Below are 254613 nucleotides of genomic sequence, written 5' to 3'. Positions count from 1 at the left end.
ACCTGTCACGTTTACAGTTACAAGCCTTTATTCTTGTGTCACGACTGGCCTCAAATCAATGATTAATTAATTGAATAATTATCATAATCATTTAATCATCGATAAGTTCAATTTAGTTAGCTTATTTCACTGAAAAGCAGCGTTAAGTGATAATCTGCGTGCATAATTAAATTTGGAGCACATTGCATGTGCGGCGAACGAAAGGTATTCAATTGAAACGCAATTAATCTGTACCGTTTTGGACAATGAAAAACGAGAATTGTCGAAATATATGTATGCACGTATTTACAAAACAATATAAACCTAATATACTTATGTAATGGGTAATGTAGTTTTTAAATGAATACGGCATCTCAAGCTCGATCTCAAACTTGAGAGCGATTTATAAATAATAGCCTAAGAGAAGTTTATTTTGAATTTACTTGGAGAAGAATATTTGAAGAATAAATACATGTAAAAAAATATTATATATATTTTTAGAAGATCCTGATGATTTTTTTTTGTACTTTGTCCTGAAGTTGTAAAAGACGTATTTTAAACGTAGCTTGATAAGAACATATGGGATACTGGTCAGAGCGCTTGGACGATTTCAAAGAGTCCCGAGTTCAAATGCCGCTACCAAGTTACTGTAGGGGTGGGTAGTTACTATAGGAATTTAAAGATTTTTATAAATATAAGTCAAGTAGAGGTCAGTATTTTAGATGAGTAATAAAAAATAAATAATATGTTACATTTTATTGTAATACAAATACGAGGGGTATTCAAAAAGTAAGTTTCGCTGGTCTGGTATTTTTAATGCGTACCATCTAGCGGGCTCACACTGAACATAGTTTCAGTTTTGGGTCTGCTGGTAAGAGCGGCACCGATATTGATGACCGAAAATAGTTTTTTTAGCAGTCTAAGATTGACAACAATGGAGGTACCATTGGAAAACGTGTCCAATATTGTATTGCGTACAGTTATTCAATTTTTTACTGCTAAAGGACTAAATGGAAACGATACTCACAGTAAATTAGTGCAAGTTTACGATGAGAACTGTATGAGTGTGCAAATGTGCGACGATGGCGTACTGATGAGCAGATGTGAACGATGAACAGCGTGCAGGACAGCCAAAAACAACCACTACGGACGAAGCTATCGAAGCTGTTGAAAAAATCTTTCAAAATGACAGGCAACTGCTATTGCTGATATTCTTGAACAGATTCCTTCTGATATTGAGATTTGCCGAACTTCAATCTTTACAATCTTGAAAGATAAACTGAGTTACCGCAAAGTGTGTGCAAAACAGGGCACGTCTTTTTTTAAGGAAGGTTTGCTAAAACGTCTACAAAGATACGAAAAATGTATCCAAGTCGAAGGCGACTATGTAGAAAAATAGTTTATGTTTCAAATAATATATAAATATACGTTTTTTAACCTAAAAATTGTTTTTTACATCATTTTAAAAATAGGGAAACTTACTTTTTGAATGCCCCTCGTATAACAAATTAAAATAACCAAATTATCTATAAATACAAAATGTACTTAATATCGCAGGAAAACTTTTATTCATATTTAAGAATAATCTATTAAAGCATCTTTTTCATAGCCATTGTTACTGTTTTTGACTCTAAAAACGATTCAACGCCATTCGGTCCACTGAAAAATATAAAATATTTTGTTATTAAAAATTAACACAAACATTTTTAATAATATTGTGAATAAATAGAAATCTTTTTATTTTAATATTAAATAATTTAATATTCAACAGACCGTAAGCTCTATTTACTCGTATGTATAATTATTTATGAATCGAAGTTAAAAGATGATAATACGTAACTAATGGTAATATAATTTCGAATATCTGAATCAGAATTTCCTTTAAAAAAGAACGTTACAAAAACCTTTGCAAACAAAAATATAATTTGTTTTATATATCACGTAATAATGAAACAAATTATTTTTTAGGACTATTGTACATACTCTATTTGATATAAATCTTTTTATAAATATCTTACAATATAAAAAAGTAATCGAAACTTACTTCTCCCGTCCAATTCCAGACTCCTTAAATCCTCCAAATGGCATTTGAGGCTTGAACATTAAATATGTGTTTACCCTGAAATTAAACAATTAAAATTAATGAATTAATCAAGATTCCAGGTTCCTTCTGCCTATTCTGCTGTATGCAAGATACGCGCTTAAGCTAAAGAAATGGTTGAAAAAGCACACAAGTGCATTATTATTCATAAATATAATGATGCTTAAAATATATTTATAAAAAACTCTATATGTTTTTAAAATCTTACTCTAGACCACATTCTTGGAAATAATAAGAATTTAAAATATCAGAAGAATTATTTTCTTATTCGAACATTCATTCTTTGCAATATAATATCGGAGCTTAATGAAGCTTAATAAAAATGTTTGCGAAGAAAATCAACCAAAAAAAAATACTATATGGTATACTCGTATATTGGAAAAAAATATCTTATGAGAATTCGCATATATTTGTCAGTGTAAGTAAATAAGTAGTTCAACACACGTATAAAATAGTTCAACACACGTAATACACGTATAAATGATACGTGTATTTGAATAAGAATCTCATTTACCAAAAATATTTACTTATAATTCGGCAGAAAGTCGAGAACGGAGTATTTTAACACTATGTTCCTTCTGCCTACCGTGATGTATGCGGGATACACCGTGACGCTGAATTACATATACAATAGCCGGATTTTTTTTTATGTTATAAAGGATTTCATATAACATAATAGATAATATTGGAAAATTATAATGTAGAACGACTTAGCTTGTTTATTTAGACACTAAACTAGTAGATAATGTAATTTAAGCGGGCCAGTTACGGAAAGGGATCGTAGTGAAGCTGGGCGCAAGTTTTATGAGGGGTCTTTGCGAAATGTATAAGAAATAAATCAGACTTTATTCTTGTTATAGACAGATACGACTCGTAAGTAATATATGCATATTAACTTTTGTGTATTTTAAATAGCTTAGTCACAAAAATCAGCTTCACGCTGTATCCCGCACACAGCAGGGGCAACGTAGTGTTAAGACACTCCGTTTCCCACATTCCGCTGAATTCAGGAGGCATTGCGTTTTCAGTGGCGGAACTCAACGCCGCGCTTTGTCTCGAAATAATAGTGGCACCGTGCTACGACTGGCCTCAAAGTTTAATTATTATTTTAATAAATAAAGTTGCAACAAATACATATACCCACCATACTGTACCAGCTTCTACATGCTTCGAGAACTGCAATGCATTTTCTACTGAACTTGTGAATATACCAGCGGCGAGACCGAAGCTTGTATCGTTCGCGCGATCTATTACTTCCTCAAGTGTTTCAAATTTTAGAATACTCTGAACTGGGCCGAATATCTGATAAAACAAAATATAGGTTAAAAATATAAAGTAAAACATCAGTTATCAGAAATAACATAAAGTATTCAAAAATAATATACAAAAGGAACCTGGGAACCTAGTGTTAAAACACTCTGTTCCTATTAATACGCTTCCGTTCCGTTCCTACGTATGTTGAGTGGCGGAATACAACGCCGCGCTTTGAATTGCCTAAGGCAATTTAAATTGTACAAATATATAGCGCTATCAAATACAAAATAGAGGGAAAATAGTAAAAGCTTTTCGAAATGCTAAAAACTACAAGCTAAGTAAACAAGCCGTTGTGAAACCAAACCGTTACCCTTTTATATCAATATTTTTTTGTAATTTCAATACACAAGAACGAAATGGATGGCACAGGTGTCACTAGTTTAAATAGATGTGATTTTTTTTCAAAATTTGAATTCTCGATTTTTGTCTTAAAATTTAATGATTTTAAACAAAATTGAATCTTGATAAAATTTCATGGAAAATATCCAATATTAAAATATTTTTATCCGCCAATATATGTACATTTTTTATATAATCAATTCACAAATTTTAGCATCAAGCTTTTCTAAAGCCAGCTCCACTATGATATTCAAAGTTTTATTTTAACAGTTTCTATACTTTAATCCGCTTAGTTTCATTTCGTATTTTCTCTATACTCGTATGTGACATTAGAATATTTTACATCATTAATCTGAAGCTTACTCTAATTAAAATTTAATTCAGGATTATTGTACTCCACCAGGTATTAAATGCGAATATTACTAATATATACGAATTTCGGTGTATGGTTATGATAGACTCCAATAAGTGTAGAATATTATACAAAATATAATAATTTTATGTATATTTGATTTCTGCGAAATTTGAAATTCTCTCATGAAGGGTTAAATTACTTATACAGTCTACATTAAGTACATTATTCATTTCTTTACTTAGACACTAAAATACGAAGTAAAATGACTGAGGGGAGCTTAAATCAACTATTAAAGAAATATTATTTAAATCTATAATTTAGACGAGTTATGGTACTCGAGATAAACCTTCCTGGTTTTTTGTAATGCCTTCATCAATGTAAAAATATTTTTTTATGGATATTTGAGAGTAATAAATAAAAAAAATTGAAAAATTATAGTCAAAACTAGGGGATTAGCCCTGATAGTGTAAGTTTCTATAATATAACTATTAATAATATTTATATTGATAATATCTGTATGAAGATACTGTGCTACTATAATAAAATAAAAGGATAAGATAAGACTTATTAAAGTAATTATTGTTATCTTTAAATTTGTGTCTCTATAAATAAAGTCCATGTGAATATCGGTACAAAAATAAAAAATAAAAATGTTTTGTAAACAACGAGCTTGAAGAAGGGAAAACAATCATATAAATTATACAAGAAAGTTTCAGTCATAATATTGTTCTTTCGTGTTCGAAATTAAAAAGTAAATGGTGAAAAATTTTTCTAAGCTGATAAGCATAATAACAAAACGTTATTTTTCTACGACAATTTCTAATCTAAAGTTAAGAAAAGATTGTTACTTTACTCTTCTAATGCTTTGATTAATAAATGGTGAAATTTAACTTTACTTTTTTTTATTATTAATACATGTATAACTGAATCTAAAAAAATTACCTCGCCTTATAACGTGGATACATTTTTATTTACTTATAATAAATACTTTAAAATCTACACAAGACGAAGTCGTGGACAAAGAAAGTAATATGATATCCGATAATACATATTAGTATATAAGTATATTCTTCGTTTTCAAATGCCGATACTCTCTTTCGACTTTGATCAGAATAACATCTAGATAAGTGGGATTAAAGGGTTTAGCCTACCTAAATGTATTTGTAATTTTTTGTTTAGTATTTATGTTTTTATTACTTAAATTTAAATTATTTGTAGTAGTAAGTTTTACTCTTTTTAGATGGTCTTATTTAGCTGGACTTCGCCGTGGGTTAAATCTAGTTGTTCCAGTCTAGTTCCTGTTGACCGATTGATTTGAAGTTTCGAATATAATGACAGTAAAATAATATAGGTAGAAATACAAATCCAAGATGGCTGCCGTTATAAAATGGCAGATTTTATATTCTTTTAAAATATCATTGTCATAAGTATCAAATGAAAGGTTTTGTTGGAATGTTATTACATTCGATATTACGAACCGCTAAATAGCTTGAATATTAAAAAAAATAATATTAAATATTATAAAATACTTAAACATTTAAATATTATAAAATATTTTACGAGCAACAAAAAATATATAATAATAAAATATTCCTACAACGTATGCCTCATTTTGATCTAGAGCTTCTATGTGAGAAGTCAAGCTTTCTACGAGTAGGTACGCTACATCATTATATATAACACTTCCTTAGCAGTCGAGAAAAATAGTAAAAGCACGCAGCTTCATATTAAATTGAAAGATCTTAAGATCTGTTATATCAAAACCAAGTTATTTATAATATAATTTTTTTCTTGTTACTTTCATTTGGAAATCGTTAAAGGTAAGAGCTTAAATAATATTACTATAAAAAATATATCAAAGGTGAAGTTCACAACATTTTATAATGTTTCAAGTAAGTATATGAAACACTGCAAAGATTTATCGACATCTGACATCGACTGTGATGGATGTAAGCGTCTTCCGTTTCATTTGACCCCATAAAGGTTCAACGGAAATTTAACATTTTATGCTCAATTTATTTATTATTTAAAACGCGCGGAGCGCGTGCCAAGTTTCTGGGTCTCAGAACTGGCGAGCAGCACCGTGTGTTATTTTACACGAACCATTTGAAGCCACTTTTTACCTATTCGTAACTCAAAAACTATTCCACCTAAAGCTGTCATATTTGGCTCAAATATTTAGACCCCCTACCTGTGTACGTGCATAAAATTTCATAAACACAGCTCAAACAGTTATTTAGATAATGACGTCCAAAAATCGTAAATTTTTAGGGGGGTGACTGACCTATAGACCTTAATGTTAACCAAGTTCCAGATGATCTAGAATGGTGAAATTTAGCATCCGGTTAAGTAATTGGGTGTATGTCAAGGGAAAAATCCGAAACTAGTATTTTTTTAAATATTTTCTTATAATTTTTCAATAAATAGATTCAATTAGGAACATTTACTTATAGCACCTGTAATGAAAGCATAGCAATCAAAGTTAATGATAACTGATTTTTAGGCATAGCGCCTGCCAACAAAATAAGAGCAATGCATTATTTATATATATTTGCTTTTATTTATGTCACACGTTAGTAAATATTTTATTTGTTTTGTAGACTAACTTCACTATTACTTACGTAAGCCATCTCAAACAACACGATGCTTTCAAGTATATTTTAAGATAAGATATGTCTCCATTTGTAGCTAAAAATGACTCTAATTTATGTCCTGAGAAAGCCTGTCATCATGTGGACTTCAAGGGCTTCACGTAAAAATATAAAAATATAATAAATGGATTAACATCCTTCATTATTATTTATTACTAGCGGACGCGCGCAGCTTCGCTTGCCTATTTAAGGGTGAATTCTAATAACCCATAAAACATGTGTTCAATGAAATATTTTTAAGTCTAAATTTCAAATTTTATAATAATCGGTGGCGTTTTAAAAATTTTTCTATATAAACTTTCAACCCCCTATTTGCACCCTTAGGGGGTGAATTCTAGAAAACCATACAACATATGTTTAATTATATACGTTTAAGAGTCTGAATTTCAAATTTTATGAATATTTATGAATATTTGCACCCCTACAGGTTCTCTCTAGGGGGGGAATAATAAGAGGGGAGAATTCTAGAAAACGATGAAACACGTGTTCAATTAAATACCTTTAAAAATCTAAATTTCAAATTTTATAAAAATCGGTGCCGATTTAAATTTTTTTCCATAAAAACTTTGAACCACTATTTCATCTCTTTAAGGTAAAAATTTTTCGAAATCCCTTCTTAGTGGATGTCCAGATTACGAAAGTAAACTTTTGTCCAAATTTAACGTTTCTACCATCAGCGGTTACGGCTGTGCGTGCGTCTTATCTCAGTCAGTGAGGACAAGTCCTTTTATATATATAGATAATTTAAACATTTTAGTACTTATTATACTAAGAGCATTTGCATAGTCGATTAACGTATTTGATATTAAATACCTGAAGAACTTTTATTAAATTAGTGAATCACTTTTACATTTTTAAATATAAATTATTATAAAAAAGATACATTTAAAAATATAAAAAAACCACTCTTCCGAGGGCGGGACAAGGGTCTAAGCCATCGGTGGCTAGGGCTCCAGAGAGAGGAACCTCCGCACAATACGTGCCGTCTCAAGTAATACTGCCTTCTGTATCCGGTTCTTGATCCAACAGCTAAGCGATAGCCTCTTAAGGTGTTGGTCGAGGCTTTTCGCTATTAAACCGTTAACCGAAACCACTATCGGCACAATGATAACAAATAACAAATTATTATTACAATATTTAAGTACTAAGTCCTATAAGGGTTCTGTTTTATTGCTTTCGAGGTACAGAGTCCTAAAACAGAAAAAAATACACTAAAAAATAAATATAAATAAAAGCTTTTAAAAAGTAATTATATTGATAGAAATATATATAAAATTTAATAATAATATACTATCTGTAAGGTCAGTCGTGGCACAGGGGCATAAAGTGTGACTGTAAAACCTGACTGGTTACTGGTTACTAGTTACTGAGTGTTTTAACACTAGGTCCTCTCTGTCTACTCTTCTGTGTGCGGGATACAGAGTGAAGCTGATTTGATTTTTATTTTGAAACATTGTCAGCCTACCAGCTATCTTAACAGAAGTAATTATAAAGTAATTATTAACAGTAAAAATTTAAGTAATTGTTAATAAAAAAATAAGAGAAAATAAGAGAAAATTAAAAATTACTTAAACAAAATAATAAAAAAAACCAAAATGTGGTGTCGTGGGACACCAGTTAGGAACGAAGTTCGACGAACGACGAGTCCTTCGGCTAATGTAGAATCGACACAAATTGCAAAAAAAGTCGTGCTCAATTTTATGTAGGTTTTCTTGATTTTTCTCTTAAATTTTGCTGATTTGTTTTTATTTAAGTACAAGAAAGTATTTAGAAAATTCAGTATTTTAGGAAATAATAAATTACTTAAAATAAAAAAACATCGTAATTCAAATTATCAACTAAAAAAAGAAAGAGGGAGAAAGAGAAAGGTATTATACATTACTCGTCTGTGTATGCGACTGTCGCGCCTGCGCACGTCTCATTTAACGGTTTTATTCCACGCATTTTTCTTACGGTTTTACTATCACATTTTTTTCAGTTCGTTCACGCAGCAAAATCCCTATCCCTTCCAAGCCTGCCGTAAGGAACTTCGTTCCAATAAATAAATCCGCTTTACGGTGTATCCCACACATAGCGGGGTAGACAGAGGGAACCTAGTGTTAAGACACTCAGTGCCCCTCTTTCCATCGAACTCTGGAGGCATTGCGTGTTGAGTTATTCCAACAAAATAATAAAATTAGAAAAAAATAATAATAAATTTATCAGATTTCTAAACGCAGCATACATTAATTACTTTATAATCTGACAACTGTCATTTAATCAACAAAATAAAAACTATAGTCGAGATTCATAGATAAATATAATCTAAATTCATATATAATTAAATATCATCTTAAGAGTAATAAAACATAATATTATTGACTATAAAAAAAAAGTAAATACCTAATTATATTAGATACATTTTATTGTACGAAGGCGCTCATATTTTAATGGTTTTTTTGGCCTGGGTTTCATGATTTTACTGGTTTTAGGAACACTTGTGAAAACGGCAGAAAACGAAGTTAACCTTGGGATCATATCAATTCAGATTGGTACCGTCAGCACTTAATAAACTTATTGTTTATATTTTTTCCAAGACATGTTGAACAATGAGTCGTTCAATAGAATTGCTTGTGGGTGAAACAAGAACCTTACACCGAATTGTTCCAATGCCTCCCGATGGGAGCTGTCTCTTCCATGCTTTTGCATATTCTTTGTTTGAGCGTATTGATATACAACAAACTAATAAATTGCGCGAGACTATAGTAGAGTACGTATGTCGTAACTGGAATGATTTAAGTATCTACACTAGCGCTCGAAACGAGAATCCTTACTCTTCTAAAGAAGACATGCTTTGCTTAACTACGTACGGAGCTACTTCCGAAATAAAGGCTGCAGTAGATTTGTACAATATTAAGATAGAAGTGTATTATCACAATGGTGTCCTACTTGGTTTATTCGGCGAAGAGAAATGTCCTATGAAGCGCTTACTCTAAACTATGTTTTAAAAAGAGCAACTCTTGAGTTTCTTGCTATAGTAGCTTCCTATAGAAAAAGTACTTGTAATGGCCAAATTGAATAAAGAATATTTTGATTTTGATAACATTATGAACCTTCCTACTTATAATTTCTGTACAAAAAGTAATGATATCCCATCAAAAACATAAATGTAAAAAGAAAGCCAAGTTCTGTAATAAAACGTATGCTTTCAGTGATAAAAGAAGTGAGATGTAAATGTATGCCAAGTTCAATGGTCAGTCCTGAAATTTATTTTTAACAATATAAAATATTTTATAACAACTGAAAATGCCCATTCTTCTTACAACTTGGAGACTTCATTTATGTGTAATATCTGACTTGGCTTGTTTTCAAATTAATTTACATCGATATTAATGAATGTATTCAAATTCTATTCTATTCTATTCAGATTCTATTGTAAATTCATATGAAAACAAGCCAAGTCAGATATTACACATAAATAAAGTCTCCAAGTTGTAAGAAGAATGGGCATTTTCAGTTGTTATAAAATATTTTATATTGTTAAAAATAAATTTCAGAACTGACCATTGAACTTGGCATACATTTACATCTCACTTCTTTTATCACTGAAAGCATACGTTTTATTACAGAACTTGGCTTTCTTTTTACATTTATGTTTTTGATGGGATATGTACCTACACATTTATAGTTTTAAAACAATTACTTACCTCTTCTCTAGCAATTGTCATGTCATCTGTAACATCTGAGAATACAGTAGGTTCAATATAAAAACCTTTGTTCCCGATTCTGTTGCCCCCAGTTAGTAATTTAGCGCCTTCATCTTGACCTTTCTTTATGTAACCCAGAATTTTGTCCAGCATGATTTGGTCAATCTAAAAAAAAAAAATTGTTAAAATAATTTCGATTTCGGGAAACAAAGTAAACTTGAAGCCAGTCGTGGCGCTGAGGCACAAAGCGTGACTGTAAAATCGACTGATTCGATCCCCGCTCGAGGAGAAGCGCGGTGTTAAGTTCCGCCGCTCAACACGCAATGCTTCCAGAATTCGACAGAAAGTGGGAACGGAGTATCTTATCACTAAATTCCCTGTCTGCCTGTCTGCTGTTGTGTGCGGGACGCGAATTTAATGAAACTTATTTTTTTCTATGAGGAACAAGTATGTTTCATTGCAAAATTGACATAACAATACATTTTTTGATAATATACATACAACTGATGTCTTTAAATAACAACTTAATAAAGGTCCATAAATTACGGCTTTCTTTGGTTTAGAACGAGATTCGTGAACGTCCCTTATTTGAATATTTTTCGCATTTACATAAAGATAAAAATAAAAAGATCAGTCCTTTATCAAGTGAAATAAGAATGTTACATATTTAACAATTATTATTATAAAAACAATGTGAGATACAAAATATTAATTATTTCTAAGTAACATTTCAACAATTATTCATGGCTTTAAGTAGCTATTCTATACAATACAAGCTACAAAAAAAATATTTTCATAATTAGGAAAAATAACTATATTTCATCCTTACCTGAGGTCCATGTTGAGTTTTTTCATCAGCAGGATTTCCTACCGCCAATGACTTGGCAAATCCAACAGCTCTTTTCACGAATTCGTCGTAAATCCCCGACTGTACGTATAGTCGGGATGCCGCTATACAAATTTGTCCTTGATGACAGAATACTCCTAAAGCTGCATATGGCACCGCGAAGTTTACTAAAATTAATAAAGTAAGTTATATAACATAGCTTTTTAACAAATTTTGTCTACGCCAAAGACAGACAAAATAATAAAAATAAAAAAAGGCTTATAAAAAAAAACCGTTCCGCACCAATTTCAGGATCAAATAAATGTCAATGGGAAATACAACTTGTAAAATATGACAAACTTAATATAAGTTTCCGAGCGTATGCAGTGATTTTACATGAAACTAAATAAAATATATTTTTTGTTTTTTTTTTTTTTATTTGCACTGCCAGTTGAGCGAAGCAAGCGAAAGGAGCGCTCTACTGGAGACTTTTTACACTCTTTGTCACCAACAGGCTCCCAAACTGTTTGACAGTTTGAGATGAAAATTTGAAAACATATAGATATGCCACGTAGATGTTTTAAGGTAACACAAATCATATAATTCATTTCTCGCTTCGCTCAACATGTGAACTCTACCGAGATTTTGCGAGCGCAGCTAGTCAAAATTGAGGTCCGGTTCACCCCCCTAATAGTTCTAGTATTACGATCGCTAGTTAGAACTAGAGTAATAATAGTATTACGATATCTACGGAATAAGTTGTGATCACAAATTAAACAGTATTTACAGCGACCTCAGTCTATAACCATTTACACGATGATTATAATACAATAGTAAAAAATATATAATAATGCATAATAGACCATTGTGGCGCATGCGTGTCACTGTAAACACGATAGGTTGCGGGTTTGATTTCCAAATGAAATGAAATGAAATGAAATATTGAATATTTTCATTTCCTTGCTCTGATTCGACGCAAAGCGCGGCGCTAAGTTCCGCCATCTAACGTATAGCCTCTTAGATTCGTAAAAAGTTTTAATAAGAAACGGGCCGTCTTAACTATAAGCTAAAAACAGTATTCTTAAATCATGAAAAAAATTAAACCATGAAAATTTAGTTAAATAAATTTGTAAAAAAATATTTTAATATTATATAATACACCAAAAGCTCAACACTCTGAATAAATAACTTCTTCTGTAACTAAATAGTAAGTATTTAAACGTTTTTGTTATATATAACTACTAATTACAAAATGGTGTTTATAAAGTAGACTGCTACTAAGGTCAAATCGATTAAGCCTTACAACTACTAAGAAAGTGCCTTCTCAGTGCAAATTTCCTTTGATATTATAACTATTATATAAAGGCATTCAATGTTAGAGGGAATTAATGTCAAAGCTAGTTTCAATAAACAATTGTTTATTTTATCTTATTAAAGTAGTTTTATCATATAAACATTATTGATATTAATATCTGTATTTTTAAATATAGGAAGTAAAATTTGATACAAAAAAAAACACAATCGAAAATATTACAAGATTTCTATAATATTTTTATATTTACAATTTTATATAGACAATAGATTTTTATAAATAAAAGAAACTAGTGAAACTATAATAGTTTCATCAAGTTTCTAAATTGCTTCAAAGATTTAACAAGATCTTTCTGTACCTCACTCACGTTGATTGAATGTAACATATTATGTAAGACAAATTAGGTTGAACTCTAACTTCAACCTTCACAAGTACAAAAGAAATGCTGATTTTTTTTCACATATTCTATTATAACGAAATGACCTTATTGATTTATAAAATATAAAAGATCTTATGTAGAGTCATAATATTTTTCGATTTTTCTTATATAATTCGAAAGAACTATTTTGCACATTTTCTTAATACCTATTTTGGATCGGAGACCGTCAAATCCTCAAGAGAGGCACAATATGTTGCTGTAATGGTTCTGGATCCCATTTAAACTTAGGCAAATAATTTCACTCACTCACTCTAAGAACACAAAAAGCGACAGCACATTGAGATCCGCTATTTCACTATATAGTAGTATAGTAATAATATATATAGTAGTATACTCACAGTCAGCATCGTTCATAATGATAAGAGGACTTTTTCCACCAAGTTCCAGAGACACTCGTTTCAAATTGTTAACTCCAGCCGCCTGTTGAATTAATTTGCCTACCTAAAGGAAATTTAATGTATAATTAAAGATGAAACATGTCAATTCGCAGATTTTAAGAACTTAGAATTACTTATTTTCATTAGAATTACTCGTTATCATAGCTTTAAGTTTCGCCACTTAAACCTGTTGTTTCTCAAGTTCAGGCTGAAAATGAGAAAGTAATGTCATGACATTAGGGAACTCTCTTTCCACCCTACTAAGAAAATATAATTATTTATTGATATATTAAAACGATGTATGGGGGCATGTCATTCTCAAGCCATTCTTGCAGCCTAAGTGGATTAATTTAATATACAGTTGTTTTCGAATATATGTAATCCAATTAGGTCTGGATTACATAAATATTCGAGAACAACTGTACCTACATATATTAATGTACAGAATATATGGAGTTCGTTATTTTCTTATTTATTTATTTATTTCTTTTTATAATTATTTTTATAAATGTTTGTTCTGATTTGACATTAATGATTTTATTGCGTTATAATTTCTTTCACTATTACTACGAAGCGTAGGCAACGGTATTATTAGTTAAGGAACGAAAATAGCAAATAATGCTTTATAATAAATTGAAGCACACCTTCAATCAACCTTCTGAGGTGGACATAGATTGATGAAGATGTAGAAATGACGAACTGTGGAGCTATAGGCGTTGCCTGGCACTTTGTGGCCATGTTGTGGACGTAATGATGGACTATGCAATAGGATTACGAAAAGTATGTAATACTAGAGACTCGCGGCTTCGCCCGCTTAAACTTATTTTTATAATATACCCCTATAATAATTTTTAAATATATATTTAATAAAAAGTAACCTTTGTCTTTATTAATACCTCTATGAATATATGTACAAAGTTTTATGATAATCGGTTGAGTAGTTTTGGCGTGAAGGCGTAAAAAACTTAACTTCACATTTATAATTATAGTATGAAATGATATGAAAAATATTGATAAAGATATCGACGGAAACTACGTCATTGACTTGCAATTACACTATGCAATAATTTTGTTTCAGCGTCACACTTTATCCCGCATATATAGCAAAGTAGGCAGAGAGAAACTAGTGTCAAGACACTCCATTCCGTACTTTCACTTTTTTCAACTTCACTTATTTCAAATTTCAAAGCGAAACTCAACATCGATTATATATGTAATTCTATATTTTTTTGTTCAAATTAAAATAATATAAATTAAAAACGTGTGTGCAGCCATTATACTACAACAGTACAAAAAATATATAAATTAAATATGTAAGTACTGTCTGTAAAATAAATAACTAAAAATAAGTTTAAGTTTATTCACATTATTTAAGTGATGATAACAATAAAAACTGGTAACTGGACAGCATCAAGTTTTTTGACGTCTGCTTCAGGGTTATACATTTTCTCATATTTAGAATATACAAGAGTAATATTCATTTTATTTATTAGGTATATTAAAAAAAACAAAACTTAAATATACAAAATGATTACTTATCTTGAAATATAAATAAAATCTAAATCTGTATTTTACATCTGTGGTATTAGCTTGATCGATTGATATCTATGTACAAAATTTTTATGATAATATTAGATAACTTCTTTAATACTATATAACATAGATAATAAAATGTATAATAATAATAAATAAACTCAATTTAATATTTGTAAAGAAAGCAAGATTATAAACCCGTCGGCATCTGTTTTTCTAACATTATATGGTAAACTAGCTGCCCGCTCGCGGTTTTACTCGCGTGAACTGTCATTATTAATTTCTGTCTCCACGGCTACGTCCTAGTGACGTCTATGCAAAATTTGAGACTCCTAGCATTTGTAGTAACGAAGTTTCATACAAACTTTCGACCCCCTTAGAAGTCGAATATTGCAAATTCCCGTTTTAGCGAGCACCTACGTCCTATAAATAATTCATATGCAAAATTTGAGATTTGATTTTTAGAAATCCGACAATCTTTTGAAATATGAAAATATTCTACTTTCAGTACAGACGCTATTTGGTAATCTTCTACAAGGCGACCCACTCGTAAAAAGCTTTGTCTCAAACTTGTTATATTAGCTATGTACTAACTACTTTTTGTTTTAATTTCAGCTTTACGATATATCCGACATAGCAAGTTTGTCAAAGAGATCTAATGTTAAACCATTCTGTTTTTTCTACTGGAATTTGAGATATTGCGGGTTGAATGACGGAATTTTATGTCAGGCTTTGAGTTCTAAGAGTGGGTAGCCAAAAATAATATATTTTCTAAAATAAAGACCTATGTGAAATAGAAGAATATTAATTGTGTAATTACTTCATTAATATTTATATTTCGAATACAACTGTATAAAAGCAATCGTGATCGAATAGGTCAATCGGGAACTTTCTCGCGAGACCAAGGTAATATAACTTTAGTTGGAAAGTAATCAAACACAGAAAATCTACGCTCCTAATAAACCTGAGGTAAAGTTAAATGTGTAAGAACATTATATATTTTGATACTTGTGAAGATATTCGTATATCTTTTTATTATTATTAATTTCTAAAACAATTTTTGGATCTGGACCTGGAATGGAAATGGATTTTAACCACTAAAAAGCTATAGTGTCCTAACGTCAAAGCACTCACAAACTTTCACATTTATAACTTTATTGGGACCAAACAAAATCAAAATTAACAAAAATCTTCCACTTACCTCTACAGATCCAGTAAACGATATCTTAGAGACTAGCGAGTGATGGGTCAAAGCTGCTCCCGTTTCTCCAAAGCCGGGGACCACATTGATTACGCCTGGAGGTGTTCCCGCTTCAGCTAGCAGAGCAGCCAGAGCTAACGCAGTTAGGGGGGTTTGTTCCGCTGGTTTCACTACTACTGTACAACCTGGTTAATAATACGCCATAATTAAGAACTTTATTTATCACGGGAAAAACAAAGAAGAATATCTAGTACAGTCGTAACCCCCTTAAGTTTATTGTAGATTGCTGCGCAGATTTAATTTCAGAATTTTTCTTACTTTTATTATTTTCATCCCGGGTGAACAATACGCAAAAGATTGAACAACCTAACCACAGGACGACCATAATTCGTCAACAGTACTATATTAATTTAGAAGACATGCATTGACCACGTCGCGAGGGGCACCTTCTTCGGGTTAATAAGGCAACAAGAGCTAATGGCGTTTGTGCCGCTGGTTTTTACTACTAGGGGTAGGCTAGGGTCAAGGTTGCCTCTGTCTCCCCTAATCCGAGAAGTAAATTGATCCTCATGGAAGCGCACCTACCCGCTATATTAATGCCATTTAAAGAAATGTCAAACACAATCTATTAACTCACCAGCGGCCAGTGCGGCTGTCACTTTACTGATGAACATCAAGATGGGCACGTTCCAAGGCAGGATTAAAGCGCAAACACCAACTGGTTGTTTAACGGTGTAGCTGAACGCATCGTTACCTATATATATACATAGAAGTTTTATAAATATAAAAAATTCTTAATACATATATTGAAATTTTGCATGAACAATACAAATATTAGTTTTATTTAATTAGGCATTTTGTTTATTACTATTAAATACTGTTCTTTTTTAAAAAATAATATTAATTATGCTAGTAACATAATACAATAGTAGACGAGGCGAAAGAGGTATGTAGAGACCGTAGCTCTCTGATTATCCCGCTAGGGATAAAGCGTGAAGCTAACAAAAAACAAACAAAATTATTCATTATATCTATTTAAACAACAGTTTAATAATAAATAATAATGATATCCGACTTACCTAGAGGTATCGTCGTACCAACAATTTTGTCAGCCAATCCCGCGTTATACTTTATAAAATCTACGCCACCTTCGACAAATCCTTTACAGTTACTTGATATCATGCCATTATTATAAGTCTCTAGTTGTACGAGATAATTTAAATCTCTTTGAACTAGCTCCGCGAATCTGTAAAGTAATTTTCCTCTCGCCTGCGCGTCTAACAAACGCCATTCTGAATTACGATGGAATGCCCGCTTAGCTGCTTTCACTGCAATATCTACATCAGCCTGTTTAATTTAAATTTATATGAATCGATCTTAAATTGACAAAAATGTATAAAGGATACATGTAATTACAGCTAAAATATATTAAAATCTTGAAAGTGAAAATTCTTCCAAACTCTTAAATAAAAAAATCGTATAAATCGTGAAAGATAAAAATTTATAAATTTGCAAAAAAACAAACAAGCCTGTTGGAGACAGAATAAATAGAATAGAAAACCATATAAGGCGCACAAACAAGGAAGGCCGAGTTAACCTAGTGACACTCCATTCCCCATTTTTCTCCGAATTCTAGAGGCATTGCGAATTCTAGAGCGAAGAAATTGAAAATATTTAAAATTTAATTACCTCTTGTGGAAATCAAACCTACAGCCTGTCACGTTTACAATCACACTTTGTGTTCCTGACCTCAATTTTGAGGCTGATGAAGATATTTATGCTTAATATTTTCGTCAAGTAAGAACTTTTTAAGCCTGACAATTTATCGTTCGTTACTAAGTTACTTGCCTTATTTCCTTCAGCAACATTTGCTATGACGGAACCATCGTGGGGATTGAAAGTTTCAAAAGTTCTTCCACTAACTGAGTCCACCCATTCATTGTTGATGAAAATCTGTAAAAAAATATTATAATTACGACGTGTATATATAATTTAGGTATATTATTTAATATACTATTTTCGTACAAAAAAAAAGAAAAAGGCTAACTCTGATTTTCATAATATTAGTTAACAAAGGGCTTAAAAAATTTATGTTCATTTAAAAAAAAATTTGAAGTTATCTTCTTAATTAAAAAAAATTTGTAAGTATAGTCTTTACAATAAGCATATAAAAGTTATAAATTCAAAATAGAACATTGCTTCTTTAAAATTAAACAGTAATAAAATTTAAGCTTATAATATTCCCGGACTAAATCATTTTGAGTACTTTTTAAAAAATAAACATTTTGAATGCTAATGCTAAAATATTTGCTAATAAACAAGAATTGTACTAAACTTTTCATGATGTATGACTCATACTGTCATACACTCGTTCACTCGTGTTTCCAATAGAATTAACTAATGATGACATAAGGAAATGATTTTGCAATTTTTTTACAAATATCAACAAGTTTATTTTATTTCTATGTCATACATAATTATGTATTTGCTGCTAAAGAAACAGGCAAAAACAGCGACTCCTTAAAAATACAAGCGTCTCATTAAAATCACGTTATCGTACAGGTATATTATAAGTAAGTTCTATATATAAGATAATTATTTAAATACAACTATTAAAATACTATTACATACAACTATTATTTGAGGCCGTTGTGGCGCAGGGGCACAAAGCTCTTACTGCAATGTGATTAAATTATTATTATCATTTCTTCGCCCTGGCGCCAAGGCAAAAGCCCGACGTTGAGTTCCACCACTACACAAGCAATACCTCCAAAAATTTAGCGGAAAATGGGGAACAGAGTGTCTTAACACTAGGTTCCCTCTGCTTACCCTGATGTGTGCGGGATACGACGTGAAACTGATTTAATTATTTTTAAAAATATTTTAAATCGATACTAAAAGATAGGCAGAACCTATTGGAGCTCAAAGTTCAAATTTCAAAGTCTTAAAACCAACAGCTGTTGTTTTATCATATATTTTTTATCGTAATAATTGATAGTATTTGCACATGATAATTTACCGATCATTGCATAATAAAAGAAAAACAATATTAGTATTGTCATAATGACAAGCAAATACTATTGCTAAAATAATTGAAGGCACGCTCGAAACCTCATAAATTAAGAACTGAACTCAACTGAAAATAATCTTTCTTAATTATTTTATTAATTATTTCATCATTACTATTTTTTTGCTAATTGTAATAATAATTGACATGTAAGCCGAGAGCTTAATATTTATTTATAAAAGATACACTTATATTAATTTAATAACATTTAATTTGAAGCCATAGTTTACAAGCTAACAAAATATCTAAAACCGTTTTTTTACATGGTAGTACCATTGTAATATTTTTACAAAAAGAACGAGAACAAAGTTAAAATAAAGTATAATTTTAAGTAAGTTTTTGTCATTATATAAAAAATGAAGCCCAGTTTATTATATTATCTATATATAATACTAGCGGCCCGCCCGCGGCTTCGCCTGCGTGAACTATGTTATTATTAATTTCTGTCTCCATGAGTACCGTCGTCCTATAAGTGACGTCGATGCAAGATTTGTAGTAACGACGTTTCATACAAACTTTCAACCCCAAAAACAACCCCTCAGAAGTCGAATATTGCAAATTCCCGTCTTAGCAACGACGACGAGCACCTACGTCCTATAAATAAATCCTATGCAAAATTTGAGATTCCTAGCACATGTAGTTTCTGAGATTTCGTGATGAGTGAGTGACCTTTCGATTTTATATATATACTCGTAGATTATCTGATTCTAAGAATGGTATAAGAAATACAAAGTGCGCGATTTTAGAACTATTCGAAGTTAATTCTGCTGAAATATCTATTTTCTATATATTTACATCATTTAATTTAGTTTATATTGCATAAGAATTACTATTTATTCTAACACATTGGAGGAAAACAAATATTTTTCCTTTTAGAATAAAACAGGATCATTCACACGCAACACGCATGTAATAACGTCATGGGAAAATTGTTAACATACCACAAAAATAAGCGAAATATCTGATGCAATTATTGCAAATATTTAATAAGCTAAACTGAAATTATGCAAATACTTTTTATTAAAATATTTCTTATTCACGAATTCATCGAAACGATGAATTCCGCCACCCGTTGCCACGAGAATTTGGCGAAATGTGAGGAACGAAAGTATCTTAATGTATAACTTAGTGTTTTAATACTAGGTCCCTATTGATAAATCTTACTTTTTAATATTATATTTTTTTCGAAATAATTATGTATAAGACAAAATAATGCGAAGTATAATTTTAATAACTTTAACAGTTCGTAAATTTGAGATAGTTTTAAATAAAAACATAAACGAGGTACAAAAATATATTATAAATGAATGATAAAAATATAATGTCAAATAAAAATATAAAACAAAATTTAAAATAACTTACCTTTGTATATTTAACTTCCGGAGCCATCGTTGCTGTTGTACTGGCAACTACACTAGCAATGATGTATAAATCAGCAAACGGCTGACTAATTTATATCTGGGAGTAAATTAAATGTTAGCCTAATCTTATTTTTCGAGCGCACACAATACATATATACACTATGAATATTTTTTATCTGTATAATTATTATTGGGCATTTATATCATAAACTAGCGATCCATTCGAGGCTTCGCCCGCTTAAATTGTATAATTATTTATTTACTGTGCTTATGGTTTGTCTTTTAATAATATTATTGTTTTGAAGACAATATGTATAAGTATATATTGAAATTTAAAGTTTCAGTAAATTCGTTAAAACAATTATTTTATACCAATTTAGTCGCTCATAATAAGTTACATTCATGTAAATATTTTTTTATTTATATACCAATTTAAATAAAACCAACAGAAGTTTAATATAATAGTAAAATTATAGTTATATCGGTTTGGCCGTTTTTGAGATTAGGGGCCATAAATGTACAGACAAACATACAAAAATGTTAACGAACATTGTTATGGGTTTTTTTTCTAGCCTCCTATAAAAATTATGAAATATCTTTCATGTAGGTACAGACAGTGATTACAATAAGAAACATATTATGTATTTACACTTATTGTTAATTTAAACTTTAAACTAATTTTTTAAAGTAATTTCTTATTGAAATCTATAATTTATACAACTTCTTTAATTTATTGCTTATTCATCATGCCTTTTTATTTATCAAATAATTTCTATTTAATCCAACTTTAAAAGTATTTTTATCAAACATAATGATTATTACTCGGAATGAGTAATTGTTTACAATAATGTAAGAAAGTAAATCTCTAAAACCAGCCAGTCGCCCGCGACATCGCCTGCTTGAACTATATAATTATTAATTTACTAGCGACCGGCTGGCGGCTTCGCCCGCTTAAACTTGTGAATTATATGTTTAATAAGTACACGGAATTACGTTCCTGCTCTAATAAATAATATATACTTGGAGATTAGATTTTAAAGAAAAAATAATTTAAAAAAGGTTGTATTTTCGTAATTTCGATAAACTTAGCTTCATGCTTTATCCTTAGCGGGGTAGTCAGAGAGAACGGAGTGCCAAACATTACGGTCGTCTACTGTCATCAACTTCTTCATACATGCGGGGAGTCCTCATGCTTTTTACGTGACCTTCCTCCAGTATCTTTAATACTGTGTTTTCGAAGTTCTCCCCCTATCTATCTTAACAAAGTAACAGAACCCGAACAATTATTTAAAAAAAAAATGTCTTATTGTTGGTTTTTCTGTTGATCGACGCTAATATTGATCTCCTCGATAAAACTGTAGTACATCACTTTGTTTTAATGTCAATAATTTCCATAGCGTACGCGATATAAGGTTTTTTTTGGTATTTTTTAATTTTCTAGCACGTACAGTCATCTGTTACGATTGTGTTATAAGCAAAGATATAGATAATGTGATTTAATTTAAAGTATAGATATAGATAATGAGGCCAGGTGGTGGTAATCATAGTAATGACGCTGGCGTGTAACTGTAAGCGTGACAGGTTATGTGTTCAAAGGTAAAGTCCAGGCCCCTTCCAGAAAACATCTCTAGATGCGCTAATGAAATAGATACAGCACTGTGTGAGACTTAAATATGCAAATACTGCAGATACTGCGTGAGGCTTAAATAACAAACACACCCTTATGCTACACACAGCAGGGTAGGTAGAGGGAACCTGGTGTTAACACTCCGTTCCCCATTTCCCATTGCCAAATTCTGGAGGCATTGTGAGTTGATTGGCGAAATTCAGAGCCGCGATTTGCCTCGACACCAGAGCAAAGAAATAGAAATAATAAATATATTATTTTCTCGACTGGAAATCGAACCCATAACCTGTGGCGTTTACAGTCACACGCGTCTGCCCTTGCGCCATGACTGGCCTCAAATTAATGATTAGTTTAAAAAACAGCTTCGATCAAGATATGTAACTGTTATAACTTGTAAGGTTTGTATTGTATGATATGTTTTTTTTTTTCTAATATCTAAGAGTGATTCCAACATAAAGAATTTTATAAATATATGTACAAGTCAAGTAAAGATCAGAGTTTTTTCTTAAGATGGGGTATACGTACCTAATAATAACCAAAAATAATTATATATTACATTTTATTGTAATCATTATATTGACAACAAATGAAAATAACAAAACAATTATAAATACAAAATGTACCTAATACCGTAGAAAATCTATTATTGATATTTAAGTTTAATATATTAAAACACCTTTTTCATAGCCATCGTTACTGTTTTCTCCTCTAAAAACAATTCAACGCCAGTCAGTCCACTGAAAAATATAAAATATTTTGTTATTAAAAATTAACAAACATTTTTATTGACGTTGCGGTTAAATTGCTATTTTTTTTTACTTTTTTATTTATTTATGTAGCAGGGTATGCATTAAATATTTTCCACATTTTGAAGGCATTGTGTGTTAAGTGGCGGAAGTAAACGCCGCGCTTTGCATTGACACCAGAACGAAGAAATGAAAATATAAATTTAAATAAATATTTCCTTTCCTCGAGTGAGGATCGAACCCACGACCAGTCGATCTTGCAGCACACTTTGCGACCCTGCACCACGACTGGCCTCAATATTATAATATAAATATTTTTCATAATCCTTGAATTATTTTCTTTCAATTAAAAAAAATTGTCACGCTCAAGAATGTCGAGATAACATTTTTTTAACAACTTTGTAGGCCCCTTCTTTACGTCATTCTCAAATTGTGAAATAACTAACTCACTCTACCCTAATCTGACACCCTCGAATATTTCAGATGTTCATTTTTTTACTAATCTGACCCTTTATCGTAGGCGGACAGGTGGTACTTCCACCATATATGTGGCTCATATTTGGTGGAAGTACTTAACCGAGTCCAAGAAATCCACCAGTATATTAATCTGCCTTCGGCTCCCCTACCATAAATGTCTCATAATATTAAAAAGGAATCGAAACTTACTTCTTCCCTTCCAATTCCAGACTCCTTAAATCCTCCAAATGGCATTTGAGGCCTAGTCATAAAATAAGTGTTTACCCTGAAATTAAACAATAACTTAAACTTAATTTATTAAGCAAGGTTCCCAGGTTCCCTCTGCCTACTCTTCTTTGTACACATATAAACCCATAACTAATAAAATTGTTGAATAATAATATATAACTATTAACAAAAAAAAAAACGACTTCAACCGGATCCCATAATGAAAACCTAACCAAACTCTCATCCTTACCACCTTTGAAAGGTATCCTTACCAATAAAAAAGAATCATCAAAATCAAGAAACAAGAGAAAAAAAAGAAACAAGAGCGAGAGGATAAAAATTATTCATTCCCTCTAAAGAAAATCAAACTTACAATCGTCGCGTTGACAGTCATATGCTGTGCCGCTGTGCGACGACGGATTCATTTTATTTCCCAAATATATTTTATTTCGCTCTTTATACTTCTAAAAAGGCGAAGCGTAAACTATTTTTATAATAATAGAAGTAATAATAAATATAAAATAATAATATACTAACCACACTGTACCAGCTTCCACATGCTTCGAGAACTGTAAAGCATTTTCCACGGAACTGGTGAATATTCCAGCGGCGAGACCGAAGTTGGTATCGTTCGCGCGATCTATTACCTCCTCAAGTGTTTCAAACTTTAAAATACTCTGCACTGGACCGAATATCTGTTTAAAGTAAATATAGCTTATATTTATATAAAGAAAAATATTTATTCTACAGATAAAATCAAATTTAAACAAAATAAATTATTTTATTTATGTTAAAGTCGAAGCCTGATCCTGGTATACTTGGTGCCTATAATTTTTTTAAAACTTTTTTTCATGTTGTATCCCGCACATAGCAGGGAAGACAGAGGGAATCAAGTGTTTATACTCCGCTCCCCACTTTCCGCCGAATTATAAAATTAAAGTGATGTATTCCACATTTAGAAAAGAAAAATACTTTTAAGAAAAACCAGTAGTTCTCATAACTACGCTGTACATGTTCTCATAACTAGTTATGAAAACTATAGGTTCACAAGGAGCACCCTATAGATATTGATTAAGCGGCGAATTTCATAAATTTTTAAAATTCAATGAAAAGATACTATCTTTTGGTTGCGTTGACGCAGAAAACAGTTGGATTTTTTTCAGTGCTCCAAGAGACCGTAGACCTAAATATTTGATATTAATTTCAGTTTGATATAACCACGCGATCTGGAGATAAATAATGGAGGTCTCGACAGACGGCCAAACGCACAACAGCTAAGTGATCCTGTAAGGATTCCGTTTTTTTCCTTCTAAAGTACCCAACCCTAAAAAATAACACTTTTAAAACAATAATTTACTTACTTCATCTCTAGAAATTATCATATCATCTGTAACATCGGAGAACACAGTAGGTTCGACATAAAAGCCTTTGTTTCCGATTCTTTTACCGCCAGTTAGTAATTTGGCACCCTCTTCTTGACCCTTCTTTATATAACCCAGGACCTTATCTAACATTACTTGGTCAATCTACAAAATAAATGATTAGGTAATTAATTAATTAAGAAAAAATTAAATCAGCTTCACCTTGTATCCCGTATACAGCAGGGTAGGCTGAGGGAACCTAATGTTAAGACGCTCATTCCTGACTGTCCGCCAAGTTTTTTAATACTTTTTAAATGTTTGAGCGAAAAAAATCATATTTCATACTAACCTGCGGTCCATGTTGAGTTTTTTCGTCAGCAGGATTTCCTATCACCAATGTTTTAGCATATTCAACAGCTTTTTGCACGAATTCATCGTAAATCCCCGACTGTACGTATAATCGGGATGCCGCTAGACAAATTTGTCCTTGATGACAAAACACTCCAAAAGCTGCATATGGCACCGCAATATTTACTAAAAAAATATTGTTTTTGAACATTTTCTAAAGTTTTTTTACATCTTCGGGATAGAAAAATTCTTATCTTTAAGTTATATCACGCACGTAGCAGGATAGGAACCTAGGGAACCTAGTGTTAAAACACTCCGTTGCCAACTCTCCGTCGAATTTTTCGAGGCATTGCGTGTTGAGTGGCGGAACTCAACGCCAGGCTTTTGCCCTGTTGCCAGAGCGAAGAAATTAATTATATGTTAAAAATAATATTATTAACATCCATAAATCCATAGATATGTTTTGTTACTTAATATACCTAGTATATTAAGTTCCATCAATCGTCACCTATAAAACAGCCTTTTTTTGATTTGCTTATATTTTACCTCATGCCTTTGTAAATAGGGTAAAAAAGTAATATATTTAATGTAATTATATATACTTACAGTCAGCATCGTTCATAATGATAAGTGGACTCTTTCCACCAAGTTCCAGAGACACTCGTTTCAAATTGTTAACTCCAGCCGCCTGTTGAATTAATTTGCCTACCTAAAGGAAATTAAATGTGTAATTAATGATTAAAATTAAGTATTAGTAAGATTTAGAGGCCAGTCGTACCTCAGAGGCCCAAAATGTGACTACAAACGCGTCAGGTTGTGGGTTCGACTCCCACGCGAGCCAGTGTAATATTTAATATTTTCACATATCAGGTCAAGCAACCTAGTGTTAAGATACTCCGTTCAATTCTCCGTGGAATTCAACTCAAAATCTCCACTTACCTCTACAGATCCAGTAAATGATATCTTAGAGACTAGCGGGTGATGGGTCAAAGCTGCTCCCGTTTCTCCAAAGCCGGGGACCACATTGACTACGCCTGGAGGTGCGCCCGCTTCAGCTAGCAGAGCAGCCAGAGCTAATGCAGTTAGGGGGGTTTGTTCCGCTGGTTTCACTACTACTGTACAACCTGGTCGATAATACGTCATATTAACATATTTTATGTCTGGCGGGTAAAACAATACAGTACAATTGACGAGTCGTGGCGCCTTCAATATCGCCCTAAACTTTAGTGTATATGGCTGTGGAGATTTCATTTTAGGAATTTTCTTATTTTGATTATTTTATTTTCAAGTGAAAAATGCGCAGAAGTTCAGAAAACTTAACTTTAGGGCGACCACGACTTGTGGGTCGTACTGTACAATTTTAGAAGACATGTATTGACCACGCCGAAAGGGGCACCCTCTTCGTCTAACAAGGCAACTAAAACTAATCCAGTTAATATCGTTAGACCTATACTCGATATTCATATTACAGTCATGGAAAAAACGGCCAAGACTGCTCATACCTCCTTTAAGCCAGGAAATACATCGACCCTCCTGAAGGCGAAACTACTTCCTATATTAATGCAATTTGAACAATTGACGTTAAAAAAATTAAGCTTGTAATTTCTTATCTATCTATATCTATCTATATATATAAAAGGACTTGTCCTCACTGATTGAGGTAAGACGCACGCACAGCCGTAACCGCTCATGGTAGAAACGTAAAATTTGGACAGATATTTACTTTCGTAATCTGGACATCCACTAAGAAGGGATTTTGAAAAATTTTAACCCTAAAGGGGCTAAATAGGGGTTGAAAGTTAGTATGGAAAAAAAATTAAATCGGCACCGATTCTTATAAAATTTGAAATTCAGACTCTTAAAAGTATTTAATTGAACATGTGTTTCATGGTTTTCTAGAATTCATCCCCTAAGGGTGCAAATAAGGGGTTGAAAGTTTGTTTGGAAAAATTTTTAAAACGCTACCAGCTTTTATAAAATTTGAAATTTAGATTCTTAAACATATTTCATTGAACATATGTTTCATGGTTTATTAGAATTCACCCCTAAATAAGTAAGCGAAGCTGCGCGCGTCCGCTAGTTTTGAATAAAATTATTTGACGTCGAATTTAAACACAATCTATTAGCTTACCCGCGGCCAGTGCGGCTGTCACTTTATTGATAAACATCAAGATGGGCACGTTCCAAGGCAGGATCAAAGCGCAAACACCAACTGGTTGTTTAACAGTATAGCCGAACGCATCGTTACCTATATATATAGAAGTTTTATAACTATTAAAAAATTTAAATACATATATTGAAATTTTGCAGGAACAATACAAATATTACTTTGGCATAAACACTTTGCTGGAAAAAAAATAGTGATTTATCACAAATATTCCGTAGGTAGCAGGGTAGGCAGAGGGAGCCTAGTATTAGTCTATTAGTATTAGTTAAGACACTCCACTCCCCACTTTCTGCCGAATTCTGGAGGCATAACGTGTAGAGGGGCCGAACTTAACACCTAGCTTTGCGTATTTCATTTCCTCGAGTGGGAATTGAATCCACAATCTGTCGTGCTTACAGTAAAAATAATAATATCCGACTTACCTAGAGGTATCGTTGTACCAACAATTTTATCAGCCAATCCCGCGTTATACTTTATAACATCTACGCCACCTTCGACAAATTTTTTACAATTGTTTGATATCATGCCATTATTATAAGTCTCTAGTTGTGCAAGATAATTTATATCTCTTTGAACTAGCTCCGCGAATCTGTAAAGTAATTTGCCTCTCGCCTGCGCGTCTAACAAACGCCATTCTGAATTACGATGGAATGCCCGCTTAGCCGCTTGCACTGCAATATCTATATCTGCCTGTTAAATTTAAATTTTAAATAAGTCATTTTAGAAATTGACAAAAATATATAAAGAATACATGTAGTTGGTATAAACCTAAAATATATCAAAATCTACAATGTGAAAATTTGTATGATTTAGTGTTTTTTTTAAATATATTTATATTTATGCTTAATATCTTCGTCAAGTAAGAACCAATTTATTGGTCGGTAGTGGATTACTTACCTTATTTCCTTCAGCAACAGTTGCTATGACGGAACCATCGTGGGGATTGAAAGTTTCAAAAGTTTTTCCACTGACAGAGTCCACCCATTCGTTGTTGATGAAAATCTGTAAAAAATATTATAATTAAGACGCGTATCTATGAATAATTTTGTATACAAAAAAACCTTCTCTGATTTTCAGAATATTATTTAACGTACCGGTTAAAATGCTTGCGTTCAATTAATAAAAAAATGTTGGAACTTCTCTTCTTTATTTAAAAGGCTAAGTAGGTAAAGTATTTTCAATAGCAACATAAAAAAAATAATTTCAAAAGAACATTGTTCCTTTAAAATTAAATAAAAGTAATCAAAAAAAATCAGCTTCACGCTGTATCCCGCGCAGGGTAGGCAGATTGAACCTAGTGTTAAGACACTCCGTTTCCCACTTTCGGCCGAATTTTGGAGGCATTGCGTGTTGAGTGGCAGAACTTAACGCCGCGCTTTGCCTCGACACCAGAGCGAAGAAATAAAAATATAAACATAAATGTTTATATTTTTATTTCTTCGCTCTGGTAATATTTCAGTTCCTCGAGTGGGGAACGAACCCACAACCATTGCGTTACAGTCACACCTTGTGCCGCTGCGCCACGACCGACGGCCTCGAGTAATAATTTTTTGGATTATAATATTCCCGGATGTAAAACTGACTTGATATACGATTGACTTGATTTTACAAATTACAAAACTTGATTGATATACGATTACAAGGTACGTTGATAAAAATAATATTAAATCAGCAATGAAATAAAGAAAATTATAATAATATGTAAAAATATGATTGATTGGAGTCATTTTGTTTTATCTTATATCTTTTATCGTAGTTAATCATAGTATTTGCAAATTATAATTAACCGATCATTAGGTAATTGAAGAAAAACAATGTTGGTATAGACATAATGACAAAGCAAATACTATTAATAAATATATAATTGAATGATCTTTATTAATTATTTAGTTTTTTTTTTCATTCATTTTATTGGTAATTATAATTATAATTTATTTATTTACTTGTATGGATGTAGGCTTAGTATTTATTTATAGAAAAAGAAAATATACTATATTTTTTTTTATTATAGTTTATTGATGCCATACGATAATTGAAGATATTTTCCACGATTTTGAATGCTTACAAGTTAACAAAATATTTAAAACAGTCTTTACACTATAGCGTTGTAATATTTTTACGAAAACACGAGAAAAAAAATAAAAATAGCAAATTTGTAAGTAAATTTATAAAAGTGAATCCCAGTTTATTATATTACCTATTATATTATTTCAGTATCGGATTCTACGAATGGCATGAGAAATACAAAATGAGACTATAAATTTTAGAGCTACGCTAAGTTAATTTTTAAATAATATTGATATATTTTCATTATTTAGTTTAGCTTATATTGCATAAGAATTGCTATTTATTGTGACATAGTGGAGGAAAAGAGTTTTTTTTCTTTTTAGACTAAAACAGGACCATTAACACGTATATAATAACGTTATGGGAAAATTGTTAAAGTATAACAAATTACACGTAATATTAAACAATTACTGCAAACGACACTAAATTTTCTATAAGTTATAGAAATTTAATACTGTTTAGTAAAATATTTTTTAGTCACGAATTTATCGAAATAATTGAGATCGAAACTGTTTTGTTAAATTAAAGCCAGTCGTGGCGCAGGGGCATAAAGTGTGACTGTAAACGCGATGTTTATGGGTTCGATTCCCACTTGGAAGAATGAAATATTTATTATGTTTATTTCCACAACGCCGCGCTTCGCCTGGTAACCAGGCGAAGCGCGGCGTTGAATTCACCCACCCAACACTTAATGCCTCGAGAATTAGGCAGGCAAATTGGGGAACGAAAGTGTCTTAATGAGGAACAGAGTATCTTAATACTAGGTTCCCAAGGCTTCCGCTTACCCTAACATATAGGGGATGAAATGTACAACTAAATAATAACTAACTTTATAATTAATGAAAAACAATACAAAATTTATTATTGTTTGAAATAATTATGTATAAATAGAGTCAAAATATTGTGTGGTATAATTTAAAAACTTTAACACTATGTGAATTTGAGACAATAATAAATATTACAAACCAATATGGTAAAAAAAAATTATATAATATAATTATATCATATAAAAATCTAAAACAACTTACCTTTGTATATTTAACTTCCGGGGCCATCTTGCTGTTGTATTGGCAACTAAACTAGCAATACTGTGTAGATGATCAAAGACTGACTAATTTATATCTGGGAGTAATTTGAATGTTGGCCTAATCTTATTTTCGGAATTCTTAATCAAACAATGCATATATATACTATTAATATTTTTATCTGTTTATATATGTATATTATTGGTAATTTGTATTACAACTAGCGATGAGCTCACGGCTTCGCCCGCTTGAACTATACAATTGTTTATTTACTAATTATTTATTTATATTCGTTTCGTCTTCTATTAATATTACGTGTTTGAATGTTTATACATTGAAAACGAAAGTTTCAGCCAATTTATTAAAACAATTATTTTACAACCATTTAGTCGCTCATAATACTTTACGTCGATATGACTTTTTTTTTTAAATAATGATTTAAATAAACAACAAAAATGTTACTGGAAGCTTACTAAACTTATTATAGTTTATAGTAAAATTACATTTAAATCGGTTGAACCATTTTTGAGATTAGCGTCGATAAACGCACAGAAGAAGTTTTCAAACATTTTACAGCATTACGCAAACATTGTTTTGTCTTTAATTAGCCATATTACTTTGTTATTATTAACATTTAATCTGATTATATTTTAGAAAATTATTTTACAGAATGGTATATAAATATTATAATGAATAAGAATAAGAATATTATAATGGGTAATTGTTATAATTTGAGAATACGTGAAACAAAAGCAACCAGTAGTAAGCAATCGGACATTTTGCCTCGGTGTCAGAGCGAAGAAATGAATGCTAAATAATAACTCATTCCTCAGAGTGGGAATCGAACCCACAGTCCCCCCAGTCTTCTGCCCTCGCACCACGACGGTCTCATTAAGTAATTATAAATATTATAATTAAATAATTAAACCGACTTCAAATATCTACATAAAAATTGGAAAGATAAATAACGTGAATAAGTGGATGTAAATAAATTATATAAATCATTTTTTACTTATTAAAAGTGTTAGAAACGAAAAGAGAGTATAAAAATCAAAAATTATATAAAAATTAAAATGTTTATGTTTTCTAAAAATTATTATCCAAAAAAGTGTGAATACCCATATCTTAAATACTACCGAGCTTATGACCCTTAAAGAGTGACCTAATTTTGAATATTTTATTATACCTGATTTAAATCAAAAACTAACTAACCTTTGTATGACACACCCAGAAATTCGTGGTCGTGGTGGTCATTCACTTACGAAATTTAGTCATCATATTCAATTAAATTTAGAATTAAATTAATGAAAAATTTCATATTAATAGCAAACATATTATTTATAATTTAACTTGAAACATTTTCGTAACCATAACTACAAAAGTAATCAATAAAAAAAGTAGTTACTCGTATACCCGAAACTATTTTTAACATTTTAAAATGTTTTTCCACACTTAGGAAGAAAAATACCGTTTTACTCGTACCTTGGAGACAGTCCAAGAAGCGCAGGTTCAAATCCCGATTATAAAAATTATGAAATATCTTCCGTGTACAAACAATTCTATTTTAATTATTTATTATATACATAGATTAATCAAAAAATATATTATAATAGTAATTGTGAACTTTAAAGCTATTATTTTTAAGGTCATTTCTTATTGAAATCTATAAATAGTACAATTAATTTAATTTACTGCTTATTCATGCCTTATTATTTATCAAATAATTTCTATTTAATCTATTTTTTTAAATGCATTTTTATCAAAAAATAATAATGACTATCCGGAATCAGTACCTGTTTACACGGATGTAAGTAAATCTTAAAAACTAGCGAGCCGCTCCCGGCTTTGCTCATTTGACCAACATAATTATGAATTTTATCTGCATTACTTTCATTTTCGAATAATAATTAATACCTATCATTTTAAAAATAATATCTGCACTTACATACGACAGTAAAAAATCAAAATTAGCTTCACGCTGTATCCCGCACACAGCAGGGTAGGCAGAGGGAACCTAATATTAAGATATTCCGTTCCCCACTTTAAAGAAATGGAATGGAAGAAATGGAAATATATATTTAAATAAATATTTCATGTCCTGTTTATATTTTATGTCAAAGTACATTTTGTCTGTCAGTCTTTATGTTAAGTAGATGTATTTTTACTTTTTAGTTTATTGTTGGGAGTCGGTTTGTTTTTTGTTAAAAATTAAATTATCTAATATAAAACAAACACTAAATGTTAAACTTTAAAGGAACTTTGCAAACAATAAAATAATGAAAACTGTAATTTAATAGATTTATTCATTTCTAAGATTAGCGTAAACAAACGCGCAGATGAACAGACACACATTTTATATTAATTGGTAATGGGTCTATGACAAGCCAATAATTTTTTTTTGTATACATATATAGCATGTATAGTCATAGATCCGTTACGATTTTATTATTAGCAAAGATATAGGTAATTTAAGTTAAAGTATAGATATAAATAATGAAGCCAGTTGGCGGTGGTGAAGGTCGTGGCGCAGGCGTGTTACTTTAATTGATTGTGAGTTCAATTTCCACTTGAAGAAATGAAATATTGAATATTTTCATGTCTTCGCTCTGGTATCGAGGCATTGAGATTCACTACTACACTCAATGCCTCCTGAATTCCAGAAAAGAAAAGAAATGGGTACATAGTGTTTTAACTCTAGGTTCCCTCTGCGTACTTTGCCGGAATACTGCGTGACGTATATAATAAAAATATATAATTATACGAACAGACTCACGCAGCTTCGCCCGCTTTAATATATTTAGGAATAGAAATAATAAGAAAATATAAACTTAAATAATAAAAATAAGCCGAAAAATAATAAGTAGACATAAGTAAGGAAAATAAAAATAGAAAAAATAGCTGAGTACCTAATTGAAATTAACAAAGTAGGTAAAAGTAATTAATGGGAATTCTTAATACAGTAGTAGTGGATCAACAAGCCCCGGGTGCTACCCACAAATGGGCGCCAAATGGTCCTCAAAAATGTTTCTTTTTTTTTAAATGTTCATTTTTTTTGTACCTAAGCATGTTTAAAATGCCATAACAGTTTATTTAGATAGGGTAACTATGTAAAAAAATATGTTATGGCATTTTTTTTATTTTATTGATATAAAGTTAATGATTACTTTTTAAAAGTTTTCTTTGCTTAGTTGTCTAACGACTACAAATATAGATTTTTGTCTATCGATTATCGAATCGAATCGAACCGATTTCAATTTGACATCTCTAAATCTGTCATTGTCAATTCAATATAAACTTCTTACTTTTTAGTTCTTACCAGCTCTTACTTTTAGGTCTTTGTTTTGACTTACGTTCAAAGAAGTGTTTGTTTTTGTTGTGACTTATGATATGTTAAAATTTAAATACTCGCATAATTTTATTGAACATTTTAAGCATTAAGTATACATCTTAATTTTCCTTTATAGAAGTGAAACTTAAAAATGGAATCTTCTCATATTAATGCATTCGCATTATCCTATGACAAAAATCGAGTAAGTAAATTTGCGTTATCTTTTTAATTTATTTACTTACAAGCTACTTCACTGTATTTCATAGCAACATATTATCATAAAGCTCATTCTGTAACAACAGCTGAATAACAGAATTCTATAGTTCCTAGTTGTTATTTTATTGTCTAGATATTCATACAAAACTTAATGGAAGTAAAATCCATGTGTAATAATTAAAATAAATTTCATTGTAAATATAAAACACATACATATACACATAATTATGTGTAAAAAATAAAAAAAAGAAGTAGCATAGAAGGGATAGAAATTAGCATTATTAATATCTAATTTCTTTAATCCTTTTATCACTGAGAAGTTAATTTTAATCATACCATACATTGTGTATCTGTTTGTCAAATTTGCCTTACTGCTGAGTCTCACCAGAAATAGATCTCAATAATACTTGATAAATATATGATGTAAAAACAGCTCTTACCATTAAATAAAAACATTCTTAACTGTAATGTGAATTAAGCAGCTCCATAAATGTAAATTAGGCTGTTATTACTATAATTGTACCATAATTCAAAGTTCCTCATTAGTATTTTATAAATATTTTCTTTCAGTTGTGTATACTATATAAGTTTTACTCTTTATTCCACATAGAAAAATGTAGTGTTAAATTTTCTGTTCCTACCACCTTAATAATCAATTATAGAAAAAAAACACTCGATTTCCTAGAGTAATTGTAATTTTAGGCTGTTGCGGTGCAGAGGCACAATCATGTGACTGTTGCAACACAATGATTGTGAGTTTGATTTCCACTCGGGTGACAGAAATATTTAATATTTCTATTTCCTCACTCTAGTAACAAAGTAAAGGGTGACGTTGAGTTCTGCCACTTAATACACAATCCATTAAAAATGTTGTGGAAAATGAGGAACAGAATGTCTTTACACTAGGTTCCCTCTGTCTACTCTGCAATGTGTTGGGACAGTGTGAAGCTGCAAAAATATACCTAAAATTGAATTTATAAATTCTATTATTATTATAATTAAATTTTTTAAATAGGCAGTATGTGGGAAAATACGACATAACTTTAACTAATAGATGTAAACTAGTAAAAGTACTTTCTACTTCTAAGTAGTAAGCATTTGAAAAATGATTGTAAAAAATGTTTGTGTTTAAATAATTTTACCTAACACTTGTAAGTTTATCTTTTTATTATTGTTATTTCTTATACACTGTCTATTGTTATGGAATATATTTCTTTCCTATTAATATTTCCATAGACATTACTTTTATCATAGCAATGTAGGAAGAGGGAACCTAGTGCTAAGATGCTCTGTTCGCCACTTTCTGCCGAATTTTTCAAGGCATTGCTAATTGGAAATATTAAAAATTTCACTTCTCGTTCGAGTAGGAATCGAACCTGCAATCTATTGCGTTTACACTCACAAACTTGTGCCCCTCCGACTGCCTATGCAATACTTTATATTTAGACAATTATGTAATCATAGAACCAGTTTTTTTTTATTCAAAAGCTAGCTATGTTGTTAGCATTGGATAATTATGCAATCTTGAACTAAGACAGTATAAATCTCGAAGAGTCTGTCTCGAAATATTTAAATTAAAGAAATTGAGTCATATTAATGTATTTTAAAATTATTTTCGCTCTATCCCGCATACACCAGTGTAGGCAGAGGGAATCTAGTGTTAAGATACTCCAGCATTGCGTGTTGAGTGGCGAAACTCAACGCCGTGCTTTGCCTCATCATGTAAACGAAGAAATGGAAATATACATTTAAATAAATATCCCATTTCTTCAAGTGGTAATCGAACCCACAATCAGTCGCGTTTACAATCACACTTTATACCGCTACGCCACGAGTGGCCTCAGTAGTAACATTATATTTATCAAGAAAATTGTTTATCACTGTATACTTTATGAAAACATAGCAAAAATATATAGAAGGAAACCAATAAAGACGCGGTAAAGTGACCTACAATAAAGATAACGCCGCGCCACTGCAAAATGAGACGAAATAAAAACTTCAAAAGCATAGTTAAATTTTATGCTCCCCACAAATGACATACGTTTACTGCAAAAGCTTCCAATTACGTTTAACTCGTATTACAGCTGTATTATTGTTCTTGGAAATAACATTTGTGACTTATTGTACTAAAAAAAAGGTTATATATCTATATAATATAAACTATGTCATATAAGTAAGTCTTACTAAATTGTATATCAGTTTTAACAAAAAAAATTTTTAGATTCATATTTCCATTTCTTCGCTCAGATTTCCCCAATGCCTCCAGAATTAGGCGGAAAGTGAGAACGGCGTATCTTAACACTAGGTTCGCTCAGTCTACCCAGCTGTGTGCTGGATTGATATATATATTACACTAGCGGCCCGCTCGCGGTTTCACCCGCGTGAACTATGTTATTATTAATTTCTGTCTCCATGACTACGTCCTAGTGACGTCTATGCAAAATTTGATACTTCTAGCATTTGTAGTAACGAAGTTTCATACAAACTTTCGACCCCAAAAACAACCCCTTAGAAATCGAATATTGCAAATTCTTCTTAGCGAGCACCTACGTCCTATAAGTAACTCCTATGCAAAATTTGAGATTCCTAGCACATGTAGTTTCTGCGATTTCGTGATGAGTGAGTGACCTTTCGATTTTATATATATAGATAATATATTGTATATAAATTATAATTACAACGTTGCATTTGTTATCTCTGAATGTATGGTAATACCAATTCTCTCCGGTTTATTTATATAACTACTTGCAGCGTGAGCTCCAACTTATTTGCAATTGCATATTGATGACTAGAGCTAGTAGAACTGTAACTCGACTTTAAGAATATCATTACCTTATATTATGCTTAAATAAATACATAACGTTAAAGCTTAATTTTATAATGGATGTATAACCTACTCGTATTGTTATAATTTTTTGACATAAGTGTTATATTTTTTTATTGAAACCCGCGTATAGAAGAGAAGGCAGTCCAATTTTTTAGATGCGAGCTGAGTGGTGCAACTCAACACCGCGTTTTGCCTTGGCACCACATCAAGAAAATGAAGATAATTCATCCTCTTGAATTAGAAAAGGATTTTAAATGTCTCGTCACAACTATATAATTACTGTGAGAAATTGTACCGCTACCTACCATGCTACATATTACACATGATTATTAATATTATTATACATATAAATAACACGATATTAATACACGAACAAATGATTTTAAAAATGTCTGTCTACCTTTCTGTTTATCCAAGCTATTTTCAGAGCTGAACTGATTTTTATTTTTTTGAATCATATCAAAATGGCGGTTGTGGGGTAAATAAAATATAGGCTACTTTTTATCCGGAATTTACACAGAAATAACTGCGTTCATCGCACTATAGTATGTACCTCCCAGATACATATTATTTAATAACCAAACATTTTTCTGTTAAATATCACATTCTTGTTTAAATTACGATTCATTTTGTGTATATCAGTATCTAACTAAAAATATTCATACAAAATAATCAAACAATTTTCTCTAACTACATACACTTAATAGAATTAAATAGATAACCGTATATTAAGAGCGGGCGAATCCGTGGCGTGGGCGGACTACTAGTTTTTAAATGTACCTTAATTATGTACTAGGTTGTTTTTTTTTTAAACGCGTTTAGATAAATATCACAATGGAGCCCATAAGTATTTACAATGAACATAACATTTAAAATTTTAATTTAGAAATTATTATTATTTGTTCAGCATTTTATTTGTCTCCCATATTAAAATTAAAAAATACAACGACTATAAAATGTAAATAAAAATATTGAATTAATTAATATTTTTCGTATAAAAGATAGTTATGTTGCCTCATGACGTGAGAACGGTACAGGTAGGCGCCTAATCAGCGTTCGGCGTATGTAACGCGAATCCCCTCATGCCATGAGAAACAAACGTAGTGTTTTAGTATTAATTATTCTATATTTTATTCTTTAGTCGATTAGAGCATGCACTTCTGCTCGGTCGATTCACTAGTTAAGTTAATTTTAAGTTAGTTATAAGAACATAAAACTTTGTTCTTATTTTAATTAAAGTAAATTTAAATTTAACTTTCTTAGTTATTTTTGAAAGCCCACTGGCGCTCTCGTAAACAGGTCTAGATGTAACATAAATACAAAAACAGTTGTTTTTAGACTATATATTTATTTGTATAAATTATGACAACCTAGATTTAGGTTTGGGTTATCTCTTCATGCAGTCCTTGGTAAATCGATAACGTGGTCTTTATTATAACAATTTTATTAGTTATAATAATTTCATATTTTGTAGTCTTGTAAATATTACTTATAAAAATTTTTGCCTGGAAGATAAGAAAACGCTAAAGTACCGAATAATCTTTAGATATGTGCAGGATGCCCTATATATTTTGAAACTATTGTAATAGAATATCAGAAACAAATAAAGTTTTTGGTAATAATAATTATAAGCAATTAATTATAATATATCAACATCAACGCTTACCTCATCTATTATTTATGAGTTGAGAATTCTAAATTATAATATAAATATTTATGTATTAATTATTATTAGTGTACCGAGCCATTTGTTAGATGTTTGTTAATATTTAGAGTAATTAGAATTTGCGAGTTATATATTGTAAATACGAGAGTTAGGTTCATTTTGTTTTTGTTTATATGAAACCAGTCAAACCGGTAGAGGTCATTCTAATTTTCTTAAAGAAGCCGTCGTGATGCAGGAGCTCAGCGTGTGACTATAAAATGTAAATGCGACGTTTGTGGATTCGATGCAAAACATTTATTGCTTGACAAAGCGCACCGTTCTCTCTTGAAAATTCAGCTAAAAGTGGGGAACAGCCCTCCTGTATACTACCTGCCCTCCTGTATGCATGAGACATATGGTGAAGCTAAAAATAAACTCCTTTTGATATCAATAGTTATCAAAAGGTATATTTTTAGCTTCGCCATATGTTGGCATTGATGGTAAGTTTCTTTAGTGAAATTGATACGGTAAATAACTCTGGAGTTCTAAGTACATATTTCACCGCTGAAGTGATCGATCACATATTGACATACCTCCTACGTCCTAAAACATCTTTAGTCGCGTAGTACGTAATTAGCCCTAATTCTTGTAAAAAGTGTATTAAATTTATATATAACTTGAGGCCGCCGTGACACTCCGTCGTCTCTACGTTTCTCACTTTCCGCCGTATTCTGAAGGCATTGCGTGTTGAGTGGCGGAATTCAACGCCGCGATTTGCCCCGACCACGAGCCCACAACTTATCACGTTTACAATCACACGCCCCTGCGCCACGAGTAGCCTCAAAAAAATATATTTACTTTAGGTACATAGTAAATATGTTTTATTATGTTATTATTAAATAAGTACTTCTTTTCAGTTAAGCTATTGCGGCCAAGACTGTCAACGGATACCGCCGGCATTATGGAACATGTACGGCTCTAAAGTAAATTACTTAGACCTAAGGTAAGTTTATTACATTTGACGAGGTCAACTCATTAGTCAAATTCTGTTGACAGATTTTATGACATTTATTATGAAATATTAGAAATTAGTTGAGTTACAGCTAATTGAGTTTGTAGGTAGAGTTTTGTATGACATTTGCTTGTGTTCATATAAGACATTTTTATAATAACATTTAATATATTTACAGAAATTTATGCATTAAATATTTATTCATTGTGTTCGATAAAAAAATATATGGGCGTAGGCGTACCCATGGGCGTATTCAGAGACATTTTCTGGTGGAGGGAGGGTCAGCGTCTTAATGAGAATGGAGTGTCTTAACCAAGTTCCCTCTGCCTGCTTTGCAATGCGCGAAAAACCTAAATCTATATTATTTTTTTCTTTATGTTGAACTACTAAAGTTCCTATATAACAAGATTTTTGTAGATTTATAGGTTAGTTAAAAATGACTGCCTACTTTCGTTGTCGATATGTAAAAAAGATAATCTTTAGAGATGGCTCGTAAAACTACATGAATGTCGTTGTGGGGGACGAAACCGGTAAGGTTTGTTTGATATCGCCTACCTACTGGTACCTATTACAGAAAGTTACATACTTTATTTCTTTTTTTAACATATTTTTATATTAGGTCGAACTTATATTCTGTGTTACTAATTATAAGAATCTGAATTTGACCCACTCGTAATTCTATCCTTATAAGACGAGGCTTATGGAATCAACGAGCTGATGCGATGATGCGGTCAGAACTTTAATATTACAATCAGGAATTAGTTTACTAGGAACTCCTTAGAGCTTACTAGACTAGTATGTTATCTACATAATATGAAATAGAATTCAAATCAAGAAGCACAATCCAATTTTGGTTTAGGTATAATTAAACTCTTCAGAGGAAAAAGTCTAATTATAAATGTATGTACATATACTTTATTTTTTATTTTCAATAATAACCAGTAGGTAAATAAAGGCATTTGTAATTAACATAAATATAATCTTTATTTTATTAAAACAGGCGTAAATTTTCAAAGTCGTTATTGCTAATGAAAGCAAGCTCATTATTTTTAGGATTCCACCTTTCAACGTTTACATTCAACTGAACAAATATAATTTCAGGAAATGTGTTCAAACACGGTATTATTCGGCTAATAAGTTAGATGTATTGAATTTTCGCTTCCCTGAAACCCTTTTTCATTTTCATACGTGGCCTATAAAAAAGAGTATATAGAGAGATTCTCACTCCAGGAAATTGAATATTTAATATTTTCATCTCTTCGCTCTGATGTTCAGAGAAAGCGCGGGTTGAGTTCTGATACTCAACACGCAATGGCTCCAGAATCCAGAGGATAGTTGGGAGCCGAGTATCTTAACACTAAGCTTGCTCTCTCGTAAAGCTGAAAAAATATACCTATATAAAGTGTGATCTATGTATTACGTTTTCCCCTATTTTCGCATGTATAGGTTATGGGACCGTTTACCTACCTATACTACTTATACCCATATAGGCTTCGGAATTGTACTCGATGGACGCCACTTCAATTTATTAATTATGTTTCTTAAATGTATTTTTCTACTCAATTCAAGAAAATATTTATGCGCAATATAAGCTTCATTATCGAGTTCGAGACTTTATTATGTTGAACATAAACGGAAGAGTCAGTTGCTATAATTTATTATTTGTTAAGCATGTTTATTGCTATCGTTGTATTTTTTTTACATATTTGTTTATTTAAAGACATGTTTACTTTCACTTTTACAAGGCATTTGCTAATTATAAATATTTTTTTAATAAATAAATAAGTAAATTTTGCAAAGTATCTTATCTAAAGGATTTTACGTTACTAATTATACTTTAAAAATCTCCTTTTTTTTCAGTTATAACAATATAGAAACTTTGAAAGGGCTAGAGAACTTTACTCGATTAGAAGAATTAATTTTAGATAACAACAAAATTGGGGACTCACTAAACTTTCCACATTTACCGAAATTAAAAACTCTATCAATAAATAACAATCAGGTAAGTTTTACGTAATTTATTGTTATAACACTAATGTCACATATCCACAGGTTGTGGATTCGATTCCCACTCAAGGAATGAATGAAATATATAAGATTTTCTTTGGTGTGGCATGTATCAGGTTAGCCAGAGAGAAACTAGTGTTAGGACACTCCGCTCCCCACTTTCCGCCGAATTCTGTTGAGTGGCCTTTGTACCGCACGCACTCGCACGCTTGTGTCCCGGTCTCACAAAGTCCCCCTTATTTGTTTTATGGTATTAAAAATATATTCATATTTTATTTGTAGATAACGGATTTGGAATTATTAATAAACAAAATAAATGAAAAATTTCCATCAATTACATATTTGAGTTTATTAAGTAACAAAGCGTGCCCGAACCAACTGTCAGACCAGGATAAAGATGATGCTGATTACCAGAGGTATAGGTGAGTTGAAGAAATTAAAGACTTATTTAAATTTCTCATAGAAAATGATAATAATACCTACTCGTAGATATATAAAATAAATGAATATATGAATTTTAAACATAATTTAAAGTGGGTAATGAAACAAAAAGAACAAAAAACCTGACAGTAAATCTAATAAATAAATAACTAATTGCTTCAGTTATTTAATTGTGTGGAAAAATTCAATTTAAACAAACAAATTTCAGATATTTCGTTTTATACAAACTACAAAATCTTAAATTTCTGGATTCTCGACGTGTTTCGTTAGCGGAGAGACGGGAGGCCTCCATACGCGGAGAGTTCATGCGAGTGCGGAGACCTATTACCGATAATATGCAAAAAGTGACACCCGTCATTAACACAAATGTACGACCACTGCCTGTGGACTTTAATTCGCTGGGGAAACATAAAGGTAAGATTATTATTTAGTTTTTTAAAAAAAAAACTAATATGAAAGATAATTATTGTATGTGTTTTTGACGGTTAGAACATTTTTTTTGTTAAAGTAGATCCACTTTGAAAATATATAAACAACTCTATATGAAAAGTGAATCGTATTATTCCAGGCATCGTACCCATACAATATTATTTATCACGTGTTTATTATTCATCTCGTATTAATGATATATTTGCAAATGTTATTATATCAAGTGCATATATTTGAATGGACAAATAACAGCCCGCACAAGCGTATGACTGTCAACACGACAGGTTGTGGGTTCGATTACCACTCGAGGAAATAAAACATTTAGTATGTTAATTTCTACCCTATGGTGTCGAGGCAAATTGCAACCTTGAGTTCTGCCACTTTACACGCAATGCCTCTATAATTCGGCGGAAAATGGGGAGCGAAGTGTCATAACACTAAACTTCCTCTGCTACATGCGAGAGACAGCGTGAATCTAAAAAAATATAGACGAATGAAAAAGCTAATTTTATAGTGCATTTCTTGATTATATGTATTTTATATCATTTTAATATATATTTCAGGTGCATATGGAAAATGTGTATATAAATACACCGGAAAACACTCTGAAGGAAATCGATTCATACTCAATAGCGACTTATGATTAGCTTCCGCAAGATTTATCTTACGTTTTACGAAGTAATAATACGAACTTTAACCTTCTTTATGTACATAACATAGAAAAGATAAATACAGTACTTGATTCTTATTTAAATTTCCGATTTTGTAAATATATCTATTGAGACCATCTCGTCGCGACGCAACGGCACAGTGTCTGACTTCCGAGTTCCATACGAAAAATTACTTATTTTCATTTCATCCCTCTACCAGAGGGATAAAAAGAAAATAAGACATAACGCGGCGTAGAGTTCTGCCACTTAAAATGTCTCGAAAGTTTAGGCCGTGTATCCCTATATACGGCTTAAGAGTAGAGTTAAGCCCCTCTGTCCCTTGACAGAGTAGCTTACCCCAACTCTCATACTATTTGCCACATTATCCTAAATAAAAATAAAATCTATAATAAATTCAGCTTCTTGATTTCACGAGAACATGGTGCCATATTTTAATGGTTTAGCTCTAAGTAATGATGTTTAGAATAGACTTTTTGCAGTATCTACTTATTTGTTCAATTATTATATGGAATGTTTTCCGATATTTTTTTATACAATGGTGCAATATTTGTAAACTTTTTTAATTTTATATTTTTTATAAGCCAACTTTCAAATGATGTTAGATTATAATATTGATTTTTCTGAATGTTTTTTTTTTCTATTCATATTTTCATTATCTTTATTTTATTTGATATGCGAGATTTGAGAGGACTTGGAGGACTGCTCCACAGTTGAAAAATAAATTTAAAGTGTTACAGTAACATAGAAATTCTTAGAATTTGACTCTTTATTTTAATAACATGAAAAATAAAAACCATTAAAAAATATTTAAAATTTAATTTGCCCAATTCAAAATCTTAAATTTAAAAAAACTGTAAAACGTAACGTTTCAATGTAATAACCTTAAAAACAATGGAAACTTATAAAATGAGTATACCTTCTGTTTCATTCATTATAAAAATTACCTGTAAAATAATAAAAAGTGGGGAAATAAAACAAATAAATACAGTTATAAATTTATTTATTCTCATAATATGAATAATATACTGATCCGTAAAAATTTTAGGAATGCATGAGACGGGGCAGTATATATGTATGTAATATGGAAAATAAATTAAGTACTAACACATTATATAATACACTATAATTTATTTAATAAACTCCATGTACCGATGTACTTCCCAAGCTTATGTACATACAAAAGCTCCTTTTTGTTAATATATATTTACACCGGATTAAATGCAATTGACGAATATTTTATTAATAATAATAACTAGTCATTATTATTGATATATTTTGAACTGCAATAACATTTTGTTTCAGTTTGTATGAAACTTAAAATTAAAATAACAAATGCGTTTGGATGTTTTGAACTAAAAAAATAACTTGGCACGGCTTTGATACTATAAACGATGAAACGTCACATAGAGTGGCACCAATTTGTATGAAAAGGGTCACATTGCAGAAATTTCAGGTACACATATAAAGTGGACTCTCCGTGCTGAAATATTTATAAAGTTCGCTATAGAAATCACATTGAAGAAAATTATAAACCATATACTTGTGGAGCAAAAACATAATTTGTTTCAAAACAATTTGCTTCTACGTCAAGAAGCGAGTGTTTTAAAACAAACTTGTGAAACTATTATTTAAAAAAAATATAGAAGTAATTTTTTAAGTGTGAATGATATAAAGTTTACGAATTTACATAATAAACTACATAAACTTCTTACTGTTCAAAGTGACACGTATATAGTAAATAAATCAAACATTTACATGGCCTTCGATCAATATATAAATAACTGAACAAACAATGGTTTAATCCCTAAATACTTGTCATAAATATCGTATTAATTGCTAATTTGTATTATCTACACTATAATTAATATGCGAATATTAAATAGCGTTAAAGTTTTGCACAATAAAAATTCTATAAAGTTACAATATTATTTGCGCACTATTAAAGCCATTGAAATTATTTACGAATAGTTTTAGTTAGCGTTAGGCAATATCACAATACACTCGATACTAAGCGTTAAATATCGCACGTGCCTATTAATAATACATATATTCGCTATTCTCTATTAATGATGTGAAAAATAATAATTCTTAGATTATTTCATAAAATAATTCATTATTTAAGATATTTCATAACCACATTATATAATTTAAGTGTGACTGGCAAGTAGCAAAATTATAAAAAATTATGTTTAATTTTACAAAGTTATGTATTAAAATCAAATTATTCCTCATAATTGTTTCTACTGAAAAGTAGATGAATTGCAGATACTACGATGTTAATAGGAACGTGCGATATACGATAAAATAGCATTTAATAAAAAGACGTATACTCTACACATATATAGACGAATTCAATGTTGGACGAAACAAAAGACAACAGTTTTTTATATAAAATTATTAATTCAGTATATTAATATAACCTTTTAACTGAAAGAATGTTAAACGTTTCATAAAATAATAATACATAAAATTGATTTAATTTTAATACATAAAAAAAACATGTAAATGGATGGTACAACACAACCATATTCCAAATCTCATAATATTCATAATAAAAATTACAGAGAATATAAATTTATATAATGTAGGAATGAATCTAGGGATATGTTTTGTATAGAGGTACATTGTTACTTATAACGGAATAAGGAAACCCATTTATTTTATAAACAATATAATATTTATACAGAAAATTAAAAAAAAAAAACAATATTACATAAATGCTTTCTAAAGAACATTTTTTTATATTTTCTGTGTAAATATTTATTGATTTTTTATCTTTTCTGTGAAAATGAGTGTGAAAAGGAAATTACATGTGTTAATGTCAAATAATAAAATTCTGATTATAGGATGACGAAAATTGTAACATAACAACATAAATTACATACGTTATAATGGATTTATTATTACATATTTATTTTATTATTGATGCAAAATAACATTTACCATTTTAATGTTATTATAAAAAGTATTTTTTAAGTCTTGTATAATTCAAAAATTTTGAAATATTCTACAAAAATTTTATCTACCTACAAACCTTCTAATAAACTACAAAATAGTGTTTGTGAACTAAAAGTAAAGCCATATATATGCAAGTTACTAATATTGACAAAATTTTAAATTTAACAAAGGTCATTAATTTAACATTTCGTTGGAATAAAGTTATTCTTTTTAAATGTTTACAATGTAAAAGTTAAGAAATTTATAATATCGGTTATATTTAATCGTTGAAAATAGTAAAAAAAAAATACTAAAGTAATACACTTTTCCACTACTCAAGTCATTTTAAAAGAATATTATGCATTTAAATTAAATATGAAAATTGATTACATTGAAATATTTATTTTCATTTAAGCTATATTATTAAATAGTTATTTTTTCATTTCCAAAAATTCAATTACACATTTTATTATTACTTCTAAATTATAATTACTTCTAATTTGTGATTCATTAATTTCCATAAAACGTTTGTGTTAAATATTTAAAAAAATGTCATGTACTAAAATGTAAATAACCAATTTATTGAACAAAAAATGGAATTATTTTTAATTATAGCACTCATATAGCAAAATAATGAATAATACATTTTACATACATTTTGGTTTGTCATACAATTGTGCGTTTCATATAGAATATATAGAAAGCAGTGCTTATATATTTACAATATTACACATACAAGTATATATTTTTAGCTTGGAATGTGCAAATCACAATTTTATACTCATACAAATATAACTTTTAGAACTATCATATATTTAGATAATTTACTTATATTAATAATAATAATATGCCCAACGTCTTATTGCGCGAATTCAAATTAAAAAAAAAATGGCACGACTTTTGTAAAACTTTACTGTTTGGATTTGATGTACCTTAAGTTTTGTACTTCCCGAGTACACATTTAGAAACTATCACATTTTTATTCATTCGTACTTTAAATTCAAAATAAAATAAAGTTTCATACATTCCTCTATATAAAATCGTGTTAATAACGTTTACATTAACAAACGCATAATACGGTCGACGGATCGTGGCCGACCTGAAGTTACTTAGTCATTGTTGATTCGGGAAGAAAATAATGAAACTAAGAAAAATTCAGCAATCTTCAGGCGCAGGAATTTTCAGCTAGTTCAGGGCGGCCACAACTCGTCGACCCTTTTATAGTTTCTTATTTATTTTGAGCACGATATGTGACTCAAAATTAATATAAAATACAAACTCATTCACTTGTTTATATTCAAATACAAAATTTCATATTGAATTCAATATACCACGTGCTCTAATTACATTAAGTTACATGATAACACCGTATTTAGCTAATTAAAAGATATACATATATAAAACGCATTAGCACTAAATATAAAACTAAATAAAGGTACAGTAAGAAGAGACAACATTCAACAATCTTAATTGTTATTTATAATATAATTATAACCTCAGTAATGTATAAGGCCTTTCTACAACCTACGTATTGACTTAAGTACTGTCGCATTTTGAAGGTAATTTACAAAAAAAATATTTCAAGCAAAAAAAAAATATTTTCGTCTGATTTTGTATTTTTTTAATATATATTTGAAGACTAGACACTAAATGCATGTACAAATTTTCAATTTCGACAGTTCTAAGTTATTTTAATTTTTATTTAATCGTATAAAGAAAGGAAAGCTGTCTATATTTTGAATAAACGTTATTGAAGCATATTTAAAATTTACTGAGTTATTACAAATAGGACATTGTACTAGGGGTTCTTTTACTATTAATTATATAAATAATTTATTTATATTAAAAATATTTCTATTCTGTGTCTTTATAAAAATTTTAAAATCGATATTGATTCGAAAATTAAAAAGTTAATATCTTCTAAGACTTAAAAACTTCTCTAGTACTGTAATGTTACAAAAAAATATAAAATATTATTTATATTATTCTATTGTCATAAAAACGTAATCTTGATGATTTTAAAAAATAAAATTACTTCATGTGTATAAGAGATATCTCATAATTCGTAAATCGATTTACGTATTATTAACTGATAATTATTAATATATAATAATTTTATTAGTTGAATTCAAATCGATTTTACGTATATCTATGACATATTCAAAATTACATAAAATCGATATATGTCAGTGTTGTCAGACCTCCCAATTTTTAACACGAAATTGAATATCATGAAAAGGAAAGGCATAGACCCACTTTCCGTTGTTAATCCACGCTTTACGAGAATTTTTAGTAGATATAGAAATATAATTTTATTTTAAAAAATCTTTATATAAATCGCTATCTGTCACACAATAAATGGATAAGTATGATCATTTATATTTTGCCTATGTCCCGTTTTTGGCGAAAAAACCCCGCTTTTTTTCCTTAAAATTTTTAAACATCTCTCTTTTCCTCAAGAAAAAATCTGGCAACACTGATGTATGTATACATAAACAATATATTGACATTTTTATCGATATTGACGATGATTGTTTAAAATTCTTCAATCATAAACTGAAGGAATAAAAGGCCAATTATTCAGAAATACTGTATCTAAATAATACCTCAGACTACATCTATATCTACAAAAGATGTGTATACTCTTCTGCACTCGAGTATAAAATCGATGTTATAACCCTAAACGGGTATTTTATTCCGCAAATACCTATAATATACTAGACAGGCTATATTTTACTATAATTTATGTATATAAAGCTGTCAGTGAAAATAGTGTTGGATCACAAACCTATATTTTACTGAGATATATCTATGTGAAGCGTTCGTATGAGGCTGTCGTGGTAAAAAAATTCGGCGGAAAGTAGGGAACGGAAATGTCTCAATGGACAACTAACGCTAGAGAACCTACTGAGAACCTCGGAACCTAATGTAACACTAGGTTTAATAATGTAACACTACTCTGCTATATGCACGATATTGTTTGAAGCTATTAAAATCCAGTTAACCAGACTTATGCTGCGTAGCTTTTTTCTGATAATTAAATATACAAAGATGTTTAAAAAAATAATTGGTGTCTAAAATCGTGGAATAAAATATATACATAAGTACTTATGCATATATTTTATTGCGCATTTAAAATATGTAATAATATGTCACTTAACCAAAATTTGTCTTTTGAACAAATGGCACGCGCATAAAGATATAGAGATAACATAAGATATACGTGATTGATATTCCGGATAATACCGAATTCGAATAATAGATAAGCGGATAATCGTGTTCCAACTGTTTTGGTATATTTTTACTGACATCTCCATACAGAGTACGTAGAACAGAGGGTCCTATACATGTGTGACACAATGTGCTAATTTCTCCACCTGCATTTGCAACGCTTGTCTTTTATCCGTTTCTTGCTTCAATTTACTTGTTAGATCTTCAATGGCGGCGTTAAATTTCGCATTTTGTACTTCTATTAGCTTCTCTAAGTTTAATATCTGTAAAAAAATAATTAGCTGTTATAATTTATGCAATTTATATTAAAACCTAGTGAAGTTATAAGTATCAATTAAATTCGTATTAGTGATATATATCAATACCGCAAAGTCTAAAGACGAAGGTCTTTAATGAGTGCGTCCTACCAGTTATGACATACGGAGCCGAGACGTGGACACTGACAGTGCGATTGGTCCACCAGCTTAAAGTCGCTCAGCGTGCTATGGAAAGGGCTATGCTTGGAATATCTCTGAAGGATCGAATTCAAAATGAAGTTATCCGACAGAGAACCAATGCTATCGACATAGCCCAAAGGATTAGCAGGCTGAAGTGGCAATGGGCTGGTCACATTTGCCGCAGAACCGATGACCGTTGGAGTAAGCGCGTTCTACAGTGGAGACCACGCCTCGGCAAGCGTAATGTAGGACGTCCTCCAGCTAGATGGGGTGACGATATTCGTAAAGTGGCGGGCAGCGGCTGGATGCGAAGAGCTGAAGATCGAGCTCAGTGGCGTGCCATTGGAGAGGCCTATGTCCAGCAGTGGACGAGGACAGGCTGATGATGATGATGATGATGATGATATATATCTCATAATATTATATATTTTTTTGTTGCCAAGTCATTAAAAGATTAGGAAATGACCAAATACAGCAGCTTATGGTTATACAAAGGTTATTTTTTTTTAACATACATAAAGTTAAAGTCAAAGTAAAATACTTTTATTCAAAATTAGTAGTATCACTTACATACTTAATTTTTTGAATGTCAAATAATTTACCACCAGTTCACTAAAGTTAATGCCTCAAATTTGAGAAGAGCCGGTGCAAGAAACAGCGGGATTTTTTTATCAATGATTGCTTCATACTTACGAAAAAAAAATTCATTTTTGAAAAATTGTATAAAAAAATAAACATAGGAAGATTTGAACCCTTGCCTCTTGGAAACCATCTAAATGCTGTGACCACTACTGTCACTGTCACACTGTCATACGTTGTCATCACGCTATATAAGATACCTTACTATATGCTGTATACAGCGTGAAATTGAAAAAAACTTACCCTGTCATTAAGCTGTGCTATCAACACATCAGAACCTTCCTTATCCGCTTTAATTGAATGGATTCGCCTTTCCAAAGTGCCAGTACACTTTTCCTCTAACTTGTCGCTTCTCTCGATTATGCAACTCGATTTCTCGATACTAAACTTGCTTATCGAGTTAGTCTCTTTCAAATCGATAGATTTGTCCGATTTTGGTGATTTCTCAACGTCACTAGTTCTTACTGAAGCCGATGGGGGAGAGGGGGCGGGAGGTTTTTTTATTTCGTCTAACATTGTTGTTAATGTTCGACCTGAAATTTATTTAGGTATAATATTATTACTGCGAAATACACTAAATAAATTAAATGATGATCGCAAAAAATGCTTTGTTTTTTTAAATTAATACTCCGTTGTTTTTAATTGCTAAATAACTCAAAAATGTCAGTCAATAATGCTCTATTTAATATTAATTGTTCTAGTAATATTTAATTTCAAAATAGTTTAAAATTTCTAATATTACACTTATTAAAATAAGTATATAGTAAGAAACAAAGGGGCGTTGGGCTTCGCCACTAAACACTCAATGTCTCAACAAGCGAAGTGTTTTAACACTAGGTTTCATCTGCCTAGCCTCCTTCCTATATGCAGAATACAAGGTAAAACAAAAAAAATCTAATTTAAGTAATTACCGGCGGCGGTGGGCGACTGTAGCGGCGGCGGCTTACTTGTCGGCAATTCTGGCGGCGTATCTTTCTTAGTCTCTATCGAATGTCGAGTTTTCACCTGAAATCAATGTATTTAACATCATATGGCTCTAAAAAAATGTTTGGGTAAACGCACTTTTCTCAGGTTCGAATTAAAAAATCTTCTCATATTGGAATAAGTGTGATAAGTGTGACACGACTTTTAGTTATTTTTTTTTGACCAAGGAGGTGAAGCCGCATATTGATAATAAACAAAATACAATTGAAAATGTTTGGAATTGGGGTGACTTTATACACAAATGTTTATAGTATTATTTAGTAAGCCCCTAAAATAAAACACTCTAATAAAAATGTGACTTTGAAGTTACCCCAATTAGACAAATTGAATAAAATAAATATAACAATAAAATCTTACCTCTAAACTAGTTTCAAGACTTTCCAACACAGATATTCTATTACTTATAGATGACGTGCTCTTAGACATTTCCATTGAATGTGACGATCGTTTCTCTTCTAAGCCGCATTCCAAAAGCCTTGAGAAAAAGAATAAATAATGATAATTTAAGGAAATATTACTTTATATTGTGTTTTATTTACAAAGGGCGAGTAATATCTATGTTATTCTGCAATAACCTGTATAGTGACTAACAATAATTATTTATTGAATGATTACATCATTGTTTAATCATTTATTCGCGGCGAGGCCATGAAGAATGACGAGTGTCTTGAGGCATTAGATAAGCTTATAACATCATTTATTAATTAATAATACATTTATAGGTAAATATGATATGTTTTTAATAAAAATATGAGACTAGGAACTGAGAAGTATCTCGCACATAGCAGCGTAAGTAAAAGGTAACATCGGAACCTAGTGTGAACACTTCATTCCCATTAAAACACTTCCGTCCCTACTTTTTGCAGAATTGTTTGTACAAGATAAAAGATGTTACTCAATTATGACATCAATATTAGAATTATTTGAGTCAGGGTCAAGTACATATTCGAGGCAATATAGTATACATAAAATATAACCACGCATAATTTATTAGATATTTGCATAAGCTAAACGATTTGTAGCAATATTGAAAACTGTTCAATTATAAAAATCAATTATTTGCATAATTATTTTTTTTTAGTTTCACAGTTTAGGAAACATAGTGTTAAAACACTTCGTTAACCACGCACCCCCCAATTTGCATGACATTTTTATAGGTTCACGCTGTATCGTTATTGCAGGGCCGACAAGAGGGGTCTAGTATTAAGACACAACGTTACTTACTGTGCGCCAAGTTTGCGAATCATTGCGTTTTAACTGGCAGAACGCAACACCGTGTTATGCTTGATTTCCATAACGAGGAAATAAATTTTTCTACATACCTATCCGTACTTCCGCCACCCGCTTTACTGGCAACACCGTTGGCCTCCGACGATGTGGACACAGAGCGGGACTTCCCCTCGGATCCGAAGCTGGTTTTCTTAGCTTGATTCAGTTTTAGCTCTTCCATCCACGGTGCTCTGTGTTTCTCCCATTCTCTTGTTCTTGGTTTTATTTCTTCCTGCTTTTCTGTTGTTGGCTTATCTGTGGGTACTGTTAGAAAGTGATTTTTTGAAGATGTTTTGTGAAATTTTCCGTCGTACAGTATAAGCTTGATTATCCCGGCCATCAGTCATACGGATTCGCAGTCCTGACCATTAACCGTATATATTAAATAAATAAAAATTAAATCAGCTTGAAAAAATATATATGATTTTATAGAGTTTAGTTGAATAATATTTACTACCTTCATGTCCATTAGTGAGTCCGATCTGAGCGGGTGTATCGTCACGAAGCGCCTGACTCGGCGGCCTTCGTCTTGGCGCTTTCACTCTGCAATATTATAATTTATATAAGTTCAATATATTTAACCGTAAATATAATAAAATTTGTAAATCATCTGTCAGCACGTAGGAGATATGTGAGAAAATTTATTGTTGGGAAAATTTATGTCTTCTAGTTGATTATTGCATTACATATTGAGTGGCGGAACTCAACGCCGCGCTTTGCCCCTATACCAAAGCGAAGAGATGAAAATATGTATTTAAATAAATATTTCGTTTCCTGGATCATGGATGGGGATCGAACCCACAACCAGTCGCATTTACAGTCGCACACTTGTGCCCCTGCACCACAAATTGCCTCAAACGTTAACTACCCTATAAAAAACATCGCCAATATTAAACCTATATATTAAAAGTAAACAAACCTGCCAGCTCTAGGATCGTTCAGTATGGAGTTCCTTTCGATATGGTCGAACGTGTTAGTAGTAGCGGCGGGAGAAGCGGGCTTGGTACTGGCAGCGCCATCTGTACGATCCCATTCTGTAGTGCTTGCTGGAAGTGGTGCTTGTTTTTCCCTGGAAAATATATTGTAAAATTGTATAAATTGACAACTTTTAAGTTTCTGGGCCTCAGCACTATTTTATCATAGGTTTGTAATTATTTTATCTGTGATTGACTGAAATTTACCTGAAAGTTTGGGAGTATTTAAAAAGAAAAAAAAACCGAGGAGAATCTCAATTCGATGTATATATTTTTCATATTCACATTCGATTTTTCCTGATTGAGTAGTTCGATTTAGATAATTATACAATTAGAAATGTTTACAAAATGTAATGGACTATAGTCTTAGGTAAAAAATAAAATAAATAATAGACTTCTTACGTTTTATCCGAAGAAGACATCATTTTATTCTTCAGACCGCTAAACAGTCCACCTACACCCGATGTAGAAGACGGACTCTTCTTTAATGGCACTGGAGGTTTCTTAGCCTGGAATGAAAATAAAAATATGTGGTATTATATTATAGCTAAACATATAAAAAAATAAATTATCATTAATATTATATTTATTTAGTGACAAGGCGCGGCAGCTACTCAACACGCAACGTCTCGAACTCGAAGTACTGGATACGAAGTGTCTTAACACTAGGTTCTCCTCCTCTATAATGCGGGTGGTTTACAAAACAAAAGATTTTCGCTAGAAATATAATACAAGAATATGTAAAATCATACCTGTCCGTCTCTTTCTAGGGTGCCATCATTCACCGTTTCACTGTGAACCGTTTTTTCTGTTTCATTTTTATTCGTATGCGTGACCGTGCTGTGTGTGCTACTTTCTTTGCTTACAGTATTTTCTTTATGTACGCTGCAATAAGTTTATATAATATTCTTTATTGCACCAAATATACATAAGAAAACAATAAAATACATTTAGTTCACAAAGGTGGACTTATCTCTATAAGAGATGGAAGTGGATGAGTTACAAGTAGCGGGTAAGATCATTATAGATTTATTATATGTTATAATGATATACAACATATTGGTTACAACTTTTTTTATATATTATTAAATTTCATACAGAAGCCAAACGTGACGCATGGGCACAAAATTGTGACTGTAAACGCGACAGGTAGTGCGTTTGATTCCCACTCGAGGAGGCATTGACCATCACTCAACACGCAATTCCTCCAAAATTCGGGAGAAAGTTGTTAACGGAATGTCTTAAGGTTAGGCTCCCTCTACCTACCCAGCTACATACTGTATACAATGTAAAGCTGAAAAAAATGATATATTTCTAATTTCTGCCCAAATAATGACATTACTTGTTGAATGATATTACTCAACAAACTATGTACTTTACACATACTTTAAAAAACACAAATATTTTGACATAGACACCTCAATTACAATTATTATTTCCATTTATTTTCGACCCATTTACAAGTCTATGGCAATTTATAATTACAAAAAAGGAAGATGCATCATTACTACAGAACAATAAAATGGTTAGTAGTCAATATGCAATATGAGGAAATTGTTTTGCAAAACTATGAAATATTGAAAACATTAACGATGATTTTATTAAAATTGTAAGGAAAATGTTGAGAATATAACTATTGAAGAGTAAAATGTATATTTAAAAAAGATTGACTCCTTATGATGTAATTGCCAAGCGTAAAGTTACATTTATGATAATGGAAAGGAAATTTTCTCAAATTTATTTTTGCAAGTAAGAAAAAAGTTTTTGAAAAAACTCCATTACGTAAAATAGCTCTATTATTTTTTAAAGTAGAAGCAGCATTTTATAAATATAAATTTACAATAAAGTACGCATAACACTTATAACAGAGAGCACTTTACAAACAAATGTAATTTCGACAGTAGGTGTATTTAGAGTAAGAATAAGTCATTATAATTTACAAAATTGTACTGAATTTGGATAACAAATGACAGAAATATCAAAAGAAAAGTTCTAGATTTTCCGTACATACTTAGAGATATTATTATTATACTTATATTTATCCACTTCATAAAAAAAATTAACAAAATTCTGTTTACACAACATAATCTGTGTAACTAGTTTATCTCCATATAAACATTTTCCTTGTGAAATAGGATGGTGGATCTATATGGATATGTTATCGTCATAGTGCGATAGTGCAATTTCCTACTGATTGCATTAATTAATGATTAGCACAGCAGCAAGATCAGTTGAGACATTTATCTACGGTTAATGATTTATAATTAACTTTAAATTAATATAGATTAAATATTTTTTTATTAAACTTAGACCCCTATTTAAAAATAGGCTATTCTTGTTATTTAACTGCTGCAAAAATTTAAGACTAAATAGATCCTCAAATACTGGATTTTTCTGGACTTTTATTTTTGTATTTCTTTTAAAGTGTGTACTTTGTGTTCCTTTTCTGTGTCTTTTAAAAGTTTCCGTAATTAAAGATTTTTCCTAAGAATGATAATAATTTGTATATTTTTGTTATATCGGAGATATCCCCTCTACGAAGTAAAACAAAAACCTATATACATACATTATAAAAAAACATCAACTTACCTAACTTTAGACGTAGTGAGTTCTTTGACAGAGGCAGTTTTCTCGGTGTACTTATTCAATATGGGATACAGTGGGCTCGTTTTGGCGGGCGGCCGTTCAGGTTTCTTCTCTTCGGGCTCTTGCGCTACTGCAATTATAGTAGGTTCGATTATTCCAAAACTCTTAAATCTCAGCAGTAACGTAGTATCCAGAAGTAACGTTTTGGAATAGTTCGTTTGGTCGGTATAGAAATTCAACAAATAGACGGGAAAGTAATGTAATTGTTTAAATAAGACCTACAACTAAATAGTTATAAGCCTCATTGACTTATTTAAAAAAAACACTTCATTATTTTCTGAACTTAAATGTAAAAAAAAACAATATTTTAAAAATATCTTTGAACATAAGTAATATTAATTTTTTGTCTCAAATGTAAAGTCGATACGCTCGAATGCAATATTGCAAGATCTTGTACCGGTTTATAAATACATTTCACTTGTTTGTATAAACATTATAATTACTTGAAGACTGAAGTATTTGAACCATTTCATACAAAGTTTCACTTTCACAATAACTTTTAAAACTTTTTAACACTATAGTCACATAAAAGAAGTTATTCACTGCGGCTCTATATTTTACTATCAATAATAATAAAACTAAATTGAAGCGCGCGCTTTGATGATTTTTTCGCAAATGATGTCCAAAGCAAAACAAGTGATAAGCTAAACAAAACAATTACTAATAAGTGATTAAAACAGGAAAAAGGAAGGGTGATTGATTACTTCTAAAAATATTAAAATATTTGTCATTTCCACTGAATATCGTAATAAATTAATGACATACATAATAACATAATTACTTTTGTTTTTATATATACCATTCATTTTGTCCAATTCTTGTAGTAAAAAAAAAACAGCACAAACTCACTTTCAATCCCCATTTTGATAGCACAGAAAATTGTCAAAAGGTGGATATTAGAGACGGAGTATGAAATGAAATATTTCATCAACGTTCGCCCGACAGTATTAAAATACTAAAATACTGAACTAAGCCGCGACCGATGAGGTGAGGTTACGCAAAATCACGACTTCTACCACTCTCGAGACCTTCACAGGAAATGTCAATAGCAAAACCTCGAAACGCGGAGGCGGCAACTAGTAATAATATAATAAGTATCAATATTTACAATACAAATTAGTGCGTAATGCCGCTAACATTAAAAATAAAAAACTCGTTCATTGTTGCTGTCGCGACTGACATAATCAAAGTAAAATAGTGTCAATATGATATGTTGGTATGTATGTTCGTGCGTAATCTTTTTTTTGGGGAAGTACCTACAGCTGTGAAGGGACTTTTTCATTGTTTATTTATATATACCTTAAACACGATCACGTTTAATACGATTTCTCGCGTAATACGCCATTTTACGTAAGTATCTGTAAGTGGAGACATGTTTACAAACATAAGTCGATGCTTAATACTATTATTATGCCGTTTAATGCGCTCCCACGTGCCACACCGAAGATCCATAGATAACCTTGCAAACTACCCTTGTGTCATATATTGATGTACATGATATACGTTGCAATTACGATATAATTCCCGATATTATATATTGCACAAAAAGTGCAAAAAATGCTATGTTTTTGTACATTTGTAACTCTGTATTGTATAAGTAGACCCAAACGATGAAAAATTATAAATACATTATTTATTTATTTTCATTATTTCGTTATACCTTATAGCTTTCGAAAGACATCGCCATGCACAAACTAATACAAATAATTTTAACCTTATAAAAATCGATACCAGGATTTAAAAAAATAAATCAGCTTCACGCTGTTTCTCGCACACACCAGGCTAGAAAGAGGGATTCTAACCAGTTAAGATACTTCTGTTCTCAACTTTTCGCCGAATTCTGGATTGAATTGTGGAACTCAACCTCGCGCTTTGCCTCAACATCAGATCAAACAAATGAAATATTCAATATTTAACACTATTCCTACCGACACTTCACTTATACCTATTCTTACCGCGGCTGGTCAAATGACCGGTCTTGCACAACATATAGTTTTTCAATATTGAATGCAACCAATAGCCAGCTTATAAAAATATACACAGTATATACAGTATAAAAATATATTTTCTTTTATTCAAGAGTACATAATTTACATTTTATTCTTTTATATTCGCATTTTTTACAAATGGGCTTCTCAACTGTACATTTTCCGCATACGTACTTTTTACATTTTAGACAGATTTTGTTCGTCTTATTATCTTTACAATACCTTATCTGACATGTTTTCCGTTCACGAGAACCTGTACTTGTACTTGCGATGGGTATTGATTGATTTTTTTTGCCGAGCTCTTGTTGGTATTCGATGGCAAGTTCCTCTGCCAATTGAAATAGAAATTCCTGTCTTGTAATTTCTCCTCCCATAGTTTCTTTATATAACACCCATGAATTTATCCCGGCTAAATCCAAGATATTAAAAAATACTTGCAAAGGCCATCTCCGAGATTTAGATTTTACCGAATAATTTCTGGCCATTTGGTCGGTCACATCTACGCCAAACTTGGTGCTATTATATAATTGAATTGTCTCCGGTGTTCGGTTGTCATTTTTTTCAATTTGTACGGAGTTGTGCATTGAACTAAGAATTAGAACTTTCTTTTTTGGTTTGGCTTTGTAAACTGTCAACATACAATTATTTGAGCGATAGAGTTTGGTTGAAAAAAGTGCCATGTCGTCATTTTTCAGTTTTGCCAGTCTTGGTAGCTCTTTTCTATTTGCTCTAATTGTCCCAACAATCGTAGTTTTTTTTGCTAAAAGTTGTTTGTTGCTAAAGGTAGGCTTGTAAAAAAGTTGTCCGCCGCGTGCATACAGAATTGCAAAAAATGCATATAACTTTGCAGTAGACAGTTCCCATTTATATCCCAACACTCTAAATGCCTCTGCCTCTGTGCACTTTCTTATAAGTTCGATTATATTCTTATCAATTGTCACAGAAAATGCCGTCCTAACTTCACCTTCCATAATATTACGTTTACTGTACCCAGTCGGGCCTGATATTTCCCTAAAAATATTATGACCAGGTGCTCTTCCAGGATTAGACCCTATTTTTACTTCCTGCCAAACAGTTCCGTCCATCGCAATTTCGCTTACTTCTTCCTCATTCTCACTATCGGAACTAACTAAAAATCTTCTTCTCTTTCGTCGTCTACGTACGTTCGAAATATTCTCTTCGTTCTCACTGGTGTTCGAATCTGTTTCAAGTGGATCATAATTTTCCGTATTGTCATTTTCCATATCCAGAGTTTCCTGATCATCTTCAGAACATTCTTCATCGATATCATTTATTCTCTCTAATAATACATTCGCACTCTTCAATTGTCTTGACATTTTTGGGACAAATATTCTACAAAAAATAAAAACTAAAATATGAAAATGTAAATCAAAATAGATAAAAAAAGAATAAAAGATAAAATGTAAAACTTACTGCGACGTATTGTTAGTCTTGTTCACTATTTTGAAAATGGCGCAGAAACTATTTAAAAAATGTATAAATCGTACTACCGGTCAAATGACCGGTCGTGGTAGGTAAGACAGACTACAAATTTTTCTCGGAAAATAAACAATTAAAAAAAAAGTGAATATTGAAAAATATATCATACATATATATGAGGAAAAGTGGTAAAGTTTAAAGGCGATTCACATACGTTGAATGTAGGAAATTCCAATTGAAAATTTAAAAACGGTCATTTGACCGGTCCTGGTAGGAATAGTGTTAATTTCCTGGAGTGTGAATCGAATCTCGCGTATACAGTCAGTCACACTTAGTGCCACTGCGCCCATTTATCTAACAACAAAAAGTATTTTATATCCATAATATAATTTAAATCACACAATCGATAAAGAATTACGATGCATTCCTCATATTCCTCGTTTACGAATGTTATTGTTAAATAGCTATCACAAGCGGTTAGCCTTGTGACGACATATACGTTAACGCAACCACTTTTACGTAAGCCGGCTAATATAATATGTCACATTGCGAACGATGCTTTTTCTTTTATAACAAAAAAACGGCTTCACTGTAACCCGCATACAGCAGGGTAGGCAAAGGAAACCTAGTGTTGACACACTCCGTTCCCCACTTTCCGCCGAATCTTTCGAGGCATTGCGTGTGGAGTAGCGGAATACAAGGTCGGGCTATTGGTATGGTGCCAGAGCGAAGAAATAAAAAAAATTAAGAAATTTATTCTCTTGAGTGGGGATCGAACCCAAAACCGTCGCGCTACAGTCACACTCTCGTGCCCCTGCGCTACGACTGCCTCAAATTCTTTTATTATTATATTTAATTTAATCAATTCCGCAATTATGCACAACTGTAAGTAGGTATACGATAAGTGTCCGCGATTACATTCGTTTCGGTTTAATTTTAAATTAAAGTAAAAACGTGAAAGCGAGGCCGTTGCGCGACTGTAAACACCACGGGTTTTGGTTCGATTCCCACTTAGGGGAATATTTTAATCATCAATATTTATAAATTAGAAATCAATATTTATAAATTAGAAAATTTAATCACGAGGCTAAGTTCGGCGTTGTGTTCCCTCACTCAACATGCAATACCTCAAGAACGACGAGTGCTAGCACTACAAGTAGCTAGCTAGCTAGCACACTTTTTATAAAAATAAGACGAATTACTTAAGCTTATAAAAAAACAACATATTAAATATATAATACTCACCGGTGGGTAATAATTGTACGAAGTTATCAGGGAATAGACCAACTTTGCCGTTAAGTTCCCCTTTCCACCACCCTCGGTCTGGAGCATCTTTTGACACTATATTAACTATTTCTCCTTCAGATAATGTTAATTCATCATCGTTTACCGCTTGATATGGGAATAGCACACGGCATTGCTCCTTAACTGTAACAATGATAAAATTATTATTATTATTATTTTGTTAACTTTACGATATATACTGCATATAGAAAGGTAGGTTGAGGGAACCTATTATTAAGACACTCCCCCGAAGGGGAATCGTGTTCACAACCACCGTTTACAATCAGACAATGAACTGCTGCGCCACGACGGCATCAATTTTATTATTATGAATAATAATATGATCACATACTTAGTGTAAATGTAATATTATGCTAAGTATTACAAAACTATAACCATTATTAACTATACAAAAAAATACAATTGTTCACATATAAGTATAAAAATAATACAGTAAAAATGTAAACTATTCATTTAAAAATATCCATACATAATATTATTAAAAAATATAAGATATTTTTTCAAATTCACTCTGTATCCCGCTTATAGCAGTGTAAACAGAGGGAATCTAGTGTTAAGAGTGGCGGATCACTCAACATGCAATGTTTCGATAAAAATATTAATAAATAATAATTCATTCCCCCGGGTGAGAATCGAACCCACAACCGTCGAATTTATAGTCACCTCTAGGGAAGATTTGCGGTAATATTATATTAACAAACCTAATTGATAAGCTCGACAAGTTAATATAATTGACTATTAAGTGTTGACACGCCGCCTCGTTACGGCTAATATAGAGAATGAAAGCGAATAAATTGAATTACTCTCAGGGACATTATTAGATCAAATTGCTTTGTCACATAAACGATTGATATAACCTCATTCTCATACAAAGAATTCAAAGTACTTCACGTATCTAGTTATATAAAAATAAAAATAAATCAGCTTCACGCTGTATTTCGCACCACAGCAGGGTAGGCAAAAGGACCTAGTGTTAAAACACTCCTTTCCATGTTTGCCGCCAAATTCTAGAGTCCTTACGTGTTGAGTAGCGGAACTCAACGCCGCGCTTTGCCCGAGGCAAAGCTTGCGACACCAGAGCTAAGAAATGAGAATATAACGCGAAATATAGCGAACGACAAACAATGAAGACATGATCGTAGGAAACCGCAACTTGGCATGTTTTTTATAGGAAATGTAGAGAAGCACTGAGACAGAATTTCTCGAGCTTTTTACGAAAAATCTCGATATTTTTGTTGATAATTCAAAAAAAAGTAGCGAGCTCTGAACCTAACTGATTTTCTTAACTATACGCGAACTTCTTTAATAGCAAGCAAACTTATGTAATTTTAGGTAATACCCTTACCAAAAATATATACGTATATATTAACTATCCAAGAACATCTAAAAACGGATCTAAAATCACGAACGACAACGACACGAACGTTAGCTCGTTTACGTTGCTCCATTTAATGCACTCCATATAGGTACTACGAACTATGAAGTGCTTGTTGTGTAAAAAACGAGGTTAAGAATTCATAACAGATTTTCAATACCGTACTTACTTGTCAAGTAAATATTAAACTACAATATGCTTTCTTGTAAATTATGATCCATCGTGGTGTAGTGGGACACTGTAAAGACTATGGTCACAGGTTCGATCCCCACTCAGGGAAATAAATTATATCCAAATTACAGCTCTCGTTAGATAAACTGCAGCGTGTTGAGTTTCATCGCAACACGAATTATCCGTAAGTTCGGGCGGAAAGCGGAAAACGGAGTGTTTTAACTTAACACTGACTGCCTATTTATGCAAGATTAAGCGTGAAACTAAAAAAAATATCCATAATAACTAACATTTATTCATTTTAAAGTTCAAAATACAAAGTTCTGACGGTTTTATTAAACTTCCATTAAGGAAGTATGTGGTTAAATCGATTAATTTATGCGTCCGAGAAAAATTTCCTTTCCCTGTGTTCCCTATACATTGTTACTGAGTCACTGCATTTAACGGCGAAACAATAATAGTGTGATTCGTCATAACACTAGGCAAGACATATATTTACATTAATTGTAACTTCTTATACCTATACATAAATCTAGCCAGTTGCGGGGCAGGGGCACAATACGAATGGTTGTGGGTTCGAGTCCTGCTCGAGGAGATTTTAATATTTATTTAATTTTATATTGAATATAGACTATTGTTTCAAAATATAAGCTGAACTAAGCAATACTTAATTTTATCTTTTTGTTTCAACTTATTTTGTATTTTTAATATTATTTTCGCTTTCCGTTCATTTATTGATACCTAACCTCCATAAATCTAATAATATATTAAAAAAACACATATTACATGTGTATATAAACACATTCTAGTTATACACTATATTAAGTAACATATTATATTACATTTCATATACAAAAGCCAGCCAAGTAATGATCGTAAACGACTTGCGGAAATCTGATTAGATGTTTTATACAACACTTACGACACGTCCAATAATATGACGAGATTACATATATGTAAATTACAGTTTTAGTTATTTATAGCTATATAGGGATAATTTTCGTTTGTGCAAATACTTAGTAAGAAAGTAGTTATGTCAAATTCATTAAGGATTTCAATGATATTTGGACATAAATGATGAACTTGAAGTTAAGGTTAAGGAAATTTTTAATTATTTTTGAGTTTCACGCTCTATCTGATATCTCGCATAAAACAGGCAACGTCTCAAATTTGGATCAAAAGTATCCGAAACTAAATCCGCGCAATGGCCTTGTCAGAATGGGGAAGTGAAAAGACATTGCATCCCCAAACGAATTCATAGCTATGGCGTTTTTATACTTAACGCTTTAATATAACTAAACAAACTAAAGTATTTTAAATAAACGTAGTAAATAAATCTTTATAAGTTATCATTTCGTTATATCTTATAAGTTATTACAACGTTATCGTTTCGTCACAGCTAAATCAGCTTATATATTAAGGTATAGGTATGTCATAGCTGTGTATCATTATTATGAATAACACATTCTAAAAATAAGTAGAAAAACTACTTTTTTTGCAAAAATAACAACATATACTTAATTCAATTTCCCGTTATACAAACAGGTGATAAAGCAACGTGATATCATCTTTTACGGTCTGACTAGTACCTTCCAACTGATAAGAACTTCTTTATAACAACAAATTCATAAAAACGGTCAGTTATTATCAGGATTGACCAGTTTAAAATAAATAAGTTAACAATTATTTCAGATTTTTTATATTCTGAAGTTTCGATACTGAATAAAGTTTATTTTTGTAGACAGAGGAATACAGGGAAGCCAGTATTAAGACTACCAGTAACAATTAATATTTAGTTTACTCGAGTGGGATTCAAACCCACAACCTGTCGCGTTTATCTGCGCCACGACTGGACATTTATTTGTTATTTAATTAATTATGACCATGTTTCTAATTTACATTATGCAAATACTCCAGAAACGTTTTTAAAGTAATTAACCTAAATCATTTAAACAAAATATCAAAAAACAATAAACAAAACAATAGTTACCAGGTTTCGGTGGCAATATGGGCGCGGGCTCCGAGGGCGCTGGCTGAGCGGGTGGCGGCTCCAGCATCACCACGAAGTTGGAGGGGAACACGCCCACGCGGCCCGACCTACGACCTTGCCACCAACCTTCTTCCACCTAGTATGGGAGATAGTATACGTTAAGGATAATAGAGGCAATATTAGGGAGGATAAGGCTTGACATGACATTTGACAAGGGATACTAAAATTCATGACATCTCGTTTCACCTAATATACAAACATGACTTCAAAATTGTTGTTTAAAATCGATATTTATAAGCCGTTCTCAAGTCTGCGATAGAGCTTGAGATGCCGTTTTCATTCTTAAAATATTAACCTATGAATGAAAACGACATCTCAAGCTCGATCGCAGACTTGAGAACGGCACGGATACATCTTAATTTATGATTCCTGGACGTAAAATTGCAAAATTTGTGACGTCACACTAGGTGAACAGCTACGATAAAGATGAGTAAAGTGTGGCATAATTTATTGTGTCCACATTCAGTTCTCCACTATCCGTCTGAATTCGAGAAGTTACGTTTTGAGTAGAGGAACCCAACGCCGTATCATGTAAAATATAACAAGAAAATACACTGTAAACCCTACCTCTCCTAAAACTTCGAGTACGTCTCCGACCCCCAGCGCCAATTCATCAGGATTCGCGGGTTGATAGCTGAACACCGCTCGACATCGACCTTGCACTCCACCTGACCTATATAATAATTATTATTTATTTTAAAAAGATACTACATCAGAGTAGGTATAAGGAATCTAGTGTTAAGACACTCCATTCCCCATGCACCACACAATTTTCGAGACATCGTATATTGAGTAACAGAACTTAACGCTGCGATTTTTTGACACTAGTGTAGAAATTAAAACAATGACAACTTATTAATAACACTATTTATATTTTGATCAATTTAAGCAGATCTTGCAACACTTAACCCATCTATTTTAACCCACATTCTATCCATTTTGCTTGAAAATTTACACATGTTAATATCCAATAACAATACAAGATTTTTAGATAAGCTAGCATAATGAGAAAATACGTTCATTAACATCTTAAAAATTAATTTTAAATTAATGACTAAAAGATTAACTAGTAATCTGTCCAACTAATTACCAAACAATATTCACATTATGATACTGGATTTTGATACAAAAGTTCCTATGTAGCCTAAAATTTAGTTTACCTTTTGAATAACCCTTTAAAAAACCTTATCATGAATCCACTATATACATTTTCCTGATCCTTTATTATTAATGTATACTAAACTTATGGAAACACAAACTTGACTAACAGGTTGAAACCATTATCAATATATTATCTTAATAGATAAGATAATGTGAACAATAATCACCTTTGTATTAATCAAAAAGTATTTAAGATACTTACGGTCATTAAAAATATGGTTAAAGTACTTTCTAATTGTTTTATTGTCAATATTATACCCGAAAATGTTGTTTATAGGAAGATAACTTTTACAAATAATAAAGATATAGCTGAATAAACTGGAGACAATTAAGGTTTACCAATATAAGATTTACCAATATGAGATTTTATCACTTTTTTCCACATAGGAAGTTAGACATCTTTGCCAAACCTGTCATTCTAAGCTCTTCTATCCACAGCACCGTGTCTTATCAAAACAAGGAAATGAAAATAATTTAAATATAAATATCCATAGTGCGGATATGGAGTTCATTGAACCCACAACCATCACATCTACAGTCCTACTAAAATAAATTAAAAGTACATAATAAATAACAATATACCTGGCATTACTATGTTCTGTTAATACAGATACAAAATTGTCTGGGAACATGCCTTTACGACCTCTGAGTTCCCCTCGCCACCAACCTCCAGTAAGTCTTTCCACATCTCGTAATATATCCCCAGGTCTCACTGTTAACTCGTCTGGCTCTGATGCATCATATGGATAATTTACTATACAAGACACTGTAAGAAAAATAAAATATATTTAAAACATATTTAAATTGACAATAAATTTATTTTTTTGTTGTTCCAGCATACATTGATCTAGGTGGATGAGAAATGCTTTTTGCTTGTTTTACAGTAGTCTTATTATTTTCCTGATTTTTTATAGCTTAGCTGACTGATACTGACTATTAACCAAGTGTGCCATTCAAGAAGCCTTTAAAAATCCAACAAATACCTACACTCAAGTACAAGTATGTAAAAAATATAATATAGAATGATTCAAATTTTTATGTTTTCTAAAAAATATTACATAAAATCTCATCAAAAAAATATTCTTCTGTTTAGGAGTAGAGTGACAACACACACATACAGAAGAATTATATAAAAATTGCATTAACATAAACTTGTATACACAATGAAATCATTGACTTGAAAATATAATTTAATAAAAATATTTTTAGAACATCACATTGTATAATTAAAGAAGTTTATTTAATTATTTTATATAAATAAATTAAAAATATTACTACTTTTTGTTACCATTTTATTTAAAGTTTTCCTTTATTTTACATTTAAGAAAGATAATATTTCTTAATAAAACTAGTTATGTTGTTTGTTAAGATAACAAAATATATTCTATATATTATAAGAATTAAATAACTTATAAATAATTGTTGGCTAATATAGCATATACTTTATTAAATTAGTATTCAAATATTTACTAGTGACTGCTTTTAAGATTTTTCAAATAAGTTTAAGTAACCCCACTTAAAAATAATTTAATAACAATCAGTTACATTGCAAATAATGTATAAAGAAATATTTCCTTGAAGATTTGGCCTGGTCACTTGAGAGTCCTCATACAAATGTATCATGTGTTTTGTTTATTAACATTAGCATGCACATGACATCACAATGCCATGAAAATGACTCACACCATACGACAAACTTGGCAATACTTAAGAACGCACGTCTAAGTTTGTGTCCCTATGATAAATAGCCATTAAACCTCATAAACTGAATAAAATATGACATAAAGTATAGGTATGTTCGTAAGAGCGGTTGACTGACCCCTGATTTATTACGATAGTAAACGAAATTACTATCAAACATTAAAGCAGGTGTCGTACGTCAAGTAAATTCATGTCGTAAGGTACAGTTATCCATATACAAACAAGACCTGAGCATTACTAGTACTGATGACGATTACTTACCCTTTTGATTTGCAATAGTCTCCATTATAAAATGTATTTGTTTACAATCACATCATCACATATATACAACACTGTCTTAACTTCTCACGTAGATATCACTGTAAGTACATAAATTGTAATCAAATGAGGGCGACTACGAAAAATATTTTCAATTCACGTCAAATCACAACTCAGTACTCGCACTCGAAGTAAAACAGTCACAGATGAATTATAAAATAAAGCATTAAGCACGAACACAAAATACAATGTTGCCAGCTATCATCTGTCATATTGTGTCACCTTAAAAAGTGCTACAGAATAAAAGGATTTTATAAAACTGTTCTAATTACTTTTTTAAATTAATAGCTATAAATGTACTACTTGTACTACTTAGTAATAATTGAATACTAGGAATACGAGAGCCCCTAAATATTTTATGCCAAAAGAATATGTTACGGTTTTATAAGTAATTTTACTTTTAATTGTAAGTTATAAGATATAAAAATTTTACTTCCTTTATTTTAAATACAGAATTTTTATCAAGAAAGAAACAAAGTATTTTTTTCAGCTTCACGCACGCAGCAGTGTAGGCAGAGGGAACCCAGTTTTGAGACACTCCGTTGCCCACATTCTGCCGACTTCTGGAGGCATTGCGTGTCGATTGGTGAAAGTCAACGCTTTGATTTGCCTTAACACCAGATTAAAAATATTAAATTAATTTTCTTGAGTGGGAGTTGAACAGAATCCACAGGTTGTGTGTTGCATTCACTGTTGTATGCTTGCGTCCCAGCGCTACGACTGGCCTCTCTTCTAGTCATAATTTTTTTTGCAAGCGATTTTGCATTACTTACAAAAACATTTGTGTCTTTTTAGATAAAAAATGAGCTCTAAGTCTTCTTTGAAAAGTGATTACTTACTAAACCTGTTATATGAAAATAATTTAATTATTCCCCTGAATAGGTGACAAACTCAAAACCATATCAGTCAGATGCTCTTCCAATGGACAGCCATGTCAATTAATCAACAAAATTATTTTTTTTAATGTTTGGTATATTTTAGATAACACAAGTTAGATATTATCCAATATTTCTTTATCCTCCTCATTCATATAGCAATTTTCCTAAATTAAGATGTGGAACCACTCCAAAGTTCTAATTTAATTTAATATACACTAATCTATAAAATATGCACTACAAAATTATATTTTTAATTTATTTGAAGAAATATAAAAAAAAATAGAAGATATGTCTTCTTCAAAAGTAATATTTCCTTTATTGTTAATGTCAAATAGCATTTATTTTTGACTAGTCAGTCATATAATTGCACATTATTTTTAATGTGTTTCCTAATAGGTCTGGCTGGCACACCTGAATGCTGAACAAAATTATAACAAAATTTTCCCTAGCCAAAATAAGATATTCTAATATAAAAAAATCATTGCAATTTTGTAACAAGATTTATTTATAAGTTATTTTCTACATATATTTAGATTTTTTAAACATTTATTGCAACTACTTTTTCAATGCGCCAGCAGAATCTGGAGGTATGCCTAGTTCTTCATCAGACCAGGTGCTTGGATCGACATAAGGCCATTCACCCTGTGGAAAATTAAGTGTTAAGTAATAAAATAATGGACCCAAATATCTCTTTATATATTTAGAGACAATTGAATAGCTTCACACATTACTTTTCAGACATGCACACAACCTTTAAGATCTCTTTTGCACAATGGAAATTTGAAAAAGTATTATTGAATTATTTATTTCAGCTTCAAACTGTATTCTAGGAAGACAGAGAGAACTTATTTTACACATTCATTTTTTTACTTGTCTGAATTCATGTCATTAAGTGGAACAACTTAATACACACTTGAAAGAGTAAAGAAATGAAAAGTATTAGTACTCCCAAGTATCTTAAAACTTGTATCAAAAACTGACAGCCATCATGTTAGAACAGTCAGACATTGTTCTACGGAACCATAGTGGAGACATATGGACGGAATGCTATTGTAAGTGTTATATTTAGATTATAATTGAATAAAGAAGGCTCTTTAGAGATACAACAAAGTCGCTTTCCAGCATTTTTATGTTTCTTATAACTTTCAAACTGAACTTATAACTTTCAAATCACAATATAATATGATAATATCTTAAAATGAAAGAGATCATTATTTTCTTACATAAATATGTTCCGGTTCTGTGGCAATGTGATAAAGAATCCACCACCAACAAATTCCTCCAAGGGCTGTAGCTAAGTAAACTTCCCTTTTTTTTGGCATGGGTGGAGGTACCCGATATGTCCAAACTCTTCAATAAATAAATAAAAATAGGTTAGGTAATAAGTTTGTTATTGTAATTTTTATTCCATAATAAAAAGAATGACATAACAAGTGCTAAATGTGTGATATCTACCCATGGCTCCCATTTCTGTTGGTTTGCTTTACATTAGCTGTATTTTTTAAGCTTCTCAGTAAAATAGCCCTCGATAAGACCGTGCGCCCTAGCATTTTATAGTTTAATTTGTCCAACCAGTGCCTTCGATAAATTCTAACACGGGGAAATGTAAAAATCTAAAAATTTTGACAGTACAATATTGACATTTGTTTGACAATTGACATTAATAACCACTACCACAGAATACATTTACACACCCTGATCAGCGTGAAGTTATTTTTTTTAAATATAAATTACTATTATTATTTTTTCTCAAATTTAAATTAATTTTCGATAACGTTTTTTATTTTTGAAGTTAATGGCTTCTCTAAAACTCAAGATTTTAAAAATGATACCGTATACGCTTTGAAATAACTTTGGTACCTTAATTTGGATATTAAGTCTAGTCTAAATTGAGATACAATTATTTTAAATGAACAAAGTATTTTACTACTTATCAATTAAACAATAATTTACGATATTTATTTTTAAGCTTTACATATTTTTATTATCTTTTATTGAATAGGTAGTAGGTACTATATGCTGTTGTCATTTTGTTTTATGTACTTGACATATGCCAAATAAAATAGCAATATTTCTCAAACTTAACATGATATTATAATATTGGTCGTGGATGCGTAAATCGTAGTAATTACTACATAATGCTTGTGTATTATATGAAATTATAATGTTTTTATGCTATTTGAATTGGTTGATGCTGGTGTTTCATTGATTAATAAAATTCGTTGAAGATCTTTTGGTCTAAACATGAATAATCGTAAGTATAAAGCATTATGTCATGTACATATTAAATTTTATATGCCGGCTGAAGTGAAATATTATTAATTGCTTCTTAGAAACAAGAGGACCTGCAAAGCGCAAAGTGAAGCCAGCGGAACCACAGTCCTTACTAGATTTCGATCTTGGTGAGGGTGAGAGTTCTGACGATTCTGATTTTCGTATTGAAGACCACCCCGAAGAAAGTGACGACTATTCTATAAATTCTGATGATGACGATAAAAGTAAGTATTTTAGTCTATATAGTGCACTCTAATATTCTTAAATAAAACGGATTATAAAAAAACATATATAAATGTTGTAATTTTATGACTATTTAAGAGGCTGATGCAAACAGCGGGAGTTCGGACCAATCAGAAACAGAGGGAGAAGATGAATATAAAAATACTACAAATAAGCTTGGTGAAGAGATGAGTGTAACCGATCTTCTTGAAAAGGCAAAACTGCAAGAATTTAAGGTAACATGTTTATAATAAATTAATATATGAAGTATATGTGAGAATTATTGTGTAGAATTACTAAGGGTTATATATCTATATTTAAGAAAGTAGATTCTTAGATAGTGTAGACATTTCCTAGAAAATGTTGAAAAAAAAATTATGTTGCAGAATTTAAACCTGCTCTGATATCTTAGAAACTGTTCATGTGCTCTAACAATAAGCTAATCATTGCTATTAAGCTATGCTTCAATTCTAATATATTATTACAATTTATTTATGGTTGCTAACATTTTGGGATTTAGAGTGTTTTTATATTATGTTTCTCAAACATATTTTTCTTCTCAGTTCCCAGGATTAGCAAATGTAATGATTTGTGCTGGATGTCTTGGCTCAAGAAGTGATGATTTTAATGAAATTGTTGAATGTGATGGCTGTGGCGTAACAGTACATGAAGGTGACCGAAATTTATATTAATTATTTTGTTTTATTATATGAAATTCATGCCAACAGCACAGAACACATTTGCTAAAAGTAAAGAACTGATTGTAAATTCATCACAGAAAAACAAAAAAAAAAATTAATAAAAAAAAAAAAAAAAAAAAAATATGAAATAGAAGGCAGCATCTGACTGTAAATTATTAGTGTATGGTCAATCCCCACTAGGACAAATGCTCTATGAGTTTCAATTTTAGCAAAAAGCAAAGCAAATTAATCTTTGACACTAGCTTTTCATTACCTTCCCAGCTATATGCAATATAAAAGCCTCTCTTGTATATATTTCAGATAACTTGAATTTTTGTAAATAATAAATTATAAGTAAGTAAGTAATAAGTTATCTGAATATTTAACTTGAAGGTGTTCAAGGCCTACTCAGAGTATTTAATTATTTTCATTATATCTCTCTAAAAAGAATACAAATTGTATTGTAGAGTTACTATGTTTACCCTGCCTACCCTGCTACATACAGTAGACAGTTCAAAATAAATAAATAAATAAAAAAAGTAGTTGTTTTTCTCATTCTCATTTATTTGCATTGAATCGAAAATATATTTTATAGACTGATAAGTCCACCTTTGTGAATTAAATGTTTTTAAAGTTGTTTTCTTACATATACATAGTACAATAAAGAGTATTATGTTGTTTTTCAGGTTGCTATGGAGTGTCAGATGTGGCAAGTGAATCAAGTACGGTTAGCTCAGCATCAACAGAGCCATGGTTTTGTGAAGCTTGTAAAGCGGGTGTATTTGATCCTAGTTGTGAACTATGTCCTAATAAAGGTAATATTTTTGTTACTTGCATAAATTTTGGTAGAAATATTATAACATATCTTTTTGTTAAAAATTTATTAAAAATGATTGGAAAAGGATACTACTTACTATATTAAAAATATTAAAATATTATATTATATACATTATAAAATTCTAAACATTTAATATATGAAAATATGATTGTATGTTAATTTTTATAAACTTCATGTTGTGTTCTGCATATAGTAGAGTAGAGTAGGTAGAGTAGAGGGAATTCAATATTTAGGACCACTTCATTCCGCACTTTCTGCTGTATTTTCGAATCGTCGCCTTTTTACAGGCGGAACTCAATGCCGTGCTTTGCCTTGTTACCAGAGTGGCAAAATATTAATAAATTATAATTCATTTCACTGAATCGAATCCATAACTGTTGCATTTATGGTACAACTATAACCTAAATAATACAATTGTTATAAAAATATTACATTAATTATATTTACATTATATTTTCATTGCAATTTTTATTTCCATTTCTTTGCTCTGGTGTCGAGGCTAAGCGTTGAGACGTTGAGGTCCGCCACGCAATGCCTCCGCAATTCGGCGGAAAGTGCTAGCCTGCTGTGTGCGGTATACAGCGTGAAACTGATTTGATTTGATATTATATTATACATTTTTAAGAGGGACATGGTCTAACTGTAAATGCGATGCATTTTTCGCCTTTAAAAGTTACCCTCGTACATTGGCACTGTGAATCTATAGATTTCTATGTCGTTTTTATTTTCATTCAGGTGGCATATTTAAAGAAACAGAAGTTGGTGCGTGGGTTCATCTGGTGTGTGCACTTTATGTGCCTGGTGTTGCCTTTTCAGAGGTAATGTGGTCTTGTTTTATGAAAATGAAAAATATGAATGAAAAGATAGAAAGTGCAATAAAGAATATAATATTATATAGGATTTTATGTGCGTTTTAATCATATTTATAAATTGACGCATACAATAAGCGTCGCTATAGCAACGTGTACGTCATTTCATACAAAAGTGCTTATACACTGAGGTTATCCTCAAACATATTTGTTTTATATTAATTTAATTCCCTCTTTTTCTACATAAACTATAACTATGACAAATTACTTACTCTGTCCGCATAATTTAAAAAAAAAAAGACAAAGATTTCGCTTCACATATTAATATATAAATTTCCAAAAACTCCAGGTGGAACGTTTATCAGGCGTAACATTATTCGAAATGGCGTATTCTCGTTGGGGTGCACGTTCCTGTGCACTGTGCCGAGATGCAACGTTAGCCCGGACTGGTGTCTGTGTGGGATGTGATGCAGGATTGTGCAAGACATTCTTTCATGTTACTTGGTAATGTGTTGTTTCTGTTAAATAGTAACATTCATTATTTTTGGTTCTAAATAGATAGAGCTAGGGCATAAAAACAAATATGTTTTTACTCCCTGGTTCTATTTCCCTATAGACTATTCACCTATTTAATTATTAATTAAAACAATACATGTTGAAAGATGAAAGAGGCGAAACTTTCTTTGGTGTTACTTTGTAAAATATATATGTTGTTTTAACCACTTTTATTACTTTTATTTATTATTTATCTTATTACTGCATAATGCACATACTCATCCTTACCGTTAGTACTACATTTCCCTTTAATTGTATCACATCGTGTCTGTTTAATACTGTAGTAGTTGTAGTCTTGATAATAATGTTTCTTGTTTTTCAGTGGTCAGCGTGAAGGTCTGTTAGCTGAAGCACATTCCGAGGAAGCGGAACAAGCGGATCCGTTCTATGCTCATTGTAGATTACATTCTGATAAAATGTTGGTAAAGAAACGTAAACGAAACTGGTTGGCGTTGCAATTGAGGACTGATAAACGGTATGACATCTTTTTGAAAGCAAAAGTGCGGTGTTTAGTTTCGTTACTAAATCATAATAACTCTAATTTGGGCGAAAAGTGACGTATGCAGTGTCTTAACCCTTTTGCTCATGTGCAAAGCATGAAGCTGTGAAACAAATATTTCCATTGCAGATTACCATTGAAAATAAAAAAATATCTGTAAAAAAATAAAATTGCGAAAATAAATGATATTCTTCTATTTAACAGGAAATTTGAATTACAAGATAACCTGAGTACTGAGGAACAGAAACGAATTCAACGTAAACTGATCAAATATAGGAAAAAGTATTCCCTACAGAAAGAAAATAGGAACCCGCCGTGGGGTATGCAATATGTTTTCTTTTTCAGCACCTCACTTTAGGCCGCCTCCACTCTATTGTGCCGGTCACGGATCATTCTCTGTTCGATCTCAGTCTGTTAAAATATTCTTATCCAACTGGCCGCAATACCGTAGAGACCAGTCTGGTACTTTTTATTAATGTGCATATTTTATAAATTCCTTTTTTATTTTATACAATTTCTGCAAATAGCGTCGAAGTGACTATCGTGGGTTGTGGGTTCGATCTTGATGGGAACCAATTTATTATTTTCCTTTCTCTGCTCTAAAAGTCAAAGCGCAGTGTTAAGTTACGCCGCTCAACACCTAAAGACTGGAAAACTGGGCTTGGGTTGGGGAAATTCAACCAAAACCAACGGAGTCTTAACACTAACTTTGCTCTGCCATGCTTCCATTATTATACTCCAATACACATTTAGAGACATCAGAAAATCAAGAAAACATTATTTTATTGTCCTAATTAAGTATTATATATTTCTTAATTAACATGTATTTTACTGTATATTTCTGAATAAAATAATAAAAAAACTATATAGTATTCGTAATTAAAAATGTGGTCTTCTGATTTTTTTTTTAAAAAGTTATACAACTTTTAAATATGAATTATTCCTAATCATTATAATTTTAAAATCTTCATGTAGTACCCACACAGAAAATGGCGCGAATGGTGTACAGTAGTGCGTCAGCAATGAGAAAGTTCCAGAAGAAAGCTGAATGTATGGGAGTGGATACACATGCGTTGGAGTTTCAAGATGCACAGGTATTATAATGAAAATGTTGTTTTTTACTAGTTTTTCGCTGCATAGTAATAAAATGTGATAAAATGTTATAAGAAAGTATTTATGTTATTTTCTCCTCAGATGGCAGCATTAAAAGATGTGTCCCGTCGTTGGCACGTACCCCCCGCGTTTTCCGTTGAATTCGTCGGTTACTACCTCGAGAGGAACACCCGTGTTACTTCCCTAAGGAAGTCTTTGGAACGACTCACAAAGGAAAATGAGAAACTTGTTGTTGAAGATGAGAAATTGAGAATGGAGTATGATGATGTAATGGCCATTTACATATATTTTTTTGCCTTATGCATATCATATCATATGCATATCTTTAGCAGGTAGACAGAAGAATATTAGTGTCAAAAGAGAGCAAGGAAGTGATTTTTTTTCTTTTGGAGGATTCAAATACACAACCGTGGGAACTTAGTCAGACGTTGTATCGCATCTCGACGGCTTCATTTTGTTTTATTTTTTATGTGAGACACCATTATAATGAAATTGAGAATTGTCTCTTATATGCAGTAGTTGTCGGTATCTTACGTAATGTGTTTATATTTATTATTTAACTTTCGCTACCAGTAATGAGGGGAGAAGCGTGAAATAAAAACTTCTCTATTGTCTATCTTTTTCGTGATAGAAAGAAACCTGGTTAAGTGGGACCTGGATATTTGAAAATTGCCTATCATTGATAAATTCCAATGAGGTCCCGACACTACCTCTAGGTACTTTATACTTTTGGTACTTTTCGAACCTGCTTAAATGAGATTTGATATCTCTTGATTTGATATCGGATTTTTTCTATGTTTATCTGTATTATTCGGATTAGGTAGCTTAATTATCTGTATTTAATTGAAATATGTAAATAAAAAAATAAAAGATCGATTTATGGACATTTTCTTTACATTTAATATAAATTAATGTTATATTGTAAACGTTTATTTTCTTGTTTTTAAGGCATCTAAAGAAAACACCGAAACTCTAGCAGAACTGACTTCCACTAAAGAGGGATTACAAAAGATATACGATGCTATAATAGCTTTGTCGCCTAAAAAAGCTGTACCCGCCATTATGGAGGAGAAGCCTTTAGTACCGCCGGAAGTACCGCGTTCAACTCCGAAAGTCACACCCCAACAGTTGCACAAACGGTATGGAATTGATATATATTATATTACTGTTATATGCAAATATATAGATGGTTTTATATGTGTATTTATGTAATATAATATATATTCTGTATGATTTATTTATTAAGGCCGTGGCTGGGTCTCAGTTGCACAGGGTCTAACTGTAAAAACGATGGTTGTGGGTTCGATTTTCGCTGGGGCGAATGAATTAGGTTAATTTCCTCGCTCTGGTTACAAAATGCGGTGTTGGGTTCTGCCACTCGATATAAATATCGAAAATTAGGTTACCTCTGCTTTATTATTAAAATAGATTCTATCTAATCTATTCATTCTATTTTCATAATAAAATATTATTATGAAAATAGAATGTAAAGAGAATTTAAGATTGGTATAATAATATTTACATTAAAATATATGAAGCTGTTAGTGTAAATATGACACAATTTTTTTATGTTGTTAATTAAGTAATTCTCATTAAAAAAATTTTATGTTTTTTGTATCATGTCCAAATTGTGGTTTCACTGTCTTGCACTAATAATTTCATATAAATATACATATATAATATGGATGGTTAGAAGGAAGATTGTCTTTTAAATAAGAAAGATCACCGAATGATAAAATTATAACAGTTCATGAGGTTTAAGCTACGTTTAGCACATTTATGAATGAACATAAAAAGTAGAGCCAAAAAAATATTTAAATATAAAGTTTATTATTACAGATAATTAAAAAAAATGTAACAAAAAATATTGTTCTGGTATATTTTCATTTTTGTCTTATATTAAATAGTCCACAATAATAATATAAAGAATTAAATATGTGGAACTGCTATCAGTACAAGAAGGGTAGGCAAAATGTCAAAAAGCATTATAGACATTTGTAAGCCTTTGTGACGTAATGTGGCAGCATCTAAATGTAAACGTGATGGTTGTCAGTTCGATTTTCATATAGAGAAATAAATTATTTATACCAATCATTTTGATTTCTCTCTGCCTACCTTACCGGTTTAAGCTTCAAAAACAAGACAATCTTTCTTTTTTATGCACTAATAGCCGTCCATAATATAAAAACATACAAAACACACACACAATAGTATAGTGTGGGCGTCAGGTCCGTGCCCACAGCGGCTGCACTTAAGATGGGCGTTGGTTTTCCTCTTAGCGACAACCCGGACGCACGCCATGGGAAAGTCTTGTCTACTTCGTTGGAAGGTGGGTTTTTTAGGTTATTATTACTTTATTATAGTACGGTCGATGAGTTGTGGCCGCCCTTAAGTTAGTCGTAGATGGTTGTGCAGATTTGATTTTTCTTTTTTTTTTCTTTTGATAATTTTTTTAAGTGTGCAATGTGTAAAAATTCAGAAATCCTAACTTCTGGGCGGCCACAACTCGTTGAACGTACTCTACTGTATAAATATACTAAAGGTTAGGCCTTTTTTGAGAAGTAAGTCCAATAATGTTACAGAAATTTCATTTCAAGTTTAAAATGAAATTATTATTAATAAATATTAGTTTAAGTTTTTAATTAATTTTGCATTCTGTATAATTTGCGCGATCATATGTTATTTAACAGAATAAAAATATTGAGTTTAGCGTGTTTGTTGTTTAGCATTTCCGAATATAATGAAAATTTAATTAACTTCAATGTTTGCCTAAATTAAAATACCTGAATTACTGACATCCGATTGATTGACTGATTGACTAGTTGTCTGATTGACTGGTTGAATGATAGACTGACTGGCTCTTCGTGTTTGGTATACGCGTATTATGAAGATTGTTCATAATACACAATAAGCTCTGCCTCTCTTCCTATAATATATATAAACTGGTTTAGCCCGGGGTGGTGGGTGCCTTATCCCCATATATCTCAAGTGTGTCCCCGCAGCGAGCTCACTGGCGGGGTGCGGCGCGCTGGCGGCGCGCGAATGCGCGGTGTGCGGGCGGCGCAGCGAGCGGCACCTCATGGCGGCGTGCGACACGTGCCGCCACCACTACCACCTGCACTGCCTGCGCCCGCCGCTGCAGCGACCGCCCAAGAAGAGCAAGTCTTATGGCTGGTGAGTTAACTAGACTTGGGAATAGGGTGGGTAAGACAGAACGTGGCGTTGAGTTACGCCGCTCGGCACGCAATCTCTCAAAAATTGAGCAGAAAGTGAGAAATAAATTGTCTTAACGCTAGATTCCATCTGTTTACCTTGCTATGTGTAAGATATAGCATAAAACTAAATAAAGTGATTTAAATACTAGATTCAGCGTGTATCGCATTAGATAGCCGTTGTTGTGTAACATCTTATGCCTTTTAACAATTTTAAACTAACAAAGCTTTTTTAAGGTTGATTTATTTTGTTAAATATATGTTAAATGTTTAAATATTTCATTTAAGTTTTGTGAGTACTTCTTTAATATTATTATATATATCTAGGCAATGCTCCGAATGCGACAAGACATCGGATTCCGAACCAGAAGTATTAGAAAAGAAAGTGCCGCGACGATCGCGAATACGATACAGCAAAGATGGCGCTATTATATCCGAGCCGCAAAGTCCCGGTTCAGTTCCAAATTCTCCACCACCTAAACCTAAACCAGAAAAACCACATAAATTAGAAAAACCAAAATTAAATATGTCGTCAGAAAACATATCGCCCATCAAAGTAACAATAAAACCCTTTGAGTTTAGCAGTGAAAACGAAAGTTCTGAACTTAAAACCGTTCTCAGGAAAGACAAAAAAGCTAAATCCAAGAAAGATTATTCTTCAACGTCAGGTGGTGAAAGTGAGATGTCCGCAAAGAAGATTCACAAGCGGTCCTTCACATCGCCAATATTAACAAATACGCCTCTAATGTCGATAACGCCTATAGTAGCTGACAGTCCGAACGAGTCAAACAATGAACAGTCCAACGATTCAACAAGCAACGTTCAAGGCAAGGATTCGAGTTTTTACTCGCAAAATCTTTCATTCTCAGCTTTACTAAACGATTCAAAGGAAAGAGATAGTAAGACTATAGAGAGTTCAATAGAAAGCACTTTAGCTAATCTCTCATCGGATATAGCGATGTACAAAGCAAATAGGAAGAGACGTAAGGAGAAACACAGGTCGAGATATTCGCCGGACTTGATGCGGTCGCCTTCGAAGTCTCACAAACACAAACGAAAGAAGAAAACCCAGGATATGGAAAATCCTGAAATGCCTCACCCTAGGATTACTATTAAGGTATGTATTGCTTTTTTTCCCAAATTTTGTGAATATGTTTGTTATCTAAATATGCGGGCTCGATATCTATTCGAGGAAATTAATTATTTTCAGTCTTACATATAGTAAGAAGAACAGCGTTAAGTTCTGCGTCTTTACAGGCAACTGGCAATATCTTGGAAATTGGGTTGAGCGTGGGATATAGAGTGTTTTACACTAGGTTCCCTGTCTACTCTACTATATACGAGATATAGCTTAAAAAATCCATATTGCTGTTTTAATTTAATAATTCGTATATGTAAATTTGTAAAATATGTGATACTAGGGGGTTCTCACAAATATGACCAGTTCTAATAATAACGTGGGGAAGGAAACAAAAAATCATCGTGAAATCGTGTGATATTATTTATGGATGGATAATGTACTAAAAAGCTGTTCCATTTTAGATTAAACCGATACCAAAACCTGATGGCTCGTTGGACCCCCAAATGTTCTATGTTCCATCGGAAAGCAATGACGCACCACCACCGGTTGTTATTAAGAAAATTGCAAAGGTAAGTTCTAAGTAAACAAAATAAATAACTAATTTTTTTCATCAATTTTTCATATTAATACATTAAGCAAAAATATAATAGCTCAAATTTAGTAGACTAAGGGTACACTGTTACAAATGAAATATCAAAATTCACCCTGTGTGCTAAACTAGTTATGTAGGACCGAACGTCAAAATGTTCGGAGTTTGGGACTTCCTTTCGTCAAAAAAAAAAGGAAAGTTATATCAAAACAAACAAATCAAAAAATATACAAATACTTTCATCATCATTCCTGAGATATAGTGATTCTTAAAATGTATGGAGTTACATCTCGACATAGTATAAAAAGAAATTTCATAATAATAATAATATGTACACATATTTTTTTTCTTAGCCTATGGAACCAGAGGCACCTAATTCTCCTACACCAATGGAACCTGAACCTGATCCTCTAGCCGTGGCCGCTGTAAGTATTAAAAAAATAATATAATAATTAAACTTTACAAGTCTTTTAAACCCAAGCATATGTATACCTAATACATTTTTTTTCACATAGTTTAAATAGATAATTCGATCAACTTGAAGTCTTGAATATACCAAATGTTTAATAATAGGCGCCATAACTCTGATGTAAATGAGAATCGAACTAGGAATCTCTACATATACTACAATATATTATGTATATCATATTAGTATAACTTTGTAAAAATCTTTAGCTCACCCTGATAATAAAACAAAATGCGCTGTTAAGTTCCACCAATCAACATGGTCCGTTAGTGGTAACACCCTCCCTTCACTATTCTGCTAAATGCAGGATACACCGTGAAGCTACACTACATAATAGGATATTGAGAAGGAAACCGAGGGTTCTATATCAATATATTATGTACATATATATATATCATATTAATATAACTTTTTACTATACGTAATTCAGGAGGTGTAAATATTTTCACAGTAAAAGTAAAGCTTTTGAAAGGGTGCGACGTTTTGACATGTTTGTTGTGTACTTTGTGTGGGGCTCACGTTTATGTTATTTTTAGATTTTATGTGTAATTTATAAGTTGATTATTTGTTAGTTGTATTAGGTATGTATATATTTATATGCACATATATTTAAAATTGGTCCATTAATAATTTTATAAAAAAAAACAATAAAAAATCAATAAATAGTATATGCTAGTTATCTTTACTTACAAGCCGCCTAATAACCAAGAGGATAAACCACCGGAACCACCAGCTATTTCTAAACCAAAGGTAAGTCTGACCGTAAACGTGACGGTTGTGGGTTTCGAACCACTCGAGGTAATGAATTACTCGTATTTTCATATCTTCGTTTTGGTAAGATAAAGTGTAGCTTTATGTATCTCCAATTTGGGCAGTAAGTTAGGAACAGAGTTACACAAGGTCATCTACTAGTACTTTCTGGTGAAAAGCAATACAATAATGGTACAGTACGGTCAACAAGTTGTGGCCACCCTGAAGTTAGGTTTTCTGAACTTTTACGCATTGTGTTATTTGGAAACAAAATAATTAAATCTAAGAAAGATACTAATAAACGTTCAGTAACTTTAGAACCATTTCATTACAGTCCAATGCAGTTTTCCTATGGTTATCTTGCAAATAGTAAGATTTTTTTATATAGATTTAGTTGATGCTAATAAAAGCGTGATTAAAATACAAAATATATATTAAAGATAAAATATCTATAAATATGTAAATATTTACATAAATCTACATTCAATCACGAAGCAAAATAAAACTTAAAGACGTCAAGGAAATATTTAGTGACGCGCTTGTTCTCCACACATTAGGGTGTTCACTCAAAGGACTCATATCCTTTGTTATTCCATCACGTATTGTCGTTGTGTCACAAAAGCTTACTTACTGGTGTCTTTATGTTACATTTGTCTGATCTTTCATACAAATATGGCTTATTGTTACATATATTTTTTTTCTCCATATAATAACTAGTGATGTGAACCCCTTTTTCGAGATTTTGTATTCAGTAATTTTTGCTGGAACATCCTTTTGTCATTCGGTTCATTGTGTGCTACATAGGAAATTATGTATAGGCTGATATATAGAAAATATTCTGTACTTTTTTTCTTAGTATAGTCGTTATATAGCTTAAATTTTACTTACAAGAATGCTATTTATTTCCACGCATAGAATTGAACACTTAGTTCTCAAATTTCCGGACTAACGCGTGTAGAGTAGCGAAACCCAACGGTGGTATTTGTCTAATAAGGTATTAAAGGAAAGGAAGGGATTAAGGAAATGAAAATAGTTTTAGTATAGGTAAATATACAAAATAATGTTTATATTACAAATTTAGTTTTTCTCTAAACTTAGCTAGAACTTACATTTTCCAGTTGACTTGACATACGATTCTTTTTCAAATTAATTATTCGGAATTTAAATTTAAACCGGATCCGGACAGAAAGTGGATATTACGTTATTTTATTTTTTCTCTCACCGCGTTAAATGCTAAAGACGTGTGGATCTTTTCAATAGACAGTATCGAAATTAGCTATAAGTTAATAAGTTAGTTAAAATTTGGCCATCATAATGGCCCTTAAATAATTTTTTTCTTTTTTTAAATATTATTCACGAAAAAGAATTTCCACATTTACAATAAATAATAATATAATACATAAAACAAATGAGAAACAGCGCAAAAGGAAATGAAATAGTTAGTCGTATACTACAGGGAATACTGTTTTATAGCAATGCCGTCTTCTTTTCTATAGACAAATAAAGAAAATCGATGTTTCAACAATCGATCGTTATTGTAATAAGTATGTCTATCGTTGAATAGCAACTACGTGGTGGTCCAGAATTTTCTATTTCAAAGACTTAATATTTCTTTGTGGGAATATTATGAAAAGGAACATATTTATCGCTATGTGTATGAATGAGCTTATACACAAATATGACATAACCATTGGACTTATTTAGTTATTTTTAAGAATTGATTTTCGAGACGAACTGACGGATATTCTAATAATAATATATATATATATTGAGGATCTCTCCTTTTTTACTTTTTACCTGTTCATCCAAAAAGAAGGATGTCGTTTCATATTATGCAGGAATCGATTCGAATTCTATAAAACGAAAAAATGTTTAAGTCAGTGCTGTCAAGACTACTGTATGGTTTAGCGTTAAATAGCTGTAGTTACTCAATTTAGCTAAAATCAAACAGTATGATATGTACCTCTAGGAAATATGGATATATATATAGGTAGGTGTATTTGTTTTATTTGATATAGACCGTAGGTGTTGTATGTATGGAGACCAGATAAAATTAATTATAAAAAGATTGATATTTTAATTTTATCAATAGAAATTATGTAAACTTAAAATATATTACAACACAACACTACAATTAAAAACTCAATTTTTGCTTCTTCTAAATGATGGTAATTCGAGCATTTCGAGAAAATCGGAATATGTTTAAAAACGTACGAATAAATTTCGCAATATCTATAAATAAATAAAGTTACTTCTAGTAAGCAAACTTTAAAAATATAAGTAAGTAGTGTATTTTTCAAAATTGGCACTAAGGGATGAATTATGAAGTTTGCTGACCAAAGTGATTTAAATGAATTTATGGATTCGCGAGCACACTCCGCAATTCCGTTCGAGATACGTTTTTGATAAATGAGTCTTTGAAAATACTATAAAAAAGGTACAGTCGAGTTGAGGCCAGTTGTGACGCAGGGGCACGAGCGTGCGACTGTGAACACGACAGGTTGTGGGCTCGATTCCCACTCGAAGAAGTGAAATATTTAATTTAAGCTAAAACTGTACTTTCCTTTTGTTTGTAATAACATATTTATTATATATTTTTAATATATTTTTTGTAATAACATATTTAGTATGTGTACGTCTCTATTTATAGATGTAGAACTAGTTTTGGTTTAAATTTTATTATAGAAATTTAAATATGATATTGTATGTTCTATAATAATTATGGCGTAAGATTAAGTGCTTAACTTTTCTATTTGCGTGGCTTTCTAGCTTTCAGAAATACAAATGATGTTAGAAAGTAATTTATACTCTCTCGACACTCATTGTAGTTACCTAATAATGATGGAATAGTTTTCGCCGATAAGGAGTTAGTGATGTTAAAAGTTTTCAATGTCTTTTTTCACTATATTTCGTAAACTGAAAAAGTAGTCTATAAAGTATAAAAAGACATTGTTTTTTACATGTTTTGTTTTCGTTTCAATGTAATATATAATGTGTAATTTATATAGAGGCCTCTATAGTTAAAATATAGTTTATATATGTAATGTATATGTTACGCCAGTCGTGGCGCAGGGGCAATTAGTGTGGTAGCGACAGGTTGTGGGTTGGATTTCCACTCGAAGAAATGAAATATTCTTCGCTCTGGTAATGAGGTAAAGCGCGAACATAAGTTCTGCCACTCAACACGCAATACCTTCAGAATTCGGTGGAAATTCGGAAGTGTCTTAACACTAGGTTCCATCTGCCTACCCTGCTGTGTGTGGGATACAATAAATAAATCTTCTTCCTGGCATTAATCCCGGCTATTGCCAGGGTCTGCCCTCCTACTCAACCTACTCCACTTTGCACGATCTTTTGCGTCCTCGGTGGTTAGACCATTGGCTCTCATGTCCTGCATCACGACATCCAACCAGCGCTTCCTTGGGCGTCCGGGAGGTCGCACCCCAGGAACTGGTATAGCAAGGCACGTGCGTCCGACATAGTTCTTAGGCCGGCGCGTAACGTGGCCAAACCATCTCAAGCGACGCTCTTGGAGCTTATCCGCTACGTCACGGACCCCTAGACTACCTCGAATGAATGTGTTGCGAATGTAATACAATAAATAAATAAAAAAAAATATAATTTGTTTAAATCAGCGTTCGCGCGAAAGTCGCGTTCGTCGCAGCGCGGGCGGGACCGACACCGCGGCCAGCACTAGTGCCGTGACGCCGCTCACTCAGTGCGACGTTTGTAACCAGGCGGGCGATACTACGAATCTAGTACGGTAAGTTTGTTTTCTTATTTATTTGGTCAATTTGGTTCTCAGTATTCTCTGTTTTACAGGGGAAAACGTGGAGATGTATGGCAATGTTTTTTTATTAATTTGACTAACGAAGAGTTCAGAATCTGGTTTTAATTGCAAAATAACTGTATATGTAACATATAAGTGTATTATAGATGTTTTCTTGTCTAAGAAATCATCATCGTCATTTGAGTTTTGTTTGTAAACGAAAATAAAATGTTATACTTTTTGAGTAAGGCCGGCCGGCGGTAAGGCTCGAGGCCCTAAGGCAAAAGGTTGTTGATATTGTAGCGTTTAGTTATTTTTGGTTAATGTCGTTATTAAGGTTATAAAGATTTATATCCTTATATATGGATATTTTTCATAATAATTAATGAACACCGACAAATTAAGTTTAACACACAACCACTAAACATTTATGGGTAAAATGATGCCTGAAATGTCACTGCTGAACACTAAAGTTAGAATTTCGTCTAATTAGATAGATTTATGTTACGTTCGTTTTAGCCTCGGGTGAGTTGGAATTTGATTCTATAAATTTCAGCTTCATTTACCCATTTGCTATGTACTGACTGATTATAAAGTATGTACTAATATACTAGAGTATGTATGTTGAGGCCAGTCGTGGCGCAGGATACAAGCGTGTGATTATAAACGCGACAGGCAGTCGGTTCGATTCCCACTTGAGGAAATTAAATATTTAATATTTTCATTACTTCGCTTTGTTGTTGAGGCAAAGCTCGACGTAGAGTTCCACACAATGCCTCCAGAATTCGGCATAAAGTGGAGAACGTAGTATCTTAACACTAGGTTCCCTTTGCCTACCCTGCTATGTACAGGATAAAGTTTGAAGCTGAAAGAAAAGGAAAACACGTAATATACTCTACTAAATTTAATTGATATACTCTGGTTAATGTACGGTTTTAAATAAGAATAATGTAGTTGAATTTGAAACAATTCGCCAACATTCGAATTAGCCCCAGGAGTTCAGAACTACAATACAATTTAAAGTTGCAACAATGTATCCAACTTTGCAACGTTGTATTGAGTTAAACGACAAGTTAAAAGGGGAACGACGAGAATTCTTCAGTTTTCCACCTTCTCTAAAATTGTATACTAATATTGGAGTTTTTCCTTTATTTACATTAAATTTACGTTGAGGCCAGCCGTGGCGCAGGGGCACAAAGTGTGACTGTAGACGAGACTGTTTGACTTGAGGAAATTAAATATTTATTTAAATGTATTATATTCGTTATTCGCTCTGGTGTAGAAGCAAAGAGCGGTTTTTTATTTTTTTGAATTTTACATTAATGTTCAATATATTTTATTTTAAAAATATCCTGCATTTTTTGTTTATCACTTAAAAGGATATTAAAAATGTCTCATGTAATACACTTAATTACAGTTTTTTATGTGTATACAAAGAAATATTGGCTATTACTACAAGAATCTCCATTATCTTCTAATTTAACATGTGTAAACATAGATATACCTTAACGATCCATGTATAAAATATTTTATAACCTCTAATTATTATTATTATAATACTAAAGAAAATTTGGAAATGCCATTTGGAATATTCTGAAACATTTTTTTTTGATTCGTAGATGCGATGAATGCAACAAACGCTACCATTTTACATGCTTGGAGCCGCCTCTGAATAAAAATCCGAAAAAACGCGGCTACTCGTGGCACTGTGCCGACTGCGACCCCACGGTTAGTACCGAATACTTATTTTCTTTATTTTTGTGTTTTCATATATTTATGTATACAGTATAAACTCTATTTGAATATTTAACGTCACTTGATTTAACGATGGATTCGCTAAAGCGTCGAAACTTTCGTATTTACATTTAAACAAGTGGTAAGTCTGTTCTAGACTTGAAGTGCAATGACTTAACGTCTGTCTGTTAAGGATAGTTGTAGGTTTGATACACAGTTCAGGGGAATCATTACACACAGTTACAGTTTTTTTATCTACTGCTGCTGGTATATGATTTAATATTTGTTATATTTTCTGTTATTATTATTTGTCTTAGGGCTATGGGCGATAACGCTTAAAAATATTATTAATTTCAACTACACAAAGTAATCCAATAAATAACCTCAAAGGAAAATAGTTAAGTTTAAAACGAGTTAAAAATATTATTTATTATCTGTGAAAATCCACGCTGCCGTTATAAAGTATGTTATGAAAGTGATAAATGAAGCTCCAAGTACATAGTTTTGGGTGAGACGTGAGCTCGCAAACTAAATAATACTTTACCACGTACACGGTTTAATAATGATTATTTTATATACATAACGTGGCGGCCATTTTGGTTTTGTTTTTTTTAATTGTATTGGTGGTTAAGTATTTATGGTAATTTTTTTTGCAATTTCTCTGAGAGTCTGTTTAGGATTGATTATTTTGAAGCTTTTTCAATACAACAAAATTACACACATATATAAACTAAAATAGAAATAGAATGTATATATATATAAGGCGGCTTTATCGCTCACTTACAACGATCCCTTCCCGGCAACCTTTGGTTAAAAATGATAGTGAAGCATTAAATTATAGGGGATTATTTAATAAATATAATACAAATATATAAAAGAGTTATTAAAATTTGTTGTCAATATAATATATTACTTTCTTTTCAGGATTTGGAAGAAAATAATTAAAGACCCACACCTAAGTTCATTGTGGCATTTATTAGTGATAAGATAAGAAATATTTGTGTTGGATCTGCTTTGTTGTTTAACAGTACTTAGGTACAGACAACAGTATCGTTTATAAAAGTATTGATAACGTGTATAAATCCCAAGACAGCATTATTGTGCTTCTGTATCGGTGATACAATAAATATTATGTAGTATTAAAGTATTTTTATTTTATTTCACAACCCTTTTTGGTTTATAAAAAAATGGGGCTGGTCGTAGCGTAGATGACAAGCGTGTGACTGCTGAGAATGACTGAGGTCAAGCTGCTGCTACTCGAGGATCTTTAAGTATATAATATTTTCATTCTTTCGTTCTGATTTCGAAGCAAAGTGCTGCGTTGAATTCCGCTCCCTCTGCATACGATCTGTTGTTATATGTGAAATACTGTGTGTAGATAAAAAAATTGTAGCACGCAATTTAGCATTTGGTTTTAGTACAATGTATCATATTCCGGAATTGCTTGTTTAATTTAAATATTTTTATTTATTTATTTTTGTTTTAAAATTAACTTTGTCATGGCTAAAGTGTGACCCCACATCTAAAAAAAGATACTCTTCCTTCCTATCCTACTTTTCTACCTTCCCTTCATTACCTTTCTCAGCTAAGTTAAGGACATATTACACCACGTAAGTAAACAATTTGTATGTAAGTATATGAGGAAACTTAGGACTAAATTGCCTTTAAGTTTTAATATTTTCTAATATCGTTGTTGGTTAGTACTAATATTAAAAGTTCAGTGTTTCAGTTTTACAATAAACATTTACTATGTGCGGGATACAGCGCGAAGCTAAAAAATGGATATGTACTGAGTTTAACATTTAGTAAGGACTAAAAAGCTAGACCAAAAATTTCAATCTTTAAGTTTATGCTCTTTCTCGAATTGCATATAACGAATTAATCTAGCCACTCTTGTTCTCTCCTGAGCGAAGAAGCTAAAATTATTTAAATATTATCATTTTAAATAAAGTTAAATCCCATCAAAAACATAAATGTAAAATGAAAGCCAAGTTCTGTAATAAAACGTATGCTTTCAGCGATAAAAGAAGTGAGATGTAAATGTATGCCAAGTTCAATGGTCAGTCCTGAAATTTATTTTTAACAATATAAAATATTTTATAACACACAACTTGGAGACTTTATTTATGTGTAATATCTGACTTGGCTAGTTTTCATATGAATTTACAATAGAATCTGAATAGAATAGAATTTGAATACATTCATTTATATCGATGTAAATTAATTTAATTTTAAATATTATCATTTTAAATAAACTTATATTCCTTAGTGAGATTTGAACTCGCTATCAATTTTACAGTCATTCGCTGTCAGATTGTGTTATATGCAATGTATACAAACTCAAATATGCGTAGTATAAAATACAATTAATTATATATAGCTTATCTTGTTATTATTACTCATTCAAAGATAAAATGTTTTTGTTCTACGGAGGATTTCGAAACCCTTTTGCAGATAATCCTTTAATCTTTTTATACTTAGGTATTATATTTTTACGTTGTTAATTGGACTATCGTTTTGCAGTGTTTTATGTTCATAAAAAAGTCAAAAAATGTCTGATTTCTACATATTTCTTGTAAAATCTGTATGTAAATTATATTAGTATTAATTATATACCACCGAAAATTATATTTTTATTATATTCAGAGGATATATCATATAATTTTACATATCTATATATAAATAGGAAATTTAAAATAAATCTAAGAGGCCCAGGAAATATTTGAAGATTTGTGAAGTCGTTAGATTACGTCGTTGCGGACGTGGTTACCTACTTCTCAACTGCAATGCAACATGAGTGAGCAGTGAACACTCATTTCTGAACGCTTGAAAAATTGGAAATCGATTCAGCAAGAACGAAAGAATAAAAGAGATTGCATTCAAATTTGGCTCGAAGCTTCGTAAAATGGTAGTCAAAAGCAGATTTTTAACTGTTTTATTATTTTTTTAAAATCTGATTTTCAGCTTTGTGTTCGACATTTTAATTGAACAGTTTTTAAAAATATTTCATTTTTTATATATATATTTTTATTTTATATCTAAATTGGAGATTTATTTTGGTTGATGCGTTTTTTTTATTAATTAAGATAGTGGTTGTGATTTGTAAGTACTAAATGTGTGGAACGAATACATACTAAATTCTTAAAGATTAAATAAAACATGTTTCATGAAAATGATATTTTTATACAAAACATTAAAATTACGGGTTATTGACCGAATTCTCGACATATAAATAAACAAATAAGCACCAATTTCGTGAGTCAAATTTCATATAAGATTAAATTATTATGAAGTACGATCGAAATTAGGCGAGGTCATGGAAACGGTAGCTAAATTACCTCCAGCCCAGTGGCGCTGTAGATTAAGAGCTGGTCTGCATTGTTCTGGTATAATTACCAGGCGTATTGTTATAAATGTAAGAGTTTACGATCATAAATATTTATGTAAAACTGGCATATAAAAATATATTTTGCAAGTACCTATATATTGAGTATTTTATATAAACAGGAATAATTTTGGTTTTATTATTATGTTTCACATATAAAATTATCCACTCTGTGCCAAATTTTACCGTTTCACAGAAACTATGACTATTTTTTTCTGTTAATCCAAATATTAAGTTACAAACGTCTTTTATTCATTTAGAATATTGCTACGCTTTCATCCCTAGAGTTTTCCCTAGATTTAGTATTTCGTTTTTCATATAACAGACCTAAAACTGCCATAAGAGAAGTACATTTTCGAGAAAATATAAATAGCTACGGGAAAACTTGAAATAGCTTTGTATATGCGGTTCAGACTGAGCGTGAAATCAACTTTGTAGGGAATGGAGTATGATAAAAGGAAATTGTTCCTTCAAGATTATAACGTCTTGAGTCACTGTTTCACCAACTTTTCCTTTGACTTGGAATGTTTAATGTATACAAAACTTCTGCTAGGACGTAGGAGTTATGAATTAACAATAGAAATTTATTATTTTAAAATCTATTGTGGAACCCTAAAAATATTAAAATTACTTTAATCGATATTAACGTTGATGTTAAACAAACATTGAGAAAGTTTTACAGTATTTGGTACATTATTTTTTAAACAATATGTATAATTCGAGGCCGTTGTGGCGCAGCGGCACAAGGGTGTGACTGTAACGCGACGGTTGTGGGTTCGATCCCCACTCGAGGAAGTGAAATATTTATTTACGTTTATATTTCCATTTCTTCGCTCTGGTGCTGAGGCAATGCGCGGCGTTGAGTTCTGCCACTCGACACACAATGCCTGCAGAATTCGGCAGAAAGTGGGGCACAGAGTATCTTAAGGTTCCCTCTGCCTACCCTGCGGTGTGCGGGATACAGCGTGAAGCTGATTTGATTTATGTATAATTATATATGGATATTTTCTTCATTCTAATGTAAGCACTTATCATAATTCATTTTTGTTTAAGTAATTGTTTGTTACAGTTTAAAGTATTAAAGCATTTGTGCAAGTTTACAGCGTAGTTGTGAAACGCCGTGAACTCGAGCTATTTTTTAATGCTAGCCGTGCATTACTAATCATGATTAGTGTCGGAGAGCTGTTTGCTCGTTAAGTGTTGTAAGAAGGATTTTAAATGTTAGTGCCTTTAAAAGGAAACTAAAATGTCTACAAAAAAGTTCTGGCGTGATATTATTTTTATTTTTTATTATATTTTCTTAAAGAAGTAAGTCGTTTAAGACGGGATAAGCAGCAGGTAAGCTAGAAAATTTTATATAGCTGTGTTTTTCTATAGAAACATTTAATTAAATTATTATTTACATAGTAAGTATATTGTATTTTTTTATTGAAATATATTTTACAACATCTATTTTGTATCGAAACAAAGTTAAAAAATATCACTTAGAACACGATGCAAGTTGGCATAAAACTAGTCCGATCGCTCGATGCAAAACTTATAAGAAAACCACTAAATCTTGCACACGAAATTTTGGCTTCTTTGTTGAACTTACCGAGTAGAACTAGAAAACAACTATATAGAAATATACACATAATACAAATATAACTCGGTAGAGTTAAGAACTTTCATGCATAAACCTTGCTAAATATTTACTTTTCTTTTGTTATTTTTTCATTATTAATTTTCATTTTCCCGTACGTTTAATTTCATTCAGTTTCAATGTGGATATCAAACCCATAAGCATCACGTTTAATATGACCTTTATATATTACTTTTACTTAAACCTTACAATTTGAGAGCATTTGACCAGTACTAATGATTGTTCCTTTCTGATTTATAACGCTTGCGGTGTTGGAAACTTCGTCTCAAAATTCAGTTAATCACCGTCGACCAGTAAAACAGCGTAAGTGCACTTATGTCACATATGTCGTTTTCTCAGTTTTAAAACGCGCGGAGCGCGTGCCAAGTTTTTTTACAAACAAAACTGGCGAGCAGCACCGTGTGTTATTTTACACGAACCATTTGAAGCCACTTTTTACCTATTCGTAACTCAAAAACTATTCCACCTAAACCTGTAATATTTGGCTCAAATATTTAGACCCCCTACCTGTATACGTGCATAAAATTTCATAAACACAGCTCAAACAGTTATTTAGATAATGACGTCCAAAAATCGATAATTTTTAGGGGGGTGACTGACCTATAGACCTTAATGTTAACCAAGTTACAGATGACCTAGAATGGTGAAATATAGCATCCGGTTAAGTAATTGGGTGTATGTAAAGGGAAAAATCCGAAACTAGTATTTTTTTAATATTTTCTTATAATTTTTCAATAAATAAATTCAATTAGGAACATTTACTTATAGCGCCTGTAGTGAAAGCATAGCAATCAAAGTTCATGATAATTGATTTTTAGGCTTAGCGCCTGCCAACAAAATAAGAGCAATGCATTATTTATATATGTTGCTTTAATTTATGTCACACGTTAGTAAATATTTTATTTGTTTTGTAGACTAACTTCACTATTACTTACGTAAGCCATCTAAAACAACACGATGCTTTCAAGTATATTCTAAGATAAGATATGTCTCCATTTGTAGCTAAAAATGACTCTAATTTATGTCCTGAGAAAGCCTGCCATCATGTGGACTTCAAGGGCTTCACGTAAAAATATACAAATATAATAAATGGATTAACATCCTTTATTATTATTTATTATAATTTAAACATATGTTTTAGTACTTATTATACTAAGAGTATTTGCGTATATTCGATTCGATTTATTCGATTTTCGATTTCGATTCGATATATTCGATTAACGTATTAAGACCTATATAAGATCCTATAAGGGTTCTGTTTTATTGCTTTCGAGGTACAGAACCCTAAAACAGAAAAAAAATATAAAAAAAATAATTATATTGATAGAAATATAAATAAAATTTAATAATAATATACTATCTGTAAGGTCAGTCGTGGCACAGGGGCACAAAGTGTGACTGTAAAACCGACTGGTTGTGAGTTCGATTCCCATTCGAGGAAATGAAATATTTATTTCCTTGAGTTAAACTTATATTTCCATTTCTTCGCTCTGGTGTCGAGGTAAGGCGCGGCATTGAGTTCCGCCACTTAACACGCAATGCCTCCAGAAATCGGCGGAAAGTGAGGAACGGAGGTTCTTAACTCTAGGTTTCCTCTGCCTACCCTGGTGTGCGCGAAATACATCATGAAGCTGAAAAAAAAATTATATTTCCACCAAGGCAAAGCGCGGCATTGAGTTCCGCCACTCAACACGCAATGCCTCCAGAATTCGATGGAAAGTGGAGTTACTGAGTGTTTTAACACTAGGTTCTCTCTGTCTACTCTGCTGTGTGCGGGATACAACGTGAAGCTGATTTGATTTTTAATTTGATATATTGTCAGCCTACCAGCTATCTTAACAGAAGTAATTATAAAGTAATTATTAACAGTAAAAAATTAAGTAATTGTTAATAAAAAAAATAAGAGAAAAAAAGAGAAAATTAAAAATTGCTTAAACAAAATAATAAAAAATAAATAAATCCGCTTAACGATGTATCCCACACATAGCGCGGTAGACAGAGGGAACCTAGTGTTAAGACACTCAGTTCCCCTCTTTCCATCGAACTCTGGAGGCATTGCGTGTTGAGTTATTCCAACAAAATAATAAAATTAGAAAAAAATAATAATAAATATATCAGATTTCTAAACGCAGCATACATTAATTACTTTCTAATCTGACAACTGTCATTTAATCAACAAAATAAAAACTATAGTCGAGATTCATAGATAAATATAATCTATTTTCATATATAATTAAATATCGTCTTAAGAGTAATAAAACATAATATTATTGACCATAATAAAAAAGTAAATACCTAATTATATTACATATATTTTATTGTACGAAGGCGCTCATATTTTAATGGTTTTTTTGGCCTGGGTTTCATGATTTTACTGGTTTTAGGAACACTTGTGAAAACGGCAGAGAACGAAGTCGACCTTGGAATCATATCAATTCAGATTTGTACCGTCAGCACTTAATAAACTTATTGTTTATATTTTTTCCAAGACATGTTGAACAATGAGTCGTTCAATAGAATTGCTTGTGGTTGAAACAAGAACCTTACACCGAATTGTTCCAATGCCTCCCGATGGGAGCTGTCTCTTACATGCTATTGCATATTCTTCGTTTGAGCGTATTGATATACAACAAACTAATAAATTGCGCGAGACTATAGTAGAGTACATATGTCGTAACTGGAATGATTTAATTATTTATACTAGCGCTCGAAACGGGAATCCTTACTCTTCTAAAGAAGACATGCTTTGCTTAACTACGGACGGAGCTACTTCCGAAATAAAGGCTGCAGTAGATTTGTACAATGTACAATATTAAGATAGAAGTATATTATCACAATGGTGTCCTACTTGGTTTATTCGGCGAAGAGAAATGTCCTATGAAGCGCTTACTCTAAACTATGTTTTAAAAAGAGCAACTCTTGAGTTTCTTGCCGCAGTAGCTTCCTATAGGAAAAGTACTTGTAATGGGCAAATTGAATAAAGAATATTTTGATTTTGATTACATTATGAACCTTCCTACTTATAATTTCTGTACAAAAAGTAATGATATCCCATCAAAAACATAAATGTAAAATGAAAGCCAAGTTCTATAATAAAACGTATGCTTTCAGCGATAAAAGAAGTGAGATGTAAATGTATGCCAAGTTCAATGGTCTGTCCTGAAATTTATTTTTAACAATATAAAATATTTTATAACAACTGAAAATGCCCATTCTTCTTACAACTTGGAGACTTTATTTATGTGTAATATCTGACTTAGCTAGTTTTCATATGAATTTACAATAGAATCTGAATAGAATAAAATTTGAATACATTCATTTATATCGATGTAAATTAATTTGAAAACTAGCCAATTCAGATATTACACATAAATAAAGTCTCCAAGTTGTAAGAAGGATGGGCATTTTCAGTTGTTATAAAATATTTTATATTGTTAAAAATAAATTTCAGGACAGACCATTGAACTTGGCATACATTTACATCTCACTTCTTTTATCGCTGAAAGCATACGTTTTATTATAGAACTTGGCTTTCATTTTACATTTATGTTTTTGATGGGATATTGAATTATTGTCAATCTGATTATATTTTTTACCTTCTATAATGATGTTTTTATTATGTTTTTAATTGTTGTTGAAAAATGCTTTTTACAAAATAAACTGATATTTAATATTCTTTAAATTTTAATTTGTGATATTAATTATTGATATATGGTGGCTAAAAATTCATATTAATGTTATATTAATGGTATTTTTCAGCATATTTTCCTATATTTAAAGTGTATAGAAACATGTTAGAAATATTCAATTCAGTTATGGAATACGTAGAAGTTAGTTTAAAATTTAATGTTATTATGGTATTTCTAAAGTTTTAATCTTTAAGAGGAGAGTAAAGTTAGATTTTTCTTAAATGTTTACCTTATTAACTGGTTGCTGGCTCTCCAAAGAACAGATTCCTTAATGTGGCGAAGTATGTTTGCGCAAAGAACTTTGCTTCTTTGAGTTAAAGGGAAATGTTTTCCTTACCTCTTGCTTTATAATATGGAATTTTATAGCAAATATGAATTATTAAGTTCAACGAAAATATGATAAAAATGGATGATTTTATAAATAGTAAATGATTCAGACCAGATGTCTATAAAAATATTGTTTTATTATATTAACTTTTTTAGTTAAAATAATTATGATATATGAGGCCAATTGGCCAATTGAGGCCAGTCGTGGCGCAGCGGCACAAAGTGTGACTGTAAGCGCGACTGGTTGTGGGTTCGATCCCACTGGAGATTATGAAGTATTTATTTAAATTTATATTTTCATTTCCTCGCTCAAGGCAACGCGCGGAGTTGAGTTCCGCGACTCAACACACAATGCCTTCAGAATATAGTGGAAAATGGTGAACGGAGTTTCCTAGCGTATATACAGTGAAGCTGATTTTTAATATGGACATAACCTACTTATACCTAACTGAGACGCCAGCAATTTCCAACTAACGATATTAGTATAACAAATAATTATAAATGTGCATACTGTTCCTAACTTCAGGTCAATATAGTAGAGAGAGTGGGTTTGAAAGGAGTCGAAGCTGGCAAATTAATTCACACCTGAGTTGTGTGCCTCTTGTATGTACGTAGGTAATACGCGGTACCACATAGCACGTTGCAGGTCGAGTAGAACTTGATTTAGAGGAAGGAGCAATTATGTTTGCTCCAAACACATATACGATATTCAAGGAATGTGTAAGTCATAGTTGCTAAATTTAGAGGTTAGACACTGGGAAAATACTGCCTTTTACTTATATACAATTATATATATTAATTAGTATACTTTTATATAATTATGTTTATATTGTTTTTAGTAATTAAGTAGAAATTAATATATTTATATATTTTTTTACTTTACGCTGTATGCCGCACGTAGCAGGGTAGGTAGGGGGAACCTATTGTTAAAATACTCCGTTCTTCACTCTTCGCCCTAATCTGGAGGTAATGCGTGTTGAATCTTGACTCGTTACCAGAGTGAAAAAAAAGAGAATGTTAAATATTAACTTTCCTCGAGACGAAATCGAACCTGTACCGAACTGTGTAGTAAACACGCACAACTGGTCTCAAATTAATATAGTATAAAATAATTTATAACAGATCAAAAATATTATATTATTAAATTCAACTCTGAACTTGTGTATAAGTCTTAAACGTTCAATTTCACGAAAACGGCTGGAAGCTTTTAAGCTTTTTAACACCAGCGTGTGCGCTTTTACTAACAATTATTTTTATTAGTGTTAGGAAGTATACTGCTCGTTAGAACTGAAACTATGAAATTATAAATAGAAGTAGAAGTATTTAACAATAAGTACAACTTTAATTTTGTTTTTATTAGGATTTGGTACCTCAAAAAAAAATGGTACCCTTAAGATCACTTTGTCGTACATTTGTCCGTCTGTCAAGACTTTTTATCTCGAGATTGCGTGGACTTATCGAGCTGAAATTATTATTAAATATGTAGGACTGTGGTCCCTTGAAGCACAGAAAAAAATTAACCTTCTAAGTTAATGCAATCAAAAGATACGAGCATTTATCGGTATCGGTTTTTCTGTATTTTGTATGAACTTCCTATAGAAAACTTAAAGAATACTTCCCCTCAACCTACACTTATGTAATTCTGGCTGTGAACTATTTTGTATACTATTTTTTTACTATTATAGATTGCATCTTCTTCAGCTTCAGCTTCTTTGTTTCAATTCTATCTTTAGAATAAAGGAACAATCTATTACAGAGTTAGGCATGCTTTGTTTTAGTTGCGACGCTCCGTAGCACGGGAAACTCTATTGAAATAGTAAGTAAAGTTACCATACCATATAATGTTTTCTTATACATAACTTACCACAAGCTTTTCTTCACCTAAAGAGCTAGGCTACGAATTATATTTTATAATAAACATACGTTATATCTATATATTTCACGGAATTTTGTAGTAAAATCAGTAGAATTATTGTCATTTTATTACATCGCGATTATAATAAAAATAATACAAATTATTAATCTTTGGTTTTGGTCACATATAGCCCAAACTTTATAATTTAGTTTTAGTTAAACATGTACAGAGTGCAATTACGTGTTAACAAAGTTCGGAAATCTTATCAACTAAGAACTATCTAACTGTCTCTTAGCTCACTCACACACAACTGTCGTCGGACTTTAGAATGTGTTAATTTTTTCTACTACGGATATACGAGAATGAGTAAAAATTATATTATTAGTGGTAATTATTATTTTTGCTGTAGATTATATTATATGGAGAAATGAATGGAGAAATAATCGCCGTGTATAGCAGGGTGAAACAAAAGGTAAAAGTTGTTTCCATTTAAAACTTTTTTTTTATATGTATCCGTAAATTCGTAATCTTCAAAGCATGAAATTTTTTCTTGTAAAAACTTGTTCGCCATGATTAATATAGCTTAGATTTTTGATATATTATAAGATATTTTATATGATATTTTATGATGTATTACAAGTATACATTTATACATTTCAGCAAGGAACAGGAAATGTGCGGGCCAGCGGCGGATATGGCGCATGTCGGGAGGCTGCGATATCCTACCCTCTCGACCCTCGTACTGAACCTATGAAACTTTGTATCTATCTCAGTTTTACTAGCTCGTTTTATATGAAATATTACCTATATTATATATTACCTGATAAAATATAATGAACTTGAGGTTTATTATTGTTATGGAAGAATAGTGAAGATAGCAACAATAACAATATTAATGAAATTGAATAAAAAATGTTAATATATTTTTATGAAAAAAATGTTAATAAAACAAAAAATGTTAATATATAATTCTATGATCTTGTTTCGATATATTTTTGGCATAGCAGCAGCTATGGCCGCCTTTTCGTTTTCTTTAAAATATATATATTGAATTTATGAAAGGGAATAATGGAGTGCCTTGACATTAGGGTCTTTCCTTACCCAGATAAGCGGAACAAAGCATGATGCTAATAATTCATTTAATAGACCTTCTTTTTGCTTCTTCTTTCTTTCTGAAAGATCGTATATAATTATAAAAACTTGTCAAGTTTTACTATTGTACATACTGATGATATTTACTAGAATAACATTTTGTTATTTGTATACTCGTATATTTAGAAACATACGAGAGCTGACGCTTTTCAGCGTCAAAAGAAACTACACAGTGAATTTTAATATGAAGTTCTAAGTTTTTTATTTTTTATTCTTTTAAAGAAGAAACTAATTCAGTTTCTTTTTCCTGTTTTACTATTTGCATATATTTTTGAATTTATTCTACCCCAACGTGACTGGTTGTACGTTCGATGGTCATTGGAGGAAATGAAATAATGGTGTCGAGGCAAAGAACTCGACAGTGGGGAACGGAGTGTCTTAACACTAGATTCCCTATGCCTACCTCGCTATATATACGTGATACAGCGTGAAGAAAAACAAATATCCTAGCAAATGGAGATAGAAGATACTACTCACTAATAGGTACCCAAATAGACATTCATGAAATAAATATCATCACGATCTATTTTACAGTTTTTGTCTAATATTTTTAAAAACATTTATGAAATATTCAAAAATTTATCAGAAAATGCTTTTCTTTCATATAAATTGAAGTGAACGGTCGCGAATAAAGTGTTGACTGGGCTTCTCAACAAACTCGTTATCTCTGCATAGCTTCCGATATTAAATTCATTGGCATATTTCATTTCGAATTTATTCTCATATTACGTTTTATATATAGCATTAGTGCGCGGCTTTGCTTGCGAGGTCGAATGGAAATAAGGGTAGTGTATGACATATGATAAATACTAAGCGCCCTAGGTACTTAAAACGTAGGTACGGTGGGCTACATCGAAATGACTAACTTGATATAGTCTTCGTCGGTAAATGGACTTTAACAATGATATTTTTCAGTTGAGACCAACAGTTCCTGAGATTAGTACGTTCCACCAAATACACTATTCAGCTTTACAATATTAGTTTAGAAGTAGGTATAGATTCTCAAAACTATTAGGCGTAAGTTGATTTACATAATGAATTTCACATAATATTCCTTCAGTTTAAATAAAAATTATGATTTATGGATTAATAATCTTCATTTATTTTATTATTATAATAAAAAAAACTTTTTATTGTTAATAAAGAATAAAGCAAAGCATATTTTTGTAGTAATAAGTTGTAATATTAAAAAGTTATTTATATTTGTATTGTATGTGTTCATCAGAAGAGGCGCACATCGAGGCAGCACCTGAGCTTTTCCAATAAGATTCAATAATGTCTAACTTCGATTGGTCTTTGGCTCCACAAAAGAATTTGATTTTCTCGTTCAATACATTTTTATATTTCGTGTTTATTGTTTGTTTATAAAATTGTCTTAAAATGAAATTAATATTATTATTTCTAAATAATTTTATTTCCGACGCTAACGCTACTGCTAATTCGGCGCTACGTTTTCTATTGAATTCTATGTAAATTAAATTATTTTTAATTTACACAGAATTCAATAGAAGTAGTACCTGTGAAACTCACAATTACCGCGCGGTCCCATGGTCGCCACCGTAAAGAATTGTTACAAATTCGGTCGCAATTTTCATGTAATTTCTAAAATAAATATATACAATAAGATTTGTATTAAACAATAATTATTTAAGTCTTATTCCTCGGAGTCGGGCCAGAGACGTTTATGAGGAAATTCTTTGTCGCAATCACAGGGTCAGCTTTAATAATGGTTGCGAAACTCAAACGGTTTAATTTGCACGGACCGTAGCTCGTCTTTGTCTCTGGTTCATTTCGTTAAAAATGAATAGAGAAACCTCGGCCTATTTTGAAATTTCAAATAAGTACTGCCTACCTTTGCGTCTAATGAGTATTTCTCATACATATTAACGTGATGAATTCTACTCTTGGATATATTAAAACATTATACAAATCAGCTTCAAGCTGTATCCCGCACACAGCAGAGTAGGCAGAGGGAACCTAGTATTGAAACACTCCGCTCCCCACTTTCTTCCGAGTTCTGGTATTTACTATTTATTTCTCCGCTTTTGCCTCGACACTAGGGCGATGAAATGAAAATATAATTTTAAATACATATTTAATTCCTTGAATGACGATTGAACCTATAACCAGTCGCGTTTAGCCTCATACAGGGTTATTTAATTATATAAAGTGTCAGCATAATAGTAATTTGAGATATTACTACTAAATAATAAATAGGTTGCGTATTACCTACTAAGCCGGTTTGCATTACTTGAAATAAATAATAGATGTTCATGAATACTAAAAAATATATAAAAATATTTAGATACCACCATTTGACATACAATACAGTTGACATATTTTTAATTACCTAATTAAAAACATTATATATTAAAAACTATGATTTCTTTTGTCTTTTTACCAATGTAATTTTAAAAAACAATATTGCAATATGAAAAAAACCAGATGGATGATGATAAAAAAGATGCATAAATACTCGTTTGCGATTGACTTGGAAGATTGCTTTTTCTGTGTTACAAGAGATGGTGGACCTGAATATTTGATATTAATTTCAATATGATTCTTCCACGCGACCTAGAGATAAATGGTCTTAACAGACGGACAGATGAAAAGTAAAGTGATCATATAAGGGTTCAGTTTTTAGATATGGAATCCTCAAAACATGAAAAAACGCATTGAGAATTAGGTCTAGTAGGGCCATAATAGTAGGTCCATAAATTACTCGAATATTCAAATAAAATTAATGAAAGTTTTTCAATACTTACGACGTAACGCGAGGCATCGATTATATTAAATAATAAATAAACGAAAACGCTGGAACGCTCGCAAAGTAAAGAAATATGAACGTGACATGATGTTAGGAAATTACTTCCAACTTTCTATAGTAGCGTACAAGTGTGGCACTAAATCTTGCAGCCGAAAAGTTGCCTTCTTTGTCCAAGTTCTGAGTGGAGTCTAGGAACAATCACTTATGTAAGTTTGCTGCGGAATCATTGTTCAGTACGCGCCACCTCTTACACTTATTAAGTTAATTAATCATGTTTATGTTGAAATGAGAAGTAAATAAATTGCGTCATGTGCTATTTATTTATATTTGTTTATTATTATCAGCTTCACGTTCTATCCCGCACACAGCAGAGTAGGCAGAGGGAACCTAGTATTGAAACACTCCGCTCCCCACTTTCTTCCGAGTTCTGGTATTTACTATTTATTTCTCCGCTTTTGCCTCGACACTAGGGCGATGAAATGAAAATATAATTTTAAATACATATTTCCTTCCTTGAATGAGGATTGAACCTATAACCAGTCGCGTTTAGCCTCATACAGGGTTATTTAATTATATAAAGTGTCAGCATAATAGTAATTTGAGATATTACTACTAAATAATAAATAGGTTGCGTATTACCTACTAAGCCGGTTTGCATTACTTGAAATAAATAATAGATGTTCATGAATACTAAAAAATATATAAAAATATTTAGATACCACCATTTGACATACAATACAGTTGACATATTTTTAATTACCTAATTAAAAACATTATATATTAAAAACTATGATTTCTTTTGTCTTTTTACCAATGTAATTTTAAAAAACAATATTGCAATATGAAAAAAACCAGATGGATGATGATAAAAAAGATGCATAAATACTCGTTTGCGATTGACTTGGAAGATTGCTTTTTCTGTGTTACAAGAGATGGTGGACCTGAATATTTGATATTAATTTCAATATGATTCTTCCACGCGACCTAGAGATAAATGGTCTTAACAGACGGACAGATGAAAAGTAAAGTGATCATATAAGGGTTCAGTTTTTAGATATGGAATCCTTAAAACATGAAAAAACGCATTGAGAATTAGGTCTAGTAGGGCCATAATAGTAGGTCCATAAATTACTCGAATATTCAAATAAAATTAATGAAAGTTTTTCAATACTTACGACGTAACGCGAGGCATCGATTATATTAAATAATAAATAAACGAAAACGCTGGAACGCTCGCAAAGTAAAGAAATATGAACGTGACATGATGTTAGGAAATTACTTCCAACTTTCTATAGTAGCGTACAAGTGTGGCACTAAATCTTGCAGCCGAAAAGTTGCCTTCTTTGTCCAAGTTCTGAGTGGAGTCTAGGAACAATCACTTATGTAAGTTTGCTGCGGAATCATTGTTCAGTGCGCGCCACCTCTTACAGTTATTAAGTTAATTAATCATGTTTGTGCTGAAATCGGTAGTAAATAAATTGCGTGATGTGCTATTTATTTATTTTTGTTTATTATTATCAGTTTCACGTTGTTCCCGCACACAGTAGGGAAGGCAGAGGGAACCTAGTGTTTAGACACTTCGTTCCCCACTTTCTGCCGAATTCTGGTTTATTGCGTGGCGGAACTCAACGCCACACCGTTTATTTTTGTTATTTACATTATTCTGAAAAGAAAACCAAAATTAGAATATGAAAACAAAAGCAAAGCTTCTAACTTAGCTAAATTCCCCGCACGTACGAAGTTATGCGCAAGACTCGCGAGACGAAAAGGCTTAAGCATCGCGCTACGCCTAACACTAACCGTATAATAAGGTTTATCCTGTTTACTTACTAATAATGCAGAACTCCAGACTCCAGCTGCAAATTACTTGGATCTGAAATGGAGGGATTAGTCTCTTGTGCTAAAATACAATACTGTTAGTGATGGATTACTCTGTTCAACAGTTTTGTTTTATTTTTTGATTGGTCGATTTGTTTTGTCTTTTTAAATAATTTATTTTATAAAAAGTTGAGGCCATTCGTGGGCAAGCTTGTGACTGTAAACGCGACTGGTTGTGGGTTCGATTTCCACTCAAAGAAATAAAATAATTAATATTTCAATTTCTTCCCTCTGGCGTAGAGGGAAAGTGCGGCGTTGAATTCCGCCCCTCAACACGCAATGCCTCAAGAATTCGGCGGAAAGTGGGGAGCGTGTGTCTTAATTTACGCTCCCACTGCCTATCTTGCAACATAGGGGATACACCATAAAACAGTAATTCTTTAATAAATAATAAATTTTGACTTTTTTTATTTTTTAATTTTGTGTAATTGCTTGATTTTTTTATAAAATAAGTATGCGTAATTTAAAGGCTTTATAATAATAAAATTATACCTTTATTTAAATATAAAAATTGACACTTAAAAAAAACACTAAATTAATTAAAGTGAATCATTTTAAAGCAATGTTGTATATATTTAAAGTTTTTACGTAGACTGTATAAAACGCTAAGTAACTTTGTTTTGCTATACGAGCTAACTGAATCTCGGTCTTTGTCCATCGTCTGTAGTCGACAGCTTTTAAATTACATAAATTAACTCAACACTTTTAAAATTAGTTAGCTGAAATACTTGTTAATGTTATACGAACTGAACTTTATAATAGAACTTTTTACAAAATAAAGTTTTTATTTTTCATTGTTGTCACTTAAAGTGTGAGTAATATCTTATTTTATTTTTTAATTTATTATTTGTTTGTTTTAACTACAAGTGTTTTTTTAAGTTCACGCTGTATACTGCACGCAGCAGGGTGGGTAGAAGGAGAGCTGGGAACCTTATGTTAAAGTACTTCTCTCACCATTACATTTCAGTTCCCCACTTTCCGCCGAATTCTGAAAGCATTGTGTGTTGAGTGGCGGTTCTCAACGCCGAACTTTTGCTGCTTTTTTCAATAATATATACAACCACTGTGGGTACCCTTTGAGACTGCAATTGTTACGTGAAAAATATATGAAAGCATAAAATGCTACACTAAATATGCAACCAGAATATTTTCAGGTCAGCGACTAGGTATGGATTAAACATGTACGTTTTAACGTAACTCTCTATGTATTTTAAATTCATTCAAAAATGAAAATAGAACAAAAATTCTCTCTTACATTTTAATGTTTTCATTGTTTTTTAGAGAAAACCTTACATTAAAATTGAAGACAAGACCATTATTATAAATTTGCATGTAAACGAAAGTATACTTATTTTGTTTATTTAAAAATTAAAGAGTTCTTGTAGAGGTTGACAGCGACTGATTGTAGAGGTTGTGGGTTCGATTCCCACTCAGAAAAATGAAATATTTAACATTTTCAGGTCCTCGCTCTGTTTGGGTAAAGTGGGGAATGGAAGTGTTAATGAAGAATGAAATGTTTTAGCACTAGGTTCCCATGTTCTACCTGTTTATCCTACTGGATACAGTGTGTAGCTAAAAAATGCTTTTTATTTACATTTATTATTGTTTTATAATTTATTCAATTAGCAATTATCTTTTATAAATTAAAACCAAAAAAAAGTAGCCATTCAAATAATTCACCAAATTTGGAAAAAAATAGCTCGTGACATTCGTTAATTGAAATAAGGTAGTTAACTGAATTCCCTCCTTTGCGATAAAGAGGTGTATTGTGGCAGCGTTCGCTTCCAGATCAAATTAAGCTGGACTCAAAGTGAGCGCGGCTGCTTCATTAAAAATTTAATCTTTTGCTCCTTGCTCTATTAGTAAAGTAATGTTTCTAGAGCGCCTTCATAATGCCAAGAGATTGAGATGTCCTTAAAGTTTATTATAAAATTATAAGCCTTATTAATTAACATTTGTTTTTTTTTAGTTTTAAGCTATATTCTGCACACAGCAGAGTAGGCAAAGAGAACCTACTGTTAAGACACTCCGTTCTACACTTTCTACCGACAGAAAGTAGAAATTAAAATAATTTAATTTTCTTGAGAGGGAATCGAACCCACAACCTGTCGCGTATACGCTTGTGCTCCTACGCAACGACTGGCCTCGTTTAATAATTATATAATAAAATATTTTCATGCATACAATATTTTTATTTTATTTTATTTTACATACGAGCAAAAATACGGCAATCTTATCAAAATCTTCGTTAACGTCGATACAAAGACTTGTGAGTATCAAAACACCATCAATGGTAGAAGGCGGCTGAAACGCAATCATTTTTCAATCTTCCCGTATACTAGAAGTTGTATCACGAATTTAAAGTTTAAATTTCAATCACTATATAACACGGTCATAAAAGAAACATGAAGGAGCTTCGTGTCGACGCGGAATTAGCTCTTGAATTTTATATTCACATCAACAAGTAAATTAACTGGCTGTCAAAATTATTCTTAATGCACCTACCATAGATATATGATATTTAATACGATTCCTATATTATTTATACATTTCTTGCATTATGTTTATATCTCCTTTCACCACTATAGTAAAAGTAAGTAAAACGTCATATTCTTATTTAGTTCAATTTTGAATTTCAATTCTTCAACTGGCACGCTCGGAACGCCATAATAGAAAGAACAGAACAGAATTTCAATTCAATCATAGTACATCTTATATAATGTTTTTGTCTTTTTGTTTACTTGGAGTCTATATTTACATGTTATAAAAGCCAATATATCAAAAATCCACACTCATCATACATTCACTATTTCCGATACTTTTTCTGACAAGCCACGCAATCAGGATCCAAATCGCATCGGCACACTTTGAAAGGGAACGATCCATCAAAAGCCTTATTATAATCCCATAGGACTTTTATTGTACCTGCCGTGTACGGTTTCTCAGACAGATTGTTCATTTCAAACGACTCGCAATAAACAGTATCTCCTATTAACATCGCTTTTATGATATGATCTTCATCATTCAAATTGATTTTACATTTCCAAGGTGTGAAGGCCATGTGAAGATAAATTTGGGTTATTTTTATTTCTACAATTCTTCGTTTGCCACTTTCAAATATGAGGTCTTTTGTTTCCGCGATACGTGGGCACATGTCTGGTCCAGATAGAAGGGCATTAGTATTTCCTCCAGGGTATATGACATTGTCGTTACCGCAAAGTTGCTTGGTGCACAAACTTTTCGTGACACACCAAGTGCAGATGGTTTTGGAAATACATGTGGCACAGGAAGCTAACGATCTGCATGGGTCGTCCTTGGAATATGTAATTATGTCACCAGCTAGGCAGTTTAATACTGAGTTGGATGTTACAAATATTAATGCTAATAAGTACACCTCCATTTTTATCTGAAAAAGAGTTAATTGAAGGATCAGTGATGTTTTTTTACAACATACAAGATTTAAGAGAATCTTTTATTATTTTATTTTTTGTATTTATTTACTTACGTTAAAAGGAATATTTTATCCAATGGAAAAAAAAATAAATAAATTGTATCTACTAGTAGTCTATTTAATAAAGAAAAGACCAGTACTTTTAATAAAATAATTTTATTTTATTCTCGAATGAATTAATTATTGATTCTTTATGCTTAAAAAAAACCGACTATTGTAAAGTGATATTATTTCATATACGCACCAGAATTTCTGTTTTTCCCCGAAAGCGTAACTTGATTATGATTAGAGAAAGATGTACTGGAAATTGTTATCTACGAACTGTCACTTTATATGTAAGCCGGTTTATCTGTAAAGCTTACATATGCAGCTATTTGTTTATTAAGTAACACGACCAGCACATGGGGTCAAACAGTTTATCTAATAACAAAATATGAACTGAGTTTGTTTATATTTGTGATTTTCAAAATTGTAACTTCCGTGTATAACTATGGGTATCATATTTTTTATACGAGTACGTCTTGTGCTGTCATACCTAGTAATTTCGTAATTCTACTCTATCTTTAAAAATAATAAATTTGTTAAATAACACACAGAAATTAAAATTAAAGTATAGATAGGAAGAAATATGAACATAAAATCCAAGTAAATTAAATCAGCTTAACGCTATATCCCACACACAGCAGAGAACCTAGTGTTAAGACACTCTGTTCCCCACTTTTCGCACAAATCGCTTCTAAAGAAGTCGCTGGGCCTAGAACGGCTGGTCTTCCGCACCCAACACCTGCCAACTTGTTGATCATAAATATCATTTCACAGTGGTCTATAATGATATAACCAAATAATGAAGGATTTTCAAACGATATCCAAGGTTAACATTTCATAGCGTGTTTAACCTATAAATATAAATAATAGTATGATAAGAGATAGTTCGAGTAAGATCGAGATGCTGAGTGCACCACCACGTGTTCACATGACCTCTCATAATATTTATCTGAAATGTAAAATAATGAATCATATATATATTGAACTGTGTCAATTTCTATTACGTACTTTTATATGGCATTAGGTATAATATTGGTACATTAGTTTGTATCAATAAGTTACTTAATGGTATCTTTGTGTATTTTAATATTAAATAAATTAAATCGTATTTTCTTTCTTTGAGGCCAGTCATGGCGCAAGGGCACAAAGTGTGACCGTAAACGCGACTGGTAGTGGGCTCGGTTTCATCATCATCATCATCATCATCACCCGAGGTAATGAAATGTTTAATATTTTAATTTCTTCGGTGAGGTATCGAGGCTCTGGTGTTGCTGTTCAGTTTCGCCACGCAACACGCAATGCCTCCAGAATTTGGCGGAAAATGAGCAACTGAGTGTGTTAAAACTAAATTTTCTCTGTTTACCCTGCTGTGTGAAGTGTGAGTGATAACTGTAGGTTTTCTCTGCCTATCCTGCTGTGTGCGGGATAAAGAGTGAAGCTGTACGTTTTCTTAACTAGAGTGCGCACAATCTATTTACCGATTGAAGTTTATTTCTATTATCAAATCATATACTGAATTTTATTGGGGAATAACGAAATTTCTTCAAAGTCACAAAGTAAAAACTATTCAGAAACCCCGCATAACAATACATTCTATTTGGTATTCCACTACGAAGACGACCTAGTTATCGCAAAGCACGAAATATATATCACAGAGACGCTACATTTAAAGTTTCGCATAATATTTATATAAAATATTTATATAATATAGCTTAAAAATTGTCAGAAGCGAGTTAAAATGAACATTTCGAATTAATAATAATAATTAACACTTGTATAAAAATCTGTTTCAAGTTAAAGACTATTTACTATCTGTAAATCAAAATTTTTAATTATCTGTGGATGACCTTTTTCGAAATTCGTTTAGTAGTTTCTATGTAATTGAGTAATAACTGACATTCAAACATTCAAACACCTGCTTAATATTCAAACTTTCATCATTTATAGAATTAGTAAGATAATTAATATACGGTGGTTAATATTTAGATACTCCTCTAGGCATAAAAAATGTTTAGAAACCATATGAGCAAGCATAATTAATTTCATTAGGTAATAAAATTGTTTAATCTCCTCAATAACGGTGGCATTTTGAATGTTTTAGTAAAATTAGCGTACTCGTGTAAATGTGGGTAGATTTACGTGAAAAAGACAATAAAAGCGGAATAGTGTCAAACGGGAACAGTTGCTTGTAGGCGCAAGCCCTGATTGGAAGGTATCTAAGTGTGTAGTGTTGTTATTGAGTGATACATGTCACTTATTCTGGAACTTACGTGGAACCTCTGTCCGAGTACGTTCGAAACATATAGACGGTATGTTTTTTTATACTGTTATTTTAAAAACGCTAACTGCTTCCGATTTCTAATAGTAAATAATTTACAAAAATATATTTTTACTTACTATTTTTCTTTACTATTTATTATTTTGACTGAGCAACACAATTAAAGATAGTGTTTTTATCATTCTATATGTGTGTTTCACCCATGGGAACGGAGACGGAGGTCTTAATGGGAATGAAATGTCTTAACACTATGCATATAGATTATAGATACAAGTGAAGATAAAAAGTAAGAATCAAGAATGTTGTATTCTAATTCTTTTATAATAACTGGACTCTTTTAAAGAAATATAGAAATATATGTATACTAGTGGACCCGGACGCGGCTACGCCTGCTTGAACTATAAGAATATTTATTAAATATTATATAATATATTTATTTTTATAAGGATGAATATCTAAATATAAGTTCATTTTGGGTGACGTTTTCTTAAAACAACAAAGAAATTTTGCAAACCGGTGCTTAGCAACGACGGTTGTTATTAACATGGCAGAATAAATTGCACGTCAAATTAGAAAGTATTTTAATTTATTAGTACATATGTGTATTGTAATATTATATAGCCTATAGCACTTCTGAAGAATGCAGCTTTCATACAAAACAAAAACATAGTAAATCGGACCAGTAGATCCAAAGATCTTAGCGTTCAAACAAACAAACAAACAAACTCTTCCGCTTTATTATATTAGTATAGATAATAACATAAGTCTATTTGTAGGTAATATCTAAAAAAAATATATATTAAAAGAAATGTACCTACTCGTATAACAATACAAAAGTTACGGACGATAAGTCTGTAGTGTAAGTAAGAATTAAAATAAAAAAAAATCCTTTTGCAAAAATCTTTTATGATAAAATATCAAGATATTTATTGGTAAGCAAAGTACTTTATAATGCTAATAGAAAATAGTTCCAATAGCATCTGCCACTGACATTACTTCAGGTAAGTAATACGTATAGGGCGTTGTGGAAATGTGGAAATTAAATGTACACAAGATGTGATGTTTCCACGGTTAGACTTCCATTTGACTGTTTGTTTTTAATTTATCTGTTTGGAAATTTGAGTATTTCTATATACCATGTTTTTTTTTAATTTATTATAAGACGTTTTTTTCTCAACTTCACGCTGTCCTATTTATTACAGGATAGGCAAATAGAACCTAATGTTAGACACTCTGTCGTCTTTTTTTACTTAATTTTTTTCTTAGGCACGATTAACGTAAGCTGTGAATAAAGAAATATATAGTTGATTATTGAAAAAAATCTTTGTTCGAGAAACTTGTATTTCAAATGATTTTTTCTTACAAATACATAATATTGAACCTGCAACCAACGTTTCTCTGAAACAGTCCATGTGCGAGTACATACATACATTTAACACACGTCCAATAGCCGGCTTAATTAGAACGGCAGGTGCACTATCTTAGAAACTGTAGGTGCTTAAGTACCTGCAGTAGATACGTTACGTAACTATCTCAATTCAGAAAATTGCCAAATTGATCATATTATATAGAATATCTTTTCATAAGTAAATTTTATTGGTTATAGTAGAGATATTAATAAAGAAAAAGATTGTATTTATTTTAGACTATAATAGCATGTAGGTATTGCTGTCTTCATAACGAGAAATATGTTATGAAAGAATAAGGCAGTGATAGCGCAGGGCCACAAATGTGTAAACGATAGGTGTGTTGTGGGTTCGATTCCCCCTTGAAGCAATAAAAATATTAAATAGTTCATAAATTAAATATTTACTTTTTCTCGCTCTAGTAACACGAGGCAAACTCCGCCACTCAACATGCAATGCGTCAAGAATACGGAAAGTGGGGAACGGAAGCGTCTTTAGGTAGACCGGAGTGTCTTACTACTAGGTTACCAGGTTCCCTTTGTATGAAGCTAAAAAACCGGTTAAGTGCGAGTCTGACATGCCCACCATGGCTTCCGTACCAATTTCAGTCTTGTACGTCAACGGGAAGCTCAACTTATACAAGGGGACAAATTTAAGTTGGTGGGCACTCATTTTTAGAATTCTGTACCTCAAACAGTACAAACGGAATTCTTGTAGGATCATTAGAAAACTAACACTTTAATTAGATTACATTTTTTAAAGCAATATCTAAAATGAAGCTTAATAGAAATTTGCATTAACATTACTAATACGATATCGCTTACAAGTATGTTTGCTATTCGTTTATTTGCCACATGTAAGCATACATTTGCTCAGATTCACAATGTAAACGTACTTAACTAGCAAACATGTGTTCCTGAGATTCAAGCAAAACTGTTATAGCTCATTTCAAATAAAAGTTTTTTTGAATAAAAGGTTTATTTTAATTGTGATTTGACCATAATTTAAAAAAAAAATAGCTTTACACTGTATCCTGCATAAAGCGGTATGGATATCATGTTGCGATTCGAGTGGCGACACCAGAGCGAAGAAAAGAAAATATTAAATATTTTATTTTAGGAATTGAACTCACAGCCTGTCACGTTTACAATCTCAAGCTTGCTGCCCATGCGAAACGACTGGACTCAAATAGAATATTATTATAATTTAGATAAAAATGTATAGTAAAATAATCTCATAGGTAATTAATAACACAATTATACTTGTATAGTTAACCTAATAAACTACTACGATATAAACTATTCAGGTAATCTATAAATAACTATTTTATTTTATTCATACATCTATATATATAATAAAACTGTAAAGGGGGTAAAATCTGTACATTGAATATAAACTAAAAAAAACACGTCAGGGGGACTCAATACAACTAATAGAAGGTAAAAATATGATTTTTGGAATTCTTGTCTGTCTGTCTGTTGTGACTCTTTAACTCAAAAACTACTGGAGAGATTTAAATAAAACTTCTTTTGTTGCATAACTATTAGTCTTCGGCAACATATAGGCTATAATTTATTTTGATAGTCCGAATACCTGATGTGAGACCCTAGCAGCCCGCCTAATCTATAAGAGATATCAATACAACGAATTAGGAAAAGTCATTTAACGTGATGAGCATTTTCTGTTGACATAAAAAAAAATTGGATCCAATGTGGAATCCCAGTCACCCAGCTAAACTTTATTACATATAATTCGTCAGTCGTCTTAGAATAAATTATTCTACGTAATAAACATTTGTTTTGACGTTTACGTAATACCATAATTATTATTTAAAATGGTTCAACACCAAATGATATAAATTTAAGTAAATCTTTTTAATAAATATATACAAAATAAATAAAATTTAAAAAGAAAATCCTTAAATCGGTAACATATATGTGTATCACAGATAAAAAAAATTAAATTCTTATAATTTTGAGGCCCGTTGTGGCGCAGTGACACAAGCACCGGACTGTATACACGACAGGTTCTGAGTTCGATTCCTACTTGAAGAAATGAAATATTTAATATTTTCATTACCTCACTCTGGAAGGAGGCAAAAGTAATTTTATAATATCAAAACAATATACGAAATATCTTCTTTTTTATAAAAATTAATCGCTGAATGTGTTGCTAAGCGCAAATCTCGAGAGCAGCTGAACCGATTCCGGTAATTCTTTTTTTATAATATTCCTTGAAGTACGAGGATGGTTCTAACGGACAGAAAAAAAAAATTACCAGAAAAGGTCCAAAAACATGACTTTTCTATATTCCCATACAAAAGATTCGTATTAATATCTACTTAAAAGTCAATTTGGACTTTAATACATATACACTACTATAAAGTTTAAATGTTAGTAGCTGGATTCCTGAAAGGCAAAACAATTGAGTGACGTTAGTATCGTATAAATATTATAGCCCAAGAACCCAGAGCTGCCAGACCGACGTCATTTTAGCAAAGGTGAAATTTTGAGGACTATTAGTCTTACATGTAGTTAAGACAGTATGCTTACTCACTAACTTGAAAATGGGATCCTTTCAGAGATAGAGAAAAATAACGGTAAATCTCTTTTTGGGAAAATGATAATGCCATCGGATTGATCTGGTTGCTTAGGGTCTGGGGCTAGAGGGGTCTTAAAATAGTCCGTAAATAATATATTTTAAATTTTTGATTTACTTTAATGATTTGATTTGATTTGATTTAATTTAATTTGCCCCACTTTTAAAGAACCTTTATGACGTCTGACAGAAGTAAAGGTCCACGTGAAAGAATGTGAAATATAATTTTTTTACTTTAAAACATATATAAAAACTCTTTCGGGAGCATTTTCAGTTGGCACTTCCAAGTGAAAGACCTGTACGCTCATTTGTAACTCTAAGAAAGCTTGAGTGACCTATATTTAATACCTCTTTCTATGAAAAATCCTTCACAGTTCAAGCAGTGCGCTTATGGTACTCACTTCCTAAGTCTATATTGTCGGGCAATCCATTTCTAAATACTATTAGAATCAAATTAAAACAACATTTAATCTCAATTAGAATCTGTAGTAGTCGGTTTTTTTTATTAATTTTCTTTTTCTGTTTCAACTCTTTTATGTCAATGTATATATTTAGGTATAGTAATATTGATTAATATTATGTATATTTGTATGTAGGTTTATTATTATTATTAACATTATATTAAAATACCGCATCCGAATCATTTCTTTTAACATCCGCTACATTCAAGGGTTTCTGGTAGAGATCTCTATTAGAGATAAGTTATCCATTGTACACATTTTTTCTGTTATCATAAGTTTTCTGTACTTTCTTTATTGTGTGGTACATAAATAAATGAGAAAAAAAGAGACTTTCTTCTTTAACGCAACTGAAAGTGTGCTTTAAGTATCTCTGAAGGTTTTTTAAGTTAGAGAGTATGCATACAGTCTTAACTACATATTAGACTATCGATCCTCAAAATTTCAGCTTTGCTAAAATAATGTAGGTCTGGGGGCCCTGGGATCTCAGTCTATTAATGTCAATATTTGTCAATATTTCTATGGTAAGATGTCACTTGAAATGTAAACGTCTCATTGTGCGTCTATATTGTAGCCACAAATTTCTATAATATTAATAAAGTGTTGTGTATTTGTGACTTACTAAATATGCCTTCTATAAGGCGGTGGATAGCAGAAGTGGTGGCAGAAGAAACTAATCATACTCCCAGAACGTGAAGATTGCAATGAACGTGAGCACGATAGTTGACTGATAATGGTGCAAATTTGAATCGAGCTGCTTTTTGTTACGATATACCAATTGATGCCATTGGATCTATGAACTCAGCTTGCCAATATTGTAAGGTTATTGTAAAAACTCAGTTTACCAATCAATTTGGTGGCGCAATAATTTTATTATAAGGAGGAGGATTGCCAGTGGTTCCACGTTCAATGCAAGCTGATGAACTGAATTCATGTTTAAAGTCCTCGAAATTGTGGAAACATGTCAAGGTATTACATTTAAGCAAGAATATGCGTGTCATGTAGCAAAATGATCAATTTGGAGACATATTCTCTAAACAACTCATTGATATTGGTAATGGCAAACTTCCTATATATGCGCTGACTGGCTGCATCACCTTTCCTGATTGTTTTTGTCAGTTAACGTAATGTTGCTGAAATGTTGCTGATTATTTATTCCATAATTGGTTGAGCGAAAGAGCTTTACTGGCTGCCAAACACACTGATGTAAATGAATTAAATATAAATTTTCAAGATGGCATTCCTGGCAAAATAAGGACACATAAGTCAGTTGATACGGCAACTAATGAAGATGATGTCGTGAACTATCCACCGGAATTTTTAAATTCACTTGATTTGCCAGGATTGCCGCCTCACAGCCTTCAATTAAAGCTTGGATGTGTAGTTATAATGTTGCGAAATATTAACCAACTGAAACTTTGTAACGGGCACACGATTAGCGATAAAAAAATAATGAATAACGTAATAGAAGCAATCATATTGAAAGGAAAGTAAAAAGGAGAAGACGTTTTGATACCCCGCATCCCAATGATTTCGACTGACATACCATTCGAGCTTAAAAGACTACAGTTTCCAGTACGGCTTGCTTTCGCAATGACTATAAACAAATCCCAGGGGCAGTTATTAAGTGTTTGTGGTATTAATATAGAAAACTCATGTTTCTCGCATGGTCTATGGTATGTTGCCTGTTCCCGTGTTGGAAAACCATCTGCTCTGTTTGTTTACTCGCCAGATAACCAAACAAAAATAACGTGTACCTACCAAAAAGTACTATAATGAAAATGAAACTGAATTTAAAATAAGTAAAAATAAAATAAAACAATAATAATAATAATAATATAATACTTTATTGCACAAATAAGAGAGAAGAAAAAAAAATACAATTCATTAGAAATACGATCAACAACCTTATCTCTAAAAGCGATTTCTTACAGGCAACCAAAGAAAAAACGGAAGGATTAAATTTAGAAAAGAAGGCAGAAAGGTGCAAAAAATACATAAAATATATAAACCAATATTCAGAGAACACAAAATAGTTTAATACATACATTTATACATACATACATATCTACACAAACACCTACATACATACAAACATACATATATACATACATACAACAATTAAAGATAAATACATATACAATTATAATATTGTCGTTTTATGAATTGAGTTGGAAATAGTGAAGTTTAGGACGTCGTTTAAAAATCCCAATTGACTGGGACCGTCTTATTTCCAGCGGCAACTTATTCCATAGCTTTACTGTTTTAACCGTAAAAGAGTCACTATAGCATTTCGTGTGGCATAGAGGAGTTTTGAGGATATGGTGGGAACGGAGGTTTTGGGAATGAAAGGTGTCAGACCCCAGGAACTTAAAATGCTCCTTGAGGTAGGATGGTGTAAGAGGATTGAAAAGGATGCTATAAAGAAGAGTGAGGGCATGCAAGTTACGCCTGTATTCTATTGGCAACCATTTCAGTTGACTAGGTACTGCGACACATGGTCATGTTTCCTTAGCCCAAAAATAAATCTAATTATAAGATTTTGCAGACGCTCAAGTTTGTTTAGTAGTTGCTGGGACAAATCTAAGTAGCAGTATCAGCATAGTCTAGGATAGGCAGAAGGAGAACGTGGGCAAGAGAGATTTTAGTCCTTAACGGTAAGACGTTCTTCCATCTTCTCAATCTACCTGAGGTACAAAAGACCTTACGACTAAGCTCTGATACGTAAGACGACCAACAAAAAGAACTATCCATCCTGATTCCCAGATTCCTAACACTCTCACTAACCTCCAAACAAACATTATCATAAAAAATTGAGGGTAAAGGAGAACGTAATTTAGATAATTGTTTAGAGCTACCAAATATACACACCTGAGACTTGTTGTGAAGATATCGGAAATTGTTATTTTTATTATCATTCTTAATGAATATTATAAGAATTAAAAATGATTTAAGTTTTTATTTTTTTTTATCTTACTAGCTGACCCGGTGTCGCGAATAGCAGAATACATATTAAAAAAATCGACTGTTAGGCGATACGAAGTTCGCGGGTCTGCTAGTTTTGAATATAGCTGATTAGATCTTGTGATAGAGATTGACTTTATCTATTGATTCATAAATAGTAATAGATAAAAATCAAACCTGGACGGTAGTTATGTATTACGTATTGAATTATTTATTGAGAAGCTGTCAAAACAAATCACATTAGTTTAGTTTTTCGCTTATGTAGATAAATGTTATGTTTATCTGGTCAGTCGAAATCTGTATTGTAAGTGATATCACACTGTTTCCCCCGGCGTTGAGTTCCGCCACTCAACACGCAATGCCTCCCGAATATAGCGCGGAAAAAAAGAAATGGAAGTGTCTTTATGGGAACAGAGTGTTCGAACACTAGGTTCTATTTGCATAATATTGCGCAATTTATTTATTTCAATTTTGCCATAAACATGATTAATTAACTTAATAACTGTAAGAGGTGGCGCGCACTGAACAATGATTCCACAGCAAACTTACATAAGTGATTGTTCCTAGACTCCACTCAGAACTTGGACAAAGAAGGCAACTTTTCGGCTGCAAGATTTAGTGCCACACTTGTACGTTGCTATAGAAAGTTGGAAGTAATTTCCTAACATCAAGTCACGTTCATATTTCTTTACTTTGTGAGCGTTCGAGCGTTTACGTTTATTATTTAATATAATCGATGCCTCGCTTTACGTCGTAAATATTGAAAAACTTTCATAAATTTTATTTGTTTTCGAAGTATATTCTTTCTTTAGAAAATAGGTGTTTTCAAAATTTCACTGTCATGTTTTCATGTTTTTCGATATGTTGTATTCATAATTTCGAAACTCTTATATGGTCACTTTGATGTTCTTCTGTCTTCTTTAATTTCATGCAAAATGCGGCAAAAACGATGCTATAATGCTCGTATCTTTTGATTGCGTTGACTTAGAACCTCGATTTTTTATGGTAGTTGTATGTCTAATCTCTTTTTTATGGTAGGTATGTCTAAGCAGGTCTATCTCCACCTTAAAGGCCGGCAATGCACCTGTAGCTCCTCTGGTGCTGCATGGGGTCGAGGGCGGCGGTGATCATCACCTGGTGACCCGAACGCTCGTTTACCTTGCCCTTTTTCCATAAAAAAAGTCTAAAGACCATGGGCGAAGATATTTGCTATTAATTTTGAGACCTCCAGTCGATCTCGTGATATATGGTTTTGACAGATTCTATAAGGGTCGATCGATCCTATAAGGCATCCGTATTTTTTGAGGTACTGAACCCTAAAAAACAAAATAAAAATTGCACTTGTTGCTAAAAACTCTTATTTCTATTTATAATTTTATAGTTTTAGTTCTATTCTCAAGCATATTGTTTTATATTGCTCGTAATAACACTAATAAAATTAATTGTTAGTAAAAGTTAAAACGCTGGTGTTAAAAAGTTTAAAAGCTTCCAGCCGTTTTCGTAAAATATAACGTTTAAGACTTATACACAAGTTAAAAGTTGAACTTAATAACAAAGTAGCTTTCATATAAGTATCTGTTATAAATAATTTTAATCTTTATTAATTTGAAGCCAGTCATGGCGCCAAGTGTGTAAACGAAACTGCGGCTAATAGTGAAAACGGAGTGTCTTAACAATAAGTTTTCTCTGCCTACCCTGCTACATGCAGAATACAGTGTAAAGCTAAAAAACACAACAATAAAAACATAATTATATAAAAATATACTAATTGTAAAAAGGCAGTATTTAACCAGTGACTAACCACTAAATTTAGCAACTATGACTTACACATTCCTTGAATATCATATATGTGTTTGGAGCAAACATAATTGCTCCTTCCTCTAAATCAAGTTCTACTCGACCTGCAACGTGCTATGTGGTACCGCGTATTACCTACGTACGTACAAGAGGCACATAGCTCAGGTTTGAATTAATTTGCCAGCTTCGACTCCTTTCAAACCTACTCTCTCTACTATTGACCTGAAGTTAGGAACAGTATGCACATATAATTATTTGCTATACTAATATCGTTAGTTAGTTTGCTGACTTCACAGTTAGTTTAGTTATGTTATAGCCATTTTATTCTAAGAAAAACACTTAATTATTTTAAAATAAATATTGTATTAAATAAAATCTTATGTTTTTATCGACATGTGGAAATGGATTATTAAATATTTTTAAATTCATCAAATTATATGATATTTTCGTTGAAGTTAATAATTCATATTTGCTATAAAATTCCATATTATAAAGCAAAGAGGTAAGGAAAACATTTCCCTGTTCTTTGCGCAAACATACTTCGCCACATTAAGGAATTATATTGAAACAGGAACGTAATTCAGTGTATTAAGTAAAGAATCCAGTAGTAATAAGTAGTAAGTATTATTAATAATTCATTTCTCCAAGTGGGAATCGAACCCGCAACCATCGCGTTACATTTACACCTTGTGCCCCTGTACCACGACGGCCCCAATTTACATTACAGGTAATTATATTTTAGAATAAGAGAAATTTATGCTTAAAAACCGTAAACGTTTTGTTAATCTATTCTCGTTTCATCATTAAAAGTCCGGGCTTCATGTCGCTTGACCTTTAACAAAGGCAAAAGGTTAAACATTCATAACATCCGCCATATTTACTGACTTCTATTGTTTCGTATGAACGTGATATCTGTTGCTTTATAAATAGTTAGCCTTCCCTTGCTTTGCTAAGCCCGACGTATTAAGGTACTAGTTAGAAGTAAACAGGCAGAAAAGACAAACGTTTCATCTTAAAGTATTGTTTGTTAATATATGTTATTATATATATTTATATCTATATTCATATTAAATAGTAAATCGTGTCTGTACATGAAATATATATAAAGAAAAATGTTATTTGTGGCATTCAACAAGTTAATAGAACCAAAAACAATGATTGTTGTTGTTTTTTTAGGGTTCCGTAGTTTTTAAGGAAAAAAGGAATCCGTAGTTTTTAAGGAAAGATCACTCTGTTGTCTGTCCGTCTGTCTGTCAGTCTGTCTGTCCGTCAAGACCCGTTCTCTCAGGAACGCTTGGAGATATCGAGTTAAAATTCAAACCATATACTCGTATCTACGGCTCCATGATTTTCCTGACAAAAATATATCTATATTTACTTAGAGAAAAAATATGACGATTTATATCGCAAAAAACTTGTATTTCGACTTTATAAAGGGAATCGAAATTCATAGGGTACTTACGGTTGACCTAGAATTATGAAATTTGGCAGCTAGCATCTACAGGTAGTACTAGTTTAGTGCAAGAGCACCAAGTATAGATGATAGCTGCCAAATTTTATAATTCTATGTTACCCTAAAGGGTACTTCACTCTAATAATATTGATTACCATTATAGTGTTGAAATACGCGTTTTTTGCTATTAGGGCTATTATTTTTTAGGATTTAAGCACAAATATAAAGATTTTTCATGCTAGCTACCAAATTTCATCGTTCTAAGTTGAAGAATGAAAAAGAGTTCAAGTTTAAGATTAAATTTATCATATATGTTATTTCCAGATGTGATAACATCATTTTGAGTAAGATCAAACACTTTACACTAAGTTAGTACGAGTGTGCATTCGTATTAGACGAATGACATATTATATGTGATAAGATTATGTTGTTCAAATGTTAAATAACATGCAGTTACACATTTTATTACTATTGTAATAATGATTACATATACTTCTTGTTTGAAGCTATAATGGTATATTAAGGAATATAATTCCTCACTTTGTAGCAGAGGCACGACAGGTTGTGGTTCGTTTTCCACTCGAGAAAATGAAATATTTAATATTTCGATTTTATTCGCTCTGGTGTCGAGGCAGTGAGTTCCGTCACTCAACACGCAATGCCTCCAGAATTCAGCGGGAAATGGGGAACGGAGTGTCTTAACACTAGGTTCCATCTATCTACAATGATGTGTGTGGGATATAGCGTACACTAAAAAAATAGTTTACGCAAAGAGAGTTTTACATTACATTAAATAGCATTTAGGTATAGAGTTACCTAGGGTAAGAGTTACCTACTCTAGCTTCACGCTATCGCATCAGGCATAGTACGGTAGCAGGCGTGAAAACACTCCACTCTCTGCTGTCTTTCCGAATTCTAAAGACACAAGAGCAGGAAAATGTAAATATTTAATTACCTCGAGGGAGAATCGAACTCACACCTGTCACGTTTACAGTTAGAGGACGCCTTACTCTAACATGGCTGCTTCTTACTTCTATCTAAATGATTATAATTAATATTTACTACGCGACGATTCAGCCATAATTGTTCCTTAATGAATATTTAATTTGATATAGTGTAAATACTTTATTAAATATTTTATTATTTGTTTTTCATTTATGTGCTGCGTATCTTCTTTATCTGAAATCCCACTAATAAATGTAATTTTGTTTTTGACTTTGAAATATTACGTAGTGCCTATGTAAAAATTATATACATTATTATAGAAATAAGTCGTTGTTTAGCTTTGCATTGTATTTCGTACATAACAGAAAAGGCAGAGGGAACCTAGTGTTAAGACATCCCGTTCTCATTAAGACACTTCCATTCTCCACTTTTAGCCGAACTTTAGGGGCGTTTTTACTGGCAGAGAGAGGAAATGAAAATATAAAAATTTTATTGTCTCGAGCGGGAATCGAACCTATAAATTGTCGCGTTTATAGTCGCGGTCTTGTGGGCCACGACAGGCCTCAAAGTATATCTTCTTACATTTAATTTATTCCTTCGTTTTTACTTATCTTGAATATTTATAGCACATATTAGTACTTACTTCAATTACAGTAACATCTCATATTTTAATGAGCAGCTTCCACAAGGAAAAATACGAAGGTTATTTCTGACCATGAAGATGTGTCTGTCAGAATTCTTTTATATGTGAATTTAATTGATGAGAACGAATTGTATGTACATAGTATTTCAACAACTTTTTGTAGAATCTACTCAAAAAAATGTTAAGAATTCTTGGCACAGTATGTATTACAACTGTTGAGATTCTAAATAATTTTATATTATTCAGAATATTAATAAATTTAAAAATATTTTAATTGGTGTTATTTGAAATTTCATATATGTATAATTTCAAATTGAAGGATTTATACTTGTGTCTCTTAGGAAGGTTTAATTCGTATCATTCATTCATATTTATACTCAATGCATAGATAAGAGGCGTCGTGGCGCCAGGGCACAAGCATGTGACTGTAAAACCGACAGTTGTGAGTTCCATTTCCACTTGGGGGAATTAAATATTTATTATTTTCATTTCTTCGCTCTAATAACCCAGCAAAGCTTTCAATGTCTCAGAAAGAAAGTACGCTTCTGTTCTCGGAAGTATCTGAATGGGAAGCATGTTTCCTTAGTTCCCAGGTTCCCTCTGCGTACCCAGCTATATGCGGAATACAACTTGAAGTTTTGTTATTTTAAATTTATAGAAATGCAATATACATTGTTTTTGTATAATTTTTGAGTTTAAAACTGTTCTAAAAATACGAATTTTAATTAGGAACAACGTTCTTTATTATCCATTCATTTAAAAAATCGTAAAACTGGAAATCGAATTAAAAAATCAATGAAATACAGATTACTTCTTATCTTGCGTAAACTCACTTGATAGGTTATTAGATAATTTGGTCAATATTTAAAAAAAAATACATTTTCTTTTTTTCATATTTAATTTTTAAACATTTTATATATTTCTATAAATATGTCAGTAGTACAACTGTCCGTTCCTCCTACGTTCCCATTAAGACACTTCCATTCCCCACTTTCCGCTAAATTCGGGAGGTGTAGTGTTGAGTGGCGGAACCTTGCCTCTGTACCAGCGAATAAATAAAAATATTAAATAATTAATTTCCTCGAGTGGGGATCGAACCCATGACCTGCCGCGTTTACAGTCTCACCTATGCCTCTGCGCCACGACTGGCCTCAAACACTTTTAATTAAAAGATACGGATCTCTAATAGAAACGTAATATGTTTGTACACACAGTACTACTGTCAGATAGCATTGGCCAATCTTTATTCATGTGACATTCAGATATCGAAACATGTATCAATATTTTTACCTGATCTTTGATGAGGTACGGTCGCGTCTCTTTCGAGTTTAATAATAAACAAAATGCAATTATTAATAATTGTATGTAAAGTTTGTTTTGTGTGTTAGTGTTGGATGAATTATTAAGTTTTGCAACAACATTAATAATAAAGAAACAATGACCTTGTCGGTCGGCACACAAATATTCAACGGCATGGGAGATTCTATAGACAAAACAAATAATGGCAAATTTAAGAACATCGTGGATTGGTGGAGAAGAGAATTTAAAGTTATATTGGCGGAATTTGTATCTACAATGCTGTTACTTTTCCTTGGTTGTATGACGACTGTGCCCCAATCAGGTTTTGATATACAGCCCCCAATGTATTCACCTATAGGCTTTTGTATGGTAGTTATATTTAATATCACTACATTTGGTCATATTTCTGGAGCTCATATGAATCCATCAGTGACTCTATCTGCAGTAATATGGGGCAAAGTGTCTATACCACTTGGGATAATGTACGTCGTCGCACAGTGCGGAGGGGCTATAGTCGGTTACGGGCTATTACTGAGTGTATCTCCTGTGGACCTACTTACTGACAGCATTGGAGCAACACTATTGCATCCACAGCTGACAGTATACCAAGGATTGGTTATTGAAGTATTTCTATCAGCTGCTCTAGGATTCATCAATTGTGCCGTTTGGGACCCAGTTAATAAGGAGAAACAGGACGCTATACCTTTGAAATTTGGTTTCACCATCGCTGCCTTATCGCTGGCTGGAGGTCCTTTAACTGGGGCTAGTATGAATCCAGCTAGATCGTTGGGTCCTATAGTGTGGTCGGGTAATTGGCAATTTCATTGGATATTCTGGGTTGGTCCAATAATAGGAGGTGCGTTTGCACCAATAATTTATAAATTGGTATGGTTAGATAAAAGTAATAAGGAATTTTAAGATATAATTTGGTATGTATATATGTAATGTAAATAAACAAGGGTCGAGGGTAGTATTAACAAGAAATAATTTATTAATTATTTATGAAACGATATCTGTGAACATTTAAAACTTAATAAATCAACTCATTCAGGTCGTTAGTTAAAATAAGTTAATAAGTAAGTAAGATCTTTCTTTATATATGTATATAGTTAAATTTTGGTGTATATACTCGTATATAGTGTGTAATAATATTTTTCACATTTTAATATTTTTTTATGTATTATGTAGTATTTATATTTAAAAATAAATACCATTAAAAATGAGCATATCACAGTATTAGTAATCTTAGATTAAGTTAGAACAAGAGCAAGTATTTTAAATTGAACAACAACAATTAATTAAAGTAAATTATTAAATTGTTGTCATGGCATTTAAAAATTTTCTGAGTATTACTAAGAAAATGGTTTGATCGAATTATGTGTATATATTTCTATTTACAATAAGTAAATAAAAAATTATAACAGTCTAGGTAGTTCTTTGAAAATTAAGACGTGATAACGATGGAAGTTTTGTCTATTTGTTAAATGAACATCGAAAAATGTTTTCATTCATACTATGTAATATATATGTAATCCTAAATATTATTTATTGTACAAAATTGTATATAAAGTTGATGTTGATTGTGGTCTGTGGTCTTGATTATGTCAAGAGCCAAGTATGTCGGGAGTAAGAAACTTATGTCGCTGTGTCATAAATTATAGGCTTATATTGTAAGTTTAAATAAAACAATTCAAACTAAAATTAATTTTTTTTGGAGGAAACCAAAGGAAAGAATTGTTTTTGTCTCTATTTTGCAAAATATTAATGTTTCAGTATAATATATACTTTTCATTTTGTATAAAAATATAGCAAGCGTTTTATTTTTTAATTCATTATTATACTGATTATTACACAAAGACATTATATGTACCTAATATTGATAATACATTAAACATTTTAGATGTATAATCTAAAACCAAAAGTAATTAATAGTGATTGTAGGTCGATGTCTTTTTTAGCTCTAAGCTGTATCCTGCATTAAGCAGGGTAGACAGAGGGAACCTATTATTATTAAGACATTCCATTCTCCACTTTCCGCCGAATTTTTGAGGATACAAATAGTGAATTGCGGTTGAAAACGTTAAATATATAACTTCTCTGAGTGGGAATCGAACCCGCAGCGTCTACACACTTGTAACATTGAATTCGTATTGGTATATTATGCTATATGGTAATTTTTCGTTTAAACTTTATTATTATAACAATATTATAACTCCACAGTAAAAATATTTTTGAAATAATAACTCGAACGTTTTTATCCTCATGCGGAAATTTCTCTTGTTGATATTTTAACCGGATCTAAAATCCAGTTCTTCTTCGATTTGAGCTATACGACTTCCCGAGTTCTTGTACAATCAGATTTATTTATATCTTTTTAGTATCTACTTGTGGTTCATAGAAAGTTCATAGGTATATAATTTAATTTAAACGAATAATGTAATAATAAAATTTACCTATATGTATTGATAGATATTATTTTTCTCTTATGTGTATTAATATTGTGGTATTTAGACACCCTGTTTCAGTTGAATATGGCAAGCAGAGACGTCTTCAAAAGATAAGACATATTATTATTATTTATTTTTTATACATATTTTTTCTCGAAATATAATTTCGGTTAATATGAACCCCACGAGCTTCAAGCCAAGTGTGGTCCATTTCCTGGAATTGGTTGGGAAGTAATGTCTTCCTGTAAAAACTGCCTGACAATGCGACAAGTATTAAGGATTGCGGCTTTTTGCATAGTTATGTATATGTTTATAGGTAATTTTATCTGCTCTAAATAGTGTAAAAGACTTTTTGGTATAACTCCTATGCTGGAAAGCACCGATGATGGTACAATATATACTTTGTTCATTTTCCATATTCTTGTAACTTCTTCTTTTAATTCTGTGTATTTATTATTTTTTTCTGTTATAGATTTTTGCAGATTATGGGTATTCGGAATTGTGATATCTATCAAGTATGTTTGTTTATTTATTTTGTCCATAAACGTTATATCAGGTCTATTGTAGTGTATTGTTTTGTCAGTTAGAATTGCTCTATCATAGTACATCTTATCTTATTATTATTATTATTTTAAATCTTTCTGTGAGATGTATTTGGCAAGTCAGGCTGAAGGAACCTTGTGTTGATACACTCCGTTCTCCACTTCCTGAACAAATAAATGAAATTTCGTGTTGAGTGGTGTAATTCTGTATTGTCTTGTTACCAAAGCAAAGACATTAAAACAACTTATTCGAGAAGAAATCGCACCCACAACTATCACGTCAGACCCTGAGCCGCTGTGCCACAACGGCCTTATAATTTACTTTTTATTACTTATCTGATAAGTATAAGGAAAACTAAATTATATGCTGATGCGTAAGAAAATTTAGATATACAAATCTATAATTAGAATAGAAAAAAAACTTATATAGATATATTCTTGTAAGAACTAGAAATACAAACATTGTCTTAAATGTATAATACAAAACAACATTTTTTTGAGTTCAGTCAAAATAAACGCATACGCAATGCACAGAGGCCATACTATATTACAATATTTTATCGTGGCTTAGTTACTTATCATATAATTATATTGACGGATGTCCTTATTTCAGATAAAGCTGTTTTTATATGTCATCGATCCCTATGATGTGTTTTGGATGTCGCAAACATCTATCTATCTATTTAGTATTTATCTTATCTTTGAAAAGATTATTAAGTTTTTGTGGGGGATATTTATTGAAGAATAGATATTATAATATAGCATGTGACATATGTGTGGTACAGTGTATTTGAGGATTGTCATGGCACAGGGATACCAAGTGTGACTGTAAATGGCTCTTGTAAAAATTTACAATTTACATGTGTAAACTGAGATAACATTTAACGACAGAGTAAAAAAATATACAAGACAGATAGTCGTTTGCACGTCGTAACATATTAAATTATATCTAAATTATACCCTTTTTATATATAGTTCTACACAAACTTTGAAGACGTTATAAAAATGTAACTAACTTGTCACTAGGTACAACAGACAAAACAGGTGATACGAATCTACGACTACATCGTACAATTTTGAGACACAGGTCTAGACCTAGTTGTCTTTTACGAGTTTCTTTTACGAGTAAAAATGGAAAGAATAAGGAAATATTTGTAATTTTCTTTGTGAGTGTCTGCAATAATAAGGAAATCCCAAAATTGTAGATAACTTTTTTTACTTTGTGCCCATCGATATTATCAGCATAATGATTGAGATACATGAGTGTACGATCTAATCTGAAAGACAATTTAGAAATAATGTCTCTCGCTTGTCAACATATTGTGATAAAAAGAGACTTACATATAATTTTAATATTTTGGTTCAAAAATAATATAAGATGATATTAGTTAAGTTTACTTTTTAATACAAAACATAATTTAGTTTAGTTTAGACTGTATAATGAACTCACACGAAAAATATCTTATGAAAATAAGTTAGAATAATTTTTGAGTATGTGATAATAGAAACTCTAGTCGCGTGATATTCTCTTGTTGAAACAACAAAATTTACGTAGTTTATCTTTTATAGCACTGAGTTATTAAAATATTATAATTTATTAAACGTACATAATATTTTATTAAAGAAATCTAGAAGTTATGAATAGTATTTGTGTACAGTGTTTTTCGATAGATTTTCTTATCGTATTATACTTACATGCAATTGATAAGGATTTTTAAATACCTTTCATTTTTTTTTAAGAGCTGATCTCGGTATGAGAGGAATCGTTTAATATATGCAATATATCCTCGACATATTTCGCATTTCAATATGAAACGTGAACTTACTTATTTAGAAAACGTATATTTCTTTTTCTTTCCTAAGTGTGGAATAACACTTTAAAAATGTTAAAAATAGTTAAACTTGTTTTTAAAATATAAAACTAGTAAGAAATTATGAAATCATATCAATTTGACATGATAAGTCTTAAAATGTGAAATTGTAAAATGTAATTAAATTAAATTGTATTAATCTAATTAAATAAAAGTCAATTTACATACTTATAATATATTCTTCTCCCTTCAAATTGTTGTTTTTCTAAAGGTAAACAATAGATACTAAGTATTTGCAATTGTAATATAAGTACTTTAGTAATTATTTCATTGAAAGATTATTATCATGACATGATAAAAGTGATATATCACTCACCTCATGGGAGGAAATTAAGTATAAATAGTAGACTTGTGTGACATAGGATAAAAGTCATGAATATCAATTTTATTGTTCTATTTCGTCGCAACGTAGCTCGCTTGTATATGTATAACTAGTACTTTTTCTAAAGTTTATGGATTCGAGCCACTGAGCTATATATATATATATATATATATATACTAGTGGACCCGTACGGGGCTACACAAATTATTTTCAGTTTTCAATAGAGAGATGCGCTAAGCAAGCTTATTTTGGGTGACGTTTTCTAACAACATATATGCAAATCGTTGCCTAGCAACGACAGTTGTTATTAACATGGCAGAATAAATTGCATGTCAAATTAATAAGTATTTTAATATATTGATATATATCGAAAATATTACAAATATGAGAAAAAAAAAGTATCCGATGGTCATCTCGAAACCCTCATGTATCTCTATATGAGTATTTTATCATAATTAAATTAGCGGTTTGGCCCTGATTGCGTAAAAGACAGACAGACAGACGGACAGACAGAGTTACTTTCGAATTTATAATATAGGTATGGATATGTCTAAAAAAAATATGTTGGAAACATTTTAATAATTCTTACAAGTTAACTTTATCAGAAAGCAAGGTAGGCAAAGAGAACTTAGTGGCAAGACATGTCGTTCTTTCCGCTTATATACCTCGTACGGAGTAGCGGACTTCATCACCGTGCTTAGTCTTTTCAGAGCGGAGAAAAGAGAAAATGTGTTCCCGAAGTGAGCTCCGAACCTATAGCTATCGCACTTGGAGTGAGATGCTTTATTTTTATAAACAAACAAAATTAATTTATATTAAGTTTGTGTGTATTATAATTAAATTGATACCTAAGATATAAAATTTTACTTTACTTATGATCAATATTTTTATTTTGTCCCACATAATTATAGCAACGTACTCAGAACTACGTACTAAATTCCCACCTAGTATTAGGACCGTTCTCCATTTTTCTACATTTTTTCGAGGCAATTGCGTATTGAGTGGCAGAACTCAACGCTATGTAATTTATTATTGTTGCCATCAAAGGCCATAAATACATGTTAAGGTTAAGGTTTACAATATATTTATGTTCTACCCATACCTTGCAAGCCTTGAGGGTCCAGGATAAAATAACCATTTCCTTCTTTATCCTACGTGCGCGTGATAATATATTTAGTACCGATACATCAAGATAATTGACGTTTATATATACGTACGATTGTTATTGAAGAAGGAAAACATTGTTAAAATACATAAATACTATTAAGTATATTTTTTAAAGTATATGTTGTATATGTAGTTAGACACGGCGTTGAGTTTAGCCTCTTAATATGAAATGTCTGAAATTAACGCGAAAATCGGCAAACTAAGTGTCTTGATATTACTGTCTCTGTGCCTACTCTGCCCAATTTTTTTAAATATCTATAAATATTGAGGCCAACACGCCAACAGTGGCGCAAGGTCACACACGTGTGACAGAAGACATGGCAGGTAGTGGGTTCGATTTCCACTCGAGAATATGAAATATTTAATATTTTTATTTGTTTACTATGTTGCATATTTTTATTTGTTTACTATGTTGCATGTCCAAGCAATGTAGGCCGGCGTTCAGTTTCACCACTAAACACGCAATGCCTCCAGAATTCGATGAAAAATGGAAAACGGAAGTATTTTAATTGGAATGGAGTATCTTCTCGGTTTCTCGTTTCCCTCTGCCTACCCAGCTATGTGCGGGATACAGCTAAAAATGAAAAAAAAAAAAAACATTGTGAAATATAAGTTAATAGTGTGTGTTCTATTTAATAATATTTGGTAGAACTACGTACGTAATCCATCAAAACGCATACGTGAGCTAGGTATTAATTATTACGAATTGATTATAATTACGTTATTATTAACATTAGATAAAAATCTACATCCTCGATAAAATGAATGAGGAAAATATATTTTAAAACTCTTTAGAAATCTTTTCGGTGTTTTTCTGGCTGTTCTCCAAAATAAGCAGGGTAAGCAGAGAAAATAGAGACAGAATACTTCGTATTCCGTTTTCTAGACGGATTTGGGACATAGCGTTTTGAGTGGCGGAATTTAACTCACTTTATAATCGTTGCGTTGCGGAATTTATCTTACAATATAAAAGAAGCAATTTATAATAGATAATGATAGATGTTTTCGCAGAATCGTATATACAGGGTGAGTCATATTGAACTTTCCGATTTCAATAAGGTGTGTATTAAAAACAAAGCGACATGCAGTAAAAATTATTTTATTGTTTGAAAGCACATAACATGCAGTTTTAATTTAGTTGGTTTTAAAAATGATATCCTGTAAATGTCTACCTCCATTGACCACACACTGCTGAAGCCTTTCCCGGAAGTTGTCCATTACTCGTCGAGTCATATTCAGCGGAATAGCATTGATTTCTTCCGTGATTGCAGCCTTCAGTTCATCGATGGTTCGGGGACGATGCGTGTACACCTTTTCCTTCAGGTAACCCCAGAGAAAGAAATCGCAGGGGGTTAAATCAGGTGATCTCGGCGGCCACCCAACGTCACCTCGCAAAGAAATGAGATGACCGGGAAACATTTGTCGCAGGATTTCCATTGAACGCCTGGATGTATGGGCTGTAGCACCATCTTGTTGGAACCAGATGTTATCGTTGTCATGATTCTGCGTTAATTCCTCCAATTTCGGTTTCAGAAAAGTTTCAAGCATGTCGCAATACCGAGCAGAGGTAACTGTGACGACTTGACCACCGACCAATAGCAAAATGTAAACGGAACGCACGCTGTGTTGTGATCACGGAGCCGCCATTTTTAATAAACTCTTCAACTACGAACGCACGATGTTGTCCCGACCAAGCCATTGCTCACACTAAAACTGCATGTCATGGCGCGTCTAATGACACCATCCCCACCCTTCTACTCCTTCCCTTCTTCGTGCAACGTCCTTCCAAAACCGGAAAGTTCAATATGACTCACCCTGTACTTTAATTATACACCATTGTTTACAGTAATATCCTTACCCAAGGCCTTACTATATACGGGCGAACGAATTAATTTACATTCATAGTCTAAAATTTCTAGATGTAATTCATTATGCTTACAGAAATCTCATAATTGATAGTTTATTATTAGCATTTTTGTTATTGATAAGAATAGAATGCATTATAAAATGGAAAATATAGAAAAATATTACTAATATAACATGTACGTAGAGGTGGTCTTATTACTTTAAGCAATCTCTTATAAGAAATTACAGTAAGTTAGTGGCTAATTGCGAATCAGACTGGCACACCGTGGGTTCCGTATCAATTTCTACGATCTTAACGTATTGTAGATATACGGGTAGTATAACTTATAAAAATTTACAAACCTATAATTGCTAGTGTAAGTGTGTATTCAATTTGTTTGAAATGAATAATAATGACTTTTTCTATGAAATAAGTTCTCACTTCGTGTCAAATTTCACAACTGTAGGTCCACGAGAAGTACGTAGTCTAAAAGTTTTAATTACGCGGCGAATTTTATGCAAACTGTACCGAAAACGATACAATAAGTATCTTTTAATTGCGTTGAATTAGAATTTAGAAAAAAATCTAACATTAATCTAAGCTTTAAAACGTACTAGATTTTTTTTTTGATTAGGTACTTTAAGATTCTTCGCAGTCTCTGTAACGCGACGCAAATAGTTTTTTTGTTAATTAGTAAAAAAATATGTATTACAAAATATTTCTTCACTACCGTTCACTTATTACAAAATATTTTTTCATTGCCGCTATCATTAATAATTAATCTGTCTAATAAAATTTGTATTTATCTATCATTGCTTGTCATCTTTAATTACATCGGCTAATATCGGCGCACGCGCAATTACCTGCTTCGGGTCGTTAGCGACTATTGGTAAGATAGGCTGAAAGAGGCCTACTGTCGCAGTGATGCTTTTCACAATCGAAGTAATAATCCTTTTCGCTGGTGCGGGACGAATTTCTCAGATTTTTGTAGGAGTTTTATGGAGATACATTTCAGCTTATGGTCAACATTGTAAATATTTCCTACTAAGATATCACGGTAGACCTTTGTCGGTCCTTCATATAAGAAGAAAACTACTGATTTTTTTTCGTCCACACCAGCTGAAAGTACCACGTTGGCTCGATATGAGCCTGTTCCGCAGTAAAAAATTCAATAATTCTGCTTCTACTTAGTCGTACACTTCTGTAGGAGTGGTCGTGGTCAGGAGCTGTTCAAATTTACAAACGAGATAGTAAGATTTCTCCAACTGCTTGTATGCATCTCGTAGACAGACCTTGCACATCCTTGCTACTTAAATAAATTATTTGGTGGATATCAGTTATTCCCCAATTATTTTCTTCCATTTAAACTATAATAATGTCACACACTCAGTATTCTTAACTTACTGTAAAGACGTGACACGGTTTGAGCATGCGTCTCTTGGATTTCGTCCAAGTTCTTCATCCAATTAAGTTATACATTCACATCTAAACCACAACACATATAAATTTGTAGGCAGTTGCTCTGTTTTTTATTGTTAACATTTTCTAAGATGTATATTATAAGATTTTAATTTTGAACTTGTTCAAATTTAATGCGTTTTCTAAAATATTTTTAATCAATTCATCAATATTTGAAGAGTTGATATGGTATGGTCTTACCATTACGTTAACAATTTCATTAAAAACAAAAAAAGTCAGCTTCACGCAGTATCCCGCACATAGCAGGAAAGGCAGAGAGACCTAAAAAGCTATTACATATTATAATGTTACATACACACTACATGCACGTATATGAATATACATAGGCACTTGTAATCAGGCCTTAGATGCAGATTAGAATTAGATACGAATAATTATTCGCTATCTGTGAAGATCAATCATGCTATTAATTGGATCATTTCAGTGATATTATTTTAAAACATTTGCATAAAATATATATTGTATATGCCAAGAACTATAGTTGATGTTGTTAATTTTTAATATAAGATAAATAAATAAATCAGCTTCACGCTGTTTTCCGCACACATCAGGGTAAGCAGAGGGAACCTAGTTTTAAGACACTCCGTTCCCCACTTTCTGCCAAATTTTGTCACCAGCCTAGCCAAAAGCCTTGTCACCAGAGTGAAGAAATGAAAATATTAAAAAATAATAATAATTGATGCCTTGAGTGGAATTTGAATCCATAATCATCGGGCTTAGTCACACGCTTTTTATAACTTTTTATAAGCAAATGTACCTAGACATAGATAAATCTTTACGCATAGCAACGTTTGATTAAAATACCGTTTATTATCGTACATAATCCTAGAATAACAAAATATTTAAGTAGACTAAATAATAACTTTAAGTCTATTTAATTTATTTATCATATGGATATATAACAGGATACGGTGTGAAGCTAAAAAAAGTAAAAAAAAAACATATTATGTAATTTACTTAAAATACATAGAAATATATAGAAAATACTAAAATCGTAGCACAACTGTTTGCCCAAATATATAGATAATAAACAATTAATAAAGAAAATTATATGTATTTTTCAGTCATTGTGTAATAATGAGAGAATATATAAGAAATTTTGTACTGTCTGTGTGTACATATACATTTATCAAATGAAATGTAAAGGAAAACAATGTTAACATAAGTTGAATAGAGAACTTGTTACTTGTAGATATTATCTTAAATAACTTCGCACACAATATGTACGCGGAGCATCTCGGGTGGATCGACAATTATCTTCAAGGCTATGCGAAAACTAAACTTGGGATTGTTTTAAGTACATTTGTATTGTGTATGTAATGATGGGTGATACTGTGTTATTTCTATTATGAATTCTTTTGTAGTAAATTGTTTAAAAAATATTATATTTTTAGTTAGTTTTTAAATGTATAATTATGTTATTTTATATATAAATACCGACCAACGGACGTAGGTGGACCGACGACTTCAAAAAGCGGGAACCCGCTTAATTCAAAGGGCGCAGGACCGGACGGAGTGGCGAGCATTGGGGGAGGCCCATGTCCAGCAGTGGACTTTATGACGCTGATGGATATATAAATATATATGACAATTATATATTATAAATTGAATTGAATTCTTGATATATGGCGTTTAAAATATTATGAATATTTTGGAATGCATTAAGCGGTGCCCTACCATAGAGTAATGACAGCGTTTCCCAAAGGCAGCGTTTAACTATTACCTATTGCAATCACCTCCCAGCTCTCAAGTCATGGAGAGCATTATAAATAACCAGCTCTTGGTTTTTGCGTTAATCACTAAAAACCCCTTTTGTTTTGTCGCCAGTCGTCCATACTATCCACACCATCTGGATACGCAGCATTCCATTACTGTGTGGTTTTGTAGAAAGTTCCACGCGCATTTCTTATTATTTCTGGAGTTGTAAAAAATAATAAAAATAACGCAGTTTATCAAGGGTATATTGTATATTATTTCATTAACCAAATTAAAAAATTCCACGTTTAAGCAGAAAAGAAAATAATAAATAGAATAGCAATATGACATTTTAAGATATTTCTTTCAAATCGAGGCCGCTAAGATTTTTAAGATGTACAGTGAAAGCAGAGCGCCGAGGGAGTGCCTGCCTTAAATGCATTTTCAAGTTCTGTTCCTACTATAAGTTGACTACGTAATATGGCATCGACTGTTTTATTTATTTATCAACTTGAATTCTTGAGTACGTATTTATTTTTTGTGACTAAACTGCTACTGCTACTAAAATGGAAATTCGCTTTTCACATTATTTCGTTTGAGCTTCTTTTCTTCTTCTTTGTAGTTAGTTGTTAAATCATTTTTTTTTATTATCAGTGTAAAGTAAAAAAATAAATACCTGTAATATTTCATATTAAAACGTTATTTTTCCTCACTTTAATCAATACAAAATATTTCTTTTTCGGTATTAACTCTCCATATTTAGAGTTATCATTTAGAGTTCAATATAAAGTGCAATAAAAAAATTAAATATTCCGGTTTTGTCATTAATCAAATGTATATAACGATTACAGGACCAGACTAGTTTAAAAATAACTTACCGCACCGCTGTAAGTCTCAAAATTAAGTATTTAATTTACTTTCATTTACACGTTTATATTGAAACTTAACTCACACCTGTACAGAATTAAGGCTCTACCAATAAATTATTCAAATAGTATTACAAGTTATAATTTAGTTTGAAACATACAAATATTTGAGGGCGAAGTCGGAATAGCGAATTTGTTGTTAACATTAACAGGAGACGAGGGTCGCCCTCAGATATCACTCCCGTAGGGCCTACGTCGTAGCACATCCGCTTGTCACTGGCACGGTCACGTAGCAAAAATAACGAATATGAGATTCGTATGTGAAATGATTTTTTTGTTGAAATATGGGTAATAGTTGGTTTCGGAATTTGTACTTATTATATACAAAAGTAAAATAATATTTATTTAAAAATTATTTTAATGTATCTCTATTAATATATTTAGACATTTTTAGCCATTTCAAAGTATTATTCCACATTTAGGAAAGAAAATGACTTATTTAGAAAATATATATGGGTCATAATCAGAAAAAGTGCACATTTTGTGTCTTTTCTTGTCCCGCTACTTTGAATGCGTTTTAAAAATACAATTTAAAGATAATTTAAGATAATTTAAATATTTATTTAAAAATTTAAAGATAATTTAAATATTTTGCCATTTAAGATAAATTTACTTATTAACTTAAAGATTTTTGTAATATTTTAAATGTATTAAGGCTTTTAATAGTATTTTTTGTTAGTTGCAAAAAACTTTTCAAAATGCTTCCATACAATTTTTCGTGTCCCATTCACCACTTTACTTTTTAAAAATTGATTTGCTACGAATATTTATAGTTTTATTTGATTTCAGATATGTTTAGATTACTTTACTTTATGCATAATATTAAATAGAACTACTTTTATTGATACATTATTTAATAAATAATATATATTAATTAAGTAAATTTGTCCCAAAATATTGTCTTTTTGTTACTCAGGGCTAGTAACGTACAATTAAAATATGAACGCAATTATTTTGGATGGTATTTAATATTAGTTTTTATTGTGGCACCATTATTCGAAAAGTCAATGCTGTCGTAGCTACAACCAGTAGTGTTCTCGCAGCAGTTGAGGGGTTCAAATGTTTTAAAGGGAATGCGTAAAATTACATCTCAGGGTTATAAGCGGCCTTTATTTTGGTAAGTATTCTATAATTTCGTTTTCTTGTTTATGTTATTTGCTTCTTTTTACAAAATCTCAAAAAAGAACGTCAGTGCTTGCACATGCAACACGTGGCTTATGAGCAAATATTTAAAAAGGTTAGAATTTCTCAGACTTCATTCTCAATTTCGTTATATTTCGTTACGTAACGAAACTGAGAAAATATGAAGCCTAGTTCACAATTACGGTACCAATGTTTTCTTATATATGTTTATAATAAAATTTTATCGAACCGGTGCTTGTATATGGAAGATATGTATATAAGAAAAAAAAATTGCTGGCATATGAAAAAAACTATTAGTGACTTTTCATAACGTAAAGTTACCAAAAATAATGATTTTTAAGTTTTTTTGCTTGTTTGCTTGTTTGTCTATGTGTTTGTGCACGCTAATCTCAGAAACAGCTGAACCGATTTAGTTAAAATTTATTTTTATTCTTTCTGAAATTAGTTGTGATTTTGTGATTTTTATTTTTTGATATATATTTTTGTATTTTCAGTAAGCGTAAGCTCCTATGTCAAATGCTGAAACAAATGCTTTTTTTTTTTTAGATATAGAGAACGTCTTAAAAAGACCAATCCTATTAAATATGAAGATATGCGGAATAAACACTTACAAAGAATTAAACTTAATTCCAATGATAACGACTCAAATTTTGATATATTTTAAAGTGAATTTAATTTTATCATTTACTTTGTGATCTCTAACTAGAAATATAAGTTTATTACGTTACGAACTAGCATTATTATATTGTTAATATTCTCACTTTGTTATGTTTTCTTCGTACATTTATAATCTGTTAATTCAACGATTGGACCTTTAAAATTTTGATCTGTGTCTCATTAAATAAAAAAAACAATAGTTTTATTCATATAATATCGTTATTTTGTTGTGTATAATGCCTTATGTCATCAGTTTCGTAACAAACTTTATCAGTGTTGTTACTTATCAGTTACGTTACGAATTCGAAAATGTCCACTTTTCTGATTATGACCCATATAAAGATTACAAATATTTTACTAAACTTCATTTGAATGACACATGTTTAGAAATAATTTTAATTTTAGAGCGTATGTAGCACGTCCTATTACTACTTCCCTAACAACTACCATTACATTAAAATAATGGGCTAGTAGCTTGAAATTGTTAGAAATTTCAATTGAAATTACTCTGAAATATTATGAAACTATTTGACAAAAATGTATATTTAAATTTAGATTTATCTATCTATTTATCAATTATATAAAATAACAGCGGCACAAGTGTGCTGTAACTGTAACGCGACAGTTGTGGGTTCGATCCCCACTCGAGAAAGTGAAATATTTATTTACGTTTATATTTCCATTTCTTCGCTCTGATGTCGAGGCAAAGCGCGGCGTTAAGTTCAGCTACTCAACAATACTCACACTGCCGCCAGAATTCGGCAGAAAGTGGGGAACTGAGTGTCTTAACACTAGGTTCCCTATGCCTACTCTGCTGTCTGCGGGATACAACGTGAAGCTAATATATATATGGATATAAAATAACATAATTTGACAAAAATGTTAATATTGCATAAAGATACACTATATTATTTAAGAAAATATAACCAGAGCACGTACAAAACAGTTTTGAGAACAGAGAATGGGAAAATCCCGCTTATATTGATGGTGTATTGTATTACGGTCACATTCGCGCGGCTTTCCCCAAATCTAAAAAGAGCAAACCTAAGCGGCGAGTTTAGCAGAAGACAATATAAATCTGAGCCATTTCTTTTCTAGCATTACAAAAACAACGAAATTCTGAGACTTTTAGATGAGATCTTACAAGCTGTTAAATGTGTATATGTTTACTATTTATATTATATATTTAAGGATGTAGGAAAAGTAGTAATTTTACGTTAATTGTATATTTGTAGACGCTGATTAAAGCAAATTTGGGCCATTAAGAAATTAGCATTTAACTTCCGCATATATAATAAAAAAAATATTAAAGAATGTTTTTCGTCAAAATTGTATGCATTAAATAACTGTTTTATTTAATTAGCTGAATCTTTACTTTTCAATATAGGTATATAAAGTGTTTTTAAAATATTATTATTAGAAACTAAAGTCCTAAGATTAGTACATTAAAAATTATACAATTCAAGCAGGCGAAGACGCGAGCGGGTCGCTAGTTATCATTAGTTTACATTTTAAATTAAAATGCTTCTGATGCATGCAAAACCGCAGACGGGAACTAATTTTCAATAGAAATGAACATTCATTTAATAATAATTAAGTATTAAATAGGTTAATAATGTACTGAAATTTAGAGTGCATGTCACTCATTTCTGAATATTAGGCAATAACGTGTACATTTCTTTAATAAATTATTATCATATTATTGTTAATAAAATGTATGTAGTTCAAATGTACTAAATAACTTATTTTTGAAGTTTATCATTATTTTAACTTCACGCTGTAGCTCGCTCAGAGGAAGGTAGGCAGAGGGAACCTGAGTACCGACTGTTAAGACGCGTTCTCCACCTTTCGCGGAAATCTCGAGGGATTGCGTGTTATTTTATTTCCTCGAGTGGGAATCAAATCCACAATCCATCGCTTTTACAGTCGCACGCTTATGCCTCTGCACCATGACGACCTGTAACTTTAATATGAAAATGACTTTTAGCTTAATATAGGATTTCAATTTAGAAATTATATAATAATATTAACTATATAAAAGGAAAAAATATTTAAAAATTACAGTCTTATAATTTTTTAAGTAAATTTTCTTACATTTATTAATCGAGTTTAAAATATGGCAACGGCCATTTATAACTAATAGACAGTAAATCTATTTTTATTCGTTTCATTAATTAATTAAATATATGTATAACATATTTAAATATAAAAATGTAGTTCTAGTTGATGGGAAGCACTTCGCTTAATTATGATTGCAGTATCAATACGCATTCATATTGATTGCATATTATAATAAGGTATAAGGTATATATTATAAGGTTTTTTTTATTCATTTAAAAATATCGTTTATTGATTGCTGCAAAATTAATTGGTAATTGAAATATATTTATTGAAATGTTGACTAGAAAATGTTTATACTCATCAAATGAACTAAATAAATTGAAAAAAAAAAAAAAACTAATGTCACTTTTAATTCGATCAATTATTGATTGATGAAAATCAATTATTCGTTTACTAGGTTGACTGAATATGTGAAATAAGCAAGAAAATAAAAGAAGCCTAACTAGTTAAGATTTAACTTTTGAAACTTTTCTTATAAATAACAAAAGTCAAAAAAGTTAAAAATGTATAATTCGTTTAAACAGTCATTTTGCAAGGATCGAGGGCAGTACGCGATATAATTAAGAAATCGTTGGCTGTAGTTTGTTGTAATAATAATGAACTCAGTCTAAAATGTCGAAATGTCGGATTTCCAAAAAAATATAATACAAAATATTTCCCATTAATGCTATTTTATTTAAAATAACCCTTCTTCTTTAAAATTATCTTAATCAACTTCACTTAATATTCTCGTCGCTGTCACCTAAAAGTTAAAGTTAGTCTCGTAACAAATTATTCAGCATGTTGTTATAAGTTATAATTTAGTTTGAGATATTAAAATCTCTATAATGAATGTTCAAAGTAATTGTTTGACGAGGGAACCTGGGAATCTGGTGTTAGGACAGTTTGTTCCCATTCCTCATTCCCACAGAATTCTGGTGGTATTGCTGCGTTACCACAGGGAAGAAATTAAAATTTTAAATATTTCATTTCCTCGAGTGGGAATCAAACCCACAAACTGTTGAGTTTACAATCGCATGCTTGTGCTGAAATAAAGAAAGAATGACATAATTGTATGTAAAAACTTTATTAATAAATAATATGGGAAAAGCAAAAGCTGCTTGTGAAGTGTTTCAAGTGGGCTTTATCTGACATTGTTAAGTCAATTTAATTGATAATTTCTGTAGGAGATTAATTCAATATGGGTAAAATATGAATATATGGACGCGTTTTTAAAGGAAATTTATTACCGAATATCAGTGTATAGATAAATAATAATAAATATTTCCACCACACAAGACGCAATGACTCCAAAATTCGGCACTAAGTAGGGAACGGAAGTGTCTTAATGGGAACGGAATCTTTTGCCAAGTTTCCTTTGCCTACATTTTTATATATACGGGATACACCGTGAATCTATCGTGTTTAAGTGTTTCAACATAACAATAATTGTAGCAGTATAGTAGTTTGTGCCTGAATACAGTGAATAAGGATTGGGGCAGGGTCAGTGTGGCTAGAGTTCCATTAACCGGCTTTGGGTCAATGCAATTGCATTAATATTCCTCGTGATTTCTGAAATGTATTCTGAAGCTTCTTGTTTGTGCTTACGTTACTTGGTAGATTTTTTAAATATCCTACATTGTACTTTTAAGAATTCAATTTTTACTTATTGAAAAATTATAACAAAAAACAATATTTCTAATAAATTTGTAAGAAATGTATTTACAGCAAGAAAATCAAACTAAAGTGCCAATAAATTGAAATATCTTTCTGTTTTAATTAATTACTATTTAATATATAAATATGAATATTCTATTTCAATAATTACTAATAACCTACTTGTAATGTATGCAATTCCATTCGAATTCTATAATACTCGAGCTATGCACGTGACTGTTAGATACGATCGAAACTACAACTGCCGTCGTAACGACGCGACGGTTGAAGTGCTGGCACTTGAAAGGATTGTTTAGAACTTGCTCTAGTTTGTAATTATGTTGATAAGTATTCAAATAATATGTCCGATGATAAATCTTATTGAATGCATTAAGATTCATCATCGGATTTTTTTTGGAGGTGTAAATGTAATTTTGCAACATAAAACACGTTCATTATATTTCAGTGTAATTTTGTGGTAATTTAATTGTATACTAGGGACTCGCTTGCGGCTTCGCCCGCTTAAATTACACAATACTACAAATGTTAACGAAATGGTAACTCACCGCACAATATTTTTTATATTGAGAAACGTTAAACGCTCCTATCTTCACAATAAAAGTGACTAAATAATTTTATTGATGACTAGTGGACCCGGACGCGGCTACGCCTGCTTGAACTATAAGAATATTTATTAAATATTATATAATATATTTATTTTTATAAGGATGAATATAAAAATATAAGTTCATTTTGGGTGACGTTTTCTTAAAACAACAAAGAAACTTTGCAAACCGGTGCTTAGCAACGACGGTTGTTATTAACATGGCAGAATAAATTGCATGTCAAATTAGAAAGTATTTTAATTTATTAGTACATATGTGTAATGTAATATTATATAGCATATAGCACTTCTGAAGAATGCAGCTTTCATACAAAACAAAAACATAGTAAATCGGCCCAGTAGATCCAGCGATCTTAGCGTTCAAACAAACAAACAAACAAACAAACAAACAAACAAACAAACAAACAAACAAACAAACAAACAAACAAACTCTTCCGCTTTATTATATTAGTATAGATTAAATGCTTATTATCACTATTTGTCACATTCTACAAAAACCTAAAAAATATGAATTAAGATAGTATCTATCATGTTATACGTTCGATATAAGCCATTTAAAATATATTTTTTTATAGTCTGAAAACCATATCGGTATAGATATGAATGTATTATTGTGGCACGCTGCAGCTTCACGCTCCAATTTGTTATATCGTCACGTCAAAGACGAATTGTGCTGTAACTGACAGCGTGACAGGCGCAGAGCTGCGATATGCAGGTGGCATTTTCTATATGTGTTTACAGGGATAGTTCTATCTCTTTTGTCTTAAACAATGTTTGTAATAGGGTATTTAATTGTATGAAAATACTAATCTCGAATCCCTACTGCTTTAATATAAAATGTTCGGCCACCCACTACGCAATTCTTTTAAGATGGTGGATTAAGAATGGAGAGTTTTATCACTAGGCTCTTATTGTTATGATAAAAATAAATACTTTATTTTTTTTAGTTATACGTGTTGTCCCATTGTATTCAGCGGGGTAGATAAAAGTAACCTCTGGTCTACCAAAGCGGGAGAAATAAATATAAAAATACTAGCGGCCTGCTCGCGGTTTCACCCGCGTGAACTATGTTATTATTAATTTCTGTCTCCATGACTACGTCCTAGTGACGTCTATGCAAAATTTGAGACTCGTAGCATTTGTAGTAACGAAATTTCATACAAACTTTCGACCCCAAAAACAACCCCTTAGAAGTCGAATATTGCAAATTCCCGTCTTAGCGAGCACCTACGTCCTATAAGTAACTCCTATGCAAAATTTGAGATTCCTAGCACTCGTAGTTTCTGAGATTTCGTGATGAGTGAGTGACCTTTCGATTTTATATATATATAGATTAATTCCCTGAGTGATAATCAAACCTATAAACGTTTGCAGTCAGACTGTATATCACTCTGCCACGAAGGTATAAATGTATATTTATTATTGGCTATATTTAATCTAGAGACAGATAAGATGTTTGCAGACAATTGTTTTATTATCTTTTTTTTATTTGTTTTTATTAATATTATGATCATCATGTTATTATCAATTCAAAGCTGAGATAACATCAATCCTTATGACAACAATCATTTTCAGGAACTAACAGATGACGTCCTATACAAATATATCTTTACACAGTTTATTTAGTTCATATTATTTAACAACAAAAATATCTTCATTCCTCTCCAATACACTGACATTTTTATCGAAATTGAAAAATATACTATTATTCTATATAAATCCTATAATAATTTTCCGTTGAAATTTAGTACATTTGGCAAAAATTTAAAAGCAACTATAAATAGAAACGAGAAGCCGCCTAAATCTGAAATCCGCGCTAACAAAGCCACAGGCATAAACAATCCTACACCCACAAATTGTGCCAGAAATGTATTAAACCGCAAATCGTTCTGACATTGAAAATTTCATGTTTCTATTTTTTTTCTTATGTATATGTTTCAAATATGTATATTAGAAAAAATAAGGCTTGTCATGGCATATAGCTTGTCATGGCACAGTGGAATGAGGATGTGACCGTAAACACAACTGGTTGTGGGTTCGATTCCCACTTGTGGAAATGAAATATTTAATATTTTCGTTTTTTCGCTCTGTTGTAGAGGCAAAGCGAGGTGTTGATTTCCGCCTCGCAATGCTTTCAGAATTGGAAGGAAAGTGAGTGTCTAGGCACTGTCTCTATCTATAACATGCGGGATACGACGTGAAAGTAATAAAAGAAGTTTCATAATGATTAAGACTAGTAGCAATAGAAATGGTAGGCACAGTGACCTTAATTTTTCACAATCTAATATGAAATATTTCACGCAATTTGCTGAAAAAGGGCGCCATTTGTCAGAATTTCTCCTATAAGGATTTAAAAAAAATAGCAAAACTAATATATATTTTAGAATACTACTTTAACTTCAACTACATTCCACTGTTTCTTGTAAATAATGTATAAAAAATACGAACTAACTCACGGACTGGAGTAGGATTAAGCTACTGACTAAAGCAGATAACAACTGTGGGACATAAAGGAAATGTTCAATATGTTCTTCCATTTATAATTAAGGAATTTTATTTCTTCGCTATAGTAATCAAATCGCAATGCCTCGAAAATTCGGCGGAAAGTGAAGAACGGAGTGTATTAGCACTAGACTCTCATTGCCTACCCTTTTACAAGCGGGATACATTGTGAAGCTGAAGAAAAAGACCTTTTAAATATAAAGTATTCAATATTTGTTTATAATGTAAAAATAAGATCTTTAAAAGAATAATTAATTCACTTTTACCCAATTTTTTTTTAACTTTTAGGACGGATGGCCGCGTGTTATCTCGTCGCTGGCAATATTTTCACAGCATTTAATTAATTGTCCGGACCGCGGACATCACGGCGTCATACGAAGGCAAAGTTTTGCATATTCATTTTTGTTATAAAAGTCGGATTTAGTAAAAGTGATATGTGAAATATTTGTTTACTTCTGGTATCATATCATTATAAATATTATAAAATATTCTAATCCTGATTAATGAGGATCGAGGTCCGTCTTGGCCCATTTTAATTTCTTCTGAGTTTCGCCATTCAACATGCTATGCTTCCTGAATTTGGCGGATAATGGGGAACGGAGTGTCCTTACATTATTTTTTCTCTGCCTCGTCTGCTGTGTGCGGGATACGGCGTGAAACTGATTAATTTGAATATTTTATATACAGTACATTAATTCAAAGAAGAGTAGTGGATAAACTCCAAGAGCGTCGTCTGAGATGGTATGACCACAATGCACATCGGCCTAGGAACTTGGAGAGAAGTGCCTTGCTATGTTGGTTCCTGAAGTTACTTTTCTTGAGTAGGGAGACGAACCCACGACCTGTGGCGCTTACAGTCATATGCTGGTGTTCCTGCCGCATGACTATCTTCAACTCAAGTCGACTCACAATTTCAATAGAAATATCTTAAAATCAACAGAAATATTGTGATCCTGTAAACAGTGTAAAATCCTGAAACATTACTTCAATATATAGAACAAAGGATTTACAAACAAGATTCGTTCAACTTGGTCGCTTTAAAATCATGTAACGCTACGAATTGAATACACCAGTAATGGACGAACGGCGCTGCACAGAATAAAAAATTGATTCATTCTTTATCCCATTTAGTTCCAGCTCCAGAATTGAAATACCTTCGTATTTTGTAACCGAATTGAGTGGTGGTGTATGGGAAAGATTTATATGAACGTGAACAGTTTATAGTTAAGTACGTTTGCAGCTGGTTGGGGCAGAGTTGCTGCGATATTGAATTTTGATATGATTTTTCGTAGATTGGTTGTCTACAACCATTATTCTGGTTTATCTATTGTGTGTTTTTTATTCTATTAGCCTGTTTTTTGTTCAGCTTCATGCTGTATCCTGCATGTAGCAAGGTAGGCAAAGGGAGCCTGGAGAGGGAGTTGAGACACTCCGCGACTCATTTCCTGCTTAAATTTGAAAGCATTGTATGTGTAAAGTGGCGGAGCACAACACTCCGCCTTGCCTCGATACCAGAGTGTATAACACAAAATATATGCAGATATTTTTTTATTATATAGAGAATATATTTGATATTCAAGCAATAAAATATACATTAGGTCCGCCACGCAACTCGCAATGCTTCGAAAAATTTGAGGGAAAGTGGAGAACGGAGTGTTTGAACACTAGGACTCTTTCAAATAATATCGATAGAAATATCGTTATATACGCGGTTCTGGCAATATTATCCACTTTTTTACGTTTTTAAGTACTATTAATTATAATGATAGCCTTTTCAGATTCAAACACTTATTTCTTGCTCAATGAACAGTGTAATGAAGTGTAAAATTCGTATTTAATTAGGAAAAAGTTGATGAAATTGTTTAACAGCGTAAAAATGATTAATGTACAGGGGTAATAAAATGTGGTTTTGACGATTCGTTTAGCTTTAAGATGTATCTCGCACAGAGAAGGCAGAGTGGGCATAGTGTTGAGACACTGGAGTTGGAACCCATAAACGTAACGCATATACGGTTTCAGCAAATACTTGTAATATTATAAATATATAACAATTTTTTATATTAAGCAATAACATTAAATTTATTTATTAAAAGATATAAGCTTTGAGCGAGTTATCGTTTCACAATATAAATGGAACTCGTTCAGATAGTCCTTTGTCAAAGAGAATAAAAGTTTTCACTGAATCAATTTATCTCAACGCCAAGGAGGAGCATTCCGGAGTGATCGCGGATCCTAATGAATTGAAGATCTATTCTAAATAGATAGCAATTTATTACGTCGGTCTGTTTACATTTGTATCTGACGATAGAAGTTTCATTTAATAAGAAAAAAAACCACTTATTTCGACTATTAACGTTTTTTTAGATAAGTGAGGCAGTTCAGCAAATGGGCCATGAACCTGACTATGAATAAAATTTCAGAATTAAAAAATAAAAGTGTATATTTTTTGTGAGAATTTATATTGCGAAGCTTTTAAATAAAATATTTGGCGCAGTGTTGGTTGAATTTTGAATTTTAAAAATATAAATTATTATTTTTTTTCGATAGCTTCATTCATTTATAAGGAACAGATGCTTTATGATTAAAAATATTTTTATTTTCTCATAAAATTAAGATGTTACTTAAAAAACACATTATTTTTTTTCAGCTACACGGTGTACATTATATAGCAGAATAGGCAGAGGGAGTTAGTGTTAAGTAATTACACTCCGCTCTCTCTGCGGAATTCTGAAGGCATTGCCTTTTGATTGGCGAAAGCGACGGCGTTTGTTCCCCTGTAAATAATAATAATGAAAAATCAACCAAATCAATTACCAAATAATTATTTATTGATAGTATAGGTAGCACTCTGATAAGACATATCGCGGCGTTGAGTTTCGCCGCTCAATAGGCGAATGTCTATTTGGGGCGGAGTTTGGAGATTGGAGCGTGTTGATATAAGGTTCTCTTGCTGCAAACGGCAATAGCGTGAAACTGCAAAAATAACAAACATATATTGGCAAATTTTTAACTGTCATTATAACAACTTAGTTGAATAACCCGACAAGAAACTACCGTTATGGCAACTAATATACTCGTATGCTTTTGTACGGTACTTAGTACAAAAAGACAATTAATCTACATGTCAACATTATATGTATAAGAAATTGTATTGTATTCTAACTATTATATTATGATCAAGTAGTTATATAACCGGTGTTTGCTATTAATATGTTCGAGGCGCTTAAAGATTATTAGGATTTAGGGGAGTCTGGTAAATTTTTCCTACCAATCTTTTATTCCCTAATAAATAAACATAAAATAATATTAGATTAAAAAATGTAGTAAAAAACAAGCTTGCTTACCGCCGCTTGCAGCCGGCGATAACGAGGCTTTACAATTTAGCAACATGATTTCTGCAAAATCTAAATACTGTATGAATTTTGCAAAATACTAAATGTGGATTTTTGTTTATATTTTGTTTGATTTGTGGATTTTTAAGATTACTTTTAACAAAATATAAAAAAATATATATTAAATTTACAAATGAGTGAGGCTGGTCTTGCTTGGAAATAAAATATTTAATATTTTCATTTCTTTGCTCTGGTAACGAAGCAAAAAGTGCTGTTTCGCCACTCAACACGAAATGCCTTCAGGATTCGGCGAATTTCGAAATAAGAGGGAACGCAATTGTCTTAATGGGAACGGAGTGTGTTAATATCAGGTTCCCAGGCAGGCTTTGTTGCTGCGCTCTTAAATGGAATTTTAAGATAGAATTTACAATAAAGAAAAACTAATTAATTAAAAATATATGGTATGTTACGAGTTCTTTTCAATGACCGTTCAAGTAAATACAGAAGAATCCTCTTGAATCAAGCAATCTCAAAGAAGCTCTTCTCAGCCTTAGTTTTATTAAAAAAATATATATATTTAAAAGAAATCGAAGGAATCGAGATTTTTTGTTTACAGTTTAATTAACGGATTTTATAAATCCTAAGAACTTTGCGTTTTTGTAAATACTTAAATCTCATATAAGAATGTTACAGAATTGTGAAAATATGATTATGACGACCCTAAAAATATTTGTATATATATAAACATTTCAATTTCATATTAAATATTTAAAACAACGTTTGTTTACCACAGTGAGGAAATAAATAATTTCATAAAAATAACTCCTCCGATCGGGCATCGAACCCATAACCATTACATTAACAGTCAGATGCTGCGTCACGACGGTCTAAAATTAATTCCTGTATAAAACATCGACATTTTAAGCGATATTTTCAAGTAGGTATATATGTAAACGTAGTAGTAAAGAGCAAGTGGCGACCTCTGCAACAGACCTCGATAAAGGTTCATTAAACGGATTAACCGGACTAAGTAAACCCAATTTGGAACCGGAAGCTGCCGGTCGCCACAAGAAATAATTCATATCTATGTCAACTTTACTAAAAGTAGGTTTCATCGCATTTTATTTGTTTTAATTGTAGATTAAAAATATCGAATATTAATACTGTAACGCGACGGTTGTGAGTTCGATCCCCACTTGAGAAAGTGAAATATTTATTTACGATTATATTTCCATTTCTTCGCTCTGGTGTTAAGCGCGGCGTTTAATTTTGCCACTCAACATACAACGCCTCCAGAATTCGGCAGATAGAGGGGAACGGTCTTATCACTGGGTTCCCTTTGCCTAACCTGCTGTGTGCGGGATACAGCGTGAAGCTGATTTTCTTTTAAACGTTGTCTATATTTACTTTGTAATGTTAATATTAAATTGTTCATTCAAAATTGAATCTTGTACTAAGTTGATAAAGCTACAAAATTTGAAACGTCATGAAAATAATAACCGACGCACGTGAGCTCTGAAGTAGCGATAACAAGTTATATTCTCGAGGGTAATCCTACCACTTTAGTTGCTAGATAATGAGATAGAAATAGTTATCTAAAATTCACAATTCGATCATTGTTTTCCTTATAAATGGTTATTATAATTATGTAGGTAGTAGGTTTTCATATTTCTCTTTCGCCCTGAGCCTTCTTCCTTATAATAAATTTTCTATGGTAAGATGTACTGAATAATAGCTTATTATATAAAATTTTAAATTATTTTTTTCCTGTTTGTATATATTTGTTAAAATAATTACCATAAACCTATCTAGCTCATACCCAATTTTTTAATTAATAACCATTATCAAGCAAGTCGTTTGTTTATCACAAACTACGAGTAACATTACGAATATATCACTTCATTTTCATTTCTAAACTATATTAAATTAAGTATTCCATCCATCTATCCATCCATCATCCTTTCAACGTCCACTGCTGGACATAGGCCTTCCCTAATTCTCGCCACTCCGTCCGGTCCTGCGCCCTTTGAATCCAGCGGATTCCCGCGGTCTTCTTAAGGTCGTCAGTCCACCTGGTTGGTTAACCCCCTATGAAAAGCACAAATTAAGTATGATACTTATATAATTATTAACTCTTAATTTCAAATGAAAACCGAGTTTTATCTTAAAACCCTCTCTCGTAGCAACAATAGGATAAGCCAGCACACAACTTTGAATAAACACAAGCAGTGTTAACGAGCTTTCAGTCTGCTAGACTCTGACCGCTTTAGCGTGAAAAGCCACAGTATGTATGGCTAAAATCAAAATACTGGTACATTTTGTATTTTAAAAATTCATATATGCATTGCATTGAATAAATACATATTATTGTCTTTATTATGAAAATTTATCCTGTTTTTAATAAATGTATGGGTATTTTTCATACATTAAAAATGTATTCCTATAAAATAAGTAAATGCCATCGTAGTGCTATTTGACTCTAAATGCGACGGCTGTAGTTTCGATTACCGCTCGTAGGAATGAGTTATATTCAGTTCGTCGCTATGGTAACGCGGCGTTCAGCTCCGCCACTTATCTGTTTCGAAATTCATCAGTTGGAAATTAGGGAACGGAGTCTTTTCACACAGTACAAGTTCCTAGATTAGGTATAGCTGAACCTCCTAAATGCGGGATAAGGCGTAAAACTAAAAAAAAAACTAAAATCCATCCACATTATATATTTTTTTCTATTATAACTTTACTTTTTCCATGATTTGAATCTACAGTTTTTTCACGTCATTACGTAACTTACTACTAACTATAGAAACACTTGGCTGCCAATCCTTGATTTATACTGCAGAGATGGATAAATTTAACAAACATTGTCAGTTTATTAAATCAGTGCACCAGTATTTCCTCACCGGATGTGGCTGCGGGTGAAGCACGTCTTCCACTTCCGGCAGCCACCTAGCGATACCAACCTCAATCTATATAGAGGTAAATAGGTAAGACAAACTAGAGAATAGAGTTGCTCGTAACCTTCACTTGGATAGCATAGATACTAAGTTACTTTATGTAATGTAGGCGTGGAAGGAAATTGGTTCATATTTGTAAATCTTTTTAAAGGTCGCGAACGAAAGCTATATACATATAATATATGTATATAGCTTAGTGTAATGTTAAGAATATAGTCATATAATATTATTATATCAGTATATTCTCCCAAAATGGTTTCGTCACGGCAATGGGTTCAAATATCATTTGGGGTGATGTCGATACTTAGAATATAAATATACAGTTCAATTTTGTTAATAAAGGTCATCCATGCTTTTTTAATTTTGACCTTATTACGTTTACTTAACAAAACTTTTTTTCTGTTTTTTAAAAGCTATGAATCTCATGAACATATATATTGAATTTTTGTACATTTATGTCAATAGCAATGGAGTAGCATACTTTATAACGATAAAAAAAAAAGATTTTGTAAAAAAGGCACACAATGATATTGGTTTCAGCGCCATTGTTGAAATATTTGTCATTTTATTTAAAATTTTAGCCGTTCAAAAAAACAAAGTGCACATAACGGTACTACAGTACTGGGGAAACGGTTTAACCGTCCAAACGGTATCCACAATCCCATACTGTAAAATGAATATTCCCAACAAAACTGTTAGTGTAAATATTTTTTAAGGCTATTTGCATTTTTTTTCTATTTTTACTATTGATATCTTTTTTCAATTTTTTGTGCTGGAACAGCACAACAGAATGTTAAGGACAAGATTTAAGGTCATCGTAGCGCAGTGGGAAACTGTCTCTATCGTAGAACATGAGGTCCATTGGTTCGATTTACTGTCGGATGAATGATTTTTTTATTTTACTACTCTAGTCGACAAAGTGCGGTGTTGAATTTCGATTTTCGAATTGAATTTAGGAAGGAAAGTGCAGGAGTGTCTTGAATTTATTGCCTTCTGACTTTCTTTCTTAAAAGAAGATTAGAAAGGAAACTCTTCTCAAAGGAAGATAGAAAGGAAACTTACGTAGAAAAATGCAATGCAAAACAACAGTTTTCTTTTTAAGGTACTTTTTATATAAACAAAGTAAAGTTAACAATTCTTTGAGATTTTACAAGCATTCTCTATAGACTGTTACAAAGTTAGTTGCTAAAAGTGGGTAATGTCGGTCGAGCGCAACACTCCTGCCGATTCGTAATGCAATTTTGTTAAGAAGTCACAATGAAGCACTCAACTATGTACTCGATACAAACTTTCTTTATAATTTCCATCAGGTATATCTTAAATGTATTCTTGTAGAATATTAAAGGTAATTATTTATGCAATTACATGAATTCTATGAAAAACTATAGCGATTTGCGAAGCGCGGCGTTGATTTCCGCCACTTAGCGGAAAGAAAGGAACGAAAGTATTAATAGGGAATGGAGTGTCTTAACACTGTGTTCCCTAGTTCCCTCTGCCTACATTACTTTTTAACGTGACGGTAGTAGTTTCTAATATCACTTGTTAAATTGGTAATTCAATAGAAAATATTTTCACTTTTCTATTTTAATTATTCTTTATGCTTCTTATTTGTATTCTATCGAGACTTATAATTTAACAAAGAAATACAATATTTTTTTGTATATCCGTAACATTTTTCTTATTTATTCATTAAAATTTAATTGTATTTAAATTAAGAAATATTGGCTACAGTTGAAAAATACGGTAATATTCGGCCGCAGTAATTTCCCGGGGACGTTAATTAAAGAGTTGATATGGATACCTTTAAAGATATGAGATAAAAAGAAATAAACTATTTTACTTCAAGTCTTTATTCAGAAAACACTTACATACATTGTTAATCGTAGTTGATACATCCAAGATAACATCAATAATTTTATCGAACTCCAATGCTTTTTACCAAATATAAATTGTATATTTGGTCGAAACTCATATTGTCTAGGGCCACTCGAACCCGCATATATCTAAATTATTATATTATTTTAGTAATGTCAATAGAACTATAGATATATGTAGCTGAATATATTATTACTACGCTGAATGTACTTCCTTATATTTACGAATAATACGTGGATAAGCTTTGGTTTACGAGGTTTTTATTGATATTTTTACGTTAACTTACACTATGAGTTTAAAAATAAAATAAACAAATTTACAACTACCTGCGAACTTGAACCGACTGAAAACTAAAAAGGAAATGCTGTCTCATAATAAAGTGTAAATTTTTTTATAAAATCAGTCAAACTGTTAAAAGCTATATTTCTAACCATATAAAAGAGTGTAGTAAAAGCTTCGGTTCTACATGATAAAAGTATATATTGTAAGACAGCATTTCGATTTTCTAATACTGATGAATTCCTTTAAGTATTTCGATATGGTATATTTCAGTCGCGTCTGGGGATCCCAATCAAATTATTTTACAATTAACTTATAATAACTTATTGAAAATATTTACATTAACTGTAAAAGTGTAGACGTATTACATACGGCACGGTTTTTATAAAAAAAAAATATTTATTTGTATGTTTTCATGCTTTTAACTAGGAAACATATGAGTAAGTTGACATGGCAAATATTTTGTATTGATAAAATTCAATATTTTATTTAATTTTTTTAAGTAATTAATGAAAATCAACGTTGCTGTATGTAATCGTATTAACAATAATTGCAAATGCACCACAATACAAGCACTCCCACCCCTATATACAAATAAAAATTCTTAAATTCTTACAAAATGCTGCCTTATCGCGAAAATTAAAATACAAGTTTAAATTTGAATATCATATTTTTCATCTAATAATATAAATCTTTAATTTTGTCAATAAAATATTTAAATAATATCGAAAATGATTTATTATTCAGTAGACTTTTGATAAGTGTAACATCCGTAGATCATCCGTTTTATATACTTTTAGGGTAAATATATTGGAATGTAAAATTATATTATATATAGATATAATAGAATTTTGAAAAGATTTATACCAAAAGGCACTACTTAATTTAAAAGGTAAGTAAAATATCTTTATGTATTAATACAATTTTTATAGATAAGAAAGGTGTATAAAAACAGTACGTAATATAGACGTGTTACATAATTAAACATGATTTGGACGTTTTTTTAATAAAATATATTTATATTTTTCTTTGAAATTTGATTCCATTTATAATAAGCATATTTTGTTTTCCAAAATTATGAAAGCTTTTAGTATTAAATAAAAAATCGACAATTTTACTTTTCACGCAAAACTTTTTTAATAAATTCGTCATTTTAAATGATATTCCACGTTTGAACTTAGGTCGAACTTTTCTTATTCGTAAAGAAAAATGACCGAGCCTCGTGCGAATATCTGTCGATTGTTATGAAAGTGATAATAGATTTTTATAAGAGTTTTTTTTTCGATTCATGGTGTGTCCCGCACATAGCAGTGTGTGTGTGTGCAAGGAACCTGAGAGTGTCAAGACACTCAGTTCCTCTGGTATTGGCCAATTGTTATTCACGCTTGGTCTTATAGATACACGGAGGAAATGAAAACAATTCATTCTTCCGAATGGGAATTGAACCCACAAATTTTCAAAAGACCTTTTTCTCATTTTAAAACCTGATAGTTTTCATTGACATGAGTTTCAAGAATTATAGGTTTATGAATATCAGCTGAAAGAATTACAGTTGTATAATAAAACATATTTATTTGATTATACATAATATTATATTTATTATAAATAACAATGTCAAAATTTAATTGACTAGATGAAGAACATTTCTAATAATTCTTCAACTTTTATTTTTAAATCATTGCAAACCTTACCTCAGATTATTTAATACATAATTTTAATAAAATAACTTAAATCAGATGAGATGGACCAAAAAATATGAAGAAAACAAAACTTTCAAAGTTTAAAACCAATCTTCAATGGCAGTGGTCTATTTGAGAACAAAGAATTCACAAGATGAAATATCAAAGCCGAGAGAAGTCCTAACGATGTCCTAAAGAAGGCCTGCTAGTATACAACAGGATATTTTAAATTTAGCAATCCTTTTATATAAATTGGTAACTATCTAAACACCTTACATATAAAATACAATATCTCGAACAGTAATACTATTATAGAGTTAGATATTTTCATAATGGACAAAACATGTCTTATTGATACTAAAACGCCGACATGGATATAAATTCGATGGTAAATGGATGAATTTAATTATTTCTTTTAATAAACTAAGTAAACACACCGATCGATCAAAAAAAATGTCATCTACTATGTGGGACATTCTATTTTTTAATTTGGATAATTTTTAACCTAAAAGGTTTTTAATATTGGTTTAATTTTCTAAAATCCTAGCGAAGAGGAAAGAGATGATTAAAGTGATAGTATAGAAACAGGTGGTGCCGGCGCTACCGGTGGCCCTTATGTCACTCTCCAGTACAAAAGGCTCGTCGATCACGTGAATGATTCCGTTGGTACATTCTACGTCAGGTCTGAATACGTGAATCCAACGTCCGTTCCATTCGACGTAGTAGTCTGTTTGGAAAGAAAAAATAAATAAAAGTCTAAAAGCTACAAGAAAAACTAAAAGAAAAAATGTCTAGTATTATTAGATACAAATTTTGCCAATAAGAGTCGTCAAAAGGCAATTTCAATAGAATTACTGAAGAGACCTGGTCTTTTAGCAACATATATTAGTAAAATATTATTAATATATTTACTTTCTGTTTCAATAACAATGAAAAATATTAAAGGCTCTGTATTTGTTACATAAAAATAACTTTCTTATTCTTAACTTGAACTTTCAAATTACACAAAAATATTTATACAAGAATTATCTAAAACAAATATTAGAAGAAGTATTTATAAATGAAAAGTTGAAAGGAAAAGTAAAAATAAACTCACTCTTATCGGATTCCTTGACGCGTAGTCTAAGAGGGTCGCGGGAAGTGGGCAGGACGAAGGGATGCGTCTCGTTGGCCAACAGCTTGAGATCGGACACGGTGTACGCGCGGGCGGCGCGAATTATGTGCCTCTCCAGGATTTGTTTAGTCTGAAATTCAATATTTATTTTAAAATAAAAAAATATTATATTTATAATGAATTTTTGCTTGAAATTATACCTTTAATTTTACTGCTAATACATAACAATAGTATATCCTAATATATTTAACCCAATTTTGTTTTAGCGCCACTCTGTATCCTGCATATAGGAGGGCAACGGGAACCTAGCGTTAAAACACTTTGGACATTAATTAATTAGCGATATTAACATATATAATATATTTTTTATCATATTTAACAAATTTAGATTTAAAAATATTAGTGTAAGATATATGTATTATTCCACATACAAACATGTAAATTTTACGAATTAATTTAGTCCGATATCCTAATTGAGTATCCATAGGCGATCGCACGCGATATTTCGAATGCATACTCACGTAATAACCGAAATCCTCTTTAAATAAGGCATTGTAGGCAGAAGGATGTTTTAATTGGAATTTGTGCCAGGCGTGGTCTCGCGGCACGAAGTATGTATAGCGGTGCTCCATGTCGCCCAGCTGGTGGTTGAACATCTGTCGCTTGCCGAGATTGTATGTGATGCTGCAAATTTAATTGTGCTTAGTATGCTGATTTCGGAGATTAGCATACTTTTTATGCTGGCTGTACTAATGTACCTATTTGAGTGTACATTTTGTACGATTAAAGTTTATTGCAGACAATACAGGTTAAGATGATTTTGTATATAAAATAGTATGTATATAATAGTACTTGAAACTCTTGTAGCAAATGAGTGAACTCATTTTTTGGTCTTTATGATAAATACTTAGCCATATATTATATAAAGTTACAATATAAAAAGAATATGACTAAAATTAATTAATGTTATATAAGCAAGAAAAGCACATTTTTAACCATTTCGAGTACTCCAATATAAAATGAAAATTTCAGCATTCATTTTGAATAAATAGCCGTATATTAATTATAATTTGTCTTTCAAACAATGCCATTTACGTGTGAAGGCATTTTGTGTGATGGAATTAGTGTCATTCGTAATTATACGTGCATAACGTCACTCGGTTAGTAGACGAGTGTTTGACGTTTGCCAAAATTTGAAAGCTATGCCACAAATAAAATCATATTCGCCATGCAAATTCAGAATGAAATCACAATTGGATGACATGACAATGTATGAATAGAATTAGGAAATAATATACGAATACACAATAAAATTAATAGTGTTTACTATTAATTTGGTTGCTGTTTATTAGGTTCAATTTTACTACTTATTATAAGTGTTATGTTTATTAAGGGTCATATAAAAAAAATATTTTTTTATTTAGTACCACTACAGTTTCACAATTGGAAAGACCAAAAGGGTCTGTTTCGTATATTTTAGTTACTAATAAAAAAATATATTTACAGTCGATTTTTATCAAAAGATACTCACTTGAGCATAGGATCAGTCTTCATTTTCTCAAATAAGGTAGTATAAGGAACGCCAAGTACTCTGTCAATGATGTGAACGAAGCCGTTCGTCGCAGCAATATTGGTCTGCGTCACAGACGCGTTCACTCCACCGCCTTCCACAGTCAAAGTCATGTTATTGCCGTGAGTTATTACGTTGAAATACAAATACTTTCTGGGCAACGCTGTTGGTGCTTGATAAATCTATAAAAATAACATTTTCCAGATTTTCATCTATTACCACTGATGTTTTCATTTGTTAGCAGAAACGTGCTTGTTGGCTTATACAAAAAGCACAAATGAGCTTCCATTTAGACATCTATTATATGGTATATTTCTTATAGGAATGCCATGCCAGGACAACTATTTCGAGCTTTACTAGGATTGAATATACTGTTATGGTCATACTGCTTAATCTTAGACATGCGGTGTTTTTAAGTATTATATAATAGGTATATGATATAAGGAATCAAGATTAATAATATTTTTCAAGATTAATGATAATTTTGAAAAGATGATATTAGCATGCGTTGATGATATGGTCGTTATGATATAATAATGAATACATTTGGGTATGGATTACACAATATTCTTTGAACAGATTTTGGGTAAAATAACGTACTGCGCCAGGGAGCTGTTCCATGTGGCAGCAAAACAATAAACATTATTAAGTATTTAATATCCTTGTTATTTTATTATTTATTAATGTGTCCACTTATGGTTTGTATAAATTTTAGTATAAATAAGAAAATACCCAAATTATAAATTAAAAATAAAAAAAAAAATTTTATTTACAAAGTATATTTTTATGACTGTGTAAGACGTTTAATTACAGTATTCTATTTCCGTTTTTAGTATTTTTTTTATTAATTTCTTTATTAATTTAATTTATAAATTTATCTCAATATAAAAAAAACTTATATACATACAGATTATTATAAAAGTACCAAAATATAATATTATCTTACAATTTCTACTGACCTGGTTCATGTTGTTATGCATAATCGCTTCTAAAGGTAATCTCTCCCGCACCAAATGTAAATTAAGTATCTCTTTTAGCTTTTGATGGTTCCTGTAAAATTATTTTAATTAATAAAATTATATTTGTTTCCTTAACAACGTCGTCGTGGCAAAATTACACAGTATGTATTAAATTTTCATTAGAGAAACAATTTTATTTACATTGTGGATATTGCTAATATGTAATATATAAGTATTTTTATAGCTTCACGCTGAATCTCGCACATAGCAGGATAGCCAGAGGGAACCTGGGAGACTAATGTTATAACACTTCCGTCCCCCATTGTTGAATTCTGATGGCATTGCGTGTTAAATGGTGGAATTCAACGCTGCGTTTTACCTCCTTAATGGAGGATGCATAAACAGACTTCGGTAAAAAGTAGAGAATGGAAATGTCTTAATGGGTCTGTAGTGTCTTAACAGGAGATTCTGTCTGTCTGACCTGTCAGGATAGAACATGAAGCTAAATAATTTGATGAAGTAATTTTATAAATTACTTAGAAAATTGTAACTTACCTTAAAATGTTTTGAACGCTATGTTCCTTCCACGCTTCGTTGGAGGGCGCAAAGAGTGTGATATCTTTGGCCATAGTCAGCTCGTTGAGGAACTGGTTGTGTTCACCCAAGTCCATTATAACTTCGTAGAATTTACACAATGGACCATCTTCTTTCTCCTGTTGAAATAAATTATAAAATAATAATTCGCCTATAGCACATTGGTTCTATTTATTTTATTTGTTAACAGCAGTTATATTTAAAGGACCAAGTATGTATGAGACATATTTTGATAAGGGTCACTGAAGATAATTTGTAGTCGCTATAAATGTATATATTCGGAAAATAATTATATGTTGGATTTTAATATTTACGCCAAAGTAAAAGTCGATTGCATCACAAAATAAACAAAATTTAATAATCTGTAAATAAATTACATAGTTAATCTATGAATTAATACTAACTTTAACTAATAAAAACTTTAACTTTTAAAATTGAAACCTAAAAAAAAATCTAAAATTCTTAATTATCGATAAAGTAATAAAATATTTTGCATGCTCAATACCACAAAGTTACCTTGTGTTCAGAACCAGTACGCTTCTAAAAGGAATTTAATTTTATAAATTTAATTTAAATTAAATGTTAATTACCAATTAAATATGCATTACTACAGTGAACCCTCGCATTGACTAACAGAAGGTCAAGAGACAAAACGAGAAGCGTATTGTCTTAAGATGAAAAGCCAGCTTTGTTCCTTTCTTAGAGTCTGTGTACATTTGGAGCTTTTAGCATCTAGTAATGACTCGTAGTTCTCCTGAATGGAGGAATACTAAGGTATAAGGCACTGCCATTATTGTGTACATCGATCTTTCTGATAAGAGGGATTTCTCTTTTGTTGATAGTTTTTTTTTCATATTTTGAGAGATATCTCTATTAATCGATATATCGATATAAAGATATTTCATTTTAAACTTTGAATTTTATTGATTGGCTAGAAGCACCAATTGCTGCCAATTGTATTTGTTTTCTATTTGTAAGATATATTTCTAAAATAATTTTGTATTGTAATAAATTTTAAATGTAATCTAAATTATGTGTCACTTTCTATTTTCGAGAGTATACTTATTAGCATGCAAGAAATACTTACGATTCCCTAGAGTAGTAACATTTCATGCAGGATCCATGACAGGGAGGCACAAACACAAAATAATTAAATATATCTCTTATACATACATATATATTATAGGAATAATAATAACATTAATTAATAACATAGATTTTTTCTGAAAATTTGTTAAAAACTAAGACTACTGGTCTCAAAATTTAATTTTTAAACCGTAATAAATTGGTTCACAACGAACAGTTTAAAATAACGTTTTGCGATTATATCATTGTAAATATTTATAACTAAATTGAAATATCGACATGCGAATAAACATATTATAAAAAATATTTATTAAAATAAAATAATGTTATATAACAGTGAAAAATTGACTGAAACGTTATATTCAATACAAAAACAGCTTTAATTAAATAAAATAATTAATTTGTTAAGAGAATGTATTAAAAAATATATAATATTATATGACTTTAATAAGACTAAAATTTTAATGTAATTATCTATACTTACTTTGCCTATTACATAACCGTGCATCTTACCTTTCTAAAAGCAGGCTTAAATGTCTTTGAACAAAATGATTAAAATATGACTATGGAAATGATTTGAAACGCAAAACTGTCCGATGTAAGGAACAATTAATAAAATTCAAATTCAAATGCAAACATTAAATAACTTCTTCGTGCTTCAATTAATTATTATGAAATGTAACCACAGAAGGGACACTCACAGAAATAATGTATTTATAATAAAGATAATACGTCATGTTACCTTTCTCATCTGCTTTCCGAGGAAATAGGGCAAAAATAATCAAATGTTTCAAAATCGTACAGAAATTAATTAAATATTAAAACCTATTCAAAATAAAAAAATGTAGGTACGTATGTACGAATATAATGAGGGTAGTTACATATTTACAAAAATATACAGTATACACAATATACAGAGAAAGTACATTTGCATTTATACTTCTTAGCTATATTTTTACAAACAAACAGACAGTTTCTTTTATATTTCTATTCATAGACTTTCATACGTACTCATTCTATTTAAAGTGTTATTCAAAGTGTGTGAAAGTGATTAAAATAGTGCTGTGTGTTCAACTAACAACTACCTGACCTAAATCTTAATCAAATTTACATGAAAAAAAACATTATTTCTATAGTTTGTGTAAAAAACGTGGCTTACCTTAAGAAAATCTACGACAGTCGTATCCACGACCATCAAAGGTCTTTGTATGAGGTGCACAACGCCGTTCTTAACTGGTATATTCGCTCTAACGATGTCAGCGAGGACTACACCGCGGGCGTGCTTGGTGTCTCCGGAAACGGTGTTAGATTTTACGTAAGCTGTTGGAAAAAAAGGTAAGTCTCTAAAATATAATACTACTAGAAAACTATACTAGGAATACAGTATTTGGTTGCTCAACAGGAGACATTTAACGAAAAATAGCTTCGCTTTAAGCAATTTGGAAATACAACCAACATCGGTGTTTATAAAATGCAGGTTCACATGTCCGTCATTGACTTTATCGTCAAATAAATGTTAACAAATTTTTGATTGAAAATTCCTTTGGTATTTTGCTTTTAATGAGAGAAAGTAAGATGTAGAATTGATTTAATACTATTATATGATTATAAATTAGTAATATTTAAACGTAGCATAGCTGTAGTATTGATGAATATTTCTTCGCTATTCTTATAGAGACCACCATAGCGATATGGCACAGGGCTTAACGTAAATACAATGGTTCTCGGTTCTAATATCATGTCATAATTAAATGCTTTCAATTTCAAAACTAAGAAGAAATTTACAATTTAATAATTTATCTAAAGATTAATTATTTCATATATATGTAGATATAGTTTATTAGCTGTTGTTTGAACAGGCCTGTTATAGACTCCGCTAACAATTTCAATAAGCGTTACACAAACATATAATCAAATATTAAGCAAATGTTATTGAAGTTTTCGTATATAAAGGAATGTGTAACTTTGAAGGTATTGTCGTAATTTACCTAGAACATCCTTTGAAGCCAATGAAACTATATATTTAGGACTAGAGATTTTATAATCTGTAAGTAGGGAGGTAAGGAAAGGGTTTTTTTTTTTTATTAAGCCGTACTCGAAGGTATTCCTTTAAATACTGATATTATGAAACAAAAATAATAATTTTCGTAACTACTAAGAATTTTCATAAGGGACATATGAAAAAGAATATTCTGTAAATACGTTTATTTTTTATTAACAGTTACCGGTAGAATCTACAAAAGGACAAGTGAAGGAATTAAACATAATTGAGTATTATAATTTTGATACAGAAGCTTCAATTTATTTTAATCAAGGTATTTTTAATAATTTAAAATAATTGATCGACGACGTTGAGTTCCGCCACTCAACACGCAATGCCTTTAGCATTCGGCAGTGGGGAATCGAGTGTCTTAACACTAGGTTCCCTCTGGCTAACCTGCTATTTGCGGGATACAGCGTGAAGCTGATTTAATTTCATTAAATTTTTAAAATAATTGAAATTACTGATTATATACATGATGGGTAGATTGATAGACAACATTTTTACCATGCTTGGTCGGAAAAGTTATACTATTTTCGAAATTAAAAACAAATATCTAAACAGCTATTATATACATGTGCAATGAAATGCTCGAAAAGAATATTTCTTTTTTGCGTATTTTTTCAGTGACTACTGGTAATTTTGTATTATTATAATAATTCAGTTATTATTTTATATACTTACTAATTTCTTCTTTTCCATTATCAGTTGTAGTAAATGAGATGATAACCTTCACATTATCACTGAAGGCCATGCTGTTGAACTGCTTGGTGTCAGACGTGGCTTGTGTGAACAGAACGTGATGCGGTATCACATGCCCGTCCACGACTTTAGCGTCGATCAGATCCGAACGAGTTGTGGGCTGAAAAAATACTATGACATTAAAAAAGTGAAGTTAGCCCAATTCTCAAGACATTCCTTGTTGAGCGGGAAAACTTAACGCCGTGTCTTGTCTTGTTACCAGAGCGAGGAAATTCAAATAATTTTATTACCTCGAAAAGGAAATCGAACCCACAACCATCGTGGTTACAGTCAGATATTATATCCTTGCGCATAGGAGGGTAGGCAGAGGGAGCTTAGTGTTAAGACACTCCTTCCTCTCTTTCGGTCATATTTTTGAGGTATTTTGTGTTATGTGGCGGACTCAACGACGTACTTTGCCTAGATCAAAACGAAGAAAATATAATAAATAGATCATTCATCCCCCGAATGGGAATCGAACTCACTACCGTCACGTCTACACGGCTTGATGATAAGTTTACTTACAAGACGATAATCTATATTGTACGCTTACTCGTATATAAAAAAATTGAACTATTCTACGTAGATACGAGCCTGCTATATGGGTATCGATAATGAAGTTTAAACTTTCAGTAAGTGAAGAAATCAAATTATAGATTGAAAGCTTGAAAATGTCAAAGCTTTTAAGTAAGTCAAAGTGACATCACCATGTTATTTACCATGTGCTATATCAAACTAACAATTTCTTTAATAATATTTACTTGTAACGATACATGGCTCATGCGTTTAAATATATAAAAATATTTTTTTTTTATGTTTTTTAGTATAGAATATCTTTTTTTAGCGTCACGCTTTATTCCACGCCTAGCAGGCCAGCAGCGAAATATGTGAACTTAGTGTTGAGACACTTTCGTTGCCTACCTTCCGCTGGTTTTCAAAATATTGCGTGTTGAGTGGCGGAACTTAACGCCGTACTCGATATCAAAATGGGGAAATAAAAATATATAATATTTTATCACCCTAACTGGGAATCGAACCTACAAGCATGCCTCATAAATAGAAACAAAAAGATATATTTTATAGTAAATTTGCTGATGCTCCAAATATATAAAATAAAAATAAAGAGAAAATTAACTAACTTCATCTACAATCAATTTGAGTAGACAACGCTCTTGTTTAGGCGAGCACAACTTTTGTTAAGTATTTATAGAGGTAATTGTCGCTAAGAGAAACCTTAACTGCTTTAACTGGTGTAGGTAACTAACTAGTTTTATTGGTTAAAACTTTAGTTACCTTGAAGCCCTCGTCGACGGGGATGAAGAACGTGTGTCGCCCGTCCGCGTTGAAAACTTCTTTCTTTTGCAATTGGTTAACTTTTTGGCGGAAAGACCTGGAATATACAATTGTTGTAAGAAATCTTTAGATTAGTTTTATATATAAAAATAATATTTTCGAATTAGAACGTCCAAGCCAATCGGCGCAGGGCTCAATGGTGCGACTGCAAGTGGTTGTGGGTTCGATTCTCATTGGGGCGAACAAATAAAAATAGATATTATAATACAAAAACATTGATTTTATATTTATTTGCGTAGTCTCTTTTCTTCTTTTATTGATTTTATATTTATTTGCGTAGTCTCTTTTCTTCTTTTATTGATTTTATATTTATTTGCGTAGTCTCTTTTCTTCTTTTATTTGACAAAACAAGCTTTGAACGTTTTCTTTGTATAATAGACATTTTGTTTTATTTAATTTACATTTTCTTTTTAAATTATTACGTATAGATTCCATCATATATTTTTTCAAAAAACAAATAATCCAAATAATAATATAATGATATATCTTAATAAAAATATTTTAAAGTTATAATAAATTTAAGGATGCATATGTGTCATTACTTTGTCAGTTCCAGTAAAAAGTGTGAAAGATATTAAATAAATAAAATGCTTTATGTAATGCCTCTCATCAGGCACTGTCAACGTAGTCATCATTTTCGTATGAAATTTGTTTTAAAAGATTGATTTAAATATTTTTATACTTTTTATAAAATTCATAAAAATAAGATTCGTAAAAATCTCATTGCCTTTACGTCAGATTTTGTAAGTATTGTTTTTGTGGATCTTTAATTAAAATATAAATGTAGGTTCACGCTGTATCCCATACAAAGCAGAGTTGGGAACTAGTAGGAAACCTGTTAACCTGGGAACCTATTGTTAAGATGGTCCGTTTTCCATTAAGACACCTCAGTTTTGCACTTTCCGCCGATTTCATGACGCATTGTGTATTGAGTGGCGGAATTAAATTACACGCTTTGCCTCGTTACAATAGCGAATATCGAAAATATTAAATATTCCATTCCTAAGAGTGTATTAAAAATGAAACAAACACCACTCCCTCTAATAAACGAGTACCTATATATTATATAAATATACCAGATATTGAATTCAACGAAAATCAATTATTTAGTTAGGTGAATAACAAGATAGTTTATTAAAAATTTGTTAAAGTTTAAATGTACTACATCTTTGGCGTCACCAAGTTACAAGCTTTCACAGCGAAAAGTTAAAAGTAACGAAAGCACGACAACAACTTAGAAGGCCCTTTTATTGTTAGGTAACAAAGTTTCGGCTGTAACTTCAACACTGTTCTGAATTTCTTTTGTCACAAAAGAAGCTATTTATTTTAGTTATATATTTAAGTTTAATATAGTTTAAATTGAATGAAATGTTTTTTTTTATTCATATCGCTTATATCAAAGAAGACAGAAAGAGCCAAGTATTTATCTTTTTTCTTATTCTACTTCACGCTGTATCACGCACATAGCAGGGTAAGCAGAGAAAACCTAGTGTTAAGATACTCAATTCCCCACTTTCCCCCGAATTTTCGAAGCTTTCCATATTGAGTGGTGGAATTTAACGCTGTAGTAGTATATATAATATATTAATAGTATAATATCATTTCTACAATGTTTATTAATATGAAAATGATATCTTCAATTCCTATTCATAGCTTTCAAAACTCTCAAACTAGATCCTATAAGCTCTATAAGTTCTTTCCGATCGTTCTTTCGATGAATAACTTGATAACGAGCTGTTAACGCGTGTAAATCCCACTGAAGCATGATTGCTTTTGAAATATATTTTAAAAATTATTTGAATAATTTATGATTGCTCCATTTGAATTTGCAATGCAGGTACTCGAAACTTTGAACTTTAAATTATTTAAATTAAAGTTCAACACTTATATAAAAACTAAAAAACTATCAATACAGTTTGTGAAAGAAGAACGAAGAGCTAAGTCACCACAAAAAAAGTTTTCTTCATTTTAGAAATACCTTCTGATTGAATTCTCACGATGACACATATGTACTCGTAGTACAAAATCCCTAAGGATGTGGTTTTAACATCTGGACTGGCTACTTTCCTTTACTCTAGAATCTCCCAAAAGACCGCAATTTTAATTTAAACTAGTACTTTGAACTTAACAACGAACGGACCAGGAATAAGTTTAAATTTCATTTGTATTCATTAGATAGAAGAGCGAGAGGTACAGCAAAATCGCTTTATAGTTTATTAAACTTTAGAAGCCAGTAATGGCGCGGGGGTGCAAGTGTGTGACTGTAAACGCTATTGGTTGTGGGTTCGATCCCCACTTGAGGAAATGTAGTATTTAATATTTTCATTCCTCGCTCTGGTGTCCAGGAAAAGCGCGGCGTTGCGTTTCACCACTCAACACCCAATGACTCCTGAAATCGGTGAAAAATGAGAACGGAGTGTTTTAACACTAATAACACTTTTAAGAAATAAAAATATTATGTAAGCATTACTAAAAGCACATGAAATATGTTTTTAAAATTACTAACTAATTAAAATTGTTTATTCTAGTATGAATTACACGAATAACTTTCATTTATTGTGGAACACATAAAGAGTAGCCGAATTGAGTTATACTATGAATATGTAACAGTTTTATCGCACTTTCCCATAATAATTAACATAATAACTTGCAGTCAGAAAATCTGAATAATAAATGAAATATAGCTGATATTTAAAATTTATGTTTTGGTTTTTTTTTTAGTTTTACGATGTATCCACAGCAGCAGGGTATGCAAAGGGAACCTAGTGTTAAAACACTTTATTCTCTATTTTCCGCCAAATTCTGAAGGTCGTGCTTGTTGAGTGAAGGATCTCAACAGGAAGTTTTACCTCGACATTAGAGCGATGAAATTAAAACATTAAATATTTAATTTCTTCGAGTAGGAATCGAATCCACAACGAATCACGTTTACTATCTTATATTCTTAATATTTTACTTTCGTTACATAAAAAATATATATTAATATAAAAAAATATATATTATTATTACTTCTAACATTAATAAAATTCAAGCAGAATATGGAAATTTAAGCTTAATCCTCTTAGTGGGTCACGAGTCGAACGAATGAAAATCATTCTAATAATAGAGCAAGAATTACGTAAGAAAATAACGACTTAAAAAAACACTTTTTATATCATAAGTACGTTACGGAAACCTTAAAAGGGCTCTACATAATATTAAGCCTGTAATGACGCACGCAGTAAACACTGTTACGTGTACGGTTTGACGTAAATCAGTAATTTATTTGATTTTACTATTGTATAGCTTATATAACTTATAGTAAGTGATTATGAAAAAATATTTCTTGTTCGGTGTTAAACTGCGTTATTTAATCTCTAGAAATCAGCGGAAAATGGAAAGGGAAGGGAATGGAATTGTCCACCGAACTAGGTCCTCAGATTTCACTCGGTTTAGTAGTTTTGCGTGAAAATAACTCTTCAGTGTTTCAAAGTTCTATGTGAAATTATGGAAATAAATCTAAAGTTAGATTTTGTTCTCTAATAAGCAATGGTTATTAAATGACTTCTTTGAAGTCAACAAGATCTTCGCAGTATACCTTTTTCTATTTTTTTTATAAAATAAATAAATAAATTACTCAGCTATGTCAGTGTGAAAAAGTTAAGTACTATGAGTCAGCTAATTATATTATCTTTAGAACCGCATTCTTTTTCCCTCAATAACTGCGATCGTTAGCACGTATAATGCTTTTAAATTGCACAGCATTTTATTAGTAATATTATGTTATATATCTATACAAACATTAGGTTCAAGTTTAGTACAATTTAATTCAGTGATTTTTTAGAATTTGGATCTTTTTATATATTTTTAACAGAGTAGGCAGAGGAAACCTGGAAAACTAGTGATAAGTCACTGCATTCTAATTAATACAATTCCTTTTGAGTTTCGAGAGGAGTTTCTTAACACTAAGTTCCCCCTGCCTACCTTGCTGTGTGCGGGATACAGCGTGAAGCTGATTTAATTAATAATTGCTTTTTTTTCATGAAGAAAAATAAATTTCATAGAGCCAAGTTATATTATATATCTTATGTCATTTGACCTTATTAAGTGCGGTACAAATTGGATCACGATTAAACTTGGCTTCCTTTAATACAGATTACAAAACGCAAGTAGTTGTTTGCTAATATGCAAACAAAATTACCTCACTAATACGATTTAAACTGTTTATTATATTACCTTTAGAACCGTGTTGCAAATAAATCGCATTATGCTGGGAAAATATTGCTATCTTTGGTAGACTAGATTTAATAAAAAAATAAAATCTCACTTTAAAACTATATTTATATTTACAAATTTAAGCAAAACAATAATTCTAGAAAATAATATTTTAATTCTTACAAAGTAAAGAAAATTGCACTTAAAATTTAAATTATTTATGAATTAAATTATTACCATTTTCCTACTACCAAGCTAGCATTATGTAATGGGGATGTACTCTTTCCAATAAATAAAAATAGTAAGCCACATTTTTAATAAAAAAACATCCGTTAAAAATATGAACAATCGCTTAAAGTAGTAAGTAGTACTATAATTAAAAGTCATTACATAATTTTTTTGATATTCCACATTTATCTAAATGAAAATATTAAATAAAATAAATAAAAAAGAAAATTTTAAATGAAATCACAACGCAGAGGCAAAGTGGAAAAATCATAGTCATAAAAGTTCATATCAGAGGCGCAAGTTAGTGGCCTGGAATAACTAAACAGTAAAAATCAACTCGTTCGCGGCTCAACTAATATGCTATGCTGTTGAAAAATAAACGAACTAGAAATTAAATTGTTATCTGGTGCTTCTAACTTCGCCTTTTATAAAATTCTTATGAATTTTACCAGGTTAATGTAATTGAGTTAAAAATCTTGATTAAGTTCTTTTTATTATATGAATGTTTTGCATATATGAAATTTAACATAGCAGGGTGAGCAGAGGGAACGTAGTGTTAAGACACTTTTGTTCCCCATTTTCCCCCAAATTCTGTAGGTGTTGCGTGTTTATTGGCGGAATTTAACGCCGCATTTTTACCTCGTTACCAGAGCGAGGAAATATTTTTTTTCGAATGGGAATCGACTCCCCTAAAATATTTCTTATGACATAAAGATAGGAACAAAGAAATAATTACTATCATAAATTAATTTAATCTTCCTATTACTACTATTAAAATCAACCACTTTTAATATAAAAAAAAAAACGAAAATACTATACTATTAAAAAAACAAACACATAAACCAAAAAACACAATATAGATAAGATACGCTAATTCAACAACGCCAAAATGCAAAATCACTTGTCAATTTATAGCAGCACGATACACAAAAACGTTCCAGCCACCCATAGCATATCTCATCGACGAATCCCATTCCACTCGTAAACGATGATAGCGATTGCTGCGTAATGCATTTTGAGCCAAATCACTAAATGCATTACGTTTTATTATATACATATATTAGATTTGGAAATTATGGTATTCATTTTAATTGTATTATTGTTTGTTTGCTTTATTAAAACTGGTCGTGGGTTTGAATTCCACTGAAAATAATTAATTATTTTCTCTACTCTAATAAATAAAGCAACAATAAAGCGAGCAGCAGAGTGTCATGGCATCATATTTTATTATATTTACACTGACTACCCTCTATCATAAAAAATGGTGGAGGGAGAATCATTATCCTGTATATTAACTTGTAAAACTCTTATATGATTATTTAGTTCATAACATTAATTATAACAATAAACAACCAAAGTCATATTGTTTTATAATAGTGTACTACTATTTTGTAATAGTGCAAATTTTAGAAATCATATTATTTTATATCTATATACACTAAATAAATGAAGTTCGAAACAAACGAACCCGAAAACGAATAACCGATGCAATTAATAGTTTTAACATATTCCATTAAATTATGAACAGTAGTTATATTAAAACGGGAAACGTGTATTACCTGAGGCGATGTTGTCCAATATTGAACAGGTCTGAGTGTTCTAGAAATTGGTATGCGTTAGGGTTGTACACAGGTGACCCGACGGAGCTCTGACCTAGAGGCAGGAGTGGCTGCAGCACTTGATCAATCACGTGGAGAACCTTGGACAGGAAGACATAAATTGTTGGAGTAACTTCTATATATTATATATATAGTATTAGTATGCCGGTATTTGTAATGTATAAATAGATAAGGTAGGACAAGGAAAGTAAGTATGTTTTTCATTAATAAAAGCCTCTATATTTTTTACTGGCTTTATGAAATGAAAAAATATCGTTTTTTTTTTGCATTTTTTAATATTTATAATTTAAAGATTTAGTGAGAACTAAATTATCACACATTACGAAAGATGCCTGATGTAGCCTTCAGCTTAAACCCATTATCCTCGTATTATCACTGATTAGGTGCAAAATGTTGTCAAACTAAAAAATTTAAATCAAGATTATAGGCAAACATTCACTTATACTAAACACATTTTATATTGTACGTAAAACTCGTATATGTACGTATATTATTGTAAACGTAAATATATTAAGTTTAATATTATTACAGTTGGTACGAGCACCCCATGTTTGTTGAAAACAAGTTTCATACATCTGAGATGCATAATAAGCTCTAGGGTAAATAACTTCAGGGCAAGTACTACTTTATTAATCTTTGTTTTATAGTACTGTTGCATTTTACATCCTCTGAATACTAGTATATGTGGAATTTTTGAATAACTCTTTTTTGTATCCTTTATATAGCAGGGTAGGTAGAGGGAACCTGGGAACCTAGCGTTAAGCCACTCTGTTTTCATTAATTCTTCAATTCCTCATTTATTTAAAATGAGTTAGACTGAATTGTAAAATGATAAGTCATAAGCATGTATGAAATATTAAATGTATTTATAATAAGATAGAATTCAAACCTGCAATATACGTCGTTTGTTATGTAATTTTGATTTAACAGTACTGCGGCACTACTATGTCAACAGTTTGATTTATTGCTGTTAGGAAAACTTTGAGATTGACTTAACTGTTTGAACAAAATGTATACTAACATAAATATTAACTTTGAAAATAGACAAAAATTGAATTTACAATAACAAACATAAACCATAGCTTTTAATTTATTATAATTGAGACTAAATCACAAAGAAATGGATAATAGTGAAGAATCCGCGAGGTCTAAGCTGAGCTTTGCATCATATTGAATTGAAGAAAATACTATAATTAAATGGAAAATGTGAGTCTCTTCATTTTGGTAGCAACAAATTCTAGTATATATGAGTATAGGAAAAAATATAACACAATATTTTTTTAAAGAAAATTCAATTAAAACTTTCATGTACAATTGATTGAATTCATATCAATATACGTTTCCAACCTCTCTCTTATACAGGAAATTAAAATGTGAAATACTTTTAAAAAATGTATGTGCAGTTGAACATTTTATATATGTATGTAAGTACCGTGAAATTACGGTATCAGATATGAATTTTCATTTTCATACAGAATTAATGATAGCAACCATCAGGATATTGTGGATTTTTGGTGATTACTTACAGCGATATTTTATTCATTCCCTTAAAAGTTAAAGTGCCAATTTACTTTAAACTTTTAATTTTAAAATGTTTTATATTAATTTAATATTATTAATTTTATTGGAGCTAAAATGACATTATGTTTTACAATAAATTAATTGATTTAGATATCATCGAACTTCGACCAATGAATAATTGATCGAAGTCACTGAATTGATATTATATTTTCAGTAAAAACTTATTGTTACTGAAAACATAATATCATTTTATTTTCTTTTACCTTCTAAAAGCTTAGTAAATTTCAAGGACAACAAAAAAAACTCTCAAATTACCTGTAGCTTGCCATTTTCGTTATACGCCTGGTATGATCTAGAAATGTCGACTTTAGCGTTGTTCACGTAAATGTCGTCGTGCATGGCGTCACGTCGCCGCGTGACCCACAGCGGCGGGTTGCCGTCGAGCTCTGACGATATCGAGAAATCCATGTTCGCCAGAGTGGTTGCCAAATTCGCTGTGGATAGATATATTTGTTAGTATTTTTTAGTTTTCGCTCTTTTTATGTAAAACTGATCGTGACTTAATTTAATTTATAAAATTGTAATTAGTGAAATTAGACTTTGAATAATTTTATAATAATAGGCACGAGCGTGTGACTGTAACCACGACAGGTTGGGAGTTCGATCTCCAATCAAGGAAATTAAATATTTAATATTTTCATTTCTCCGCTGTGGAGTCAAGGGAAAGAGCGGCCAGAATCCAGAATACGATGGAAAATGGAGACCGGAACACTAGGATCCCTCTGCCTATCTTGCTACATAAGGTACGTTTAAACGGATGTCGCATATAATTTTGTACACCTATATAAAATACATTTTGTAATTACTAATTCAAAAACATCATCCGGATATTATAGAACTTAACGAAATTGTTATACCTCCCTACAAAAGCAGTATAAAGGCAAAATACCTTCCTTCACAAAGTGAAATAGTTACAAAGACTGTCAAAGTTTCCTTGACCGCGGAACTTTCTTCTAACAGGAAGCCTACGCAATTGCTTTATTGCGAACTTTACTAACTGCAAAACTAATAACTCACTTGATTTAACTAAGATTAATCAAGATAATGTCTCATTTTTGTAGAACCTATATTTTTTTAGCTTCATGTCACTTCAGACACTACATTCCTTATTCACCGCCCAATTTTTAAGACATTATGTTAAGTGATAGAACTCAGCGTCGTGATTTTTTTCATAAATACATTATATTTTGCAAGGTAAATATAGCTACTTAATATGTATTCTTTGCCTTTACGGATCTCCTGCACATAAAATATCAGAGCAAAATGTTTAATAAAAAAATAATCATCTTTTCGATTGAGGATTGAATCCACAACCATTGTATATCAATAAGAAATTCTTCCATTACTTATATTAATAACCGACACACAGAAACATAAATTAACTATATTATAACTTACATATATGAAACAGAACTAGAGACTCGTCCTTCTCCCCAGTAAATCTCTGAAACGCCTGGTTGGTCGGTGCGAACAACGTCATCTGTCGATGTTGCAGGCTTGTATTTGCAACGACATTGCGTTTCAATAGCGAGTAGAACTGTTGACAAGGGAAATAAATTATTAGAAAACAATTTTATGAATTTTATATACTAAACTAGCAGTGCCCGCGACTTCGTCCGCGCACATCATCTATCTATATACTACAATAATAATAATTAAAGAGAAACATAATAATAATACTTTATTACACCCATATAAACTTGTTAATAATATTTTAAGCTTAAGAACTATTGTTAGTACGTGAAACCCAATTAGATCGTAGGGAGTTTGACCCGCCGATACAATAATGGTGAGTCCCACCGGTCTACAAATACATTCAGCATTCTGTTGAAGGAACCCCGGAGGCGAGTTAACGTGGAGGCGCACCGTTTTCTTATAATAGCATAAAAGTCATCCGTATGCGCCTCCGCAAACATGCCCGAGGCACTGCACTGCCGCGGTAGCCCCATCAGAACTCTGAACGCGTTATTATACTGGATAATCTCAATGTCGGAATCGTCCGTTAGATTTTCAGTGACCCAATGGCCCAGGTACTTAAATTTATTTATCCGGCACAGCGGTGGGCCACAGAGCGAGACCACCGGTATTACATACAAGAATATTACATACATACATACATATATATATACACACACACATACATACATATATACATACATAGAAGATACGCACGAAAAACATAACTCTTCCTTCGGGAAAATTATATTGCGAAAAAAAAAAAAATAATATAATAACAGCAAAGATAACCACATAAATTTTTACCCTAAATACCCTTAAATAATATTATTGAATTTGTATAGTTCAGGTAATAGAATGATAAAAATATATATAAATAATTCGTATGAACATACGCAAAAAAAAAGCAAACAAAAAAATCAAACCTTTCCCAGTACTCGAAAAAATCAAAACTGATGAAGAAAGCTAGATCTATGGAAAACGAACAAGAACATAAAATACGCTTAGCCGCAAGACGAGAATCTCTGTCTTTAGAAACAGCTACGCAAAGAGAAGATAGATTAGCTGCTGATCGAAGCCGTACCGCTGGTTTTCGCACCTCAGAAACAGTGAGTCAGCGTAAAGCACGTCTTACAGTTGACCTTGAACGTCACGTTATATCTCGCGAGTCTGAGACATTTACTCAGCGTGAAGAACGTCTTACAGCTGACCGTCAACGCCATGTTATTTCTCGTGAGTCTGAAACATTTACTCAGCGTGAAGAAATATTAACTCAGGATCTAAATCGGCACGCAAGAAGTAGGGGTATTGAAAGCGAAGAGGAACACCAAAAACGTCTAGAATTATCAAGGGAACGCTATGTACAGAGAAGTCAAAATCGAGGCGATTTTTTGTCTATGGAAAGAGAGAGAGTTTACAGTATACGTCAATTAGAGACAGAAACACAATGTGAAGTTCGCTTACACAATGATCGAATCTATCATACTTTGATTAGGATGTCGAATTCTTCTTCTGATGAAGGTTTATTAGATGAAGTCATCCACAATGAATCCTTGATATGGAGTAATAAAGAAAGAAGCGGATTTTCTTATTCACGTTCTATCAACTATGTTAATTATTCAAATATAGGCGGTATGAATTTGTGTTGCAACTACTGTCACGCTTTAAAATGGCAAAAAGAGTCAATTGGCTTATGCTGTTCTCGTGGAAAAATTAAATTGAATCATTTTGAAGAACCTCCGCAGCCCTTGAAATCATTATTAAATGGAGATCATGAATTTTCTAATCACTTCCTAGAAAATATCCGGACATATAATAGTGCTTTCCAAATGACGTCTTTTGGGGCGAAACAAAAAACAGATGGTCATTTCATGCCAACTTTTAAGGTGCAAGGCCAAGTATACCATTTAATCGGCTCTCTTTTGTCTAATGATGACGCACAATTTCTTCAGATTTATTTTATACTAAATTACAATGAACAGGCACGTTTAAGAAATCAACATTTTCCAAATTTAAAGTCAGCTTTAATTTCTGAACTACAAAATATGTTACATGATGTAAATCCTTACGTTAGAAGTTTCAAAGCTGCATTGGATACAATTCCACCTGGACAAAATAATAATTATAAGTTTGTTATCAGTGCTGATAGGCGTCCTATTCGCGAACATCGCGGCAGGCATAATGCACCTACTGCCAATGAAGTTGCTGTAGTTCTGGTTGATCAACAATGCGATAAACGAGATATAGTGCTACGTACACGCGATGATCGCTTGCAACGAATTGCTGAAACACACCGCGCCTATGATGCTCTCCAGTACCCACTCATATTTTGTCGAGGTGAAGATGGGTACAATTTTTCTTTATACCACGTTGATCCTGTCACTCGAGAACCAAACAACAACAAAAGAATGTCTTCTCTTCAATTTTATTCTTACCGGCTACAGGTCCGAAGTAACCATTTCACGTATTTACATCGTTTTCGTGGTCTATTTAACCAATTCATAGTAGATATGTATGCTAAAATTGAAACAGAGCGTTTAGTGTACGTACGAACTAACCAAAAACAGCTACGTGTAGAAAATTACGTGGACTTAAGAGATGCAATGCAACAAGACACGAATTGTCAGAACTTAGGACACTTAGTGATTTTGCCATCGTCCTTTACTGGAGGTCCGCGGTACATGCATGAGCGAACGCAGGATGCATTTTGCTACGTTAGAAAATACGGACGTCCTGATTTATTCGTAACTTTCACAACAAATCCGAAATGGGACGAAATCAGCGGTGAGTTACTTCCTGGTCAACCTTCCTATGATCGCCACGATATTATAGCAAGAGTGTTCCATTTAAAATTGAAGTTAATGATAGATCTCCTCACAAAAAAAAAAATATTCGGTGAGGCTTTATGTTTTATGTACAGCGTCGAATGGCAAAAACGTGGACTACCTCATGCCCATATATTATTATGGTTAGTTGCTAAAATACGTCCTAACGACATTGATAATATAATTAGTGCTGAATTTCCAAATCCTGATGAAGATCCGGTTTTATTTAAACATTTTTCTCTTCATTGCGGATTCATCTTTCTTTAATTCTTCTTCTATAATACCCACATTTCGCTGCAGTATAACAGTGTTACTACCAACACTAATATATGTCACAATACCAACACTCATCAATGAAGCCAAGACATCATTAACCCTATTACCGGCAGCAATACGCCTTGCCAAAGCCATCTCGTATCTTCCATCTCCACCGAACATACTTCCCAAATATACCACTTCATTCACTTGTTCTAATATTTGACTATTCATACTGATATTGTATTTAATCTAAACTTTGATTGATAATACAAATTTACTTCATATTTGTTATAGTTACATTTACAAAATTTCTTTATATACAATATTATTTGTTTTTTCCTGTCCGTCAGTAAGTACATACAGGCTTTGGGCACTGCTTACTCGTGACAAAGCTACATAAAGCTGTCCGTGAGAAAAACAAGGCTTTCGCAAATCGAGACCAACACGACTCATAGTTTGCCCCTGAGCTTTATTAATGCTCATACAAAAACTCATACTTATTGGGAATTGCACTCGTTTAAATCGAAACGGATAATTATTTGAGATAAGTGGTATTCGCGGAATGAAAACACTGTCTCCTGCACCACATCCTGTCAATATTTTTGCTTCTATCACGTTCTTTTGGAGCGATGTAACTTTTAAACGTGTGCCGTTACATAACTTTGGTGGGCTTAAATTTCTTAGTAAAAGTATAGGCACGCCAACTTTCAGTGTGATGATATGTGCCGGAAGGCCAGGTGCAGATAACGAATTTAAAAATTCTACGGGATAAGTTGTAACTTCTTCTTGATCCATAACACTGTTAATGGACGTGTATTCAACTTGTAATCCTTCAACACGTTCCATGATCATATTATTTATTTCCTTGACTTCTTGATTTCGAGGTGATAAAATAGCACGATCACATAGCCAAGAGTCTTCTTGAGCTGTGATATTAGATAGAGTCCCATAGACTGATAAAATGAGTTGTTCAAGTGAAGTTACAACTACGCATAAATCGTCTCGTAAACTGATCAGCCCCTCTTTTGTAGGATATCTACCGTCACCTATTTGTAAAAGTAAGTCGGAAAATTTATGAGCATTTTGATTTCCCCCTCTGCACACTCTCATATTCACCGTAAGTTGCAATTTTATAATATGAGGCCAAATTGTAGAATTCTTAAGACATGCACTTATTTCATCAGTTCGAGTCCCTCGTGGCACAACAGGTAATATTTGCCTAAAGTCCCCACAAAATAAAAATGTAATACCACCCATGTTCCGGTCATTTTGACGAATGTCTCTTAACATCCTATCAACAGCTTCAACTGCCTTGCGATGAGCCATTGTGCACTCATCCCAAACAGTAAGATGACAGTCACGAAGTACTTTTGCTTTTTCACTATTTCGTGATACGTCACAAACAGGTTGCTCGGTTAAATCTAACTGTAAGGGAATTTTGAACATTGAGTGCACAGTTTTACCACCAGGTAAAAGTGTAGCCGCTATTCCAGAGGATGCAACAGCAAGTGCTATTTTACTATCGTATCTCAATTGTGCTAGAATAACTTTCGTGAGAAATGTTTTTCCGCAACCACCAGGAGCATCCAAAAAAAAAATTTCACCCAAAGAATTATTGACACTGTTGCAAACACGATTGAAGATATTTCGTTGTTCGTTGGTTAAGGCCGGAATACCATCGCGAAGAGTATTTAAAAGCTCCGAGGAATCATAATTAGTTTCGGCTAAGTATTCACGATTGCAACGCTCTTTGTCGGAAATTGGTTCGGGTAATCCATAATAAGACAAAGAATTGCCACCAATGGATAAAACTATGTCTTGAATTTTATTTAAGCAACGATTAATAATATTTTCACGTTGTTGGCTATTTAATTCACTGGTCGAAATATTTCGATGCATATCGCGAATATAATCCTCGGCTAGGTTGTTTTGATATTTCTGCCATAACTGTGCAGCATCTGAAAGAGTGCAAAATACCAACATAACGGAAAACAAATGACGTAATTGAAGTGGACTGTCACTGATACACGCCTCATTAAGAGCATCATTCCAATGTTGGTCATCATCGAGTAGTCGCCGTGCTCGGCAAGCAGCTTGAAATGTTGGGTATTGTATGTCATCGAATTTTTTCAAAACATTGAATGAAATAGGCCCTTGTACAATATGCAACAACAAACGCAGGTAATAACACTCGGCATTGCTTGGATGCACTGTATATACTCTTCCGAGAACGTGTTCTTTAAAAACTCCGGGCACACCGTCAACTGGAGTGCCCCTTTTTCGACGGTTAAACCTTCCTCGTTGTTTGTCGTATGTAAAGTACGCTGGCACTTTATCATAAAGCAAAGTTTTGGCAAAATCATCTGTCTCACATAACTTGAAGAATGCCAATAAAGTGGTCTGTCGAGGATTTTCCAATCGTTCCATAACATTTTCAGGATTAAAATATATTCGCTGGCCTCCTTCAAGGTGTACAGCAAGATGCATTACGGGAGGGTGTCTTTCGTTGATAGAGAAGCTGAATATACGCCATGCTGCTTCGGATGAACTTATGTATCGGCCTGACTGAAACCTTGTTACTTCGTCCCGTCCATTGTGTAAAGAAATGGTGGCTTGATCGCTTCCTTTATTGATATATTTACAGATATATTTGATTGACTCTACACTATTGCACATTTCTACATTTATATGTGCGTTAAATGTTTTGGACAATACAGGAGAGTATGGTACAACCCACCTGTTATCCACCACCATCTGCTGATGGCCACGTAATTTGATTTCTGCAGCAAACCCTCCTTGTTGTTGCGAGCGCCGACGGTATGTAGGGTACCCATCGACACCTGTTATAGTTTGTGGAATCATGGCTTTTGGGTAACGTTTCGTACACTGACCATTTTGCATACAGGGAGACTTGTTATTTAATGTACCACATGGACCATGAACCATATGCCCTTTTATAATGTTAAATAAAACCGGATCTTCATCAGGATTTGGAAATTCAGCACTAATTATATTATCAATGTCGTTAGGACGTATTTTAGCAACTAACCATAATAATATATGGGCATGAGGTAGTCCACGTTTTTGCCATTCGACGCTGTACATAAAACATAAAGCCTCACCGAATATTTTTTTTTTGTGAGGAGATCTATCATTAACTTCAATTTTAAATGGAACACTCTTGCTATAATATCGTGGCGATCATAGGAAGGTTGACCAGGAAGTAACTCACCGCTGATTTCGTCCCATTTCGGATTTGTTGTGAAAGTTACGAATAAATCAGGACGTCCGTATTTTCTAACGTAGCAAAATGCATCCTGCGTTCGCTCATGCATGTACCGCGGACCTCCAGTAAAGGACGATGGCAAAATCACTAAGTGTCCTAAGTTCTGACAATTCGTGTCTTGTTGCATTGCATCTCTTAAGTCCACGTAATTTTCTACACGTAGCTGTTTTTGGTTAGTTCGTACGTACACTAAACGCTCTGTTTCAATTTTAGCATACATATCTACTATGAATTGGTTAAATAGACCACGAAAACGATGTAAATACGTGAAATGGTTACTTCGGACCTGTAGCCGGTAAGAATAAAATTGAAGAGAAGACATTCTTTTGTTGTTGTTTGGTTCTCGAGTGACAGGATCAACGTGGTATAAAGAAAAATTGTACCCATCTTCACCTCGACAAAATATGAGTGGGTACTGGAGAGCATCATAGGCGCGGTGTGTTTCAGCAATTCGTTGCAAGCGATCATCGCGTGTACGTAGCACTATATCTCGTTTATCGCATTGTTGATCAACCAGAACTACAGCAACTTCATTGGCAGTAGGTGCATTATGCCTGCCGCGATGTTCGCGAATAGGACGCCTATCAGCACTGATAACAAACTTATAATTATTATTTTGTCCAGGTGGAATTGTATCCAATGCAGCTTTGAAACTTCTAACGTAAGGATTTACATCATGTAACATATTTTGTAGTTCAGAAATTAAAGCTGACTTTAAATTTGGAAAATGTTGATTTCTTAAACGTGCCTGTTCATTGTAATTTAGTATAAAATAAATCTGAAGAAATTGTGCGTCATCATTAGACAAAAGAGAGCCGATTAAATGGTATACTTGGCCTTGCACCTTAAAAGTTGGCATGAAATGACCATCTGTTTTTTGTTTCGCCCCAAAAGACGTCATTTGGAAAGCACTATTATATGTCCGGATATTTTCTAGGAAGTGATTAGAAAATTCATGATCTCCATTTAATAATGATTTCAAGGGCTGCGGAGGTTCTTCAAAATGATTCAATTTAATTTTTCCACGAGAACAGCATAAGCCAATTGACTCTTTTTGCCATTTTAAAGCGTGACAGTAGTTGCAACACAAATTCATACCGCCTATATTTGAATAATTAACATAGTTGATAGAACGTGAATAAGAAAATCCGCTTCTTTCTTTATTACTCCATATCAAGGATTCATTGTGGATGACTTCATCTAATAAACCTTCATCAGAAGAAGAATTCGACATCCTAATCAAAGTATGATAGATTCGATCATTGTGTAAGCGAACTTCACATTGTGTTTCTGTCTCTAATTGACGTATACTGTAAACTCTCTCTCTTTCCATAGACAAAAAATCGCCTCGATTTTGACTTCTCTGTACATAGCGTTCCCTTGATAATTCTAGACGTTTTTGGTGTTCCTCTTCGCTTTCAATACCCCTACTTCTTGCGTGCCGATTTAGATCCTGAGTTAATCTTTCTTCACGCTGAGTAAATGTTTCAGACTCACGAGAAATAACATGGCGTTGACGGTCAGCTGTAAGACGTTCTTCACGCTGAGTAAATGTCTCAGACTCGCGAGATATAACGTGACGTTCAAGGTCAACTGTAAGACGTGCTTTACGCTGACTCACTGTTTCTGAGGTGCGAAAACCAGCGGTACGGCTTCGATCAGCAGCTAATCTATCTTCTCTTTGCGTAGCTGTTTCTAAAGACAGAGATTCTCGTCTTGCGGCTAAGCGTATTTTATGTTCTTGTTCGTTTTCCATAGATCTAGCTTTCTTCATCAGTTTTGATTTTTTCGAGTACTGGGAAAGGTTTGATTTTTTTCTTTTAGGCATTATAATTCCTCTTACAAAAATGCTTGGGTCAAGAAAAAAAGGAGTTTGATGGCTGCTCCCCTGCGTTACCGGGTAGGCTACCTTGCCAAAACAAATGAATACCTTTACAACAAAAAAAACATAAGCCCGAAGGCGTCATAAATGGGAGTTTCAGCCAGTATAGTACCGTTACCGCCTTCACCGCGTGGAGGTACTCCCAGCTTATGTTATTAATGTTGATGTAGCTACACGCTTTATCCCTAGCGGAATAGTCAAAGAGAACAGATCGCCAATCGCTACGTATATACGTCTCTACATACCTCTTTCGCTTCGTCCACTGTCATCAACGTCTACATACATGCCCTCCGGGGGGTTCTCCTCGGGTTTGATACTGTGTTTTCGAAGGTCAACCGAGGTCTCCTTCTACCTTCCTTACCACTTACTTATTTTTCTGTCATAAATCTTTTTTTCCATTCTTTCATCACTCATTCGTTCGACGTGCCCAAACCAGCTGAGTACGTTCTTCTTCATTCTCACCGTGCTATTAATAGATTTCGCATTTTTTTTGTAATATATATAAGTAATGTGGGCCGCCAATACGCGCATGTGCTGCGGGCATATACATATATTTCTTATTTGAAAAAAAAAAACAAAAAAGATCAATGTTACATCAAGAATATTTAGATGATATACATGTATAAAATTAATGTCTATTGAATATCATGCAGGATAGCTGCCAGTGAACGTAATAATTAAATTTCAATTAAATTACAACAGCAACTGTTGAGTTGACTTGCCGACTCTTCTCATCAGAACTGCCTTCCAAACCGGTGGTAGCTTCATTTTCTATCTTATAATAGTATATTTGAAAAAGAATAATTTAATTTGAATTTGAATGTATTCTTCAGATCAAAGTCCTTGTTATTAATATTTCAACTGCTTCGTATATGAAAAAGTCGTTAACAAATCATCAAGATATGATTTACTTTACGGGTCATGAGTGTATGCGGGGATTTCAATACCTGGAATTAATTCAATTAAATAAATTTCATTGATTATATATTGAGTTTTAAAAACATTGTTTATTAAAATTTTAATGTCGTTACCTGCTTACAACAGGGCGAATATATCAAAACGAATAAATCAAAACATTAAATATTTCATTTCCTCGAAGTGGTAATCGTCCGATTCGACACACACAGGTTTTATATCATTATTGTATATTTGTTTGCAGTTCTTGGACACAGTTTGCAATTCTGTAGGATTATGAGCACAACGCCGATCAACTTTCTTATCTTGATTTTATTAATAAATTTGCTATGATTTATATTTAATAGTGGCAGAAATACTCTCCCGGTAGGTGATAAGTCTGCAACTATTTAGGTTATTTCACTACCTTTACTCGTTCCAGGTTCTTAACAACACGATCTACTTCCTTGTGTCGTCCTATAGATGTGTATGCTGTATCCGAACTTTTTAAAATCTAAGACACTGTTATCCTTATCTTCCTATAGCTGATGGTCAGTGCCGATTGCATGAAGTCGTCGCACATTTGTTTGATGACGACGACATAAGTCAGGTCGTCTTTTTCTGGATATTTTAAAACAATAATAAGTGCAAATAAATTTCTCGGGCACTGAAAAACTGATAATAGATTTAAGTAATTCTTTCTTTTTTTGACAACCTATTTTCAAAATATTTGACAAAGTGATAATTTTTATTTTTAATATTCACTGCTAGGAAAACTTTACACTGAAAAATTTAAATTTACGATTTTCCATTACTTGGATAGGTAGTAGTAATACATATTTGGTAAAATGGTTCTGAAAGTTTATTTTTTTGTAATTAAGTGGTTCAATATTGGCACTATTTTACACAAAACTAATTATTCAATTTTAATCCGTACTTTCTGAGATTACCGCGTCAACTAAACAATTTCTTTAGTTTTATAATAATAGAAGACATAGAAGTTGTATAAAATAATAATAATGTAATTTTCATGAGAAGGGAATTAAAAGATGTGCACGTAAGGGTTGATGAATATAAATACGCATTTTGACAGAATGAAATGAAAGAGCGCCTGATAAAATTACATACTTTAAAATTGGAACATATGTTTAGTTTTGAAATAATAATAGGTGCTTTATAACAAACTAAATTATGATATTTAATTGAATTTAACTAAAAATTATCACTTGGTCTTGAATAAAAAACGTCTAAAAAATGTTTATTACGTAGAATAATTTACTTTAAGACGACCGATTATATTTTATAAAGTTTAGCTGGGTAACTGGGGTTCCACATTGTGGTGGGATCGATTTTTTTTTATGTCAACAGAAAATGCTCATCATGTTCAATAACTTTTCCTAAAGCGTTGTATTGATATCTCTTATAGATTAAGCGGGCTGCTAGGGTCTCACATCAGATATTCGGGCTATCAAAATAAATTATAGCCTATATGTAGGCGAAGACTAATAGCTATGCAACAAAAGAAGTTTCATTTAAATCCGTCCAGTAGTTTTTGCGTTAAAAAGTCACAACAGACAGACAGACAGACAAGAATTCCAAAAATTATATTTTTACCTTCTATTAGTTGTATTGAGTCCCCCTGAAGTGTTTTTTTTAGTTTATATTCAATGTACAGATTTTACCCCCTTTACAGTTTTATTATATATATAGATTGTTTATACTGAATTTAAATAAATAGAAAAATGGTAATAGTATCTACGCCAGTTGCAACGAAGTGCAACAGAATGTATTGGTTGTGGATTCGAATCCTTTGAGAAAACTTATATTTACATTCAGTAAGTTTTAAGTATAGAAACAGAATTCGAATTCGTTAGATTCAAGAAACTTTTATACGATGTGAATAAATAAGTAGAAAAGAAAAGACTATTTTAAAAACTAATATGCGAATTCTTATAAATATTTATAGTGTTAACACTATAAAAACCCTACATTACAAAAACTCAACATAAAGTTTTTATTAAAACTAATATTTAAATCGCGAAATCGAACTCAAACTCGTTTTCAGAGGTTTTTTCAACATTTTTCAAAGGTTTTCTCAGAACGATGCCATATTAGGCACCTAAGTAGCTATCGTTCGCAGCTGTGCGTGAAACTTCAGTTGTCTTCATTATAACTTTCACTTTATAACTCATCCTGTTAAAGTTGTATAACACTCTACATTATTACGTAGGTACCTTGTTTTCGAAAATTCTAAACTTGTTAGTTTTAATGACGTATAAGGACATCTAATGAAGCGTATGTACTATTAGAACTTACGCTTACGTACAGTACCTATGCTTCAATTTATATCTAGATAAGTTTAACTTTAGTTTATTTATAATATGTTCAGCTTCACGCTGTATTCCGCATGGGGTAGGGTAGGCAGAAAGAGCCTAGTGTTATGACACTCCGTTCCCCACTTTCTGCAGAATTCTGGAGGCATTGCTTGTTGAGTAGCCTGGACACAAGAACGAAAAAGTGGAAATATAAACGTAAATAAATATTTCACTTCTTCGAGTAGGAATAGAACCGACAACTTTCGTGTTACAGTCACACCCTTGTGCCGCTGCACCACGACGGAAAAATCAAAATATTAAATATTTTATTTCCTCGAGTGGGAATGGCACCCACAACACAAAAGTAATATATTTGAAAACAAAAAAAAACACTTTATAAATATAATAAATATTACAAAACGAAACCGTAATTTAAATTACTCCATATACGCCGTTGATAAAATAAATAATTAATTACTCTTTATTTCTATACACAGTACTAAACAAACAGAACAAAAATAACTAGAATAATTATTCGAATAATAAATAATTCAAATATTAACATGCTTTATATATAGCAGTATACGGGAAATCTGTTTATATTGTATGATAAAATAATATTTGATATTTTCACATCGTTGGTACGTAAAGTTAAGCTCCGTTGTTAATTAAGTGGAAAAATTGATGCACAGCTGTGTAATATGCAACTATGGGAGTAAGCCGTATAATGGCTTACAGCCTGTATGTTTATTTATTATCATTTTTAAATTCATTAAATATTAATTGATGCTATGTGTGTATGTGTGTGTGTGTGTGTGCGTGTGTGATTGATGTAGGTATAATAGGGGCCAGTCGTGGCGCAGGTTGGAAGTTCGATTCCCACCTGAAGAAATGAAAAATATAATATTTTTTTACTATTTAACACGTAATGCTTCCAGAATTCAGTGGAAAATGGAGAACGGAGTGTTTTAAGACTAACCTAGTCTCACGTTACCTAGTAAGACACTCCGTTACCTAACCCTACTATGTGCGGGTGCAACGTCAAGCTAAAAGAAAGGTATACCTAATCCGTTGTGTGTTTTCCATTCACCGTGATATTGGCGAAATGATTAGTGCTGAACTGGCACGCTCGGATCGTCATAATTGAAGAACAATAACAACAACTACCTAATACGTAGTTTGAGGTTCGATTCTCAGTCAATCAAATAGTTGTTAATTTGTTTCAATTAATACTTAAAAAAGAAATATTGAATTGAAAAATATTTGATAGGCTAATTATTAAAGATTTGAGTGCGTCTTGTTGCATTTTGGCTTGAAAAATATCGGTATACTTACATATTATGATTGATAGTATGAAAGTAATTTTTGAATATTCTGCGCAACTAATCTCTATCTCATAGTACTACAATACATTTGTATGCAAATTAAACCCAATTTGTATACAAATGTATTTTTTGTTAAATATTTTATTATGATGTATGTCAACAGCGCTATTGTACTGTTAGAGAAGCTAGTCACATTGACTGAAATTGGCCGGAAGCAATTTATACAGCAAATGGAAAGTAAATATTTAAAAAACGTTGTCCAAATTTAGTATAACTTTTAACTGCCTTTTCAGTTTATTCTATTCAATAGGCAAAAACTTTTATAAAACAGGATTTTATAATAGTTTTTGTTCTGTGAGGTGATTTTACGTTAGTCCGTAGCACTGTTTTTCGAAAATAACTACATCAATTACCATTACCGTTGAATACGTAATGAATATTTGCTTATAAAATAACACGAAAACAAGTGAAGCTTACTAAAAATAATAATGTATCCATACTAACGCTAAGTACATTTTGGAATAAATAATAACTAACTAACGTGGGGTGAGTGGATTGTTAAATTTTTTAACTAGAATTTACAATGCAATTTACGGTGATGAAAAATAGTAGTAGTAGTAGCCAAACTGTCCAATTTTATAGTTCAAAAATTGTAGCCTATGTCTTATTCTAATGTATAAGCTACATCATTATAAAGTTTCATCTAAATCTGTTCAGTAGTTTTTGCGTGAAAGTGGAACAAAAATCCATCTATACTAACTATCCGTTGTATTAAATTAATACAATCTATATATATAAAATCGAAAGGTCACTCACTCATCACGAAATCTCAGAAACTACATGTGCTAGTAATCTCAAATTTTGCATAAGAGTCACTTATAGGACGTAAGTGCTCGCTAAGACGGGAATTTGCAATATTCGACTTCTAAGGGGTTGTTTTTGGGGTCGAAAGTTTGTATGAAACTTCGTTACTACAAATGCTAGGAGTCTCAAATTTTGCATAGACGTCACTAGGACGTAGTCATGGAGACAGAAATTAATAATAACATAGTTAACGCGGGTGAAACCGCGAGCGGGCCGCTAGTATATCTATATAAATATATATTTTACGTAGGTTGTTTGGTAATAACATAACGTAAACATATTATTATTATTTCTTCCGTAGAACCGTAGAACGTAGCGCCTACGCAGAATTCTACAAAGAAAACATTACAAGTTATATCCAATACACCAACCGTAGCAAAGCGAATGCATAAAGAAACCCGACCAATACGTGAATACTTGTAGAAACCAAGTTCATTGCACTTACAAAGCCAATGCCGTTTCCCATACGAGATGCCCATAGAATACTAATATCCTTAACTCGGTGAGGATGATCAGATAATAGCTGGTCTATCAATGGCAAACACTCCTAAAGTGTTGCGCAGTCGGTAAGATTTGTATCAAAGAGAAATTAGAGCCGACTAAATGTTACGTGTGTAGCGTCGCTAAGTAAATTGGTTCTATCTTGTATCGGAATCAATTGATATAGCGCTAGCTAGTGTTTGTAGGGAGGAATGGACGGTGTGTTTATATTTTATTATTGATTTGTTAAGGTTATTGTAGGTTCAAGTTTTTGTACATTATGAACACTTATGGTGGTTTAATATAAATTGCTTACTATTAATTTAATATTAATTGATGAAAGTCACATGAATAATTCTATATAGAATTGTTTTTTTATAAAAAAATTACCAGTAAAAAAAATAAAGTACATAAGCTATAAAATAATGATATGTTAAAATGTATATTATGTAAGAAAATATCTTTATTGAAAATGTTTCAAAATAATTAAATTGTACTCGTTGTTAATTATTGCTTACGCACTGCAGAGCTGTTGCTTAATTACATATTTGTGATAATTTTAATTTAAATAGTAGTTAATTATTTGTTATTTCGGTTTTATAATTAAATGAATTATATTTTATTTAATTAAAAAATATAATTCCAATCAGCATTAATTATATTATTTGAAAAAGTTTCTGCATATTTGAAATAAATAATTGGGTCTGATAATAATGTTATGAAAATTATAGTAAAAAACTCAAGAACACTTATGACAAATATATTAAATACATTTTACTTAGAGATACACTTAGCTCAATCTTTGAATTTCTATAAATAAAATCATTTATCCTATTTACAAACCGCTTAAGAAATAAAACGCAAGGGTGTACATATTAATTATTTAAATTTTCGTTTAGTTTCGCCGATCAGTGTAAAGTGGGGAATGGAAGTATCTTAATACTAGGTTCCCAGGTTCCATTTATCTACACTGAAGAATACAGTATGAGGTTAAAAAAATATACTTTTCTTTTATTTTATAAAAATACACCTGCAATAACAGTTTACATAATAATACAGCCGGTGGCATATTTTAACAAATCAAGCATAATATTTTGATTCGAACACCTGCTGCCGGCGTACCGGATGTTAGCTTTTATACTGATAAAAATAATTTTCTTTTCATTTGAATAATAACTTTACATGGATATTTTCCTTGGCTAGAAAAAATAAGATTAAAATGGAATTTTTTAGGTTAGTATATTTTTATTTTTTTTAAATACAATAGTAGGTGCGAAGTGTCCTAACACCTAACTGAAAAAAATTCAGATGAACTACCCAATGAAAGTTGTCAAAGCGATTTTTTCAGTTAAAATAAATGTCATCCTCCTGGCGTTTCATAATTCTAAAGAATGCTTAATAGACCATACATATTTAACCTTGAGCTTTACGCTGTATCCTGTACATAGTAGGGTAGGCAATTCCTTAGTGTTAAGGCACTCCGTTCCCATTAAGACACTTCCGCTCCTCACTTTCTGCCGAATCCTGGAGGCATTGTGCGTTGAGTGGCGAAAATCAACGCAGCGTTTGCCTCGTTACCAGAGCAAATAAATAAAAAAAATCTATTTTTAATTTCCTCGAGTGGAAATCGAACTCACAACCTGTTTTCTTGTGCCATTACACGCTATATTTTGCTTTACTAGCACAAATTTTACCTATACAAGGCAAATAACGTAAGACCATACATCGTTCCACAAATCTCATAAAAGGCACTGAAGCGGTCCGCCCATATGTTTCGGCTCCTCTTAAATATCCATTGAAATGTACTCAAATACACTCTAGAGCGTAATATGTAGCGTGACAAGGATTTTTTTCCAAAGCTTATTCGAAAATATATATTTCTTTTATAGAATAGCAATGTAACAGGTAGTTATTATTTAAAGTATGTATATTATAGTCTTCTTACTTTTAGTTTTTAATATATTTAACTGGAAATATTTATTTTTATATAGATTTTTTTTGTATAAAGTATACACAAAATATTTTTTTTTAAGTTAGGCTATCAAATATTCTTCAAGTAGTTGCTTAGCCATATTAATCTCTCATTATATGAACTCATAGATACATTTGATATTATTAAATTTTTTATTATAAAATTAATTATTAAATAAAAAAATATTATAACCAAGGTCTTGAAGTAATAGAGAATAGAGTAGAGACACATTAAGTGTGCATGACAAAATTCCTTTACAAGTCTCTATTTATTCATATTTCTGTCCATTTCGATACTTTCGTGTGAGTCGAAAACTGGATTTAGTCGGATAAAGAACAAGCGTTCGACCGGCTTAATGTGCTGCCGCAGCTATTGCTCTGGAAATTCCGCAGTTTTTTTGGTTCTATTTTCACGTATATTCTTTATTTTACAATTTAAAGAGAGAAAAAAAATATCGTTTTTCATCATATTGATGTTAAAACTTATAGCTTTCTAATTCAAGCCTCGAACTTAGTATATTTCAATACATATATTAGATTAATAATTGTTACTTAAAACATGTATAAAATAGTACAATAAATAGTACATATCACAAAATTCCAATGCATCACATTAATTGGCAATTAGCTTAAACGAGATTATCTGTAACTGAAACTATAATTAACAAGCAGAAACAATTCTAACTATTATAATGAATTTGGTCATAACCAAAAAAAATATTTCGGCATTTTGAAACTCCCGCATTGTATACGCCTTCAGAATTCGGCGGCAAGTGGAGAGCGGAGTGTTTTAACACTACACCCTCTGTCTACCCTGCTACATATAATAAACAAAGTATAGTAATGCCAATTTACAAAGCTTTAAAATGATAAATCCAGCTCTAGTTACTTCAATAAGCGTCTACAAGAAAACTTTTGGAAACTCATCTCATTATCATGGATTGCTTTGATAGATGAAAAGTTCTTGAAAAAATTACTTGAAGAACACAAATCCAACTTACAAGACTCCGTGCAAGTCTTGTGAGTTTAAACTTTAATTCTTTAAATTTTTAATAACTTGTAAGAAAAGCTTTGCTTTATTTTTTATTTTGTTCTTAGGATGTATATATTTTAATATTAGATATTATGTTTTTTTATGTAGTCCATATTTTATTTCGTTCGTTCTTTCAAGTAATTGTATACTCCTTATAATATATTTAAAAGTAAAATAAATAAATGCTGAAAATATCTATATCAAAAACGTTTACATTATAGCTTTCACTTAGAGTTAAAACAGTATGTATGGCTTATAGTCGAGATTGTCACCCGATAGTAAATAATTTTATATAACACTTAAATAATTTTACATAACACTAATAACATTTATAGATGTATAAATATCAGGGTAGGCAGGGTAGGAGGGAACCTAGTGCTAAGACACTCCGTTCCCCGCCGACTTTTCGAGACATGGCGTATTGAGTGGCGGAACTTAACGCTGGGCTTTAGCCTTGGTGCTAGAGTGAAGGAATGAAAATATTAATAAGTAATAATTCATTCCCCCAAATGAGGACCCAAGAGACGTCGCGTTGCAGATTTCACTATTGAGCCCCCCATGCCCCGTGCCATGACAGCCTTAGCCGTATAAATGATAATAAAAAAAAACCTTCTTGTACAATATAGGGCTGTGCTAAGGGAAAGTGAGTCCACATAGTCCCGCTTAAACATGCAAACGCAATCACGTGAACGCTCACCCCTCTAGAATAGTCATGGCCTAAATGCTATAATTACTGCAAATGTGGTGTAACGTGTAGAACAACTTGATAGAGATTGATGTAGTTAAATGTAAGTGAAACTGTTTATTGCTTTTAATTTCAAAATCAATTTTATATAGGAACTAGCGACCCGACCGCGGCTTCGCCCGCGTGTACTACGTTTATTAATTTCTGCAAATGCAAAATTTCCTATGCAAAATTTCAGATTCCTAGCACTTGTAGTTTCTGAGATTTCGTGATGAGTGCGTGACCTTTCGATTTTATATATATAGATAATTGGTATGTGTTAACATAAGATAAGATAAAAAAAGATAATAACATTAATTCGCAGCTTTTTAATTAATATTATTTTCCATACATACATTATGATGAATAATTCTGAAAATAATTCTATTACAACTAAAAAACTGGCGTAGGGACACAAGCATGCTAGAGTGAATGTAACAGGTTGTGGGTTCAATTCCTATTCGAAGAAATTAAATATTTAACATTTAATAAAAGAATTTAAATAAAAGTATTTTATATTATCGCCCTTCTCGTGTAAATAAGCGTTTTTTTAATGGAGTTTCTATATTTTCAGTTACCTTTTCCTAGTTTATATTTTTTTTTTAGTTATTGAACTATATGTTAGTTATTGAAATTAATAATTCACATATAGTTCAACTACAAAATTTATATAGAAAATAGCATAGCCCTCATATTTCAATGATGTAGCCGTGCCAGATAGCCTTGTCTAAATTGGAACTGAAAAATTAAACACATATGTATATATTTTACTTTGTAAAATTGTATTATATTTTAGTTTGTAAATTTGTAAATCTGTAAAACATTAGGACATGTTAAGACAAGTTTGGCAGGAGAAATAGGACAATGTGGGTAAAACAGTATAATTTGAACGTCGAGGCGCCGACGTGGCGAGCGTCTCTCTCCCTCAGAGTTTTGGCAACGCAGCCAACGACCTATATTCGCATATCGTTCAGGTCTAATGGGCTTTTTAAAGACTTAGTTCCTTGAAAAGTGTTTAGTTAAAATAATTTACCATTTGGCCCACAATTTTGCTGTACAATCTTAAAAGGAAATGACTTTATGAAATTTCTTATGTATATAAAATAATATTTTATTTAGTTCTAAAAAATTGGATAGGCAGAAAGAGCAGAGTATTAACACACTCTCTTCGCCTTTTTTTGAATTATTGAATCTAACGCCTGCTTTCCCTTTTGAAGGTAGTTTTTCACCTGAGAACTTATTTTCCCACGATTTTAGCTTTATAAATTGAAATTGTCCTGAGGCCGTCGTAGCGCAGAGACAGAAGCGGGGTACAGGACAGGTTGTAACGGTAGGATTGTGGGTTTGATTTCCACTTAAGCCAATAAAATATTCAAGCGGGCGAAGACGCGAGCGGGTCGCTAGCAATAAATATATTTATGATTAATACCTACTAAACAAAACTCAAATAACATAGGCTTACGCATTTCAAACTAATTATCCTTTGTTTGAAATGCAACCGCAAATTTATATGTACATAAATATACAGGTACCTACAATGTTAGTTACATGTCGTTCATAATAAAACGACTCAAATTATTCATACAAGCTTATATACATATGTCAAGCAGACGTGACTTCTTGCGTCCTTTCAGTAATTTAAAGCTACAAACTTTAGGGTCTTAACGGCTTTGGCAGTAAACCTCATGTTTGGTGGAAAATATTTAGATAGTACCTAATATGATAAAAGTGAATGGGTGTTATTTTAGTTTATGACCTCTTTTAACTGCTTGTGCTGGTCCAATTTTGATTGAATTTTAAAATTGTTTAGATGGTTAACTTTGTATTCAATTATTGAAATAATTTAATAAATCGAGAAAATATATTGTCTTATTATAATTTAATTTCCAACATTTTATAATTTCACGCGTAGGCAGCGGAGGCAGGAGGATACTAGCAACACAGTGCTAAGACACTTCGTCCCCATTAAGGCACTTCCGTTCCCATTTTCTGCCGAATTCTTACTTGCTTGTTGACTGGCGGATTTTAACGCCGTGGTTTACCTTGTTACCAGAAGGAGGAAATGAAAAAAAAATCATTTTTCTTTTACTTCGAGTGCGAATCAAACTCACTACCTGTCATGTTACAGTCACATGCTTGTGCCCTGTGCTACGATTTGTCTAAATTAATTGTATTAAAACATAAAATAAAAACATATACTAATATTACATATAGAATACAAACACACATATTAAATTCGACCTCGAAGGTGTACACCGAAAGCCCTTTAATTGTACGGTTGGAACGACTCCGCAAAGAGAAACCGCAAAAGGTAGGAACGCTAAGTGAACAATAGCCAACGTCTAATAAGGCGCTGTGGTAACAACTGCTCTCGTACATACCGTCATTGTTATGCCTTGTTCCTTTATAAGCTACAGTAAAAACATTGCTTAATTTTCTACTCTTGGTATACTTTTACTTTGCTATGTGTGTTTGCTATAGGATATATACGTGCTGATATAGAGGTAAATAATTTTCTCGTTTTCTTTACTCTACGTTGTATCCCTCGCATATATAGCAGAGCGAATCTGGGAAGGTTCCCAGGTTCACTCTGTCTACTTTGCGATATTGTGCGTTTCAAATTTAATCTCAATTGGGAGATTAGAACTGAATGATATTGGGAAATATTAAATGAAGATATATGTATTTTTATGTAATACATTTTTTTTCAAATATTATTTTTTCATGAACTGGATATTTTTTTATAAATATGCTTCACAGAGTTGTGTTTATTTATGACAATATTAAAAAATAAAAATAAAGCTTCACACTGTATCACACACAGCAGGGTAGGGAACATAGTGTGAAGTGACTCTGTTTCCCATTTTCCGTCAAATTTTTGGAGGTATTGCGTGTTTAGTGGTGGAACTCAACGCCGGGATTTTACGTTGGTACCAGAACGAAGAAATGAAAATACTCGTATTAATAAATAATAATTCATTCCATCCAATGGGGATCGAACCCACAACCATCACGTTACAGAGCTCTATAATTAAGAATTTCTTTCCTTATAACCAAAATTTAATCATTATATTTTATTATAAATCACATACACACATTTGTTAGTTCAGCTAAGATCGTCCACAGGTGGCGTTTATAGTTTCTCGTTAAGAGGAAGCGTGAATTCCTAAGATAATCTGCTATTTGTACTATTCCATTTTGCCGTAATTGCTTCTAAGCTCTGGCTTTCGCGATGTCTGTCAGTATGGCGCTAGTAACGGAATATTATTATTAGTCTTAGTCATATAAAATGAAAACTTAATTATGTATGACAAAATGGAAATCTTTAACTAATGAAATTATTACTATTTGATAAAAATTAAAATCAGCTTCAAGCTGTATCCTGCGCGAGCAGGTTAAGCAGAGGGAACCTCTTGTTAAGACACTTCGTTCCCCACTTACTAATTGATGACTTTTTTAATATTTTCTCTGTATTTACAACGTATTTTATTAATCCGCTAGTTGGCGGTTCAGTTGAAAGATATTTCACAGTACTATGATGTGATGATTTTGAATTCAATTCCCACTTTGGTACATTTTTTTTTTTCTAATGTCATATTTAAAATTATTTATTAAATTAAAATCCACCATTATAACTTGTTTCTATCTTTATTGCAAAATTTTAAGAAATAGATAAAATATTTTTAGTATTCAAAGTGAATGGTATATTTTATTTTTATTAGGCCACATTTAACTTTTATCTTTAAAAGTTACAAAGTGGGGCGACGTGAAACATTGTACAACAGAGAGTAGCTCACCACGTAAACAATTTCAGACATCTGTGCTCTGATATTACATCTGTTGTAATGCAATTTCTAGACACTTATTTCGAATTAGAATTTCTTCATACTTATTATTTTTGAATATTTTTTATATATATGGGAAAATAAGGCGAAGTCCAGTAGTGGAAGCCACGGCGTGTAAACGCGACAGATTGTGGGTTCGATTCCTACTCGAGGAAATGAAATATTTAATATTTTAATTTCCTCGCTCTGCTTTCGAGACAAAACGCGGCGTTGTGTTACTACTACTCCATAATTCGGCAGAAATTGGGGGGCTGATTGTCTTAACACTAGGCTCCCTCTGACACCCTGCTACATGCGGAATACAGCGTGAAGCCGAAAAAAAAAACTAACATATTTAAAAAAAATAATTCAGTTAGTGTATATATTTTCATAAATGTAGGTAATCCATCCATACCTATATTATAAATTCGAAAGTAACTCTGTCTGTCTGTCTTTTACGCAATCAGGGCCAAACCGCAAATTTAATTGTGATAAAATACTCATATAGAGATACTTGAGGGTCTCAGGATGAACATAGGATACTTTTTTTCTCATATTTGTTATATTTTCGATATATACCAATATATTAAAATACTTATTAATTTAACATGCAATTTATTCCGCCATGTTAATAACAACCGCCGTTGCTAAGCAACGATTTTCAAAGTTTGTTGTTAGAAAACGTCACCCAAAATGAGCTTGCTTAACGCATCTCTCTATTGAAAACTGAAAATATTTTCATAAATATATTTAATAAATATTCGTATAGTTCAAGCGAGCGTCGCCGCGTTCGGGCCCACTAGTACGTATATATGTCTAAATTAATTATCTCCATTGTCTTAGCATTTGCTTTGATTGGCCACTGTATTAATCTGGGTCTTAAATTAATTTAGTGAATAACAACGCATGGAGCGTATCGCCTAAATTAGGGGAGCAAGATGGATGTGAACATAAACAAAGCACGTACTTGTATGTTGATTTACGTTATATATCCATAAGATATGTTTGCTCTTAATAAAACACGTAGCTAGTAATAATATTTGTTATAGGAATTAGGGATGCTGGCTGAGCACTGAATGTTAGCTCAAATATTACTTTTGTTTATTTATAATAAGCTAAAATTTGCTGTATCCCGCACATAGCAGTTTCAACAGAGGAAATTTGGGAACCTAGTGTTATGATACTCCGTTCTTCATTAAGACACTTCCGTTCTTCACTTTCCGCCGAATATTTGAGGCATTGTGTATTGTATGGAAATTCAATGCCTCGTTTTTTAAGGGAAATGTTACTAAAAGTGTTAAATTAATAATATAATTTGGCAAAGTCGATGTAATCTGCAAAATTAAATAAGTTAGGTGTTATAAGGACAAAAAGAACGAAATTTTCTCGTAAGCTTTTTAAGTTTTCCAAAAGGCCATGGATTAAAATCGTTCTTTCATATCGCAATATAGTTAGTTAAGTTAGTTTCACAAGTAGTCACAAGAGGGTATCTAGTATTATTATACTCAGATACCCCCGCATTGCATATTTTGGAGACATTTCTTGATGAGTGGTAGATCTTAACGCCGCCTGGCAGTGTCTAGTTACCAGAGCAAAGAAATAAAAATAATTCATTGCTGCGAGCGGAAATCGATCCTACAACTGTCGCGCTCACAATCAGACGTGGTCCGCTGTGCCACACCAATATAAAACTTAAAATCATTAAATAAAATTTCGAAAAAATAAAAAAAACACTGCACTCGCCAACGTAAGCTGATTGTATCAAATACTCTATTTCCCCTCTATAATTATTAGAACGGTTACATGGTGTGAAATCGTTTAGACTTTGAAATAAACACACCTTATCGAACAACAACACACTGTAACCCTAAGCTCGCGACAGGACTGATAAAATCGACCCCTCTTTCTTTTTTTCCATTCCATACTACGTATTTCTTTTGTTGTGAAACACACATTTAAAATTACATTGTTACAACAAATCTCGATAACTTTGCTGTGACAAAGCGACCCATGCGAGAGAGTAAGTGTTAATCTCATTTAACACATTGTTAAAAATCAACGGGGATAAGCACCGGCGTTTAACGTTATAAAAGATCGTTTAATTTATGCCTAAATTATATTATACACCTTTTAAAATTTCACACTGGTTTGATTAATGTTGTTTGTGCAAATATTTTTGTTTAATTTTTGTATTTTGTGAAAAGGTTTTTCAAGTATTTGACATTTTGAATTAGGTATTATTCTAACGAAACGTTTATTTATTACTCTTATATTAATTGCACTGATATGTAAAGTGACACCTAATTTCGTTAAAATTGAATTAAATATTAATTTTACATATTTGAACACTGATGTGAAATCGTCGAATTTCCCACGAATTCTGGAGGCATAGCATGTTGAGTGGCAAAACTCGCCCTCACACTTTGCCTCAACACAAGAGCGAAGAAATGAAATATTTTTATCGTCGTCGCTGACGACTGACCTCAAAATATCAAGTGACGAATATAATCGCCGTACATTTCGACTGCTTCGAAAGCTGATTGTGAACTGCTGCTATGCAAATATAGGTATCAATTAAAATGTAAATATCAATCATCGAATATAGTAAAACGACAGTTTATACATATTGATAAATTGGAAACAGCAAACACTATTTGCTTAATTATTTATAGAATTTTTATGTTACTTGTCGTAAATCAGAATGATTATTTCATAAATGACTATAAATATTATAAGTGTTGCTAGATGGTGACTTCATTAGTAAAATTAAATTAAATCAGCTTCACGCTGTATCCCGCATACAGCAGGGTACGAAGAGGGAACCTTGTGTTAAAACACTCTGTTACCCACTTTTCTGTCGAATTTTCCAAGACATTACGTGTTGAGTGGCGGAACTCTTGGCCTTGGTGCCAGATCGAAAAAATTAAAATATTAAGAAATAATAATTCATTCGCTCGAGTGGGGATCGAACCCACAACCGTCGCGTTATAGTCACATCCTTGTGCCCTTGCGCCACGATGACCTCCACATTATTAGTTGAGATATATTCTTGTTATTATTCATTACTTTTATGAGTAGAAAAACTTTAAAACAACTTACTTTAACATTGTCAAAATATTCCTACACATTGCTTTTCTTCAATTATGTTCATAATTAAATAAACATAAATCAGCCATCAGCTAATTATAGTAACCAATCAGAAATACCTGTTTATTTCTACCTTGTAACCTGTTATAATAATCATCCACAAGGCCCGGTGCTATCAGATTGTGGAACAAATAACAGCAGAATAATATCAATTATGAAGGCAACCTTTCGTAAATATTTTAACTGGAACGGTACAAAGCTAATCCACGTTCATTTGGTGGGACGCTCATTCATATTTCGTATTTGGGGGTTATGCTAATTATCTTGTTTTGATGTTACTGTTTATACATATTTTATTACGATGCTTCAAACACGATTTGCACAATTTTGTTTTATTATGTTTATATTTTTAGGGTTCCACATCTCAAAAGGTAAAAACGGAACCGTTGTACGATCAAATTGATGTCTGTTCGTCTGTTAAGCCTTTTCGTCGACCTACAGTTATGAAATTTAGTACAAAGTAGATACAAATAAATCCGAAATGTGAAAATTTGTAGGTTTTAATACAAACATATTTCTGGTTTTTATCAAACAAATTGCGGGCATATGCTATGCAAGTTTAAGTTTTTACATTTTTATAAGTTGTACTTCCCGTTCACCTATAATCCTAAAATTGCTACGGAACCCTCGGTTGGCGAAATTAGTTAACTTATAGAAGTTCATAATCTATATTAAAAAAAGCTTCCATTTCACATTAACTCTACAAAAACTTAATATTAATTAATTCACAGAAGTTTCTTTTTAAGTACCTGTGAAATGAATCAGAGTTTTATGACATTTTTTTTAAATTTTAACTTTCATCTTTGCATACAATGAATAAGTAATATCATTCAATTTAATTTATTACTGACTTCCTACTTTATCATGTATAAAAACATTGTATCCCGCACACAACAGGGTAGGCAGAGGAAACCTAGTGTTAAGACACTCCATTCCCCACTTTCCACCTAATTTTTGGAGGTATTCCGAGTTGAGTGGCGTAACTCAACGCCGCGCTTTGCCTCGAAACCAGAGCGGAATTTTATGTTAATTCAACTACTCTCAGAAAAAAATATTTAAAATAAAATAATACAAAGTATTTATTAAATCCAAACAAGTAGCTTATAGTTCATAAAAGCTGTCGCGTATATTCCGTTATCTCTCGAGACCACACCACACCGCAGCGCAGGTCAATTCGTAGTAGACGTAGGCCTCTTGAAATATATTTAAAAACTTATTTTTATAGTAGGGATATAAGAGATAGAAACAAGCTGCTATGTCAAAGGTTACTTAACTATGTATGCTATCAGATTAAAAGCTACCCTCGTTTATAAAGCTCTTGTAAGCTTATTAAGCTTATTCATATCTATGTTTATAATAAAACCGGTAACGGATTGGTATCTTTACATAGAATATATATATAAGAAAAAATGTTATTGGTGGCATTTAATAACATAATATAACCAAAACAATGATTTTTGAATGCGTTCTTCGTGTGCGTTTCTTCTCACTAACCTTAGAAACGGTTTAACCTATTTAATTGCAGTTTTCACTATAGTACTTTAGCAAGCTTTCCTTAGCATTTACTGTTGGTTCGTTATTTCAACTGGTTTATTAATAATAAAAACTATTTTAAAGATTAATAGATTAGTAAATTCATCATTATGTAGTTCAAGCGATCGAAGCCGCGAGCGGGTCGCTAGTATATGAATAAAGCATTAATATTAAATTAAAGAACAATAAGTCCATTAATTTATAATAAAAGTTATTGATTACAGCTTAGGACAAGTATTTACTCTCTGCTTATCGCCACAGTCTATCTCTTTGGGTGAAGATAAAGTGTTATTTTAAGGAAAATATTTAATATATAAAATATTAAATATTTAAAAATAAAATATTTAATTAAAATATAATCACATAAAATAAAATAAAAAAATAAAAAAAAATTAATGTTATAAAATACTTTATCATAATATTATATTGACAAAATACGGAGGCAGAAACTCTACAACCACATCATGGCTTCCGTTTCTCCTATAGTCATAGTTATTGCATTCTGCGTCTTTGTGTTGACATAGGCCGGTAGGGTGTGTGTAGTGTAGTGTTGTCACAGGGGCAGAAGAGTGTTGAGGCGATAACCGTAACGGGTTGTGGGTTCAATTTCCACTTGAAGAAATTAAATATTAAATATTTTTATTTTAGTGTCAGGAGCAAAGCGCGGCGTTGAGTTCCGCCTCTCAACATTCAATGTTTTCAGAATACGGTGGAAATTGGGAAGCAAAGTGTCTTAACACTAGGCTCCCTCTGCCTACTGCTCCACGCATGATACAGCGTGAAGCTGAAAGAAAGACGTTATGTTATCAATTCTCAATTTTATTTCAACTAAAGTAAACATTAATATGCTAAATTTTTAAGCAATCTAAACAAATCGGTTAATATTTGTTCATTACTATTTACTATTACTACTCAGAACAGTCTATTTTCGTTAAAACAGTGAAAAGAAATAAAAAATATGTTTATATTTATTTTTATTCGAGTATCCAAGGACCAATATCCAAAAATGTTTGCGACAAAAACATTCTTGTTATCCTCTTCAAAAGTATTGATAGAATTAAGACAAATTTATAAGATACTTCCGCTTGAAATAAAAGAATACTTAACCAAAGAAATAAATTCACAATTTCCTTTGCAAATACGTTTGGCACGCTTTGATGAAACGTCTCTCGAATTTTCAAAGCCTCAAATATTATACCTGAATTAATTTTATTGGAATTCGTCTTGTCATGCTCTTAATATAACTTGCCAGGCAGTTGCTTACAAGTTGTCGACAAACTGAAATATTATATTGAAAGGTAAATTTTAAGAGGGATGGAGGGTAAGTGAGGAGCTCAATTCGGACAACTGCTAATGTCACTGTAAATTAATATAATGTTTAAAATTTCTTTTTAGTTAATTTAAATAACAGTTTTTAAACTTTATTTTCTCTTTTTTTTGTTTCACGACGTATTCTGCACATGGCATGGTCGGCAGAGGGAACCTAGTGTTAAGATTCTCTGTTTCCCATTATAACACTTCCGTTACTCATGTTCCACTGAATTCTGCATTTAATAATCAATAAAAATGTTCTTAAAATTATTTCCATAGGTTAAGTTGCTTTAGTCATTACAATAATGTAAAATTTTTATACCATAGCTTGGCAACAAACAATAAGGCTTGCCAATTTCTATTTCCATTTTCATTTTCATGTCTAACTTCTGCATGTCTAGAAACTATTTAGATTCCGACATATCATTAATATCTAAGATAGAAACTTGGTTAAATATTGATTTATTATGTCATACAATAAGCTTACTGTGCGCAAATAGTACTGACAAACGATTCAAATCCTATTAAAGCTAGGTCTTGTCTTTATGAAATACACATATGAATAACATAGGATGAATCTATATGTCTATAGTAGTATTAGTTTCTGTCGTATTTCTGCAATAATGTTATACTGAGGTAGAAGCTTATAAATAAATATAATCTCTCTATTTGTCTCTAATCTCTTTGTTATATAAATATGACTAAAATCAACTAATCTATCTCTAAATATTAACTATCTCAATATCTCACATTTTATCTAGTTCTATTTTAGTTTGACCCTGTTAATTTTTCCTCGCATAATACTATATTCTAGTGTAAAAACACTATGTTCCCATTATTCGCTCACATTAAAGGGGTTGCGTAAACATTGGTATTACTTAGTAATAGAAAAATAAATATGCTGAACACAGCAGGGTAGGCAGCGGGAATCTAGTATTAAGAAACTCTGTTTCTCATTTTATGCAGAATTCTGAAGACAATTCCAGATGAATGGCGGAACTCAACGCCGCGCTTTGCCTCGACACCAGCACCAAGTAAATCCAAATATGAAATATTTCATTTCCTCGAGTGGGAATCGAATCTACAACTTGTCGCGCTTACAGACACTTTGTGCCTCTAGCCCTAGTCTCACATAATTGAATAATTTAGTAGGTATTAAGAATACAGAAGATGCGCTTCTTAGAAGTTATACAATAGAAGAAGAAAAGGAGATAGAAGATAGAAGTTAAACAAAACGAGAATCTTTATACAATTTTAATAATATCGACTAATCAATTACATTGTGGTTGAATTAAATACACCGATATCATCCAAATATTTAAACAACCATTTTATTATAATAAAATAAAAACATAATCACTACAATCTGTTTACACATTTCTAAAAGATCATTTCATAACGTCCACCATCTGCGTTCTACATTATTTATTCACCCCTTAATAACTTGAAGGTAAACCTATAATTTCATAAAAGATACTTTGTAAACACCGCTTTTGTTTGAAAGTCGTTAATCTGATTACAATAGGCTTCATTCATTGTATAGAATAGAATAGAAAGATATTCCTAGTGACATGTACGGTAGGGGGTCGTTTGAAATACATGTTAGTAGATAGTATAGGATTTTTTATGGTATAGTGTGATAAAAATCTATTACAATTTGTATCTGTGCTTAGATCTTTTGGACTAGCTAAATAAAAGTAGCTCTATTTTTTTAAATACTACATATTTTTTGTTTATTCTTTTTTACATAAGTGACCCTATAGTTTGAAGTTTGAAGTTATAGTTGAAACCACCTTCCAGTCTTAATTAGGATTACGATTGTAATCCTTTAAGTATAAAAAAATACGAAAACACCAACACTTTTATTAAAGAGATAATTTTAAAATATTTTTACAAATACATTTATTTATTTTTCCTTCTATTATATATTATTCATATTGAATTATTAAATCTTATGATAATCGACTATAACTAAATCAATAATAATCTATACAATACGACAATTAGTGCTACAAAAAATTCCAACCACCATAAAATTAATGTTTGCAAAGTCAAAAAGATGTTTCAGTTTGTTAAAGTAATTATTTGTTTTCGCATAAATTGCGGCCGCATCCGCTACCTGCCCGACATTGTTAATCTCTTCTAATTAAAAAGTAACGAATTCTGTATTACCAACATATCTATCTATCTTTTACCTATTAATCTTTTTGAAATTAAATGATTTTGTTAGTGTTTATTAAGTTACAATTACGATTTTTTTGTTTGTTTTTGGTATGATTTTATTTGAAAGAATTAGGCACGGACCACCCTGCTCCCCTTATGACCATGCTTCTAAATAAGATAAGGATGCACAATTATTTTTTAAGATTTTTTTTCTAATTTGTTTTTTCAGAATTGAATTGCTAAATACACAAAAGTCATTATCATACTAAATTATTATATAGCATTGCATTCCATCAAATGTACAAAAGAAACTACGATTATTTCTTTGAGAAATATTTAATTTTAAAATAGTAAATTTGTTTAGACATTCATAAAGCTTAATTAATGTTGAGAACCGTAATTTAACATTAGTTCTCTTTAAAAAATGTAAATAATTTATATTTTATGCTACAGTCTGCAGCGGAAATAGTGCACCTAAGTACCTTAAGCTAGGAATCTCGAGTAAATATTTATTTTGGCCATACAGATATTACTCTCTGTACCCTAGGTAGTTTTCCCAGGGAAATGTGAAATGAAAATGCGCGAATGTTTACACTAAGTTATGACCTGAATTTCCTTTAGAAAAATAATTATACACATCTTATTTATTTTGCATGAAATTTTCCTGGGTAGAAAAATATTTTTTAGAAGAACACTAAGCTTAGTGGTTGAGTGGCTTAGGCGGTTTCTAAGAGGCGCAAGTTTCAATCCCGCTGCATCGCAATTTTTTTACGTTTTTTAAAGTGTTTTTTTTCCTAATAACACTTTAAAAATGTTAAAAATATTTTCCTGGACTTTAATTTAAAGTTCAACAACATAATCCAAGAGGATAAGCTACCGCAGTAAATTGGTATGAAGATGTTAATCTAGGAGATTGTTATTTAACGAAATAAACGAACCCAAAGCTCAGTGAGCTTTGAGGAAATTCAAAAATTACTTAGAAAATTAACCATTTAAGTATTAATTTGTTCCGCTTGCCACGATCAATACGAAATGTGTAGAAGAAGGCAAGAGAGGAGAATAAGTAATTACTTATACTAATATTACTATTCTATTTATTTCTTATAATAATCAGCTTGTATTCCGTGCATAGCCGAATAGGTAGAGGGAACCTAGTGTTAGACATTCCGTTCCCCACTTTTCGCCAAATTTCACACCTGACGTTTGCGTTGGTGTCAGAGTCAAGAAATGAAAATATTTATAAATAATTGTTCTTTCCCCCGAGTGGGGATTGAACCCGCAACTGTCGCGTTACAGTCACACCCCTGTGCCCGTGCGTCATGACGGCGTCTTTATATTTTTTGTATAAAACTTAGTTTTTAATGAGTTACCATCGAGTTTTATTAAAGTAAAATATGCTTTGGTGTACTTTTGGTGTACTGACAGTTAAACATGAAATAAAAAAATATTACAGTACATCCCTAGTATAGTATATAGGTTTAGTGACGTGCCGCCATTTTTCCATTTCCTCTACACTGATACATTTTATAACGTGCTTTGCCTTTCCCGGATGAGATCGTCTACTGGAGTTGATTTTCCACAACATAAAGCTTAAAGTTTTAAATAAGTTGCTTTAAATTTTAGACGCAATCTCCTGCTGTTATAGCATAACTTAACTAACGTTATAGTAGAACACCTGTCAAACATGAATATAGTAAAATCCTAAAAATGTTATTAAATCTTTTGCTATACGAGCACTTATAATAAGAAATTTAAATAAGAAGAAAAAAAGGCCAGTCCTGGCGAATTTAATATTTTCATTTCTTCGCTATATTGTATGAATTCGGAACTCGGAAAATGGGGAGCGGAGTGACTTAACACTAGCACCAGCTCTCTCTGCCTAACCCGCTACAAGCGGGATACAGCGTAAAGATACGCACTTCGCTAAATGAGCCATCAAGGCGTCCATACATTTTGTAATCTGTAGAAAAATTAAACTTACATCTTTTATTCATGTCGATAAATTTTATTTTATGATACCTTAGAAGCAATTACTATTCATTCGAATGATAGTGATATAAGAATTTCGAACCATAATAGGTAATGGTTGTGGAACGACCGTTGCTTTGTCTGTATATCGGTAATTATTTCTGTGAATACCTGAAATTTCCTGAATATCTATCTACATGTAATAATAGATTCATAAATTTTTAAAAGTTGAAAGTTTATATTAGCTTAGGTGTATTGTAGGAGGTAATGCAATAATGTTGATTATTTTATTACATTTTTCATATATATACAGCAAACGCATATAGGAAAACCGCCATGATAATTTAATTTTCCAATTTCTTTTTTATTTCCACGCAGTATCCCGTATATAGCAGGTTAGGCAGAATTACGTGTTGAGAAGCGGAACTCAACGCTTTGCCACGTCACCAGAGCGAGTAAATAAAAATTTTAAAAATTTCATTCCCCGAGTAGGAATAGAGCCAACAACTGTCGCGTGTACAGTCGCATGCTCGTGCCCCTGCGCCACTGTGGCCTTAAATATTAAATAAATAAACTTTTTTCCGTTTCAAAACACCGTAAAGTCAAAACGAGCATGTTTTCTCTAAAACTCGAAATATTATAAAACATTCCGATAACATAAATCGTTCGGAAGTTTTTCGAATAACTTTTCACATATACATAATTGAATGGTGCCTTTTATACTAAACCAGACATAAAAATTCCACGTAAGTATAGCCTAACTGAAAAACGAAAAAAACATATAAATCGTATATCATATTCCAATAAATACGAAGCCCGTTAAAATATCAATGAGGCATTCAGGAATACGTGAGAATCGTTCAACCTAATATTAATGTTAGATCCTAATAATTCTTCACGAATCATTTCTGTGCCAACTTCTCATATTTTATATTTGCTTAAAAATATGGTTTTACGAAAAGGGAATTAATTAGATTTTTATTTAATTTAATTTTTTTTTTAAGTAAGCAATTATACGCAAAAGTATTATTTCTTAAAAGCTTCATTAATATAAATGAAAAAAAGCTTCATTAATATAAAATTCAAGTAATAACTTTATATTATTTCCATTTTTTTGTAAGAAAAAATAAAACAACTATTTTTCAAAAACAAATACTAAATATTTTAAAAAGTCTAGCCTAGTTTTTATTTTCTCATCATTGGCTTTTAAAAAAAATTTCAATTCTGTATCTGTATTTATATTTATGCATTAAAAAGTAAATGTATTTTTAAAAAATATATTGGTTGTTAAGTTCTGAAATTGAAAAGCCAATTTATTTATGGGTGGAAGCGGATAAACAAAATTGATGCTAAAAAAACAAAATCGCCACAATTTTGATTTATTACTGAGAAATAAAATCTACGACTTTCCGTGATGGATTTCAAATTAATATTTTCGCTTATTCTTTTAATGAATGCTGAAAAATATCTATAGTATTACTAATAATTATTTTTTGTTTGAACTATATTATAGTTTACTTTATACTGAAAAATATATAGAAGTCTTCAAATTTTCCTATTCGCCAGAGGCATAATCTCATTAATTTCATCTTTTAAGTTCCTTGCAATTTTAAAATCTAAATTACTGGTTTGCTCTAGCATCCTTTTAATGATGGGTTATGAGATATGAAAAATTTAAAATAAAGAATGAGATTGTCAACAGATTATTAATTAAGATTATTTTTTTTTTAATTTATCTTAATGTTGTCAAAGAATATGAATTTTTAGTTCTAGAATTTTAAATATAGATTGAAAAAGCAATCTATAATTATTTTGTATTCTCTAAAATGACCAATTGATGAATGAATGATTGATGGATTGATGTTCCTATTCGTATAGCAGCTAAAAAAACAACAAAAAATAGACTAAACATATAATGAATCTCTGTTATATGTTGTTGGTACCATGTGCCAATTTGTAGGGCAATTTCGCCAGTTCCACATAAAGTTCGGTGTGGCGCCGCTACGTCGCGTCGTCTCTGTAGTCTGACAGACGCCAGCAGGGATGGCGGGGTACGTGAACTCATTCCCGAGGAATGGAGAATCTGTTTTATTTATCATATTGACTTTCCTAATAAAAGTATAGAATAACTTTTTAATCAATGGATATACCGTATATATTGTCGTTGAATGAAGAAATGGTCTTCTTCTGCCTAAGCTATGTAATGCATGATAATATGTTTAATGATAAAAATACCAGGTGCCATTTTGCCAAACGTTATACGAGAAAAACTAAAATAAATAAACTTGCAACCCAATTGCGGTTTCGCCCGCTTAAAAGTATTCTTTTATGTCCAAATTATACAAGATCATTACATAAATTATAGTAGGTGGTAGGGTATAAAAATCATTTTACCTTGTGTTAAGGTTATTAGTAGTATTTAAAAAGTATTTTCATTAATTCAAAATAAAATAGGGTTATTTTATCGTGTCATTTTATCGTGTCATTTTAACATCAAGCTGTTAAAAATTCTTGTTTAAAAGTGTCATGAAGCCGTGTTTAAAAATTTCTCTCAATTTTTGAGAGTGATCTTTAAATGCAATATTTACTAATGAAAACAACATCTCAAGATCGATCTCAGAACTGAGAAAATACGGGCTGAAACTTGCCTGTTTAATAAAATATTTTTATAAAAGTGTACGAATATAATGAATTAGTAAAAGAAAAAGATTTCAAACGAATACAAAACAAACAAAATTAAAAATAATTCAAATGACAAAACCCACTATTGATGGTAGAATAATAAAGGTTTTAATTAAGATGGACATTAAAGATAACAGTTAAGGCTTCCTTAGGTACCTACTGTAATACGGTTGACAATAAAATAATATTATCGTCCCTCACTCAGTTGCTTAAACGATTTTAATATACCTATTTTAATTTTTCCAGAGACGACAGTCGTGGTGCAGGCGCACAAGTGTGAAATTGTAAATCTGACCATCGGAAGTTCGATTCCCAGTCGTTGAAATTAATTATGATTTAAAAATGTTGTCATTTCTTCGTTCTGATATAAAGACAAGCGTTGAGGGAGCCTCTAATTTTCGTCTGAAAGTGTGCCTTAACATTAGGGTCCCTCTGCCTGCCCTGCAATACCCGAGATACAATGTGATGCTGAAAAAATTATAACTTATCAGTATTATTGTTGAAAAGTACCATTTTTTAAGCAAAATAGAAAAAAAATCAATGAGTTACTGCCTTTTTAATCCTCAAGTGAAGGAAAAAGATTATAATGAAGATAATCTGTTAAGCCTCAAAGGAGCTAATTAATGAAACTTAACAAAGTCAACTTTATTAAATGATACAAGCAAAAACACAGAAGTAATCAGAAAATCGTGAGAAAAGTATGGAGGAAGTCTAAGAATGTCACATCCGCCTATCTGTAAGTTGTCTTCACATAATTTTATATAAGGCATTAGTAATAATTGCAATTTCATGGAAAGACAACGAATTGTTTTTCTTTTATTCTTAAACTCCAAAGAACTGCTAGTTCTGTAGTATTTATCATATTGGCGTAAATTTTTTTCAACTTTCATCGTAATTCGTACTATGATTTAATTATGTAAAATTAGTAAAATAAAATCGATTCCCACTCGAGGAAATGAAATATTTAATACTTTAATTTCATCGCTCTGGTGTCGAGGAAAAGTGCGGCGTTTAGTTCCGCTACTCAACACGCAATGCCTCCAGCAAGAGCATGCAGGGAGCGGAGTGTCTTAACACTAGGCTCCCCTCGCCCATCCCGCAGATACAGAGGAAAGCTAAAAAAAGAAATGAAGCAATCAGTAATTTATTACATCTGTTAGTGCCATTTACACACGACTGAATTCAATTACATAGAAGCATCGTCATTGAGGAAAAACTGGAAGCTGACTGGCCCTTGTTGATATAATAATAAACGAGAAATGTCTATTCATATAAGAACGATTGCTTGTACTATTTATATAAAGGGGTAAAACCTCTACTATTTAATATGTCGTAATTTTACTATTTTTCTCATTCCAAGACAAAGCGTGTTGAGTGGCGGTAGTCAACGCCGCGTTTTGTCAATAGGAGTCGAACCCAAACGTCGCCTTTACAATCAGAAATATAATTTATATTAGAAGTATAAAAAATATATTATATATATTTTTTTTTAAAATGAGAAATTGCATTTTTTTATATAAAATAAGATAATATCATTGTCGCAAAGTTTGAAAACACCACACTACATGTAATAATTATTATTATTATATTCTATTTTAATTTTATACTTTTAAACACTCGCTAAAACATTGTGAGGCTTAGGGTTCCGCTACCTTAGTACCTACAGAGTATTTTGCAGAAATTTTGTGAAAAAATTGTCAAGACATTTTTAACTAGGACGATTCTGTCAAAAACACAATGAATCTTTTAAATATAATTAACAAATTCATTTTAGCTTCAATGTTACTACCGTTTTTTTCTATATTCTAACTAAAAACATCTTATTTCATATAACTTTGAATGGGATTATTTGAAATGGCTTCTTGGTAATTTTATGTTCAATTTTATTAGTAGATATCGTCTACGATGCGATCGGGGAATCTCCGACTAAGAGCAGCCCATGCATTTGTAATTTGGTCGTAGCATCGTGAGCTTGGGTGTTAAGTGGGGGATAACATACGTATGTAGGTATACCTTCAGATTATAGGTCTCATGTTTGGCACCCATCATTTGCCTATACAATGGATTTTGTACTTGTAAATCATATAAATTATAAATACTTTAAAACAATGAAGCGTTTAGGAGAAAAATCTCTTTATAGTAATTACCGACAAATATAAGATCATATTCCACACAATAAGTAAGTTATTAAAATAAATATGAGTAAATTCTGATGCGATAGTAGTGTTGTAGCTTAGTCTCTATGAAGTAAGAATGCGAATTGTGGAATTATGTATATTTAAAAAATACACGGCCTTGGAGTACTACTTGCTACGCCTATGCACTCTGGCCACTCAACATACAATCTCACTAAAATAAGAGAGACTTTTTCAGATTTCTTAAGGGAAATTTAGTGTAAATTAAGTACTTGCCCACTTTCTGTTGAATTCTGAAAGCATTGCGTGTGGAGTGGCGGAATTTAACACTGCACTTTGTCATTTTATCAGAGCGAACCAATAAAAATATTTTATATTTTATTTCCTCGAGCGAGAATCGAACCCACAACTTTCCGCGTTGCCAGTCGTACGCTTGTGGCCCTAGATAAAGTCCGTATTTATGTATTATATACATATTTACGTAAAATAACCTATAATAACCCATATATCAATAAATAAATGTATATTTTAGGCAAACAATAAAGAACAATATAATATTACGGACGTTATTTCAAGCATGATATATATACTATTGTTTATTATTCTTGTCTTTACATTACCGTACGCGTATTTACTCGTAATTAACTCTTAATTAGCGTTAAATCGCTAATTAGTCTAATTATAATATTATATTATTAGCAAGTAAAGTATTATAGGAAAAAATACAATTGGAAGTTAATTTATTAAATTGTAGAGTTAGGTGGAATTTATTTTTCGGATGAATAAACATTTTAGAAAGTTCTTTTTTAAAGGTATTCTATATTTTATCTAAAATATCCTATATAATATATATATTATTTTTCCCTATATAATATTTTTTTCCTATTAATTAACACAATTTATACTTACGACCTATCTTTAAATCTTTTATTTTTATTTATTTATCTTGATTGCATATGATTTTAAATTTATTTCTCATCTATATATATCCTAAATTTATACAGTCATTTCACTTAAATGTCTTTTTTCTAAATATTTTTATAAGTATTTACTGATATTAGATACGCCACTTAACCCTTAATCGACCCGATTCATACACCCCACCAAGATAATTCTTAAATCCATACATTATTACCATATTTAACTACTTATTATAATTATTTTAATATGCTAATTACTGAATACCCGCAAAGCACAGTGTTAGCGGTAATATGTTTGCCATATGCTAGCTTATACGAGTAACCAGGGGTAAGCGTTTGTGAATGTAAGTTCGCTAAGATTTATTCATGCTATTAATCGTGGTGTAAATTAGTAAGTTTATAGGGTCGCATTTTAGGGTTATGGCATTATAAAAACAGTTGCCAATACCCAAATTTCGTTTGTTTCTTTTTTAGCTGCAGGTTCCCTGCATGTAGAAGGATAGATGCCTAGTGTTAAAACACTCCGTTCTGTGTGTACCTCATAAAGTATGAAAGACATATATTTTTTTCTTGTTCTTTTCTTTGTTCTCATTTTATATGCCAATTTTTCTTATTTGAAAAAGACTTCTATTGTATATGAATACATAAATATCATTTGGACACCCCTACGCAAGTGCTGATTAATTTTGCAAAACCAATCATCCAACGCCATTGTGCACTACTGGGGTCTTGCGGACATACGTTTGGTTATTTTTACTGATGTATTTTTAATCTTAGGAGATAAATGTCTATACTAGAAATAAATTCATATTTCCCAATAGCATGAAAGGTTTGGTTATAAACGTGATGGTTGTGGGCTCAAAGAATGAATTATTTTAATTTTCCTGCTTTGGTAAAACTTATCGCAGCGTTGAGGTCCGCCACTAAGTAGACATTGTCCTGAATTCGTATGGAAACGGAAGAGTATTCTGGGAAGAGTCAAGCTGATTAATAAGTAAATGTTGATATTACTTTTCTACCTACTTTTTTGTGTTAGTCATAATAAATGTTAACGATTGAAATTTAAATTATATTACAAGTATATGAATACTTATCAGTTACGAAACAAAAAAATATAAAATTTCTTGTGCTATATTCGACCTGGTTGGTATTCTTTAAAATATTTCCATTTCTTCAGAGAAAATTCCTCTTAAACTAAATTCCATCCTCCTTATAAGGCTTTGAGTACCCGAATAAGCATCAAGTCAACAAATCGCAAAGAGAATTTACATTTGCCATGTGTTCTTCGAACGGCAATAACGTTCAGACAGTTCCTTTTAAATGTAATATATGTTTTGTACGTGTATATAAGAATAAATTTTTACAATATATATTTTTATTATCCAAGATATATAAATTTAATATTTATAAATTAATAAAAAATAATTTAAAAATATAAATACATACTGTTTTGACAATGGGACAATGGTCCAAGCTATCAGTAGTTAGGGCTCCGCAGAGAGGAACTTCTTCACAATACGTGCCGTCTCAAGTAATTGCATTCTATATCATCAACTTTTATATTATTGTCATATAGTTGTGCTTGGTTATATTAACAATAAAAATAATTTAAATAATATACAGATTCAAATACTTAGTAGATGTTACTTACGAAAATTACAATGGGATATATGTAATTCACAGTGTTCCTCTTCTAAGTAAAGCCAACGGATTTGAGGATTAACAGGATTTCCTTTCTTGTGATTGTGATGGGACTTAGAGCTGCTGTATGCACTCTTGAAATGTTTACGGAATGATTTTAATACAATAGTGTTATACAAATGTATTTTATTCAAAATAGGTGTAGTAGAAAAAGATTGTAAACTCTATATGTGTGGTAGTAGGTTCGATTGCCACGTGGGGAAATGAATTATTTTCATTTCACCGACATATTTCATAAGACAAACTGCTTGGGTTCCTCTCTCATTTCACACCCAATGTTTCAAACTTGGGGGAAAGCGGAGGAGGAAGAGTACATACGTCCAGGCTATCTCTATATACTATGTATTATCCTATATAACTATCATATCTAATAAAGCCCGCAACTAAAATAAGATATATATGTAGTTTCTAAAATATAATTTTACTTTTAAAATAACATAGTAATCGTACTAAAAATCGTAGGACGATAATACCAAGCATTTCTTCAAAAGAAATCAAATGGTTTGGCTTCGTTGAATGGAACGACTTTTGTGGACCTACGTACCAGTGAATACGGAATCGTAGATTGCTTCTGTGTTTCTGTGGTTTGTAATGTTAGTATTTGAAATTAAAAATTATTTATTTAATTACTACTGTAGTAGTATATCTATATAAAAACGATGTTAATACATATTATGTTTTTATTAACTTAATATGAAAATAATTTGATGTAATAATTATTTTTTTAAAATCATCAATCACCAAGATGTCATTATAATTTTTAATCAATTAAAATTACCACTGTGCAGTATAAAGGTGCTTTACATAAGTATAGTACTCGTATTGATGCTATTATATGAAAATGTTGTAACTGAAATAAATTCGGCAGAGAGTGGGGAACGGAGTGTCTTAACACTAGATTTCCTCTGCCTACCCTGCTATTTGCGAGAAATTAAAAAAAAGATAAAATAACAAAAGAGAAATCGATTAAGATTTTATTAAAACATCAATAAAAAAAATACATAACAAGTAAACAAATTAATATTATAATTTATCACATATTTCAACTAGACCTCATGATAATAACATCAGATATATCTCCAATGCACCACCAAGCCGTATAACTTTTTATAGTTGTTTCATATATTTTGATACTTTATTTCTCCCATTCATTCTTTCTCTGTAATCTTAACTGCTTTTTTTATATTCGCTACATAAATTCTAACGACCTTCCATTCAATACGACATTAGGGAAATGTAAGTTATCAAGATTAGTTCAGAAATATTAAGCTAAGAAGATTATATTCTTTACATTTATTTCATAGAAAAGTACTTTTATGGTGAAAAATTACTTAGTAACAAAGAGTCTTATTTAAAACAAAATGAAAAACATTTGAAAGACACAACGCAATAAAGATTAAAAACAGTATAGTTCTCGCCAAACAAAGAAAAGCTACGGTTTTGATGAAAAATTTTATAGCAACAATTTTGTAATAAATATTCAAATTATTCCATTTAATACGGTTGGTTCACTTTGAAGTTGACGATGTAGTTTACATTTTCAATAGTTATTTTTCATTAGAAGTTTGATAAGTTAAATAATGGTGACGAGTTCCGTCATCCACGACTCTGTCTTTAAGTATAAAGAACGTGGAGAAGTGGAGAAAGAAGAAAGAAAATTAGGTCCTGATTATCTACCAATTATTTAATGTTAGAGTTGAAGTGAATATAAAAAAAACATCAACGAGAATCGTCCAACAATATAATATTGATTATTAATATTATGTGTATATTTCAATATTTTGAACATGAACAAATCTTAAGTAGTTCTCAATACATTTACAAACTTTATGTGAAATTGTCTGCTCTATTAATGAATACTCGTTATGAAAAATAAAATATTATATTACTTGAAGCTTTCCCAGATTAAATATCAGTTATATTATAGTTTCAAATTAAAATATATATATTTTTTTAACAAACCAAATAATAAGATTTATTTTCTATTTTTGCTATGTATTTAAAAACAATGTGATATACCTAAAGAAAGTACACATATAAGCTCATAATTAGATTTTACTCTTGTTATCTTAAAGGCATACCAGCTTTTAGGCATTTCCAATAAAAAGTAAAAGTAAAACCGGAACGCTATGAAGCCTTTCTAGTGAATACCGCGCGGAATCTATCCTTTGGCTCTTAAAAGATTTATTAGAGCTCGAAAAATGTTTTCCCTGTTATCTCCTTTGAAAAAGTCTAAAGGAAAATTGAATTGATAGACGAATGTTAGTGAGATGCACACAGTGTGGCGGAGAAGTTGCATATTTATTATTATTTCTCTTTTTTTTCATTATCTTTCAAAAAATGGACTAAATAATTGTTAATTACAACCTTTTTCCATAATAGAGTTGGTTTCGACATCATGTCGTCATTTTTCATTTTTTAACACATGAATGAAAATAGAAGACTAGTAAAAAGTATAAAAATATTATAAATATTCAAATTCATAGGAGTATTTTTAAAAATTCTAAAATTAAAAAATGATTAACTAAGCTTTTTTCTAACGGGAGTCCTTTCTTTTTATTTATTACGATGTTGGGATTTATATTTTTACACTAATTAAGAATTTTTCAAGCGTTATGTAGGAGGCACGTGACTAGCTTTAATGAAGTCTTCGTATAAACGAGATAAGTTAATTTTATTAATGTAATTTTTTTTCTTCTTTTTTAGGTTCACCGCTGTATCTCAGTAGGCAGAGGGGACCTGGAAATCTAATGCTAGTTCATTTTTAGACACTTCTAGTTCCTCACTTTCCGCCATATTCTCGAGGCTAATATAATAAGTTTTACGTCAGATATGAACACAAAAGTATAAGACGAGGCCAATCGTCTCGATTGACTGTGACTATAAACTCCGGGAAATGAAATATATAATATAGAAAATGTATTCTTCAATCTGCTGTCGAGACGAAGTGCGGCGTTTAGTTCCGCCACTCAATACCCAATGCCTCCAGAATTTAGCGGAATGTGGGGAACGGAGTGTTTTAGCACTGTGCTCCCTCTGCTTACCCTGCATGCGAGATACAGCGTGAAGCTGACAAAAAAAAGAAACTACATAACGTTGCAAGCCTCGTCACTAAGCTTGCTTTTTTTTAAAACAAGACTACGCTGAACTTGCAAAGGGTTAAGGGATTTCACGAAATCACAAAGGGTTCTTCTCATTACAGCGAAAGTGTGTTCCCTAACAGCACGCTCTTGAAGATTTCTATTCAAAAGCTGGATTTCTTTAAGCAAGCTTGTGATTTTAGCGCTTTTTTATAACCTTATTTCAATTTAGTAGTTGCTATTTCTTCTCAAGAAGTGTATATTTTTTTGATATTTTTATCTAATATGCATAGGTGTAGTTGAAAGCAAAATCAAATTTATAAAATCTCAACGTATTCATTTAAGTAAGTTATGTAAGTCATTTTTTTAGATACACGCTGTATCCCGCGCACGACAGGGCAGGTACAGGGATGTCTAAAGGCATTGCGTGTTACATACGCGACGTTACATACATTAATAATATAAATGTTCAAAATATTAAATTCTAGACAAGCAAAAAATCTATTTAAATTGTTAAATACGTTTTACGTCAATCAAAATTCCAAACAGGTCATTGATACAGAATATTAATTTTTAGTTTTATTAGAATTACATTTTTAATGTATAAAATTTCTTAAAATTATTTCGACACTTAATTAGAAACTACACGACAAAAACTTAATTAGAAATACTACTTTAAAGTGTTCTTACGGGATATTAAAATTTAAATAAAAATTTTAATATCTATATTTACGATACTTTTATTTGTAAGTCAAGTCATAGATGTCAGAGATTTGAACTCTTATCTCTTATCGTAAATCAGCATCACCGATTTAAAAAGTAGCAATGAAAAAATATTTGAGGTTTTAATCTGTCTTTTTATAGCATATCGATTAATGAGACACTTTAAACCACCACTAAAATTATTATTTTTTTATTACAAAAGTTAATAAATTTTACTCAAGCTGTGTTACGCACGGGTATGTGGGTTCGATTCGCAACCGAGGAAATGAAATAGTAAATATATTCATTTCTTCGCTCTGGTGTGAGGTAAACTCAACACGCACTTCTCATTACAGCGAAAGTGTTAGCTCTAAAATTTAGCGGAAAAGGGGAAGCTTAGTGTCTCAACACAAAGTTTCCTATCTATCCTACTATGTGCGTGATACAGAGTGAAGCTGAAAAAAAGAAAAAAATGACTACCAGTATTTGTTTTATATTGTTGTCTCGCTATTCGTTAAATATTCAATAATTTACTTTAAAACGCGTCATACGGGCCAGTAAAGCTTTACTTCGGTAGTTCGCGTGCTCTCAACCGTGACCAAACCTTCCGGCCCTTTGGGCAATTTGGCAAACTTACTTTGTGAACGGGTCATTGTTTTTACTAAGTTATTACTTGTAAAAACAATAAACTTTCATCTACATAGTACACTATATACCTAGATAGGAAGGGCCTGACTGCGTACGCGGTATTTGTGGGTTCGATTATTGGATTTAAGTCACTACGCAAAATAATTGGGAGTTTTAAAAAACTGGCTGTCTCTTTTTTCCAGCTTCACGCAATAAATATCCTGCATGTCATAGGATAGGCAGAGGGAGCCTGGTGTTAAAATACTCTGCTTTACACTTTCCACCGAATTCTGGAGGCATTGTTTGTTGAGGAGCATTCAACGCCGCGATTTGTCTTGACGCCAGAGCAAAGAAATGAAAATGTTAAATATTTAACTTTTCGTGTTTACAGTTACGCAAAGGCACAAGAGTGCCTTTGCGCCACGACTAGCCTATGAAATTTAATTAAGTTAAAGTTGTAATTTGAACAAAAAGCAATTATTTAGCGTCCTCAAATAAATGACAATATACGAGTAACTCCTTAAGCTTACTTAATGCTAATCAAATATTAATGAAATCCTGCTTTAACCTACTAACGCGACAGTCACTCGAGGAAATTAAATATTTAATATTTTCTTGCTGAGTTCCCTCGTACTCATACGTTACTTAATACACAATGCCTCATAAATTAGATGGAAAGTTGGGAGCGGAAGTGAGTTAATGGGAACAGAGTGTCATAAAGCTAGGTTACTAGGTTCTCTCTGGCTATCCTACGGGATATATACCAAGTGAGATTAGAACCTTTAAGCACCATCAGATTGTCCAACTTTTTATAACTTAGTTCTAAAATATTTAATTCGATTTTATATATCAAGATTTGTCTTATAATAAATTTCTTGTGGAAACCTTAGCATCGTAGTGTACTGTATAGAATAGATTAAGAGTAAATGTCAGACCACCGTGTAAGAATTCCTTGCATCAAACGTTCCTTTGATTCGCCGGCGCGGCGGCGGTCGGTTACGACGCCCGGCTGCATTTGATATAAACTTAATGATAAACTCAAGTCTTTTATAGAATTTTTGTAAGCTGATCATATCTTGCCCTTTGAATACCCAAGCACACACACACACTAAGTTTTTTTAGGTTCCCGGTTCACAAAAGGAACCTAGTGTTAAGACACTCCGTTACCCATTTTCCGCTGAATTGACAACGATTCGATACCAGAGCGAATAAATTAAAAAAAAAAAAAAAATCCTCGAGTGGGGATCGAACCCCCAACCTGTCGTGTTTAGAGTCACACGCTTGTTCTTCTGCGCCGCGATAGGCCTTTTCTTCTGAAGTATAACGTACGTATTTCTTTTTACTCTATTATTTTAAGTTGTAATGGTTTAAGGAGACAAAAATTGGGGCACGTTAAGCTGATTATAAGAATTGGGTCTTTTTTAGCTTTATTGGTATCATTTAAAATATGGTATGGTTTTTTATTGGTGAATTTAGTAGTAATAAATATAAATTGTTGTTTAATATAATTTTATTATAATGTTATTAACGTTGTTTATGTGCCTATGTTATTTTTAAAGTACAAAATATAATGTTTTGATACTAAAATGTAAAATAGCAAATGTAATAAAAAAAGTAAGTTACTTATAAATTGACTTATTTAAATAGATGGTGAGACTTTTAATATAGGTAAAGAGGGTTCTCTTTACGCCTAGTTCTTAATAAATTGTGACATATATTTTATTATACGATTACTAGCTGGCATTATTTATTTAATAGGATTATAAGAAACTTAAATAAAATGTTGGCACAATCTGCACACGACACTTCTAGAATAGAGTAACAATAAGCTGTTTAAGCCAAATTGATTGTGTTAGTGTGGACCAGTAAAGGGGACAACGGGCGCGTCGCCAAACTCAAAATTAAGGCTAGTTTTACAAATCATTCTGTCAATCGTCTAACGATTAGTTGTCAGCTTAATCAATTGTTAAAATAAATCAGCTTCACGCTGTATCCCGTATACTGCGGGATAGGCAGAGGGGACCTAGTGTTAAGTTACTTTGCTTCCCATTTTCGCGCCGAATTCTGGAGGCATTGAGTTTTAATAGGCTTTAAGATAATAAATTTTTATTTTGCTTGAGTGGGAATCGAACCCATTACCAGACGTTTTTACAGTCACATTTTGTGCCTCGAATCATAAAATCAAAATCAATTGATTACAAATAAAATTAAATTTGTAAAGTATTTGATGTTACATTCAATATATTTAACAGACGACTAACGTTCACAATACAACATCTGTCCATTGTGAAATTGCTTGGAACTTTTAAACTGTTTTCCTTTGCTTAATTTACTTTTACTTATGTACCCTATATAAATTGGTGTCGTAAAGTGCATGGGCAACTGAATTTTGTTTTCTTATATCTTTTTTTTTAAAGCATTTTTTAAATATTTTTTATATTTCTCGCTACAAAACGTTAATTCATTAAAGCTAGCTTAGCTTTAAAAATAACCACAATTACTCCTTAAAGAAAGTTTTTTCCTTTTAAAGAATAGAAAAACATTGATATATAGATCTATCTTATATTATTACAGATCTATCTTATATCTTATATTTCTCTATATACTATGGTTAACGAGCTTCTTTTCGCACGGTCGTTAAAAATTTGCTGACTATAAGTTAGTTACCAACGGAAGCCGTAGCAGTGGGCGGCTTCGAAACCGGAACACGTCCTTGAGGGGCTTCCGATAAATTACCCGCTTTTTACCGACTTCGAAGAAGCGAGGAGTTACTAACTTCGAAATATGTGCATACATGCGTGGAATATGAAATTAGGATATGTTGAAATTGGTACGTATGTTAGAGACATTCTTATAAATATCATATTTATCTAATAATAATAATAATTGAGACTTCCGTTGTTAGATTATTAAAAAAAATCGATGATTTCTCTGTATCCCGCAATAGCAGAATAGGCAGAGAGAACCTGGGAATCTAATGTTAAGACACTCCGCCTAATTCTGAAAGTATTGTGTATTGCGTTGGAACTAAACGCCGCGCGTTGCCTCGAAACTAGAGCAAACAAATTTAAATAATTAATTAGAGTTAAATATATTTAGATATATTTAATTTAAACAAAAATTTTATCCAATATAATACTTGTAACTTAAAAAGATTGATGATATTTTCACAACGGGCTTACCCTAATCGGCATAAATATAATCAAAATTTAATATTATTATTCTGAGTACAACAATGCAGACCCGCATACTCTGCCATGGCAGGGTCTGCCTCTATACCATATTATGAGCTGGTAATCTTATACAGACAATCGCGAGTTGTGTAACATTTTTTATGTTCTTTCACTATGAAGGGCAAACATCAGGGGTGAAATAGGACTACAATTTATTTATATTGACAAATTTATATTAATTTATTGATATTATTATTGTGATGTTTTTTATGGATTAATTTTGTATTTTAATCCATATAATTTGGTGGAATCGATTCTGATTCAATTTTAAATTATCGATTAATAAAGAGATTATCTTTATGAAACTAGATTGTCACTTTGATTGATTGTTGTTGTAGAATTAACTTAAATAAATTTATAAATCAGAACAAGATAGAGTCACAAACTATTTTCATAATGAAATAGCAAAATATTATGTATATTTTAATAGCACCACGCTGTATGCCGCACAAACACACTACCATGCTGGTAGGTAGAGGGAACCTAGTGCTAAGAAACTCTGTTCCCCATTTCTCATCAGGAATCTTGAGACGTATTGACTGACAGAACTTAACGCCGCGCTTATGCTTGGACACCAAAGTGTATTGACACCAAAATATTTCATTTTCTCAATTGGGAATCGAACTCACAACCTGTCACGTGTACAGTCACAATTTGTGCCCCTATGCCACGTCTAGGCTCTTTATGTGTATTAATTGACATTTTTAAATTATATAACATGCAAATAAAATAAATATAAAAATTTTAAATGTAAAATAGTCATATATCAACAAAAAACATTGAATAATTTATTTTATTTGATTTGGGCGGTTATTTACATGTGAATTTTATCGTATTATAATTATGCATATTTGTCACAAGTTATCAGCGTCATAGCATGTTCCATAGCGATAACACTGGTGCATAATGTTTGCTGTTGAAATTTAATGAACCATTCTTTAATTTGGAAATTTGTTGACAAAGCAGATTGTATTGCTATTAAATTTTACTATATATACTTTAATTTATTAATTAATTTAATACTTTTAATATAACAAAATGTTTATAGTTGTTCTTGTTATAATAATACAATTTGATATGCATCTCCCTTCTTTTAGAAAATAACGATATTGCAGTAGTAAATCACTGATATCCGTTTTTTTCCGTGTGCTTGGTGTTCGGTTGACGGCATATTGTTTTATTGATCTACGACTATAGTATAGATATTTAATATTAAAGAAACAAAGATGTCTCTATTTTTTTTTGTAAAATAGAAATAAAAATATATATTAAACGTGATTAAGCAACAACTGTTTTATCATTAAAAATATCGACAATTAATTTTCATTATCAACATCTTCAAAATGTTGAATATTCTAGTAGTAACACTATAAGTGTACTGATATACCAATAGTCACTGGTTAAGGAGGAGGAGTACGATGGAGAAGGAGTTTAAGCTTAACATAAAGATCATTCTCTGAATAAGGGTGGAACCTCGACAATAATAACCCTAATTAACATAAATTTTAACTAATTTATACAATAATAATTTTCGCAATTATTAGATAAGCAAAGACGTTCAGAATCACTCGTAAGCCGACATAAACTGTAGATCGTACAAACAACATCTCAAACTTTAAAACTAACAGAGGGTGAGTAGAGTCCATTTACAATGCAAATGCCCTAATCGGTGGAGCTATTTGCGTCAATGAGAAATCCTGCTCAGCTATCATAGCACAATTTAGTAATTAGATTATAATTCAGATTAATTATTAATTAGATTTAGTTCCATCCTCTTAGTAATAACTACAAAGGTTTATGAAATTAGATTGAAATATTGCATGACTGGCATATTATATGTATTGGATATTGCATTGGCCTTGGCATATTAAACGATGCCTTAGAAATTATATCATATTATTTTTATTAATGGCATTAAAATTATTGATTCCTATTTTTATTAGGTTACTAGTACCTAGCAATGAAACTTGAACTTAAATTAATAGATTGAATATTAGTACTAAGTACTAAAGCAACGGAAAATTCACTATATTTTCTTCCTTTCGTTTTTGATTGATGTTACATTATAATAATAAACTTGCACTGCCAACAACGAAAATTGGGCATGAAGTGGAAAAAAGAGTGTCTTAACACTATGTGGGATGCAACGCAACCTATAAAAAAATATAGTATATCTTATCTCCGTATGTACGAGTATATAAATTTCATCATATTATAGTATTTTATTTATCATTATTGTCATTATACACGCAATATCGTCTTAAATAAACAAAAATATATCGGAAATAAGAAACGTATTGTCATATAATCCCTCTCTTTGTGACAATAGTTGTTTCAGCATTTCATTATTAGCCAGTATAGCCTGAACCATCGGTAATATCATATTAATCGCTCGCATGTTAAGATAAAATATTTTCTTTATTAAAATACCATTGAAATAATGTCAATAAAGCTTATTCTTGCAAATACTTTTGAAAGCTGTGCTCTTAACTTTTCAACGAAATAATATATCAAATATTCTTCCGCTGTGGTATATTTTCGTACTAAAAGAAAATGAAGAAGGGAGTGATGAGACAACTTTACCATTATTTCTTTAAAGGAAACAATCATTAAAAATGTTAAATTACCCAGAAATGAGTTTTAAGTAAAAAGTTTTATATTAAAAATTCCATTTTTAACACGAAGTTTTTATTGTGACAGGAATAAAGAATTAGATGTCTTATAAAAATAACTAATAATTAAGTTTTGATGCTTAAATTAAAAGTTACATAAAAATCATTGCTAAATTGTAAAATCATGATTTCAAAAGGGAGTTTGCTTTTTGTAAGTAAAGGGAATAAATGATGTAAAGAGCATAAAAAATGTTATAACCAAGTTTTAGCTTTGCCTTATTTCAATATGTAGCATGAACAAAATATTCATGAGCCTCACATATCGTACACGTAGAGTTATATTATAAAAAGAGAATATGATAAACGTGTTAAAAAAGTAAAAAAAATATTCACGCTGTGTCTTGCATATAGCAGTAAACAGGGGGAACCTAGTGTTAAGACATTTCGTTCTCTCTCCGCTGAATATTTCAAGGCATAAACGTAAAACGTATAAACATAATACCTATAATAAATATTTTTCACGGCTTCATATCTTACAAAGTCCTTTATAAAAATATTTTGACAATCCCGTAAATCAATATTTTTATTAATATTTCAATATTCAATAGGAAGTAGTACCTACCTATAGGGTAATAGTACCCTACCCTACGAATATATACGTATATCTAAAATTACAAATTTCTATTACAGTAAATGTACTCACGCTTCATCTAATATCGTTGACATGGGTAAGGGGTCATAAATTAACAACGATGACGCGTCCAATGGGCCGCAAACGAATTTTAAATTCAGGAAGAAACCGGGATAACCACATTCATAGCGGATGTTGAGGGGATTATAGGGAAAAGATATTGCTAACAATATTATGTAATACTATTCCGGCATTATATCTTTTATAGGTATGTACTAAATCCTAATGTACTTAATATTATATTTATAGTCGTTTATGTTTTTGAATTATATATGTATGATGTCGTTGTTGAATGTAGTACACCTTTCGATGGTTACAAATTTGAATCTTTTTAAAGGGTTGTTAGGCTAAAATGTTTCAAATTTTCTAGTTTCATTAAAGATAGTAAAGTCATTTAACATTGCAGATTCGTAGGCAGTTATCACGATTTTACTAATATTATTTAAATAAAAACTGAAAAATTGAATTGTTAAATTTGTTTCAAATTATACGTATATCTATTGATATAGGTCCATTCGCCCTAATTCATCCCTTGATTGCTGCGGTTAATACATTAAGTTCTATATATAGATATAACAGATCGTAAAGGGGGTGATTTGTCAGTGGATTTTGCTCGTCTATCTTATATGGGAGAGCTATTGTTATATAATTTAACATTTATTTATAGTATTTATATATTCGTAATATATCCTTAAATATATCTTGAAACTACACCTTCATATTTTCATGAAGGCGTAACTAGACAGAGCGTGACTTTAAAATCCAATGGTTCCTACTCCGCAAATGAAAGTAAAAAGACAAAACGCGGCGTTAACTTCCTCCACTCACTATAGAATATCTCAAAGATTTTGCGCAAGCTGGGGAGAGATATGTCTTAAAATATTGTTCTCTCTGCCTACCTAGGATTATAGCGTGAACCTAAAAAAAAACAATATTAACATCAAGCGTACATTGGCATTTCTAAAGAGTACTTCCAGGCGCCGCAGCCGTATAAGGGCGGCACCAGGAATCGCGATAAACCAGCGGATGTGAGACAATAGTAGCGCCAGTCACGTTCGGACCAGTACTCCATCCAATTAATATACTTCACATACGTACTCAGTTGTACGCTTCACGTAATAAGATTTTACGCGTCAGTTTTATTTGTAATGTCACTTTAGTTTAATAGTGTTTTATTAGTGGTTGTCGTTTTTGTCCTTTTTTTTAAACTAGCAACCCGTTTGTGGCTTTGCCGGTTGATGTATTTTTGTTTTTGTACCAAGCATATAAGAAATTCGACGTAGCCCGATGAGAACATATGGCATATTTGGTCAGAGTGCTTGAACGGTTTCTAAGAAGTGCAGGTTAAATTTCTGTTTTTTAAAAAGTAACGTTACATATTGCATTAAACAGAGCATGGGAAAAACTTTTGTCTAATTACTCTGCAATAGCCCAGGAAATAGAGGGGAAAAAATATGTTACCGATTGCGAAATTCAAACAGAATATGAAATTTAATCCGCTTAAAATTTCGTAAAAAAAGAATAGAACAACCGTTCATTTTGGTGAAATACTACTATTTTTATTTTTTGTCCCTAAAAGTTTCCAACAATTTATTCCTTTAAAGGAAACCAGAAAATGCTACAAGCAAGTAACAACTCAACAATTTCATAACCATTATAGCGAATTTCATAAGAAAAACCATATCTAAGGAAAATTACTTCAAAAAGTAATAGACTTTATAAATAACGTCCTCGTCCGGGAGTAGCTAGCAATAAAGCTTAAGCTCTACGATGTACCGAGGAAATCAATTTGCATAATTTAATTAGAATAATATCTTGAATAATATAATAATTGTATTGTCATTTTTCTTCTTATTTCAATTTAGCTTAGCATACTAAAAATTATCTATTTTTCTTGGCGTATTATTATTTTATAGGGAGAAACACAAATATTACATAAATATAATTATTTCTCATAAGTGTTCTAAGGTACGTGAACTTAATAATTAATTACTTAATAATTATTATATAGGAAATAAAATAATTTTCTGCCTACTCAGGCAGAGGGAACCTAGTGTTAAGACATTCCATTCTCCATTTTCCACTGAATTCTGGGGGTAATCCGTTTTAAGTAGTGCGCCTCAACGCCGCACTTTGCCTCGACACCAAAACAAAAAAAAATACGTAATCTAACTAAAAATATACAAATTATAAATATATACTATTACAATCAATAAATAAGAACACAATAGAGCGCAACCTACTCTCCACCATTTCTCTTACTATAAGTTCATGCATGAGTAGGCCTCGCACTGCATCTATATATACACATTCCCTCCCCTAAAGAAGGGGTAAGAGTGGTACAGGGGTAAGTATTTATTGTAAAGCTCGAAGTTCACGTTTGAAACTTCACAATTTTCACCCTTCTTTCAGAAAATGCAAAGTATATCGTGTGCTTGCGAGTGCAGTTAAGTTAAATATTTCTTTTGTCATCGAATATATGTAGAATATTCGTAGAATAATATTAGCTATATATTTCATGTAAAGAATATTTTCATTTTCGATATTTATACAAGGTCTGGGAAGGTATTTTTTTATAGCTTCATGCTTTGACTAGCCAACTTTGGTTACTGCCAAATTTTCGAGAGATTACAGTTGTTGAGGAGGTGAAACTTAACGTCGCGCTTCGTCTACCAGCGCACTGAAATGAAAATAAATTACTTAAGTACAATCATTCCCCTAAACGGGAATTGAACTCACAGTCTCAGTTTACACCTGATGCACGGCCACGAACTGTGACAAGTACTTATCATACTAATATTAAAAATGTGAATGTAAATTTGCTTATTACCCTTTCAATCCATAATTTTTTCATTTGTTATCCTCTTCCGATTATCGTGAAACTTTGTACACATATTTTAAGAGATATTAGAAAAGGACATAAGATACTTTTTATAAAAATAATTATTATTTAAAAAAAATCTTTTGGCTACAATACAAAAATAAATTGAAGCGGGCAAAACCGCTCTTTAGTCTCTAGTAAAATAAAAATATTAAAATGCTTACCTAAGCTAGCTTAGTTAAATGGTTTGTGGTTTTTCTAAGAAATATTTATGAAAACTGACCTAGATTACGTGAAAAAGTTAATTGAAAACTAGATTTCAATGCAAAACTTGTCATGCAAAAATTTAGTAAAGCAAATGTAGCTAACTGTTCAATAGCGTGAGTTACAACTATATTACCTTATTTGTAGTTATGGGTTTGAATATTAGAACCCAAATCGAAAATTAAGCCTTATTTATCTCTTTTCTAATATTTATCTAACTTACATTTTTTATATAAATCGACATAAATGTCGAATGTCTAACAAAAAAAATGACAATGGAGAGTTTTATATTAAGTGTCTTAATGGGAACGGAGTGCCTTAACATTGAGTTCTCTGATTCCCTCTACCTACCTTAATACGTGCGGGATACAGAGTAAAGCTTAAAAAAATACAATAATTAAAGTACCTTTTAATTTATTGCAAGACAATAGAGTTTCTCATCCTAGAGCACAATTTTGCATAAGTATATAAACGAAATTGCATACTTAACTTACAGGTTACCTCGACATACTTAGGGAGAAAAAGCTATTTATTTCAGTTTAATTCTGTATAATTGAGTCTATCCAAGGTAAACCTAGTATCAATATATTCCGCTCTCCACTTTCCGTCAGATTTCGAGACATTGCGTGTTGAGTAGCGAAACTCAATACCGTGTTTTTGTGCGGCACAATGCTTTAAAAAAAGTCTTCGGTGAAAAGTGGGAACCTAATGTGGAATGGAGTGTTTTAACACTAGGTTCCTAGGTTCCTTGCTATGTGAGAGCTGCAGCGTAAATCGAAAAAAAAATATACCTACACAAAGGTACAGCGTTCCAATCAAAAACTTTACTAAACATTTTTAATTAGCTGAGAACACTTTATTAATTTATTAAACAAACTACTATAACGCCTCGAGGTTAAAAGCTCAAAATCTTCTACGCAAGAGAAAACTTCCACAAAAGGGAATTTATCCTTTAATGCAAAGTCAATTTAACTTTAAAGCAGGTGTAACTACACGAACTAAAAGGGTCAGAAATGTAATTATTATTATAAATAGCTCGTACATTTACAAGAGGGGGAGACAAATATTATGGTTAAAATTTATTACTTAAGTGCTTACAACAAAACAAAAATGCTTACGAAATACTAATGGAGAGAGGAGTTGAGGCCAGTCGTGACGCAGGGACACAAGGTTGACTGTAAACGAGACAGTTATGGGTTCGATTCCCAGTCGAGGAAATGAAATATTCAATGTTTTCATTTACGCTCTGGTGTCTGGGCGGCGTTGATTTCCGCCACTCAACACGCATCGCATTCAGATGCACTGGAAAATGGGGAACGGAGAGACACAGTACCATAAATAAGTTAAATATTCGTAATAGAGAAGAAGGAATCAGTTTGTTCCAAAAAATCTCATTAGAAGCTTATAGTAATACGATTTTTTATGAACATTAATAACTTATCCCTTTCCCGCTGAAATAGCAATTGGAAGAACATCTGAATAAATAATATATACGGAAGAAAACATATAAATTTTCATAAGCGGGCCGGATTTTGACATTCCGGTATAGATTAACCTTTTGAGAGGGAAGGTAATCGCAGGTAGCGTGCAAAGCTATTACCTAATGAATTTCTTAGAATACGAGTCCCCGTCATCCTATTATGTCTACACACATAATCTCCAGGTTGTAGATTTAAGTGAATTAAGGGAGGACTAATGGTTTCCCCTTGCTTTGTTGCAGTTTGTTTTTTGTTTATTTTTTTTATTTTCACAGTGTAGTTCCGCGTATAACAAGATAGGCCTTATATGATAGCCTGGGATCCTAGTGTAAAGTTACTACATTTCCCATTCTATTTTCTAGGAGGCATTGCGTGTTGAAAGGCGAAACTCAACGCCACCCTTTGCCTCAACGCCAGAGCGAAGCAATCAAATATAAAATATTTTATTTCCTCAAGTGGGAATCGAATTTACAATTTGTCACGTTTGTTCATTGCAATGTAAATTATTATTATTATAAAATAAAAGTAATAGTAATTTTAATGTAGTTCGTACATTTATAAGACTACTAATTTAACTATAAGGCATATATTAAAAATGTTAAAGTTACGATACCATTTAGAATAATTTCACAATATTTATACTGCAAAAAGAAAGAAATGAAAAAAAAAACATCCATGTAAATTGTAATACAATTTTTTCGTATGCATTTGTATACGTATTATAAATATTCAGTGCAGCGAGAAGTCTTTTGCTTTTTTATAATCGAAATTCAATGTAACTCAAAATAGTTTATTCTTTATTTGCCTGTATTTTTTCATTCAAAAACCTTTTAACATGTAAACGGATGACGAGCGCTGATGTATTCACTGTTCACGTTGTTTTAATTCCTGCAAATTTCTCCTGAAAATGTTTAAAAAATATTTTTTTGTATTATATTGTTACTATTTCTTTAGTTTTTGTAAAGATTTGTTTTGTTTCAGGTTGGGATTTTTAAGCATAAGCTGCAATATGAAGTACAGGTAAATAAATTCAATAATAAATATATAAATATTGAAATTTTAATTAATTTAGTTTTTGTATCTGCTTGATTATATAGTTGCGCTATAAGTAATTAATAATGATTTTATATTATATTATAAGAAACAAATAATTTCATATAATTTTTTTAAAGAAAAACACACATTTTCCCATGAGATCACTTAGAAACCTGGCAAGTATCAAATGTATCGAACTTGTTCATACATAAAACATACGTTTGACAACGAATTTATTTAAACTTCTATCGGCATTCCTTTCGGCATACGAGATGTATTACAACTTACATATTATATAATATAAAGATATATATATAAATTATATATGTATGTACGTACGTACGTGGCACTATAAACTTACGAAGATGGAATATAAAGTGTCAGGGAAGATACACCCGCATATACGCATATTGAATTATTATTCGTCACCTCCAGGAACACAGGAAGCGACGACAGGATATAATGACGTATAATATATTTGAGTATTGGATATTGAAGATATTATTTTATGTTTTTTTTTTAAATTATAGATACTGAATCAATAAAGTAAACTGGCTTTATGAGTGAATAGAATAAGAAACCATACAGTTAACGTTAGATAATTTGGAAATTTCAAGAAATTTAAACGACCAAACAATTTCTTTACTAAGAAATGGTAACATCAAATATATATATAAAATATCTAAAAGTAATGAAACCTTATCACAAAGAAATACAATGGTTAAAGTCTATTCTTCAATTTTTGTTTCAAAAAATCACCACCAGGAAAATGAACGAGAGTACATACATATACTAAAATCTCTATTATAATAAATTTCAATATAAAAAAGCCTTTAAAATGAGTCGTGTTCGAAGCTTTCATGAAATATTACATAATAAAACTGTAAGAGACAACTACAATTTCATCGTACATTTTACAATTCTGTAGGTCAGTCGTGACGCCATGGCACAAAGTGTGACTATAACATAGGTTGTGGATTCGATTCCCATATTTCTTCGCTCGGTATTAAGGCAAAGCGCGGCGTTGATTTCCACCACTCAACACGCAACTCCTCGGCCATTTCCAACCAGAATTCGGCGAAAAATGGTCAACGGAGTGTCTTAACACTAGGGTGCCTCTGCCTGCTCAGCTGTGTACGGGATATATCATGAAAAAAAAAAACTGATGCAAAACCATTTGCATTAAATTAATTATTTTATCAGTAGAACTAACCAATTCAATTTATATTCGGACAAGCGTGTTCACATTATATTAAGTTAAGCGAAGCAATCTATGCGTGTTATATTTATGCACTTCCCAGCTTAATGCCTGGTGACATTTTCAATTACAGGTTCAAGCATCGAACATTATAGTTAACAATTTAGTTAATAATAAAAATCAACTTTACGCTGTATCCCGCATATAGCAGGGTAGGCAGAAGGAACCTACTGTTAAGACACTCCGTTCTCAATTTTCCGCCGCCTTTTTCGAGGCATTGCGTATTGAATGGCGGATCTCAACGCCGGCCTTTTGCCTTGGTGCCAGAGCGATAAAAATGAAATTATTATATTAATAATTAATTCGTCCGAGTGGCGATTAAACCCACAACCATTGCGTTACAGTCACCCTCTTACCGCTGTGCCACGATGGCCTCATAGTATAATAAATAATCTGTAGCTATGGTATGGTGGTCTATTATCATTTAATTATATTTATTTTTTATAAAGATTGAGTAAGTTTGTGTGCAATTATTTAAATTATATTATATTTTAGATTCTGTCGGATTTTGAAAATTTTGTATATTAGGATTATTTTACGGTTTTAATTACATATCTAAGTATATTTTATTTCTTTTGCATCACGCTAGATCCCGCACTTAGGAGATTAGGTAGAAGGAAATCAGTGTTAAGACACTCCTCCATTGCCTCGACACCAGAGAATATAGTATTGGTATATATAGAAAATATAGAAGGAAAATGTTATTTACGATTTATATATTTAATAACATGAAAAAACCAAATATAATAGTTTTAATAATATAATATTCCAAGTTGTGGTTGATAATTCTTGTCCATAAGCGACGAGGCCGCTTCAGTAACGTTATATCTCGCATAAATCTTATTCTTACAAAGGAAGCTCAAATAAGATTAAACTGGCCGTTAATTGACAAGGGGCCCCTTGTCCGTCATAATTGCTTCTTGAAGGAAGTAAGTAACATGACACTATATTTTGTGGTCGATGATGACGGCGTTTTTTTCCCGTTGCTTTGATTTATTGACGTGTTCTACCACTTCTTTAAAAAAATTGGGGTTTTATTTTCAAATATATTTAATTTAAATTTAAGGAAATAGAGGCTTTTTCTACTTATTTTTCTTTTCGTCTGCCCTTAGAGATCCATACATATATTCTATACAAATGATACTAAAAACTACATTAGGTCATTTAAATGTAACGTTCTATCGGTAATAATATAATACTGAATCATTAATGAAGCGTGAAGGTGAAATATACATACTGTCTCATATGTGTAATATTACAATACTAATATCAATAGTAAATTGATATCTAAACTAGATTAAACAGTTAAGAGATTTAATTTAAAATAAGATATTATATTTTGGAAGAATTTTAATTCTACTAATATAATAAATGTGAAATTTTATGAGGATGCATGTTTGTTTCACTTTCAAGCAAAAAATACTGGACGGATTTGGATGAAACTTGCATATATGTGCAGATTTAATAATATAATAAGTGAGCGAAGCCGCGTTCAGGCAGCTAGTGATAATTCTATAATAGCTAGTGTCAGTTACATTTTTACATGTAAGGACGCGCGTGCTTCGCCATTTACTTTTATTTATAGGAATGACTCAAACAACAGTTTCAAGTAGAGTTTCTTGATAAAATTTATATTAATTATTAAATATATAAAAAAAGTAATACTAACTGTAACAAATTTCGAATAAAACCATGCCTATGTACCATGTACAAACATGACTAATTCTTAATTTCCACACTAAACCTTAACACACCAAATGAGTTAAAGAAAGAGTTATTTAAGAAATATTTGTAAATTATATATAAGAATTTTGCCATAAAATAATAAAAAAATGTTAATTTATGCTATATTTATTATAAATTATCATTGTAAGCCAAGAAATTTATCAAATTTGATTAAAAAAATCTTACACGAAAACCTAAAACAAACAATAAATGAAATATTACATACAATCTGTACAAACCCAAGCAGCATCAGCAGTGAAATTATAATATTACTACAATATAGACATTGCCCGAGCGGACGTAGCCATTTGAGACGTCTGTCCAATTAGCCAACCGACAGTGTATCAAACCGTAATCGATGTGTATTATTGGACCCAAGTTAAGATTGTTTTTGTTTCTTTGCAACAGCTATTCGAACAATCCTTATCCTCACCCCCCCATTCAGTATTCCTTTGATTAAATTCGCTGGATTGTTGAAGGTAGCTATTATCTTCTGTTATTTTGTTATTACGTTTAAATGGAACGTCTTTGGTTTTGGTATTTTATTATTTTGCTTTTTTTATTGTACTGGTGTCGATTTAAATGAAAAATAAAGTTACACTTACTGGGGTACAAAGTGTGAATGTTAAACTGGTTGTGAGTTCGATCCCCACGAGAGAAAATTAAATATTTAATTAAATTTATATTTTCGTAAATTATACATTAAATTTACATATATCCTATATTTTACAAGATATGTAAAAAAATATACCTATATTCTATTTACTATCGTTTATTCTTAAATTCATAAAAACATCTAATATTGAAACTAACTAAAGTTAATTTTGCATTGCTCTCCAAATCCTGCATTATATTATATTATTTCATATAAAATACCCACTTTATATTACCTACAAAGTGTAACGTTCAATTCCACCACTCAAGAAAGGTAAGGAGAAGTGACTAAACACTGTTGACTACCAATTATGCCACTATATACGCGAAATAAAACATGGAGCTAAAAAAATATTCTACAATCATTTACATTCATACTAAAAAACTAAACGTACATTACAGTATATTACTATACCGAAGCTTTCTTTAGATTGAAGCGAAGCGGGCACAGTGAGCAAGCGATCTTATCACTGTCTTGTCAGTCCTTTTCTACAACCCTCTTTTAAAAGAAGCAGAAAAAAAATATAGCGGGTATTCTTTTGTCATTTATCTTTTTAAAAATAGTTTCTTTTATATAATGGGTTTTGTGTTATATCAATTATATTTCACTCTTAATTTCAAGGTCAGAAGTGTTTAATATTTGGGTGATGAATATATGTTCTTATTAAATTGTATATTTTCTTCAACAAGTATTCTAAAAAATTAAGAATTTTATTATATAAATCAAAATGGAAAAGAAATTAATAGTTACGACAAATAATTTAACGAGGTGTGACGAAAAAAATATATAATTTTCTTCACATACGACTATGAGAAATATGTATGATTTAAAAAAATACTTCAAAATTGATATAAAATGTAATTTATTTAAACTAGAGAAGTACTACTTCAAGTACTATTTATTGATGAGCAAGATAAATATTTATAGGAAACTAAAATGGCGTTCGATTCAATTAAACTGATTCAAAGAGTACAGAAGCGTCGTTCTTAGCAATTTTCACAAAGCATTTCTTTTAATGCATTTCCAAATATAAGAGTAATGTAATGAATGGGCCATTTGCCTAATAGCTTTCGTTTCTTGTCCCAGTACTTTAAATTTTTAACAGTAATCTGTTAAGTCCCTCCTTGAGAACATTGCCTGCCTTTTTATTCCATCAGTATAATTTAAGTAGGCAATAAAGAAAGTAGAGGAAATTATTTACTTATTTTTCAGAGCACAGCAGGGTAGTTCTAGGACACTCCAGACATTTCTCATTTTCTACCCAATCCTGGAGGCATTGCGTATTGAACGGCGGGACTCAACGCCGAGCCTTGCTTTGACACCAGAGAAAACGAAGAAATAAGTATTAAATATTTCATAATAAATCAATCCCTCGAGTGGGAATCAAAGTGACAACCTGTCGCTTTTACAGTCACACACTTGTGCTCTGTGCCATGACTGGCTTCACCTATTATATGCACCTACATATACCTACGAGTATATAATGTAAAAGTATTTAGAAGTAAACTTTCACAATGATATTATTAGGTTAGTTTAACTAGTTCATTTGAACTTGCTTAGTTCCATTAACCTTATGTGGCCAATTAGCAATAAAGGCACAGATGGTCTTCCGGTGGAAAGAAGGCGCACTTTACATTTCTCCTTGTGTAATTGCTATGCTACTTAGGCCTTCCGTTACTTCATTTTAGTATAATACAGACATTTAAGTGCTATATTTATTTCAATTTATATTTACATTTCTATTATCTTCGCTTTGGTGTGATTGACGATGTTGACTTCCGCAACTCAACACACAATGGTCCCAGAATTCGGGGGAAAATGAGGAACGGAGTGTCTTAACACTGTGTTTCCTCTGCCTACCCTGCTGTGTGAAGCAGGTTTAATTTAATTTTAATTATCTAAAGGAATGTCTAACAGTAATTAGTATTATCGAAGTTTAATCAAAATATTTACAAACTGAACGCCGATATCTTGATTAAACGACAAAAGCAAACTTTTAGTGAGCATCGCATAATGAACTGAAACTTTCAATCAAAGGAATTATAAACCTTATTAAAGTGACTTCCATTGTAATTAATTACTTTGTTCAGATTAAATCCTTGTCTAAATACTGATAATAGAAATAAATATATAGAATTTACTTTCAAATTAAACGAAAAATTTGCTATCTAGTTTTTGAATAAGAATTATTATCAAAAAAATCTCTAATTTGAATATACAATTTACAAATTTAACGTTAAATGACTCGAATATTTTTTACAATATCAATATTTTAATTTCTTCGCTCTAGTGTCCAGGCAAAATATGGTATAGAATTCCAGCACTAAATACTCTACCTACCCTGTTATGTGCGGAATACAGGATATCACAATATTTAAAAAAAATTAATAATAATAAAGTAAATGTTAGTAAGGTTCCTCTCTGGAGTCCTAGCCACCGAAGGCTTGGATCCTTATCCCGCTCCCGGAAGAGTATTTTTTTTATACTTTTAAATGTATTTTTTATAACAATTTATATTTAAAAATGTAAGATTCTCTTGTATAATAAAAGTATATGTATGACATAAAGTAAACTATAACAGAAATTGTATTGTTGACCTTCAATACTAGTAACTAAATTAATAATCAATACACACAAACACATATATGTATATAACATAATTTCTATATAACATAATTATATGCTAATTTACAATCGACCTGCCCCTTTATACTGTCGTCAACGCTAAGGAATTCTCGATCAACGATCCACATGACTCATGCGAGCAGGTCATAATCGGACTGGTGGCTTTAATAAATCTTATTAGATACGCAAAGTGGCTCTATACGGTGTATTAAAGGCTATATATGGTGATATTTTCTATCTATATCTATTTTGGGGTTGAAATTTCAATTTTATCTATTTTTTTGTAATGATAATTGAAAATTATTTTTGAGTTTGGTATAGATTTGTTATCTATATTGTCTTATTAAATACGCAAAGTGACTCTATACGGTGTATTAAAGGCTATATATGGTGATACTTTCTATCTATATCTATTTTAGGGTGGAAATATATATTTTTATCTATTTTATTTGTAATGATAATTGAAAAAAGTTTTTTAGAATTTTGTATAAATTTTGTTTTTGAATAAGAGTTTGTATATTTTTGGACGTTTTCGAGTGTTTTGGTCGAATAAATTCCGCTTGACACCATAATAAACGTCGATACTGTTGTGTAAATGTCTTTGTTATTTAGGAAATTATCAATGGAATTTAACATTTAAAATAATATATTAAATGTAGAAAGAGGATGTTAAATGGTATAGGTACAAATTTAATTAATTAATATTGATGTTATAAATGTACTACACTTACATATATTTAAAAACATAGATACATAATTATTGTGTTGATATTGAAAAAAAAACAGTTCTTTGAAATAAATATATTATAAATTATATAAAACACTACTTGAAAAAAATACTTTAAGTAATTACAGTAAAAGTAATATACTTATGTATATCAAATAAATGCATTGTCTCACAGCACGAGTGATACGCATTCATCTTACATACATAGGTACATGCATTACATATTGTATAGGAAGTCACCTGCACATATAGGATTCATATTTCCATAGTAATGCTTCTTCCATTTTTTATTCTTCAGGGAGTCGAATTTTTAAAAGCCCCTCTCGTATGAGCGAACATTACAGAATTTCTGAAGAAGTCAGGTTTTAATGGGAAGTATTGTATAATTTCGTTATGAGTTTTTCTAAGATATTCATAAAATATACTTATGTAAATCAAATAAATCTTATAATATAAACTAGCTTTACTTTTGTTTTCAAGTCAGTCATACAAATTTAATATATATATATAGAGTAAAATATTCTGTCAAACAAAAGAACTTTTTTTTGTACCTCATTAAGCTATACCTAAATTATTTGTGTTTCTGTTGATTGTTTAAATTACAAAGAAAGTTTGTAACTTGTACCTACCTTAATTTTACTTTGAAAGTCGTAAGCTTGCAAAAATTATGATTTATTACTCTTAATGCCTGCCAGTATAAGTTGTTTGAAATAGTTTTGCCTTATCATGCGTGTGGCAAATTTTAACTTTACAAAGTTATTTACAATGAACATTATTTATATAAAAATAATAGTAACAAATTGTTATTGTATTCCGCTTTTTTTATTAATTATTAAATTAAATAAGGTCTATATACATTTTATATAACGAATACGTACTTATACATAATTAAGTATAAATATTTCCTTGCTCCAAAATGTATAAAAAATGGCTTACATAAAGCATAAAAGTTTGTATTAAAAAATAACTAACAAAAATTACGTTTGCAAAACACGAACGAACTCGCCTAACAAGTTCTTTACTTGGCGTCTACCAAGTACCAAGTGGACTACAAAGGCGTTCGTACCGCCTTCACTCAAGTGCACTCAAAATAACAAACTAAACACAGTTTAAACTCAAAACAAACTTTAATTAAACATGACAACTGCTTATATTGCTATATTTCCATGTTAAATAACTTAGTTAAAACTTTTAAACTTTACCTCAGACAGGTCCGAGTCGCTTATAATTTTTTCGGTGATAGTAGGCTTCTTATCAGCCAGAGCTAAGCCAAGGTACATCACTAGTAACACCACTTTGGGTCCCATTGTGCCAAACTTACTTCACTATCACTGTCACTCGCGTAAGCCGTCCGAACAGACGCGCGGTGGGTTCCGACACGCGGCGATAAATGCCGTGAATGCGGGAGGCTCCGTGCGGCGTCTCTATCCTGCTCCCGCAGTACAGTTAGAGTACTACTTGGTCAGCCAGTTCGCTGGTCATTCAAAAATAACGAATGTTGAGAAGGTCACTAACGGATTTTAAGGTTAATGTCAGATATAATTATCGTCGGGTTCTCTATAAACTGCCTTTGAAGTCTTTTATTTGTATGTATTTGTTATTGATAGTTTAAAAGTTAAATGTTATGCTTATTTAGATTACTTTTCTTAATAATAGCTTGTCTCACTACATTTTTATTAATTTTTTTTTACATGATATGACTATTTTATTATAAGCAATTGTGTAAAATATTCTAATTATAGGATAGAGATAAGGATATCATGTCTATAACATTTTATATATATCCTACTTTAATTAATAATGTATTTTTTTTTTTTTTTATTAATAATGTTATGTTATTTTCAATTCGAGATTATAAGCAAAGAATCTTACTTAATCATACTCATACATGGAGTACAATTGAGAAATTATTTCTTTTATTTTTATTTGTTTTCGAGCATATGGTATTTAGATTTTTTATTTTTGATAGAGCATTCTCGGATAATATTAAATTCTTGTTGTATTTATTTATTTTATAAGGATATTCCATTTAGGTTAAAAATTATAGTAATAACTTTCTCTACAACCTGTATCAATCAATCTACTCATCTAACAATCACTCTGTATAATGGACATTTACAGCACATACATAAATTACATAAAAAAACATCTATTACTTTTTACAATACAATACGACAAACGACAATACAAAACAAAACAGAAGTCTCACAACAGATTGGGGAAGTATTTCTTTCCACTACACAATCAGTTCTCATCACTTTTATCAGTACAACGCTATAAGCAGGTAGAAATTGGGAATTCTTTATAAAAACAAGGAACAATCGCTTGCGGGTGTGTGTCGCGCATCTTAAACAGGTATTTCCTGCTGGCATCTCGTGTCAAACGTTTTCATTTTATAATATATAAATAATTTTAGCTAATGTTGAATGTCATATTGGTTGGGACGTGATGTCAGCTTTAACCCACTGAAGCCGTCGTGGCGCAGTACCACAAGCGTCTGACTATAAAAGTGACGGTTGTGAATTCGATTCGTATTCGGGGAAATAAATAACTATTTTGTAATATTTTCATGTCCTTTGGTAACAAGGTAAAGCGCGGTGTTGAGTTCCGCCAGTCAACACGCAATGCCTCGAAAATTCAGTGTAAAGATAGGATCGCAGTGTCTTTACACAATGTTCCCTCTGCCTACATTACTATATACATTATATATAACTTATACAATATATATTATATATTGTATAAGTTCTCTCAAAGAACTAAAAACCACGTGAAAAAAAATGTATTTACTACCAGCATAGCCGCTACATACTATAAAAATCGATTTTAGAATACAAACCTTTTGACGTCAATGGTCATTATTAACTTTGTACCCTACAACGTTGTCAAATACAAATGTACTGAATGATATTCCTTTAACAAAATATATAAGATTCTATTTCTCTATCAAGAGTGAAAATGCTCGAGTGTCTAGCGTCTGTCCATAGTATTATATACTATTACGTAATATTACCGTAAACACGATGGTTGTGGGTTTGAATCCCCTTGGGGAAAATTATTAATTTAATTTTTTTCTCTGAACACAAGGCAAAGCGGGCGCCGAATTTCAAAAATTAGTGAAATGGTGAACGAACTAGTGGTGTCTTAATAATAGGTCTATCCTGCTATATGCGGGATAAAGTTCAACGCTAAAAAAATACATATATCTATTTCATTCATTGCATTTCAGTAACTATATTTCAATTTAAGAATAATGTTCTTTGAAATTGAAAGTTTCCTAGGGTCGCGTTAAAGGAAAGAATAACAATGATATTTATAGTAGTTTTAAGGAACTTCTTTAATTTCAATTTGCTATGTTCTATATTGAAAACAAGACTTAAAGCAGATACGATATGACCGCCCTTCTGTGGTCATCGAAATACTCATCTTATATTCAAATTTATGAGCGAGTTTCGACTGAGGTTATTATACATCGTCTTTCTCCAGTAATAATGTATGAGGCGGTATTTTGGCACAGTTTACGGAGTCAGATATGATTATTTTTGCCTACTACTAATACGTATCTGTATTTATATAATATATAAAATGTTTTTTTTAGATAAATAAAATAAAAATATTACGATTCTAGTTCTGTCTGTTTTCAGTATTGTTAAGGTTCTCCCACTAAAAAATAGGTTTCTTGGAAGCGTTACGTGTTGAGTGGCGAAACTCAACACGCACTGGAAAGTTAGGTTCATATAATAAATATCAAAATTAGCTTCACGCCGTATCCCGCCCACAGCAGGTTAGGCAGAGGGAACCTCGTGTTAAAGATAGCTAAAGATAATATATTGCTAAAGATATAGGAGAATTTCTTTATAAATACTCGAGTTATTTTTCTGCGTTCCTCTGGTTCAGTCTATGGTAAACGTATTCTCACTAAGGCATAGTTGTCGTGGTTCTGGTAAATATTATCAAAAATATTTCAGTATAAGATATTTGTAAATAATCTTTCAGGTAAAATATCAACCGTGTTAAATTTAATATTTTATAGTCAATATATGAATTGTGGATAGGATAATCCAGAAAAAAGATATTAAAACAATAAAATCGATACTATGTTTCTCAGTTGTTGAAAGTTTTGTATGTCGTTATATTAATATACAATTTATCATTTAGTAGAAAGAAGAAATTAATTATCTTCTTTGTTATGCATTTTCTATTGAACGATAACGATGTATGAGCCTCTTGAGGACAAATCTGTATAAGCATTTGCTATATTGTGAATAATTGGATCTTTGTTTACGTACTGTATTTATCTTGTATATTCAATTTATGCTTGTATATTCCATTTTGAAATAATAATGGCATAGAAGTGTTTTAATAGCAGGTTCCGAGGTTATCTCTGACCTACCTTGCTATGTACATATAATGTGAAGTTAAAATTATCAAATTATTATTAAAATAAATTATATAAGTATGTGTACTATGTCACCATTATAGATACGCATGTTTTTTACAAATAAATAGTCCTAGTAATTCTCATTCTCTTGTGAAGACGCAAATATAGTAGGTGATAGGTAAAATTCTTCATTCCACCATGATCTTTCTTCTATGCTAAGTTATATTCTTCTGAGGGTGCTTGTATGTATGAAAAATAATTATTTTGGATGAAAGAATAGTTTTTTGGGTCTATTACGACATCCTGATAATATTACAAAGGAACAAAAAATTGTAAGCAAATTCAAAAATATACACCCCATCTTCTAAATGTGTTACTTTGTAAGCTTAATGAAAACGTCGCTATCTTTTAATTATTAGCCTTGCAACAAAATTCAAGCTGCAACATAGTTGTGAAGTATGATGTGACTTTTTCATTAGAAATAAAGGAAGAATTTTGTCAGTATTTACAATACAAAAACTCAAGACATTTGCAAAACTAAATTATACATAGTAGCTACCAGTTTCAACCAAAATTTACATTTATTTCCATTATTCTGGACAAGACACTCCGCTCTTTACTTTCCGCTGCTTTCTGGAGAGCGAAGAAATGAAAATATCAAAAAAAATATTTCCTCGAGTGGGAATAGAAATCACAACCTATCGCGCTTACAATCACACACTTGAGCCCTTGCGTCACGATTGGCTTCAAATTTATATATGTAACATTATTATAAGATGTTCATAAAGCTGGAATTAAAAACATTTCCCATATATGGCCTAAATATATATATGGTTATATTGGTGTTTGATGTCTGTCGTTTCTGCCAAAAAGCAAGGGGTGATAGAGGGCCCTCAGACAGGAGTAATTGTCGAGTGTTGTACATATTTATACGTATCTTCCTTTATTTTGATATAATGGATGTCAGTGAGAAGGGAACTGGGGACGTCGGATAAAGTGGTAATATGAAAGCTTGTATATGAGTATATCAACGAGAGTCAAGAGTCTTGCGGTGAGCTGCCTTTATAATTGCTGTAAATACGTACGGTGTAACATATTTTTATGGTTGTTTTGAAAATTTCTGTATTGTCTTAGCTGTCAGTTTTTTTTAAATCGTCACTTTTTGTTAGCTACATGCTGTGTATCGCATATAGCAGGGTAGGCAGAGAGAGTCTAGTGTTAATACACTCCACTCACCACTTTCTGCCGAAATCTGGACGCATTGCACGTTGAGTGGTGGAGTTCAACGCAGCGCTATGCCACCAGAGGCACCTGATACCAGCTAAGAAATGAAAATATTAAATATTTATTTTCTTCAAGTTGGAATCCTGCGGAACCTGTCGCGCTTACAGTCACACGCTTGTACCCCAGCACCACGACTGGCAACAATACTGAAATTTTATTAATGATTAATTTAAACCTCAATTAATTTTTACTTGAAATGTAGCTGTTATTTAATTTAATATTTTATATAAGTAGTAAATAAAATTCACCAAATAAAATCTATAGACTAAAGATATCGATTAAAATATCATGTTTCAATTCAAATAAAAAGGAACTCGTGTGTTAAGAATATCAAGCAGGCACCTAGAGCGCCTTTAAAAATTAAAAGAATATGAAACAAAGGCTAAACACGTTTGTCTGGTCTCGGCGATTTTGCGAGCATGACAAGAATAAGCCTACAAAATCAATTTTTTGTTGTAAAAATTATGCAGAAACAATTTAAATACTTTACTGATTCAATTTCCTGCCTATAAAAATATATTTTATTATAGTATAAAAATAGGGTTATAAAAGTCTTAGTAAAATAAAAAACCTCTTTTTATTTAATTTCATGTCTTTCATTACTTCACTATGTATCCCACACGAGAAGGCAATTCTAAGTCGCGCTTTACCTTGTTTACTAGAGCAAGGATATGAAAATATAAAAAAAATCTTAATTAAATCTTAATTATACTATTCAAATATTTTATTTTAATTTTTTTTTTATATCGGAAATTTTCATGATATTTTTTACTCCAATTTATAATATACATGTTTTAGATATAATAAAGATAACATGGCTGATTTTTAAATATAAGAAAAATCTCAGTATAGTACGGTCGAACCGCTAATTAGGTTCGCATGGTGACAGCAGCATGATCTAATGAAAATGTAAAGGCACAATTTGGCAAGAGTTCTGTTGCTTATTTAGGCTAACATGATATTAGGTTATGCATAATAAAGTTGTTAGAGTTCGAAGCACTGGCTCCAGGCCAGAATGCGTAACGATGAAATGTTGTCGAAAAATGTTGTTGCGACCTGCTTGTCGTGACGCCGTCTAATTATAAGTTAGAAACACAGGAACTATAATAAAAAAAATAAGCCGGTACGTTAATTGTAGATATAAAATGTTTCATTGTTTATAAAGCTATGTAATATTTATTATAATGCATTATATTTCCTTAATTGAAATTTCTTATTCAATAAATTTCGACGTAGCCCGATGAGAACGTATGGCTCAGTTGGTCAGAGCGCTTGGACGATTTCCAAAGAAGGTTCGGGGGTTCAAATCCAGCTCTGTTCAAATTTTTATGTTTTCTAAAAATTATTAATAAATCAGCTTTACGCTGTATCTTACATACAGCAGGTTAGATAGAGGAAATCTAGTTTTAAGAGACCTCGCTCCCTTGCGCCACGACTGGCCTCTTATAAATTTTTCATTTATAGTATTATTAATTTTGACTATCGATGAGCTAAGCCGTAAATAAAAAAAACGGAAATTAAGTCAAAACACATACAACAAATTTATAGATAATACAACAATGGAGAAATATTTTTAAGCTATAAAAATATTTTTAAGAAAGTTCCAAGTTCCCAACATGTTCAGCCGAAGCTTTAGATTAGACCGCTCGTCGCTTGAAAAGACTTATAACGCCAATACTTGGGTTTAGTGGACTCAAATAAATCTAAAAGGATGAGTGTGAAACATAAAAATAAAAATATTTTAAGTTTTCAAATATGCTTTATAGCAATATGTTTTCGTATAAATTTAAGTATTTGTATACATTTTTATCGTCTCGCTATATTTCGCACACAGCAGGGTAGTCAGAGGGAACCTAGTATTAAGACATTGATTTGTTTGCACTTTTTGAAATGTTGCAAGTGTTGCAATCTCAGTATGAACATAGTCTTTTTACATACATTTTTTTTCAGGTTCCCTCTGTATAGTATAGCAGGGAAGGCAGAGGGAACCTAGTGTTAAAACAGCCCGTTTCGTCCGCCTTTGGCTGAATTTTAAAAATCGTAATTATTTAGATAACTGTTCCGCTATAATTTGTGAGACGTATTGTACCGAGTGAAGAAGTGAGAGCATGACAAAAAGCTCAAAATATAATTCTTCTTTAACTTCATTTATTTTTGTATATTAAGTAAACTGACCAGACCAGAATGGAAGAAGTGGAGAGAGGCCTTTGCCCAACAATGGGATGATGCAGGCTAGGGGAAAAAAAAGAAGAAAAAAGTAAACTGAGTAAGTTGACCTAAGTCTTGCCGCGCCAGGACGGCGTTAAGCTATAGATCGTTAGTTTATATATTTAACGATTCGATACTATTAGAACATTACTTTAAATATTTAGTTCATTTAGAATACATAAAATACTTAAAAGTCCAATAAATAAGTTAGTGCACCCTTGTACCCAGGGTATCCTGACTCCGGAAATGCGAGGGGAGCAGCTAGGAAATACGCGCGGGTTAACGAGTGAACCTTTGCCACAAAACGTACAACGTGTGGTGTAAGTATAATTTTATTGACGCCAAAAATGTTGAGAATTTTTTTATGTTTTACTTTTTTTGTGTTACTTTAAAAAATTCTTATTGAAGATAAATAAGTCAGAAATATAAAAAAAAATTAAATGTTATTTCACACTTAGTAAACAAAAAAAAAATATTTTAGAAACATTAAAATTTTGGATTTGAACCTTTTGGAAACCGTGTAATCGCTCTGACCACTAAGGTAAACGGAGCTTGGAGGTTAAAAAAAATTAAACGTTTCAAAAAAAAAGTAAAAGTCAGGAATATTTAAATAAATAAACCAGCTTTACTCTGTATTCCACACACAGCAGGGTAAGCAAAGAGAACCTAGTGCTAAGACACTCCGATCCCCACTTTCTCCGAATTCTGGAGGCATTGCGTGTTGAGTGGCAGAACTCAACGCCGCTTATTTATTACATGTCAAAATATTATAAAGTTTAGTTTAGATATTCTATGGTCAGCAATTATGTGGCACAATATAATGAAGTCACAGCAACTGATATCAGAACACGCCAACGAATATGCGAAACTAGTGTCGTTTAACTACAGAATACGCCCGGACGCACGCCGGCGGCAAAGTTGATAGTTGTTCAACCGAAATCAATTAGTTATAATAGGGAAATGTATCACAGCAAATTGGGTGTACTGCAGTACAATGTATGTATGTATGTCTATATATCTTTGTATTTATATGTATATTTGTTGGTATTTTTATTTTAATAGCATATACGAGTATGTTGAGGCCAGTGGTGGCGCGGGCACAAAGTGGGATTGTAAAACCGATTGGTTTTTGGTTCGATCCCCACTCGCAGAGATGAAATATGTTTTTAAATTTATATTTCAATTTCATCACTCTGGTGTCGAGGCAAACCGCGGCGTTAACTTCTGCCATTCAACACGCAATACTTGGTTCCATCTGCCTACCCTGCTGTGTGTGAGATTAATTTTTTGATTTAATTTATAAATAATCTAACGGATTAAGATAACTTCATGACAATTTCGAGACATCAAAGTAGTACATCTGCATATTCACTTTAAATTAACAACATTTTCTATTGACATTTGTTACTTTGTTATACTTTTGACTTTAAATTTAAATTATACACTTCTCTTGTTTACCTTAATATGTTGGTACCGAAATTACAGGGCTGCGGCAACGGTGTGGACATGCCACAGACCATTTTGAGGACGACGCTTTTATAATTCGGTCCATTTAGGAGAAATTACTTAATTACACATATATTTCGACGATCGTGATGAGAATGTTATCTTGTCGTTATCTATATATATAAAAGGACTTGTCCTCACTGACTGAGGTAAGACGCACGCACAGCCGTAACGGCTGATGGTAGAAACGTGAAATTTGGACAGATGTTTACTTTTGTAATCTGGACATCCACTAAGAAGCGATTTTGAAAAATTTTAACTCTAAAGGGGGGAAATAGGGGTTGAAAGTTTGTATGGAAAAATATTTAAATCGGCACCGATTTCTATAAAATTTGAAATTTAGATTTTTAAAAGAATTTAATTGAACACGTGTTTCATCGTTTTCTAGAATTCTCCCCCTAAGGGTGCAAATAAGGAGTTGAAAGTTTGTATGGAAAAATCTTTAAATCGCCACCGACTCTTAAACCACCGACTCTTTTAGACTTTTAAAAATATTTCATTTCGTGGTTTATTAGAATTCACCGTAAGCGAAGCTGCGCGCGTCCGCTAGTTTATGTATATTTTAATGGCTTTATGAGGGTTGCCATAGGAGGATTAATTATGGCTGTCGTTCTAGCCGCAATCGGTTAAATGAGTTATTTTCATTTCCTTCCTTTGTACGACAAGTTCCGTCGCACTCAACCCGCACGTCCGGAATTCGGATGAAAATTAGAGAACATTATGTTTGTCAAGAGTCAGCTAGGTTCTCTATACAGATTAAAACTGTAAAACTTACATATATTGCATCGCATTGTATATTTACAGAAGAATTTTCAAATTATATTAGAATTTATGTTTAGGTTAATCATCCTACGTGCATAAGTTCTATATATTTGTAAAATAATATTAGTAGGCTCATATAGTTAAAATTCATATAGCTTAATAAGGCTAAGGCTAAGGCTTTCTTTTTTTTGCTATACGTTTGCAATAGAAATCTACATAATATAAAAAATCAAAATCTGTGTTTTCCAATATAATGAGATTTAATTCTAATCTTCTAATAATAGGTATAATTGTCAGGTCAAATATACATATAAACAATAAATTATAATTAATCATTGTACTCATTAAAATAATGATACATGTCAAATAACTAATTTAATATTTTTAGTAGTTTTTTGAGCATACAGATTGTATCTTCTTCTATATATATAAAAGGACTTGTCCTCACTGACTGAGGTAAGACGCACGCACAGCCGTAACCGCTGATGGTAGAAACGTGAAATTTGGACAGATATTTACTTTCGTAATCTGGACATCCACTAAGAAGGGATTTTGAAAAATTTTTACCCTAAAGGGGTGAAATAGGGGTTCAAAGTTTGTATGGAAAAAAAATTAAATCGGCACCGATTTTTATAAAATTTGAAATTTAGATTTTTAAAAGTATTTAATTGAACACGTGTTTAATCGTTTTCTAGAATTCTCCCCTTAAGGGGGCAAATAAGGGGTTGAAAGTTTGTATAGATTTTTTTTTAAATCGGCACCAATTTTTATAGAATTTTAAATTCTGACTCTTAAAAGTATTTAATTGAATACATGTTTCATGGTTTTCTAGAATTCTTCCCCTAAGGGTGCAAACAAAGGGTTGAAAGTTTGTATGGAAAAATCTTTAAAACGCCATCGATTATTATAAAATTTTTAATTTAGACTCTTAAAAATATTTAATTGAACATGTGTTTCATGGTTTTCTAGAATTCACTCCTAAATAAGCAAGCGAAGCTGCGCGCGTCCGCTAGTATAATATAATTTGTCGATATTATCTATAACTTCATGGTAGGTTATTTTTACCCAGAGCACAAAATTACAATAAACGTTGACGTTATTTTTATACAATAATACCATCTACCCACACGCGGAATCATCGCCTAAAAGTAACTATTTTTATATCATAGCCAAATTATATATATTTTTTACCTAAATATAGCTTATGTAATTATTCTGATGTATAAACTACATTACTGCAAAGTATGTCCAGTAGATATTGCGTAAAAGCAGAACAAACGTACACCATCAAAAACTTTCACATTTATAATATTAATAAAATATAATTAATACAAATATCACATTTAACGTACAAATACTACCCTTAAATAAGCCAATAAACAATGTGTGAAATATAACGCTTTTTTCCTATTCCTTTGCGATGAAAGGCTGACTGGACGTCGGACGTCGAACAATGTGGTGCTTAATAGGATTTGCTACAGCTGTACAAAATCTATGGCCGACTGCTAAAGACGTGAAAGTCAATATGTTTAGTTGTTATTGAATTAGCAAATATTTAACCTATTATGTACTGCGAAAGGAATTTAATAAATATTTGATTTATTGTTTATATTTCAATATTTGCTATTCCTTATGCAATTGATAAAATTTCTTAATGTATTCTTGAATCACGTTGTGTACACAGAAAGTGTTTAACACTAAACGCTTTTGTCTCATCTATTATTTAGTGTATGTTATTTTATTTTCACTATATCCTCAACATAGCAGGAAAGATATAGAGGACGTGGGTGCTAAAGCTCTCTGTTCTATTAAAATACTGCCGTTCTTCTCTTCTTTCTTCTCCATTACATCTTATATATTTTTGTAATTCAGGTAAAACTAATTGAATTAAGACTATCAAGTAAACTATTCAAAGTAAGAAGAGTTTTAAACAAATGTTCCTAGCTTATTCAAAATCCTAAAATATACGATACAGACGAGAATCTTTACTATCTAGATAACATGGCAAGCCTCTATAAATTGCTGCCAGTGAGGTGTGCTGAGGACAGGAACAATCACGTTGCCTCTAAGGGCTGTTTTCCATTATATAAATAGACTAAGAATAGAAAAATAAGCCTTCTTTCTCGTTCTTAGAATATATTTTCAAAATTCTAAAGTAGTTGAGGGCAGCCGTGGTTTAGGAGCACCAAGTGCGATTGGAAACGTGACAGGTTGTGAGTTCGATTCCTACTCGAGGCGATAATTATTTAATATTTTCGTTTCCTTGCCCAGGCAATGAGGAAAAGTGCGATGTTGAGTCCACGCAATGCCTCAAGAATTCGGCGGCAAGTAAGAAAAGGATGTCACTTAATGTAAATAGAGTTTTAACACTAGGTTCCCAGATTCCATGTGCCTTTCCTTCTATATGCGGAATACAGCGTAAGGCTAAAAGATAAAGAATTTTAATATTTCAGAAAAAAAATGATTGGATTAGAATGATTAGATAAACAAATTGTAACGATTGTATTGATGTTCAGGGTCCATTTTCACATTGAAAATCCACTCTAATAATTTTTACTTTATATCTGTACGAAAACTAAAGCAAAATCAAACATTATTCGCTTTATTCCGATATGACAGCTCCAAACATTATTTTTAATTCTGATAAGTTAGATATTACGACAGTAAATTTAATAATTAAATAATTAAACAATATATTCAATATTTTCAAGCTATAGCATAAATTATTATATAAAATATAAGTAGATAGTAAAATAAAAATAAACATAGAAAGCCATCCCAAACATTTTATTTAAAATTTTACATAATACTTTGTACTGAAAATGTGTTATTCTGAAACTGTAGTGTAGTCGATCGTATGAGCGTAAAAACCTAACCAATTTTCCTTTTTGATGCGCCCCTCGATCAAAGGCCGCTCGGTGGAGCGACGGCAAAATTCGTTCTTGCCTCATAAAATTCATTACATGATCCTATGTAAATTATGCTTTGTTTTGTGGACATTTAAATAAAATTGTACACAAATTGCAAGCTAAAATGTTTTATTTTTATCTGGTTTACTATTTTCATCATGGTATGGTAGATATTAATATACGTTATAGGAAACATTTACAAGCAAAAGTCAACATAGTGTTAAAACTAAATTAGACCAATTTTTTAAACTTTATCTATTTTTTTTGCCTTTTATTGACCTAGTAAAATAATATTTACTCGTTTATCTGTCTATACAACATAAATAAGTTATAACAAGCATAAAAGAAGAAAGCTTAGTGCTCAGAGTGCTTGGACGGTTTCAAAAGGGCGCGGGTTCAATTTCGTTACGTTTAAAAAACAAATATATGTTTTCTAAATAAATATTACAATATTAAAATTTCCGATTATTAAAATAACTAATACTGATTGAAGGTTCTATTAATGCTAGTGTAGTTTATTTGCTATGACTGAGAAGATTGACTCGACAAAGTAATTGGACAGTCAGATCAGGTTCTATAAAAATAAAGATCGAAAAAAATTAATAATTAAATTATATTTTCCTTTTTGAATATGTATACAAATTAAATATACAATAATATACCAACATATAGCCAAATTAATTAAGGTTTCATTAAAAACGATAATTAACGCACTGGAGTACGGCTTTGGTGTTTGTTATTGCAATTACCACGTACTGTTATGCTTGCTTATATCACACTATGCGAAATTTTGTTACTAATTAGTTAATCATTATTTGATTAAAATTGTAATTATTTATAAAATATAGAACAAACTACTTAGGTACTTAGGTATATTTTTAAAAAAATATTTTTTTTCTTTCATTCTTTATCCCGCAACTGTACATAGCAGGGTAGAGGATGCCTAAATATTTGAGACATTGCGTGTTGAGTGGCAGAACCCCTATAAATTTTTCAGAGCAAACAATAGTAATGTCATTTCTGCTCGCTTATAATAGACTTACTTAAATTGAGTGAATTTATCTAGATTTATTAGTTTTATTCAGGTGTACTAAAAAAATATATTTTTTTAAAAGCCTATAATTATTTTACACGATAAATCTTTTAATATGTTGTATAAAACAAAATACTTCAAATAATAATAATAATAATAATAATAATAATAATAAAGCCTTTTATTCTGAACTGCTTATCCTCTATTACAATTTTAGTTGACAATCCAAACTTAAATGAACTAAAACTCATAAACCTAAATTATAACTAATCGAGTATTTGGTATTTCCTCGTCTTTTGCAGGTCAGTTTGCCAGTCGGCAAAGGCCTCCTCCAACCTTTTCCATTCATATCTGTCCTGAGCTACTCTATTCCACGTTGTACCAGCTACTTGTTCAATATCGTCGTCCCACCTTTTCTGAGGTCGACCTTTCTTCCTTTTCCCCTCTCTAGGGTACCACTGTGTTGTTAGTTTGCTCCATTTGTCTTTCCCTCTAACCATGTGTCCAGTCCACCGCCACTTGAGTCTTTTGATTTTATGTGTGATATCATGTACCTTAGTTTTATTTCTGATCACTTGGGTGTTCAATCTATCAGATTTCTTTACACTTAACATACTTCTTTCCATTGCATGTTGACAGTTTGCGAGTTTTCCTACGTTATTCTGTGTCAAAGTCCAAGTTTGGCTACCGTACATTAGTACTGGTAGTATGCAAGTGTTAAATAATTTACTTTTAATTTGAATGTTAAGTTTTTTATCTTTCATGACCTCTTTAAAACTCCAGTATCGTTTCCAGCCATTAGTAATTCTTCTCTCCACTTCTTTGTTCACAGCATTATTTTGAGTCATTAATTGCCCAAGGTAGATATATTCGTCTGTGTAATCTATTTGTGCTTTTCCTAACTTTATGGGATGTTCCTCTCCGTTTGATATCACTCGTGTTTTATCAGGGTTTAATCTCAGTCCCACCTTTTCGCTTTCTCTTGCTAATTCATTTATCATACTACAGATTGTTTCCGAGGTATTAGCAAATAATACAATGTCATCTGCGAACCTTAGATGCGTTAGTAACTTACCATCGACATTTATGCCCAGGTTGTCCCAATCTAAGCATCTGAAAATTGATTCAAGTACCGCCGAGAATAGTTTCGGCGATAGAGGGTCCCCTTGTCTGACCCCTTTTCCTACTTTAAATGGTACACCCGTCTTTTCTAACTGTATTTTTGCTGAACTATTTTGGTATACGTTTCTTATTAACCTGATATATTTGTGTTCTACTCCTTGTTCTGACAATGCCTCCCAAATCGCTCCATGGTACAAAGAATCGAAAGCTTTGCTGTAGTCAATGAATGCCATGTAATAGGTAAGTTGGTATTCTTTGTATTTCTCAAGAACTTGGCGCACTGCATGAATATGGTCGATTACTGAGAAGTCCTTGCGAAATCCTGCTTGCTCAATAGGTTGTTGCTCGTCTAATGGTCCCTCAATTCGTTTCAGCAGTGTTTTAGCGAATATCTTGTATAAGTTGGACATAAGGCTAATAGGGCGATAGTTGTCAATTTCATATTTGTCTCCTTTTTTATACAGTAAGATAATATTAGACTCGGTCCATTGTTGCGGAATAATTTCCGTGTTAATTATATCGTTAAATATATCAGTGAGTACTGGCGTTAGGACTTCTTTGCAGTGTTTTATTACTTCGTTTCTAATTCCATCAGGCCCTGGTGCTTTGGCTTTCGGTTGAGAATCTATAACTTTTTCAACTTCGGCCTGAAGGATACACGGGACGTTTGAATTGTCCTTTAGATCTGCTAGGTCTTGCAAATTACAACATTCGTATAGTTTTTTGTAATAATCTGTAGCAATACTTAATATGCCTGTTCTTCGCTGGTTATACATACCACTTTTATTTTTAATTTTTACAACCCAGTCCTTAGAATTTGTTAGAGCCTTAAAAGCTTTTTTGACACCTCCTGATTCCTTTATGAAATATTCGATAGTCTCTAATCTATGTCTTTTCCTATCTAGTCTTGTGCTTTCTCTGATTTTCTTACTGATTTCCGTCAGACGACTTCTCCTATCAATTGCGTCCCTTGAGTTTATCAAATTGTTTCTTTGTTCTAATAAATTTATAGTGTTAGTTGATAGCCAATTTTTTTGTTCTGTTGATTTTGAATGGAGCTTTATCTGGGTGTTAATTGTATTTTCTATCCAATCATATTTCTCTTGTGTACTTAAATTCTTGGTTTCCCCTTTGAATTTTTTAAATTTTTCCCTGAGTGCCGCTTCTATTTGGTCCATTTGATGTTTGTTAAGTTTATCTTTTTCTAGTTTATGTCTTGGTCTTGATTTTTTTGGTTGCCTAGTTTTCAATTCAGCTCTGATCAGTCTATGGTTTGTATTAAAGTTAAATTTGCTTATAATGTTGAAGTTAGTGAAATAGTTACTTTTATTTGTCATCATAAAGTCAATCTCATTCTTTGTTTTCCCATCTGGAGATGTCCAGGTCCACATCTTTTTCTTCTTCTTCTTGTACACAGTGTTTAAAATTATTAAGTTATTTCCCTTTGCGAAATTTGTGATTTTTTCCCCATTTCTAGATCTCGGTTTATTGCTATATGTGAACGGTCCAATTATTGTGTTCTCCTCAGGACGTCTTGCACCAATTTGCCCATTAAAATCACCCATTACGATGAGGTTTTTGTGAGCGTGTTCTTGGATTATTTTGTTCAGCTCTGAGTAAAAAGTATTTATAGTTGCTAAGTCTGATTTTTCTGTAGGGGAGTAAATTTGTATAATGGACCAAGCATCCTTATATCCTGGTAACTTTAAATTTACTATTGCTATCCGCTCTGAGATTCCTATGAATCCATCTATGTAGTTTATGAGGTATTTTTTGATAATGAAACCCACGCCGTGATGACCAGGAGTTGTTCCTATATGATATAATAAAAAGTCTGGATAAGAAATAATTCTTTCTCCTATCCTTCTTACTTCACTGAGGCCGACGATATCCCATTTGATTTGATTCAGGGCGTATGTTAGTTCTAAAAGATTTTCTTCACTTTTAAGTGTAAGTGCGTTTAGGGCTGCGATATAAATCTTAGGACTTCTATAACTATCTTTACTTTCCGGTAATATTGAAGGGTTGTGGTCTTCATCCCCCACGAGGACCAGTCGGCTTGGGGGAGAAAGCTTTGTTTTAACTTTATTTTTGTTTAAACTTGATTGAACTTTCCGTTTGTCGGTTTTTAGTTGCTATTGGCAATCGTGAATTACATTGTTGTTTGATACATTCGTCAATGAGTTTGATCGGGGTCTCCTAACATCAAAGGCGCTCATCCTGCTAGCTTTGATTGAGCTTAGCGTTGGTTGCTTTTTAGGCTGGATTCGAGTATCCAAGGCTGTCTGTGGAGAGCTAGATAATTCTCTTTTTCTTCTATCTGAGGTTGGCTCTTTGACTATTAGTTTGTCGTATTTCAAAAAAGCGATGTTCCCTTTCTTTCTCTCTTCCAATAACCTTGGTTGTAAACCCTTTCTTTTCTCTAAAACTTCCTTTGAGTAGTCTTCTGATACAAATAGTTTTTTGAAGCTTTTTTTATTTTTCATAATTTCGTTCTTTTTCCAGCCGTTTATAAAAGAACATAAAACAGGCCTCGGTTTGCTTTCGGCTTTAAACTTTCCAAGTCGATGTAATTTATTCACTTCGTATTCGTCCAATTTTATATTTAAATCCCTTTTGAAATTTTCTTTAATGTTTTCAAATAAGTCGTCAGCCGATTTCTCTGTTTCTTCTAGACCAAAAATAATTATGTTATTATCTTTACTTCCTCTTTTTAGATTTTGAATTTCTTTCTCTAGGTTGCTGATTTTTTGTTTTAATAGATTATTTTCTTCCATAATAGGAACGAGCTTTTCGTCCATCCGGTCCATTATATTTTGCGTTAGAGATTTTGTTAGCTCGGCGGACTGTATTTGCATTTCTAGCTTCATGTTCTCAAATAGTAATTGAAATTGTCCTTCCATATTCTTAAAATAAATTACGTAGAACCGAACGTAAAGAATGAATGATTTGTTTCGTATAATGCAATGGCAGCACTGTGATAATGCCAACTTTCCAAAATGAAATCTGACGCTGTCAAACTGGCGTTATGCTGGTTTTATGACACTGGGATTTCTAACCTCAAATTGTTGACTTGGATGTTCGGATTTTCTTTTTGTGGAATAGAACTTGAGAAAATTCACGAGTTGTATCATCTATGTCTTCTACTATTCTAGTGTTGTTATTTTAACTACGTTTTCCTCCAATTTAATCTTTTAAATGATTTTTTTAGAACGAATTCGTACGGACAACTAAGAATAGTGTTGACACTTCGACGACCGGAAACGGAGTATCAAATATATATAAAATACTTCAAAAAGCATCATAAAATTAAATTATTTTCAGCCGACGAGAGCTGATGAAAAAGGTTGCATAATAAACTCGGGGACCTTAAAATAAAATACATAACTACCCCAACAAAGATCCACCCTTGTTGTCATAAAACAATAATTTGCATGAAGAATGAGACCATCTGGTCCGTGTTGGGAAGTTGAAACATATAATTATTTTAAGTATCATCCATGCGAGAGATATGAAAGTGCTTGTGAAATGTAAAGGTGACTGAAAATTAACAGAACATCTTACTTATAATGCTTAATTTTTCTTCTTGGTGCATCTCTTGCATTTTCCAGATAAGGATAACGTTATACCTCTCCTCATAATTTTTAGGGTTCCGTACTTTTTAAGGAAAGAAAGAAACTCTTATAAGATTACTTTGATTTACTTTAAGACCCTTTATCTCAGGAACGTTTGGAGA

The 254613-nt window shown here is 31.5% G+C and overlaps 10 protein-coding genes and 1 pseudogene across 17 annotated transcripts; 3 read left to right on the top strand and 8 right to left on the bottom strand.

Annotated features, from left to right (window-relative positions):
- Nucleotides 1-1519: 1519 nt before the first annotated feature.
- On the bottom strand, nucleotides 1520-20653 carry LOC146538131 (aldehyde dehydrogenase 1A1-like). The gene is made up of 11 exons (XM_085186688.1): nucleotides 20543-20653; nucleotides 17962-18066; nucleotides 17193-17460; nucleotides 16751-16867; nucleotides 16114-16298; nucleotides 13341-13443; nucleotides 11255-11439; nucleotides 10426-10590; nucleotides 3225-3382; nucleotides 2024-2098; nucleotides 1520-1638 (listed from the first exon to the last, which is right to left on the bottom strand). Exons 1-11 carry the CDS (start codon nucleotides 20567-20569, stop codon nucleotides 1569-1571), a joined length of 1458 nt encoding a protein of 485 aa, XP_085042814.1. The 5' UTR covers nucleotides 20570-20653; the 3' UTR covers nucleotides 1520-1568.
- A 2057-nt stretch (nucleotides 20654-22710) lies between these two features.
- On the bottom strand, nucleotides 22711-30668 carry LOC146538130 (aldehyde dehydrogenase 1A1-like). Its single transcript, XM_085186689.1, has 11 exons — nucleotides 30570-30668; nucleotides 28372-28476; nucleotides 27897-28164; nucleotides 27439-27555; nucleotides 26247-26431; nucleotides 25914-26016; nucleotides 25309-25493; nucleotides 24960-25124; nucleotides 24136-24293; nucleotides 23584-23656; nucleotides 22711-22907 (listed from the first exon to the last, which is right to left on the bottom strand). Exons 1-11 carry the CDS (start codon nucleotides 30594-30596, stop codon nucleotides 22836-22838), a joined length of 1458 nt encoding a protein of 485 aa, XP_085042815.1. The 5' UTR covers nucleotides 30597-30668; the 3' UTR covers nucleotides 22711-22835.
- A 3195-nt stretch (nucleotides 30669-33863) lies between these two features.
- LOC146538129 (leucine-rich melanocyte differentiation-associated protein-like) lies at nucleotides 33864-47545 on the top strand. Of its 3 annotated transcripts, none has more exons than XM_085186859.1 (6): nucleotides 33864-34096; nucleotides 39500-39585; nucleotides 41455-41596; nucleotides 41884-42023; nucleotides 42251-42456; nucleotides 43035-47545. In XM_085186859.1, exons 1-6 carry the CDS (start codon nucleotides 34046-34048, stop codon nucleotides 43112-43114), a joined length of 705 nt encoding a protein of 234 aa, XP_085042985.1. In that variant the 5' UTR covers nucleotides 33864-34045; the 3' UTR covers nucleotides 43115-47545. The 3 variants fall into 3 exon arrangements, with proteins under 3 accessions (XP_085042985.1, XP_085042988.1, XP_085042986.1); XM_085186862.1 differs by lacking the exon at nucleotides 33864-34096 and adding an exon at nucleotides 38439-38552; XM_085186860.1 differs by lacking the exon at nucleotides 33864-34096 and adding an exon at nucleotides 39053-39082.
- Nucleotides 44126-67919, bottom strand: cindr (CIN85 and CD2AP related). Of its 2 annotated transcripts, XM_085186856.1 has the most exons (15): nucleotides 67712-67919; nucleotides 66332-66515; nucleotides 65156-65261; nucleotides 64529-64664; nucleotides 60933-61115; nucleotides 56203-56329; nucleotides 54366-54498; nucleotides 54016-54122; nucleotides 53559-53708; nucleotides 53097-53182; nucleotides 52693-52903; nucleotides 51728-51845; nucleotides 51298-51391; nucleotides 50630-50919; nucleotides 44126-49573 (listed from the first exon to the last, which is right to left on the bottom strand). In XM_085186856.1, the coding sequence occupies exons 1-15, from the start codon at nucleotides 67734-67736 to the stop codon at nucleotides 49421-49423; spliced, it is 2103 nt and encodes a 700-aa protein (XP_085042982.1). In that variant the 5' UTR covers nucleotides 67737-67919; the 3' UTR covers nucleotides 44126-49420. The 2 variants fall into 2 exon arrangements, with proteins under 2 accessions (XP_085042982.1, XP_085042983.1); XM_085186857.1 differs by lacking the exons at nucleotides 66332-66515; nucleotides 67712-67919 and adding an exon at nucleotides 65749-65866.
- On the bottom strand, nucleotides 58174-59970 carry LOC146538128 (uncharacterized). The gene has a single exon (XM_085186858.1). It carries the CDS (start codon nucleotides 59582-59584, stop codon nucleotides 58331-58333), a length of 1254 nt encoding a protein of 417 aa, XP_085042984.1. The 5' UTR covers nucleotides 59585-59970; the 3' UTR covers nucleotides 58174-58330.
- Nucleotides 67920-69131: 1212 nt separating the features above from the next.
- On the bottom strand, nucleotides 69132-70298 carry LOC146538126 (NADH dehydrogenase [ubiquinone] 1 beta subcomplex subunit 2, mitochondrial-like). Its single transcript, XM_085187382.1, has 3 exons — nucleotides 70102-70298; nucleotides 69870-69996; nucleotides 69132-69288 (listed from the first exon to the last, which is right to left on the bottom strand). Exons 1-3 carry the CDS (start codon nucleotides 70194-70196, stop codon nucleotides 69202-69204), a joined length of 309 nt encoding a protein of 102 aa, XP_085043508.1. The 5' UTR covers nucleotides 70197-70298; the 3' UTR covers nucleotides 69132-69201.
- A 385-nt stretch (nucleotides 70299-70683) lies between these two features.
- LOC146538125 (PHD finger protein 14) lies at nucleotides 70684-88381 on the top strand. 4 transcript variants are annotated; one of them, XM_085186601.1, is made up of 21 exons: nucleotides 70684-70900; nucleotides 70980-71144; nucleotides 71242-71378; nucleotides 71706-71814; nucleotides 72509-72637; nucleotides 73396-73478; nucleotides 73819-73973; nucleotides 74347-74499; nucleotides 74728-74843; nucleotides 75499-75617; nucleotides 75718-75903; nucleotides 76585-76775; nucleotides 77916-77965; nucleotides 78639-78810; nucleotides 79176-79965; nucleotides 80391-80498; nucleotides 80872-80943; nucleotides 81678-81734; nucleotides 85370-85497; nucleotides 87123-87231; nucleotides 88162-88381. In XM_085186601.1, exons 1-21 carry the CDS (start codon nucleotides 70891-70893, stop codon nucleotides 88180-88182), a joined length of 3060 nt encoding a protein of 1019 aa, XP_085042727.1. In that variant the 5' UTR covers nucleotides 70684-70890; the 3' UTR covers nucleotides 88183-88381. The 4 variants fall into 4 exon arrangements, with proteins under 4 accessions (XP_085042727.1, XP_085042725.1, XP_085042724.1 ...); XM_085186599.1 differs by having other exon boundaries at nucleotides 77865-77965; XM_085186598.1 differs by having other exon boundaries at nucleotides 77853-77965.
- A 17722-nt stretch (nucleotides 88382-106103) lies between these two features.
- On the bottom strand, nucleotides 106104-107759 carry LOC146538124 (uncharacterized). The gene is made up of 2 exons (XM_085186875.1): nucleotides 107628-107759; nucleotides 106104-107338 (listed from the first exon to the last, which is right to left on the bottom strand). The coding sequence occupies exon 2, from the start codon at nucleotides 107330-107332 to the stop codon at nucleotides 106739-106741; it is 594 nt and encodes a 197-aa protein (XP_085043001.1). The 5' UTR covers nucleotides 107333-107338; nucleotides 107628-107759; the 3' UTR covers nucleotides 106104-106738.
- A 15459-nt stretch (nucleotides 107760-123218) lies between these two features.
- LOC146538123 (aquaporin AQPAe.a pseudogene) lies at nucleotides 123219-124970 on the top strand (annotated as a pseudogene).
- A 27397-nt stretch (nucleotides 124971-152367) lies between these two features.
- Fas1 (fasciclin 1 Fas1 domain-containing) lies at nucleotides 152368-237114 on the bottom strand. 2 transcript variants are annotated; one of them, XM_085186854.1, is made up of 14 exons: nucleotides 236878-237114; nucleotides 172845-172983; nucleotides 171702-171880; nucleotides 169806-169945; nucleotides 163765-163861; nucleotides 162415-162592; nucleotides 160849-161009; nucleotides 158565-158722; nucleotides 158010-158100; nucleotides 157651-157662; nucleotides 157012-157232; nucleotides 156002-156164; nucleotides 155463-155610; nucleotides 152368-155093 (listed from the first exon to the last, which is right to left on the bottom strand). In XM_085186854.1, the coding sequence occupies exons 1-14, from the start codon at nucleotides 236980-236982 to the stop codon at nucleotides 154894-154896; spliced, it is 1992 nt and encodes a 663-aa protein (XP_085042980.1). In that variant the 5' UTR covers nucleotides 236983-237114; the 3' UTR covers nucleotides 152368-154893. The 2 variants fall into 2 exon arrangements, with proteins under 2 accessions (XP_085042980.1, XP_085042981.1); XM_085186855.1 differs by lacking the exon at nucleotides 157651-157662.
- A 15897-nt stretch (nucleotides 237115-253011) lies between these two features.
- LOC146538121 (uncharacterized) lies at nucleotides 253012-254132 on the bottom strand. Its single transcript, XM_085186838.1, has one exon. The coding sequence runs from the start codon at nucleotides 253778-253780 to the stop codon at nucleotides 253013-253015; it is 768 nt and encodes a 255-aa protein (XP_085042964.1). The 5' UTR covers nucleotides 253781-254132; the 3' UTR covers nucleotide 253012.
- Between the last annotated feature and the right edge of the window lie 481 nt (nucleotides 254133-254613).

This window comes from Heliconius melpomene, chromosome 6 (assembly GCF_056956725.1).
Source record: "Heliconius melpomene rosina isolate 202511_hmr_F chromosome 6, ASM5695672v1, whole genome shotgun sequence".
NCBI classification, from domain to species: Eukaryota; Metazoa; Arthropoda; class Insecta; order Lepidoptera; family Nymphalidae; genus Heliconius; species Heliconius melpomene.
The sequence above is the reverse complement of the archived record's forward strand: the minus strand, read 5'-3'. Positions and strand labels throughout refer to the sequence as shown.

Bases quoted from the DNA above. Each gene is read 5' to 3' on its own strand.
- Fas1 (XM_085186854.1), bottom strand. From the start codon at position 236,982: ATGGGACCCAAAGTGGTGTTACTAGTGATGTACCTTGGCTTAGCTCTG. The intron at 163,862-169,805 runs GTAATACACGTT...TGTATATTCCAG, and splicing joins ATTGGACAACATCGCCTCAG to GTCTTTCCGCCAAAAAGTTA. The intron at 158,101-158,564 runs GTAAGTTACAAT...ATAATTTTACAG, and splicing joins AGCGTTCAAAACATTTTAAG to GAACCATCAAAAGCTAAAAG.
- LOC146538124 (XM_085186875.1), bottom strand. From the start codon at position 107,332: ATGGAGGTGTACTTATTAGCATTAATATTTGTAACATCCAACTCAGTA.
- cindr (XM_085186856.1), bottom strand. From the start codon at position 67,736: ATGGAGACTATTGCAAATCAAAAGG. The intron at 61,116-64,528 runs GTAACTATTGTT...TCATTGTTACAG, and splicing joins CATATTGCCACCGAAACCTG to TTAAGGAGCAATGCCGTGTG. The intron at 49,574-50,629 runs GTAAGTTTTTTT...ATTTTTTTACAG, and splicing joins TAGCACAGCTTAATGACAGG to ATATTAAACTTAGAGAAGCT.
- LOC146538128 (XM_085186858.1), bottom strand. From the start codon at position 59,584: ATGTCAAGACAATTGAAGAGTGCGAATGTATTATTAGAGAGAATAAAT.
- LOC146538126 (XM_085187382.1), bottom strand. From the start codon at position 70,196: ATGCTAGGGCGCACGGTCTTATCGAGGGCTATTTTACTGAGAAGCTTA. The intron at 69,997-70,101 runs GTAGATATCACA...TATTTATTGAAG, and splicing joins AACAGAAATGGGAGCCATGG to AGTTTGGACATATCGGGTAC. The intron at 69,289-69,869 runs GTAAGAAAATAA...AATTTTCCACAG, and splicing joins CAGAACCGGAACATATTTAT to GGTGAATGGCCTTATGTCGA.
- LOC146538125 (XM_085186598.1), top strand. The intron at 80,499-80,871 runs GTAAGTTCTAAG...TTTTTTTCTTAG, and splicing joins TTATTAAGAAAATTGCAAAG to CCTATGGAACCAGAGGCACC. The intron at 81,735-85,369 runs GTAAGTCTGACC...TGTTTAAATCAG, and splicing joins CAGCTATTTCTAAACCAAAG to CGTTCGCGCGAAAGTCGCGT.
- LOC146538121 (XM_085186838.1), bottom strand. From the start codon at position 253,780: ATGGAAGGACAATTTCAATTACTATTTGAGAACATGAAGCTAGAAATG.
- LOC146538130 (XM_085186689.1), bottom strand. From the start codon at position 30,596: ATGGCCCCGGAAGTTAAATATACAAAG. The intron at 25,494-25,913 runs GTAAGTATATAT...ATATTTTTTTAG, and splicing joins CATTATGAACGATGCTGACT to TAAATATTGCGGTGCCATAT. The intron at 25,125-25,308 runs GTTAGTATGAAA...TTTATTTTGTAG, and splicing joins AAACTCAACATGGACCGCAG to ATTGACCAAGTAATGTTAGA.
- LOC146538131 (XM_085186688.1), bottom strand. From the start codon at position 20,569: ATGGCTCCGGAAGTTAAATATACAAAG. The intron at 18,067-20,542 runs GTAAGTTATTTT...ATTTTTTTACAG, and splicing joins CGGAAGTTAAATATACAAAG to ATTTTCATCAACAATGAATG. The intron at 16,868-17,192 runs GTAAGTCGGATA...GTATATATATAG, and splicing joins TGGTACGACGATACCTCTAG to GTAACGATGCGTTCAGCTAC.
- LOC146538129 (XM_085186859.1), top strand. From the start codon at position 34,046: ATGGAATCTTCTCATATTAATGCATTCGCATTATCCTATGACAAAAAT. The intron at 39,586-41,454 runs GTAAGTTTATTA...CTTTTTTTTCAG, and splicing joins GTAAATTACTTAGACCTAAG to TTATAACAATATAGAAACTT. The intron at 41,597-41,883 runs GTAAGTTTTACG...TTTTATTTGTAG, and splicing joins TATCAATAAATAACAATCAG to ATAACGGATTTGGAATTATT.